The 288,358-nt window shown below is 36.6% G+C and overlaps 9 protein-coding genes across 37 annotated transcripts in view; 5 read left to right on the plus strand and 4 right to left on the minus strand.

Annotated features, from left to right (window-relative positions):
• The first annotated feature begins 1,535 nt into the window (after nucleotides 1–1,535).
• Nucleotides 1,536–12,398, plus strand: LOC131953043 (uncharacterized). 3 transcript variants are annotated; one of them, XM_059316031.1, is made up of 9 exons: nucleotides 1,536–1,718; nucleotides 2,197–2,325; nucleotides 3,153–3,290; nucleotides 3,531–3,731; nucleotides 3,850–4,050; nucleotides 6,110–6,328; nucleotides 8,559–8,696; nucleotides 11,939–12,065; nucleotides 12,209–12,398. In XM_059316031.1, the coding sequence occupies exons 1-9, from the start codon at nucleotides 1,658–1,660 to the stop codon at nucleotides 12,234–12,236; spliced, it is 1,242 nt and encodes a 413-aa protein (XP_059172014.1). In that variant the 5' UTR covers nucleotides 1,536–1,657; the 3' UTR covers nucleotides 12,237–12,398. The 3 variants fall into 3 exon arrangements, with proteins under 3 accessions (XP_059172014.1, XP_059172016.1, XP_059172015.1); XM_059316033.1 differs by lacking the exon at nucleotides 3,850–4,050; XM_059316032.1 differs by lacking the exon at nucleotides 3,153–3,290.
• A 2,447-nt stretch (nucleotides 12,399–14,845) lies between these two features.
• LOC131953044 (uncharacterized) lies at nucleotides 14,846–29,194 on the plus strand. The gene is made up of 9 exons (XM_059316034.1): nucleotides 14,846–15,061; nucleotides 16,266–16,394; nucleotides 17,040–17,177; nucleotides 17,416–17,616; nucleotides 17,735–17,935; nucleotides 18,463–18,651; nucleotides 26,737–26,874; nucleotides 28,596–28,722; nucleotides 29,012–29,194. Exons 1-9 carry the CDS (start codon nucleotides 15,001–15,003, stop codon nucleotides 29,031–29,033), a joined length of 1,206 nt encoding a protein of 401 aa, XP_059172017.1. The 5' UTR covers nucleotides 14,846–15,000; the 3' UTR covers nucleotides 29,034–29,194.
• An 8,518-nt stretch (nucleotides 29,195–37,712) lies between these two features.
• On the plus strand, nucleotides 37,713–41,899 carry LOC131953046 (protein draper). Its single transcript, XM_059316036.1, has 6 exons — nucleotides 37,713–37,837; nucleotides 38,321–38,479; nucleotides 40,333–40,479; nucleotides 40,863–41,072; nucleotides 41,419–41,553; nucleotides 41,671–41,899. Exons 1-6 carry the CDS (start codon nucleotides 37,777–37,779, stop codon nucleotides 41,832–41,834), a joined length of 876 nt encoding a protein of 291 aa, XP_059172019.1. The 5' UTR covers nucleotides 37,713–37,776; the 3' UTR covers nucleotides 41,835–41,899.
• A 13,723-nt stretch (nucleotides 41,900–55,622) lies between these two features.
• LOC131953045 (cell death abnormality protein 1-like) lies at nucleotides 55,623–59,057 on the plus strand. The gene is made up of 6 exons (XM_059316035.1): nucleotides 55,623–55,733; nucleotides 56,225–56,383; nucleotides 57,533–57,679; nucleotides 58,063–58,272; nucleotides 58,571–58,705; nucleotides 58,823–59,057. Exons 1-6 carry the CDS (start codon nucleotides 55,625–55,627, stop codon nucleotides 58,984–58,986), a joined length of 924 nt encoding a protein of 307 aa, XP_059172018.1. The 5' UTR covers nucleotides 55,623–55,624; the 3' UTR covers nucleotides 58,987–59,057.
• Nucleotides 59,058–68,932: 9,875 nt separating this feature from the next.
• LOC131953047 (uncharacterized) lies at nucleotides 68,933–82,126 on the minus strand. Its single transcript, XM_059316038.1, has 11 exons — nucleotides 81,941–82,126; nucleotides 81,337–81,465; nucleotides 79,765–79,902; nucleotides 79,388–79,588; nucleotides 78,538–78,732; nucleotides 77,702–77,944; nucleotides 72,253–72,390; nucleotides 71,811–71,945; nucleotides 71,058–71,195; nucleotides 69,638–69,772; nucleotides 68,933–69,141 (listed from the first exon to the last, which is right to left on the minus strand). Exons 1-11 carry the CDS (start codon nucleotides 81,999–82,001, stop codon nucleotides 68,972–68,974), a joined length of 1,683 nt encoding a protein of 560 aa, XP_059172021.1. The 5' UTR covers nucleotides 82,002–82,126; the 3' UTR covers nucleotides 68,933–68,971.
• A 5,799-nt stretch (nucleotides 82,127–87,925) lies between these two features.
• Nucleotides 87,926–102,835, minus strand: LOC131953048 (uncharacterized). Its single transcript, XM_059316039.1, has 11 exons — nucleotides 102,698–102,835; nucleotides 102,129–102,257; nucleotides 99,921–100,058; nucleotides 99,542–99,742; nucleotides 98,688–98,879; nucleotides 97,824–98,066; nucleotides 92,337–92,474; nucleotides 91,897–92,031; nucleotides 89,503–89,640; nucleotides 88,837–88,971; nucleotides 87,926–88,133 (listed from the first exon to the last, which is right to left on the minus strand). The coding sequence occupies exons 1-11, from the start codon at nucleotides 102,756–102,758 to the stop codon at nucleotides 87,976–87,978; spliced, it is 1,668 nt and encodes a 555-aa protein (XP_059172022.1). The 5' UTR covers nucleotides 102,759–102,835; the 3' UTR covers nucleotides 87,926–87,975.
• A 14,198-nt stretch (nucleotides 102,836–117,033) lies between these two features.
• LOC131953042 (uncharacterized) lies at nucleotides 117,034–175,002 on the plus strand. 3 transcript variants are annotated; one of them, XM_059316027.1, is made up of 6 exons: nucleotides 117,034–117,141; nucleotides 132,663–132,883; nucleotides 169,668–169,890; nucleotides 171,216–171,582; nucleotides 172,772–172,952; nucleotides 173,484–175,002. In XM_059316027.1, the coding sequence occupies exons 2-6, from the start codon at nucleotides 132,723–132,725 to the stop codon at nucleotides 173,707–173,709; spliced, it is 1,158 nt and encodes a 385-aa protein (XP_059172010.1). In that variant the 5' UTR covers nucleotides 117,034–117,141; nucleotides 132,663–132,722; the 3' UTR covers nucleotides 173,710–175,002. The 3 variants fall into 3 exon arrangements, with proteins under 3 accessions (XP_059172010.1, XP_059172013.1, XP_059172012.1); XM_059316030.1 differs by lacking the exons at nucleotides 117,034–117,141; nucleotides 132,663–132,883 and adding an exon at nucleotides 137,530–137,713; XM_059316029.1 differs by lacking the exons at nucleotides 117,034–117,141; nucleotides 132,663–132,883 and adding an exon at nucleotides 163,417–163,493.
• Nucleotides 175,003–175,591: 589 nt separating this feature from the next.
• Nucleotides 175,592–195,678, minus strand: LOC131953049 (DNA-binding protein RFX2). 13 transcript variants are annotated; one of them, XM_059316049.1, is made up of 21 exons: nucleotides 195,570–195,664; nucleotides 195,360–195,471; nucleotides 195,097–195,219; nucleotides 191,791–191,884; nucleotides 191,535–191,564; nucleotides 190,404–190,518; nucleotides 189,889–189,985; nucleotides 188,262–188,288; nucleotides 187,559–187,640; nucleotides 187,185–187,334; nucleotides 186,238–186,282; nucleotides 184,049–184,230; nucleotides 183,589–183,705; nucleotides 183,255–183,492; nucleotides 183,077–183,165; nucleotides 182,794–182,948; nucleotides 182,580–182,677; nucleotides 182,233–182,382; nucleotides 181,099–181,307; nucleotides 179,427–179,589; nucleotides 175,592–179,262 (listed from the first exon to the last, which is right to left on the minus strand). In XM_059316049.1, the coding sequence occupies exons 4-21, from the start codon at nucleotides 191,845–191,847 to the stop codon at nucleotides 178,744–178,746; spliced, it is 2,523 nt and encodes an 840-aa protein (XP_059172032.1). In that variant the 5' UTR covers nucleotides 191,848–191,884; nucleotides 195,097–195,219; nucleotides 195,360–195,471; nucleotides 195,570–195,664; the 3' UTR covers nucleotides 175,592–178,743. The 13 variants fall into 13 exon arrangements, with proteins under 13 accessions (XP_059172032.1, XP_059172030.1, XP_059172026.1 ...); XM_059316047.1 differs by having other exon boundaries at nucleotides 187,185–187,352; XM_059316043.1 differs by having other exon boundaries at nucleotides 189,844–189,985.
• Nucleotides 195,679–201,669: 5,991 nt separating this feature from the next.
• Nucleotides 201,670–288,358, minus strand: part of LOC131953051 (uncharacterized) — a 192,351-nt gene continuing 105,662 nt past the window's right edge. For 8 of the 13 annotated variants that reach the window (XM_059316055.1, XM_059316063.1, XM_059316059.1 and 5 more), the window contains 73 exons: nucleotides 286,819–286,993; nucleotides 286,175–286,332; nucleotides 285,665–285,825; nucleotides 284,532–284,670; nucleotides 283,782–283,972; nucleotides 282,239–282,398; nucleotides 281,537–281,620; nucleotides 278,490–278,708; nucleotides 266,548–278,139; nucleotides 253,622–265,885; nucleotides 252,348–252,494; nucleotides 251,656–251,811; nucleotides 250,942–251,087; nucleotides 250,522–250,642; nucleotides 249,814–249,959; nucleotides 249,172–249,457; nucleotides 248,450–248,706; nucleotides 247,503–248,124; nucleotides 247,100–247,223; nucleotides 246,317–246,472; nucleotides 245,073–245,314; nucleotides 244,588–244,717; nucleotides 244,211–244,410; nucleotides 243,608–243,764; nucleotides 242,776–242,951; nucleotides 242,134–242,296; nucleotides 238,948–239,114; nucleotides 237,741–238,070; nucleotides 236,928–237,078; nucleotides 236,636–236,805; nucleotides 235,951–236,160; nucleotides 235,617–235,730; nucleotides 234,952–235,065; nucleotides 234,016–234,228; nucleotides 233,476–233,637; nucleotides 233,160–233,330; nucleotides 232,064–232,390; nucleotides 231,403–231,487; nucleotides 230,403–230,626; nucleotides 229,740–229,946; nucleotides 228,787–228,906; nucleotides 227,920–228,246; nucleotides 227,238–227,444; nucleotides 226,290–226,409; nucleotides 225,723–225,831; nucleotides 224,884–225,110; nucleotides 224,269–224,424; nucleotides 223,717–223,887; nucleotides 223,346–223,516; nucleotides 222,357–222,512; nucleotides 221,772–221,969; nucleotides 221,162–221,290; nucleotides 220,338–220,508; nucleotides 219,908–220,063; nucleotides 219,229–219,435; nucleotides 218,773–218,892; nucleotides 218,165–218,331; nucleotides 217,692–217,851; nucleotides 217,071–217,265; nucleotides 216,639–216,767; nucleotides 216,215–216,358; nucleotides 215,480–215,668; nucleotides 214,976–215,136; nucleotides 214,324–214,621; nucleotides 212,982–213,144; nucleotides 212,388–212,500; nucleotides 211,836–211,949; nucleotides 211,170–211,287; nucleotides 210,726–210,743; nucleotides 208,527–208,592; nucleotides 205,479–205,639; nucleotides 204,573–204,741; nucleotides 201,670–204,033 (listed from right to left, as the gene is read on the minus strand). In XM_059316055.1, coding sequence (XP_059172038.1) covers nucleotides 203,780–204,033; nucleotides 204,573–204,741; nucleotides 205,479–205,639; nucleotides 208,527–208,592; nucleotides 210,726–210,743; nucleotides 211,170–211,287; nucleotides 211,836–211,949; nucleotides 212,388–212,500; nucleotides 212,982–213,144; nucleotides 214,324–214,621; nucleotides 214,976–215,136; nucleotides 215,480–215,668; nucleotides 216,215–216,358; nucleotides 216,639–216,767; nucleotides 217,071–217,265; nucleotides 217,692–217,851; nucleotides 218,165–218,331; nucleotides 218,773–218,892; nucleotides 219,229–219,435; nucleotides 219,908–220,063; nucleotides 220,338–220,508; nucleotides 221,162–221,290; nucleotides 221,772–221,969; nucleotides 222,357–222,512; nucleotides 223,346–223,516; nucleotides 223,717–223,887; nucleotides 224,269–224,424; nucleotides 224,884–225,110; nucleotides 225,723–225,831; nucleotides 226,290–226,409; nucleotides 227,238–227,444; nucleotides 227,920–228,246; nucleotides 228,787–228,906; nucleotides 229,740–229,946; nucleotides 230,403–230,626; nucleotides 231,403–231,487; nucleotides 232,064–232,390; nucleotides 233,160–233,330; nucleotides 233,476–233,637; nucleotides 234,016–234,228; nucleotides 234,952–235,065; nucleotides 235,617–235,730; nucleotides 235,951–236,160; nucleotides 236,636–236,805; nucleotides 236,928–237,078; nucleotides 237,741–238,070; nucleotides 238,948–239,114; nucleotides 242,134–242,296; nucleotides 242,776–242,951; nucleotides 243,608–243,764; nucleotides 244,211–244,410; nucleotides 244,588–244,717; nucleotides 245,073–245,314; nucleotides 246,317–246,472; nucleotides 247,100–247,223; nucleotides 247,503–248,124; nucleotides 248,450–248,706; nucleotides 249,172–249,457; nucleotides 249,814–249,959; nucleotides 250,522–250,642; nucleotides 250,942–251,087; nucleotides 251,656–251,811; nucleotides 252,348–252,494; nucleotides 253,622–265,885; nucleotides 266,548–278,139; nucleotides 278,490–278,708; nucleotides 281,537–281,620; nucleotides 282,239–282,398; nucleotides 283,782–283,972; nucleotides 284,532–284,670; nucleotides 285,665–285,825; nucleotides 286,175–286,332; nucleotides 286,819–286,993 — 36,381 coding nt within the window. In that variant the 3' untranslated portion in view covers nucleotides 201,670–203,779. Of the gene's footprint in view, nucleotides 204,034–204,572; nucleotides 204,742–205,478; nucleotides 205,640–208,526; nucleotides 208,593–210,189; nucleotides 210,223–210,725; nucleotides 210,744–211,169; nucleotides 211,288–211,835; nucleotides 211,950–212,387; nucleotides 212,501–212,981; nucleotides 213,145–214,323; nucleotides 214,622–214,975; nucleotides 215,137–215,479; nucleotides 215,669–216,214; nucleotides 216,359–216,638; nucleotides 216,768–217,070; nucleotides 217,266–217,691; nucleotides 217,852–218,164; nucleotides 218,332–218,772; nucleotides 218,893–219,228; nucleotides 219,436–219,907; nucleotides 220,064–220,337; nucleotides 220,509–221,161; nucleotides 221,291–221,771; nucleotides 221,970–222,356; nucleotides 222,513–223,345; nucleotides 223,517–223,716; nucleotides 223,888–224,268; nucleotides 224,425–224,883; nucleotides 225,111–225,722; nucleotides 225,832–226,289; nucleotides 226,410–227,237; nucleotides 227,445–227,919; nucleotides 228,247–228,786; nucleotides 228,907–229,739; nucleotides 229,947–230,402; nucleotides 230,627–231,402; nucleotides 231,488–232,063; nucleotides 232,391–233,159; nucleotides 233,331–233,475; nucleotides 233,638–234,015; nucleotides 234,229–234,951; nucleotides 235,066–235,616; nucleotides 235,731–235,950; nucleotides 236,161–236,635; nucleotides 236,806–236,927; nucleotides 237,079–237,740; nucleotides 238,071–238,947; nucleotides 239,115–242,133; nucleotides 242,297–242,775; nucleotides 242,952–243,607; nucleotides 243,765–244,210; nucleotides 244,411–244,587; nucleotides 244,718–245,072; nucleotides 245,315–246,316; nucleotides 246,473–247,099; nucleotides 247,224–247,502; nucleotides 248,125–248,449; nucleotides 248,707–249,171; nucleotides 249,458–249,813; nucleotides 249,960–250,521; nucleotides 250,643–250,941; nucleotides 251,088–251,655; nucleotides 251,812–252,347; nucleotides 252,495–253,621; nucleotides 265,886–266,547; nucleotides 278,140–278,489; nucleotides 278,709–281,536; nucleotides 281,621–282,238; nucleotides 282,399–283,781; nucleotides 283,973–284,531; nucleotides 284,671–285,664; nucleotides 285,826–286,174; nucleotides 286,333–286,818; nucleotides 286,994–288,358 lie in introns of all 13 variants that reach the window. The other 5 variants (XM_059316065.1, XM_059316057.1, XM_059316061.1 and 2 more) reach the window with 5 other exon arrangements.

Raw genomic sequence — 288,358 nt, forward strand, 5'->3', positions numbered from 1 at the left:
TCTTGGGAGCTAACGAGAAAAGATACCACGTATCATGGGGCTGCTCACAAAAATTTTTAGAAAACCATCATCTAGCCACGAGCGTGCTCGACTATTAAGGAGAAAGGACACATATTTTGCTGATCCCCACATCCCCCCTACCCCGAATAAGAAGGTCGAATGGTAGAGCGTAAGACTATAGTTCAAATCCGGGTTCAAGTTCGTAGACAGTCCATGAGTCAACCTAGCCCTGATAAGCACATGGTTCCCGTATGCAGAGGAAACAGAAACAGGTAAACTCTACTCCACTTGCCCCATGGACGCTCAGGTTCCAAAAAAAAACTTTACTTTTTCCACTTTCTCATATTAAAACAGTCTAATTTGACTTTCTTGTTTTCTACTAAATGAACATTTTAGTGTCAAATCAATGAAAAGCTTATTTGTTTCGGTTCAACAGCAAAAACTTACTCTGAGCGCCAATCTCTCCTTTCCTGCAGTGTTAACAGCAGCTGTTATCGGTTCGCGTTCATCTATGTGTATGCTTATGCGTATGCATATGCGTATATGCATGTGCATGTGCATGTTCATGTTCATGTTCAATAATATATTTTGTCTGTGAGATCATTTGTCCTTGAGATCATTTGTCCTGAGATCATTTGTCATCAGATCATTTGTCCTGAGATCATTTGTCCATGAGATATTTTGTCAGAGAAATTTCGTCTGAGATCATTTGTCCTGTCACCATGTATATATATAAATATATATATATATATATATATATATATATATATATATATATATATATATATATATATATATATATATATATATATATATATATATATATATGTGTGTGTGTATATTTTAGGGCCCCTAATGTTTTTCTGACCAGGGCCCCACTCAAGCTTAATAAGCCAATGTTCTACCCATAAAAATCGAATGTACACGTGGCAGTCACAGTGCAGATAAATAAGCTAATTTAACTCATCGATAGAAGTTAAACAGATCAATGATAACCAAACACATAACATTAGTTAGACTGCAGTATCATTAAACCGGCCGAGTTAGACCTGGTCAATAAATCGCTTACATAACACTCAGGATAATAAGTTCATTCTTTTTTATTGTCGAGGTAAATTACTTGACATTTTTATCATTTTTACCAAAGCCCTAAAAAGCACTACGAATACTAAATATTTTCGATTTACCATAATGTGCGATGTCTTTTTTATGTTGTGGTTAAACATGTTAATGTTATTACATATTTCAATCACAACACAGAAGTCATAAAATATGCGGAAGGACCCCCCCCCCTAAATTTACGAGCCAGGGGCTCTGTTCAATCCAGAGTTTCTTCCAGGCATCTCTTCAGGTGGGGGAAAAAGTCTACCGTCCTCCCGAACGAAATGAAATTTAAATAGAAAATATATAACAGTGACGGCCCCCACCGAAAAAAGTTTACCCCCCCCTCCCTGAAAATTTCAAGTGCCCCTCCGGAGAAAAAAGTCTGGGAGAAACACTGGTTCAATCTGAATTTGCCCCTGATTTGGTCCTATTATTTAATGCACAGTTTTTGTATTTTATTTTCCAGTATTGTAGTTTAGCCTAAAAAGGCAAAGAATAACAGGTGTGTGAAAATATAAAGTACGCGTGTTTCACTTTTCAAAATCTTTGAACAATGAGGAACGTCATATTATATCTGACATTGTGCTCTTGTTTGTGGGTTTTTTCAACACAAGGTTATTTTAATTTTAGATGTTGGTTAAAATAATTTTTAATGTAAGCTTATTTTTCAGCGTATGAAGAAAGAAGAACATAAATATAAAACATTTTATTTTAATTTATTTTAAAAAAGTAGCTTTTTGGAGATAGATTGGTATAATAATTTAACAAGATATATTGTAAACATGGTGTGAGTGTCGATTCTTTACATGTTCATAAATTAGAGTGAGTTAAACAGAAGTCTTATGAGGCCTAATTAAAACGTAACATTTCGTGAATGAAAGTATAAAATTGTTAAAGCTTTTTGATTATACTCTCACTTTAAACATAATAATTTTGCTGCATAAACATGTATTTTAAAATTCTACACATAAGGCCTACTGCCGATTTTTTGGATCTCTTACAAGTAAAATATAAATATATGTATAAATATACAAACTTTAGTCATTGGGTCTATTTTATTAGAATGTAGATCTCCACATTTTCTTATACCAGGTGTAAAATGGTTTGGACCCAGTTCCCAATACATGTGTCACTGTGAGGATGACCAGTGTGACGACAGTGGTCAATGTGTCAACGGATCCAAGTGTGCTCGTGGATGGTTTGGTATCAAGTGTCAGTATGGTAAGGTCAATGATAATTATGGGATGGCTGAGCTAAATGTAAATGGTAAGGTCAATGGTAATTATGGGATGGCTGAGCTAAATGTAGAATGGTAAGGTCAATGGTAATTATAGGATGGCTGAGCTAAATGTAGAATGGTAAGGTCAATGGTAGTTATGGGATGGCTGATAGTTATAGGATGGTTTAACTAAATGTTGAATGAAAACGGGGCTGATAAAAAGGTACATACTGATTTAGTATAGATACACTAATAGCTAACACAATCAAGAAATAGCCACACATTCCTCAACAAGCACCCATATACTACATATATCAAACCAAAAAGCTTAGCACAAGAAAATGAAGATAACTGTTCTTATTTATAGTGCATTTAAAGTAATTTTTGTTGCCGTAACGTTTTTTCCCTTTGTTCTATTTTTCAGTTGACTTGGCCTCAGGTTTATCTGACGTACTTACAGTAATTTTTGTTTCCGTAACGTTTTTCCACGTGTTCTATTTCCCAGTTGACTTGGCCTCAGGTTTTTCTGACGTACTCACAGTAATTTTTGTTGCAGTAACGTTTTTCCACGAGTTCTATTTTTCAGTTGACTTGGCCTCAGGTTTATCTGACGTGTTCACCGTAATTTTTGTTGTCGTAACATTTTTCCACGTGTTCTATTTCCCAGTTGACTTGGCCTCAGGTTTATCTGACGTACTCACAGTAATTTTTGTTGCCGTAACGTTTTTCCACGTGTTCTATTTCCCAGTTGACTTGGCCTCAGGTTTATTTGACGTACTCACAGTATTTTTTGTTGCCGTAACATTTTTCCACGTGTTCTATTTCCCAGTTGACTTGGCCTCAGGTTTATCTGACGTACTCACAGACGGCGATGACAGCACGTGCACGTCGGACACGGATATTGCCATTGTGGACTTGCGGGAAGAGTTCCCGTTTACCTGGCTCAGACTGACCGTCATTGACCCAGGTGTGGTGGACTAATAGAACAAATGCGTTCATTCTTCTTTTATATGTTCTGTGTTTAACAATGTCTGTACAGTATCTTATTGGGTTTGTTTTTTTAAAAGTATCAAAGCTGCAACTAGGAGTTTATTCTGAGCAACCGTAAAAAACGGGGCTAGAAGTAGTTCTGAAGTCCGATTAGGGGTTTTTAAGTTTTTATTAAAAAAATATTGGAATATGAATTCTTTAATATTTGTTTTTATAGACGCATTGAGAAATCTGAGAGTTTCTTTTCTTGACTTTCAAAATCCCGGGGCACTATCTGTGATACAGTGTAGCGGTATGAAACTATCCTACATCAACAGTAAAACACTTGACATTCGCTGTGACCTGTCTGTCTTGGTACAACAGGTTGTTGTGTCAGGTGACGGTGTCAGGTCACTCTGTTCTCTTTACGTCAGTGGAGGTGAGTTTGGCTATAAATATTTTCATGTGTACAAAGATTCTTGTACAGAAATAGATTCAAATAGAGCACACGATACACTACTGCAATAATTAGTTTGTATTTTCAATATTCGGCATAGGTCGGAACGTAGCTCTTCGTCAATCTACTAGTCAGTCAAGCACGTATAAGGGGAACTGGCATTCGAATAATTCCGTTGACGGTATACCCAGAACGATTTGTTCCCACACACGCGATTCTTCCGATTCATCTCAGTACTGGAGTGTAACTGTTTCTCCGCCTCAAGCTGTCAACAGATACATGATCTACAACAGAAATGACAGTAAGTCGTCTTTGAAAAAAAACGTGCACAATACTTATTTATACATTGGCCTAGCGATAGAGCGCTAGGCTGCTAACCGAAGTCTTGAGTTCCAAACAGATAAGTTTTGCATTTCGGCTAGTGCAGTGCTTGGCTGGGACGGCTAGTATATATAATCAGATGTATATACATGTATATGTACTCATATACATACATACCTATACATATATATATTACGGTCAAAAGTTGCGTTTGTTGTTGACATAATTGGGCTAAGCTCATCGAAATGTGATTGATTTTTATTACAAGCTTTTATTTAACTTGCTTCCTCTGTCGTCAGTCGTCAGTCTGTCTAGATCGAAACGCTGGAGTGAAAATTCGGACACTTCTACTAGATCGATACGATTCACAGTTGGCATGTGGGTCAAGACATGAAGACAATGCAATGTTAATTGGATGCCTAATTAATTTTTTATGAATTAATTAAAATTTGGACCGAATTAATAGGCATGTCTATCCAACCACACGCGTCATCACGTTCAATAGCTGCGCCATCACGTTCAATAGACGCGCAATGGTTTTTATTCATGTAACACTATTGTAAACGAGAAAAATGGCCCGTTGAGGAAGGATACAACGGGCGCTAGGTTGATAGTGCTGTCTATTTTCTCGGTACTTTAATTTATACAAAATATAGTCATAGGAATATCCCTAAACCATGCGACAAAAGTCGCATTTAGAGTTTCTTTCAGGCAACTCTACTTGGGAGGAGGGGGCTTCGCCCCCCCCCCTCCCCCCTACACACACACTTCAAAACATGTCTACCGTCCCATTCAACAAAGTATAATTATATACTTTTTCCAGTGTTCGCCCCCTCGCAGAAAAATCTACCCCCGCCCCCGAAAATTTCAAGTACCCCCACCCCTCTCCGGGGAGGAAAAAGTCTGAAAGAAACACTGGTCGCATTTGTAGATCATACAAACTAAAGGAAGAATCTGGGCGGGGCTTAGCCCCTACCGGAAGCGATGCTTGAAAAAAAAAACTGCACGCTAAACACTTTTTAGATTCGAAAAAGTTCCCTCCTCCGGGGAGGAAAAAGTCTGAAAGAAACACCGGTGTCGCGCTTAGCCACTACCCGAAGAATTGCATTAAAGAAATTGCAAGAAAACCACTTTTTAGATTAGACACATTAATTAGGCGGTAATTTTATTATAGAGTATCGATGAAGAAATTTCTTTTGAGTTGGGGAGAGGGGGAGGGGGTTCAGACGTTATTACGCGGAAGTGGGGCTTCGCCCCTACCCGAAGAATTGTATGAAAGAAACTCTTCACGCAAACCACTTAGATTAGACAAAATTGCCTTTTTATTCAATGTTTACTCGAGAATCAATGACGTCATATTACTGTGTGCACTCCCCGGCTTGAGATTATTTTCTACTCTATGCTAAATGTGACGACGTCATACTTCGTTTTTCGAATTACTATGCATGTTTTTAATTTGCTTGTGTTTTCTCTAGAGCGTTCTTGTCAGACAGATAGATAGATACATAGATAGATAGATACATAGACAGACAGCGAAACTATTATTATAGATAAAACATGTAAAGTACTGAAAAAAAAATTCATAAAAAACGTTTTAATAACAAGCTTTTATGTACTAATGCACTAAAAAGTAGAAAATAAATTATACACTACTATTTAAATTACTATATAGAAAAGCGTGGGTCTCTTCTGAAATATTAGTAAAGGTATCCAATAGGTACTAAAGTACTAAAGTGACCCACGCTTTTCTTTATAGTAATTTAAATAGTAGTGTATAATTTATTTTCTACTTTTTAGTGCATTAGTACATAAAAGCTTGTTATTAAAACGTTTTTTATGAATTTTTTTAACGCCTCATATTTCTGCGTATTTGAAACAAAATTATAAAATGCCTTCTTAGTGTATATAAAATTTCAGTAAATACATACTAGTGGTTGCAATATTTTCCATTTAATGAATTTGGAGAAAATAAATTGCAACAACGGTGATGCCATCTCCGTGCGAAGATAATATCTAAGAGTTTAAATATCTATTCACAGCTAAATACAAAGGGATTTGTTGCCCAGAAAGGCTACAGAAATTTAAGCTCCAGTCTTACTCGTCCAGTGGAGTGACTCTGTTTACATACAAAGAACCGGGAACTGTTGAAACTATTTACAACATCAGCACCGCTACACTGCAAGAAAATGTCGCTAAAGTACAGATTAGTGAGTCAGTCGGACCATATCTGACACTGTGTGAGGTTGAAATATACGGAGGTAAATTTTGTCATATATCGCTTACTGAAATTTTACAGAAAATAAAGCGGGAGTGATCTCCCCTAAACTTTCTCGAATATTCTTACATAACAGTACGGGGAATAAAACACGGGATATAGGCATGAATTTTTAATCAATTTTTAATTACTTCAACTGTTAAAATAAAATAGAATTTCGTAGCCCAACAAGTGAACAGAAAACAATGTGTTTATAATAGTGCGGAAAATTAGTACTTTATAAATTCAAATTAGTTTTTTTTTACGAGTATATCTATCTATCTATATACTACTAAAAATCAAGTTTGTTTACATGTTTGAATTTGTTTTTTGTTTTTTTGTTTGTCCGTTTGGTTACAGGAGAGAATCTGCACTATGTGTAGAGCTGTACAATACGTAATTAGACAGAGAACAATTTTCTTTTTAAACAAACTGTTAGTCACAAATTAATTAATTAATTGATATTTCATTGGTAGATTAATCAAAATAATTATAAAATTTCAGAACAATGACTTTACTTAAAGTGACATTACATGATTTATTTACTTTTTATATCAATAATGACGGCTTCCATCGAAGATTTTGGTGCCCATTCAAAAGTTTAACGCGTTATAAAGCTAATTTTCTGTCGGCTATAGCTTTAACGATAAGTCCGTTTGCTATTTTTGTTACGTTCCAACACTAATATCAATTTTCAACAGTCCATTTTCATTTAAGAATACAAAAAAATTCTCTAGATCTGGAATCTAAAGATCAGCTGTCGGAGGAATTTATAGATCTAGAATCTAGGTCAATCCGAAATTAATTGGTTAAAAATAAAAACCATCATAAAATCACAATAAATTATTGAGTTTCTTTATTAAACTATTTTAGTCCTTAAATATTTGATATTAATCTTTGCTTTTTAGCTTTAAAGATCATCTAATTCCAGAATAAAAGTGATTTATCTATCTAGGTTCTAGATCTAGAACTACGAGAAAACTCGACTTAACCAAACCAGTCGTAGAATCTAGATAACTCAATCTAGATCTAGATAATAATGAGTTTCTATACTAAACTATTTCAGACCTTAATTATTTTATATAAATCTTTGTTTGTTTAGCTATGGAATTGAATAATTCGGGATAAAACTCTACTAAAACTCAAGTTTGTTTAAATGTTTGTATATTTTTTTTGTTGTTGTTTGTCCGTTTGGTTACAGGAGCGAATCTGCAAAATGCGTAGAGCTGAATAATACATAATTAGGTTGAGAAAATTTTTCTTTTTAAACAAACTATTAATCACAAATTAATTTAAAGACGTTATTAATATATTATTATTAATATATTCATTGGTAGATTAACCACATTAATTACATTTTTTTCAGAACAATGACTTTACTTATAGTGACGTCACATGATGTATTTACTTTTTATAACAATAATGGCAGCTTCAATCGAAGATTTTGGTGCCCATTCAAAAGTTTAACGCATTATAAAGCTGATTTTCTGTAGGCTATAGCTATATGTCCGTTTGCTATTTTTTATTAGGTTACAACACTGTTATCAATTTTCAACAGTTCTTCTAATTTGAGTATACGTAATCTTTCTCTAGATCTATAGATCAGTTGTCGGACGAAGAGAAAGTCAATCCTAGATCTAAAATCTAGAATCAAGGTCAAACCAAAGTTAATTGGTTGAAAATAAAAAAAATATATTATAAAATCACAATAAATTATTCAGTTTCTTTATAAAACAATGTTAGTCATTAATATTTGATACAAATCTTTGCTTTTTACTATTTTTAGGTTTAAGGGTCATCTAATTCGAGAATACATATTAATATTTTTTTGAGAAAGAAAAAAAGTATTATATGCGTTTTAAAACTGTGTTGTAAGCAGTGTAGACATGACTAAAGTTCTCGTCATGGTTGATGATTTCATTCACTTAGCATCATGTTGCTGTGTGTTAGTAGTTCGATTCTTCTCATGTCAAGTGAAGTTGGGTTAACGTTAACCTAAGATGTACCCGTCAAGGATTGTTTGTTCATTTGTTGTACTTTTCACATCTATGTGTAGAACAATAGCAAAATTAATTTAAAATGATTTTTTCCCCGTGTATTTACTGACTTAACATAGGAAGTATTATATTTGTTCTATGTATTCGTCCACTGCTCCCCGAAAAATTCGCGTTAACAATTTCGTAACGAAGTACTTGGTGCGTATACAATTTTTATCATGTTTTTTTCCATACTAGAATGTCCTGTTGGGACATGGGGCCTAACATGTGAGAACAACTGTAGCAGAAACTGCTACGAGACATCTTGTCACAGAGAAACTGGTGAATGTGACAACGGCTGTCAGGGATTCGAGGATCCACCGGAGTGTACAAATGGTATGTGTGATGTTTTAAATTTATTTATGTGAAAGAAATATATCTAACAAAACAAAGTGGGGCCTGTTTGTTTCTTAGAACTAATCGATTGGATATTTGCAGGACAGAATCAGACAAAGTTTGCTGTTCACTTTTACTCTAATGTGTAAAATAGAGCCATCTCAACAATCGCGTTTAAAGAGGTTGAAAACTTACATAGACAGACCGCGGTCTTGGTATAGTACTATAGACTATATATTTAAAAAAAAGTTCTTGAACTAGATCGACAATCGCAAAGAAAATGACTATGGTGTTTTGGGCACTTGGGATTATACCAGATTCTCAAAAGTGTCATAATAATCTTACCTGTTTAAAGGGACATAATTGCATCAGGAATTTTTTAAATTTTCGATTGTGTGTGCGTGTATGTTTGTGTGTGTGTGCGTGTGTGTGTGTGTGTGTGGGGGGGTGCTCAGCCAAAATGTAGATACAGGTGTTGTGGCCTAAGGAGATGTTACCTACTTTTACAGGGGTAGTTGTTGCTTAAAAATGAATCTTAGCTATACTCCCCTTCCGCGATTTACCCCTCGGTAATTTTAAACCTCATTACTTCCAGTTCAATTACCCCTGTCAATTACCCCACTTAGTATAATCCAAAAACTGCAGTAGGACATTACCTACTTCCAAAACAGTTACTCATAGGGTAACTGTAACAGTTACACGGTTACAATAACAGTAACGGAAACAGTAACGGTAAAAGTACCCAACGGTAAGGGTAATGCTAAGAATTAATAAATAATACCGATACAGCTAAGATTAAGGATAAACATAAGGAGAAATAAGTCTGGATGAAACACAGTGGGTATCTATCTATAGATATAATTCTCTTCTGGGAGCCGTTAGAAAACAAGCTGCAAGCGCCTCCTTGCAGTCCCCTCTATTTCTCTCTATCACTATCACTACCACCCCCATCCAACCCCTATATTGTCCGGTGAGCTGTGGTCACGCTAAATGTTTACAAAGCTAAATGTTTACAAATCGTAGAGCCGTATAGCCGGGTTTCTATTAGGGGCAGATAATTTAGTTCGATTTTAAACTTACAGGAGGTGACTAAGAAATAACTAATAGGAGGTTGCTTTCACGGGGGGGGGGGGGGGGGGTTCTGTGTAGGGTCGGGGTTGGGGGAAAGGGGGGGGGTTAGTGTTTTAAAGCAAATATTTTCAGTGGCAGCATTGGTTCTGTCGAATTCACAAATTATGAATTACTGAAAAGTAGAAAATAAAACAACTAAATAGCGGCGTATGATACGCTGCGGGTCGGCTCGTTAGTATAAAATCTATCGTGTAGTGGGTTAAATAAACAAGGTGGTAATACGGCTGGTAAGTAGGTCAACAACCAGTTCTACGGCTCAATAAAAGTTGCATGAGCCGTAAAACTGGTTGGTGACCTACTTTCCAGCCCTATTGAGAAGAGGTAATTGATCTGGGGTCTAATGGCTGGAAGGGGGTAGGGGTGGCTAACGTCTTAAGCCCAGTTAAATCAGGTCACATTTCAGATAAAATTAAGGTTAAATTTCAGACGTATGCTTATTTTGTATCATTGTTTTTTTGTATATTTTAATTGTATGAAATGGGGTTGAGGCTCACGGGCTCAGGAAAAGTAAGGAACAAGCCGTTTTCTGTTCAACGTTTTGACTCTGATGCTTATTATATTTGTGTAACGAACCGTGATATTGATGAATGTTGGGTGATGTGTAGGTTAACTTTTAGAATCACGTGCTGTTGCTGTTTTGAGCAAAGCATTATGTAATGCTCTTTAGTTTTTCTTATAACATTTTGTAAACAAACACACGTTAATATTTAAATATGGACATGGCTGTAAAGGCTGGAGTAAAGCCTAACCGATAACGGCTACTACATAGTATAAGCTAAATATACAACCATGTTTTAAATATGTTTATGTTTATATATATATATATATATATATATATATATATATATATATATATATATATATATATATATATATATATATATATATATATAATTATCTTCAAGGAGACCATAGAAAACACCACGCAGCTTAGCCACCACCCTCACCCCCACCTTTCAGGTGAGCTGTGGTTCACCCCGAATGGGTGGGGGAGGCAGGGAGGTGGGGTAGTATTCGAATTCACAAAATATGAATTGTTGATAAGTAGAAAATAAAACAACTAGCTAGCGGCGTATGCTACGTCGCGGGTCAGTTCTTATGTATATATATATATATATATATATATATATATATATATATATATATATATATATATATATGTGTGAGCGGCTGGAGTGTATTATTATTATTATTATTATTTGTAACTTAGAAGGCGAATGTATCGTTTCGTTTCATGCCGTAAATAGTTCGTACTTTTTAGTTGTGTAGTCCCGTATTATGGCGCCGCTGTCTATCTGTCTATGTCCCTGTTTACAGCTAGTTTGTATATATTTCGTTTATATTGTTGTCAATGTTTATATTAAGTGTCTTTTTATATAATTCTGTTGCATGTTTCGTGGCGTTTGGTTTGTTATCTGTGAATTAGGGACTATTTGTTTACGTGTAGTGTGTGAGGTGTGTGAAAGTCGATTTCCGGCTTGATGTTCTGTCCACTTTGGTATGAGGTAAGGAAGAAAGTCCTTTTTCCATCCGATGCTACTTTAGTCAGAAGAACGTCCATCTAGCTTTTATTATTTGTGCTTTTGGTTCTTTGTAAACCTGGTAAGTTAGAAACATGTTTATTTTATGATTTTGCAGTTTATTTTTGGTTGCTGGCCATAAGCTTTTTTCTGTGGTTGTTTTCTTATCGCCATTGTGGTTTTGTCAGACCATGTGGACTTCTGAGTTTTATTATATTATGTTTATTTTATTTTGTTACTTTGTTGTATCCCTTGGGCTTGTGTTAAGCCAGTGATAATGCTTATTTATGCTTGGCCCACAGTTATGGTTTACTCCTTGCTGTTGGGTTAAGTGGTACACATATTTTATTGGTTGTATCCCTTGGGCTTGTGTTAAGCCAGGAATAAAGTTATTTAGACTATATATATATATATATATATATATATATATATATATATATATATATATATATATATATATATCATATATATATATATATATATATATATATATATATATATATATATATAATATGGTAGATATGCATTTAATTTAAAACCAAACTACTTTGTCTCTGCTGCTGATACTTTTCAACTTTCTAATTACAACAGTTTGTTTGAAAGGGTTCTATGGCCACAACTGTAAAAAGACCTGCTCACCTTTCTGTCTAGACCACGACTGTGATCCCGTCACGGGTGACTGCACGACTTGCAAACCTGGCGACCCAAATCATGCAAGGTAGCAATTTTTTGACTTCACTGTTTACAATTTTTTGATTTTACTGTTTGCAATTTTTGATTTCAAGATTTTCAATTTTCAAGCTTGTTACATATTTATTTTGAAAGGTTGGTTGTTTTGATTAAATTTAATGTGTGACCTAGGCCTGGGCTTTGTCAAAAAATGCCTTAACCACTGCGCCGAACAACTGTGCCACCCTGAGAATGGACAATGCAAGGAGAGTTGGACAAGTGAACAACGCCAAAATCAGAACATGGAATAATGTTGATCAAATGTAATCGTTGGCTAACTAGTGCACGCATGATTATAATACAATAAAACAGTGCTGATGTGTATAGAGTGCTTTTTGTTGTTTGTGATTCACCAGAATTCGTATGGTTAAATAAAGAAAACGAAAGATCTTTCTTCAATAAACTAGACATGTGTTCTTTGTGAGAAACAAGAGTTCATATTCTACACATACAAATAGAAAATGTAAATATACATAAAAGGCAAATTGTTTGACGTACGCTAGGCCGAATGGTGGTCATGATTTATTGTCTGGAATATAAATCTTAAGAACAGAACAGAACAGAGCATAATGTCGTAAAATCAAACAAAACAAACAGGTGGCAGTGATGTAACTAATTAAGGTCATTTAGACGTGCCAATTAATCGTTTCAAAATACTTATCACAATAAATCTGTTCTTATTTATTGTCTTTGCTAATTGTATTTTTCAATTCAGTTGTCTTTTTATATATAGCGCGCATTGGCCGGGATGTCCTGGCCAATGTCCTATCTAGACTAAATTGTGATTGTGTTTTCATTATTCTGGGTGCTGTTTCATTGTGAGTAACGTATTGTTTGGCTCTTGCGTGTATAGCATTCTATATGCAATGCGACTTGGACCAAAGGGTCGTCAGATCAAAGGAAATATTTCTGAACTAAAGAACATGTAGCCTGAACTTAAACTAGTTCACGGAAAACCAAGGCATAGCCAAAGCCAAGATTCAGAAAAACGTGCCAACCAAGATGTTCAAAATACGATGATGACATTGGGCTGAGAGTCTCAAATTTATTCAATTTTTGAAAAATCGCTTTCTTTATCAAGGAATCCAATAATCATCACATGAAGCCTTGTTTGGATGCAAAGCAAAAGTGGGACTTAACACTTCAAATCTACAAAGAGAGGCTCTCGATAATTTAGTTACTGAGGAAGCTCTTGAGAACATTGAACAAGAAATGGAGGTTGCCATAAATGCAACGACATCCTCAGCTAATACACATGCTGCTGTGGCAGAACGTCCAGACCAGTTGCGTGACAATAATATGGCCAATAGATTATGTGTAGTTTGTGAAAAATATTGTAGTGCAGCCGATTCTTGTGGAACCTCTGGCAACGATGACCATGCAATATGCGGAATAGCCAATAAATCAGACGAAGGAGGGAACATTACTAGCAGATTATCTCACAATAAACAAGAAATTATGGACAACAGGTCAGCAGCTCATACTAGCTTACAAACTAAAGGTGCTAAGATGCTATTTTAAGATACAAATTTTAAACAAGCTGAAGTGGAAGATAATGTTCGCATCCGTATACCAGATGTTGACAGAGGTCGCGGTGATCCCCGAAGCGTCATTGCAGTTGTCATGAAGGCGCTTTCTACAAGCTAGGAACAGAACATGGTGTTCTAAATGCTCGTCCATTGGTACAGACAAAAAAATCACTTCGAACCATCACATCTTCTTAACCACTGAACGGCGGCCATGGCTACACTCGCTGCAATTGCACAACCAAATGCACAAAAAACAGCTACAAGTGTAAAAATAACAAGCTACTATGTAATTCTAAATGCCATAAAAGTTCAACGTGTTGTAACAAGTGATAATAGTGATTGAAACTATTGTACAGTAATTTTTTTTTCTGTCATTTATTCTGATTAATAATCAATAAAGACTTAATTTAATGATTCTTACGGTATGAAAAAAAATTTTGCTTATGATCTTCTAATTCGAAATTTGGCCGGTCGTCCCTAGCCAGATAATCTTCTGATTCGGAGTTGGCCGGTCCACCATAACCAGTCCGCGGACTGGCCGGCCAAAGGCCGAAATCAAGTAAAGTTTCGGACCTTGAACAATCAATGGGAGGCGAATTGGCCAATGCATGCTTTGGCCGACTTCGGGCTTTGACCGTTACATATATATATATATATATATATATATATATATATATATATATATATATATATATATATATATATATATATATATATATATGTATGTGTGTGTGTATTTTAGGGCCCCTAGTGTTTTTCTGCCTAGGGCCCTCCTCAAGCTTCATCCGTCCATGTTCTACCCATAAAAATCGAATGTACACGTGGCAGTAACAGAGCAAATAAACTAGCTAATTTAACTCATCGCTAGAAGTTAAACAGATCAATGATAACCAAACACATAACATTAGTTAGACTGCAGTATCATTAAACCGGCCGAGTTAGACCTGGTCAATAAATCGTTTTCAAAACACTCTGGACAATAAGTGTGTTCTTATTTACTGTCGTGGTAAATTACTTGACATTGTTCAGCAATTTTACCTAAGCCCTAAAAAATCCTACGAATATTCAATATTTTCCATTTACCATATAGTGCGATAATGTTTTTTTTTTTTAAATTTTCTGGTTTAATTAGTAAACGTTATTACATAGTTAAATCACAACACAGAAGTCAGAAAATATACGGAAAGGCCCCCCCCCCCCCCCCCTAAATTTACGAGCCAGCTGTTCAATCTGAATTTGCTCCTGATTTGGTCCTATTATTTAATGCACAGTTTTTGTATTATATTTTCCCGTTTTGTATTTAAGCATAAAAAGTCACAAAATAACTGCTGTATGAAAATATAAAGTATGCGTGTTTTACTTCTCAAATGCTTCTAACAATTACATAATTTCAAAATGAGGAACGTCATATTAAATCTGACACTGTGCTATTGTTTGTGGGTTTTTTCAGCACAAGGTAATTTTAATTTTAGATGTTTTAAAATAATTTATAATGTAAGCTTATTTTTACAGCGTATGAAGAAAGAAGAACATGCATATAATATATTTAATTATAATTAATTTCAACAAAATAGCTTTTTGGAGATAGATTTGTAAAATAATTTAACAAAAGATTGTAAATATTGTGTTAGTTTCGATTATGTTCATCCTAATATATAAAAGGACATGTTCGCACTTCTCTCTCTCTCTATCCGCAAGGTTTGTTTTAGGTGTAATGATCAGTATCTTCAGCGATATATGGAGAACTTGATACGGACTTTTGTTGAAAAAAATATGCTGGGTGTTTTAAATGTATAAACTAAATTTTATTTAAAGAAGGAAAATAAAAATAAAGGCATATTTGAATATAGAGACACAATTTTGATTATGCAACCGAAAAAGCGTTTATTGTTGTGAAAACATTCAATAAACAATGACGTCATATGTCACATGTTTAAACCACGGAAAGAACACAGAACTAATGGCGTCATCTTCCAATTATAGAATATAAAGAAATACACTATTTAATTCAAATTTGATATAGATCTATGAAATGTATAGTATACAATTTTCTCAAGCAAAAGCAATACAAATTACTTAAAAAAACAACAGAAATACCATTGAACAGCTGAGTTTTAAATGAATCATTTAATTCTCTTAATCAATGTGTTCATTTAATATGGTGTTGTGTTGACTAATAGTGTATAAAATTTGTTATTTTTAATGTGCCGGATTTTTAAAGCTATTTCTTTATTTTTTTTTGCTTTTTCACTTATATCGTTCGTTGTGTAGTAAAAAACATTGAGTTTTTACCAATAAATATTTTATAAAATATTTTTTCTCAAACATGTTTAAAAAATATAATAATATATTAGCCTATAATTTACGTGCAACGGGTACCGACGGCTAGTAAATTAGATTGGGTTAAACACAAATATTATGAGGCCTAATTTAAACGTAACATTTCGTGAATGAAAGTATAAAAATGTTAAAACTTTTTGATTATACTCTCACTTTAAACATAATAATTTCCCTACATAAATATATATTTTAAAATTCTACACATACTGCCAATTTTCTGATCGCTTACAAGTCAAAAATAAATGTTTGTATAAATATACAAACTTTAGTCATTGGGTCAATTTTATTAGAATGTAGATCTCCACATTTTCTTATACCAGGTGTAAAATGGTTTGGACCAAATTCCCAGTACATGTGTCACTGTGAGGATGACCAGTGTGACGACAGTGGTCAATGTGTCAGCGGATCCAAGTGTGCTCGTGGATGGTTTGGTATCAAGTGTCAGTATGGTAAGGTCAATGGTAATTATGGGATGGCTGAGCTAAATGTAAATGGTAAGGTCAATGGTAATTATGGGATGGTTGAGCTAAATGTAGAATGGTAAGGCCAATGGTAAATATAGGATGGCTGAACTAAATATAGATTGGTAAGGTCACTGGTATTTATAGGATGGTTGAACTAATTGTTGAATGATAACGGGGTTGATAAAAATGTACATGCTAATTTAGTTTAGGTACACTAATAGCTAACACAATCAAGAAATAGTCATCCATTCCTCAACAAGCACCCATATACTACATATATCAAACCAAAAAGCTTAGCACAAGCAAATGAAGGTAACTTTTCTTAATTATAGTGCATTTAAAGTAATTTTTGTTGCCGTAACGTTTTTCCACGTGTTTTATTTCCCAGTTGACTTGGCCTCAGGTTTATCTGACGTACTCACAGTAATTTTTGTTGCCGTAACATTTTTCCACGTGTTCTATTTTCCTGTTGACTTGGCCTCAGGTTTATCTGACGTTCTCACAGTAATTTTTGGTGCCGTAACGTTTTTCCACGTGTTCTATTTCCCAGTTGACTTGGCCTCAGGTTTATCTGACGTTCTCACAGTAATTTTTGTTGCCGTAACGTTTTCCACGTGTTCTATTTCCCAGTTGACTTGGCCTCAGGTTTATCTGACGTACTCACAGACGGCGATGACAGCACGTGCACGTCGGACACGGACATTACCATCGTGGACTTGCGGGAAGAGTTCCCGTTTACCTGGCTCAGACTAACCGTCATTGACCCAGGTGTGTTGGACTAATAGAACAAATGCTTTCATTCTTCTTTTATATGTTCTGTGTTTAACAATGTCTCTACAGTATCTTATTGGGTTTGTTTTTAAAAGTATCAAAGCTGCAACTAGGAGTTTATTCTGAGCAACCGTAAAAAAACGGGGCCAGAAGTCGGGTTGAAGCCCGATTAGGGTTTTTAAAGTTTTTATACAAAAATATTTGAATATGAATTCTTAAATATTTGTTTTTATAGACGCATTGAAAAATCTGAGAGTTTCTTTTCTTGACTCTCAAAATCCCGGGGCGCTGTCTGTTATACGGTGCAACGGTATGAAACTATCCTACATCAACAGTAAAACTCTTGACATTCGCTGTGACCTGTCTGTCATGGTACAACAGATTGTTGTGTCAGGTGACGGTGTCAGGTCACTCTGTTCTCTTTACGTCAGTGGAGGTGAGTTGGGCTATAAATATTTTCATGTGTACAAAGATTCTTGTACAGAAATAGATGAAAATAGAGCACACGATACACTACTGCAATAATTAGTTTGTATTTTCAAAATTCGGCATAGGTCGGAACGCAGCTCTTCGTCAATCTACTAGTCAGTCAAGCACGTATAAAGGGAACTGGCATTCGAATAATTCCGTTGACGGCAAAACCCGAAAGATTTGTTCCCGCACAGGCGATTCTTCCGATTCATCTCAGTACTGGAGTGTAACATTGTCTCCGCCTCAAGATGTCAACAGATACAGGATCTACAATGGAAATGACAGTAAGACGTCTTTGAAAAAAAACTAGCACAATACTTATTTACAGATTTTTTTCTAACTCATCAGAGCAGAAGTGGCCTAGCGATAGAGCGTTAGACTGCTAAACGAAGTCTTGAGTTTCAAACAGATAAGTATTGCACTTTGGCTAGCGCAGTGCTTGGCTGGGACGGCTAGTATATATAATCAAATGTATATACATGTATACGTACACATATACATACATACAGACATTTATATATATATATATATATATATATATATATATATATATATATATATATATATATATATATATATATATATATATATATATATATTGGTCAAAAGTTGTGTTTGTTGTTGACAAATACTTCTGCGTATTTGAAACAAAATTATAAAATGCCTTCTTAGCGTACATAAAATTTCAGTAAATACATACTAGTGGTTGCAATATTTTCCATTTAATGAATTTGGAGAAAATAATTTGCAACAACGGTGGTGCAGTCTCCGTGCGAAGATAATATCTAAGAGTTTAAATATCTATTCACAGCTAAAGGCAAATTTAAGCTCCAGTCTTACTCGTCCAGTGGAGTGACTTTGTTTAAATACAAAGAACCGAGAACTGTTGAACTTATTTACAACATCATCACCGCTACACTGCAAGAAAATGTCGCTAAAGTAAAGATTAGTGAGTCAGTCGGACCATATCTGACACTGTGTGAGGTTGAAATATACGGAGGTAAATTTTGTCATATATAGCTTACTGAAATTTTACAGAAAATAAAGCGGGAGTGATCTCCCCTAAACTTTCTCGAATATTCTTACATAACAATCAAGGGAATAAAACACGGGATATAGACATGAATTTTTTATCAATTTTTAATTACTTAAACTGTTAAAATAAAATAGAATTTCGTAGCCCACCAAGTGAACAGAAAAAATGTGTTTATAATAGTGCGGAAAATTAGTACTTTATAATTCAAATTAGTTTTTTGAGAAATCGGAAATAGCGTACAGTAATACTTCCGTTTAACGAAAATGATTCAGAATTCTTTCGGGGGGGGGGGGGGCTTTGTCTCCCCCCCGAAGAGATGCTCGGAAGAAACTCTGTACAGAAATACTTCCGTTTAACGAAAATTATTCAATTTTTCAAAATTTGACTGAAAGCAGAGAGTTGGATCTTTAACTTATATTTGAAAAACTGAAAGTAGATTAAGTTCCACTTCCGGTTTTCTGAAATAGCTGAAAATTTGTATTCGAACTACAAATTTGATGTAATACTTTTTTATGAAATTTCATCGTGCTAACAGTATCGGTACTCAAGTTATCGTGTTCACAGACATACAGACATACACTCATACACAAACGCACACAGATATACGAACAAAATTGCAAAACAAAGTTTTCCTACTCAGGGAGATGTATAACGTTAAGATTTGTGAAAATCTCGATTTCCATTTTTTTGCACGATTACTATACTTCCTCTATTCTTTGTATACGAGAAAGTAAAAAACAGCTAAGAATATATAAGAGTATATCTATCTATCTATATACTACTAAAACTCAAGTTTGTTTAGATGTTTGAATTTGTTTTTTGTTTTTTGTTTGTCCGTTTAGTTACAGGAGAGAATCTGCACTATGTGTAGAGCTGTACAATTTTCTTTTTTAAACAAACTGTTAGTCACAAATTAATTAAATAATTGATATTTCATTGGTAGATTAATCAAAATAATTATATAATTTCAGAACAATGATTTTATACTTAAAGTGACATCACATGATTTATTTACTTTTTATAACAATAATGACGGCTTCCATCGAAGATTTTGGTGCCCATTCAAAAGTTTAACGCGTTATAAAGCTAATTTTCTGTCGGCTATAGCTTTAACGATAAGTCCGTTTGCTTTTTTTGTTACGTTCCAACACTAATATTGTAATAGATTGAAACACTGACGACAGAAACCATGCTGTTTGTATATCGAGCTTTATTTGGCCTCAGCTACATGATGGAAAAAGAGGAAGAGAAAGTGACGAGACATAAAGATATATATATATATATATATATATATATATATATATATATATATATATATATATATATATATATATATATATATATATATATATATATATATATATATATATATATAAACAAGGGACATCACTCAAGATAACATTATAAATATAATACTAATACAAGAAGAGTGAGTTCCATTGACTTCACAATTCTCAATATATTACATCCCTTTACCCTTAGTAAACAACAACACATCTCTCAATAGAACAAATGATAGTATCCTAAAATCACCAAATATATTGCAACATGAACATTATGGTAGATTACACCCTTACAAACAATGCACAATATGCTACAACATAATTAAGATACAAAACAATGATGTCAAAGTCCTTTTGACCTTTAAAATCATAGGTCTAACTTATTTGGGACTTTGATTGTCCTATTTGACCTTCTCAGTGGCTTTTGATTTGGTGACTCAAGATTCTGACCATCTGGACTCTCTAGCTCAGGAGGTCTAGGATCTAAATCATTAATTCCAGAATTTACATTTTCTGACTCTAGACCACTTGGTTCACTCATATCAACAGAACTTGGTTGTGGAACAAACTGAGTTGGTGTGAACTGTTCAGATTTGGTGGGATTGATAGATTCACACTTATTATCTGCACAAGTTATTTTTAACTGGTCTGCATGTCTACGGACAACAAGTCCATCATTTGTTTTTACTTTATAAGACACAGGTCCTGTACATTGAACAATTTGACCTGGCATCAATTTTTCCCCTCTCCCATAATTTCTCAGATACACATTATCATTAACTCCAAATTCTCTTTCAATGGATGTTTTGTCATGATTTAATTTTTGTGTATGTTGATGTTGGGAAACAGACCTTTGAACAGTTGGACGTAGTAGGTCAAGGTGAGTTTTAATTTTCCCACCACATAGCAATTCGCATGGTGCAACACTTGTTGTTATATGAGGAGTTGTGCGGTATTTGGCTAAGAACCTGTTTACTCTTTCATGGTCACATTTAGATTCCTCTGTTTATTATTTTTGAATTGGCATCTGAAAGTATTATGCTATTATTCAGATCCTTAACTGACATAGATTTCTTTGATTGATAAATTTTCTCAGGTAATCTGATAGTGCTTTTAGGTAACCAAAAATACTGTTTAAAAGTAATATCCTGGACCATATCAATTTGCAACTGTGATCCAGTATTTGAAGTGGGTGTATTAAATGGCAAAAATCTTTTTTCTTTTGGTGTTACCCTTTTAGTTTCTGTAAGTGCTAATGATGTTAGCAAAGTTGTTTGATGATCACATTCCTTCTTATTTAATGTATTCTCTTTTAAAGCATTTGAAATTGCCATATCACCATAATCATTTATTAAGTTACAAATACTTTGTTTAGGTAACTCTGACTGATAATGGACTGCATCTTCTCCATCTTTTAGACTTAACTCCATTTTTCTTATTTTATATGGCCTTAAGTCATCATTCACTGACTCTTCAGGCCAACCGTTCTTACAGTACTCATATACTTTCATTAAGCACTCATCTTTTTGTGTTTCTCATTTAACATCACTCACATTTATATTGGAGTTATCCATGACAGTGAAAAGAACATATACATCTTCTGGTACATAACTAAGGCTTTGGTTTTTTAAAGGTAATCGACTAAGACTATCTGCACTATTCTCAGATCCAGGTTTGTATTTCAATTCATAATTGTATGCAGTTAGTGTGATAGCCCATCTTTGAATTCTTGGTGAGGCATGCTCAGGTAGGGGTTTGTTTTCCCCAAACAAACCTAGCAATGGTTTATGATCTGTAAAGATGGTGAACTCCCTACCAAACAGAAACTTGTGAAATTTCTTAACACCAAAAATGATGCCCAAGCCTTCCCTATCTAACTGAGAATAATTTTTCTCAGCCTGGTTCAAAGATCTACTGGCAAAAGCAATGGGTCTGTCACCATTTTCATCTATGTGGGATAAGACTGCTCCTACACCATCTGGTGAAGCATCACATGTTAAGATAAGTCTTTTCCCTGGGTCATAGTGAGTTAGTAAGGTGTCAGAAGACAAAACTTCTTTTGCTGCATTAAAAGCAGCATCTTGTTGTTTACCCCAGTGCCAAGTTGCATTTTTCTGCAGCAGCTTGTACAGTGGTGATAATTTACCAGACAGATTCCCTATGTGTAATTTATCAAGCCCAAAAAAGCTCTTAGTTGTTGGGTATTTTCAGGTTTGGGGGCTTCTTTAATGGGTTTTGTTTTCTCAGGTTGAGGTCTGATGCCTTGCTTGCTTAAAATATAACCAAGAAAACTAATATCTGTCAGCATGAATTGACATTTATCTTTGTTTATCTTTAAACCTTTTTCATCAACTATTTTCAAGACTTTATCAAGTGTTTTAAGATGTTCAGTGTCATTCTTACCAGTTATGTACACATTGTCAAAGTAAACACAAACATTTGGAATGTCCTTAAAAATACTGTCCATGACAGCTTGGAAAATTCCAGGGCTAGATGATATACCAAAACATAGTCTTTCATATTGGTAGAGTCCTTTATGTGTGTTTATTGTCGTATAGACTTTTGAATCTGGATGCAGTTCTAGTTGAGTGTAAGCATGACTAAAGTCCAATTCAGTGAATTTGTCTCCTCCTGCCAAATTCAAAGAAATTTCCTCAATGTTAGGAATAGGGTACCTATTTAGCTCTATTTGCTTATTCAGTGTAGCTTTATAGTCTCCACAAATTCTTACAGAACCATCCTTCTTTAATACTGGCACAATGGGCGTTGCCCAATCGGAATAGTCTACCTTCTTTATGATGCCATTAGATTCCAATCTACTTAGCTCATTTTCAATTTTATCCCTCATTGCATAAGGTGGAACTCTAGTTTTGCAGTATCTTGGATGTGTGTCTTTAATGCTTATCTTCACTGTCCTATCATTTAGTAATCCTGAATTACCAAAAACACCTTCATTTTCAGATATTACTTTATCTATTGAAGTAAAACTAGATTCTCTTGCTTTGTTCACTGAAAATATACTCTCCCAGTTTAACTTAAGATCAACTAACCAGTTCCTACCTAGTAATGGTGGTCCATTTCCTTCAACCACAAGAAGAGGAAGTTTAACACTTTGACCATTATAGCTTACACGAACCATACACTCTCCTATCACTGGAACATTGTCACCTGTGTATGTTGTTAGGCACTTGTGACATGGTTGTAGAGGCACTGATCCTCCTGTGACAGCTTCAAAGTCCTTCTTTGTGATGACAGTTAGAGATGCTCCAGTGTCAAGTTTGAAGATGATGCTCTTACCGTTGATATAAACTGGTACATTGATGGGAGCATGACTTGTTGATTTCACAGAGAACAGGTTGAAATCCGGCTGCGAATCAGTTTGAGCATTTCACTGGTAGAGTGGTTCATTGGTTGGGTTAGGTAGTCTTGGTGAGAGTTAACATAGTGCTGCCTTTGTTTGCGGTACTGTCTTGACTGGCTAGATTTAGCAACAGACGAAGACTTTGCAAAGCAGGCCTTGGCAATGTGACCTTGCTTACTGCACTTATAACAAGTTGCTGACTTGAACTTGAATCGATGAGATGCATGGGGACCGTTGCATCGATGACATTTTTGATAATTATTACTAGATTTAGATCTAGGATTTGAACGTGCAGGCTGTTTAGCATAAGTTGAAATGCTCTGATGGGGTTGGTGTTTGTTGACTAACCTGCTGTTTACTGCATGGATCCCTGAAGGCGTTAGAGATCTTGCCGCCTCGGATGACTGCTAGAATGAAATTGCAAGTTGTATTGCTTTTTCCAATGTGAGATCTGACTCGAAAAGCAACTTTCTTTGAACATCAGGGCTGTTTACACCTGTCACAAACTTTTCACATAGTCTGTCAGACAGCGTGTCTCCGAATTCACAGAATCTACTTAGATGACGTAAAGCAGCAACATATTCTGATATTGATTCGTTTGATTGACGAGTCCTACCGTCAAATCTGGCTCTACACAGGAACTTTGATGGTGTGGGCGCATGGTGGTCTGTTAGCAGTTTGCTCAGCTCGTTAAAGCTCTTGGTAGTTAGACTAGCTGGTGCGCCAGCCTAAATTGTTGAGGCCCTATGACTGTTAACAAAACAGCTCTCTTTTTGGCTTCTATCGTCACGTCGTTAGCTTCAAGGTAAAAGCTTAACCTATCTAGATAATCATGAATGGTTTCATCATTCGAATTGAATTCTTTTATTTGGCCATACAGCGCCATTATCCTAGAAATACTTAGCCAATATGCTCTAGCAAGCTTCTTTTTAAGTAAGCAAGTGCTCTTTTAAGTCGATTGATTTATCCTCGTCGCCAGTTGTAATAGATTGAAACACTGACGACAGAAACCATGCTGTTTGTATATGGAACTTTATTTGGCCTCAGCTACATGATGGAAAAAGAGGAAGAGAAAGTGATGAGACATAAACATATATATATATATATATATATATATATATATATATATATATATATATATATATATATATATATATATATATATATAAACAAGGGACATCACTCAAGATAACATTATAAATATAATACTAATACAAGAAGAGTGAGTTCCCTTGACTTCACAATTCTCAATATATTATTACAAATATCAATTTTCAACAGTCCATTTTCATTTAAGAATACAATAAATTTCTCTAGATCTGGAATCTAAAGATCAGCTGTCGAAGGAATTTATAGATCTAAAATCTAGGTCAAACCGAAATTAATTGTTTAAAAATAAAAACCATTATGAAATCACAATAAATTATTGAGTTTCTTTATTAAACTATTTTAGTCCTTAAATATTTGATATAAATCTTTGCTGTTTAGCTTTAAGGATCACCTAATTCAAGAATAAAAGTGATTTATCTATCTAGGTTCTAGATCTAGAACTACGAGAAAACTCGACTTAACCAAACTAGTCGTAGAATCTAGATAACTCTATCTAGATCTAGATAATAATGAGTTTCTATACTAAACTATTTCAGACCTTAATTATTTTATATAAATCTTTGTTTGTTTAGCAATGGAATTGGATAATTCGGGATAAAATTTAATTTGAAATAGATCTAATACAAGGGCCTATTTGCAGAAATGAAGTTTCTTACGCAGAATAAAAGTAAAATATATCAGTAAAAACATCCCTTATTTTACGAGCCTAGATAGCTAAGATGTTAGCAAATTCGGTTACCTTACGCGTGACACGGGCTCGAGACACATCATGTCAATGTTACTTTTTTTCAATTGTTATGTTAATTTTATTCCAATTTTTTGATAAAGTTGCCTTTCGGAACTTGGTCAGATACAGGGCAGGTGAAGTAGAATTCACCTGTTTCATTGCCCTCAGCATATGAAGGGATAGTGTGGTCAGAGCCATGATTAGCCAAAATCGTTTTTTAAACGATAAAATCATGTTGTATGAGACTTGTCGGGACACTGGGCAGGTGAAGTATAGTTGGGTAGGTCTCCTGTGAAGTCAGCATATGAAGACATATTGTGGTCAGACCCATGTTCAGTCGAAATCGGTGTTTTTAAAAGACAAAAACTTTTGAATGTGGGGTCTGGTTATTTTGTGATAATAAGTGACAGAAGTGATGTCCTTTATGGATGACCTCCGAAACCCACAGTTATCTAATGATAACGGGAAGTCTAGTATACTACTAAAACTCAAGTTTGTTTACATGTTTGTTGTTTTTTGTTTGTCCGCTTGTTTACAGGAGAGAATCTGCAAAATGTGTAGAGCTGTACAATACATAATTAAGTTGAGAACAATTTTCTTTTTAAACAAACTGTTAATCACAAATTAATTTAAAGACGTTAATTAATTTATTTATATGTTGATTGGTAGATTTACCACATTAATCATACAATTTCCAGAACAATGACTTTACTTATAGTGACGTAACATGATGCATTTACTTTTTATAACAATAATGGGGGCTTCCATCGAAGATTTTGGTGCCCATTCAAAAGTTAACGCATTATAAAGCTGATTTTCTGTCGGCTATAGCTATACGTCCGTTTGCTATTTTGTATTAGGTTACAACACTATTATCAATTTTCAACAGTTCTTCTAATTTGAGTATACGTAAACTTTCTCTAGATCTATAGATCTGTTGTCGGACGAAGAGAAAGTCAATCCTAGATCTAAATCTAGAATCTTGGTCAAACCATCATTAATTGGTTAAAAATAAAAAAAAAATATATTAAAAAATCACAATAAATTATTGAGTTTCTTTATAAAACAATGTTAGTCATTAATATTTGATATAAACCTTTTTTTTTACTATTTTTAGGTTTAAGGGTCATCTAATTCGAGAATACATATTAATATTTTGTTGAGAAAGGAAAAAAGTATTATATGCGTTTTAAAACTGTGTTGTTGTAAGCAGTGTAGATATGACCAAAGTTCTCGTCGTGGTTGATGATTTCATTCACTTAGCATCATGTTGCTGTGTGTTAGTAGTTCGATTGTTCTCCCGTCAAGTGAAGTTGGGTTAACGTTAACCTAAGATGTACCCGTCAAGGATAGTTTGCTCATTTGTTGTACTTTTCACATCTATGTGTAGAACAATAGCAAAATAATTTTTAACTGATTTTTTCCCCGTGTATTTACTGACTTAACATAGGAAGTATTATATTTGTTCTATGTATTCGTCGACTGCTCCCCGAAAAATTCGCGTTAGCAATTTGGTAACGAGATACCTGGTGCGTATACAATTTTTATCATGTTTTTTTCCATACTAGAATGTCCTGTTGGGACATGGGGCCTAACATGTGAGAACAACTGTAGCAAAAACTGCTACGAGACATCTTGTCACAGAGAAACTGGTGAATGTGACAACGGCTGTCAGGGATTCGAGGATCCGCCGGAGTGTACAAATGGTATGTGTGATGTTTTAAATTTATTTGTGTGAAAGAAATATATCTAACAAAACAAAGTGGGGCCTGTTTGTTTGTTTCTCACACCTAATCGATTGGATATTTGCAGAAGAGAATCAGACAAAGTTTGCTGTTCACTTTCACTTTAATGTGTAAAATAGAGCCATCTCAACAATCGCGTTTAAAGAGGTTGAAAATTTACATAGACAGACCGCAGTCTTGGTATAGACTATATATTTAAAAAAAAAGTTCTTGAACTAGATCGACATTCGCAAAGAAGATGACTATGGTGTTTTGGGCACTTGGGAAGATACCAGATTCTCAAAAGTGTCATAATAAGGGGTGAAAGATTGACCAGTTTGACAGCGCAATCTTACCTGTTTAAAGGGACATAATTGCATCAGGAATTTTTTTAATTTTCATTTGTGTGTGCGTGTATGTTTGTGTGTGTGTGTGTGTGTGTGGGGGGTGCACAGCCAAAAAGTATATACAGGTGTTGTGGCCTAAGGAGATGTTACCTACTTTTACAGGGGTAGTTGTTGCTTAAAAATGAATCTTAGCTATACTCCCCTTCCGCGATTTACCCCTCGGTAATTTTAAACCTCATTACTTCCAGTTCAATTACCCCTGTCAATTACCCCACTTAGTAGAATCCAAAAACTGCAGTAGGACATTACCTACTTCCAAAACAGTTACTCATAGGGTAACTGTAACAGTTACACGGTTACAATAACAGTAACGGAAACAGTAACGGTAACAGTAACGGTAATGATAACGCCAATGACAACGGTAAGGGTAATGCTAAGAATTAATAAATAATACCGATACAGCTAAGATTAAAGATAAACATAAGGAGAAATAAGTCTGGAAGAAACACAGTGGGTATTAGTATAAAATGTATTGCGTAGTGGGTTAAATAAACAAGGTGGTAATAGGGCTGGTAAGTAGGTCAACAACCAGTTCTACGGCTCAATAAAAGTTGCATGAGCCATAAAACTGGTTGGTGACCTACTTTCCAGCCCTATTGAGAAGAGGGAATTGATATGGGTTTTAATGGCTAAGACGGGTTAGGGGTGGCTAACGTCTTAAGCCCAGGTAAATCATGTCACATTTCAGATAAAATTAAGGTTAAATTTCAGACGTATGCTTATTTTGTATCATTGTGTTTTTCCGTTTATGTCAATGTTACACTTTGCAATTTTTTTTGCTGTAAGGTGTAAAAATCTGTAACTCCTACATGATACTATTCTGATATTTAATATTTGTATATTTTAATTGTATGAAATGGGGTTGAGGCTCACGGGCACAGGAAAAGTAAGGAACAAGCCGTTTTCTGTTCAACGTTTTGACTCTGATGCTTATTATATTTGTGAAACGAACTGGCATGTTGAGGAATGTTGGGTGACGTTTAGGTTAACTTTTACAACCAAGCGCTGTTACAGTTTTGAGCGCAGCATTATGTAAAGCTTTTTAGTTTGTCTTATAACATTTTGCAAACAAACATACATTTGTGCGTTAATATTTACATAGGGACATGGCTTTAAATGGCTGGAGTAAAGCCTAGCCGATAACGGCTATTACATAGTATAAATTAATAGTCCAAATATTCAGCCATATTATATATATATATATATATATATATATATACGCATTTAATTTAAAACCAAACTACAAAACTACTTTGTCTCTGCTGCTGATCCTTTTCAACTTTCTACTTACAACAGTTTGTTTGAAAGGGTTCTACGGCCACAACTGTAAAAAGACCTGCTCACCTTTCTGTCTAGACCATGACTGTAATCACATCACGGGTGACTGCATGACTTGCAAACCTGGCGACCCAAATCGTGCAAGGTAGCAATTTTTTGATTTCACTGTTTGCAGTTTTTTGATTTCACTGTTTACAATTTATTGATTTCACTGTTTACAATTTTTGATTTTACTGTTTACAATTTTTTGATTTCACTGTTTATAATTTTTGATTTTACTGTTTACAATTTTTTGATTTCACTGTTTACAATTTTTGATTTCACTGTTTACAATTTTTTTATTTTACTGTTTACAATTTCGAAGCTTGTTGCATATTTATTTTTAAACGTTCTAAACGTTGGTTGTTTTGATTAAATTTTATGTGTGACCCTAGGCGGTGTCCAAAAATGCCCTAACCACTGCGCCGAACAACTGTGCTACCCTGAGAATGGACTATGTATCATGTGGGAGGGTTGGAACAACGCCAAATCAGAACATGGAATAATGTTGATCAGATGTAATCGTTGGCTAACTAGTGCACGCATTATTATAATACAATAAAACAGTCCTGTTGTGTATGGAGTGCTTTTTAACACGTTTTTATTAACTCAGCTTCGCGTTTGTTTGTTGTTAAAATTGACAACGAAAATTAGCCCACTTCTGATTGCTCTAGAGATCTGAAATTCGGCATTCAGGCTATTTTCGCCTAACAATTTCAGATGCAATCATAAAAACTAGCAATTAGAGACCTAAATTAGCTTAATTAAATTACGCCCCAAGGACCCTAAAATTGAGGACATGATTTCTAAAGCAAAAATTATCAATCCAGATTTATCAAAATTAAGAGGTTTTATCAGTGGCGGAGTGGTCTAGCGGTAGAGAGATGGACTGCTAACCCGTTAGTCTCGAGTTCGAATCCGGGTTTAAGTCAGTAGACCGTCCCTGAGTCCACCCAACTCTGATGGGTACCTAACTCACGTTAGGGAAAGTAAAGGCGTCTGGGCATAGTGACAGTTCACAAAATGCAAGGATGTACCGTGGACAAAGCTGTGGTGAACCTAGGAAGCAAGCTCTTTGCGGATGGACAGGCTTACGTCGCATTAAGCAGAGTTCGCTCGTTGGAAGGATTGCGTATCGAAGAATTGGATCTCGAGAAATTAGCAGGAAGAAAACCTTGCAATGAAGATGCTATCCGTGAAATGGAGAGAATGCGGAACCATCAGCCCCAGAATCGAGCACAGCAAAATTAATCATTTTAGTTTAATTTCAGCCTCTTTTTTTTTAATGTTTTACAGTGTAATGCTTAAGGTGGGTGGAGAATCGACAGTTAATCTGTTCGAGGAGGGATGGACGGTGGGCCAACTACCTAAAAGCATTCAAAAACCTTTTCATCCTTTTTATTTTGATAAAAAATCCTCTAAATTTTTATGTATTTAAAAACACTTAGTCAAGTCATACTTAATCAAGTCATTACATAAAGTAGAAAATAAACTATATAAAAACTTTTTAAAAACCACGTTTTTCATGTGTAGCAACGGACTAAAAAGGATAAAATAAAATACTTAAAAAAAACTTTAAAAAAAACCACGTTTTTCTTGTGGACTAAAAAGTAGAAAATAAATTTTTCTTCCGACCCTAGGGGATCTACCAATGACTGCTCGTAAATTTTGTGCTTCCTCGAGCTGTGCAGGTTCTTGTGATGACTCTTCATACATTTGATGACAAAAACGTGGGTCGGGCAGATTTATGATTAAAGCGAAAAGCACACAACACAGGAATTTTGGAAATTTGATGGCGAACGTACCCACGTTTTTTGTCATCAAATGTATGGTTAAATAAAGTAAACGAAAGATCTTTCTTCAATAAACTAGACATGTGTTCTTTGTGAGAAACAAGAGTTCATATTTCTACACATACAAATAGAAAATGTAAATATACATAAAAGGCAAATTGTTTGACGTACGGTAGGCCGAATGGTGGTCATGATTGATTGTCTGGAATACAAATCTATGGCGTGCACCGATTCGTTTCATAGACTCATTTTCGTCACACTCGAGGATCATAAATTGCACTGTATTGAGCATCAGCGATAGAAGGTGCGCAACGATCACTAAACAAAGCCAGTCATACTATTTTAATATTTACTAGACTACCCGTTATCCATTGATAACTTTGTGTTTCGGGGACATTAAAAAAACTACGTCGCGCTTGTTTGACAAAAATAAATTTCTTCCCCTTCTTTCTTCCCACTATCACACACGGTCACAAAATGCTAAAAAAAACCTCCACACATCAAACAACACGTTTTTGTTTTTTTAAAAAGGTTTAAGATTAGTGTTTGCTAAGAGCTATACACCTACACCTACACCTACACCTACAACTACACCTACACCTACACCTACACCTAGCCACCTACACCTACCACCTACACCTACACCTACACCTACACCTTAACCTTAACCTTAACCTTAACCTTAACCTTAACCTTAACCCTAACCTTAACCTTAACCTAACCTAACCTTAACCTTAACCATAACCTTAACCTTAACCTAACCTTAACCTTACCTAACCTTAACCTTAACCTTAACCTTAACCTTAACCTTAACCTTAACCTTAACCTTAACCTTAACCTTAAACCTTAACCTTAACCTTAACCTTAACCTTAACCTTAACCTTAACCTTAACCTTAACTTAACCTTAACCTTAACCTTAACCTTAACCTTAACCTTAACCTTAACCTTAACCTTAACCTTAACCTTAACCTTAACCTTAACCTTAACCTTAACCTTAACCTTAACCGTAACCTTAACCTTAACCTTAACCTTAACCTTAACCTTAACCTTAACCTTAACCTTAACCTTAACCTTAACCTTAACCTTAACCTTAACCTTAACCTTAACCTTAACCTTAACCTTAACCTTAACCTTAACCTTAACCTTAACCTTAACCTTAACCTTAACCTTAACCTTAACCTTAACCTTAACCTTAACCTTAACCTTAACCTTAACCTTAACCTAACCTTAACCTTAACCTTAACCTTAACCTTAACCTTAACCTTAACCTTAACCTTAACCTTAACCTTAACCTTAACCTTAACCTTAACCTTACCTTAACCTTAACCTTAACCTTAACCTTAACCTTAACCTTAACCTTAACCTTAACCTTAACCTTAACCTTAACCTTAACCTTAACCTTAACCTTAACCTTAACCTTAACCTTAACCTTAACCTTAACCTTAACCTTAACCTTAACCTTAACCTTAACCTTAACCTTAACCTTAACCTTAACCTTAACCTTAACCTTAACCTTAACCTTAACCTTAACCTCAACCTCAACCTCAACCTCAACCTTAACCTCAACCTCAACCTCAACCTTAACCTTAACCTTAACCTTAACCTTAACCTTAACCTTAACCTTAACCTTAACCTTAACCTTAACCTTAACCTTAACCTTAACCTTAACCTTAACCTTAACCTTAACCTTAACCTTAACCTTAACCTTAACCTTAACCTTAACCTTAACCTTAACCTTAACCTTAACCTTAACCTTAACCTTAACCTTAACCTTAACCTTAACCTTAACCTTAACCTTAACCTTAACCTTAACCTTAACCTTAACCTTAACCTTAACCTTAACCTTAACCTTAACCTTAACCTTAACCTTAACCTTAACCTTAACCTTAACCTTAACCTTAACCTTAACCTTAACCTTAACCTTAACCTACATCTACACCTACACCTACACTTGCACCTATATCTGCAACTTCACCTGCACCTTCATCTGCACATACATATACATCTACATCGGTATCTGCATATGCATTTACACCTGTACATGTACCTGTACCTGTACCTGTACCTGTGCCTGTACCTTTACCTTTACCTTTACCTTTACCTTTACCTTTACATTTACATTTACATTTACCTTTACCTTTACCTTTACCTTTACCTTTACCTTTACCTTTACCTTTACCTTTACCTTTACCTTTACCTTTACCTTTACCTTTACCTTTACCTTTACCTTTACCTTTACCTTTACCTTTACCTTTACCTTTACCTTTACCTTTACCTTTACCTTTACCTTTACCTTTACCTTTACCTTTACCTTTACCTTTACCTTTACCTTTACCTTTACCTTTACCTTTACCTTTACCTTTACCTTTACCTTTACCTTTACCTTTACCTTTACCTTTACCTTTACCTTTACCTTTACCTTTACCTTTACCTTTACCTTTACCTTTACCTTTACCTTTACCTTTACCTTTACCTTTACCTTTACCTTTACCTTTACCTTTACCTTTACCTTTACCTTTACCTTTACCTTTACCTTTACCTTTACCTTTACCTTTACCTTTACCTTTACCTTTACCTTTACCTTTACCTTTACCTTTACCTTTACCTTTACCTTTACCTTTACCTTTACCTTTACCTTTACCTTTACCTTTACCTTTACCTTTACCTTTACCTTTACCTTTACCTTTACCTTTACCTTTACCTTTACCTTTACCTTTACCTTTACCTTTACCTTTACCTTTACCTTTACCTTTACCTTTACCTTTACCTTTACCTTTACCTTTACCTTTACCTTTACCTTTACCTTTACCTTTACCTTTACCTTTACCTTTACCTTTACCTTTACCTTTACCTTTACCTTTACCTTTACCTTTACCTTTACCTTTACCTTTACCTTTACCTTAAATCGTTTTCAAAATACTTATCACAATAAATCTGTTCTTATTTATTGTCTTGATAATTGTATTTTTTCAATTCCGTTGTCTATTTTTAGTTTTTTTTAAATAACCATAATCACAATAAAGATTTCTTAATTAAAAAATGCAATAAAAAGCAAAAAATAAATTGAATTCTAAATATTGGTATGATTAAAAATAAAAGCCTTCCAGGCATCTATTCGTGGGGAGGGGAGGGGGACTACGACGACGACGACAAGGACAACGACAATTAAAAACGGAATTCCGCCCCACACCCAAATATCAAGTGCCCCCGACCTCCGGAGAAAATAGTCTGAAAGAAACACTGGGATATGCTCCTTATAAAAAATCTTGTTTTTTTTTGCCATGATGGGTTTCTTCATAGCATAGCATAGCATAGCATAGCATAGCATAGCATAGCATAGCATAGCATAGCATAGCATAGCATAGCATAGCATAGCATAGCATAGCATAGCATAGCATAGCATAGCATAGCATAGCATAGCATAGCATAGCATAGCATAGCATAGCATAGCATAGCATAGCATAGCATAGCATAGCATAGCATAACATAGCATAACATAACATAACATAACATAACATAACATAACATAACATAACATAACATAACATAACATAACATAACATAACATAACATAACATAACATAACATAACATAACATAACATAACATAACATAACATAACATAACATAACATAACATAACATGATGTCGAAAAATCAAACAAAACAAACAGGTGACAGTGAGGTAATTAAATAGGATGCCAATAAATCATTTTCAAAATACTCAGCAAAATAATTTTGAACTTACTTATTGTCCTGCTTATTGTGATTTCAATTATATTTACTTTTTGAAAGGCTTCAATTAATTATAATCATAAATCACATAAAAAATTCCCAAATAAAAATGCACTTACAAGCAAAAAATAATTTGAGTGCTATAATATAGACCTATATATCTCTTGGGGGGGGGGGATTTACATAGTAAATAAATAATTAAACTAGTGTCCTCCCCCCCCCCCCCCGGGAAATTTAGTTCCCTCCCCAATATCAATAGCCGCACCCCGGAGAGATAGCTTGAAATAAAAACACTGGCCTTGAAGTTAATTGATAGGTTTACGTTTTATAACATAAATTAAGACCTATGGTCAATTTCTGTCATTGCGCGCCCAGTTTTTTTATGTTTAGTCATACCAGTAAATAGCTTTAGTTAATTAATTTTAATGTTTAAAAAGTGGTGTTTCTCAGGTGATAAAAACATAATTGAATTAACATCACGAAGAATTCATTTGGCGCTATTCCTTGATACCAAATTTATAATTTTAGGTAAATTTGACCTCGAAACGTGACCAACGTCAGCATATTTTTTAAAATCTTTATTGCTGTGGCGTGGTTGTCGTTCATAATTTCTTCACGCACATGGTTCTTGTGACGTTGTGCGATCTGTAGGTAGTTTTCTGTGTGCGCAAATTTTTATATGGGGAGAGAGGGATACTAATAGGGTTAGTGGCAAGGTTACGATCTTGATAATTTAAAGAGGGGTATAGACTGGGGAGGTGGAGGGGGCGGTGGGGTGGTTTGTCTAACATAGTATGGCTAGCTCATACTTTTGTACGCCTGTAGAGTAATGTATATTTAGAAATAGAAAATTCTTATACATAATTCTTGAGTCTTTGTCTCTGTGAACTTTCTTCCTTGTTGTTAACTTACTATTTGGAAGGGATTCCTTTTAACACAAGTATTACGTGTCAACTTACGTTGAGGTCCAATCAGGTCCTGACTCACCTCTCATCTAAAATAACTCTGGATTTAACATATTTCTCACGCATACAACTCTCAAGAAAAATTAGTCCAGATTTTGCATCCTTCTTTCGCATACATGTGATCTAAATTGTTTTGGGGAAAATGCCCTTCCAAAATTACAAATAAGACTCCAATTCAGCCTGTTTTTCTTTTTGGATTAGATTCTATAGTATTTGTCCAACCAAGAACAAGTAGCAGTTGTTTGATTTTGTAAATGTCTCCCCTAGAGGAGTTGCTGTCTCAGCTATAGAGGCTCATCTTTTTGAGGGTTCGAATTTGGGACTTTTTAGCAACCATGAGCTTAACCGACCTGACCTTGTCAACCATTTGTTTTTTTAATTTAAAAAAGGGATGAACACGCAATGTTTTAGGCTTACTTCATGCTTGTTTGAATTTATCTCTCTTTTTTTTATTACAATAGGTAAAAATGTTCAAACTAAAATCACTCGACTTAAAGTGGGGGACATACTCAATGTCCCCTTTACTTGCCACTGTGTGGACAAAAAATGTAATGAAACTGGTCACTGTCTCAATAGATCATATTGTGAAAAAGGCTGGTTCGGTAGCAGGTGTCAATATGGTAACTTAACTTAATCCTCTAAACTCCAATATGGTAAATTATTTTTAATGTTCTAATTATCACAATAAATCTGTTCTTATTTATTGTCTAGCTAATTGTATTTTTCAATTGCGTTGTCTTTTTATAGGCTTTTATTATAATCACAATCACATTAAAAATTTCCAATTTAAAAAATGCAATAAAAAGCAAAAAAATAAATTGAATTCTATATATTGGTATGATTAAAAATAAAAACCTTGAACAGAGATTTTTTTCCAGGCATTCATTCGGGGGAGGGGGGGGGGGGGGCTACGACGACGACGTCGACAAGGACAACAACAATTAAAAACGGAATTGATAAAGAAAATATATACTTTTATCAGCAACCGCTCTCCGTGGAATATTTATTCCGCCCCACACCCAAATATCAAGTGCCCCCCACCTCCGGAGAAAAAAGTCTGAAAGAAACACTGGCCTTGAAGTTAAGGGGATATGCTCCTTTTAAAAATCTTGTTTTTTTCGCCATGATGGGTTTCTTGCAGTTTTTGTATACTATGTCCATTTTTGAATTAAGAAAATAATAGACTTAATGAAACAAAAAAAAATGACTTTAAAATACCATTTTTATGACCCTATTATTTAAAAAAAGAATAATTTTTTCTTAATCCTAAAAAGTCTCTATGAAACGTTTTATATCAGTCACCATATTGTATCTGGCATCACGGGAAAGCTGCTTTTCTTATGTATTTGATAAGCGAATTTTTTAGTAATCTCGGAAACACTCAAAGCTTACAATCGGCTTTACAAATTACAGATATTTTAATTTCGTGACCCACTTTTGTTACATTTTGCTGTTTCTCTCAGTTCGCACTTTTTAATACTAAAAAGCCTACCACTTTTATTTTTATTTTTTAAACAATGCCAACTATATTTTCAGTAATTGTTCTTCGTGCAGAAATAAAACTTTTGTCACTAGGGAATTGTGATGGCTTTAATAGAAAAAAACGTTTTTTGCAAATTTCGAAAATTTTGAATGCTAAAAAGGGTACTATTTTTCAGACTTTGTAAAAATCTGACCAGGATCTCTTTCAAAAAGTTGTCGTGACAAAAGTTTTAATATATACTGAAATATAAGTTGTACACATTTGATTGCTAACAAAAAAGGCCTATCGTTTTTAAAAGTACTGAAAATTCAAAATGGCGGAGGTTTTTTCGGGTTTCAGTGACATCCAAAATTGTTTTCAGTCTTTTTTTGCTGATTAATACTTACTTTTATGCGTCTAACATAGTAAAAGTATTCAAAAGGCTTTAGATCATTAACTCAACCTTGTGTATGCTCGTAATGTACAATTAGAAATTAAAAAAATTTCTTATACATAATTCTTGAATGCTTGTCTCTGTGAACTTTCAAGGTGGTCAGTGCTTTTTCAAAATATCCACTTCTTTTTCTTCCATATTCTTAACTTACTAGTTGAAAGGGATTCCCTCTAAAACAAGTTTTTATTAAGAGTCACATCTCAGATAAAATAATTCTGGATTTTACATTTTTCTCACGCATACACCTCTGAAGAAAAATTAGTCTGGATTTTGCATTCTTTTTTTTCGTTTACATCTTTCTAGCAGTAACCATTTTAAAACACTGCAAATAGCATACCATCCCCTTCCCCATCTTCAACAGATCCCTGTAAGAAATTTGAATAAAAAATGATACAATTGATGGAACCTAATAGAAATAACAAAATGTAATGATAAAGCTATAGCCGAAAGATAATAATGCATTATAATGCATTAGACTTTCAATCGGCAACTTTGTTGTGTTGGCATTGAATGATATCTTTGCTTGGGAGACACACAAAGAAATAAGACCCCCGAAACTATCTAACCAGGGATCCCACTCAAGTTTAATTCGCTCCTGATTCGGTAATATTATTTACTGCATTGCTTTTATTTTCCCTCATTATAATTCTGCCCATAAAAAGAAAATTAAAATCCGTAGTTTGAAGATATAAATCAGGCCTCTATGTGTGAATCCCTTATCATATGCTTTGAACAAAGCACGCGATTTGAAAATGGGAAACATGACTCTAATACTTACTTTGTGTTGCTGTATGTTGGTGTTTACTGCTCAAGGTAATTTTGATTTAGATATTGGATAAAATATATTATTACGAAAGCCTTTGTTAAATAACTAAAAACATTTATTGAATTTTCAAATAAATGTAATACATTTATTCCAGAAAGAAAAGCAGGCTGAAAACGGAGTCAACGGTCTATACGGCGCATAACACGTTGACAAGAAATCTTAATTGTGTTGGGGGAAAATTCCCTTCCAAAATTTCAAATAAGACACCAAATTCAGCCTGCTTTTCTTTTTTGATTAGCTTTCATAGTATATGTCCAACCAAGAACAAGTTGTTTGATTTTGGAAATGTTTCCCTAGAAGAGTTGCTGTCTGACCGAAAGTTCGAACTGGGGAATTTTTTAGCAACCATGAGCTTAACCGACCTGACCTGGCTAACCATTTTTTTAATTTAAAAAAGGGATGAACACGCAATGTTATAGGCCTACTTCATTCTTGTGTGAATTTATCTCTCTATTTTTTTCTTACAATAGGTAACAAGGCTCCAACTAAATTCGCGCCACTCAAAGTTGGGGACATACTCAATGTCCCCTTTAATTGCCACTGTGAGGACAAAAAATGTAATGAAACTGGTCACTGTCTCAACGGATCATATTGTGAAAAAGGCTGGTTCGGTAGCAGGTGTCAATATGGTAATTTAATCCTCTAAACTCCAATATGGTAATTTAATTCTCTAAACTCCAATTTGGTAACTTAACTTAATCCTCTAAACTCCAATATAGTAACTAAACTTAATCCTCTAAACTCCAATATGGTAACTTAACTTAATCCTCTAAACTCCAATATGGTAATTTAAATATCTAAACTCAAATATGGTAACTTAACTTAATCTTCTAAACTCCAATCTGGTAACTTAATTCTCTAAACTCCAACATGGTAACTTAACTTTATACTCTAAACTCCAATTTGGTAACTTATCTTAATCCTCTAAACTCCAATATGGTAATTTACTTCTCTAAACTCCAATATGGTAAATTAACTTTATACTCTAAACTCCAATTTGGTAACTTATCTTAATCCTCTAAACTCCAATATGGTAATTTACTTCTCTAAACTCCAATATGGTAAATTAACTTTATACTCTAAACTCCAATTTGGTAACTTATCTTCAGAGGCGTAGTGACCCCTCCCGGCGCCCGGAGACAAACTTTCGATTTGCGCCCCCCCCCCTCGAACCTTTCATTTGCACCCCCCCACCCCTCAAACTTTCGATTTGCACCCCCCCCTCGAACTTTTCATTTGCACCCCCCTCAAACTTTCTATTTGCACCCCCCTCGAACTTTTCATTTACACCCCCCCCTCTCAAATTTTCAATTTGGCACCCCCCTAAGGTCAGCGCCCGGGGACATATGTCCCCCCCCCCTCCCCCCCTCGCTACGCCTCTGCTTATCTTAATCCTCTAAACTCCAATTTGGTAACTTAACTAAATCCTCTTAACTCCAATATGGTAACATATCTTAATCCTCTAAACTCCAATATGGTAACTTAACTTAATTTTAATTCTCTAAACTCCAATATGGTAACTTAATTTTAATCATCTTAACACCAATATGGTAACTAAATTGAATACTCTTCAGTCCTTGTAGAATATATGGCCTCAACCATAACCTTCCATTTTGTTCGGTCCCCGGCTGTTAATTTTGTAACCTCTCTAAACGTCCATTCCGTATTCAGTTCTTCAAGAACAAAGTTCTGTCTTGGGCCCTCTCTCTTTCGCTTTCTCTGGGGGTTCCACTCCTTCGCCTGGTGTGTCACATTAGAATGAACGTTTCGCAAAGTGTGCCCCACCCAGCGTCATTTCTTCCTTCTTAGCACGTCAATATGGTAAGGTCACTGATAATTATGTGATGGATGAACTAAACGTAGAATGTTTATGTGTCTGATGGAAAAACTTATATCGTACAGGACGACGAAAAAAATATCCTGCTTATTTCGGTCAACGGTTATCTATATTTAACTTTTTTTTTTATAGTCATGCTAATTTTTAGAATTTTTTATCAAAAGTTTGATTTTATATAATGCAATATTTCGGGGATTTTTATATCGAGGCTATGTAGAAGGTGTCGGCTTTAAAGCTAAGCTGAGTGAATTTTTGTTCAATGTCTAAATAAGGGTAGTGCTTATTGCGACCAACGATGAGGTAAATACGCAAGGTGCATATATCCTCTCATTGGCTGTCCAAAAAATAAACACTGTACTTAAGGAATGTTTATTTCCTCAAAAGTCAGTTAGAGGATATTAGCATGTTGCTTATTTGGTCTACCCTTGAAGCACCACCGCCGTTGATCCTTTTGAATTGCCTGAACCAATTATAAAATATTAAATTAAAATAAGTAAATGCTGGTTTAAATTATAAATGGTAATTAGTATTAGCATAGATTTATAAACACAATAAGGCAAAGGGGCGTAATAACAAATAGTCATCCAATTCTTAAGATCCAATTATTATATATTTTAATGATTTTGCACGTGTTTTATTTTCCAGTTGACTTGGCCTCAAATCCATCAGACATACTCCTAGACGGCAATGACAGCACGTGCAACCCAGACGTGGATATTGCCATCGTAGACTTGCACAGACAAATCCCGTTTCACTGGCTTAGACTCGTCTCTGATGTTGCGAATGGCAAAGGTGGGTTGGGTCCCGGGGTATTGGGCCCAGGTGCGTAGGGCCCAGGTGTGGTTGGCTAATAGTTAGGTTGGCCCAGGTGTTATGGGCCAAGTTGGTTTGGGCCCAGTTGTGTTGGGATAATGGTGTAGTAGGCCCAGTTTTGATGGCCCAAGATTTGATGGGCTCAGGTGTGTTTGACCCAGGTGTGATGGGCCCAGGTGTGATGTGCTAATGGTGTGGTTTCATTAATTTTTGCTACTTCTATGTTCAACAATCTGACTAGACTATATATAATCAAGTTTTTTTTCGAAAAGTATCAAGGCTAGAACTAGAATTGTATTTTGTACGTAAAAAAAGTTACGTTTTTATACAACAATAGCACCTAATGAATATTTAAATACTAGTTTTAGCAGAACCATCACACACTTTGAGAGTGTATTTCCACAACTCTGAAAATCCCGAGGCGCCATCTGTGATCAAGTGCAACGGTATGAAATATGAACGGGTCAACGATCGAACTGTTGACATAAGCTGTGATCTGACTTCAACTGTAGACCTAGTTGTCTTGTCAGGGGGCGTTGTGAAGTCACTCTGTTCTATATACATCAGTGGAGGTGAGTTGCTCAATATTAAACACACACACACACACACAAACATATATATATATATATATATATATATATATATATATATATATATATATATATATATATATATATATATATATATATACATATGTATCTACATATGTATCTACATATATATATATATATATATATATATATATATATATATATATATATATATATATATATATATATATATATATATATATATATATACATATGTATCTACATACATATATGTTTAGATAAATGTAAATACTACACATGTGCATATTAAAAACAAAACTGGTCGCCGATCTACTGCTGATGTTCTTAAAATTTGCATATTAAATAGCTTGTCAAAGCGGGTACTATGGCCCCGACTGCAAAAGTAAATGCTCAGCTTTCTGCCTGGACCGTGACTGTGACCCCGTCTCGGGTGACTGCCTCATTTGTAAGCCCGGCTTTCAAGGTCGTTTGTGCAATGAAGGTAATAACCGTCTGACATTTTAAAACATATGTTTAATGAATGTTATTTATTTTAAAACATTTCTGGCTTGTTTCAATGAAATTGGATGTGTCACCATATTCTGTCTCGTCAACACAGAATGCCCAGCAACTTTCTACGGTCAGAACTGTGCCAAGAAATGCTCTGTCAACTGCCTTGATCAGCTGTGCTACCACGAGAATGGAAAATGTGTTGCGTGTGTGGACGGTTGGTCCGGTGATTATTGCCAGGACAAATCACCAGCAAAAGCAAAAGCGACCTGATTCAATGCAGTCATTGGCTAACTTGTGTACGTGTAACTACACAATAAAATAAAATTCAGATTTTGTCTGAAGAGTTGGTTTTTGTTTGTGAATGACCATAGTACATATACTATACTATATACTAGACCAGGGGTCTCCAAAATTTTCAGCCCGAGGGCTGCACTAACTATCAATTATCCGTTCGGGGAGGGGGGGGGGGGCAGAGTTTCTTCCACGTATCTCTTTGGGGTGGTGTTATCCCCGTACCCCCCCCCCCCCCCCCCAACGAAATATAATTTATATAGAAATATATACACATTTCAAATGCACCCCCCCTACCCTGGAGAAAAAAAAACATTGTCAGGGGCCAACAACACACTCGAGGTCCAAGTATGTTCTCCTTGGGCAAACACAAAAACCCACCATTTTTTGAACTTGTCTCTAAGGAGGTAATTTGCTTGCTGTTCAATGACCTGCATCTGGAGTTCATCTTGGCAACCGGTTTCATTTGCTTTAGATGGGTTTTGAAACAGTCTTACTTCTGCCTTTGATTCCTAGTCAGAAAACCGCTACTGAAACTGCAGCTGGAAGTCTTGTTAGCAGTTTTCACTATCTGAGTCACAATGTTTTCATCCATGTCTGCAACACGGAGGGCAATGGTATTTGCACCCAAAGCTACATTTTCTAATTGTTTTGAATTTTCTGGGCAAAGCTCCTCAGCCATTTCTAACAAACATCTTTTTCCGTGAACAAAAAGATCTCCGCCAGCCGGATAAGAGAACCTCGCGGGCCGCATCCGGCCCGCGGGCCGTAGTTTGGAGACCCCTGTACTAGACCATCTGGCCTATACCAAAATATCCGTCCATACATCTAAAATATCAAATTCTATTGTCATTGAAATAACAGCTTTTCGGTTAACTAAAAGAGAAATTTGCGATTTCATGCAAAAATATCGGCACCTCCATTTGAACATGTCGAAAAATAAGCAAAATTGACGGATGGTTAGTTCATGTAATAACTTGCAAGAAACTCCACCTAATGCGTGACTTCAGTGTACTAGAGACCTCAGTATGTGAAGAAATTCTTGGGGAAAAAATGTTGTTCGTTCTGCTGCTACAAAGTCACCCATCTGAATGAATGTCGTGATTTTGACCTAAGTACAGTGCCGGTTTTAATCATAAAGTTAACAAACACTTCTTTAGTCAGGCGGGTGTGAGGGTCGGTCTGTCGGTGTAGGCGTAGGCGTAGTCGTTCAAAACAAGTCTGCTTATATCATCTGTGATTGCACAGTCCTATTTTACAAATTGCCTGTGGACAACCCTACGCTGTTGTCAACGAGTGGGCCAATGATCTATGGCCGAAGCAATTTTGGTCAACAGCATCCATGTATGTATGATGGGAAAATATAAGCAATTTATGTTTCTATGCATTTTAAAAATTTAATTAAATATAGAGGAATGAGAATGAAATATAAACGTCTATATATATATATATATATATATATATATATATATATATATATATATATATATATATATATATATATATATATATTTGCGCTTTTTTCCTGTTTGAGCTTTTTTTCCATTGCGCAATTTTCCGTTGCGCATCTTTCTGGTCAGCAGCTTAGTTGAGTTTTAGAGTATACCAATATTGGCCATATGATAGCAGAGTTATAATTAAACCGTGTGAAATGCATTTAGGTAAAACATTACTTTGATGTTGTAGGTTTAAGATATTATCTGTTACGATAACACGGTCCTGACGTTTATCTTAATTATCACGTAGACAGAGTAGTTTAAAAAAATTACCTCCCCTACCATAAAAATGTAAAAAAATTAATTAATTAATTTTATCCACCTTACTACTATCAATATTTATCTTCGTATATAATTTTCTCACATTCAAAGCCTAAATAAATTTCGACATTGAGCAGTTTAAAACGTTTTAGAAATGTGCATGTATATGGTATTTTTAATGTTCTTTTGGTGACGAATGTGACCGTAATGGCAATAAATAAATAAACTAAATCCTTTATTTATAATAAGAAGGTGCGATGTATGCAAGTAGGCCTATAAGAGAAAAAGTAAAGTTCCCTTTCAAATCTGGCCATCGATGTGGCAAGCGAAGTAGAGTTTACCTGTTTCTATGATTTCGGCATATGAATGGTATAACAGTTAAATGTATATGAATGTATGTTGCGAGTGTGTGTATTAAAAAGGCGAGATAAAATATAAAATATAGTGTGGGTGTGCGCATGCGCGAAAGGAAAGGAAGCGAGAGGTAGATAGGGCGCGAACAACATGGCGATGTCTGGAGGTGAATGCGATGCTCTTTTGAACCAATAAAGTTATGGAAATTACATGAACAAGGGTTGATTTTTGTTTTTTTGAGTGTGTGCCATGTAAAGGTAGGAGAAAAGCCTGTGACATTTTGGTGTCAGAAGTGAGCGGTGCTCCGCACCGTAAAGGAACGAATAACATCTAGTCTAGATTTTAGATTGAGTATTGTTGACATTTTTGTGATTTTATTAACTGAATAATTTTTTTTGGACCATTAAGATGGAGAAATATGCAAAATTCATTGACTTGGCTGATTCGTTAGGATACACTGGGGCAGAGAAGGCTAAATGGGTTGAAAAGAAGATAGCTGATGCAATTGAAAGGGAAGACAGAGCTTTAGAGAGGGAATTAGTTAAAGCTAAAATAGAGGCTGAGAAGGAAAAAGTTAAAATAGAGGCTGATAAGGAACGAGATCTAGCTAAAATAGAGGCTGAGAAGGAAAAAGTTAAAATGGAGGCTGAGAAGGAAAAAGTTAAAATAGAGGCCGAAGACAAAGAAAAACAGACACAATTACATCTAGAAGATAGATAAAATCAGAGGCGACATGAGTTAGAATTAGCCAAAATTAAAAGTAACCAATCTCAAGACAGCAATGTTAACAAAACGGACAATTGGAATCCTAAATTCAGAGCATTTAAACCACAGGAAGAAAGTGTGGAAACTTACTTAATACACTTTGAGCAAACATGTAAGAGTTTTAATTATTCATCTGCTGGGAAGGCACAAGCTTTATTGACTTATTTGACAGGAGAGACCATTGCCATAATAGCAAGTATGTCTGAGGCTGAAAAAGAAGACTATGACCTAGTAAAAGAAAGATTGATGAAACATTTTGGAAAGACAGAAGACTATTACAGGAAGACTATACGAGATCCTAGAATTAACAACACTGGTGACATAAACCAGATCATTTTTGATATTCGCAAACACATGAATAAAAGGCTAGAATTGGCAGAAATAGATTTATAGAATCCTGAGGCAATTATTGAACTTTACCTGATAGATCATGTTTTAAATAATGCAACAGATAATTTATTCTCTTTTTTGAGTGAAAGAAATGTTAGGACACAGAAACAATTAATAGAGCAACTTAATATTTATAAGGATGCACATCCAGGGGCTATTTTGGACAAAAGAGAGCAGGGAGAGATTTCAGCAGCAGTCTACAGTAGAAACTCTGGCAGTTATCAAAGAAGTTTATGGCAACAACAATAGAGATAGAAGTAATAGTGCACCTACCAGATGGAAACCAGACAGATATAAATATAGCAGAAGCATAGAGTGTTACCACTGTGGGAAAACAGGCCATGTAAAGTCTGAGTGTTTCAGCTTACAAAATAGAGATACATATCTCAGCAATAATGACAGAGGAGGTTATGCACCTAATAGTAATTACATAAATCAACGTAATTATTACATACAAGGACAGTATAGTGGACAAAGTAGAAATGAATTCCACAATCAAAGTAGACGGCCAAGAATGGGACCCGACAACAGGGGAGAAAACAGAAATAGTAGAAATAACAATCAAGAGACATCAGCAGGGGTAGAAGGGTCAGAGACGGTGGCATCTGTTAGACAAAGCAATACAACACTGAAGAAGTTGCCAGCTATAGTAAACAACTTCAGAGTATTGTGCCTGAGAGATTCAGGTTGCACGTACATTATTGTTAAGAAAAGTCTTGTAAGACCAGAACAGTACATTCCTGGCATAATGAAGATGACATATGCCAACAAGAGATATAAGGATGAGTGTGAGATAGCAGTAGTTGATATAGATTCTGCTTGGCTGAAAGGTAAATATAAAGTGGCGGCCATGGAAGAACCAATAGCAGATATGATTATTGGGAATGCAAAGGAGGTGAAAGAAAGTAATGAGGAAGATATAGATAGATGGGAAAGTCAAATTGGAGCAGCGGTTGAGACAAGAGCACCGAAACAATCAAATCAGGCAAGTGGGGATAATGAGGAAAGCAACACAGAATTAATAGAAGATATAAATGAATGGATAAAACTTCAGGAAGAAGACAATACTCTCTAAAATATACTGAAAAACATCAATACAAGTAACATGAATATCAGGGGATCTAAGTACACTAAAGAAAATAATGTTTTAGTCAGGAAATATATTGATAACAAGAATAATGAAAAGACTCAGATAGTGGTGCCACAAACTATGAGAACAAAGATATTACAACAAGCACATGACAGTCCATTGGGGGCACACATGGCAGAAAAAAATACATTTGAGAGAATACCTGAAGATTACTACTGGCCTTTAATGAAGGAAGACATGAAGAAACACATACAAAAATGCACCAAATGCATAAGACTCAATCCTGTTGATGGGAAACATAATGCACCTCTACAACAGACAGATAGAGTTACAAGACCATTCCAAAAAGTAGCAGTGGACATAGTTGGACCTATGGAACACCCTTCTTCCAAAAGCCACAAGTTCATATTAACTATAGTGGATTGGGCCACAAGTTCATATTAACTCTAGTGGATTGGGCAACCAGATGGCCAGAGGCAATACCACTTAGAGAGATTACAGCTGTAGCTATATGTGATGCTGTGATGGGTGTTTGCACAAGATTCGGTTTTCCTGATACGATTTTATCAGACAATGGAACACAGTTTAAAGCCAAATTAACAAAGGCATTCACAAGCTTCTTGAATATTGCACAAGTACATAGTATTATATACCATCCACAAGCAAATGGGATTAATGAGAGATGGAATAAAATACTGAAGATTATGTTAAAAAAGGTAACAGAGGATCACCCAGGTGAATGGCACAAGTATTTACCTCAAGTGCTATTCGCATACAGAGAGACTAAACATGAGTCAACAGGTTTTTCTCCTTTTGAACTGATATATTGGGTAAAGCCAAGAGGCCCATTAACTTTATTGAAACACAAATTATTAAATTACATGAAGAGGAATTTGATCCTCATGAACTAGTAAACCAGACTAGAGAGAGAATAGTTTATGGTGTCCAGACAGCCCAAGAGAATGCACAGTTAGTCAGTGAAAGGCACAGAAATATAAAAAACAAACATAGATATTTAAGAACTTTTGAAAGAGGAGATTTAGTTTTTGTCAAACTGCCAGACAGAAAAAACATAGAAGTATTTCAAGGACCTTTTGAAGTAATCAAGAAACTATCTGATGTAAATTATGAAATAAACATAAAGGGAAATAACACTCCTATACACATAGACAGAATAAAGAAATTATATGTAGAGCCTGAGAAACTGATAGAAGAGGAACATATGGCCGGTACTATAATAAGTGAAAGCTGTAATACACCAGAAATTAAGACTAGTCATATCCCAGTAAATGAGAAAAACATAATAGACAAAATAGTAAATGAGTACAAGGATGTGATTACAACAGAAATGGGTTCTACTGAAACAATTCAACACAAAATAGAATTAACTGATTATAGTGCTATGAAAGTGCCAGTAGCTTATAGAGAAGCTGTTGAAGCCGAACTGGATTTAGAACTGGATTTACTACTTGAGTCTGGGCAAATAGAAAGAACAGAATCAGCATACTCATCACCCATGGTGATAGTAAGAAAAAAGAACAACAAAGTAATGATATGTTGTGACTATCGAGAGTTGAATAAAAGGACTAAGATAGATGCTGAACCCATGAATGATCCTAAAGACATTTTGGGAACTATTAGTAAATCCTCAATTTTCACCACTTGTGATTTGAACAGAGGCTTCTGGCAAATAGGACTGGAAAAGGAGTCGAGACAATACACTGCTTTTACATCAAGCAAAGGTCTATGTCAATGGAAGGTGATGCCGTTCGGACTTGTGAACAGTACCGCCACGTTCCAAAAATTCATGAATAAAATGACAGAGGGAATGAAAAACCTGGTCTTCTTTGTTGATGATATATGCATACATAATAACACATGGGCAGAACACATAGAAACACTAAGAGAACTACTAGAAAGACTTAGAAAACATGGGGTTACCATAGCACCAGAGAAACTGCATGTAGGAGTAGATACAGTAGAATTCCTAGGATTTAAGTTTGGAAATAAAGAAATTAGACCTACTGAAGGAAATAGGGACAAAATATTAAATATCAAAACTCCTAGTACAAAGAAAGAGGTGAAATCATTCTTAGGACTATGCAATTTTTATAACATTTTTGTAGATAAATATGCTGAACTTACCACTCCTTTAAGAGAATTGCTATCCAAAGACAAAGTTAAACTAGTATGGACACAGGAATGTGAAAGTGCTTTAAATAAAATAAAACGTGAATTCATGAGTGACAAGGTACTGATATCACCAGTAAAGCATTTCACTCTTTTTACTGATGCATCAAATATAGCGTTAGGAGCTTGCTTAATGCAAGAAAAGGATAATAAACTATACCCAGTACAATACCTCAGCAGGGCATTATCAGAGTTTCTTCCAGGCATCTCTTCGCCAGGCATCTCATACCGCCCCCCCCGAACGAAATGAAATTTATATAATTTATATAGAAAATATATACTTTTAACAGTGTCCGCCCCCCCGAAGAAAGTTTACCGCCCCCCCGAAGATTTCAAGTGCCCCCCCGGAGAAAAAAGTCTGGAAGAAACACTGGGCATTATCACCAACAGAACAAAGATATGCAGTGATTGAGAGAGAGTGCCTAGCAATTGTGTGGGCATGGAATAAATTACAGAAGTATTTATTGGGAAGACACTTCACTCTTCGAATAGATCATAAGCCTTGATCACAGTCAATAAGAAAATGAAAATGAATAGCAAAATAAATAGATGGGCACTGATTTTAATAGATTTCAAGTTTGAGATAAAAACAGTAAAGGGACAGCACAATACACTAGCTGATTTCTTATCAAGACAGATTGAAGATGAAAAAACAAACATGGAACTGACTAAAGAAAATAATGACCTGAGACATATCAGCCAATCTTTATAATGAAATTTTGAATAATGTATTATGTGATGTGTACGACCAGAGAACATTAACATTTTAAAAATGTGAGCAAGATAGGAAAAAGTCATAACATGACTTGCATAAATATGTTTTACCACTATTTTAATTTAGTAATGAAAATGAACATACATTTTGTTGTATTTCTGTGATTTGTATGTATACTGTATATCTTGTTAAGTAATAAACATGATTATGGCAGTATGAGTTGACAGATGTGGTAAGTTACATATGTTATGATGAGGAGTTGACCTCAGCCATTGAAGTAGGGAAATCAAGGGTATGATTTACCCAGGGGAGCTATTACATAGCTATGATTTTGTTCTACTAAGAAATGTTCCTTAGTTAGATTCATATGTTATTATTAATCTAAGAAGGTTTACATTAGTTACAATTTTTTTAAGGGCTATACTTATAAGATAAGTGAATCGTTGCATTTTGCCATGTATTTTATGAATATCATTGTTTTAATTTGGTAAGTGTACATATAAAATAATGTAGGATGTTCATTAGCAAGTTTCTTTTTCAACATGATTTTCATTTAACTGTTACATGTATAATGAAGATTTTATAGTGAATGTGATGTATATAACAAAAAAAATTAATAAATCAATTTTTTTAAACGGGAGAAAGGGCGTCTAACAGTTAAATGTATATGAATGTATGTTGCGAGTGTGAGTATTAAAAAGGCGAGATAAAATATAAAATATAGTGTGGGTGTGCGCATGCGCGAAAGGAAAGGAAGCGAGAGGTAGATAGGGCGCAAACAACATGGCGATGTCTGGAGGTGAATGCGATGCTCTTTGAACCAATAAAGTTTAGGAAATTACAGGAACAAGGGTTGATTTTTGTTTTTTGAGTGTGTGCCATGTAATAGGTAGGAGAAAAGCCTGTGACAAATGGATAGCATGGTCAGCAATATGCACAGCCGCCATTACTTTCCCTTATATGCATGCAAGGCATGTCGTTTTTTTTGTACTTTGTTTAACGCGCTGTCTACTCAATATTGTATTATTAAATAATAATGAACAATAAGAGGTGATTGATTGGCGTAAAAAAATTAAAATTAATTTAATGTAATTTTTAAAAATTTCTTGGTTCACATCATCGTTATTTTTTCTTTATATAAACCTCAGTCCGGGGGTTATTATCCGGGTTTTTTGTCCAGGGGGTTTATAACGCGGGGGTTTTTTGTCCAGGGGGTTTATGTCGCGGGGGGGGGGGGGGGTTGTCCAGGGGGCTTATGCCGGGGGGTTTATGTCCAGGGGGTTTATGTCCAGGGGGGTTTTGACCGGGAGCCTAAGATTGCGCGTCGAACATTTTGTTTATTGTTGTAAGGCTTGTTACATGGTTTTTTTTAAAGGTTGGTTGTTTTGATTAAATTTAATGTGTGACCCTAGGCTTTTACTACGGCCTGGGCTGTGTCCAAAAATGCGCTAACCAATGGGCTGAACAACTGTGCCACCCTGAGAATGGAAACTGTATCACGTGAGGAGGGCTTAGACCGGTGAACAACGCCAAATCAGAACATGGAATAATGTTGATCAAATATAATCGTTGGCTAACTAGAGCACTTATATTTATAATACAATAAAACAATGCTGTTGTATATGAAGTGCTTTTTGTTGTTTGTGATTCACCAGAATTCGTATGGTTACACCTACACCTACACCTACACCTACACCTACACCTACACCTACACCTACACCTACACCTACACCTACACCTACACCTACACCTACACCTACACCTACACCTACACCTACACCTACACCTACACCTACACCTACACCTACACCTACACCTACACCTACACCTACACCTACACCTACACCTACACCTACACCTACACCTACACCTACACCTACACCTACACCTACACCTACACCTACACCTACACCTACACCTACACCTACACCTACACCTACACCTACACCTAAACCTACACCTACACCTACACCTACACCTACACCTACACCTACACCTACACCTACACCTACACCTACACCTACACCTACACCTACACCTACACCTACACCTACAACTAAACCTACACCTACACCTACCACTACACCTACAACTACTTCTATCCACATTATCCTTATCCCAGAACCTGTATTTGCTTTATTATTAATTGCCCTACTAATGAAGATTTTAATTACGTTGTTTTTAATGTCTAGTTTTTAAATATAATTAATGCCAGTCAGACGCCGGTCCTGATTATTATTTATTTTCCTGCTCGTTAAGATGTCGATGACGTTGATTTTATTCTTCAAAGGTTAAAAGATAATTAGAACCAGATGGCGATGTCATTACAATTATCCTGAAATAGCTCGATCCAAACAAATTATTATACACTTAATTAGCTTTTTAAAAGTTAGGCTGCCAATGCTCTACCAATGTTGGCACACCTTTATTTTCCATACTTATTGTTTATGTTATAATGTGTAAGTAAGAAATCCTGCAATTTATAAAATACCTAGTCGTTCTATATAGTAACAAAAAAGTGCAGGAATAGCTTATTTAATCAATAACTTGAAAGAACATTAGCCCAACCCTATCCTTTAGCCTACTCTTAAACCTGTAAAAATCTCTACATCTATACCTTAAGATATTGGTAACCACCAAAATTATATTTTGTTTAAATATAAAATATGAAAAGTGGGTGAAAATTTGTTTGCATCCGTGAACATTGGTGTACGTGTATTTGTAGGTGAAGTTATAGGTGATAATTCCCAACCATTTACCGACGGCCATCTATAACCATACCCACACCCACACCCACATCCACATCCACATCCACATCCACACTCTCACACTCATCTATATTTACACCCATTCACACACGCACGCGCACTCACACCCACACCCATACACATACCCAATCCTATCTGCATCGATACTAGCACTTGAACTAGAACTTGCATCTGCATGTGCATATGCATGTGCATGTGCATGTGCATCTGTTTCTGCATCTGCATCTGCATCTGCATCTGCATCTGCATCTGTATCTGTATCTGTATCTGTATCTGTATCTGTATCTGTATCTGTATCTGTATCTGTATCTGTATTTGTATCTGTATTTGTATCTGTATCTGTATCTGTATCTGTATCTGTATCTGTATCTGTATCTGTATCTGTATCTGTATCTGTATCTGTATCTGTATCTGTATCTGTATCTGTATCTGTATCTGTATCTGTATCTGTATCTGTATCTGTATCACAACATAACATAACGTAACGTAACGTAACATAGCATAACATAACGTAACGTAACGTAACGTAACGTAACGTAACGTGACGTAACGTGACGTAACGTGACGTAACGTGACGTAACGTGACGTAACGTGACGTGACGTGACGTGACGTGACGTAACGTGACGTAACGTAACGTAACGTAACGTGACGTAACGTGACGTGACGTGACGTAACGTCACGTAACGTAACGTGACGTGACGTAACGTGACGTAACGTCACGTAACGTGACGTAACGTCACGTGACGTAACGTAACGTGACGTAACGTGACGTAACGTAACGTAACGTAACGTAACGTGACGTGACGTAACGTAACGTAACGTGACGTAACGTAACGTAACGTGACGTAACGTAACGTGACGTAACGTAACGTGACGTAACGTAACGTAACGTGACGTTACGTTACGTTACGTCACGTTACGTTACGTTACATAACATAACATAACATAACGTAAACATAACATAACATAACATAACATAACATAACATAACGTAACATAACGTAACATAACGTAACATAACATAACATAACATAACATAACATAACATAACATAACGTAACATAACGTAACATAACATAACATAACATAACATAACGTAACATAACGTAACATAACATAACATAACATAACATAACATAACATAACATAACATAACATAACGTAACGTAACGTAACATAACATAACATAACATAACATAACGTAACATAACGTAACATAACATAACGTAACATAACATAACGTAACATAACGTAACATAACATAACGTAACATAACATAACATAACATAACATAACGTAACATAACGTAACATAACGTAACATAACGTAACATAACGTAACATAACGTAACATAACATAACGTAACATAACGTAACATAACATAACATAACATAACGTAACATAACGTAACATAACATAACATAACATAACGTAACATAACGTAACATAACGTAACATAACATAACATAACATAACGTAACATAACGTAACATAACATAACATAACGTAACATAACGTAACGTAACATAACGTAACATAACATAACATAACATAACGTAACATAACGTAACGTAACATAACATAACATAACGTAACATAACGTAACATAACGTAACGTAACATAACATAACATAACGTAACATAACGTAACGTAACATAACATAACGTAACATAACATAACATAACGTAACATAACGTAACGTAACATAACATAACATAACGTAACATAACGTAACGTAACATAACATAACGTAACATAACATAACATAACATAACGTAACATAACGTAACGTAACATAACATAACATAACATAACATAACGTAACGTAACATAACGTAACGTAACATAACATAACATAACATAACATAACGTAACGTAACATAACATAACGTAACATAACATAACATAACGTAACATAACGTTACGTAACATAACATAACATAACATAACATAACATAACATAACATAACATAACATAATATAACGTAACATAACATAACGTAATACCGAAAAATCAATCAAAACAAACAGGTGATAATGAGGTAATTAAATCGGGCCCTGTGAACGTGTCAATTAATCGTTATTAAAATACTCAGTAAAATAAATTTTTACTTATTTATTGTCCTGCTAATTGTGATTTCAATTATGTTGACTTTTTAGAGGCTTTAATTATAATCATATATTACACAAAGATTCTTAAATTAAAAGATGCACTAAAAAAATTAAAAAATAAATTGAGTAGTATGTAATGGTTTGATTAAAAAAAAAAGTCTTGAACAGGGTTTCTTCTATGCAATGCTATGCATCTCCCCTTCCCGGAGATAGTCTGAAAGAAAAACGTTGACCTTGAAGTTAATTTATAGGTTTATTTTTTATAACATTAACTAAGACCTATGGTCAATTTTTATGATTGCGCGATGCAGAAACAGGTGACAGTAATGTAATTAAATAGGGTGCCAATTAATCGTTTTCAAAATACTAAGCAAAATAAATTTGAACTTATTTATTGTCCTGCTAATTGTGATTTCAATTTTATTTACTTTTTGAAAGGCTCCAATTAATTATAATTATAAGACACACAAAAATTCCCAAATAACAATGCACTTAAAAGCGAAAAATAAATTGAGTGCTTATATATATATATATATATATATATATATATATATATATATATTTATTTAATATATTTTTTTCAGGCATCTTTTCGGGGGGGGGGGGGGGGGGTGGGGGGATTTATATAGAATATATATAATTTTACCAGTGTTCCCCCCACCCGGGATATTTAATCCCCCCCCCCTCACCCACAAATTTCAATGGCCGCACCCCGGTGAGCTAGTCTGAAAGAAAAACACTGGCCTTGAACTTAATTGATAGGTTTACGTTTTATAACATAAATTAAGACCTATGGTAAATTTCAATCATTGCGCGAACAGTTTTTTTTTATGTTGAGTCATACCAGTAAATAGCTTTAGTTAATTAATTTTAATGTTTAAAATTGGCGTTTTCATGTGATAAAAACATAATTGAATTAACATCACGGAGAATTAATTTGGAGCTATTTTTTAAAATCTTTTTTTTTTTGCTGTGTCGTGGTTGTCGTTCACGCACATTGTTCTTGTGACGTTGTGCGATCTGTAGGTAGTTTTCTGTGTGCGCAAATTTTTATATGGGGAGAGAGGGATAATAATAGGGTTAGTGGCAAGGTTACGATCTTGATCATTTAAAGAGAAGTATGTACTGGGGAGGTGGAGGGGGCGGTGGGGTGGTTTGTCTAACATAGTATGGCTAGCTCATACTTGTGTATGCCTGTAGAGTAATGTACATTTAGAAATAAAAAATTCTTATACATAATTCTTGAGTCCAAAAACACACCTCCCCCTTCCCCACCTCCAAGAGATCCCTGTATGGAATTTGATTGAAAATTGATAACATTGATGGAACCTAATAGAAATAACAAAATGTAATGTTAAAGCTATAGCCGAAAGATAATAATGCATTTCAATGCATTAGACTTTCAATCGGCAACTTTGTTGTGTTGGCATTGAATGATATTTTTGCTTGGGAGACACACAGAGAAATAAGACCCCCGAAACTATCTAACCAGGGATCCCACTCAAGTTTAATTCGCTCCTGATTCAATAATATTTTTTATTGCATTGTTTTTATTTTCCCTAATTATAATTTTAACCATAAAAAGAAATATAAAAACCGATGTATGAAGATATAAATTATGCCACTATGTGTGAATCCCATATCAAATGCTTTGAACAAAGCACGCTATTTGAAATGGGAAACATGATTCTAATACTTACTTTGTGTTGCTGTATGTCGGTGTTTACTGCTCAAGGTAATTTTGGTTTTAGATATTGGATAAATATATTATTACGAAAGCCTTAGTTAAATAACTAAAAACATTTATTAAATTTTCAAATAAATGAAATACATTTATTCCAGAAAGAAAAGCAGGCTGAAAACGGAGTCAACGGTCTATACGGCGCATAGCACGTTGACATGTGATCTAAATTGTTTTGGGGAAAATACCCTTCCAAAATTTCAAATAAGACTCCAAATTCAGCCGGCTTTTCTTTTTTGATTAGCTTCCATAGTATTTGTCCAACTAAGAACAAGAAGTTGTTTGATTTTTGGAAATGTCTCTCCTAGAAGAGTTGCTGTTTCATCTTCCTAAGGGTTTGAATTTGGGACTTTTAAGCAACCATGAGCTTAACCGACCTGACCTTACCAACCATTTTTTTAATTAAAAAAAGGGATGAACACGCAATGTTATAGGCCTACTTCATTTTTGTGTGAATTTATCTCTCTATTTTTTTCTTACAATAGGTAACAAGGCTCCTACTAAATTCGCACCACTCAAAGTGGGGGAAATACTCAATGTCCCCTTTACTTGCCACTGTGAGGACAAAAAATGTAGTGAAACTGGTCACTGTCTCAACGGATCATATTGTGAAAAAGGCTGGTTCGGTAGCAGGTGTCAATATGGTAATTTAATCCTCTAAACTCCAATATGGTAATTTATCTTAATCCTCTAAACTCCAATATGGTAACTTATCTTAATCCTCTAAACTCCAATATGGTAACTAAACTTAATCCTCTAAACTCCAATATGGTAACGTAACTAAATCCTCTTAACTTAATTTTCTAGACTCCAATGAGGTAACTTAACTTAATTTTAATCCTCTAAACACCAATATGGTAATTAAATTGAATACTCTTCACTCCTTATAGAATATAGGGCCTCAATCATAACCTTCCATTTTATTCGGTCCCCGTCTGATAATTTTGCAACCTCTCTAAACATCCCTGCCGTCTTCAGTTCTTCAAGAACAAGGTCTGTCTTGGGCCCTCTCTCTTTCGCTTTCTCTGGGGGTTCCACTCCGGCGCCTGGTGTGTCACATTAGAGTGAACCTTTCGCAGAGTGTGCCTTAACCAGCATCATTTCTTCCTTCTTAGCACGTCAATATGGTAAAGTCACTGATAATTATGTGATGGATGAACTAAACGTAGAATGTTTATGTGTCTGATGGATAAACTTATATCGTACAGGACGACGAAAAAAATATCCTGCTTATTTCGGTCAACGGTTATCTATATTTAACATTTATTTATAGTCATGCTAATTTTTAGAATTTTTTATCAAAAGTTTGGTTTTATATAATGCAATATTTAGGGGGTTTTTATATCGAGGCTATGTAGAAGGTGTCGGCTTTAAAGCTAAGCTGAGTGAATTTTTGTTCAATGTCTAAATAAGGGTAGTGCTTATTGCGACCTACGATGATGGAAATACGCAAGGTGCATATATCCTCTCATTGGCTGTCCAAAAAATAAATACTGTACTTAATGAATGTTTATTTCCTCAAAAGTCAGTTAGAGGATATTAGCATGTTGCTTATTTGGTCTACCCTTGAAGCACCACCGCCGTTGATCATTTTGAATTGCCTGAACCAATTATAAAATATTAAATGTCGCTAATAAATAAGTAAATGCTAGTTTAAATTATAAATGGTAATTAGTATTAGCATAGATTTATAAACACAAAAAGGCAAAGGGGCGTAATAACAAATAGTCATCCAATTCTTAAGATCCAACTATTATATATTTTAATGATTTTGCACGTGTTTTATTTTCCAGTTGACTTGGCCTCAAATCCATCAGACATACTCCTAGACGGCAATGACAGCACGTGCAACCCAGACGTGGATATTGCCATCGTAGACTTGCACCGACAAATCCCGTTTTACTGGCTTAGACTCGTCTCTGACGTTGCGAACGGCAAAGGTGGGTTGGGTCCCGGGGCATTGGGCCCAGGTGCGTAGAGCCCAGGTGTGGTTGGCTAATAGTTAGGTTGGCCCAGGTGTTATGGGCCAAGTTGGTTTGGGCCCAGTTGTGTTGGGATAATGGTGTAGTAGGCCCAGTTTTGATGGCCCAAGATTTGATGGGCTCAGGTGTGTTTGACCCAGGTGTGATGGGCCCAGGTGTGATGTGCTAATGGTGTGGTTTCATTAATTTTTGCTACTTCTATGTTTAACAATCTGACTAGACTATATATAATCAAGTTTTTTTTCGAAAAGTATCAAGGCTAGAACTAGAATTGTATTTTGTACGTAAAAAAATTTACGTTTTTATACAACAATAGCACCTAATGAATATTTAAATACTAGTTTTAGCAGAACCATCAGACACTTTGAGCTTGTATTTCCACAACTCTGAAAATCCCGAGGCGCCATCTGTGATCAAGTGCAACGGTATGAAATTTGAACGGGTCAACGATCGAACTGTTGACATAAGCTGTGATCTGACTTCCACTGTAGACCTAGTTGTCTTGTCAGGGGGTGTTGTGAAGTCACTCTGTTCTATATACATCAGTGGAGGTGAGTTGCTCAATATTAAACACACACACACACACAAACATATATATATATATATATATATATATATATATATATATATATATATATATATATATATATATATATATATACATATGTATCTACATATGTATCTACATATATATATATATATATATATATATATATATATATATATATATACATATGTATCTACATACATATATGTTTAGATAAATGTAAATACTACACATGTGCATATTAAAAACAAAACTGGTCGCCGATCTACTGCTGATGTTCTTAAAATTTGCTTATTAAATAGCTTGTCAAAGCGGGTACTATGGCCCCGACTGCAAAAGTAAATGCTCAGCTTTCTGCCTGGACCGTGACTGTGACCCCGTATCGGGTGACTGCCTAATTTGTAAGCCCGGCTTTCAAGGTCGTTTGTGCAACCAAGGTAATAACCGTCTGACATTTTAAAACATATGTTTAATGAATGTTATTAATTTTAAAACATTTCTGGCTTGTTTTAATGAAATTGGATGTGTCACCCTATTCTATCTCGTCCACACAGAATGCCCAGCAACTTTCTACGGTCAGAACTGTGCCAAGAAATGCTCTGTCAACTGCCTTGATCAGCTGTGCTACCACGAGAATGGAAAATGTGTTGCGTGTGTGGACGGATGGACCGGTGATTATTGCCAGGACAAATCACCTGCAAAAGCAAAAGCGACCTGATTCAATGCAGTCATTGGCTAACTTGTGTACGTGTAACTACACAATAAAATAAAATTCAGATTTTGTCTGAAGCGTTCTTTTTTGTTTGTGAGTGACCATAGTACATATACTATACCATATACTATACACACAAGAAAATAATATGAAGATACATCTAAATAGTGCATTACGAGAAATATAAAATTTTCTACACAGAAGACCAAAAGGATTACGGGTATCTCGTTCTGTCCTAGTCTCCAGGTTTTTTAACCCTTTTATTAAAGATGCCTGTGGCTTGGTAGGCTTCAGTTCGTTTGCTTGTATTAAAAAAAGGAAAAATAAATTTAAGGAAGGGGCATCTGTAATTTAATACCCTGACACGGCTAGCCCATCTGTGCCTACACCCCAACATGAACTAAAACCCCAGCCCCGCACCCCGACCGAAACTACCCCACATATCTCCATTCAACCACCACACTAAACCCACCAACCACACGATCCAGACACAATTATTCATTCACCATTCACATCATTTGTAACAGTGCATCAGCTAACCACATCAAGGCATAATATATTTGAGTTTTTGGGTATATCAATATCTGCATTGTGATAGAAGCGTTATAATTAAACCGTGTTTAAGGCATTTTGCTTAAACGATAGTTTGTTGTTGTATGTGTAGGATATTATCTGTTAAGATAACACGGTCTTGACGTTTATCTTAATTATCACGTAGACAGAGCAGTTTCTTTTTAAATTCCCTCTCCTACCATAAAAAAAATGTAAAAAATATTTTTTTTTATCCACCTCATTACTATCAATATTTATCTTCGTGTATTATTTTCTAACACTCTAAGCCAGAATATATTTCGACATTGAGCAGTTTAAAACGTTTTAGAAATGTGCATGTATATAATATTTTTAACGTTCTTTTGGTGACGAATGTGAACATAATGGCAATACATAAATAAATTCAATCCTTTTATAAGAAGGTGAGATGCATACAAGTATAAGTAAAAAGCAAAGTTCCCTTTTGAAACATGACGATCCATGTAACAAATGAAGTAGTATTCACCTGTTTCTATGATTTCTTCATATGAATGGATAGCGTGATCGGCACTATGCCCAGCCGCCTTTACTTGCCGTAATAAGCATGCAAGTCATGTCGGTTTTTTTGGGGTTCTCTGTTTAACGAGCTGTCTGCTCAATGTTGTATTATTAAATAATAATGTAACCATAAGAGGTGATTGATTGGCAATTGATTGAATTTACGAGACTTTTATCGAAAACAAAAGACAACATTCTTCAACTTTTACGAAGACAAAGGTGCTGAACCAATGACTGACGGAATGACACACTACCTAGCAGGTTATATTATAGATATTTAAATAACTTGCAGTAAAGGTGACATACATTGTCAGGATTTTGTTCTCCGTTATGATGCTTTGGAGAATTTAGAACACATCGGTGGATAGATTTCGAGTTAAATCAGTCTGGTTGTTGAAAGGTAATCTGTACCTGCACTGGCATATGTGCATGTACCTGTGCATGGTGTTGGCCATGGTACTGTGCCGTGACCTGTAACTAATCTTGACCTATCCTGCACCTCGACCTACATCTACAACTAACCCTTCATCTTTAACTTTTCACCTATATGTACAGATAAGTTGCAGATACCTTCTAAATTATTGATTTTTTTCCGAGACACTGGAACTAGGAAAAATATGTATTTGCCAAAGGCTTCAAGAAAATCCGCGCAAAAAAAAATTCGTAACGAAACATTGCACTTTATATCGGAGATAAGAATGTGTGAGAAACAACACTTTAGTGAATGTTCAAAGCTACTGATTTGTATGCGTGCGTATGAGTCAAATATCCATGTCTACGGTCCTAGATGTGCCGAGAAATGTCTTTAACACTGCACAAAACAGCTATGGTACCCTGAGGACACTGTACCGAGTGTGCGGAAGGGTTGATCAGTGAACAATACACACACACACACGCGCGCGTATATATATATATATATATATATATATATATATATATATATATATACGCGCACGTATGCACGCACACACGCATGCACGCACAAATACACACACAAATGACTGCCCTAACATCCGAGACTTTTGAGATTCGTAAAACCAAACAAAAACAAATAAGGGCAACACTAAGGTAATTAAACAGGTTGCATTACGACTGGCCAATTGTTTCCAAAACCCTCAGGATAATTAGCTTGCTCTTCTTTATTGTCCTGCTGATTGTCATTTCCACTAGGTTGGTCATTTTACGGTTAAAGCTGGCGTATGTCAAGTGTGGGAAAAAAATGAAAGTAGCAATAAACAGATAGTAGATAGGAAATTTATAGTTTTTGGTTGATTAGAACGCGAGTTATTTAAATATAAACAGTGTCGGCACAACATAGCTTGGATGCTTGTTGTTTTGGGCGCGGGTTTGTCCACACGACCACCCAGACGTTGTAGGTTGTGACGGATGAAAGTCTAGAGTGTACGTTGATTACCAGATGTAAGCGTGACGTTTCGTATGATAATGCATAAAAGACAAACAAACAATCAGGCATGGAAATTTTGAGCCAAGGGCACAGCTCAATCTTAATCCGCCCCTGGTTTATTTTCTTTTTTAAAGTATTTTTTTTAGGTAAATAACAATGGTGTATAAAATATAAATTTGTGTATAAAATATAAAACAGACCCCTATGTTGTATTCCCTTTCAAACGCCTTGAGCTATTCATTTTTCAAATGCTTTGATCAATGAAATAAATTGGAAATGAGAAACGTAAATATAAATCTGACTTTGTATTGTTGTTTCTGGGTTCTTTCAATAAATTTCATAAATACTGTAAAATATTTAAAAATTAATCATTTCAAGAAAATTAATAAATGTAATACATTAAATTGTAATTAATTTTAAGCAAACGTACTTTTGGGATAAGTTTTCTGTTTATTATTTGGATGTTTATCACTCTGAGCGAGTTTAAATACGTCTGATGATACCTCTTGTAAATATAACAATTTGTAGATGTTGAAATTAAAATTTAGATTAAATTTTTCGATTAAGTTCTACACTGTAATTAAAATACATATTCGCCTTGTTCTTATTAATTATAAAATTATCTATCGGAAATTAGTATCAACTAGTTGAATTGATCTTATTTTTAAATTCCATTGTGAGAATTTACAACTAGATTATCTACACATTTTCTTATACCAGGTGTAAAATGGTTTGGACCCAGTTCCCAGTACATGTGTCACTGTGAGGGTGACCAGTGTGACGTCAGTGGTCAATGTGTAAACGGATCCAAGTGTGCTCGTGGCTGGTTTGGTATCAAGTGTCGGTATGGTAAGGTCAATGGTAATTATGGGATGGCTGAGCTAAATGTAGTATTGTAAAGTCAATGGTAATTATGGGATGGCTGAGCTAAATGTAGAATTGTAATGTCAATGGTAATTATGGGATGGCTGAGCTAAATGTAGAATGGTAATGTCACTTAAGGTCACCGTGTTGCCGTAACGTTTTTCCACATGTTCTATTTCCCAGTTGACTTGGCCTCAGGTTTATCTGACGTACTCAAAGTAATTTTTGTTGCCGTAACGTTTTTCCACGTGTTCTATTTCCCAGTTGACTTGGCCTCAGGTTTATCTGACGTACTCACAGTAATTTTTGTTGCCGTAACGTTTTTCCACGTGTTCTATTTCCCAGTTGACTTGGCCTCAGGTTTATCTGACGTACTCACAGACGGCGATGACAGCACGTGCACGTCGGACACGGACATTACCATCGTGGACTTGCGGGAAGAGTTCCCGTTTACCTGGCTCAGACTGACCGTCACTGACCCAGGTGTGGTGGACTAATGGAACAAATGCTTTCATTCTTCTTTGATACTTCTGTGTTTAACAATATGTCTATAAAGATTTTTTTTCCAGACTTTTATCTCCCGGGGGGGGGGGGGGGGGCACTTGTAATAGTATATATTTTCTATATAAATTCTATTTCTTTCGGGGGTTGGGGGCGAAGAAATGCCTGGTAGAAACTCTGCGTCTGTACAGTATCTTATTGGGTTTGTTTTTTAAAAGTATGAATGCTGCAACTAGGATTGTATTTTTATTTTGCGCTAGCTTAAAAACGGGGCTAGAAGTAGGGCTAGAAGCCCGATTAGGGGATTTAATTATTTAAACAAAAATATCGGAATATGAATACTGAAATATCTGTTTTTATAGACGCATTGAAAAATCTGAGCGTTGCTTTTCGTGACTGTTCAAATCGTGGAGCTCCATCTGTGATACAGTGCAGCGGTATGAAACTATCCTACATCAACAATAAAACTCTGGACATTCGCTGTGACCTGTCTGTCTTGGTACAACAAGTTATTGTGACAGGGGGCGGTGTCAGGTCACTCTGTTCTGTTTACGTCAGTGGAGGTGAGTTGGATTATGAAAATCTCTTACTTATTTTAGCGACCATTACCTCTATTTAAAGAAAGCCCGTTTGTTTTAAAATTTCCAATACATTTAAATGCTTATTATTATGAAGTTTAAAAAAAGTAGCATTTTTTTAAATTTTGGCATAGGTCGGAACGTAGCTCTTTGTCAATCGACTATTCAGTCAAGTACGTATAGTACTTGGAGTTCGGCATATTGGACGTTCGGTACGTGGACGGCATATTGACCACGCATTGTTCGCACACAAGTGGTTATTCGGATCCGTTTCCTTACTGGAATGTAACATTGTCTCCGCCTCAAGTTGTCAACAGATACAGGATCTACAATAGAAATCATTGTAAGTAGTTTCTAGATAAAACATACACACTTTTTATTTATTGATAATACTTTTTACTATAATTAGAAGCTTTTTATGCAGTTCACCATGTCTGTTTGTTTGTGGGTTTATTGCATGTCTTGCAATTCAATTTTGACCCACTTTAATTACAGCGATTTTGTTAAAAATTACCATACACGTTTGTCTGAAATAACAATGCAAGATTACCTAATTTTAATATAATTGATAGATAATTAGTCATTAAAATGTAATTGCATATTTTTAAAATTTAGCAACAGAAAGAGAGAGAGCAGAATTAATCTTAAGCTGTTGCTCGATGAGCTTGCTTAAACAAGCGAATATTTGTCACGTAGGTTAGTTCAGAAGAGGCAAATAACAGTCTTTTAGATCGACTGATAGGGTTTTAAAGCAAATATTTTAGTCGATTACATTTAAAAAGAATTACGAGAGAAGAAAAAACAACTTATAATAAGCATTCAAATGCACTGAAAATTTAAAAATAAATAAAATCTGCTTTCCTTAATAAAAGCATTATTCGATCGTGACATCTCTTATACATTTTAGCGACTAATGCTTTTTATTATAGAAAGTACGTTTTATATATTTATGTTTACAAGCTTTTATTTAACTTACTGTCTCTGTCGTCAGTCGTCATTCTGTCCATATCGAAACGCCCGAGCGAAATTTAGGGCACTTCTAACTGACAGATTCGATTCAAAGTTGGCACGTGGGTCTAAATTGAATCGAATCTAAACTGAAATTAAATTTAATTTAATTGGATGCCTAATTAATTTGTTGTGTTATAGTTATTTAAATAGTAGTGTATAATTTATTTTCTATTTTTTAGTGCATTATTACATAAAAGCTTGTTATTAAAACATTTTCAATGAATTTTTATTTTCGTTATCAGTGCCTTAAAATTGTATTATTTTAAGGTTTATAAAACATATAATTCATTTTTATAGTAAAGACAGAGAAAAATGGAATCATAATTAAATGACTACATTAATTAAGAATTCATCAGTAACCAAAGCATTTATTTATGAAGGGTAAAACGTATTACCGCTTTGTTGCTTTGAACTAGATTGTTTTAATGTGCTTTTGACAAAATGTGATTTCGTCAAAATCTCTCATACCTACACGTTTATTAGGAAAGAAAAATTAAAATAAGTTTTAAAACTAAGCTTTTCCCACATTATAAAATGTCCCCCTGGTGTGTTTAAAACAGCATATTGATAGCATGAATTTTTTTCGCATGTCGAAGAATAAATAAATAGTAATAGTGTTAGTGAAATCTCCGACTGAAGAATATCAAAGAAACTTTAATTTGAATCTATAGCCTCTACGGAAACTGCAAGTAGAATATGTTGCCCAGAAAGGCTACAGAGATTTAAACTCCAGTCTTACTCGTCCAGTGGACGGACTTTGTTTACTTACAAAGAACCGGGAACTGTTAAAGTTATTTACAATATCAATACAGCTACACGGCAAGAGGGTGTCTCTAAAGTACACATTAATGATGCACTCGGACCTTATCTTACATTATGTGAGGTTGAAATATACGGAGGTAAATTTTATCAATTATTGTTTTCTGGGAATGTTATTAAAAATTTTCTATTTCTTCATTTATTTCTCTATAAGCATATGGGTGCCTGTTTCCAAAGCATATTTCTAATAATTATACTGACTTAAATTTATAGTTAATCAGCCTAAATTAATTGCTTGCTGACGGCTTATCATAAAATACGCATAAAGTTTCACCAACTTTTTTTTTTGCACAAGAATGTCCTCTTGGGACATGGGGCCTAACATGTGAGAACCGCTGTGACAGAAACTGCTACGAGACATCTTGTCACAGAGAAACTGGTGAATGTGACAACGGCTGTCAGGGATTCCTTGAACCACCGAAGTGTAAAAATGGTTTGTTGGCATTTTTACAAGTTTATATATATATATATATATATATATATATATATATATATATATATATATATATATATATATATATATAAATATATATATATATATATATATATATATATATATATATATATATATATATATATATATATATATATATATATATATGTGTGTGTGTGTGTGTGTGTGTGTGAGCGGCTGGAGTGTTGTAATTATTATTTATATGTAACTTTGAAGGCCAATGTATCGTTTCGTTTCATGTCGTAAACTGTTTGTACTTTTTAGTTGTGTAGTCCCGTATTATGGCGCCACTGTGTGACTGTTTATGTCCCTTTTTACAGCTAGTGTGCATACATTTTGTTTAGATTGTGATCACTGTTTATATTTAGTGTCTTTTTGTATAATTCTGTCGTATGTTTCGTTGCGTGTTGTTTGTTATCTGTGAATTAGGGACTATTTTTTTACGTGTAGTGTGTGAAGTGTGTGAAAGTCGAAGTAACTGTGTCAATAAGCCTCCAGTCTTGTCGGTATCTTTAGAAATCATGTCCTCAATTTTATGGTCCTTTGGGCGTAATTAAATTAAGCTAATTACGGTCTCTAATTGCTAGTTTTTATGATTGCATCTGAAATTGTTAGGCGAAAGTAGCCTGCATGCCAAATTTCAGAACTATAGAACAATCAGAAGTGGGCTAATTTTCGATGTCAATTTTAACAACAAACACACAAACGCGAAGCTGAGTTAATAAAAAAAAAATACTTAAAAAAAACTTTTTAAAAAACCACGTTTTTCTTGTGGACTAAAAAGTAGAAAATAAATTTTCATACATTTGATGACAAAAAACGTGGGTACGTTCACCATCAAAGTTCCCGACCCATCTGCCCGACCCACGTTTTTTGTCATCAAATGTATGAAAATTTATTTTCTACTTTTTAGTCCACAAGAAAAACGTGGTTTTTTAAAAAGTTTTTTTTAAGTATTTTTTTTCTCCTTTTTAGTCCGTTGCTACACATGAAAAACGTGGTTTTTAAAAAAGTTTTTTATATAGTTTATTTTCTACTTTATCTAATGACTTGATTAAGTATGACTTGACTAAGTGTTTATAAATACACGGACTAAAAATCTTGAGCGACCAGGATTCGAACCTGGGTTGTCGCGGCCACAACGCGAAGTACTAACCACTATACGATCACGGCCAGCGCGCTCACATCGATTGGGGCCGAAGTAACTGTGTCAATAGGCCTCCAGTCTTGTCGGTATCTTTAGAAATCATGTCCTCAATTTTATGGTCCTTGGGGCGTAATTAAATTAAGCTAATTACGGTCTCTAATTGCTAGTTTTTATGATTGCATCTGAAATTGTTAGGCGAAAGTAGCCTGCATGCCAAATTTCAGATCTGTAGAGCGATCAGAAATGGGCTAATTTTCGATGTCAATTTTAACAACAAACATCCAAACAAACAAACAAACGCGAAGCTGAGTTAAGAAAAACGTGTTAAAAACGTGTTAAAAATAAAACAATTGAGACTTCTGCTGAGGTGTTTAAACTTTCTACTTACAATAGTTTGCTCTAAAGGGCACTATGGCCACAACTGTAAAAAGACCTGCTCACCTTTCTGTCTGAACCGTGACTGTGATCCCGTCACGGGTGACTGCCTTCGTTGTGCGCCCGGCTTTCAAGGTCGTTCCTGCTTTCAAGGTACCAATAGTCTAACATGTCTGTTCCGCACTTTCCAGCATACTTTAAATTTGTAAATTTGGTTTCTTTTGTTGAAATGCCCTGTGTGACCTTAGTCTCTGTCACCCCCTCAGCTTGTGGGTCCACGTATTACGGCCTGGGCTGTGACCGGAAGTGCCCTGACCACTGCGCTCGTCAGCTGTGCTACCAAGTGAATGGAGACTGCCTCGGGTGTGAGGAGGGCTGGACCGGTGATCGATGTGAGATCAAAACATCCAACATATTCAAGTAGACTCATTGGCTAACTTGTGCATATATAACCATTCAATAAAAATTGATCTTTGTGTCAGATAGTCATCTTTGTGATTGTCGAAAATTCGTGGACTATACACATCGTATATTATTATTTCATTGATACAAATAATGTATATAAATATATTTTTTCTGCAAATAAACAAAGTCATTGCATAAAAATAATTTAAGTCTAAATACCACCTTTCAAGGAAAATTATTTCCCTTGTCTTTATTGAATCCATGTGACAATAGTAGTCAAAAATAGTATAAAACAAATACTAACGTTTACTGTTGCTATGGAAACAACGAAAAGATGTAAACATTAACACCTTTTCAAGCCACTATAATTTATCACTCCAGTTAAATCCAATCTGATTACAGATTAAAGTTTCTAATACCTATATATACATTGTTGCGTTTTACTCTATGTACTTTTAAATACACGTTTTACGTACAACTGTGTACAATAAGAAAGTGAAGGTTTAGGGTGTTACATAAATATTAATATTAAAGATGTAGCCTACAGCCGCAAAACGTAAGAATGTAGATTGTGTAATGCTACATGCATGAGGAAAGTTGCGTGACTTGGGTTGCAAAGACTTATTGATTTGAATGCTGAAAATTAAGCAAAATGCGAAATTGAGAAAACGTGAAATGAGATGAAAATGGCAATGTACCTCTTACAAAAAAAAAACAACAACACTACTTAGCGTGTTACATGGAAGAGCCATTTTACTAATAAAGCACAAGCATATTTTTTATGTTTTAGAAAGATTTTTCTCTTCAAGTTAAAAATATGTTCATATCAAGTAATGAATTTATAACTAGTTATGATTAAATATTATAATAATCGAGCGTTATTCTAAGAACATATATTTACACAGCAGATTAAGTTGTGTTTCTTAACTTGTTTTCGTAGTTTTTACACTGTCACATGACGTGTTCTATTTTAAATATATCTTTAAGTCACATGACGTGTTCTATTTTAAATACATCTTTAAGTCACATGACGTGTTCTATTTTAAATACATCTTTAAGTCACATGGCGTGATCTGTTGTATATAAATTAACTGTAAAGCTAACAGATATTTTAAAAAGGGTTACAAACCTGGAGCCTTGAACATAGCCAGTTATCCTGCACCATTCTAGTTTACCATCTTGTTCTTTATATAATTCCAGTAGTTCACTCATTCGTGTTTATCGAAAATTTGTGATTCGTTTTTATTATTTAATCACACGTACTCTGTTCAAACATAAACAACAGAAAGCCCTTTCTTATACAAAGTTCTATTTTATTGTATTTGTAGATATACACGTACAGGTTAACCAATGACGACATCTAAACCGTTGGATGTACTGAACTGGCATTGGTCACCGGTCCATCCGTCCTCACACACGATACAATGTCCGTTCTCAGGGTAACACAGCTGTTCGGCGCAGTGGTCAGGGCACCTCTGTGTACAGCCCATGCCGTAGTAAGTGGGTCCACACGCTGGGGGCAGATAGAGACTCACACATCAAATTTGAACGAAAATAAACATTTAAAAAATGTCTTATTTCTTCTTCTTCCAGTACCCGGATTACTCCCCCCCCCCTCGCTAAATCTGTGTCGTAGCTAAGTGGGTCAGAGGGATGGACTGATTTTCTTCTTCGTTCTAAATTGTAATGTTTGAAGGGATTGCCTCCTTCACTATTAAGTATTATATGTCAACTTATTATGTGCAATATAGGCCTTTGACTCCGTATTCAATCTGCTTCTCTTTATGAATTCGCTTTCATAGGCTTTGTCCAAACAAGAACAAGCTAAAATGCGGTAGTTGTTTGATTTTGTAGTTGTCTCTCCTTGCGCGTTGTTCTCACCGAGCTATTGAGCATCATCTGCCCGTAGGTTGGAACTCACTTTAGCAACCACGAACTTTATCACGCCGACATCAAAAACTAAGTAACAGTTACCAAAGAGTTGAACAAATAGGTCAGACATATAGTACCTTCATGGCAAGTATGACCTTGAAAGCCAGGTTTACAACGGATGCAGTCACCCGTGACGGGATCACAGTCACGGTCTAGACAAAATGGTGAGCAGGTCTGTGTGCAGTTGATGCCGTGGTGTCCTTTCTCACAAACTGTTTTATTTAAACATTTCTTTCGTTTTTTAACAAAAATAAAAGCATGTACTATATGGACGTACTTTATATATATATATACATATATATATATATATATATATATATATATATATATATATATATATATATATATATATATATATATATATAATATATACATATATATTTTTAAATAAAATTTAAAAATACATTGCGCACGTGCTATAGCCGTCTATTAAACTTACAGGTTGTTTTAAAATTAAATGATGAAAAATGATTATAAAGATCAATTTATTCTTTTTACAAGCTTTTATTTAACTCACTTCCTGGTCAGTCTGTCGTCAGTCTGCCGTCAGTGTGTCGTCAGTCTGTCGTCAGTCTGTCGTCAGTGTGTCGTCAGTCTGTCGTCAGTCTGTCGTCAGTCTGTCGTCAGTCTGTCGTCAGTCTGTCTAAATCGAAACGCCCGAGCGAAATTGCAGGCACTTCTAAACAGATACGGTTCGTAGTTGGTACGTGGGTCAAGACATGAAGACAATGCAACATGACATTAAATTGACATAATTGGTTGCCTGGTTAATTTTTTATGAATTAATTAAAATTTTGTCCAAATTAGTAGGCTGTCTCATCAAACTATTCCGCGTTATTAGACACGCGTCATCACGTTCAATAGGTGCGCAATGGTTTTTAGTCATGCAACTCTAGAGTAAATAAAACATGTGAAGTACTAAAAATTAATAAAAAAACGTTTTAATAACAAGCTTTTATGTAATAATGCACTAAAAAGTAGAAAAAAATTATACACTACTATTTTAATAACTATAAAGAAAAGCGTGGGTCCCTTCCTAAATATTACAATATTAGTAAAGGTATTCAATAGATACTAAAGTAACCCATGCTTTTCTTTATAGTTATTCAAATAGTAGTATATAATTTATTTTCTATGTATTATTATTTTCTGTGTATTATTTATATTTATTTTATATGTATTATTACATAAAAGTTTGTTATTAATACGTTTTTTTCCCCAGAAAGGAACTCTTTCGAAAAGTAATGCAATTAAAATTTAAACTATGTGTTTAACACAAAAATGAATCTCTTATTGCAAAAACAAAAGATCCTTGAGGCTAAACAAATTTAAAAGTTTGTGAAAAAAAAAATGAAAATAAAAAAGTCATGAAAACAGAAAAGAGAAATAAGCTGTTAAATACCTAAGCATCTGGTCGTGTTTGAAAAAAAGTCTGTTTACCAAAAAAAGAGTTAAATTTTAAACCAACACGTTCTACGTTTAAATACATGGATTCACCTTGAGTACAGTTGAGCAGCTGGTACCCCGCCTGACATCCATGATCACAGTGACTGGACTGTCCATTACACGTTGTGCCAGCACAATGGCTGCTGCATTTCTGGTTGCAGTCGACGCCCCAGTAGCCGTTGGTGCATTCTAGATACAGATCAATGTTCAAATGTGAGCGTTCATCTCTATGACTGATGGGCACACAGATCAACACTCTCTTGTTAGACATTCATTAGTCACACAGAGCAAGGCTCTATAGTTAGATATTCATTAGTCATACAGAGCAACGCTCTCTTGTTAAGATCATCGCTCATTTGTTAGACACCCATTATTTATACATTCTGTGTAATTGTTGCTCATGGTAAATTAAAAAAAAACCAACTTGTTATCACTTCATTATATTTACTATCACACTACCTGACGGTCTTGTCGGGCGGCAGAGCGCACGACTGTTAACCCGGAAGCCTAGAGTTCGGATCCCAGGCTTGTGTCAGAAGGACTTCCGTGAGTCCACTGATTCGCTTTAGAAAATATATATGGTACTGGGCATAGAACTAATCACACCATCCTTTCATGCTGCATACACATAAACAGTTCAACTCTATTTCATCTTTCTCACTGACTGCCACTTCCGAATGGGGAATTTTTAATTTACTTTTTACTTCTTTTTCGTTCTAAATATGCCTACATTGGAGGATCGTACGAGACCAACACCGCCATTAGCTACACAGTGGTCTCTAAATGTCCTAATCCAACACTTACTCTGTTCGCATCTGTCACCACGATATCCAGGCTTGCAGCTGTAGCAGTAGCCTGTGTCAGTTTGACATTTGACCTCTTGACACCGCGCTGGACACATCTCTTGACAATTGTGTCCGTGATTTCCGTCACTACAGGCTATGAGTTGGGAGGTTTAGATAGTTGTTTAGTATTTGTAAACCATACCATAAACACACTCAGACGTACAAAGACACGCACGTAAACATTTACACGAATACACACACACACACACACCCCCCCCCCACACACACACACATATATATATATATATATATATATATATATATATATATATATATATATATATATATATATATATATATATATATATATATATATATATATATCCTTTATCTATGCTTTGTGTATAGACTGTATTATTTACATAGTTTGTTTCCACACAAATTGAAAACATTGCACCTACCATTTGTACACTCCGGTGGATCCTCGAATCCCTGACAGCCGTTGTCACATTCACCAGTTTCTCTGTGACAAGATGTCTCGTAGCAGTTTCTGCTACAGTTGTTCTCACATGCTAGTCCCCATGTCCCAACAGGACATTCTTGTATGGAAAAAAACATTAGGAAAAATTTAGTTTTGTTATTTTCTATTTATAAAAGCAAAGTGGATTATGAATTCATCTGATTAGATCGGATGTTTGCAGATATGGAGCAGAGCGACTGCTCTTGCCATTGTTTGAGTTTCACTCTAATTCTAGCAGGAAAATTATCGCTATATCACTAACCGAAAACTGATCTAGACTGACCGCAGCCTTTCATAATCTATACATTTTTTAAGTTCTTGATTTAGATCGATCACATGCAGAACTGGTACAAACTTGATATTTGATAAGGTAAAAGCCCTGGTGCTGTAGGCACCTGGAAAAATACCAGATTCAGAGATTTCTTATTAAGGGATTAAAAATTGACCAGTTTGGCAGCTGATTGTTACCTATTTAAAGGGAAATGACCAGATTCTCTGAAATGTAATATTAAGGTGTTGACAACTGACCTGCCTGACAGCTTTATTTCACATTTTAAAGGTAACTGCGTCGAGAATGTAAACTATAAACATTTTCAGCATTCATTGACTACACACAAAAATAAAGAAAGAGAACATTGAATAAAACAAACATTCTTTTAAAATTTATACTGAACGGTTTTAAACGTCAAATCTACTACAGTAGTGATTGTACTTCAGTAAATAACAAGCGCCGTTGCGTAGAGGAAAAACCAAGAAACTACTACAGGACATGTAGTGTGAAAGATAGGCAAAAACGTTCAAATCACACCCATTACTAGACTTATTGCTCCCTTTTAAATAGTCTAGTGCCCATAAATCTCATTTAAATAATTTTGTACCCAGCAAATTAAAAAGAAATTGCTTCTCTTATTTGTTATTTAAATGTGACAGCTATGAAAGGGAATTAATAATTTAAATATAATATACTTGTATATATATATATATATATATATATATATATATATATATATATATATATATATATATATATATATATATATATATATATACTTTTACTTGATTCTGAAATTTAAATTACACATCATCACTACTATACACTTAAATTCTGGTAAATCGATTATTTTAATTTACACTGGTTTTCTGAATTAATCATTAAAACGTTTTTAAAACAACTGCGGAATTCAACATAATTTAATATTGTTATACAGGAGAAAATATTTAATGTATTATATATTATAACAATATCTAACAGTAACTGTATATAAACCATCATTTTTGAGCTACATTTAGCGAAATGAAATTTTGTATATAGTCTACATGGTTTTTAAAAATATGTTTAGCAATTTACCGTACAAACTAATTTTAAAAACCTCTTACCATACGTTCAGTTATCCGCATCATGTTGTTACACATTTTGTTGCAACACGATGTCAGCTAAATCTATCTATTTATCTATATACTACTAAAAGCGAGAAATTTGTATATTTTGTGTGTTTGTAGAAACACTACTTTAATTATAAAAGTTCAGAACAATTACTTTATAGTGAAGTCACTAAGACTTGATTCATTTACTTATTTTTCATAATTAACAATAAAATAAGGCGGCTCCCAAGGAAGACCATGTTGCCCATTCAGAAGTTTAACGCATTATAAATAAACCGGGAGTGATCTCCCCTAAACTTTCTCGAATATTCTAATGTAAAACTACGTGGGATGGCAATATAGACATGATTTTGGTTTAATTAAACTTTTAAAAATAGAATAAAATCTAGTAGAAAAAAGATTATTAATACTTTATAAATTTACATGCGATTTTTGAGAAATCGGAAATAGCGTAAATTAGTACTTTCGGTCAACGGAAATTACTCAAAATTTGACAGATGGTAGAGAATTAGATCTTTTACTTACATGTAAAATTTCATTTATCTATCTGAAATAGTACTCAATTTATAGTCTTTTAAAAAATTAAAAGTAGAAAAAGTACCATTTCCGGTTATTGGAAATCACTCAAAAATTGATCAGGATCTACGATTTTGATAAAATACTTATTTATGAAATTTTATCAACCTAGCTGTAACGGTACTCAAGTTATCGTGTTTACACACAGACACACACACAGACACACAGACATACAGACAAGATTGCAAAATTATGTTTTTCCGTATTAGTGAGGTGTAAAAAATCGAGATTTGTAAAAATCTCGATTTTTATTTTGCACGATTACAATACTTTCTCTATACGAGAAAGTAAAAATGAAAATTGTTTTAAAACACTTTCGATATTCATTTATTTAAATAAAAAATTTACACGATAAGCACTTTAGACTATTAGCACTATAAGAATAGGGTCTATTAACTTCTTATATTTCTTAGTAATCCAAACACAGAATTTAAGTTTATCCTAATATATAAAAGCCCATGTGCGTACTTCTCTCTGTCCGTCAATTATTTTCACAGGCTATCATATCAGAATCTTCAGAGATATATGGAGAACTTTATACGGACGTTTGTTGAAAATGTAGAAACACAATTTTATTTAAAGAAAAAAATAAAGGCATATTCAAATGTAGAAAAACAATTTTAATTATGCAACCAGAAAAGTGTTTATAGTTGTAACAAGTACGCGATTTTTCAATAACGTCAATAATGTTTACACTAAGAAAAGAGCACAAAACCAATGACGTCATCTTCAGATTTTAGAATATAAAGAAAGGAACTATTTCATTCATCTTTGATTTAGACCTACGTAAGCTATGAAATGTATCCAACACGATTTTCTCGGCCTAAACATATAAATTTACTTTATCTATTTGGATTCTAGATCTAGAGATTTTTTATCTAGACTAGATCTACGCAAAAACTAGACGTAGACGCTAAGATCTAGATTCTAGATTTAGACTCTATATCTACTCTAGAATCTATTCCAATAATAAATTTATATACTAAACTATTTCAGGCCTTAATTATTTTATACAAATCTTTGTTTGTTTAGCTATGGAATTGGCTAATTTGGGACAAAAGTAATTTGAAAGAATAGGCCTATTCGTGTAAGTAATGTTTTTTTTAATTAGGTCTTTTCTTCTTCATTTTACTTAAGGTGCCTAAATAGATGAGATGATAGTATACTTGATACCTCGCAGGTGGTACGGGTTCGAGACACACCACGACAATCTTATTGAATTTTTTTTTCAAATTGTTTTTTTATATGTGAATCTTCCGATTTTAGAATATAAAGAAAGGAACTATTTCATTCAAATTTGATTATTGTCAATTTATTTATATATATCTCATATAATGAGAATTTCACTAGCGGTCATTTTTTAGCCCTCGTCGAGGGCTTTGAGTCTAATCAACAGTTTATCCATACGGCCTAGTCATCTATAGAAGTGCATGACAAACATTAGCAAGATGTACAGAGGTTAAGTAGCCTAAAATTTGTGTTGAAATTAACCTATGTTTTTCCCATAAAATACAAAGATTATGTAGAGAAATACCACTAGTCAGTTTTCAAATTGTTTTTTTATATGTGAATCTTCCGATTTTAGAATATAAAGAAAGGAACTATTTCATTCAAATTTGATTTAGATCTAGATCTATAGATCTACTTATCAAGACGTAAGCTATGAAATATATACAATTTTATCAGTCAAACTTATACAAATTACTTTTTTTAAAAAACATAATGACCATTGAATAGCCAGGTTTTTAACGGACTCATTTAAGTATTTTAATCTGTGTGTGCATTTAATATGGTGTTCTGTTGACTAATAATGTGTATAATTTGGTTTTAATTTTTCGAATACGTATTGGTTGTCTATGTTATTTTAAATGCGTCGCATTTTTAACTATTTAGTTATTTCTTTGTTTTGTCACTAAACTCTCAACGTGTAGTGTTGCATTTTGATCAATTACTATTTTATAACTTAGTATTTCCAAATATGTTTCACATTAAAAAAATATATAGGCCTATAATTCACGTGTAACGGGTACTGAAGGCTTGTATATTAGATATAGCATCTGAACAAATCTAACGATCCTAAGGTATTTTTCCAACGGGAATATGGTTTTTTTGTTACCCTCCAGGGTCGGTCTAAGACCTCATACAATATTAGGGGGATCTATTGTCAATTTATTTATATATATCTCATATAATGAGAATTTCACTAGCGGTCATTTTTTAGCCCTCGTCGAGGGCTTTGAGTCTAATCAACAGTTTATCCATACGGCCTAATCATCTATAGAAGTGCATGACAAACATTAGCCAGATGTACAGAGGTTAAGTAGCCTAAAATTTGTGTTGAAATTACCCTATCTTTTTCCCATAAAATACAAAGATTATGTAGGAAAATACCACTAGTCAGTTTTGACCCATTTCTAGATTTTTCCCGGATATAACGAGATTTTTTTCTGACACACCTAGGCGTTCTCCTACCACCTAACAAAATATCAAGGGGGGGGGGGGTCGTTCGGCAGAAGTTTTTTTTCGTAATATAGCTTATATAAGGCGCCGGTGAGTCGAGGTCAGTTTTTACCCCCTCTCCGTAGACGTTGCGGCCAACCGGCACCGCCCTCCACCCCCCCCCCCTGTTCTATCGCCCCAAGGCAGGTTCCTGCCAAATTTGAAGCGCCTGATGCGCCAGGTAGTGCCATATCGGGCACCGACCACTTTGCTTTATACATATAGATGCTAAGTAAATTAAACCAATAAATTTGCACTTTATTGTATGTGCCTAGGTGGCCGAGATTATAGTGTAACAGTTACCATGAGGTGGTACGGGCTCGAGACACATCATGTCAATGTTAATTTTTTTTTAGATGTGAATGATAAAGTTGCCTATCGGGACTAAGGTAACACGGGGCAGGCGAAGTAAAGTACACCTGTTTCTGTGACCTCAGCATATGAATGGATAGTGTGGTCAGACCCATGCTCAACTGAAATCGGTGTTTTTAAAAGACAAAACCATGATGTCCGAGGCGTGACGTCATTATGATTGTGGGGTCTGGCTTTTTGTGAAAATGTGTAACAGTGGGAAGGGAAGGGGAGAGATAAAAATCTGCAAACTAACGTGACGTCATTTATGGATGACCCCTAAACACACGGTTATTCAAGAATAACTGATAGTCTAGTGTACACCGAGAACATTGGTAATGTCTAGTTTGCAGCTTACAACACAGACTCAGCTTCTTGTAATCCTAATCCCTTTTATTTAAAAAAACGGCTTTGAGCTCCCAAAATTACCTGTATATTTAACAATAAGGGTTCAGATGACACCAAAATATACTAGATTGCAACATTAAGCAACTTTTTTTTTGTTAGAAAAGACATTTTATTTTATATACTATAAAAAACGGATTTCTTTTACATATTTACAAAAGTTTGACAAAACTTACCGCCATATATTTCAACTTCACACAAAGTCAGAATAGGTCCAAAGTTTAGAGTTCTAATTGTTGTACTAATCTGCACTTTAGAGACACCCTCTTGCAGTGTAGCTGTGCTGATGTTGTAAATAATCTCAATAGTTCCTGGTTCTTGGTAAGTAAACAAAGTCCGTCCACTGGACGAGTAGGACTGGAGCTTAAATTTCTGTAGCCTTTCTGGGCAACATATTCCACTAGCTGTCAGAGTAGAGGCTGTGGATAGACATGTTAACGTTTAATTGAAATAAACATGTATTTTTAGACGCGTGATCTTATAATCTGTCCACACCAAGAGCGTATACAGGTTTTTAATGTCAAGTAATATTTTCGCTTAGCTTCCTAGAAAAATTGATACCTTTGAATAACAGTAGGGTTGAAAACAATTAATTAATTAAAATGTTTGTGTTTCGCGTTTGTGTTTGCGTTTGTGTTTGCATTTATGTTTGTGTTTGAATTTTTGTGTGTTTGCGTTCGTGTTTGAGTTTGCATTGTGTTTGTGTTTGCTTTTGTGTTTTCCTTTGGTTTCTTTTGTGTTTGCGTTTTTTGTTTTGTTTGTGTTTACGTTTCGTTTTCTTTTGTTGTTCTGTTCCCGAGTTCGTACATTAAAAAAAGATTCACCGCGGCTGAGCGCGGGTATACATGTAGTATATATATATATATATATATATATATATATATATATATATATATATATATATATATATATATATATATATATATATATATATATATATATAAGTAATAAAGTGCAAAGAAAAGAGGATCTAGAAAAACAAATTGTGCATCAATATTTAGTGACGACTTACATTCATATCTGTTGTAGATCCTGTACCGGTTAACATCTTGAGGTGGCGACAACGTTACATTCCAGCTAGGCGTCAGATCCGTTGTATGCACTGTGTGTGTACAAGGCATGCTGTAGATGCCGTCTACGCCGTAACTTGAACCTACCACGTAAGTACTTGATTGTGTTGTAGCTTGATGCAGAGCTACATTTCGACCTACAATTTAAATGTGAAAAGTCATACTTTTTTGTCCTTCGAATGTATGGTTTACTGGCCAGATCAAACATAAAAAACCCATCGTAAGCGAAAATAATTTCCCAGTTTACTTACTAAAACTATTTCAATACTGAACACAGATAGAAATGGCCAAAGACAAGTGCTAACTGTAGGAATTGTACAGTCTTGTTATCATTTGTAGAGTTATAAACTTACATTAACGTTATTAGCCGCATAATTTCTCTTGTGAGATCATCATCTTAATCAAAGTCATTAAAATCTATGTGGCTTATTAAATTACAATTCTTTACTTAAAGCTATTTTAATAGTATTGATTTAATACTTTTCTATATTGGATTTGCCAGGATGGCTGCGCGAACCCCTCCATACAATACCCCCTACCCCAACCTATATTTAAGCCCCCATGACGTGAACATTTTTTTATATTGCATTTCATTCTCCACTAGTGAGGTCGACTTCTTCTGATATATCACTAAGTTGTGATTATAAATATCAATATAACAAATTTTTTTTCCGAAACAAACTATTTTCGTACTACATTTATTATAGGCATATTATAGTAGCATATTTACATGTGATTCTGAAACAAGCATTTTTATACACTTGAATATATAGGCTACAAACAACAACTCACCACCACTGATGTAAATAGAACAGAGTGACTTAACACCACTCCCAGACACGATGACTTGGTTTACCGTGACAGACAGGTCACAGCGAATGTCAAGTGTTTTATTGTTGATGTAGGATAATTTCATGCCGCTACACTGTATCACAGACGGCGTCCCATGATTTTGATAGTCATGAAAAGAAACTTTCAGCTGTTTTGATGCTTCTGTAAAAATCAGAAAATTCAAACTGTCCCGGTGTTACGCTTGTTCAAAATAAAACCTAATTCTTTTAGACAGATACTTTTAAAAAAACAAACCCAATAAGATACTGTACAGACATTGTTAAACACAGAATATATAAAAGAAGAATGAAAGCATTTGTTCTATTAGTCCACCACACCTGGGTCAATGACGACCAGTCTGAGCCAGGTAAACGGGAACTTTTCCCGCAAGTCCACGATGGCAATGTCCGTGTCTGACGTGCACGTGCTGTCATCGCCGTCTGTGAGTACGTCAGATAAACCTGAGGCCAAGTCAACTGGGAAATAGAACATTTATTTTTATTTGCATGTGTTGTTAAAATAATATCGTTACAACACTTAAAAAAATATTTTGCCGTTGACCATCTGCAAAGTCGCAGTCGCCCAGTTAATCGTACACTTCAGTGAGAAAAAATGTGGTTTACATTGGCCCAGAAGTTCATTGTCTATCCTAGAACTACAGTGTGAGGCGAGGGAGTAGAACCACAGCGACTTTGACCAGTATGGCTTCACATTCAACCTTCACATTGTTGCCTGTAGTGTATCCATGGCATCACAACATCTTCAGATGTCACCTGCAAGTTGAAACCACCTCCAATTTTTAACCCAACTCTATAAATAAAATTGAGACCTGCTGCTCACTCTATGTTGTGCGTGAGCTAAAGCGATAGTCGTGGATTGCTATTTTAACGTTAAGGCCATAGACAGTTAACATCAATTCAATGACTCAAAATCAAGACTTGATCATACACTCTCGGGCTGATGAGGTTCCTAAAATCAAACAACTGCTGCATTGTGGTTTGTTCTTGGTTGGACAAAAGCTATGGAAGCAAATCCAAAAAGAAAAGCAGGCTAAAATCGGAGTCAATGGCCTCAATGGCGCGTAACCAGTTGACACGTGTACCAACACTAAATTAAGAACAAAGAAAAAGAAGAAGAAAAAGAAGAAGATCGTGCGCTTACCTGTTGCTTTGACAATACCAGACGATGACTAACTAAACGTTGACTTGATGATAACAATAAACCCGCTATAACTTTACGATAACACTATAACTGCCATTGAAGACTCCTCTAACCTTTTCCTGTAGTTATATGTCCCACTAATCTTTAGCTTTTAACTTCAATACACATCACTTTCCGCACTAATAAATACCCCTAACCTGTCGCAACAGTTATGTTAAATTTTAGTTCAGAAATAGCATCCGTATAAAAAGATTAGAAAGACACGCAATTCCAAAAAAACTGATGTATTAAATTAAATCGATGAAGCTGCTGATGCCGATATATTTTTCTATTAGCAAGAAATTATATCGAAATAATTACCTGAACGCAATACACAACCATTCTACATTACGTTCAGGCATTAATAATTATCATCGACCTTAACATTCTACATTAAGTTCAGACATTAATAATTATCATCCACCTTAACATTCTACAATCTACATTAAGTTCAGACATTAATAATTATCATCGACCTCAACATACTACATTTAATTCAGACATTAATAATTATCATCGACCTTACCATTCTACAATTAGCTCAACCATCCCATAATTGTTAGTGACCTTATCATTCTACATTAAGTTCAGCCATCCCATGATAATCAGTGACCTTACCATTCTATATTTATCTCAGCCATCCCATATTTACCATTGACCTTACCGTTCTATATTTATCTCAGCCATCCCATAATTACCATTGACCTTACCATACTGACACTTGATACCAAACCAGCCACGAGCACACTTGGATCCGTTGACACATTGACCACTGACGTCACACTGGTCACCCTCACAGTGACACATGTATTGGGAATTTGGTCCAAACCATTTTACACCTGGTATTTAAAAATACATTGAAATATTTCACCCAAGCCTTTAAGTATGGCCTCTCTTATTTCAAAATCACACAATAAAAAATATTTTTTTTTAAAAGTCATAGATTTATTTTAACTATGTGATTTGTGTTAAGTGATAATTCTAATAACCGATTAAAACATTTTTTTTTTAAAGTTCAAGGCGAATGGGCAGCTGCATTGTAACGTAGAATTTAACCAAGATCTGCGAGAACGAAATGCTTGTCTACAACAAGTTTCATAAATAATTTTTTAAACTGAAGAATGAACACTAACAGATTTTTAAAAGACCTTATTCCAAAAGAATTTATTTCAAATAAATAAATAAATAATTTTTCCTTGAAATAATTTAAATTTAATTGTATTACATTTTTTTCAAACTTTCCTAAACGTTATGAATTGTTTACCCATGCGCACAATGTACAATATTTAAAGTATTATCTAAGGTTGAAATTACCTTGAATTGACAACACCCACAAACAACAACACAACGTTACTGTTATAATTCTGTTTCTCATTTCTGTTTCATTGTTCAAAGCAATCGAAAAAGGATTTACACATAGATCTACTTTTTATTTTAACACATCATGTATAACTTTAATGGCCTAAAGTACAATGCTGAAAAATTAAAAACAAAAACCACTGCGTGATATTATTGGACCAAACATCGCGATAAGATATCAACTAGGAAGTTACTTCACAAAGGGCTACAGTACGATACCTACCATAACAAGGAATTATACTGTAAAACTCTTATATATTAGCTTTCTAAAACACCATAAGTATTTCGTACTTTAATCTTTTCGTATAATTTGTTATCTAAGCAGTGCCGGCGCCAGGTTATTTAGCGCCCTAGGTAAAACGTATGAAAACGCACCCCCCCCAGCACATCTGTTTCGACCCCCCCCCCCCATATTATATATATATATATATATATATATATATATATATATATATATATATATATATATATATATATATATATATATATATATATATATATATATATACATATATATATACATATATATATATATATATATATATATATATATATATATATATATATATATATATATGTATATATATATATATGTGTGTGTGTGTGTGTGTGTGTGTGTTTGTGCGTGTGCGTATGTAGTAGAATATTATTTTAAAATTCTGTTAAGGATCTTGTGGTGCCAACAATTAATTTACTTTGAAAATCTAAATATCTCCCTAGCTAACAAAATATTTAATTAAAAGTGAGCGAAATCAAGACTTAGCCCTATTTAAAAATCAAAATTGCACAGGCGCCGCCCCAAAGGGGTGTGCCAAACGAGATATTAAAATATAAAAAGCTCATTACTGAATTATACACAGTCGAAATTAAGAATTTTTACTGCTACTTGGCATTACGGACTTATTTAATTGTTTTCTATACTAATTGTGTGACACCAAAATAAAAAAAAGGCAAAGTGACTGGTAAAAAGCGTTCCGACCTTTCTTAGTGAGGGCGGTTGGGGACGTATTTTCCCCAACGCGAATAACTATATAGGCCTAATTTAAAGATGGGCGCAAAATTGATTGTTCGTCCTGGGCACCTAAATAGATCGTTACGCCTTTGTATATTATCCTGTCTAAAGTTTATATAATGTAATCAAAAATATTAATTATTATGTACTTTTTACTAATCGTGATTACACATTTTTGCGCCCCTCTATGGATAGCGCCCTAGGCGGCCGCCTAGTTCGCCTTATAGGTAGCGCCAGCCCTATATCTAGGCTGCTGTTTCTGGCAGTAAAACGGAACTTACCTATTTTAAGCTTGGCTGTCTTTAGTTATAATTGTAAAATGTTATTATTATGTGATCATGTAACGATTTTTTGTTTTTTGAAAAATAAAAGGTTATAAATAATATAGATTCCAGCCTAAAATTGTTGTACTTGAATCCTTTAGGAGAGGGTGAAAAATATGAAAAGACAATTAATTAGATGTTTAATTTACCACTGTATGTTTACTAACATTAAGTATTGCAATCTATAACGGCTACTGATGTATTTGTTTTTTAACTTGATAATGCTAAAAAACCTACTAAACTATTTTGTTTAGAACTCAAGCTCTATATATTTTTTTACAATAATAACATAAAGTTGTATTTATATGTAAGCGGTCAACCTAAGGTGCAGGAATTTGAAATGAATATAAAGTTAAGCAACGAATTATCTCCCATTTGAAAATCCAAATACCAAAATTTTATTCAAGGGAAATAACTTTCACAAAAATAGCTAAATTAACCAAGTGTAACTAAAACAAGCTTAAAATTCACAATAAAACGCTCTAAATTTGATTACTTAGAATTATATTAAAATCTTTTATATTCGCTATGTAAATTTTTGAAAACAATATATTTTACCTATTGAACACTTAACTGTATGTTTTGTTTGTAAGTCTAAAAGCAATAGTGTTATTACAACATACTTCCGTTCAATTTCGATGACACTTTTTTTTTATTAGCGAGAATCTCAAAGTCAATGTTAAAATTTTGGATCCCCTAAATAAAGGGACACCTTTCAAAAAATCAAACACAGGTAACTGTTTTAGACGTTGCCATAATTATTGATTAAATATAACAAATTCTAATTTGAAAAAAAAATAAAGTTAACGGTTAGTTATAAATTCCATCCGATTTAATATTATAATAATATATTAACACTTTTAGAGTGGTAATATAGATTCCTAAAAAACTAAAGATTTTTCAACTAGAGAAAGCCTACCTTTCTTTGTAGTGTATTCCTTACTGAATTGAAATCATCTAATTTACGATTTACTCGACTACTCGACTAGAGTTTCTTCCAGGCATCTCTTCAAAAAGAATTTTTATTTTTTGGCTTTTCGTATATGCAGAAATTAAACCCATTGACAATCTTGTATTAAAAGATACATAGATTCGTTATTTTTTAAAAAACGTACCGCCTAATTACTATTTAGGGCCTATTCAAATACAATTTTTGTCATTTCACGCAGAAGTCCAAGAAACACGCGGTGACAAAAACTGATGGAGGATATTTTAGACAGCAATAACTAAAAGTGTAATTTTATCCCAAAATTGAGAACTGCACATTGCGCCAATAGCAAAAGCCGATAGCAAAGGCCGATAGCAAAGGTGCAATTGAGAAAATTTTTTTTAGTTAAAGCATTAAAATCTTAGGAGTGGACCGAAATATGACGAATAAGTAGTTTTCGTGAGAGCATTGTAAGTCTCGCGTTGTCTCACTTAAAATTACAATTCTCGTTAGCCAAGAAAATATGTGAATTTTTTAAATAAATTTATTGTTTTCAATATGATTCCCATTAATAAAAAACAACATGAGAACTCTTTGTTGGTAGGCCTCGTTTAAAGATTTTTAAATGCCCGTTGTTACGTTCGGGTTAGTTTCAACTCAAGAGACGATTCGTGTTTACTTCAATACTTTTATTCGGTCTCAATTCTTTACACATAACAGAGCAGCCCTCGTCCTAGCCGCTACTAACTAACCGCTGACTGCCCCCCCCCCCCCCCACACTCGTTCACTCGCCCTTTTATACCCGCATTCGACCTTGGGATTACAAGACATAAACACACCGGGGTTACTACACAGTAGGGTAAACTCAACACACACGCACTCCCCCCTACGTTCGAGACTATTCTAACCTATTCAAATGACCCGTAACACCCATGGTTATATGTCTTCCTCAGTTTCAGTTCAAATAAAATTTAATCACTTACGTTTTTAGCTATGTTCACCTATCTAAAACTGTAATAAATTTTTTAATGATCCTAAGAACTCATACGCTGACTTGCATATTTTTAAAAATATTTTCACAAATCCATTTGTATCGTGAATTTAGTGCACATCAGTCCTAGTCCTAGAGCCTCCTGACTGTGCAGTCTTTGGGAAATTAAGGAGAAAGTACTGAACATCTTCAAATAGGATAAGTTATGATTAGTTTGAGTCCGTACATAGGCTACTTGATTTCCAGCTAACAAAGTTAGAAAAACATGGTTTTTTTTTTTAAATGAAAGATGTACAGACGATTAGCTGCAAATTTGATAAGAAATAAAAATGAGGAATGATAAAATCAGGATTTAGATTTAAAACAGGGAAAAGTTTTTTTTTTTTCCTTTTGACTTTCGTGTTAGCAATTAACGCACATAAACACGCCATATCAACAATAAAACACTTGACATTCGCTGTGACCTGTCTGTCATGGTACAACAAGTTATTGTGACAGGGGGCGGTGTCAGGTCACTCTGTTCTGTTTACGTCAGTGGAGGTGAATTGGGTTATGAAAATCTCTTACTTATTTTAGCGACCATTACCTCTATTTAAAGAAAGCCCGTTTGTTTTAAAATTTCCAATACATTTAAAAGCTTATTATTATGAAGTTAAAAAAAAGTAGCATTATTTTAAATTTTGGCATAGGTCGGAACGTAGCCCTTCGTCAATCTACTATTCAGTCAAGTACGTATAGTACTTGGAGTTCGGATAAAGGCGTGGACGGCACATTGACCACGCCTTGTTCGCAAACAAGTGGTTATTCGGATCCGTTTCCTTACTGGAGTGTAACATTGTCTCCGCCTCAAGATGTCAACAGATACAGGATCTACAACAGAAATCATTGTAAGTAGTTTCTAGATAAAACATACACACTTTTTAATTATAGATAATACTTTTTTACTACAATTAGAAGCCTTTTATGTAGTTCACCATGTCTGTTTGTGGATTTATTGCATGTCTTGCAATTCAATTTTGACCCACTTTCTTCGGTCTTAATTATTAGTGCTGAAGGGGATCGAGATTTATCTGCCAGTGGCTTTGAACTCGAGACAATAATTATTTTTTTTGCCGACTCGACCACGCCTCCAACACAATTAAGCATTGAGGCCATTGACTCCGATTTCAGCCTGCTTATCTTTTTGGATTTGCTTCCATAGCCTTTGTCCAACCAAGAACAAACTACAAGGCAGCAGTTGTTTAATTTTTGGAGTTGTCTCTCCTAGAAGAGTGGCTATCCCCAGCTAACGAGCCTCATCTGCCCGAGGGTTCGAACTCGAGACTTTTCGGTTTAGCAACCATGAGCTTTACCGACTCGATCACGCCGACCCCCTGACCCACTTTAATTACAGCGATTTTGTTAAAAATTACCATACACGTTTGTCTGAAATAACAATGCAAGAATACCTAATTTTTAACATAATTGATATATATATATATATATATATATATATATATATATATATATATATATATATATATATATATATATATATGTATATATATATATGTGTGTGTGTGTGTGAAGAACAAGAAAGTGGAGGTTTAGGGTGTTACATAAATATTAATATTGTAGGTGTACAGCAGCAAAACGTAAGAATGTAGATTGTGTAGTGTTACATGCATGAGGAAAGTTGTGTGACTTGGGTAACAATGACTTATTGATTCGAGTGCTGAAAATTAAGTAAATGCGAAATCGAGAAAACGTTAAATGAGATAATGAGATGGCAATGTACCTTTTACAAAAAAACACTACTTCGCGTGTTATATGGAAGAGCCATTTTACTAATAAAGCACAAGCATATTGTTTATGTTTTAGAAAGATTTTTCTTTTCAAGTTAAAAATATGTTCACATCAAGTAATGCATTTACAACTAGTTATGATTAAATCTCATAATAATCGAGCGTTATTCTAAGAACATATATTTACACAGCAGATTAAGTTGTGTTTGTTAACCTGTTTTCGTAGTTTTTACACTGTCACATGACGTGTTCTATTTTAAATACATCTTTAAGTCACATGACGTGTTCTATTTTAAATACATCTTTAAGTCACATGACGTGTTCTATTTTAAATACATCTTTAAGTCACATGACGTGTTCTATTTTAAATACATCTTTAAGTCACATGACATGTTCTGTTTTAAATACATCTTTAAGTCACATGACATGTTCTATTTTAAATACATCTTTATGTCACATGACGTGTTCTATTTTAAATACATCTTTAAATCACATGACATGTTCTATTTTAAATACATCTTTAAGTCACATGACGTGTTCTATTTTAAATACATCTCTAAGTCACATGACGTGTTCTATTTTAAATACATCTCTAAGTCACATGACGTGTTCTATTTTAAATACATCTTTAAGTCACATGACTTGTTCTATTTTAAATACATCTTTAAGTCACATGGCGTGTTCTGTTGTATAAACATAAACTGTAAAGTTAACAGAGATTTAAAAAGGGTTACAAACCTTTGAACTTAGCCAGTTATCCTGCACCATTTTAGTTTACCATCTAGTTCATTGTATAATTCCAGTAGTTCACTCATTCGTGTTTACTTTATTGAAAATTTGTCATTCGCTTTTATTATTTAATCACACGTACCCTGATCAAACACAAACAACAGAAAGCCCTTTCTTATACAAAGTTCTATTTTATTGTATTGTGTAGTTGTACACGTACAGGTCAACCAATGACGACATCTAAACTGATCTGGCATTGATCACCGGTCCAGCCGTCCTCACACACGATACAGTGACCGTTCTCAGGGTAACACAGCTGTTCGGCGCAGTGGTCAGGGCACCTCTGAGTACAGCCCATGCCGTAATAAGTGTGTCCACACTCTGGAGGTAGATAGAGACTCACACATCAAATTTGAACATAATATAAACATTTAAAAAATGTCGTATTTCTTCTTCGATCTTAATAGGGCTGGTAAGTTTTTCACCAACTAGTTCTATGGCTCAGCGGCTCATGCAGGTTTTATTGAGCCGTAGAACTGGTTAGTGACCTACTTAGCAGCCCTATTGTAATGTTGGACGGGATTTCCTCCAACACAATTAAGTATTACGTGTCTCAAATTTTCGATACCGTGACCCGGATTACCCCCCCCCCCCTCGTTCTTACCATTCAGAAAGAGATGTGTCGCTAAATATGTGTCGTAGCTAAGTGGATTGAAGGGATGGACTGATTTTCTTCTTCGTTCTTAATTGTAATGTTTGAAGGAATTTCCTCCACCACTATTAAGTATTAAATGTCAACTTATTATGCACCATATAGGCCTTTGACTCCGTATTCAATCTGCTTCTCTTTATGAATTCGCTTTCATAGGCTTTGTCCAACCAAGAGCAAGCTAAAATGCGGCAGTTGTTTGATTTTTTAGTTGTCTCTCCTTGCACGTCGCTCTCACCTAGCTATCGAGCATCATCTGCCCGTAGGTTGGAACTCGCTTTAGCAACCATGAGCTTTACCGATCCATCCACGCAGACCTCAAAAACTAAGTAACATTTACCAAAGAGTTGAACAGAAAGACCAGACAGTTAGTACCTTCATGGCAAGTATGACCTTGAAAGCCAGGTTTACAACGGATGCAGTCACCCGTGACGGGATCACAGTCACGGTCTAGACAGAAAGGTGAGCAGGTCTGTGTACAGTTGATGCCGTGGTGTCCTTTCTCGCAAACTGTTTTATTTAAACATTTATTTAGTTTTTTTAACAAAAAAAATCATGTACTATATGGATGTACTTTATATATATATATATATATATATATATATATATATATATATATATATATATATATATATATATATATACACACATTGCGTATGAGCCATAACCATCAATTAAACTTCCGGGTTGTCTTAAACGTCAAGTTAAAATGATGAAAAATGATTAGAAAGACCAATCTGTTCTTTTTTTTTTTCAGAAAGGAACTCTTTCGAAAAGTAATGCACTTGAAATTTAAACTGTGTTTGTGTTTAGCACAAAAATGAATCTCTTATTGTAAAAACAAAAGATCCTTAAGGCTAAACAAATTGAAAAGTTTGTGAAAAAAAAATGAAAATAAAAAAGTCATGAAAGCAGAAAAGAGAAATAAGATGTTATATACCTAAGCATCTGGTCGTGTTTTTAAAAAGTACGTCTGTTTACAAAAAAATGTAAAAAAAAAAATTAAACCAACATGTTCTACGTTTAAATACATGGATTTACCTTGAGTACAGTTGGGCAGCTGGTACCCCGCCTGGCATCCATGATCACAGTGACTGGACTGCCCATTGCACGTTGGGCCAGCACAATGGCTGCTGCATTTCTGGTTGCAGTCCACGCCCCAGTAGCCGCTGTTGCAGTCTAGATACAGATCAATGTTATGTTGTGAGCGTTCATCTTTTTGACCATTGGTCACACTGATCAATGCTCTTTTGTTAAATACTTAATTAGTCACACAGATCAATTTTCTCTTGAGGGCGTTGATCTTTATCACCATTAGTCACACGGATCATCGCTCTTTTGTTTGACACACATTATTTATACTCTCTGTGTAAGTGTTGCTCAGTGTAAAACAAATCATGTTGTTAAAACGACATTATATATTTACTATTAAGCAGTGGCGTAGCGAGGTCGGGTGTCACCCGGTGCGGCACTTAATGGTGTCACCCCCCCCCCCCCCCCCCAGAGGCATAGAGACCCTTCCCAGGGACAAACTTTCAAATTTTCGATTTGCACCCCCCCCCCTCAAGTTTTCGATTTGCACCCCCCCCCCCCTCAAGTTTTCGATTTGCACCCCCCCTTCAAGTTTTCGATTTGCACCCCCCCCTTGAGTTTTTCTCTATATATTTTGCTGTTTTTTGCCTTGGTGTCACCCCCCTAAATGGTGTCACCCGGTGCGGTCCGCACCCCCCGCCCCCCCTCGCTACGCCCCTGCTATTAAGCACTACGTGGCGGTCTTGTCGGGCGGCAGAGCGCACGACTGCCAACCCGGAAGCCCAGAGTTCGGCTCACTTTAGTGCATTATTACATAAAAGCTTGTTATTCAATTGTTTTAATGAAATTTTTAAATTCGTTTTATTCACTGAACGTACTGTTTACTAATGATAATTTTTAACTAACAATTCCGCTACATTATACATGCGTCATCATTTTATTAGGTGCGCAAAGGTACGTTATGAAACTATTGTAATTTTTTTTTACATTTAAAGGACTGAAAAAAAAAATGCATGAATTGATCAAGTGCTATATGGTAGGTAAAATATGGATATTTTAAATACTGCCTTTCATTTATTTTATACACTGAACGTACTGTTTACTAATTATTATTCTATCTTTCGGTTTTCGGACAAGCTGGGGGTTTTACAGTCATTCTATGAACCAGGCGCATCCGCCGGCGGTATGTTTTATTTTTGTAAGTGTTGTGTTTCTGTCGTGCTTGTGTTAAAGTTTGTGTTGTGTTTGTGTCGTGTTTGTGTTGTGTTTGTGTTGTGTTTGTGTTGTGTTTGTGTTGTGTTTGTGTTGTGTTTGTGTTGTGTTGTGTTTGTGTTGTGTTTGTGTTGTGTTTGTGTTGTGTTTGTATTGTGTTTGTGTTGTGTTTGTGTCGTGTTTGTGTCATGTTTGTGTTGTGTTTGTGTTTTATTTGTGTTGTGTTTGTGTTGTGTTTATGTTGTGTTTTTGTTGTGTTTGTGTTGTGTTTGTGTTGTGTTTGTGTTGTGTTGTGTGTTGTGTGTTGTGTGTTGTGTTTTGTGTGTTGTGTTGTGTTTGTGTTGTGTTTGTGTTGTGTAGTGTTTGTGTTTGTGTTGTATTTGTGTTGTGTTTGCGTTGTTTGTTTTGTGTTTGTGTTGTGTTTGCGTTGTGTTTGTGTTGTGTTTATGTTGTGTTGTGTTTCTGTTGTGTTTCTGTTTTGTTTCTGTTGTGTTTCTGTTTTGTTTCTGTTTTGTTTCTGTTTTGTTTCTGTTGTATTTCTTGTATTTCTGTTTTGTATCTGTTGTGTTTCTGTTGTGTTTGTATTTGTGTTGTGTTTGTGTTGTGTTTGCGTTGTATTTGTGTTGTGTTTCTATTGTGTTTCTGTTGTGTTTCTGTTGTGTTTCTGTTTTGTTTCTGTTGTGTTTCTGTTGTGTTTGTGTTGTGTTTGTGTTGTATTTGTGTTGTATTTGTGTTGTGTTTGTGTTGTGTTTGTGTTGTGTTTGTGTTGTGTTTGTATTGTGTTTGTGTTGTGTTGTGTTGTGTTGTGTTGTGTTTGTGTTGTGTTTGTGTTGTGTTGTGGTTGTGTTGTGTTGTAATGTGTTGTGTTGTGTTTGTGTTGTGTTTGTGTTGTGTTTGTGTTGTGTTTGTGTAGTGTTGGTGTTGTGTTGGTGTTGTGTTTGTGTTTTGTTTATGTTTGTTTTTTGGGTTTGTGTTTGTTTTGCGTTGTGTTGTGTTGTTTTTGTGTTGTGTTTTGTTTGTGTTGTGTTTAGTTTTGTTCTGTTTCCCACGTTGGTACATTTAAAAAAGATTTACCGTGGCGGAGCACGGGTAAGCAGCTAGTTACTTTAGTATGTATATTAGAGGATCGTACAAGACCAACACCGCGATTAACTACACAGTGCTTTCCAAATGTACTAATCCAAGACTTACTCTGTTCGCATCTGTTACCACGATATCCCGGCTTGCAGCTGTAGCAGTAGCCTGTGTCAGTTTGACATTTGACCTCTTGACACCGCGCTGGACACATCTCTTGACAGTTGTGTCCGTAGTTTCCGTCACTACAGGCTATGAGTTTGGAGGTTTAGATAGTTGTTTAGTATTTGTAAAGTAAACCATACCATAAACACACTCGTAAACATTTACACGAATACACACACACACACCCACACACACCCACACACACACACTCACACACACATATATATATATATATATATATATATATATATATATATATATATATATATATATATATATATATATATATATATATATATATATATATATATATATCCTTTATCTATGCGTTGTGTATAGACTGTATTATTTACATAGTTTGTTTCCACACAAATCTAAAACATTGCACCTACCATTTGTACACTCCGGTGGATCCTCGAATCCCTGACAGCCGTTGTCACATTCACCAGTTTCTCTGTGACAAGATGTCTCGTAGCAGTTTTTGCTACAGTTGTTCTCACACGTTAGGCCCCATGTCCCAACAGGACATTCTTGTATGGAAAAAAACATTAGGAAAAAACTCGTTTTGTTATTTTCTATTTATAAAAGCTAAGTGGATTATGAATTCATCTGATTAGCTCGGATGTTTGCAGATATGTAGCAGAGCGACTGCTCTTGCCATTGTTTGAGTTTCACTCTAATTCTAGCAGGAAAATTATCGCTATATCACTAACCGAAAACTGATCTAGACTGACCGCAGCCTTTCATAATCTATACATTTTTTAAGTTCTTGATTTAGATCGATCACATGCAGAACTGGTACAAACTTGATATTTGATAAGGTAAAAGCCCTGGTGCTGTAGGCACCTGGAAAAATACCAGATTCAGAGATTTCTTATTAAGGTATTAAAAATTGACCAGTTTGGCAGCTGATTGTTACCTATTTAAAGGGAAATGACCAGATTCTCTGAAATGTAATATTAAGGTGTTGACAACTGACCTGCCTGACAGCTTTATTTCACATTTTAAAGGTAACTGCGTCGAGAATGTAAACTATAAACATTTTCAGCATTCATTGACTACACACAAAAATAAAGAAAGAGAACATTGAATAAAACAAACATTCTTTTAAAATTTATACTCAACGGTTTTAAACGTCAAATCTACTTCAGTAAATAACAAGCGCCGTTGCGTAGAGGAAAAACCAAGAAACTAATACAGGACATGTAGTGTGAAAGATAGGCAAAAACGTTCAAATCTCACCCATTACTAGACTTATTGCTCTCCTTTAAATAGTCTAGTGCCCATAAATCTCATTTAAATAATTTTGTACCCAGCAAATTAAAAAGAAATTGCTTCTCTTATTTGTTATTTAAATGTGACAGCTATGAAAGGGAATTAATAATTTAAATATAATATACTTGTGTGTGTGTGTGTATATATATATATATATATATATATATATATATATATATATATATATATATATATATATATATATATATATATATATATATATATATATATATATATATATATATATATATATATATATACTTTTACTTGATTCTGAAATTTAAATTACACATCATCAGTACTATACACTTAAATTCTGGTAAATCGATTATTTTAATTTACACTGGTTTTCTGAATTAATCATTAAAACGTTTTTAAAACAACTGCGGAATTCAACATAATTTAATATTGTTATACAGGAGAAAATATTTAATGTATTATATAGTATAACAATATCTAACAGTAATTGTATATAAACCATCATTTTTGAGCTACATTTAGCGAAATGAAATTTTGTATATAGTCTACATTAATGGTTTTTAAAAATATGTTTAGCAATTTACCGTACAAACTAATTTAAAAAACCTCTTACCATACGTTCAGTTATCCGCATCATGCTGTTACACATTTTGTTGCAACACGATGTCAGCTAAATCTATCTATATATCTATATACTACTAAAAGCGAGAAATTTGTATATTTTGTGTGTTTGTAGAAACACTACTTTAATTATAAAAGTTCAGAACAATTACTTTATAGTGAAGTCACTAAGACTTGATTCATTTATTTATTTTTCATAATTAACAATAAAATAAGGCGGCTCCCAAGGAAGACAATGTTGCCCATTCAGAAGTTTAACGCATTATAAATAAACCGGGAGTGATCTCCCCTAAACTTTCTCGAATATTCTAATATAAAACTACGTGGGATGGCAATATAGACATGATTTTTGTTTAATTAAACTTTTAAAAATAGAATAAAATCTAGTAGAAAAAAGATTATTAATACTTTATAAATTTACATGCGATTTTTGAGAAATCGGAAATAGCGTAAATTAGTACTTTCGGTCAACGGAAATTACTCAAAATTTGACAGATGGTAGAGAATTAGATCTTTTACTTACGTGTAAAATTTCATTTATCTATCTGAAATAGTACTCAAGTTATAGTCTTTTGAAAAATTCAAAGTAGAAAAAGTACCATTTCCGGTTATCGGAAATCGCTCAAAAATTAATCAGGATCTACGATTTTGATAAAATACTTATTTATGAAATTTCATCAACCTAGCTGTAACGGTACTTAAGTTATCGTGTTTACACACAGACACACACACAGACACACAGACATACGGACAAGATTGCAAAATTATGTTTTTCCGTATTAGTGAGGTGTAAAAAATCGAGATTTGTAAAAATCTCGATTTTTTTTTTTTTGCACGATTACAATACTTTCTCTATACGAGAAAGTAAAAATGAAAATTGTTTTAAAACACTTTCGATATTCATTTATTTAAATAAAAAATTTACACGATAAGCACTTTAGACTATTAGCACTATAAGAATAGGGTCTATTAACTTCTTATATTTCTTAGTAATCCAAACACAGAATTTAAGTTTATCCTAATATATAAAAGCCCATGTGCGTACTTCTCTCTGTCCGTAAATTATTTTCACAGGCTATCATATCAGAATCTTCAGAGATATATGGAGAACTATATACGGACGTTTGTTGAAAATGTAAAAACACAATTTTATTTAAAGAAAAAAATAAAGGCAAATTAAAATGTAGAAAAACAATTTTAATTATGCAACCAGAAAAGTGTTTATAGTTGTGACAAGTACGCGATTTTTCAATAACGTCAATAATGTTTACACTAAGAAAAGAGCACAAAACCAATGACGTCATCTTCAGATTTTAGAATATAAAGAAAGGAACTATTTCATTCATCTTTGATTTAGATCTACGTAAGCTATGAAATGTATCCAACACGATTTTCTCGGCCTAAACATATAAATTTACTTTATCTATTTGGATTCTAGATCTAAAGATTTTTTATCTAGACTAGATCTACGCAAAAACTAGACGTAGACGCTAAGATCTAGATTCTAGATTTAGACTCTATATCTACTCTAGAATCTATTCCAATAATAAATTTATATACTAAACTATTTCAGGCCTTAATTATTTTATACAAATCTTTGTTTGTTTAGCTATAGAATTGGCTAATTTGGGACAAAAGTAATTTGAAAGAATAGGCCTATTCGTGTAAGTAATGTGTTTTTAATTAGGTCTTTTCTTCTTCATTTTACTTAAGGTGCCTAAATAGATGAGATGATAGTATATTTGATACCTCGCAGGTGGTACGGGTTCGAGACACACCACGACAATCTTATTGAATTTTTTTTTCAAATTGTTTTTTTATATGTGAATCTTCCGATTTTAGAATATAAAGAAAGGAACTATTTCATTCAAATTTGATTATTGTCAATTTATTTAAATATATATATATATCTCATATAATGAGAATTTCACTAGTGGTCATTTTTTAGCCCTCGTCGAGGGCTTTGAGTCTAATCAACAGTTTATCCATACGGCCTAGTCATCTATAGAAGTGCATGACAAACATTAGCAAGATGTACAGAGGTTAAGTAGCCTAAAATTTGTGTTGAAATTACCCTGTTTTTCCCATAAAATACAAAGATTATGTAGAGAAATACCACTAGTCAGTTTTCAAATTGTTTTTTTATATGTGAATCTTCCGATTTTAGAATATAAGGAAAGGAACTATTTCATTCAAATTTGATTTAGATCTAGATCTATAGATCTACTTATCAAGACGTACGCTATGAAATATATACAATTTTATCAGTCAAACTTATACAAATTACTTTTTTTTAAAAACATAATGACCATTGAATAGCCAGGTTTTTAACGGACTCATTTAAGTATTTTAATCTGTGTGTGCATTTAATATGGTGTTCTGTTGACTAATAATGTGTATAATTTGGTTTTAATTTTTCGAATACGTATTGGTAGTCTAAGTTATTTTAAATGCGTCGCATTTTTAACTATTTAGTTATTTCTTTGTTTTGTCACTAAACTCTCAACGTGTAGTGTTGCATTTTGATCAATTACTATTTTATAACTTAGTATTTCCAAATATGTTTCACATTAAAAAAATATATAGGCCTATAATTCACGTGTAACTGGTACTGAAGGCTTGTATATTAGATATAGCATCTGGACAAATCTAACGATCCTAAGGTATTTTTCCAACGGGAATATGGTTTTTTTGTTACCCTCCAGGGTCGGTCTAAGACCTCATACAATATTAGGGGGATCTATTGTCAATTTATTTATATATATCTCATATAATGATAATTTCACTAGCGGTCATTTTTTAGCCCTCGTCGAGGGCTTTGAGTCTAATCAACAGTTTATCCATACGGCCTAGTCATCTATAGAAGTGCATGACAAACATTAGCCAGATGTACAGAGGTTAAGTAGCCTAAAATTTGTGTTGAAATTATCCTATGTTTTTCCCATAAAATACAAAGATTATGTAGGGAAATACCACTAGTCAGTTTTGACCCATTTCTAGATTTTTCCCGGATATAACGAGTTTTTTCTGACACACCTAGGCGATCTCCTACCACCTCACAAAATATCAAGGGGGGGGGGGGGGGTCGTTCGGCAGAAGTTTTTTTTTCGTAATATGGCTCATATAAGGCGCCGGTGAGTCGAGGTCAGTTTTTACCCCCTCTCCGTAGACGTTGCGGCCGACCGGCGCCGCCCCCCCCCTGTTCTATCGCCCCAAGGCAGGTTCCTGCCAAATTTGAAGTGCCTGATGCGCCGGGTAGTGCCATATCGGGCACCGACCGATTTGCTTTATACATATAGATGCTAAGTAAATTAAACCAATAAATTTGCACTTTATTGTATGTGCCTAGGTGGCCGAGATTATAGTGTAACAGTTACCATGCGATGGTACGGGTTCGAGACACATCATGTCAATGTTAATTTTTTTTAGATGTGAATGATACAGTTGCCTATCGGGACTGGGGTAACACGGGGCAGGCGAAGTAAAGTACACCTGTTTCTGTGACCTCAGCATATGAATGGATAGTGTGGTCAGACCCATGCTCAACTGAAATCGGTGTTTTTAAAAGACAAAACCATGATGTCCGAGGCGTGACGTCGTTATGATTGTGGGGTCTGGCTTTTTGTGAAAATGTGTAACAGTGGGAAGGGAAGGGGAGAGATAAAAATCTGCAAACTAACGTGACGTCATTTATGGATGACCCCTAAACACACGGTTATTCAAGAATAACTGATAGTCTAGTGTACACCGAGAACATTGGTAATGTCTAGTTTGCAGCTTACAACACAGACTCAGCTTCTTGTAATCCTAATCCCTTTTATTAAAAAAAGCGGCTTTGAGCTCCCAAAATTACCTGTATATTTAACAATAAGGGTTCAGATGACACCAAAATATACTAGATTGCAACATTAAGCCACTTTTTTTTGTTAGAAAAGACATTTTATTTTATATACTATGAAAAACGGATTTCTTTTACATATTTACAAAAGTTTGACAAAACTTACCGCCATATATTTCAACTTCACACAAAGTCAGAATAGGTCCAAAGTTTAGAGTTCTAATTGTTGTACTAATCTGCACTTTAGAGACACCCTCTTGCAGTGTAGCTGTGCTGATGTTGTAAATAATCTCAATAGTTCCTGGTTCTTGGTAAGTAAACAAAGTCCCTCCACTGGACGAGTAAGACTGGAGCTTAAATTTCTGTAGCCTTTCTGGGCAACATATTCCACTAGATGTCAGAGTAGAGGCTGTGGATAGACATGTTAACGTTTAATTGAAATAAACATGTATTTTAAGACGCGTGATCTTATAATCTGTCCACACCAAGAGCGTATACAGGTTTTTAATGTCAAGTAATATTTTCGCTTAGCTTCCTTGAAAAATTGATACCTTTGAATAACAGTAGGGTTGAAAACAATTAATTAATTAAAATGTTTGTGTTTCGCGTTTGTGTTTGCGTTTGTGTTTGTGTTTGCATTTATGTTTGTGTTTGAATTTTTGTGTGTTTGCGTTCGTGTTTGTGTTTGCATTGTGTTTGTGTTTGCTTTTGTGTTTTCCTTTGGTTTCTTTTGTGTTTGCGTTTTTTGTTTTGTTTGTGTTTACGTTTCGTTTTCTTTTGTTGTTCTGTTCCCGAGTTCGTACATTAAAAAAAGATTCACCGCGGCTGAGCGCGGGTATACAGGTAGTATATATATATATATATATATATATATATATATATATATATATATATATATATATATATATATATATATATATATATATATATATATATATATATATATATATATATATATATAAGTAATAAAGTGCAAAGAAAAGAGGATCTAGAAATACAAATTGTGCATCCATATTTAGGGACGACTTACATTCATATCTGTTGTAGATCCTGTACCGGTTAACATCTTGAGGTGGCGACAACGTTACATTCCAGCTAGGCGTCAGATCCGTTGTATGCTCTGTGTGTGTACAAGACATGCTGTAGCCGTCTACGCCGTTACTTGAACCTGCCATGTAAGTACTTGATTGTGTTGTAGCTTGATGCAGAGCTACATTTCGACCTACAATTTAAATGTGAAAAAGTCATACTTTTTTGTCCTTCGAATGTATGGTTTACTGGCCAGATCAAACATAAAAAACCCATCGTAAGTGAAAATAATTTCCCAGTTTACTTACTAAAACGATTTCAATACTGAACACAGATAGAAATGGCCAAAGACAAGTGCTAACTGTAGGAATTGTACAGTCTTGTTATTATTTGTTGAGTTATAAACTTACATCAAACGTTATTAGCCGCATAATTTCTCTTGTGAGATCATCATCTTAATCAAAGTCATTAAAATCTATGTGGCTCATTAAATTACAATTCTTTATTTATAGCTTCAGTGAACAACATATAGATTTAAATAGTATTGCTTTAATATTTTTCTCTATTGGATTTGCCAGGATGGCTGCGCGAACCCCTCCATACAATACCCCTACCCCAACCTATATTTCAAGCCCCCATGACGTGAACATTTTTTTATATTGCATTTCATTCTCCACTAGTGAGGTCGACTTCTTCTAATATATCACTAAGTTGTGATTATAAATATCAATACAACAATCCGAAACAAACTATTTTCGTACTACATTTATTATAGGCATATTATAGTAGCATATTTACATGTGATTCTGAAACAAACATTTTTATACACTAGAATATATACAAACAACAACTCACCTCCACTGATGTAAATAGAACAGAGTGACTTCACACCACCCCCAGATACGATGACTTGGTTTACCATAACAGACAGGTCACAGCGAATGTCAAGAGTTTTATTGTTGATGTAGGATAGTTTCATACCGCTACACTGTATCACAGACGGCGTCCCATGATTTTGATAGTCATGGAAAGAAACTTTCAGCTGTTTTGATGCTTCTGTAAAAATTAGAAATTTTACACTGTCCCGGTGTTACGCTTGCTCAAAATAAAACCTAATTCTTTTAGACAGATACTTTTAGAAAAACAAACCCAATAAGATACTGTACATAAGTATTGCTAAACAAAGAATATATAAAAGAAGAATGAAAGCATTTGTTCCATTAGTCCACCACACCTGGGTCAATGACGACCAGTCTGAGCCAGGTAAACGGGAACTTTTCCCGCAAGTCCACGATGGCAATGTCCGTGTCTGACGTGCACGTGCTGTCATCGCCGTCTGTGAGTACGTCAGATAAACCTGAGGCCAAGTCAACTGGGAAATAGAACATGTGGAAAAACATTACGGCAACAAAAATTACTGTGAGTACGTCAGATAAACCTGAGGCCAAGTCAACTGGAAAATAGATCACGTGGAAAAACGTTACGGCAACAAAAATTACTGTGAGTACGTCAAATAAACATGAGGCCAAGTCAACTGGGAAATAGAGCCAACCTCGCTCCACGCCTAGACGGCCGTGATGACGCGTGTTGATAGAACTGCCTACTAATTATGTCCAAATTTCAATTAATTCATACAGAATTAATTAGGCGACCAATTAAGTCAAATTGAATGTCACGATACATTGTATTCATGTCTTTACCCGCTTACCAATTACTAACCGTATCTGTCAGTTAGAAGTGCCTGCAATTTCGCACGGGCGTTTCGATCTAGACAGACAGATAACGACTGACGACAGAGGAAGTGAGTTAAATAAAAGCTTGTAATAAGAATATTTATCTTTATTTGCCTGTGCTAACGCTTCTTTGTTTTAAATATTTATATATATATATATATATATATATATATATATATATATATATATATATATATATATATATATATATATATATATATATATATATATATATATATATATATATATATATATATATATATATATATATATATATATATATTTATATATATATATAAACACAAAATACGAAGATAGGATACTCATTGCTGGCCTTTTCGTGTTTTGAGAAATACGTGGGTTTTTTTTTATAATTAAAAGAAACTACAACATCATTGGCATGTGTGTAAGTGCATTAGTCTGTTTTGTGAAAATCAATTTTATATTATCTCTGCTATAAGACCTCTAACCTCTAATCGGTCAAAAGAGTATAAAACATGAAAGCTTTGTATAAGTAATGGTGTCTCGTGTTATGTTTATTTTTAAGGTTTTTTTTTTGTATTTATATTATTAATTTTAAATACATTTCCTTTTTATACAGTGTCATTCTTTAGTAAGTAATTTATAAACAAATAATAATAAAGAGAAGTAATTGCTTTTTAATTTGTTTAGTACAAATCCATTAAAAGGAGCTTATGAGCATCACTATTTGACTATTTAAAAAAGGGAAACAAGTCATGGACGTGGTTTGAACGTTTGCTTATCTTTGATAAGTTTGATTGTAGGAGAAAGAGGACTCGGCTTTCACAGTGGTTTAAAAACGAAGGAAAAATGAGTGTAGGATGGTGTCTATAGAATAAAGATAATCCAACCGCAGCTACGGTAATCTTTTTTACAAACAAACATCAAGTCAAAAATGCAAGAAAATTATTTTTTTAACTATAAAAATTTTTCATGGTCGGCCGTGGGCCCCTAAATGGCGTGCCCTCCCCCCCCCCCCCCCGCATTGCTGGGTCTGGCGGCACTGTAGTTCCGCCCCTGATATATATATAGATGTGGGGGTGCTTGTTGAGGATTGGAAGGCTATTTATTGATTGTGTTAGCTATTCGTGCACCTATACTAAATCAGCACGAAACTTTTTTATCAGCGCCATTATCATTCTACATTTAGTTCAACCATCCTATAACTATCAGAGAACTTACCACTCTAAATGAAATGCAGCCTTCCCAAAATTATCAGTGACCTTACTATTCTGCATTTATCTCAACCATCCAATAATAATCACTGACCTTAACATTCTATATTTTGTTCAGCCATCCCATAATTATCAGTGACCTTACCCTTCTACATTTAGCTCAGCCATCCAATAATTACTATTGACCTTACTCTTCTACATTTAGCTCAGCCATCCCATAATTATCAGTGACCTTACCCTTCTACATTTAGTTCAGCCATCCCATAATTATCAGTGACCTTACCATTCTACATTTAGCTCAGCCATCCCATAATTACTATTGACCTTACTCTTCTACATTTAGCTCAGCCATCCCATAATTATCAGTGACCTTACCCTTCTACATTTAGCTCAGCCATCCCATAATTACCATTGACCTTACCATTCTATATTTAGCTCAGCCATTCCATAATTACCATTGACCTTACCATTCTACATTTAGTTCAACCATCCCATAATTACCATTGACCTTACCATACTGACACTTGATACCAAACCATCCACGAGCACACTTGGATCCGTTGACACATTGACCACTGACGTCACACTGGTCATCCTCACAATGACACATGTACTTGGAATTTGGTCCAAACCATTTTACACCTGGTATTTAAAAATACATTGAAACATGTCTCCCAAGCCTTTAAGTATAGCCTCTCTCATTTTAAAATCAGACAATAAAATTTTTTTTTTTTAAAGTTATTGATTTATTTTAACTATGTGATGTGCTTTTTGTTAAGTGATAATTCTAATATCCGATTAAAACTTGTAATGTAGAATTTAACCAAAATCTGCGAGTACGAAATGCTTGTCTACAACAAGTTTCATAAAAAATTCTTTAAATGTGAAGAATGAACACTAACACAATTTTAGAGACCTTATTCCAAAAGTATTTATTTCAAATAAATAAATAAATTTATTTTCCTTGAAATAAATTAAATTTAAGTGTAGTACACTTTTTTCAAACTTTCCTAAATGTTATCAATTGTTTACATATGCGCACCATGTACAATATTTAAATTATTATCTAAAGATGAACTTACCTTGAATTGACAACACCCACAAACAACAACACAACGTTACTGTTATAATTCTGTTTCTCATTTCTGCTTCATTGTTCAAAGCAATCGAAAAAGGATTCACACATGGATCTACTTTTTATATTAACACATCATGTATTATTTGAGTTTTATGGCCTAAAGTACAATGCTGAAACAAAATAAAAACCAACGCGTGATATTATTGGACCAAACATCGTGATAAGATATCAACAAGGAAGTTACTTCACAAAATGCTACAGTACGATACCTATCGTAACAAGGAATTATACTGTAACAGTCTTATAAATTAGCTTTCTAAAACATCATAAGTATTTCGTACTTTAATCTTTTCGTGTAATTTGTTATCTAAGCAGTGCCGGCGCCAGGTTATTTAGCGCCCTAGGCAAAACTTATGAAAACGTACCCCCCAGCACATCTGTTTCGACCCCCCTCCATATTATATATATATATATATATATATATATATATATAGTTTTATATATATATATTATATATATATAAAACTATATATATATATATATATATATATATATATATATATATATATATATATATATATATATATATATATATATATATATATATATATATATATATGTATATATGTGTGTGTGTGTGTGTGTGTGTGTGTGTGTGCGCGTGTGCGTATGTATTAGAATATTAATTTAAAAATTCTGTTAAGGATTTTGTGGTGCCAACAAATAATTTACTTTGAAAATCTAAATATCTCCCTGGCTAACGAGATTTCTAATTAAAGGTGAGCTAAATCAAGACTTAGCCCTATTTAAAAATCGAAATTGCACAGGCGCCGCCCCAAACGATATATTAAAATATAAAAAGCTCATTACTGAATTATACACAGTAGAAATTAAGAATTATAACTGCTACTTGGCATTACGGGCTTATTTAATTGTTTTCTATACTAATTGTGTGACACCAAAATAAAAAGTCAAAGTGACTGGTAAAAAGCGCCCCGACCTTTCTTAGTGAGGGCGGTTGGGGGCGCATTTTCCCCAACGCGAATAACTATATAGGCCTAATTTAAAGATGGGGCGCAACATTGATTGTTCGTCCTGGGCACCTAAATAGATCGTTACGCCTTTGTATATTATCCTGTCTAAAGTTTATATAATGTAATAAAAAATATTAATTATTATGTACTTTTTACTAATCGTGATTACACATTTTTGCGCCCCTCTATGGATAGCGCCCTAGGCGGCCGCCTAGTTCGCCTTATAGGTAGCGCCGGCCCTGTATCTAAGCTGCTGTTTCTGGCAGTAAAACGGAACTTACCTATTTTAAGCTTGGCTGTCTTTAGTTATAATTGTAAAATGTTTATATTATGTGATTATGTAACGATTTTTTTGTTTTTTGAAAAAATAAAAGGTTATAAATAATATAGATTCCAGCCTAAAATTGTTAAACATGAATCCTTTAGGAGAGGGTGAAAAATATGAAAAGACAATTAGTTAGATATTTAATTTACCACTGTATGTTTACTAACATTAAGTATTGCAATCTATAACGGCTACTGATGTATTTGTTTTTTAATTTGATAATGCTAAAAAAACCTACTAAACTATTTTGTTTAGAACTTAAGCTCTATATATTTTTTTACAATAATAACATACAGTTGTATTTATATGTAAGCGGTCAACCTCAGGTGCAGGAATTTGAAATGAATGTAAAGTTAAGCAATGAATTATCTCTCATTTGAAAATCCTAATACCAAAATTTTATCCAAGGGAAATAACTTACACAAGAATAGCTAAATTAACCAAGTGTAACTAAAACACGCTTAAAATCCACAATAAAACGCTCTAAATTTAATTACGTAAAATTATATTAAAGTCTTTTATATTCGCTATGTAAACTTTTGAAAACAATATATTTTACTTATTGAATACTTAACTGTAGGTTTAGTTTGAAAGGCATAAAGCGATAGTGTTATTACAATATACTTCCGTTCAATTTCGATGACAATTTTTTTTATTTGTGGGAAGTTCGAAGCTAAGTTTATAAAATTTTGGATCCCTTAAATAAAGGGACACCTTTCTAAACATCAAACACAGGTAACTGTTTTAGAAGTTGCCATAATTATTGATTAAATATAACAAATTATAATTTGAAAAAAAAAAGTTTACGGTTAGTTATAAATTTCATCCTATTTAATATTATAATTATATATTAATACTTTAAGAGTGGTAATATAGATTCCTAAAAAACTAAAGATTTTTCAACTAGAGAAAGCCTACCTTCCTTCGTAGTGTGTTCCGTACTGAATTGAAATCATCTAACTTACGATTAACTCGACTAGAGTTTCTTCCAGGCATCTCTTCAAAAAGAATTTTTATTTTTTGGCTTTTCGTATATGCAGAAATTAAACCCATTGACAATCTTGTATTAAAAGATACATAGATTCGTTATTTTTTTTTTAAAGTACCGCCTAATTACTAATTAGGGCCTATTCAAATACAATTTTTGTCATTTCACGCGGATGTCCAAGAAACACGCGGTGACAAAAACTGATGGAGGATATTCTAGACAGCAATAACTAAAAAGTAATTTTATCCCAAAATTGAGAACTGCACATTGCGCCAATAGCAAAAGCCGATAGCAAAGGCCGATAGCAAAGGTGCAAAATGCGAAAAAAATGTATGGTTAAAGCCTTAAAATCTTGTGAGTGGACCGAAATATGACGAATAAGTAGTTTTCGTGAGAGCTTTGTAAGTCTCGTGTTGTCTCACTTAAAATTACAATTCTCGTTAGCCAAGAAAATATGTGAATTTTTAAAATAAATTTATTGTTTTCAATATGATTCCCATTAATAAAAAACAACATGAGAACTCTTTGTTGGTAGGCCTCGTTTAAAGATTTTTAAATGCCCGTTGTTACGTTCGGGTTAGTTTCAACTCAAGAGACGATTCGTGTTTACTTCAATACTTTTATTCGGTCTCAATTCTTTACACATAACAGAGCAGCCCTCGTCCTAGCCGCTGACTGCCCCCCCCCCCCCCCCCACAATCGTTCACTCGCCCTTTTATACCCGCATTCGACCTTGAGATTACAATTTACAAGACATAAACACACCGGGGTTACTACACAGTAGGGTGAACTCAACACACACACACTCCCCCCTACGTTCGAGACTATTCTAACCTATTCTAACTTGACCTCAAATGACCCGTAACACCCATGGTTATAATAGTTATATGTCTTCTTCAGTTTCAGTTCAAATAAAATTTAATCACTTACGTTTTTAGCTATGTTCACCTTTCTAAAACTGTAATACATTTTTTAATGATCCTAAGAACTCACACGCTGACTAGCAAAGTTTTTAAAATATTTGCACAAATCCATTTGTATCGTGAATTTAGTGCAAATCAGTCCTAGTCCTAGAGCCTCGTGACTGTGCAGTCTTTGGGAAATTAAGGAGAAAGTACTGAACATCTTCAAATAGGATAAGTTATGATTCGTTTGAGTCCGTACATAGGCTACTTGATTTGCAGCTAACAAAGTTAGATAAACATGTTTTTTTTTTTAAAATGAAAGATGTACAGACGATTAGCTGCAAATTTGATAAGAAATAAAAATGAGGAATGATAAAATCAGGATTTAAATTTAAAACAGGGAAAAGTTTTTTTTTTTCCTTTTGACTTTCGTGTTAGCAGTTAACGCACATAAACACGCCATATTTTAAGGGTTAAGGTTTGGATCAAGGTGGGGTGAGTAATATTATTTAATTTAGTTCTACTTGCTTGTATAAAATATGGGGTAATCTATCGTTTTAGGTACGTAAAATCGGCCGAGACTAGTAATGTGAAAAACAGGTGACTCATTAAATTTTAGTAATTATTTCACATTTTTAGTAGGATTTATGTTTTGAAAGTTACAAAAATGTTTCAAAGTTTCATTAATGTACCTGTTTTTAAAAAATAAAGACTAGCGATGTTTTCATCAGATGCAACCAAGCTCAATCAATTTAGCAGCCATCCTAAGTTTTTTTTTTTTTATTTTGGAAAAATTATAGTTAGAGATTCAGGGGAAACCACTCTAACTTACAGATGGTAGCTTTTTATATAGCAAATCCTGCTAGCAAACACTGCTATTTAAAGTTAATTTCTTGCCTAAATTGATATATTTAGCCATTGATTTTTGTTTATTATTCAGTTATGTATAATATTTGACTGTAATCGTGAAACAAGTCATTAAATAGAAATTCAAAATTTGCTCCGCCCTTTATACGAATCCTGGCGAAAATAGATTATTTTGCTAAAAAAAATTACCAACGGGAGACAAATGGGAAAAACTTGTGTTCATAACATAACATGATAACTTTCCCTTTTTTAAATCCATTTTCAAATTGAAATAGTTTTATTAGAATGCCACAGATATAGGACAAATGAATTTATCATGGACAGAGTAATTGAAATGGATTGTTCTACCTTTAGTTATTTATTATTATTATAGTCTCGAGTTCGAATCCGGGTTCAAATCAGTAGACCGTCCCTAAGTACACCCAACTCTGATGGGTACCTAACTCACGTTAGGGAAAGTAAAGGCGGCTGGGCATAGTGCTGACCACACTATCTCTACATATGCCGAGGTCACAGAAACAACTGAACTCTACTTCACTTGCCCCATAGACTGTCAGGTTTGAAAGGGAAACTTTACTTTACTTTAAATCGTAACCATGCAAACATGATGGTCTACGGATTGCCCAAGATTGTCAACTAATTTTTGTAAAACATTTTACTAAAATATGGAAATACAAGCGGTTTGCTTTAAAGTTTAAAGTCGCACATTTTCTCTCTTCAACAGGGGCCTGTCCTTGTCTTTCCTGGTCCATTTCCTGTCAAGTTTAGGACAGAGGGCGTGCCTTTGTTTTTCCTACTATATTTCCTGTCAACTCTAGAACAGTGGGCGTGTCCTCACCTTTCCTGGTCCATTTCCTGTCATCTAGAAAAGCGCAGCATGTACATGCTGAATGACGTTACTAAATATAGAACACGCGGTACAAAACACGTGCGCACGTGCCTGGGGAATGTAGGTCAGTGCAAGAGTGATCTGTTTTATTGACCGCCGTGGCTGGCAGAGATTTTCTTACGTCTAAAAACGTTGTCAATGAACACACTGAAACATACGACACCGACGTCTAAAAACTTTGTCAATGAACACGCTGAAACATGAGACACCGACGTCCAAAAACTTTGTCAATGAACACACTGAAACATGAGACACCGACGTCCAAAAACTTTGTCAATGAACACACTGAAACATGAGACACCGACGTCTAAAAACTTTGTCAATGAACACACTGAAACATGAGACACCGACGTCTAAAAACTTTGTCAATGAACACACTGAAACATGAGACACCGACGTCTAAAAACTTTGTCAATGAACACACTGAAACATGAGACACCGACGTCCAAAAACTTTGTCAATGAACACACTGAAACATGAGACACCGACGTCCAAAAACTTTGTCAATGAACACACTGAAACATACGACACCGACGTCTAAAAACTTTGTCAATGAACACAATGAAACATACGACACCGACGTCTAAAAACTTTGTCAATGAACACACTGAAACATACGACACCGACGTCTAAAAACTTTGTCAATGAACACACTGAAACATAAGACAGCGACGTCTAAAAACTTTGTCAATGAACACACTGAAACATACGACACCGACGTCTAAAAACTTTGTCAATGAACACACTGAAACATACGACACCGACGTCTAAAAACTTTGTCAATGAACACACTGAAACATACGACACCGACGTCTAAAAACTTTGTCAATGAACACACTGAAACATACGACACCGACGTCTAAAAACTTTGTCAATGAACACACTGAAACATACGACACCGACGTCTAAAAACTTTGTCAATGAACACACTGAAACATACGACACCGACGTCTAAAAACTTTGTCAATGAACACACTGAAACATACGACACCGACGTCTAAAAACTTTGTCAATGAACACACTGAAACATACGACACCGACGTCTAAAAACTTTGTCAATGAACACACTGAAACATACGACACCGACGTCTAAAAACTTTGTCAATGAACACACTGAAACATACGACACCGACGTCTAAAAACTTTGTCAATGAACACACTGAAACATAAGACAGCGACGTCTAAAAACTTTGTCAATGAACACACTGAAACATACGACACCGACGTCTAAAAACTTTGTCAATGAACACACTGAAACATACGACACCGACGTCTAAAAACTTTGTCAATGAACACACTGAAACATACGACACCGACGTCTAAAAACTTTGTCAATGAACACACTGAAACATACGACACCGACGTCTAAAAACTTTGTCAATGAACACACTGAAACATAAGACAGCGACGTCTAAAAACTTTGTCAATGAACACACTGAAACATACGACACCGACGTCTAAAAACTTTGTCAAGGAACACACTGAAACATAAGACAGCGACGTCTAAAAACTTTGTCAATGAACACACTGAAACATACGACACCGACGTCTAAAAACTTTGTCAAGGAACACACTGAAACATGAGACAGCGACGTCTAAAAACTTTGTCAATGAACACACTGAAACATAAGACAGCGACGTCTAAAAACTTTGTCAATGAACACACTGAAACATGAGACACCGACGTCTAAAAACTTTGTCAATGAACACACTGAAACATGAGACACCGACGTCTAAAAACTTTGTCAAGGAACACACTGAAACATGAGACACCGACGTCTAAAAACTTTGTCAATGAACACACTGAAACATAAGACAGCGACGTCTAAAAACTTTGTCAATGAACACACTGAAACATAAGACAGCGACGTCTAAAAACTTTGTCAATGAACACACTGAAACATACGACACCGACGTCTAAAAACTTTGTCGATGAACACACTGAAACATGAGACACCGACGTCTAAAAACTTTGTCAATGAACACACTGAAACATGAGACACCGACGTCTAAAAACTTTGTCAATGAACACACTGAAACAAGAGACACCGACGTCTAAAAACTTTGTCAATGAACACACTGAAACATGAGACACCGACGTCTAAAAACGTTGTCAATGAACACACTGAAACATGAGACACCGACGTCTAAAAACTTTGTCAATGAACACACTGAAACATACGACACCGACGTCTAAAAACTTTGTCAATGAACAAATGAACACACTGAAACATACGACACCGACGTCTAAAAACTTTGTCAATGAACACACTGAAACATGAGACACCGACGTCTAAAAACTTTGTCAATGAACACACTGAAACATGAGACACCGACGTCTAAAAACTTTGTCAATGAACACACTGAAACATGAGACACCGACGTCTAAAAACTTTGTCAATGAACACACTGAAACATGAGACACCGACGTCTAAAAACTTTGTCAATGAACACACTGAAACATGAGACACCGACGTCTAAAAACTTTGTCAATGAACACACTGAAACATGAGACACCGACGTCTAAAAACTTTGTCAATGAACACACTGAAACATAAGACAGCGAGCAACAAGAGAATATGCTGGTAGCTAGGCAGGCAATAATGTTGGATATAGGGTATCGAGAATATGATAGACACATTGTGTGTCAAGAATCGGACGGACACATTGTGTGGAGAATCGGACGGACACATTGTGTGGAGAATCTGACGGACACAATGTGTCGAGAATCTGACGGACACAATGTGTCGAGAATCTGACGGACACAGTGTGTCAAGAAAGTGTGGCACTGTGTCGAGACCTCCACGCCAGTGTTTCTTCCGGGCTTTTTTCTCCGGGGGGGGGGGGGGGGAGGCACTTGATATTTTCGGGGGGACGGTCAACATTTTTCGGGGGTGGGGGGCGGACGCTAGTAAAAGTGTATGTTTACTATACAAATTCCATCTCGTTCCGGGGGGGGGGGGGTGTGGTAGACTTTCTTCGAGGGGGGTGGGAATCAGAACCCCCCCCCCCCGAAGAGATGCCAGGAAGAAACTCTGCTCCACGCCATCATATTTCACAGATAATCCAAACTACAGCAAAGTTTTAAAAATTATATTCACAAGAGCAGATAACTGAACACTGTTCTGACGTAACATCAAGAAAATAGCTGTAATGACAAATTGATTGTTCAGAGATCAAATTATTTACGACGTTTTTCTATTATACACATTCAATTATTTATAGCATTTTGACATAAGTTTAAACATACATCATTCTAAACATACATCATTCGTATGTAAATTAACCGCCGTTTTCTTCTAACTGTACAACTAGCACATACTTTTAGCTGAAGTTACAGGTAATACCACCCGTGTAATACTTATAGAATTTACTTTAAATTCAAAAGATCAAAATGATATTTACAGGTATTATTTGATTTAGTCCTCGTTTCCAAATAACTTGTTTTTTTTTCTTGTACAATTTTAACCTCACCACTTCTCCATTCTCATACATCGTTACCTAAAATGACGTCGTCACACTTCGGCCTTATACCCCCCCCCCCCGCCCCCTCCCCCAACCTTTTCAAAATTTGCGATTTGTTTTTTAAAACAGGAATTTCTTTCTAAAATATTAACCAAGCTGGGTCAAGATTAAATCTGCTGATCAATTTTTCAAACAATCAAATTTTTTTTCATAATAAGAAAAAAAAATGAAAAATATGAAATAACTGCTAAAATTCAATTAAATTGTTATCAGTTTTAAATTGCAAAAACGCCGCCCCGTCTCCCTCGCCACCCCCCTACTTGTTATGTATGACGTCATTTATCGGCAACGACCCCCTATTTGTGTTATCTACCTGTCAAGATCTTCAATTTTCCTTTAATTTTTTTAAATGAACAATTTAAATTTTAAAAACCTATTTCTTTCCCGATCATCAACGACCGACCGCACGTGAGATGCCGGGTGGTTAAATTAAATTCCTCCTCTCAAGTTTGACATTTGGCTATCTGGACGTATTATTTACTGGGATAGTTAGCAGCCCGTCCTATTAGCACCGGTGTGGAGGCTGATCGATGTTGTTAACGCTAACACTTAACTAAACACGTGCGCCGTGAAAATAGCCAGATTGTGATGGCTTGATTTGAGCTGAACTTTTTGTTTGAGTAGTTTCACGTCATCAGTTGAGAGTAGCTTGCTGTCTCTCAGAGTCGCAATCATACGTGTGTAATGGGCAATTGACCAACACACTTGTGTAATGGGCAATTGACCAACGCACTTTTGTAATGGGCAGTTGACCAACACACTTATGTAACGGGCAATTGACCAACACACTTGTGTAATGGGCAGTTGACCAAACCAGTTCTGTAATGGGCAGTTAACCAACACACGTGTGTAATGGGCAATTGACCAACACATTTGTGTAATGGGCAATTGACCAACACACTTGTCTAAAGGGCAATTGACCAACGCACTTGTGTAATGGGCAATTGACCAACACACTTGTGTAATGGGCAATTGACCAACACACTTGTCTAAAGGGCAATTGACCAACGCACTTGTGTAATGGGCAATTGACCAACACACTTGTGTAATGGGCAATTGACCAACACACTTGTGTAATGGGCAATTGACCAACACACTTGTGTAATGGGCAATTGACCAACACACTTGTCTAAAGGGCAATTGACCAACACACTTGTGTAATGGGCAATTGACCAACACACTTGTGTAATGGGCAATTGACCAACACACTTGTGTAATGGGCAATTGACCAACACACTTGTGTAATGGGCAATTGACCAACACACTTGTGTAATGGGCAATCGACCAACACACTTGTGTAATGGGCAATTGACCAACACACTTGTGTAATGGTCAGCTGACCAAACCAGTTCTGTAATAAGCAGTTGACCATCACACTTTTGTAATAGGAAGTTTACAAAACCATGTCTGTAATGGGCAGTTAACCAATACAGTTATGTAATGGGCAGCTGACAAATACAATTCTGTAATGGGCAGCTGACCATCACACTTTTTAAGGTGCAGTTAACCAACACACTTTTGTAATGGGCAGTTGACCTAGTGACCAACAATTTGAATCTAAACAATTTGACCAATAACGCCAACTGATCTAATAGATTGTGTGACTACGAGCATTTTTTTGTCAGATTAGTGCATTAGATTTTATTATTTGTCTGACAAATATAACAGAATTATTTACACTAATTATAATTTTGTAAAAATTACGCACTAGTTTGCCCTGAATACGTCAACTTGAAATAAGACACATACGTTCATATGAGGATTTTAAAATGGTGAGGGCATTCCGTGCATCTCTACAGCTATAAATGTTGTAATTATCTTCTTATTCTTACATTTCCACATCAGGATAAAAAAATTCTAATATCCAATAAAGCCAGTTAAATTCTTCCTAGACGTTTCCAAAGGGAATTAATCTAATTATATAACATTCTAAATATTCGAGAGGTACAGAGAAAGGTCTGAAAAAATGTTTAATTAATAGGCCGATGTTTAATTTTCGAAATCAACGCGAATAATAAATGCATTTAGATAAATGCAGGTGGATGGACGGATGGACGGATGGACGGATGGAAGGATGGAAGGATGGATGGATGGATGGATGGATGGATGGATGGATGGATGGATGGATGGATGGATGGATGGATGGATGGATGGATGGATGGATGGATGGATGGATGGATGGATGGATGGATGGATGGATGGATGGATGGATGGATGGATGGATGGATGGATGGATGGATGGATGGATGGATGGATGGATGGATGGATGGATGGATGGATGGATGGATGGATGGATGGATGGATGGATGGATGGATGGATGGATGGATGGATGGATGGATGGATGGATGGATGGATGGATGGACGGATGGACGGATGGACGGATGGACGGATGGACGGATGGACGGATGGACGGATGGACGGATGGACGGATGGACGGATGGACGGATGGACGGATGGACGGATGGACGGATGGACGGATGGACGGATGGACGGATGGACGGATGGACGGATGGACGGATGGACGGATGGACGTTTGGACGGATGGACGGATGGATGGATGGACGGATGGGCGGATGGACGGATGGACGGATGGATGGATGGATGGATGAATTGGATGGATGGATGGATAGATGGATGAGCGGATGGAAAGATGGACAGCCTGTTAGACGAAAGTATAATATACTACTCATTACAGCTCTACAAATGTATTTGTCAGAAATAGTATTAGTAGTCTATATAATACACATCTTTACTCACCAAAGGTCATCGACCCCAGCTTTACTCAATACAATTCTGCTCCAGAAAGAATGCGAAAAAAATAAACCCAAAAATACATTAAAAAATGCAAGCCACCCCCCCCCCCTCCCTCAGAAGTAATCCTTTGAATTATCGGAGCAGAAGACGCCCTGTGTACAATTTCTTGGCGACGATTCCAGATGATTTCACCTGCGTGTATTGTTAGAGTCTAGAGTCATGGCTGACTGCAAGACATGATTACACTGTATACATCAAGGTGGGAAGAAAGGGGAGAGATTCATGACATCTGGAGAAAGTGAAGAGATTCATGACATCTGGAGAAAGTGAAGAGATTCATGACATCTGGAGAACTTGGAGAGATCCATGACATCTGGAGAAAGTGAAGATATTCATGACATCTGGAGAACGTGGAGAGATCCATGACATCTGGAGAAAGTTTAGAGATTTATGACATCTGGAGAACATGGAGAGATCCATGACATCTGGAGAAAGTTTAGAGATTCATGACATCTGGAGAACGTGGAGAGATCCATGACATCTGGAGAAAGTGAAGAGATTCATGACATCTGGAGAACGTGGAGTGATTCGTGACATCTGGAGAAAGTGGAGAAATTCATGACATCTGGAGAAATGGAGAACGTTGAGAGATTCATGACATCTGGAGAAAGTGAAGAGATTTGTGACATCTGGAGAAATAAAGAACGTGTAGAGATGTGTGACATTTGGAGAAAATGAAGAAAGTCATGTCATCTGGAGTATGGAAAAGTGGAGAGATATGACATTTGGTGAAAACGAAGAAAGTAATATCATCTAGAGTGAGTATGGAAAAGTGGAGAGATGTATGCCATGTAGAATATGCAGAAAGTGAAGAGATTTATGACATCTGGAGAACATGAAGAGAGTCATGACATCAGGGTGAAGTGAAGGGTTATGACATCTGGAGTATTGAGAAAGTGAAGATGGTCTTGACATCTGGGAAAGTGAAGAGAATTGTTTTCATTTACAATATTTTACCTTAATCGTGCGACTGTTTCAGAGAAAATTGCTAGGCGATGCGTTGATGAAAAATAAAATACTCATTTTTAAATCGCATGCTTTGTTGTTTTCTTTACCGTTTGACTCTAAGTTTAATCAAAACTTTTAAAAGATGTTTTAAATTTTAGAGGATTACTTTTAAAGCTTTTATTATTTTTTTAATTTTTTTTTTTTGTGTGTTTAAAAAATGGGGCGACGCAGCGACCTTTAGCAAGATTTGATGACAAGATTTGATGACAAGATTTGATGACAAGATTTGATGACAAGATTTGATGACAAGATTTGATGACAAGATTTGATGACAAGATTTGATGACAAGATTTGATGAAAAGATTTGACGACAAGATTTGATGACAAGATTTGATGACAAGATTTGATGACAAGATTTGATGACAAGATTTGATGACAAGATTTGATGACAAGATTTGATGACAAGATTTGATGACAAGATTTGATGACAAGATTTGATGACAAGATTTGATGACAAGATTTGATGACAAGATTTGATGACAAGATTTGATGACAAGATTTGATGACAAGATTTGATGACGAGATTTGATGACAAGATTTGGTGTAGGGGCTGATGTGGATAAACTTCATTGGCTGGAACACACTGCAAACACAACACATCAAGAGCACAGCAAAAAACATCAAGAACACAACACATCCTTCTTGAGCGTTGATCGATCAACTTAAGTGCCAGTTTACCCGGGTATTAAATTATCGCCTGCATGTTTGATGCCCTAGTTCGTACCTCGAGTCACAGTTCGTTAGCTAAATCAATGGTGTTTTGTAGTCAATACATTTCGTCCATTTTCTCCATACAGAACTTGTAGCCTGTAAGCCTGGTATATTAGATAAAACGATCTGCCTTGCTGGTACTTTTAGCGCTGATTGGGAATTTTGCATGACAGCATCTGATCATACAGGGGAATCGATTTCCCGCTTAATTGGACGTGAGTCATTACCTGTTTTGACCATTGACTTAATGGGCGACAAATTAGTGTCAATTTACAAATACAGATTTGTCGTCAATTTCCTTTGATAGTCCAGGGCCTAATTGGATCACTTTGTTAGATTGGGAGCTAACTAGGTCAGTTTGTTAAAACAGTGTCTAGTTCAATCCTCTTGTTGAATCGGGGTCAAATGGTTTATTATTTTTTAGCAATAATAAAAAAATTAACCTAACATTTTAGCTTAAGTTCGACAGCGTGGTCGGATGGTTCAGCTAAGGACTGATATGCTGTAAATCTTGAGTTCGGATTCCGGGATCGAGTCTGTAGGACGTCCCTGAGTCCACCCAGCTCTGATGAGTACCTGACTCACGTTAGGGAACTTTATGAGGCAGGGCTTAGCTCTGAACACATTATCCCACTGTATGCGAGGTCATTGCAACATATTAACTCTACTTCCCCTGCTCCTTGTGTCCTAAAGACACAAGCAAAAAAAAAGAAAATGATGATCAGCTTAAGTTCAGCAGATAATTGATAAGCTTGTTTGTTTCTATTTTGTGAACTAATTTTACTCTTGTAATAAACAATGTGTTACAAATGCCAGACTTACCTTGAACATCTTATATCGCACTCCACCCCCTCCCTTTAACTGAGTACAATATACTGACCGCCCCCACCCTTTAACTGAGTCCACTATATACTGACCGCCCCCACCTCTTTCACGAAATCTACTCCAGCTACTGGTAGTGTGAGTAATGTGAGCTAGCATGTGACCTAGGGGTCAAGGACTTCCTCACCCGACATTGATTGAATGAAACCCTCCAACACTCCGTATCTCAGGGAAGACACCATCCCTCCCGCCATGTCACTAATGCCCCCCCCCCTCCCTCCCACTCCCCCACCCCCCGGGCGATAAGAGACTACCCGTGTCGCTGTGTGTCGCTGTGAGCGCGGCCGTGGGCTCGGCCTGAGACAACTCGACTCACCATCATCTCCCCTCCCTCTCCGCTCACCAGACAAGGTGGAGCGCGCGTGACGTCGCTCACTTCCAGGTGGGAGAAACCTGTCATCTGTGACCTGCTCTGTGACCTGCTCTGTGACCTGCTCTGTGACCTAGTTTCTTACTGGACTGCATGGATTACCTCAGGACCTGTTGAAGTAACTACACGGTACGTCATACGTTCTGTCTAGTATTTCTGCGAGTCATGTGGTTTTTGCTCATTACATAGCACTCACTGGTATTCATTATACATATATGTAGGTATATATATATATATATATATATATATATATATATATATATATATATATATATATATATATATATATATATATATATATATATATATATATATATTTATTTATATATATATTTATATATATATATATATATATATATATATATATATATATATATATATATATATATATATATCTTCACGGGGGGGGGGGGGGTAGATGCGGCATGCGTTCTGTGGCACCATTTAGGGTTTGACATCGCATTTAAAAAGTTGAAAACTTTACTGTCAAAACTATGCATCATTCAGTAAAAATAATAAAATAGCAGAAGAGACAGATGTGACACCAAAACCAAAATGCACAATTGTTGAATGGTGTGAGGTGACATCCTCATGTACATCACGTGGTGACACCCGACCAACGGGTGCTACTGGTGTTGAGGACCCCGATGTCTAGTTAGACATCCCTAATACATGTATCCCTAATATACATACCTGATATATACATAATATATCCCTAAAACATCCTTTACGATTTATTACTATTTTGGTTTTCATGTGTCTATGTTATCAAAGCAGAACTTTTAAAAAATGTATCCTCTAACCAACGCAATCTAATCGAGTGACTCACCACGGGCGATTACTGTCTTCTGTGAATGTCACATGACACAAGCACGTGAATGCTAAGATTTATTATTTATCGTGGTCGCTGTTCAGTTTTCACAAGTCATTTGATCATCAGATCATCAAATATAGCACATAGGCTCGAAGTAATACGTTTTACACACAGTGGGCTTTGGGCTGATTGGGCTTAGTTTCCAAAGCCAACGGTTTGAGACTTTTTTTCGGGGAGGGGGGTACTTGAAACTTTCGGGGGCGGGGGGGGGGGGGGCGGATAAAATATTTTCCGGGAAGGGGGGTAGACACTGGTAAAGGTGTGTATTGTATTTTCTAAATAAATCCTATTTCGGGGGGGGGGGGGGGTAGACTTTCTTCGAGGAGGTGCCCCCCCCCCCCCACCAAGGATGTCTGAAAGAAACAGTAAAGGCGTAGACAGAATTTTCTTTCGGAAGGGGGGAGGTTGATGAGTTGTAAACCACCAAAACTTCCCTGCATATAACCTACTCCAATCCCATTGAACCTTGATTTATTTTTATTTCTAGCCAGATGTACCGAATATTATGAATTAATATCAAAATACACATTCAGCAGATGAAGGCCATCAATGCGATGCTATTTTTAGTCCTGTGTTAAAAATATAATGTTTGTCCAATTAACAAAACGTGGCCTGGAATTAACGATTACTATGAGGATAATGACAATAAAAAAATTTATTGCACTTTTCAACGTTTTTTGTTTTTTTGTTTTTCAAAACGGGCTTTAAAAATATCTCGGCATTTAAATAATATTTTTAATTTTCATTTTCGTTTTGTTTCTTCTCTTTTGTCCGTGTCCTAGTTTTTCAAGATTGATGCACGAGCTCAGTTCGATCTAGAGCAGACGACACTCTGCCTGGTGTTGGGCTATCTGTGTACATTTGTAATACTCAGTTCAGTTTTTTAATTGTTTGGAAATGTGATTAAAAAAAACTAAACCAAAAAGCAAAAACGAAACAAAATATCTTTTTAATACAAAATGTGAAAATGTATTTGAACACAATGCGGACGATCTAGTGTAAGAGTAGACGAGAGATTATTGATTAGGTCTATACAAGATAAGAGTTGTGGATAGGATAATGGATGTTCTGTAATACCGCCAAAACCAGGTCGTTACTATGGAAAAGATGTCGTCCAAAAATAGCAAAGCTTGTTTTCATTATTTTAAAAAAATGGCCACTGTGAGTAAAGCGTCATGGGTTACCATTAGCATTTAATACAAAAGATGCATTCCGGATTTAAAGTTGTGATAATAATAGAAACTTGTTATTCGTAATTTAGTGATGTATCGAAATATGTAACAATAGTAAACAAACGATGTTACAATAAGATATAATTTACAATGGAACACTACACCAATGTGAAATCATATAAACTGTGTACTTGACATGTTGCCTAGCAACTAGCGTAAGACCACAACAATGATAACTTTGATTTCCCCCCCCCCCCCCCCCACACAACCCTCAAATGGAAGCAAGAACCGTTGATTAGATTAGTAATTTGTATATAAACTATTTTTTATATAGATACATTCAATAATTCATTAATTAAGCTAAATCCACAATTCTAATTTACAACCAAACTCCCGACTTGTATTGAATGTAGAACTAAAGAATTCAATCGCATAAATAAACTTTAATGGAATAGATTTTTCTGACTAAAATGACAATACATAAAATATGTATTTTAACTTCCTAACAAGACCGACAGTTTCACAACCAAACAGCTGATGTCTGTGATTAGATCCAGTGGCGTAGCGAGGTCTCGCGTCACCCGGTGCGGCACTTAATGGTGTCACCCCCCCCCCCAGAGGCGTAGCGACCCTTCCCGGGGACAAACTTTCAAATTTTCGATTCGAACCCCCCCCCCCTCAAACTATCAATTTGCACCCTCCCCCTCAAGTTTTTCCCTATATATTTTGCTATTTTTTGCCTTGGTGTCACCCCCTAAATAATGTCACCTTGTGCGGTCCGCACCCCCCTCGCCACGCCTCTGATTAGATCTATATGTTTTTGTCAAAATCGAGGCATTTTTTTCCAAATTAAAAGACGTACAGAAATACTTTCTTTCTTCAGATAGAGGCATAATTAATCTAATCTCAAGATAGTCAACAGAGACCTAATCTATCTGATCTAAGGATAATCCATAGACACCTAATCTATGGGGTCATCCATAAATGACGTCACGATTTTTTGGACTTTTACCTCCCCCCTCCCCTCCGTAACACATCGTTACAAAAAGCCAGACACCCCCCCTAAATGACGTCACACCTCAGCCTACAACCCTTCTTAAAATTGCAGTTGAGTTTTTCTAAAATCATCGATATTTTCCAAAATCTTGTCTGAACTGTCAACAGAGTATTTAAATAAATTCCTATTACAATTTATTAAAACAGTTTTCTAAAACGGGAAATAATGTCTAAAATTCGTTTTCTAACATTGCTTTTTTTATGATGCAAAAGTGTGACTTCACATCATCTGAACCCCCCTCCCCCTCATCACACACTCACAAAATTACGGACCCCCACTCCCCACTACGAGTGTGACGTCATTTATGGACGACCCCTATATAGAGACCTAATCTATCTGTTCTCAAGATGTTGACCTAAGATGAATGACCTTAATTCGTGGACCTAAGATGTTTGACTGATGTTGACGTAATATCTCGGACCTTAAGACGTATGAGTGTAGGATGTCTGAACTTTGTATGACATTTCGCTGTCCACTCCCCCCCCCCCCCAGCTACCTGACATTTATCTGTCCTCTCCCTAAACTACCTCACATTTAACTGCCGTATCTAACGATGTCCAATTTCCAGCTTTCTAGCCTTGAGCTGTGTGGCCCAGAGTTCCCGGACGTTTTACCCAACACCCACCACAATATCACGTAGTACACCCTACCCCACCCTTCGCACACATTTACCCAACACCCACCACAATATCACGTAGTACACGTTACCACCTCCCCCCCCCCCCCACCGCACACAGTTACCCAACACCCACCACAATATCACGTAGTACACGCTACCACCTCCCACCCATCGCACACATTTACCCAACACCCACCACAATATCACGTAGTACACCCTACCCCACCCTTCGCACACATTTACCCAACAACCACCACAATATCACGTAGTACACGTTACCACCTCCCACCCATCGCACACATTTACCCAACACCCACCACAATATCACGTAGTACACGTTACCACCTCCCACCCATCGCACACATTTACCCAACACCCACCACAATATCACGTAGTACACGCTACCACCTCCCACCCATCGCACACATTTACCCAACACCCACCACAATATCACGTAGTACACCCTACCCCACCCTTCGCACACATTTACCCAACACCCACCACAATATCACGTAGTACACGCTACCACCTCCCACCCATCGCACACATTTACCCAACACCCACCACAATATCACGTAGTACACCCTACCCCACCCTTCGCACACATTTACCCAACACCCACCACAATATCACGTAGTACACGCTACCACCTCCCACCCATCGCACACATTTACCCAACACCCACCACAATATCACGTAGTACACCCTACCCCACCCTTCGCACACATTTACCCAACACCCACCACAATATCACGTAGTACACGTTACCACCTCCCACCCATCGCACACATTTACCCAACACCCACCACAATATCACGTAGTACACGCTACCACCTCCCACCCATCGCACACATTTACCCAACACCCACCACAATATCACGTAGTACACCCTACCCCACCCTTCGCACACATTTACCCAACACCCACCACAATATCACGTAGTACACGCTACCACCTCCCACCCATCGCACACATTTACCCAACACCCACCACAATATCACGTAGTACACCCTACCCCACCCTTCGCACACATTTACCCAACACCCACCACAATATCACGTAGTACACGTTACCACCTCCCACCCATCGCACACATTTACCCAACACCCACCACAATATCACGTAGTACACGCTACCACCTCCCACCCATCGCACACATTTACCCAACACCCACCACAATATCACGTAGTACACCCTACCCCACCCTTCGCACACATTTACCCAACACCCACCACAATATCACGTAGTACACGCTACCACCTCCCACCCATCGCACACATTTACCCAACACCCACCACAATATCACGTAGTACACCCTACCCCACCCTTCGCACACATTTACCCAACACCCACCACAATATCACGTAGTACACGCTACCACCTCCCACCCATCGCACACATTTACCCAACACCCACCACAATATCACGTAGTACACCCTACCCCACCCTTCGCACACATTTACCCAACACCCACCACAATATCACGTAGTACACCCTACCCCCGCAAACATTTACCCAACACCCACCACAATATCACGTAGTACACCCTACCCTACCCCCCGGACACATTTATACATCACCCCCACCCTAAACTTACCCAAGACACTCTACCACCAGCAACCACCTCTGACACCCCAATCCAACACACCCTGCACCAACCCCACCCCTGACACCCCAACCCAACCCAACCTACACCAACCTGACCATTGACACCCCAACATCAACCAGCACATACCACCCCAGCCCCCACCTCCCACACCCCACCACACATATCACCCAACCCAAATATCTGCTACACACACAACCACTTTAACAGTACAAGAACGATAACCTGTTGCCTCATTTATTGATCTACCACTAGACAAGGGGGGTAATTTAAAGAACAGGAACTATAATCGCATCGCTCAGCGCAGTTTGATGATTGACTATTAAATTAATGCCAAGATTAAATCACCTCGTATTTTTTTTTAAACTATAGTCATCAAGAAGAGTAACCTCTCATAAGACATGCTTTCATGTACTTATTCTTAAAAAAAAACAAAAAAAAAAAAAAAAACACTAGGAAATAATATACCGTTTGATTGTCATGTTACAAATACAAATTACCACTTTCTCCTGATCCTGCAAACTAAAAAAATTAGAAAAATGTCTTCATCTTTCTAAATAAAAGCTAGAGTACCTTTCCTTTAACTTATGACCAATTACGTATTTAAAGATTATTCTTAACCTTATGAACTAATTAAATATTAAGATACATTTTCTTTACCTTCTAAACGGGTGTAGGACAAAAGGCCGACATGGACAAAAGGCCGACAGCCAAAAGGCTGACAGGACATAAGGCCGACAGCCACAAGGGCAGACAGTCATAAGGCCGACAGACCATAAGGCCGACAGACCATAAGAGTCTCGTCTTAACTATAAATTAAGAGACAGTTCCTTTACCTTAAGACTAACTTAAAATGAAGAGGTTTTTCTTTACCGTATGACTATCTTAAAATTATGTGGCTTTGCTTTACCTCATGACTGACTACAAATAAAGCCAGACACCTTATGACCAACTAAAAAGTGACCAACCTTTTTAACGTTTGACCAACTGTCACCTTTGTTAACCTTTGGATACATTATCAAAGCAGACTTGTAGTAGCCGGAATAAATAGACACATTTCCTTTAGCATAACAACTTTCTGTTAAAGTTGGTTACTTAATAGGCATTATTGATGTAAAATTACAAGTTTTGAATAAATTAAAACAAGGACTACTAATGAATTTTGTGAGATAAAAGGTAGGGTGAAATATTTTAGACAATAATTCGAACTGTTAAAATCGAAACAGATTTTGGTTACTCTTTCCAAAAGATGTTAGGAATGTTATCTAAGAAATGAACTTGAATTATCATTATTTGAGAAGCTAACATTTTTCTATGAAGGAAATATTGATGTCATTAATTAACGTACCTATAATAATCAATACAAAAAAAGCTCCTTAACTTTTCCACGTTTTTAAATTTTCAAGGGAAACAACCTTTAACCCAGTTTCCCATTATCTTCAAAAAATAAAAAGATATTTAATAATTACAGAACTAATTGAAAATCATTGTTTATCATCATGTTACACAACAGTTATTATTGATTGTTTGTTTACTCTGCAGAATTTATTGACTTTGGGCTTCCTATTTGACTCCAGCTTAACTAGAAAACCTTTAACAGATGTGAATATACATTTCTTTTAGAAATGGTAATCGTGCTTAATTTATTTGATTGATATCACTCGCTAATTCTTTTGTTAGTTCTAGAGCCGGACCCCTGACATACAACAACATCTTCTCTCAAATTAGCATTACTGTTTAAATTTAACACTCCACACCTCATCAATAAAAAAAAAAAAAAAATAGAGCCTTTCCTAAAAAAAAAAAAAATAAAAAAAAAAATAGAGCCTTTCCTAGCCTTCTATTATTTTTTATCAGGGGTCGACAAGGTTGCCGACCCCTGTTCTATATCAATAAAAGCATCTATTAGATAGGGTACTCGCAGGGGTGATCAGAAAGATGCGCAACTGGGGAAAAAGCGCAACCAGAAAAAAAAAAAACGAAAACAGAAAAAAGCGCACACCGAAAAATGCGCACATAAAAAAATGCGCAAAGATAAATTTTGGCAAAAAGGCCTATATGGACTAGATGACACATTTATACATGATTTTTATGGCTGCTGTGAGAGGGTCGTGTTTGCCCTGACGCATATAACTCTATATTCAGTTATCCAAAATGAGATTCCGTAAACCACGTAAACATAGACATCACAAATAAAACCAAGCTCAGATATGTTTGCCCTCGATTGCTTCAAGCTCTACCTCTGAACCTCCTCCGTTCCCCACTAACGTTGAGCCAAATGTTTAATTAATTACACCTATCAAAAGAAATAGGCCGCTAAAATCCAAATGAGATTTAATAACTATAATTAAAGCAAACAAGTTTGTAATTTCCATATTAAATTTGACCCCATGATACTCAAATTTAGTGGCTCTTTACTTTTGAAAATACTTCTAATACATTTATATATATATATATATATATATATATATATAAAGCAAAGTGGTCGGGTGCCCGATAGGGCACTTCCCGGCGCCGCAGGCGCGTCAAATTTGGCACGATGGTGCTTTGGGGCAATAGAACACGAGGGCCGGTGACGGTTGGCCGAAAAGTCTACGGAGAAGGGGTCAAAACTGACCTCGACTGACCGGCGCCTTATATGGGCTATATTAAGAAAAAAAAATTCCTCCGACGACCCCCCTTGAAATTTTGTGAGGTGGTAGGAGAACGCCTTGGGGTGTCACAAAAAACTCGGCATATCTCGGAAAAATCGGGAAGTGGGTCAAAACTGACCAGTCGTATTTCCCTATATAATCTTTGTATTTTATGGGAAAAACAGAGGGTCATTTCAAAACAGATTTTAGGGCACTTACCCTCTTTACATCTCGCTAATTTTCGGCATGTTTATAGGTAAATGGCTTGGCCGTACGGCTGACCTGTCAGTTTCACTCAAAGCCCTCGACGAGGGCTAACAAGTGACCGCGAGTGAAATTCTCTTTATATGAGCTCTATTACGGAAAAAAATTTCCTCCGACGACCCCCCTTGATATTTTGTGAGGTGGTAGGAGAAAGCCTTGGGGTGTCAAAAAAAACTCGGCATATCTCGGAAAAATCGGGAAGTGGGTCAAAACTGACCAGTTGTATTTCCCTATATAATCTTTGTATTTTATTGGAAAAACAGAGGGTCATTTCAACGCAGGCTTTAGGGTACTTAAACTCAGTATATCTGGCTAAATTTTTGCATACTCTTAGGTCAATGGCTTGACCTTTAGGGAAAACTGTCGGTTTCACTCAAAGCCCTCGACGAGGGCTAAAATGTGACCGCGAGTGAAATTCTCTTTATATGAGCTCTATTACGAAAAAAAATTTCCTCCGACGACCCCCCTTGAAATTTTGTGAGGTGGTAGGAGAACGCCTTGGGGTGTCACAAAAAACTCGCCATGTCCGGGAAAAATCGGGAAAGGGGTCAAAACTGACCAGTCGTATTTCCCTATATAATCTTTGTATTTTATGGGAAAAACAGAGGGTCATTTCAACGCAGGCTTTGGGTACTTAAACTCAGTATATCTGGCTAAATTTTTGCATACTCTTAGGTCAATGGCTTGACCTTTAGGGAAATTTGTCGGTTTCACTCAAAGCCCTCGACGAGGGCTAAAAAGTGACCGCGAGTGAAATTCTCTTTATATGAGCTCTATTACGAAAAAAAATTTCCTCCGACGACCCCCCTTGAAATTTTGTGAGGTGGTAGGAGAACACCTTGGGGTGTCACAAAAAACTCGGCATATCTGGGAAAACTTCGTAAAGCGGTCAAAACTGACCAGTTGTATTTCCCTATATAATCTTTGTATTTTATTGGAAAAACAGAGGGTCATTTCAACGCAGGCTTTAGGGTACTTAAACTCAGTATATCTGGCTAAATTTTTGCATACTCTTAGGTCAATGGCTTGACCTTTAGGGAAAACTGTCGGTTTCACTCAAAGCCCTCGACGAAGGCTAAAAAGTGACCGCGAGTGAAATTCTCTTTATATGAGCTCTATTACGAAAAAAAATTTCCTCCGACGACCCCCCTTGAAATTTTGTGAGGTGGTAGGAGAACGCCTTGGGGTGTCACAAAAAACTCGGCATATCTGGGAAAACTTCGTAAAGCGGTCAAAACTGACCAGTTGTATTTCCCTATATAATCTTTGTATTTTATTGGAAAAACAGAGGGTCATTTCAACGCAGGCTTTAGGGTACTTAAACTCAGTATATCTGGCTAAATTTTTGCATACTCTTAGGTCAATGGCTTGACCTTTAGGGAAAACTGTCGGTTTCACTCAAAGCCCTCGACGAGGGCTAAAATGTGACCGCGAGTGAAATTCTCTTTATATGAGCTCTATTACGAAAAAAAATTTCCTCCGACGACCCCCCTTGATATTTTGTGAGGTGGTAGGAGAACGCCTTGGGGTGTCACAAAAAACTCGGCATATCTGGGAAAACTTCGTAAAGGGGTCAAAACTGACCAGTCGTATTTCCCTATATAATCTTTGTATTTTATGGAAAAAAACAGGGTAATTTCAACACAATTTTTACGTTACTTAACCTCTGTACATCATGCTAATGTTTTGCATACACTTCTATAGATGACTAGGCCTTATGGAAAAACTGTTGGTCAGACTCAAAGCCCTCGACCAGTGCTAAAAGATGACCGCGAGTGAAATTCTCCTTATATGAGATATATATAAATAATTTGACGATCGATCCCGTTAATATTATTTGAGGTCGTAGACCGACCCTGGAGGGTAACAAAAAAACTTTAATCCCGTCGGAAAAAGCTATTGTAGTCGTTAAATATGTTTATATATCGTATTTTCTTATATAAGCATAGTAACTGTTTGTTTAAAAAAAAAGTAAACACAGAGATACGTCATTCGGTTAATTTCCAAGGGAGGTAACCTTTTTAAATAATTATTTTTCAAATAATTGTATACTATTTTAAACAGAAACAGAAAACGACAAAGTATAGCATTTGTTTTAGATAAAAATAAGTTATTAATTAAGCTACGTATCATAATTAAATAAAAAATTAATTTTAAAAGTCAATGTAATATAAATTATGAGATATACTGTTCATGGAACCTCTGTAGTTCTATTTCCATCTTAGTTATAAATTGCGTACTTTCGAACACTTTCTCTAAAAGCTTATGTTAAAGAGCATAGGCCTACAACATCTTCTCTAAAATTAGCATTACTGTTTACATTTAAGCACTCCACGCCTCATCCATCACCTAATAATTACTATTCAAATTATCAAATGTTTTTGAAAACCTAAGCGAAGCTAGGCAGAATGCCTAGTATATATATATATATATATATATATATATATATATATATATATATATATATATATATATATATATATATATATATATATATATATATATATATATATATATATATATATATATATATATATATATATATATATATATATGAATATACTATTTCTAAAAGTAATAACCTTTAAATTAAAGTAATTAAAGCTAAGTATGTACCTTTTTTGAGTGCAGCATTTTCTTTAATTTTAAATCCTAAAATAAATTATGAAGAGCGGGTGCTATATAAATCTTTATCCACCGGTTGTCGCTCAATAAACAGGTTGTAAAACTAATTGCTGTTGCTAGTGTTGTTCCGGTTGTAGGAATAGGTGCTGGTTATAGAACTAAAAAGCCGTATACATAGAATTTGTGAGTTGCCACTTTACCCAAAAAGTTCTGCTGTAAAAGAGACTAATAATTACTTCAAAGATTCATATCCTCGTAATGCAGTCGAAGAACAAATAAGTGTTGTCGGGAAATCATTCACAGATTTTTTTAGATCAGTACAAGGCAACATTCGACAGCTTAAAATAAATTAAAAAACTGAAACTGGAATTGAACACTCTTTAAGGAAGCTTAGACTACATCCATTTATATTAATATTATATTATTTGATTAGGATTAGATATATAAATTAGATTTTTTATTTTAAATAAATAACTTTAGAAATTAAATATTTATTTATAAAAAAAAACACATGTTTCTCACAAAAAGTATTAAAGTATTTTAGCAAACTCTGCTATGATATAATTAGTCGTCAAATAATATAACTATATTATGTATCTTTTTTGTATATATAACCAGTCCACTTTAGAAGCAAATAATTTTCTTTTCTTTACGGACATCACCAGCTCAGGAGGAGTTTCCCATTAGCCACCAAGCCTGAATACAGCATACCTAGACTAACTGGCTTGAGTATCGGCTTGATTACCGTGGGGCTGGGCCTGGTGCCCAAGCTTCTGTCAGCTGTCCGTATACTCTCTACTCCACCTATGCTTACTGAGTGTTTTTATCCTGTTTAAAGTTGTTTTTCTTTACAGTAGATCTACAATATACAACATATTGTATGAGTTTTGAAAATGAAATAATATAATTATTAATATTGTGCATGGAACTGAAGAGCCGCATCCTGACGGCAAAAGAGCCGCATGCGGCTCGCGAGTCGCAGGTTGCCGACCCCTGATCTAGGCCAATCCAACCCGGTGGATAAATAGGTATCTTATGGATTTTGCATTGTATGTGTAACAATAAAAAAATATTGTCTGCGTTTTTTTTGAGGAAAATATGTACATAGTCTACTGCAAATCTGACGAGCCAAAATAAATGTTTTTAAAAATTGGTTGATGTTTTGTTCCTAGAGTTCTAAAAAATCCAGTTGGCAATACTTATTTAAGTAAAAATCTCAAACAACAACTTAGATTGCTTAGATCTATAAAAAAAAAAATCTTAGCCCTTTCCCCTCAAATCTTAATTTTATTAATATCAAATGTGACCTCCCTTTGTTGAATGGCTATGTCGTGTGAAGGAGAAAAAAAAAACCTGGAAATGTCAGAAGTAACATGACTAATGAGTTCTTGCCGGGACCTAACTAGCTCTCCCGACCAGGATGTCTCGCCAGGAACTTAATTAACGGACCGGCCAGACTCACTCGACGTGTGACACGGCTGCCAGATTTTTGAATGCTTCATTAAAACTTGATGCTATCTTTGGCTCCACGCGGATACTGCTGGCAGTCTTTTCATTTGATTAAAATTCAAAAGTTGTAAAGTATTGTTGTTTGAACTGCTGCTGTTGTTATTTTTTTAATGCTTTGAAGCCTACGTCTATGGGCGATAGTGATCTTACATCATTTATAGAAATGATAAAGTCATTATAAATATATATGAAGGGCTCAGTGGAAAAAGTACTTAAGTGTATTTTGAGAGTTTTGAGAAAAATGAGTGCAAAGTTTTTAAATTGCTATTGAAATACCAAAACAGCTGATGCAGAGTATTCAAATTAAATGACTTCGGTACTTTTTCCATGGCCCAAATTTACAGGGATGGTTAAGAGGACGTAGTCAAATAATATACTGGTCTTAACTCATTTTTGAAAAAATGTAACTTAAGTACTTTTTCCACTGAGCCCTTCATATATGTGTATATGTCTGTGTATAAATAAATAATTATATATATATATATATATATATATATATATATATATATATATATATATATATATATATATATATATATATATATATATGTGTGTGTGTGTGTATGTGTGTGTGTGTGTGTGTGTGTGTAAATCCATAAATAGGTCTATATATTAAACAACAAGCAAATCGGTGAAATAACCCACCACTTAGCTTTTATTGTAGACAAATTATACAGACTTCCACTATGTTTAGCAATGTGTGTTGAAAGTGCGTGTGGAGGAGGGAGGGGGGGGGGGTGGTTCACGTTATAAAAAATAACAGAATGGTAAAAAAAAAAGTCGGCTATTGATGTTAGTCTACCTCTCCACTAGTGTATATCTACCTCATCAACAACCTCTGATAATAATACTGCAGATTTATAAACGAACCCACCCAAATAACACCAGCCCCTCCTTCCCATCACTACATTCACTCAATGGTCGAAGTTCCACTTATACATCCTACTGTAAACCATCTAAAATTATTTGCCTTGACCATGGGCAGATAAGCAACAATGAAACAGGTAAATTAATGAGGAAAAAAAAGCGACACATTTTAAACAATTTCATTTGTTTTACATCTTTAAAATGTAATTTCATCCTTCTTTTTTGATCATCGTGTATTATTTTCTTTAAGCCTGACAGACACGCCACCATTGCAACCCTTCCTACTAGATTGTGATTTCGTTAAAAGAGCTACACGATTATAGCCCTAAGGTATCCTTATGGAAGCAGTCAGACATAGTTACAAGACTATAGATATGGGCCTTAAGGGGCGTCCATAAATGACGTCACACTCGTAGTGGGGAGGGGGGTACGTAATTTTGTGACGGTGTGTGACGAGGGGGAGGGGGGGGCTCAGATGGTGCGACGTCACACTTTTGCATTATTAAAAAAATGTTAGAAAACGAATTTTAGACGTTATTTCGCGTTTTAGAAAACTCTTTTAATAAATTGCAATAGGAATTGATTTAATACTCTATTTTGACAGAGTTCAAACAAGATTTTGGAAAAATATCGATGTTTTAAGAAAAATGCAACTGCAATTTTGAGGGGGGGGGGTCTTGGGCTGAGGTGTGACGTCATTTTAGGGGAGGGTCTGACTTTTTCGTGACGATGTGTGACGGAGGGAATGGGGGGGGGGGAAGGTAAAAATTGTCAAAAAAGCTTGACGTCATTTATGGTCATGGGTGACCCCTTATTAAAAGACATAGCTACAACATTTTAAACATCGGTGTTATTTAAACACACCTCTACAACATTCGTATTATCGGACTTCATTTAAACACACATCTACAACATTCCCAACATTGGCTATTTTAAAACACAAAGCTATAACATCGGCCGAGTTAAAACAAATAACTACAACACCCATGACATCGGCCTTATTAATGAAAATGGATAGAAAAAAACAGCCACACAAAAAACGGGTTTTCGTTTGTTCTAATTTTAGCCAATATACTCTCGCTACTATACTATACGTCTTATCCAAAACAACTCATCCCATTTTCTCTAATGACTTCTTGGGTTTAACCCCTAACCTTTTAAGTCTTTCGACACAAAAGATTTATCGAATTGTTTTCATCCCTCCGAACGAAGAGAGCCATATTCTAAATGATTCTCAGTCGACTATTTAAAGCCCGGCTGCTAGCGGCCTTTCGTTCACTGTAACCCTCCTGGGATCATTCATTCCCTCAAATAGAAGTCTATCTATTGATTTCTATGTCCTCGATGTAATGATTTAATTATTCCCACAACCAAACAGAATCTCTATACAACCACAGAGACGGGGGGGGGGGAGGTTTGGTTGTGGCTGGTAAAGTCAACAAATCCCGCAATCCTCCCCCCCCCCCTTTACGATGATAAGCGTTTAAAGTTTCAACAATGGCGTCATGGCGCGCAGAACATGATCAAACGTCGCTTAGCGTGACCACACTTTGGGGCTCGCTCAGCCCCATTTCGGTGTTTTGTTTCAAGATTCTCGCCTATAATAAAGCAGGCTGAGCACTACACTCTATGCATACCAGTGTTTCTTTCAAACATTTGACTCCGGAGGGAAAAAAGGGGGGGGGGGGGCGGACACATGTATTTTGTATATACATGATCTTTCTTTTGGGGAGAGGGTGTTTGCTGTAAATCATGGATGGGGGTGCGGGGGGGGGGGGGAGCGAATAGATGCACACTGAATAATACTCGTTTTTTTTTAAAATATAGATTTAATAATATACATAAACAATTTGTAAACGTATGACCTGTGTGATTATTTTGAAACTAAATACGTATAAGCGTAGTAAACATAACAGAATTTTTCTTTGCGATTTAAAAACAAGTTTAGATAAATTTGCACTTTCTACATTTAGCCTACTTCTCTTTTATCAAAGTAGTTTTTTTTTTCTATTACTTCTGATCATGCTTTTCCTTTTACCACTTGCCAAGTCTGCGAACAGAATCTTCAATGTAAAACCACGGCTGATTTCATTTAGCAGACTTCAAATCGGGTATTTGTTGACGATGGCGAAAATAGAATAAATACGGCTGACGGCTGACCTACATTGAAACATGATGTTTAGTATTTTATATATCAGTGTCCTATTTCAACTGGAATTCAAATTACCCGATGGTAAAAGGACACAATAGTTATAAACATACTGGACTAAAGTAAACTACTTCAAGCACTACACAAGTAATTTTCGCTTCAAATAGACTCAACGTTTTATTATTTTCAAAGGCTGGTAACTCTACCCCAAAAAAACCCAGAGTTAACAGATTTCAATAAACAACTCATGTAGAAAAATCCTTATTTTTCAACAGACTTGGAATAATGAGGGATAGAGGGAGTCACGTGACAGAGGTTACGGTGGACATGGCTAGATGAGGCGGTCAGCTGAGGGGAGGAAAATGCGATGGTTGGACGGCAGCGTACATGCCCTGGCGTGGACGGCCGTGCTGTTTCTACAGAGTAGGACGTCACTGGTTGTAGGGGACAAGAGTTATCCTCCTGAGTTGATGACGCACACCAAACGTTTTACTAAGTAAGTTTTTATCTTGGGTTTTCTTGATATGCTTTAGTTTTAATAATGGACTTCTGTGCAGAGGCGTAGCGAGGGAGGGGGGGGGGGGGGGCGGGAGGGGTGCGGACCGCACCGGGTGACACCATTTAAGGGTGTGACACCAAGGCAAAAAATAGCAAATTATATAGAGAAAAATGATAATTCCACTTAATTAAGTGATTAATTCGAGTGTTAAATAGTCTTTTAAGAGGTGGAAATAGAAAGTTTGAGGGGGGGGGGGGTGCAAATCGAAAATTGAAAGTTTGTCCCCGGGAAGGGTCGCTACGCCTTTGGGAGGGGGGGATAACACCATTAAGTGCCGCACCGGGTGACACCCGACCTCGCTGCGCCACTGCTTCTGAATATGTTATAGTTTTAATAATGGGCTTCTGTGTATGGTATAGTTTTAATGTTGTGCTTCTGTGTATGGTATAGTTTTAATGTTGGAATTCTGTGTATGGTATAGTTTTAATGTTGGAATTCTGTGTATGGTATAGTTTTAATGTTGGAATTCTGTGTATGGTATAGTTTTAATGCTGGAATTCTGTGTATGGTATAGTTTTAATGCTGGAATTCTGTGTATGGTATAGTTTTAATGTTGGGCTTCTGTAGTCCAGTTAAAATGTTGGTTTTTGTAATCGGTCTAGTTGATGATATACGTTTGCAATATTTTATATCTTTAGATGACGTAAGAAAATTGTTTATTCCAAAAACTCTAAAGTTTACCGAACAACCCAACACATTAACAGTTAATGATGTCTAAATAACATAAAAAGTTGGTGATCGTCCTCGTTTTTGTTCGTTATAAGTGGTTACATGATATAAGCCCACATTGTCTAAACAAGCCCACCTATTGATCACGACAAGCCCCTTACTGTGACGCTACGTTCCATGAGTGAGGTCCCGCTGTGTTTTATCTCTCTCCCTGTTAGAACTTGACAATTACGTTTGTGGTTTTACATTCGTCATCTTGTGTGTGTGTGTGTTTATGTGTGTCTGCGTAACTGTTCGACTATCTGCCAGCCTGTCATCTTTTTTGTGTGTTTGTGTGCGTGTGTGTTTCTGTGTGTGTGTGTGTGCGTGTGTGTTTGTGTGCGTGTGTGTGTGTTTGTGTGCGTGTGTGTGTGTTTGTGTGTGTGTATGTGTGTCTGTAACTGTTCGTCTGTCTGCCCGCCTGCCATCTTTTTTGTGTGTTTGTGTGCGTGTGTGTTTCTGTGTGTGTGTGTGCGCGTGTGCGTGTGTGTGTGTGTGTTTGTGTGCGTGTGTGTGTGTTTGTGTGTGTGTGTGTATGTGTGTCTGTAACTGTTTGTCTGCCTGCCAGCCTGCCAGCCTGCCATCTAACTCTCCGTTTTTGTACAAAGAGTTAGATAAACACGAGCTTTGTGTTGATATTTTATTGTTTCCCAAATTCTCTACAAACTTACCAGAGTTTCTTTCAGGCAGTTCAGGCATCTTTTCTGGGGAAGGGGAGGGTGGCACCTGAAATTTTAGTCCATCCCGAGATATCAAGCACCCCTTAAACACCCCCCCCCCCCCACCACACTGGGGGAAAAATGTCTGAAACAGACTTACCACTACAAACAATGTTTTATATCAACATTTCAATTCAAAGTTAAAAAGAACACTCGTGTTTTTCCAAACTTAATATGAATTCTAACCTTACATGCTCAATTATTGAATAGATTCAAATTTTTTCGATTACATGTCAATTAGATACAACAGAGAAAAAAATTATTTGTAAAAAAAAAAAACATTTTAAAAAATCTAGAGAGCCGAAAAAAAAACAGGCCAAAATAAGCCCAATTTTCATCATTATCTAGAATTCTGACGGCCTAATGGAAGGAAAAGATGATTTTAAAAAACCTTTCGGTTATTTGAAAATAATTTTGCCCCCTTTCATCATTTAAGATACAAGCTGTAAAACAGAATGTGGATAAGATTAAAAGATTTAAAACACAAACATTTCATCCTGGTATTATTAAAAAGAAAGTAGCTTTAAAGAAAATAAAGCCAATACATTAAATACCTTGATGCATTATTGAATGTGAGTTTCCGCTTTCATCTTCGTAAACTAAGACACACAGGTCTTGTTGCTGGGTGACATCACACACATACAATATGTTGCTGTTACTGACAGACAACAGATACATACGATAAGTTGCTGTTACTGAGAGATGACAGATAACACACACATACAATATGTAGCCGTTATTGGCAGACAACAGACACATACAATAAGTTGCTGTTACTGGCAGACCTCACACACATACAATCAGGCGTGGCTGAACTTCTTGCCTGACTCAACACTTCACGTAATTTTAAACGTCACGTGTCTATCACGTGCCGATGTAACAAGACATCTGTCTAGCACACCCGAGTTGTCTGCCATAAAACGTTGTTAGCTCTCTCTTCAAGCTCTTTGTTTACAATGTTTGTTCACTACATACGTGCAATATATATATATATATATATGTATATATATATATATATATATATATATATATATATATATATATATATATATATATCTATATATATATTTACACACACACACACATATATATATATATATATATATATATATATATATATATATATATATATATATATATATATATATATATGTATGTATGGCCTATGTACGTGAATAAGGCTTCGAAAATAAACCTAGTCCTAGATGCGCAATTTGAGGCTACAATGGTTGGGTCATCTGGCCATGTAATTAGGTTATCTATTTTAAGGTATTGAAAGATCAATTTCCATTGGTGAAACAGAGCACGTGATGTGACACGACGTGAGCCCGCGTGAGACAAAAAGATGTAAAGGATTCCTAATGTTTGATGGGCATGTTATACATGTGCTACGGTACGGTGTGGTCTAGTGGTAGAGCGCTAGACTTGTATCACGAAAAACTCGAGTTCGAATCCGGGTTCATGTTAGAAGAACGTCCATGAGTCCACCCAGCTTTGATGGGTACCTAGCTCATGTTAGGGAAAATAAAAATGGCAAAGCATATTGCTGACCATACTCTCCCTTCTTATGCCGAGGTCACAGAAACAGGTGAACTCTACTTCACTTAGCCCATGGACCGTCAGGTTCGATAAGGGAACTAAACTTGTGATACATCAAATGTTGATGTAGTTGCATCCTTGTTAGGCTGGACGAGGAGTTCTCTTCACTCTACCGGTGTTGGTATTTACACTTGCTAAAATATTCATTCTAATTATCTCAAGTACTAGTGGTTTTAAAACCATTGCACTATTTGGATGAATGTGATATAGGATGTGATGTTAATTTTGTCAATACTTCGTTGTTTTTTGTACAACAAGAATAGAGAGAAGGACAAACAAAACTTTGGTTTTGTATATACCAAGACAGTTTTTACACTCAGTTCATCTGCCCCAATGGATAGCAAGGTCTAAAGATGAAGCTTTATCTATTAATGTACAGTAAACAGTAAGCCTACTTTATCAAGCTCTGTTTTAATTCACACTAAACAGTAAAACCACTTTATCAAGCTCTGTTTTTAAATAAGAAAATGTGGTACAACTTTTAAAAAATATTAATTTGAAGTGTATCAGTTAACTGACGTTATTTCTGTATTTTCTATGGTTTTTTTCGTGATATTTTGAGAAGTAAACAATAGTTTGCGAAAACAAATACTGAGGAAGGGAAAAGCTAAGAATTTATTTTTTGCGAGATTATCTCTAACGCACCCATTCCCTTCCACCTCTAAAACAAAACAAAAGAGTAATCTGGTCGCCAAAATAGCATCCACCTTAATTCTCTCCCTTTCCCCAAGTCTGTCATAGACCCTTGATCTATCTTTCTCTCTCCCCCCCCCCCCCCCATCCCCCTCCTCCCATAGACATTCTCTCACAGATTACACCAAAACAACAAAAATACAATTAAACCACTGGCATTATCTGAGCACAATCAACATTCAAACATGTCCAAACAAAACAACCCAACCCAGATCATGTGACAACAACAGGCTCCATAATTAATGTGTTTACACACCCATCACACCCCCCTCTCTCCGCACACATTCCCCCCCCCCCACAGTTGATTATTTCACTACAACAGTTTACAAGTAGACCCAGTCATTAACGTAATGAAGAAACAAAAAAACTCCCATTTTTTTCCCGTATTCCCGCAATGCCGCGGACAACTGTAGGAATCATTTCTCAACACACACACACACACACACACCGGCAGACAGTTGACAACCCCTCCACGATCACACCCCCACCCCCACCCCCCCCCCCCCCCCCCCCCCACTTTATACAATACACGGGAGTGGACAGACCGGACCCATCAAACGTTGAAAGCGCCGGTCTGGTCGTGGTTGCGTCATTGGCGTTCTGTTAATCCGTGGATTAAGACGACGGGGAGAAACAAAAACACGGATTAAAATTTTTGTTTTTAATTCAATCTCAGCTCCGTGTTTGGATGAACCGAACCAGACAAACAAAAAAATTGATAGTTGATTTTGTTGTCGGAATTTTGTTTGGTGTTTTATTATTTTGGTTCTGCTCGAAGTAAACAAAAGAATAATTATTTCAGTAGGATTCCTTTCACCAAACGCTCGTGTTAAAGTTTATTGTAAAGCCGTGTTTAAGTTTTAAAATGTGAGCTTTTCAACCTTGAGATGGTATTTCATGATGTGGCGTTTACAACTTTGTGCAATCTGAACAAGTGTTGATTGTACTTAATTCACAACCCTTCGGGATTTAGTGATGATGTAATTTCAAACAGTCGGTTGGCTTTGTGTGAGAGAAAATTCTCCATGAGGCAAACAGAGGTGCTAGAGTAAGTCGTTCGATTTTCTTTTTTCTTTTGTGTCACTGTAGAATTCATATCTTCATCCTTCTATTAATTATACAAGTTATTAGAATTGAGATAAAAACTAACTAACCTGGGCACACTATTATTATTTTAAATGTTGTCTACTTTTTATTTTTAGATATGTAATGTTTTTACTTTGCATGTTGTGTTAACTGTAAGGAACTGTACTTGACGTGATGTTACAAGCTGTGTACAGAATTACAACGTTTTGTTTTTGACAGAAAACTGAAAAGTCATTTTTTTTTCTCATCGTCAAAAACTGATACAACTTCTTTAAAATGAAAAATCGTTTTACATTTAATACTGCGCAAAAGATTTGGCAAAGCTGAACATTAGAAATAATTGAAAGTTTGTTTCAAATATTGTGTTTCTTTTTTTTTAAATGTAGTTTAAAGTGTCCATGTTACATTCTCCCGAGAGCTCAAACCTACAAACTCCAGGTTAAGATTGCTCCATGGTACGAACTACCAGCTAACGTTGTCCCAAATTACAAACTACCGACAAACAGTAACAAGTTACGAACCCCCGGCTATTATTTGTTTCATGATACGAACTGCCATCTAACATTGTCTCATGCTACGACCTTTCGCCCAATTGCTCCGTTACGAACTACCGACTAATTGCTCAGCTACGAATCCCCGGCTATTGGTTGTTCCATGTTACGAACTTACGATGTCTCATGCTACGAACGCCAGACAGACATTGCTCCAAGTTTCGAACTACCTATCAAAGGTTGCTCCCAGTAACTTCCGAGGAACATGAGCTAAGCTACCAGCATTTAGTCGTGTAGGGGATTTACACAAATACAAGTGGTGTCTTGTTGGTGTTGTGTTGGTGTCATGTTGGTGTTATGTGGTGTCATTTTCATGTTGTGTGGTGTTGTGTTGTGTGTTATCGTATTGGTGGTGTATTGTTGATGTTGTGTGGTGTCATGTTGGTGTTATCATGTTAATGTATGTGGTGTCTTGTTGGTGTTATTTGGTGTCATTTTCATGTTGTGTGGTGTTGTGTTGTGTGTTGTCATGTTGGTGTTGTGTGTTGTCATGTTGGTGTTGTGTGTTGTCATGTTAGTGTAATGTGGTGTCATACTGGTGTTGTTTGTGTGCGTTTACGTGTTTTATATGCCTTTTTTGTATTGTGCATTTGTGTGAATGTGACGTTTAATTATAGCATATCTTGTTAAATAGATTACCCGAGATTTTCTCATAATTAATGTTTTGGAAGAGATTGTAAAACAAATAATCTCAGCTTCAAGTAACACATATTAGTCAAGTCAATTAACTCGCACCCAAAAATAGACCGTTTGACATATTCATTTGTGTTACGTACGCATTCATAGCTATTGCGCTTTGATGAAATCAAAAGAACTTACCACCAACAAATTAAGATAATTATTGTGTTGCACCGCAATAATATGTTAATTGATTGGCGTGCTGCCCAGCACACCGCTGAGTACCCTCGCTAATGAATTGTTTCAGATCTAGTGCCAGCTTATGATTTTTAAAAAGCCACTCGTTAAATATCACCACACGGTCACGTGACAACAACATGGCTGCCATTTGATCAAGGAGAGTAGCGTTACATTTTGTAAACACGTTGTTATTGCGTAATAGATGAAATACTCGTTTTTGTGTGGAGAGTAAATCTACGTTTTGTTTATACAATAAACAGCAAAGAAACTTGTAGTTGTATGATATGGATTCTATCAAATATTGTTTTGAATCTGACGGTCGTTCGGTGCTGGGAATAGACGATTCTGTATTCACTTGACCTTGACCTGTTTACTGTCTCTGAAACTAAACGAAGTTTGTTATTTCCGGTGATGGCGCCCTCTGTGATGTCCAGCGTCAAGTCCAGCGGCCCTTTTATTTCCCATGGCAACGCCGGCTTCCGCAAGTCCAATTAATAACGAAAGGTCATTTTTAGGTCATTTGAATAACAGAACGTGACGACGCGTGAGATAATGCGAAACTCAATCCCTGAAACTGAAAGTGATTCTAATTTTAACCTTTTTACTTCATAATTTTGTGATAAATATTTGAAAAATAAATATTTAGCTAAGGATGGTAATGAGTGTATTGAGTCGGGGGAGGGAGGGTCATCAGCACAACTAGACATTCATTGTGTACCACAGGGAAGGGACGTCAATTCTTACGTTAAGTTAACCCAACAAGACCCACCCGACTAGTAGTTCAACCTGGTATCTTTCTTGCTCATGTGTGGTGTTTTTCCCATATGGCGCTAAGCAACAACACTTTCAAACAGACTCGGTTCTGTACAGTTCTCTTCAGTTGAGCTCATGTAAGTCCCGCGGCCCTTGCTTCACTTTCTATAGCCCTCCGTGATATTTTCAATCGGTCCAAATGAATTAAAGAGGCACAGGTACCACATAAATGACATAGGCATAGGTATCCTACAAACTACACAGATACCACACAATTACAGACACAAAGCTCATGGTTGATAAATTCGAAACAGTCTCGAGTTCAAACCCTCTAGCAGATAAGACTCGATCCCTCGAACACTAAAAATTAAGAACGAAGAAGAAGAAGACAGGCACACAAACCACACAAATTACACAGACACTGCACACATTAAAGAGCCATAGATACCACACAAATCAAAGAGACACATATGGCCTACTACATAAATAACACAAGTACCAATCAAGTATCGATTAAGTCATCAATCTGTCCGCAATGCCCCCCCCCCGTTCATTCACTCTACAAGTCTTCACGACCGACAGACAGCAATAAAGTCTGTGGGCATGGGGTCCATCAAAAGTCCCACGACAGACAGACAGACAGACAGACAGACAGACAGCAATAAAGTCTGTGGGCATGGGGTCCATCAAAAGTCCCACGACAGACAGACAGACAGACAGACAGCAATATAGTCTGTGGGCATGGGGTCCATCAAAAGTCCCACGACAGACAGACAGACAGACAGACAGACAGACAGCAATAAAGTCTGTGGGCATGGGGTCCATCAAAAGTCCCACGACAGACAGACAGACAGACAGACAGCAATATAGTCTGTGGGCATGGGGTCCATCAAAAGTCCCACGACAGACAGACAGACAGCAATAAAGTCTGTGGGCATGGGGTCCATCAAAAGTCCTACGACAGACCGACAGCAATAAAGTCTGTGAGCATGGGGTCCATCAAAAGTCCCACGACAGACAGACAGACAGCAATATAGTCTGTGGGCATGGGGTCCATCAAAAGTCCTACGACAGACAGACAGCAATATAGTCTGTGGGCATGGGGTCCATCAAAAGTCCCACGACAGACAGACAGACAGACAGCAATATAGTCTGTGGGCATGGGGTCCATCAAAAGTCCTACGACAGACCGACAGCAATAAAGTCTGTGGGCATGGGGTCCATCAAAAGTCCCACGACAGACAGACAGACAGACAGACAGCAATAAAGTCTGTGGGCATGGGGTCCATCAAAAGTCCTACGACAGACAGACAGCAATATAGTCTGTGGGCATGGGGTCCATCAAAAGTCCCACGACAGACAGACAGACAGACAGCAATATAGCCTGTGGGCATGGGGTCCATCAAAAGTCCCACGACAGACAGACAGACAGCAATATAGTCTGTGGGCATGGGGTCCATCAAAAGTCCCACGACAGACCGACAGCAATAAAGTCTGTGGGCATGGGGTCCATCAAAAGTCCCACGACAGACAGACAGACAGACAGACAGCAATATAGTCTGTGGGCATGGGGTCCATCAAAAGTCCCACGACAGACAGACAGACAGACAGACAGCAATATAGTCTGTGGGCATGGGGTCCATCAAAAGTCCCACAACAGACAGACAGACAGACAGACAGCAATAAAGTCTGTGGGCATGGGGTCCATCAAAAGTCCCACGACAGACAGACAGACAGCAATATAGTCTGTGGGCATGGGGTCCATCAAAAGTCCTACGACAGACAGACAGCAATATAGTCTGTGGGCATGGGGTCCATCAAAAGTCCCACGACAGACAGACAGACAGACAGCAATATAGTCTGTGGGCATGGGGTCCATCAAAAGTCCTACGACAGACCGACAGCAATAAAGTCTGTGAGCATGGGGTCCATCAAAAGTCCCACGACAGACAGACAGACAGCAATATAGTCTGTGGGCATGGGGTCCATCAAAAGTCCTACGACAGACCGACAGCAATATAGTCTGTGGGCATGGGGTCCATCAAAAGTCCTACGACAGACAGACAGACAGCAATATAGTCTGTGGGCATGGGGTCCATCAAAAGTCCTACGACAGACCGACAGCAATAAAGTCTGTGGGCATGGGGTCCATCAAAAGTCCCATTACAGAATTGATTTCCTTTAATGAAATTCTTGGTCGGCCAATCGTTACCCGTTGTTGTCATCATATTGGGATAAGATGGACGTAGATGTCAAATGTCCCAATTATAGATGTCAACATGCCCTGTGTTTAGATGTCCAATGACCTATTTGTAGATATTAAATGACTTATTTATAGATTTCAAATGTCCAATTTATGATGTGAACATGACCTGCGTTTATATGTCAAATTGCCTATTTATAGTTGTCAAATAGTCAATCAATGTCAACATGCCCTACGTAAAGATGTCAAGTGACCTATTTTTAGATGCCAAATGGCCTAGTTATGATGTCAACATGACCTGTGTATAGATGTCAAATGACCTATTTGTAGATGTCAAATGGCCTATTTATATATGTCAATGGCCTATTTATAGATGTCACTTTGGTCTATTTATAGATTTCAAATTTCTTATTTATGATGTCGACATGCTCTGCGTATAGCTGTCAAATACCTATTCATAGACGTTGGTATGGTCTATTTATCGTTACTTCCCAATAAACGCCAATGCCTTAAATAGATCGATATCACTCAGTTATTAGAGCTACAGATTTGTCTACCACAGTACGATCGTACATTCCTCAAAAACAAACATCTTTTGTAAATATCTTTGACCGACACAACCTGGAACCTAATTGACTTGGTTGATAGATGGGTCTCGTGTCAGCTTAAACTAGATTTAAACTACACAGTTGCTCGAAAAGCAGGGGGACGGCTTTGTGTTAGTCACTCACAGCAACACTGTCAAACACACACATAAACTGTGTGACTATGTGTGAGTGTCTTTTTATGAGTGTGTTTATATTGGTGTCTGTGTTTTCATGTAAGTTAGTGTGTGCTTGTTCATGTGTTAAAGTGAGTGTATGTTTTTTCATGTGAGTGTGTGTCTCTTCATGTATGTGAGTGTGTGTCTCTTCATGTGAGTGAGTGTCTGTCTCTTCATGTGAGTGAGTGTGTGTCTTCATGTGAGTGAGTGTGTCTCTTCATGTGCGTGAGTATGTCTCTTCATGTGAGTGTCTCTTCATGTGAGTGAGTGTGTATCTTCATGTGAGTGTCTCTTTATGTGAGTGAGTATGTCTCTTCATGTGAGTGTGTCTCTTCACGTGAGTGAGTGTGTGTCTCTTAATGTGAGTGAGTGTGTGTCTCTTCATGTGTGTGTGTCTCTTCCTGTGAGTTAGTGTGTCTCTTCATGTGAGTGAGTGTGTGTCTCTTGTTGTGAGTGTGTGTGTGTGTGTTAGTAAAACTGTGAGTCTGAACAGTGTAAAAAAAAAAGATCAATACAGTTATCTGTCTCTAAGGTCGGACTGACACAAGATGACATCAAGAAAAAAAATGGTTTCCCACGAGTGTAAACATCAACAATGGATCACGTGATTATCGTCTAGCCAGTAGCCAAGCTCATCTTGTTCAGCTGTTAGTGGTTTATGGTTGGGAATACCACGGTCTTAGATAGTGCAGTGGGGGACGTGTGTGGGTGAGGGGTATAGAGGTGTGGACAGTGTGATTGTGGTGAGTGAGTGGTGGGAGTGCATGTGTGGGGGGAAGAAGTAGTGTGTGGGCAAAAGAGTGTGTTGTGCAACAAGCAGTTGTGTAGGTGATTGTTTTGTATCGTTTAATGGATGGAGATAAAACAGAGTCAGACACTATAAGTGGCATTACGTATTACCACATCCTTTCCCTATCTGTATCTAACCCATTATAAGTGGCATTACATACTACCATATCCTTAACCCTTTCCCTGTTTTTATTTTAGTGTGGATGGGGCAGGGAAATAGGGCTTGTAAGTGGGTCACAACTTCTCGTTCTCGTACTATGCAGTAAGTAGATTTCGAGACCGTAGACTTACAAGCCCTATTGACAGAAGTAATGACCCACAGCAGTTCGGGGGTGAGGATAATGTACCGAAGGGGTAATTGACGGGGGGGGGGGGGGGAGAAAGAGGTAATTGATTCAGGGGGATAATGTCCATCTTCCTTGATGCTGTATGTTATTCTCTGATGTATGTAACTTACAGTCCCCTTTTCTAACCTAACTGTCCATGGAGCAAATGAAGTAGAGTGACGTAGTGTGGTCATCGCTGTGCCCAGCAGCCTCTACTTTCCCTAACACCAGTTAGGTACCCATCAGAGCTGGGTAGACTCAGTGACGTTCTACTGACTTGAACCCAGGTTTGAACTGGTGACTTTGGGGTTAGCAGTCTAGCGCTCTACCCCTGAAACGAGTCTTTAGTTTTTTGTGTTAACAAACAGCAACTCTCAATTATCTAGCATATTACAACTATTAATTACGCTTTTTAATTAACGTCCGCTATTTGACGCCATTGTCTAGAAAAATTATATCCTATGCATAATGCATTGCAAGACAAAATACAATAATGGAGACGCTAATAATTAAGTTTTCAATTAACTTTTTTATTAGACGTTCGTCCAATAGGATTTTTTGGTTCAAGATATCAAGATATTCTTTTCTCAACCAAAACATGCGGTGTGTTGTTATGTGTGGTGGGATTTGTATGTGGAGATTTGTTGTGTGTGGGGAATTGTTGTGGGTGGGGGATTTGTTGTGTGTGTGGGGATTTGTTGTGTGTGGGGGGGATTTGTTGTGTGGGGGATTTGTTTTGTGCGTGGCGATTTGTTGTGTGTGGGGATTTGTTGTGTGTGGCGATTTGTTGTGTGAGGGGATTTGTTGTGTGTGGGGGATTTGTTGTGTGTGGGGATTTGTTGTGTGTGGGGGATTTGTTGTGTGTGGGGATTTGTTGTGTGTGGGGGATTTGTTGTGTGTGGGGTATTTGTTGTGTGTGAGGGATTTGTTGTGTGTGGGGATTTGTTGTGTGTGGGGATTTGTTGCGTGTGGGGATTTGTTGTGTGTGGGGATTTGTTGTGTGTGGGGATTTGTTATGTGTGGGGATTTGTTGCGTGTGGGGATTTGTTGTGTGTGGGGATTTGTTGTGTGTGGGGATTTGTTATGTGTGGGGATTTGTTGTGTGTGGGGATTTGTTGTGTGTGGGGATTTTTTGTGTGGGGGGATTTGTTGTGTGTGGGGATTTGTTGTGTGTGGGGTATTTGTTGTGTGTGGGGTATTTGTTGTGTATGGGGGGATTTGTTTGGTTATTGGGCTAAGATGATGCGCCGATCAAAACGCCTCTATGTAAGTTACATATTTTAGTAAACCTAATTCATGCAGGTTTTAGTGTGAAGGTGTGACACTGTAAACCTACTTCATGCAGGTTTTATTGTGACACTGTAAACCTACTTCATCCAGGTTTTATTATGACACTGTAAACTTACTTTATGCAGGTTTTATTGTGACACTGTAAACCTACTTCATGCAGGTTTTATTATGACACTGTAAACCTACTTTATGCAGGTTTCATTGTGGCACTGTAAACCTACTTCATGCAGGTTTTCTTGTTACACTGTAAACCTACGTGATGCAGGTTTTATTGTGACACTGTAAACTTACTTTATCCATGTTTTATTGTGACACTGTAAACCTACTTTATCCATGTTTTATTGTGACACTGTAAACCTACTTTATCCAGGTTTTATTTGTTTATAACCCTACTTCAATCTGATTTTATCACTTCCGGGTTGCGCAACGATAAAGAGGAAAACGAATATAATTGAAAATGTCAAGTACAGCAATGTTTCATTACAGCCGGCGTTATCGCTCTAATTTGAAGCGACGGTTTATTAAATCTCTATAAAAATGGTGTCAGTCTGACACTGATGGCAGGGGAAGAAAGTGTCAGAGCTTTAAATACTTTGTAAAATGTGGAAATGGAAACTAATTCTTGTGTAATGCTCAAGTCCGAATGTGCGAACTCCTGTCCCGTTAATGACAGGAGTTATGTAGATGTCTGTATCAGTATTTGCCTTCTGTGTTCCTGTCTAATCAATTTTAATAGCAACAAGATTCACTCAGTAAGGCTGATTTATGTTTGCCTCAGACATGTAATATACAGCGTCAGTTTACCTTGTCATGTTCGCTTTAGTTTGACAGTTTTCAACATCGGCTTGTGAGGACTGATACAGATTTACAATAGTATACATCTGACTGAAATGCACTTTCATTCCGGGACTATAGTTTATTTATACATAATACAAAGCGTCCAATTTTAATATTTTAATTTAAAAACTTGAACATTTGAATAATTAATTAATTGGATCTTAAGTGGAGAGATGATAGGGAATGAGGAAGTATATATATATATATATATATATATATATATATATATATATATATATATATATATATATATATATATATATATATATATATGTATTTGTATATATAAACACACACATAAACACACGCACACACACATATATATATATATACATATATATATATATATATATATATATATATATATATATATATATGTTACAGTGAAAGCCCGAAGTCGGCCAATGCTAGGATTGGCCGGCCAATCCGCGCATTGGCCAATATCGCCTCCCATAGGTCGGTCAAAGTCCGAAACTTTGCTTGATTTCGGCCTTTGGCCGGCCAGTCCGCGCATTGGCCGGCCAATGTACGAAATACGATCTTAGTGCTATGTTCTTCGGGCTTTGGCCAAGAGAGCCGGCCAATGCGCGGATTGGCCGGCCAATCCGCGCTTTGGCCGCACTTCGGGCTTTGACCGTAACATATATATATATATATACATATATATATATATATACATATATATATACATACATATATACATATACATATATATATATATACATATACATATATATATATACATATATATATATATATATATATATATATATATATATATATATATATATATATATATATATATATATATATATGAATATATATATATATACTAGGCATACTGCCTAGCTTCGCTTAGGTTTTCAAAAGCATTTGTTGATAATTTGAATACTAATTATTTAGTGATGGATGAGGTATGGAGTGCTTAAATTTAAACAGTAATGCTAATTTTAGAGAAGATGTTGTTGATTGTTGCTTATCATCCTTGTTGAAAGAAATTATTTGAAAGTACGCAATTTATGACTAAAATGGAAATAGAACTACAGAGGTTCCATGAACAGTATATTTAAAAATTTCTATTACATTGACTTTTAAAATTATTTTTTAAATTTAATTATGATACGTAGCTTAATTGGTAACTTAATTTTTTACTAAAGCAAATGCTATACTTTGTCATTTTCTGTTTCTGTTTAAAATAGTATACAATTATTTGAAAAATAATTATTTAAATAGGTTACCTCCCTTGAAAATAGACCGAGAGACGTATGTCTTTGTTTTCTTTTTTTAAACCAACAGTTGCTATTCTTATATAAGAAAATACGATAAATGAACATATTTAACGACTACAATGGCTTTTTTTCCGACGGAAATAAAGTTTTTTTGTTATCCTCCAGGGTCGGTTTACGACCTCAAATAATTTTAAGGGGATCGTTCGTTAATTTATTTATATACATCTCATATAAGGAGAATTTTACTCGCGGTCATCTTTTAGCCCTGGTCGAGGGCTTTGAGTCTGACCAACAGTTTTTCCATAGGGCCTAGTCATCTATAGAAGTGTATGCAAAACATGAGCATGATGTACAGAGGTTAAGTAACCTAAAAATTGTGTTGAAAGTTCCCTGTTTTTTCCCATAAAATACAAAGATTATATAGCGAAATACAACTGGTCAGTTTTGACCTATTTACGTAGTTTTCCCAGATATGCCGAGTTTTTTGTGACACCCTTAGGTGTTCTTCTATCACCTCACAAAATATCAAGGGGGGTCGTCGGATGAAATGTTTTTTCGTAATAGACCTCATATAAAGAGAATTTCACTCGCGGTCACTTTTTAGCCCTCGTCGAGGGCTTTGAGTGTAACCGACAGTTTTCCCTAAAGGTCAAGCCATTGACCTAGGAGCATGCAAAAAATTAGCCAGATATACTGAGCTTAAGTACCCTAAAGTCTGCGTTGAAATGACCCTCTGTTTTTCCCATAAAATACAAAGATTATATAGGGAAATACAACTGGTCAGTTTTGACCGCTTTACGAAGTTTTCCCAGATATGCCGAGTTTTTTGTGACACCCCTAGGTGTTCTTCTAACACCTCACAAAATATCAAGGGGGGTCGTCGGAGGAAATTTTTTTTCGTAATAGAGCTCATATAAAGAGAATTTCACTCGCGGTCACTTTTTAGCCCTCGTCGAGGGCTTTGAGTGTAACCGACAGTTTTCCCTAAAGGTCAAGCCATTGACCTAGGAGCAAGCAAAAAATTAGCTAGATATACTGAGCTTAAGTATCCTAAAGTCTGCGTTGAAATGACCCTCTGTTTTTCCCATAAAATACAAAGATTATATAGGGAAATATAACTGGTCAGTTTTGACCCCTTTACAAAGTTTTCCCAGATATGCCGAGTTTTTTGTGACACCCCAAGGTGTTCTCCTACCACCTCACAAAATTTCAAGGGGGGTCGTCGGAGGAATTTTTTTTTCGTAATAGAGCTCATATAAAGAGAATTTCACTCGCGGTCACTTTTTAGCCCTCGTCGAGGGCTTTGAGTGTAACCGACAGTTTTCCCTAAAGGTCAAGCCATTGACCTAGGAGCATGCAAAAAATTAGCCAGATATAAAGAGCTTAAGTACCCTAAAGTCTGCGTTGAAATGACCCTCTGTTTTTCCCATAAAATACAAAGATTATATAGGGAAATACAACGTCAGTTTTGACCCCTTTACGAAGTTTTCCCAGATATGCCGAGTTTTTTGTGACACCCCTAGGTGTTCTCCTACCACCTCACAAAATTTCAAGGGGGGTCGTCGGAGGAATTTTTTTTTCGTAATAGAGCTCATACAAAGAGAATTTCACTCGCTGTCACTTTTTAGCCCTCGTCGAGGGCTTTGAGTGTAACCGACAGTTTTCCCTGAAGGCCAAGCCATTGACCTAGGAGCATGCAAAAAATTAGCCAGATATAAAGAGCTTAAGTACCCTAAAGTCTGCGTTGAAATGACCCTCTGTTTTTCCCATAAAATACAAAGATTATATAGGGAAATACAACTGGTCAGTTTTGACCGCTTTACGAAGTTTTCCCAGATATGCCGAGTTTTTTGTGACACCCCTAGGTGTTCTTCTAACACCTCACAAAATATCAAGGGGGGTCGTCGGAGGAAATTTTTTTTCGTAATAGAGCTCATATAAAGAGAATTTCACTCGCGGTCACTTTTTAGCCCTCGTCGAGGGCTTTGAGTGTAACCGACAGTTTTCCCTAAAGGTCAAGCCATTGACCTAGGAGCAAGCAAAAAATTAGCTAGATATACTGAGCTTAAGTATCCTAAAGTCTGCGTTGAAATGACCCTCTGTTTTTCCCATAAAATACAAAGATTATATAGGGAAATACAACTGGTCAGTTTTGACCCCTTTACAAAGTTTTCCCAGATATGCCGAGTTTTTTGTGACACCCCAAGGTGTTCTCCTACCACCTCACAAAATTTCAAGGGGGGTCGTCGGAGGAATTTTTTTTTCGTAATAGAGCTCATATAAAGAGAATTTCACTCGCGGTCACTTTTTAGCCCTCGTCGAGGGCTTTGAGTGTAACCGACAGTTTTCCCTAAAGGTCAAGCCATTGACCTAGGAGCATGCAAAAAATTAGCCAGATATAAAGAGCTTAAGTACCCTAAAGTCTGCGTTGAAATGACCCTCTGTTTTTCCCATAAAATACAAAGATTATATAGGGAAATACAACTGGTCAGTTTTGACCCCTTTACGAAGTTTTCCCAGATATGCCGAGTTTTTTGTGACACCCCTAGGTGTTCTCCTACCACCTCACAAAATTTCAAGGGGGGTCGTCGGAGGAATTTTTTTTTCGTAATAGAGCTCATACAAAGAGAATTTCACTCGCTGTCACTTTTTAGCCCTCGTCGAGGGCTTTGAGTGTAACCGACAGTTTTCCCTGAAGGCCAAGCCATTGACCTAGGAGCATGCAAAAAATTAGCCAGATATAAAGAGCTTAAGTACCCTAAAGTCTGCGTTGAAATGACCCTCTGTTTTTCCCATAAAATACAAAGATTATATAGGGAAATACAACTGGTCAGTTTTGACCGCTTTACGAAGTTTTCCCAGATATGCCGAGTTTTTTGTGACACCCCTAGGTGTTCTTCTAACACCTCACAAAATATCAAGGGGGGTCGTCGGAGGAAATTTTTTTTCGTAATAGAGCTCATATAAAGAGAATTTCACTCGCGGTCACTTTTTAGCCCTCGTCGAGGGCTTTGAGTGTAACCGACAGTTTTCCCTAAAGGTCAAGCCATTGACCTAGGAGCAAGCAAAAAATTAGCTAGATATACTGAGCTTAAGTATCCTAAAGTCTGCGTTGAAATGACCCTCTGTTTTTCCCATAAAATACAAAGATTATATAGGGAAATACAACTGGTCAGTTTTGACCCCTTTACAAAGTTTTCCCAGATATGCCGAGTTTTTTGTGACACCCCAAGGTGTTCTCCTACCACCTCACAAAATTTCAAGGGGGGTCGTCGGAGGAATTTTTTTTTCGTAATAGAGCTCATATAAAGAGAATTTCACTCGCGGTCACTTTTTAGCCCTCGTCGAGGGCTTTGAGTGTAACCGACAGTTTTCCCTAAAGGTCAAGCCATTGACCTAGGAGCATGCAAAAAATTAGCTAGATATAAAGAGCTTAAGTACCCTAAAGTCTGCGTTGAAATGACCCTCTGTTTTTCCCATAAAATACAAAGATTATATAGGGAAATACAACTGGTCAGTTTTGACCCCTTTACGAAGTTTTCCCAGATATGCCGAGTTTTTTGTGACACCCCTAGGTGTTCTCCTACCACCTCACAAAATTTCAAGGGGGGTCGTCGGAGGAATTTTTTTTTCGTAATAGAGCTCATACAAAGAGAATTTCACTCGCTGTCACTTTTTAGCCCTCGTCGAGGGCTTTGAGTGTAACCGACAGTTTTCCCTGAAGGTCAAGCCATTGACCTAGGAGCATGCAAAAAATTAGCCAGATATACTGAGCTTAAGTACCCTAAAGTCTGCGTTGAAATGACCCTCTGTTTTTCCCATAAAATACAAAGATTATATAGGGAAATACAACTGGTCAGTTTTGACCGCTTTACGAAGTTTTCCCAGATATGCCGAGTTTTTTGTGACACCCCTAGGTGTTCTTCTAACACCTCACAAATTATCAAGGGGGGTCGTCGGAGGAAATTTTTTTTCGTAATAGACCTCATATAAAGAGAATTTCACTCGCGGTCACTTTTTAGCCCTCGTCGAGAGCTTTGAGTGTAACCGACAGTTTTCCCTAAAGGTCAAGCCATTTACCTATAAGCATGCCAAAACTGAGCCAGATGTATAGAGGGTAAGTGCCATAAAATCCGTTTTGAAATGACCCTCTGTTTTCCCCATAAAATACAAAGATTATATAGGGAAATACGACTGGTCAGTTTTGACCCATTTCCCGATTTTTCCCGGACATGGCGAGTTTTTTGTGACACCCCAAGGCGTTCTCCTACCACCTCAAAAAATTTCAAGGGGGGTCGTCGGAGGAAATTTTTTTTCGTAATAGAGCTCATATAAAGAGAATTTCACTCGCGGTCACTTTTTAGCCCTCGTCGAGGGCTTTGAGTGTAACCGACAATTTTCCCTAAAGGTCAAGCCATTGACCTAGGAGCATGCAAAAAATTAGCCAGATATACTGAGCTTAAGTATCCTAAAGTCTGCGTTGAAATGACCCTCTGTTTTTCCCATAAAATACAAAGATTATATAGGGAAATACAACTGGTCAGTTTTGACCCCTTTACGAAGTTTTCCCAGATATGCCGAGTTTTTTGTGACACCCCAAGGTGTTCTCCTACCACCTCAAAAAATTTCAAGGGGGGTCGTCGGAGGAAATTTTTTTTCGTAATAGAGCTCATATAAAGAGAATTTCACTCGCGGTCACTTTTTAGCCCTCGTCGAGGGCTTTAAGTGTAACCGACAGTTTTCCCTAAAGGTCAAGCCATTGACCTAGGAGCATGCAAAAAATTAGCCAGATATACTGAGCTTAAGTATCCTAAAGTCTGCGTTGAAATGACCCTCTGTTTTTCCCATAAAATACAAAGATTATATAGGGAAATACAACTGGTCAGTTTTGACCCCTTTACGAAGTTTTCCCAGATATGCCGAGTTTTTTGTGACACCCCAAGGTGTTCTCCTACCACCTCAAAAAATTTCAAGGGGGGTCGTCGGAGGAAATTTTTTTTCGTAATAGAGCTCATATAAAGAGAATTTCACTCGCGGTCACTTTTTAGCCCTCGTCGAGGGCTTTGAGTGTAACCGACAGTTTTCCCTAAAGGTCAAGCCATTGACCTAGGAGCATGCAAAAAATTAGCCAGATATACTGAGCTTAAGTATCCTAAAGTCTGCGTTGAAATGACCCTCTGTTTTTCCCATAAAATACAAAGATTATATAGGGAAATACAACTGGTCAGTTTTGACCCCTTTACGAAGTTTTCCCAGATATGCCGAGTTTTTTGTGACACCCCAAGGTGTTCTCCTACCACCTCACAAAATTTCAAGGGGGGTCGTCGGAGGAATTTTTTTTTCGTAATATAGCCCATATAAGGCGCCGGTCAGTCGAGGTCAGTTTTGACCCCCTCTCCGTAGACTTTTCGGCCAACCGTCACCGGCCCTCGTGTTCTATCGCCCTAAAGCACCATCGTGCCAAATTTGACGCGCCTGCGGCGCCGGGAAGTGCCCTATCGGGCACCCGACAACTTTGCTTTATATATATAGATATATATATATATATATATATATATATATTTATATATATATATATATATATATATATATATATATATATATATATATATATATATATATTTGTATATATAAACATGTATAAAGAGCTCAGTGTTTTAACACCACCCTTGTGGCGCCTGTAGTAACACAAACAGGTTGCTTCCCTTATCGTGATATCAATGACCTAAAATTTCGAGAACAATTTTCAACAATCGAAGCTGAGTTCGCCACCGAGGGTTTCGATCCAACGTGTTGGCTGGTGGGCGAAATGCCTGGTCAATAGCAAGACACCGGATGTTGCGTCAGATGTAGGACAAACTAAAGTTTAAAACAATATCCGTTACAGGAGTATTGACAATTCGAAAGAAAATTAAACACATCAGTCGGAGTCGACCAATGAATTTCATCTGAAAAAACGAACTCTACAAATACATAATTTTTAAAAAAATCAAACATTTTTTAAAGGTTATGATTCATGACGTTGTAAACCTAGAAGTATTGATTAGGAACAGTGCACAGGTTATGTAACTTGACGGCGGTTCATCATCATGCTATGTTTTATAAGCAGTGTTTCTTCCAGACTTATTTCCCCCGGGGGGGGGGGCACTTTAAATTTCCGAGGGGGGACGACGTCGGTTGGGGGGGTGGAGGGGGACGACGAGGCACCTCCCCCCCCCCCCCCCCCCCCCCCCCCCCCGAAGAGATGCACGGAGGAAACTCTGTTTTTAACGGTTATTGAGTTGACAGCATACAACAAAGACACACAACGCCGCTTTAATTTTCTTCAATATTTTTAATGCAAATTTTTTTTCTGTTCAAAATCGTTGAAATAATAAATTGTTACAATCGGCTCACCGATTTTCTCTTTTAAATTGAAATCGGTTAAGTTTTAAAAAAGATAATTTAAGAGATTTTTTTTCACTGTATTTTGGTGACCATTTTTAGCGTCCACGGGAATGGTGATGAAAATAAAATGTGCGGACATTCTTTGCGTAAATGTTACATAATATTATAGGGTAGCGAGTGGGTAAAGATAGTCTATGTTACTTTAGTCGTATATTAACGATCACGTATCACCATTTTATTATTTTTTTGTATTTGTGTAATTTAGAAAAAATGTTTTATTTGTCACACTTTGGAAAAGATCCTTCATTACTATAGCCTATAGCGCGATACAAGTGTTACCGTAGTGGATTTTACACGAACATTTTGTTTCGAATTCGAATCCTGGTAAAAACTGTAATCGACTATTTAATTGTTTGTCAATGGATAAACGCAAGGGGAGTAATTTCAACCGCGTACATGGTGAGCGATTTCCATAGCGGACTGCACGGTTGGGTCAAACACAACTCAACAACAAAACAGATAAACAAGAATAACATCACAACTAAACAACAACTGAATAAAAGTTACAACAACGATCATACCTAAAAAAAATCAACTTATTCAAAAAGATCATTAAAATCAAACATCTAATGATCTATAGAAAAACAACAATGTAAACACACAAAAGTATCAACACATCAGTATAAACAAAGTTCATATTATTGACATTGTTAGCTACAAAGTATGCTTTTTCAAATAAAAAGACTTGATATTCAAATTCCATGTTGTAAATTGTGCGCATTTCATTGAGCAAGCGATGGGTTCCACAAGCTGATATTCTGATGACGTCATTGTACCTGACAGATAGCCAATCAAACGACTCAGATTACTCTAGACACGTCATGAGTCGACTCGAATGACAGAAATCTTACCTCAAGTCAGAGCTTGGCTCATCGTAAGTCTGTCTCAAATGTCTGTCGTCGTAAGTCTGTCTCAAACATCTGCCATCGTAAGTCTGTCTTAAATTTCTGCCATTGTAAGTCTGTCTCTTTTGTCTGCCATTGTAAGCCTGTCTCAAATGTCTGCCATCGTAAGCCTGTCTCAAATGTCTGCCATCGTAAGTCTGTCTCAAATGTCTGCCATCGTAAGTCTGTCTCAAATGTCTGCGATTGTAAGTCTGTCTCAAATGTCTGCCATCGTAAGTCTGTCTCAAATGTCTGTCATCGTAAGTCTGTCTAAAATGTCTGCCATCGTAAGTCTGTCTCAAATGTCTGCCATCGTAAGTCTGTCTCAAATGTCTGTCGTCGTAAGTCTGTCTCAAATGTGTGTTATCGTAAGTCTGTCTCAAATGTGTGTTATCGTAAGTCTGTCTCAAATGTCTGTCGTCGTAAGTCTGTCTCAAATGTGTGTTATCGTAAGTCTGTCTCAAATGTCTGCCATTGTGTGTCATTCGCAATGTCTGCCTGACTGTGTACCATTCTCAAATGTCTGTTGTTTGTTTCTTTGATTTACTAACAAAAAATATTTATTGTAACTGGCGAATTGTTGAAACGTGAGCCTGTGAGGTCCCTCATTGATCGTGGGAGACATCGGCAAGTGATGGATTTCTATCTGCAACTGGGGGGAGGGGTTGTCATTTTGGTGATGTGGCGTGGCTAGAAAGGCGCGCTGTGTGGTGAGAAAATGTTGGTGTGTTTGTGGTGTTGTGGTATGGTGATGAAGTGGTGATGTTGTGAAGTGATAAAGTATTGGTGTATCTGTTTCGGGTGTTGTGGTGATGTTATGAGGTGAGAAAGTGTTGGTGTTGGTTTATGTGTTTCTAGTGTCTGGTATGTTGATGAAGTGGTATTGTTGTGAAGTGATAAAGTATTGGTGTATATGTTTCTGGTGTTGTTGTGTGGTGGTGATGTGAGGAAATGGTGTAGTTGGTGTATGTGGTTCTTGTGTTGTAGTGTGGTGATATTGTATGATGAATTAGTGGTGTTGTTGATGTATGTGTTTGGTGTTGTGATGTGATATGGTGATGTTGTGTGACGAGGACGGGGTATGTTGTGGGTGTACGTGTGTAGGACAGCTGTTGTCACATAAACCAACTCTTATAAGTTCAATGTATACACAAAGAAACAGATGTCTCATGGTAAGGTACAGTTATTGTCAATAATACGCTCGTTACACAACTGGTAGTTGTCGCAAAAAACCGCACTGTCATGTTTTAAAAATCCTAATAGAATATATATATATATATATATATATATATATATATATATATATATATATATATATATATATATATATATATATATATATATATATATATATACATATGACTTGACTTGACTTAGTCCTCTTTGCTCCTTATGGAGCATAGGGCCTCCACCATTTCCTTCCATTTCTTCCTATCCTCGGCTATTAATTTTGACATCTCCCAAGACATCCCTGTTGGCTTCAGTTCTTCAAGAAGACTCCGCCTCCAGGTCTATCTTGGGCGCCCTCTCTTCCGCTTTCCCTGGGGGTTCCAATATATGTATATATATATATATATATATATATATATATATATATATATATATATATATATATATATATATATATATATATATATATATATATATATATATATATATATAAAATATACAGGGATTCTTAACCTTTTTGGAGGTACCAAACCCCACCAATTATAATTTTATTTGCGCATTCACCGAACCCTTCTTAAAAGTTGTATCGTCCGCACTGACAATTTCAGATCGTAAAGCAGACGAACCCCTGGTTTGATCGAACATTAAGAACCACTGATATATATATATATATATTGTCATTGTTTGAACCACACCCTCCCATAACAAAAGTATTCAGAAAGAATTACCAACTTTTTAAAGTTAAAGATCGATGATGTTAACGGAGAACTGTCGGCCTTCTCAATTTACTCAGATGTTCTTTTAGTACACATTACGTCATTCTACTTTCACTTTGCGCTTTTCCCCCCTTTCAAAGGCTCTGTTAATTTCTTGCCAGGATTAAAAGATCTGCTTGAACAACATCAATGTAAAAATAAACATGGTCCACGCTAATCCTGCTAGATTACGCTAATCCTGCTTTTTGCCAGCGATTTCGTTGAGCTTAGAGCCGCCCTTTTACATGGCAGCTAAAAATAAATGTCTGTTTTATGTAGACGTAATTTTGTTACGTCATTGCCAACTTGACTTTTCCTCTTGTTTCCCCCCTCTCTCTCTCTCTCCCTCTCTCTCTCTCTCTTTCTCTCTCTCTAGATTTATTTTTTTTAAAACTAGTTGAGGAGATAAAATAAAAATTGGCACTTTTTTTGTTACTGGTGTGAAATAGAAAACAACAAATCACCACTCGTGCATATATTTATGAGAGTATAATCAAAAAAAACAATATGTAGTACGTTTTTGTGTGCGTTGTATGTGAGTGAAATAATTATACAACAACTTTTTGGGGGGGGTGGGGGTGGGGGAGCTGGGGGGGGGGGGGGTCAATGATTTGTTGATCATAACATCATTTTAACAGCTGAAAATTGTACTGTAAACAAATCCTCCCCCCCCCCTTTTTCAGTTTCAGCTTTCTGTTGGTGTACACATTTTCAGATTGTTATGTAAACCTTTTTGGTTTTTTTAAACATTGTTATATACACATTTTCAGATTGTGGTCAGATTGTTGTATACACATTTTCAAAAAGTGTGGTCAGATTGTTGTATACACATTTTCAGATTGTTATATACACATTTTCAAATTGTGGTCAGATTGTTGTATACACATTTTCAGATTGTTATATACTCATTTTCAGATTGTGGTCAGATTGTTGTGTACACATTTTCAGATTGTGGTCAGATTGTTGTGTACATATTTTCAGATTGTGGTCAGATTGTTGTGTACATATTTTCAGATCGCCTTCATAACTCCCTCGCCGTAAACTAGTTACCTCGCGTTATGTTTATCTCGAAATTAGGTAGAATAACAAAACACATTTATAACAATCATTTCTCGAATCTAAAACTTTAACTTTCTGTACCGAGTCTCCGACTTCAAACTAGATTCAGTCAAATGTTCAAGAAACCAATCTATTGTTCAATGCTTTAAAACCTCGTATTTTACGTTCATGTAACATTGTTCGTGTAAAAAGTCTACGTCTCGTTAGCATCACAAGCCTCCATAGACGTCAGAAACAAAACACTTGATATCGATTTTCGACCTCGTATTTCATTCATTATAGAGACGCTCATCTGGCCGGTTAGTGCTGAACAAGAAGCCGGTAGTTTAGCCGGCACGTGTTGATGAAAGAGCCGGTGCAGAAATGTGTAGTCGGGTATCAAATAACTAAACAGTTACGAATCGTTTTGTTGACAGTAGTTGTATATTTTGTTGATAGCATCTGGTAATTTTTGTTCAACAGTAATAACAGTAACTGAGTAACTAGTTGGATTGTGTATATAAACAGTCTTTTTTTTTCGCGATGTTACCGATAGCTAGTGATATTGACAGACTTGACTTATTTCTTTGACGCCCCTGAGGAGCAAATAGCTGCTACTACACTTCTCCACTGGACTCTGTTTTGAGCAGCTCTCTTTAAGTTGAGTGATTAATGTTTAACAAACACAGCACACACCGATCAGTGACCTGACAGATATCTTTACTCGATCAGTTACAAACGAACGCTCTTCATCTGTCAGTTACAAACTAACGCTCTTCATCCGTCAGTTAAAAACTAACGCTCTTCATCCGTCAGTTACAAACTAAAGCTCTCCATCCGTCGGTTACAAACTAACACTCTTCATCCGTCAGTTAAAACTAACTCTCTCCATCCGTCAGTTAAAAACTAACGCTCTTCATCCGTCAGTTAAAACTAACGCTCTTCATCCGTCAGTTAAAACTAACACTCTCCATCCGTCAGTTAAAACTAACGCTCTTCATCCGTCAGTTAAAACTAACTCTCTCCATCCGTCAGTTAAAACTAACGCTCTCCATCCGTCAGTTAAAACTAACTCTCTCCATCCGTCAGTTAAAAACTAACGCTCTTCATCCGTCAGTTAAAACTAACGCTCTTCATCCGTCAGTTAAAACTAACACTCTCCATCCGTCAGTTAAAACTAACGCTCTTCATCCGTCAGTTAAAATTAACTCTCTCCATCCGTCAGTTAAAACTAACGCTCTCTATACGATGCTATCTGTAAACTGTAAACTTGTCACCTCTACCTTTGATTAGCGCCCAAGATAGAGGCCGTGTTGATCACAGGTAGGTATGTAAATCATCGATGCTTGTTATAGTACGGTACGTGAAAAGTTGACTGGAGTAGTCACATAACGGGAGGGTGGGACGGTGGAATAGTCACTCCACGGGAGTGTGTGTGTGGTGGGGGGGGGGGGGAAATACGCACAACACGGGAGGGTGTGAGGGGGTAGACACCACAGGAGGGTGGGGGGGAGCAGCCACACCACGGGTGGGGGGGGGGGAGTAGTTACATCACGGGAGGTAGGGGTAGTCAAGCCAAGGGAGTGTGGGGGAAGGTAAGGAGAGGGGGCAGCACAAAAAAAGATAATCTAATAGATTATTCGCCTCCTATTAGGGGGGGGGGGCATAAACTTTTTTTTTCTTGCACTAAATTTGTCACTGGAGCCCGAAATATTTTTCATGCAAGGGGATTAGCTTTGGCTTATCTAGACCCTGGTTACAGAGATGGCCTTTTGAAATAAAATGTAGTTAGGCTTTTTAAAAAAATAAATTTCGGAACGCTTTGTAGAAAATATCTTAAAATTAAACAAAAGTGGATTTAAGTATACCTTTTAATAAAAATCGATTTATTTGCTAGGGAAAAATTTAACTTCTAAAATACTCATATAATTTTTTTTAATCTTAGAGTAGACACAAACCTTTCTCGTCGTTTGAATACTTGAAAAATATCAGACGATCACACGTAAACAGGAAATGGACTGAAGCAAGATGGCGCCATTTTTTTCGAAAACGTAAAAAAACATCTTTAAGTGTTGCCATCGTCAGAAAATGGAAATCAATGATCCACTTTATTGTTTTATTTTTTTTAAACCAAATCTTCAAATAGACCACTCTTTCAACCACCTGCAGCGCCAACTAATCGGGCGTCGCCATGGTAACGTTTTAACCAATCAGATTCTCTAACACTATGCTGAGATTTTGGGCGTACTTGACCTAGTAGTCATCAGCTGTGCTTTCCTTTATCCGGAATCTCTGCCTCCTTTTTTTTTTATCCGGAATCTCTACCAGGTTTTTTTTTTCAACAGATAGATAACAAGAAGATGGTGACCGGCACGTAGAGATTGGTTTGGGGTGGGGGGGTGGGGGGGTGGGGGTGGGGGTAAAGGGGGGGGGGGGAGACACAACGACGGAATAAGCAGGGTGGGGTAGATTGGTCTATAAATCACAGTTTATCAAATCGCAGCAGGGGATGGTAAAGGAATTATATGTGGAGAGACAAAGTTATTCCGATCATAGCTCCTGGTAATGTACTACTTATTTAAAATTTTACAAGATACACTTACCTCATGTTCATCTTTACAACTCACTATTGATGATAAAGCCTGTTAAACAAATGCACGATAATGATCAAGTCAACTTATAATTTTAGATTAAAAAGAAAAAAACAACAACTGAAAAGCGTTTTTTTTAATTACTCGCTGACCATATATTTAAACCACGTACTTTTCATACATGACACCGCTTGTTTGATGTGATTCGGCGAGGAAACAGTTCTTAAAAGTAATAATTACATAGAAACTTTTACATCGATATCGATTACATTTTTTTTGTTGATTCTTAAAAACCTTTAAGAATACAATTTTATTTAACACTGCAATGATTTCTCCAAATGCCAGCCTTAGATATTACGGCGAACAAAGCCGTATCCGCTTTTTTGAAAGGTCAAATGTTATCAAGAAGTTTGATTCACCGATAACTCACAAATGTTTGCAGGGAATAGCGCTCTGGCATTTGTTGTGTTATCGAAATACAACGCCGGCACAAGTTGGGGGATCAAAGGTCAGGTGTCGATTGGGTTTAGGACGTTTAATTTTAATGTCTGGCAGTCGCTGATAAAAAAATAAAATCATAAGTTACTCTGCAATTTAAAAAAAATTTTTTTTTGGTTACTGTGATTTGCTTGTGATATCTTGACAGTTGCAGGGTATAGGAAGTGATAACATAAAAAAACACACACGCACGCACCCACCCACCCACGCACGCACGCACGCACGCACGCACGCACACACACACACACACACACACACAAAGACACACACACAAGCACACACACACACAAACACACTTACACGTACACAGACACACGCTAAACCTAAACAATAACCTGTTGTGTAACCCTCACAAGTTTTACAGCATCCGCAAAACATTTTTGCTACAAACGTTTACAACCAGATTTTTGTCTCCCTGTTTAATACAAAGCGAAGTCAACGAATGAATTTTTTCTCCACGAAGTTTTAAAAGAACCAAGCATCATGTCGTTCTAACTTATTTTACTGTTACATAAGTTTCGAGCAGAGTTTCTTCCAGGCATCTCTTCGAGATGGAATTTATATATGAAACATATACTTTTACCAGTGTCCGCCCCCCCTCCCCGAAAAATGTAGACCGCCCCCCACCCGAAAATATCAAGTACTTCCAACCCCCCCCCCCCCCCTTACCGGATGAAAAAAGTCTGGAAGAAACACTGGTTTCGAGAGGAGCGGAGGAACTTTAACCGCAATTTGTGATGAGAATTGTTGGGTATGTAACCATGGTAACACTGTGTATGTGACCTGAGGAAATGTCAGGGAGATGTCACATGACAGTTCCAGAAGTTTGGGGCATCAGCAGACGACATTGTGAGGGCTGAACATCACGTCACAAGCGATAAGAAAAGTGAAATAATTGCTTTCGGTGGAGGGGACGGCGGGCTTAAAAAAATTAATGACGATGATTTCGTGATTGCCACAACGAAAGGGTTAACAATCGCCATAATTTTATTATCCTTTTCCTTGAGATTTTTGTTTGTGTTTTTACACAAGTGGCCTCAAAATAATGTTAGTGTAGGGACATCGGTAAAATAGACAACACGAACATCAGCTTCAAGCCGTGAAATTAGATAAGATTCTGAGTTTTAGTGTCGAAGACAGAATGTTTACACCTAGTTTCTAAAGCAGAATATTAAATCCCAGTTGCACGAAGTCAGATGTTTCAAGGCCGTACATAGTAGGCGAAGTTTTAACTTATTTTACCAAAGCAGGAAGTACTAAAATCTTTTGAGGAAATAGAGTTTTTAAAATCCCGCAGTGATTTTTACAAATTTGTCTACAAATATTTGACGTACACCTGTAATACAATGAACGCGCGAGCGGAAAAGTGATTGTGGCTGATTAAACTAGTTTAACTACTCCTACGATGGGAAGATGAAGTAGAGTTACTCTGCTTTTGGAGATTTCGGAATAGGAAATAATTGTATTTTCAGCATCATGCATAACCCCATTCACCTTCTTCTCCCAAACTACAGTCAGGTACTCAGCAAAACTGAGTGTGCTCAGGCGCATCCTACTGACTAGTCCCCTCGAACCGAACTCGAGACTTTCAAGTTAGTAACCTCGGTCTCTAGCCAACATCCATGATTCAATACTTCTTGATCAAATAGCCTGTAAGAAAAGATAACGTTATTTAATTTCCCATCCCCGTCCACGAAAATCACGATACGACCGCATCATGAGAAGCCGCCCTACCCCCGTGGTCAGTCAACCTCTGTGCCCCACCCCCGGGCCAGTCAGCCCCTCTGTGTTCACGTTTAGCTATTGATCACCTTCTTATAAAAAAAAAATTCCCTCATTTCATCTGCGATTGTCAAAGCACGCAAGCACACACACTGGTCCGGGCTTCATTTTGTTTTAGATTGTTTCAAAGTTAAAAATAAAACATTTTTTATGCACGATCACGGCTCACAACAAGAGAAAAAAATATTTTAAAGACAGATTCGACATTTAAAAACTGTAACTTTCCTTTCCTCTCTTTACAAACCATTAGCCGCATTGCGGGGGGGCATTACATTTGACGCATTATTTCTGAGATTATCCTTCAAAATTCGGCCAAGAAAGTTTTAAAATTAGGACTTGGGTTTCGCGTTTTGTTCTGGTTAATGGATGTTTCAGGCATGAGTTTACATCTCGTGAGGATAGCTTCTATCCTAATCCATCCCGATTTAGGAGGGAGGGGGTGTGGGGTAGGGGAATCAGAATAAGACGCCATAAAAGCAAAAGTTTGGCCTTCCCCCCCCCCCCCCAACAATATGCGTGTGGCCAGATATTCAATTAAATCTGGCCATATATTTAAAAAAACCTGGCCACATGTTCAACGCATCATGCCAGGTCGGACTAATCTCTCCAACACTGCACATTCTCTGACATTTATTTTCGCTGAAATTGCATTTTAATCGCTTTTTTTTTTAAACACGTCGCACCATTTGCTCGGTAAACATTTAAGGAGAAAAAAATCATTAAACGATTAATTGTTTTAATTATTCCAACGCATTCACAATTAATATAAATGGGAGGCGGCTGTAGGACTATTTGACTGCAATAAAAAAACAAAACCTTGACATTTATGAATGTGAGACCCCATTACTAGCACTAATGCCCGGCTTATGCGCGGGTCAGAATGGTAAACTTGTCACCGCTTTGTCCCACGACTGCCGTCCCAGGAGAATTGTTGACAGTGCGTGTGTGGACGATGGTAAACATTGGCCGTCCAACAATGTAAGTACATATCTATACACCTTAACATTCTATAAGAGTGTGTTCAGATCTAATACGTTGGCCGTCTAACAAAGTAAGTACATATCTATACACCTTAACATTCTATAAGAGTGTGTTCAGATCTAATACGTTGGCCGTCTAACAAAGTAAGTACATATCTATACACCTTAACATTCTAAGAGAGTGTGTTCAGATCTAATACGTTGGCCGTCTAACAAAGTAAGTACATATCTATACACCTTAACATTCTAAGAGAGTGTGTTCAGATCTAATACGTTGGCCGTCTAACAATGCAAGTACACATTTTTAAAAATTAACTTTCTAAAAGCGAATATTCTTATCTAATACGTTGGCCGTCCAATAATATAAATACATATCTACAAACATTGGCCGTCCAATAATGTGCGCACATATCTATCTACCAATACTGGCCGTCCAATAATGTGCGCACATATCTACCAATACTGACCGTCCAATAATATGTGCACATATCTACCAATACTGACCGTCCAATAATATGTGCACATATCTATGTAACTATCTACGGCCGTCCAATAATGTGTGTACATATCTATCTACCAATACTGGCCGTCCAATAATGTGTGCACATATCTATGTAACTATCTACAATACTGGCCGTCCAATAATGTGTGCACATATCTATGTAACTATCTACAATACTGGCCGTCCAATAATGTGTGCACATATCTATCTACCAATACTGGCCGTCCAATAATGTGTGCACATATCTATGTAACTATCTACAATACTGGCCGTCCAATAATGTGTGCACATATCTATGTAACTATCTACAATACCGGCCGTCCAATAATGTGTGCACATATCTATCTACCAATACTGGCCGTCCAATAATGTGTGCACATATCTATGTAACTATCTACAATACTGGCCGTCCAATAATGTGTGCACATATCTATGTAACTATCTACAATACCGGCCGTCCAATAATGTGTGCACATATCTATCTACCAATACTGGCCGTCCAATAATGTGTGCACATATCTATGTAACTATCTACAATACTGGCCGTCCAATAATGTGTGCACATATCTATGTAACTATCTACAATACCGGCCGTCCAATAATGTGTGCACATATCTATCTACCAATACTGGCCGTCCAATAATGTGTGCACATATCTATGTAACTATCTACAATACTGGCCGTCCAATAATGTGTGCACATATCTATGTAACTATCTACAATACTGGCCGTCCAATAATGTGTGCACATATCTATGTAACTATCTACAATACTGGCCGTCCAATAATGTGTGCACATATCTATCTACCAATACTGGCCGTCCAATAATGTGTGCACATATCTATGTAACTATCTACAATACTGGCCGTCCAATAATGTGTGCACATATCTATGTAACTATCTACAATACCGGCCGTCCAATAATGTGTGCACATATCTATCTACCAATACTGGCCGTCCAATAATGTGTGCACATATCTATGTAACTATCTACAATACCGGCCGTCCAATAATGTGTGTACATATCTATCTACCAATACTGGCCGTCCAATAATGTGTGCACATATCTATGTAACTATCTACAATACTGGCCGTCCAATAATGTGTGCACATATCTATGTAACTATCTACAATACTGGCCGTCCAATAATGTGTGCACATATCTATCTACCAATACTGGCCGTCCAATAATGTGTGCACATATCTATGTAACTATCTACAATACCGGCCGTCCAATAATGTGTGCACATATCTATCTACCAATACTGGCCGTCCAATAATGTGTGCACATATCTATGTAACTATCTACAATACTGGCCGTCCAATAATGTGTGCACATATCTATGTAACTATCTACAATACCGGCCGTCCAATAATGTGTGCACATATCTATCTACCAATACTGGCCGTCCAATAATGTGTGCACATATCTATGTAACTATCTACAATACCGGCCGTCCAATAATGTGTGCACATATCTATCTACCAATACTGGCCGTCCAATAATGTGTGCACATATCTATGTAACTATCTACAATACTGGCCGTCCAATAATGTGTGCACATATCTATGTAACTATCTACAATACTGGCCGTCCAATAATGTGTGCACATATCTATGTAACTATCTACAATACTGGCCGTCCAATAATGTGTGCACATATCTATCTACCAATACTGGCCGTCCAATAATGTGTGCACATATCTATCTACCAATACTGGCCGTCCAATAATGTGTGCACATATCTATGTAACTATCTACAATACTGGCCGTCCAATAATGTGTGCACATATCTATGTAACTATCTACAATACCGGCCGTCCAATAATGTGTGCACATATCTATCTACCAATACTGGCCGTCTAATAATGTGTGCACATATCTATGTAACTATCTACAATACTGGCCGTCCAATAATGTGTGCACATATCTATCTACCAATACTGGCCGTCCAATAATGTGTGCACATATCTATGTAACTATCTACAATACCGGCCGTCCAATAATGTGTGCACATATCTATCTACCAATACTGGCCGTCCAATAATGTGTGCACATATCTATGTAACTATCTACAATACTGGCCGTCCAATAATGTGTGCACATATCTATCTACCAATACTGGCCGTCCAATAATGTGTGCACATATCTATGTAACTATCTACAATACTGGCCGTCCAATAATGTGTGCACATATCTATGTAACTATCTACAATACCGGCCGTCCAATAATGTGTGCACATATCTATCTACCAATACTGGCCGTCCAATAATGTGTGCACATATCTATCTACCAATACTGGCCGTCTAATAATGTGTGCACATATCTATGTAACTATCTACAATACTGGCCGTCCAATAATGTGTGCACATATCTATCTACCAATACTGGCCGTCCAATAATGTGTGCACATATCTATGTAACTATCTACAATACCGGCCGTCCAATAATGTGTGCACATATCTATCTACCAATACTGGCCGTCCAATAATGTGTGCACATATCTATGTAACTATCTACAATACTGGCCGTCCAATAATGTGTGCACATATCTATGTAACTATCTACAATACTGGCCGTCCAATAATGTGTGCACATATCTATGTAACTATCTACAATACCGGCCGTCCAATAATGTGTGCACATATCTATCTACCAATACTGGCCGTCTAATAATGTGTGCACATATCTATGTAACTATCTACAATACTGGCCGTCCAATAATGTGTGCACATATCTATCTACCAATACTGGCCGTCCAATAATGTGTGCACATATCTATCTACCAATACTGGCCGTCTAATAATGTGTGCACATATCTATGTAACTATCTACAATACTGGCCGTCCAATAATGTGTGCACATATCTATCTACCAATACTGGCCGTCCAATAATGTGTGCACATATCTATGTAACTATCTACAATACCGGCCGTCCAATAATGTGTGCACATATCTATCTACCAATACTGGCCGTCCAATAATGTGTGCACATATCTATGTAACTATCTACAATACTGGCCGTCCAATAATGTGTGCACATATCTATGTAACTATCTACAATACTGGCCGTCCAATAATGTGTGCACATATCTATGTAACTATCTACAATACCGGCCGTCCAATAATGTGTGCACATATCTATCTACCAATACTGGCCGTCCAATAATGTGTGCACATATCTATGTAACTATCTACAATACTGGCCGTCCAATAATGTGTGCACATATCTATCTACCAATACTGGCCGTCCAATAATGTGCGCACATATCTATGTAACTATCTACAATACTGGCCGTCCAATAATGTGTGCACATATCTATGTAACTATCTACCAATACTGGCCGTCCAACACAGCAGACACCAAGGAGAGCTGGGTTATGTCCCACGTGTCCTCTGCACCCCAGTGCACCTATCTGCACCCCTGTGCACCGCTCACATGTCAGTCAGTAGCTCACCCAAGTACAGATACAAAGCTGTGGGGATCCCGTTTTGTGATCAATGGGGGTCGTCCATATATGACGTCAACCTCCTGGTGGGTGTGTGTGGGGGGGGGGTGTACTCTTGTTACGAAGCGTGACACGGAAATGACACGTTACGAAAGTGTGACGTCCCTTTTATTGTCTATTTCTCAATGACAAATTATTTTAAAAGGTGTTCATTTATTTCGAATTGCGATCTTCGGAGATGAAGGAAACTGGGAATAATAGAAATTTGTTACGACATCTGAACTGGCTTTTTTGTGACGACATCTGAACTGGCTTTTTTGTGACGACATCTGAACTGGCTTTTTTTTGTGACGACATCTGAACTGGCTTTTTTTTTTTTTTGTAACGATATCTGAACTGGCTTTTTGTGACACCTGAACTGGCTTTTTTTGTGACGACATCTGAACTGGCTTTTTTTTGTGACGACATCTGAACTGGCTTTTTCGTGAAGACAGAAAAGAGAGGTAAAAACAAAATAGCCCGTATAGCGTGATGGTCTTTTACGGAGCCAACCCCCCCCCCCCCCCCAACCATGGGTATTGTTCGAATTTCATGTTACTCTAGATCAGGCCCATGAGGTCCTCTCATCCGGCCCGCGGCGATCTTTTTGTCCACGGAAAAAACTTTTGTTGGTGATAGCTGAGGAACTTTGCCCAGAAAAATCAAAGACATGTTTGGAATTAACTTGCCCCCGAACTGAAATTTGATAGTTAATGCGGCCCTCGGACTGAAAAGATTGGAGACCCCTGCTCTAGATCTATATACTGGAAAGGGGAGACTGGATGAGGACGGGGATAAAATGGGAAAATGTGGTGACCGTAGACACAAAAAAAAATTAGGTGACTATTTATAGATACCTATTTGTGTTTCTTGCGTGACTCCACGCCTTGTTTGTTTTCTCTCCTTCTAGTATTCGGTGTTTACTAGCGTGGGCGGCAGTCATTAAATTGTTTCCTTGTAATGTTTGGAAGCTGGTGAGATGTAATTAAAACATATTCTTAAAAACTTATGCAACAGAAGCTTTAAATAGTAAAGTGACAGTAGGGAGGCTGAGTGTAGGTGGGCGCAGTGTTTCTTCCAGTCTTTTTTCTCCGGGGGGGGGGGGGGCGGTTGACTTTCTTCGCCCGCCGCCCCCCCCCCCCCCGAAGAAATGCCAGGTAGAAACACTGGGTGGGCGAATCAAACCTACAAACACATGGTAATAGTGGTGTCTGGGGTAACGGGTAAACTGGTGAGTAGATTGTTGTAAGACGGTAAAAGGTAATTCAGTGAGTGGGTAGTGGTATGTTAGGGTAACAGGTAAACTGGTGAGATGAAAGCATGTCGGTAAAAGGCAGACTAGCTAGTGGAGTATAAAAATAACTGACCTACGATCGATTTTCTGGACGTCTTTGTGAACTGTCACAATGGAGGTCAGTCACGACGAGAATATAACAAGTGACGTCATTAAACACTGACCATCTCACAAATAGATGTGTGACCCTCCATCACCTGCTGTATCGTGCTGCATCACCGGGTCACTTGGAGTTCTTTATTCGGTGTGAAAGTACTAGATCTGGTGAAATACGTTTTGGGATCTTACCTGAGCCTTAAGCTACTTCCGGCTTGTTAGTTAAACATGATTTAACATGCGTTTTATAAGAGAAAAAAACATCACGGGAAATTAGTAAATAAATGAATTAATATCACAGAGAACAAGCTGCCAAAGCTGGTATTCTACTCCATTGCTTTCTCTCTACCCAGATAAGTCTGATAGAAGATAATCAATTGGCGTAGGTTCAAATATGTGTACCAATTAGTTCAAAAAATCACGTTCAGCCTGGATGAGTTAGAAGTTTTAAAATATAGCTATTTGTCGCTCACTTGACCCCACCTGTGTCTACTTGGCCTTCACCGCTGTCGCCAACGGTCAGATGTCATGTCCACTAATGAAAGCAAAAATCGATCGTAAGTTAAAGAAATACAACCAGGCTAGCGGTTATCGTCTTTCGAATACTGACTTTAGTGGTCAGGTATAGAATACTGATCGCATCGCTGAGACCACACAGCTCTATCTAGTACCCAGCATTGGAATCTAGACTTAAAAACATCTCGGTGCACGATTCTCGCATGCATAAACAGACCTACTCTACTTCACCTGTTCGCCAGACCTGGTGTGAGACCTGTATTTTCTGTTGACAGAAACGCGCTGGAGGTCCACGGGTTGGTCCAGATCCGGCTGTCCCAGGAGACGAACGGCTCGTGGGTCGGGTACATCGACAACTCCATCAAGACCAAGGATGACGTGGGTGCTCTCTACTACGTCGTCGCCGTTATCTTCATCTACGGCCTGTCCATCGTCATGATGATCGCATCGCACATACGGAAAAACAAGCAGGACAATCAGCTGAGGACATACTTAAAGGTAAAGACAGGACAATCAGTTGAGGACATACTTAAAGGTAAAGACAGGACAATCAACTGAGGACATACTTAAAGGTAAAGACAGGACAATCAGCTGAGGACATAAAGGTAAAGACAGGACAATCAGCTGAGGACATAAAGGTAAAGACAGGACAATCAGCTGAGGACATACTTAAAGGTAAAGACAGGACAATCAGTTGAGGACATAAAGGTAAAGACAGGACAATCAGCTGAGGACATACTTAAAGGTAAAGACAGGACAATCAGTCGAGGACATAAAGGTAAAGAAAGGACAATCAACTGAGGACATACTTAAAGGTAAAGACTGGACAATCAGCTGAGGACATAAAGGTAAAGACAGGACAATCAGCTGAGGACATACTTAAAGGTAAAGACAGGACAATCAGTCGAGGAATACTTAAAGGTAAAGACAGGACAATCAGCTGAGGACATACTTAAAGGTAAAGACAGGACAATCAGTTGAGGACATAAAGGTAAAGACAGGACAATCAGCTGAGGACATACTTAAAGGTAAAGACAGGACAATCAGTTGAGGACATAAAGGTAAAGACAGGACAATCAGCTGAGGACATACTTAAAGGTAAAGAGAGGACAATCAGCTGAGGACATATTTAAAGGTAAAGACAGGACAATCAGTTGAGGACATAAAGGTAAAGACAGGACAATCAGCTGAGGACATACTTAAAGGTAAAGAGAGGACAATCAGCTGAGGACATACTTAAAGGTAAAGACAGGACAATCAGCTGAGGACATACTTAAAGGTAAAGACAGGACAATCAGCTGAGGACATAAAGGTAAAGACAGGACAATCAGCTGAAGACATACTTAAAGGTAAAGACAGGACAATCAGTTGAGGACATACTTAAAGGTAAAGACAGGACAATCAGCTGAGGACATACATAAAGGTAAAAACAAGACAATCATTTTAAAACAGGCACGCTTGAGACAAAAAGCAAGTTACAAATCAAAACACGGCAATGTTTTTAGCAAGAAAATCTAATTATAGCCTATTTAAAAATATTTTTTTAAAGTAATTAACCTTTAATTAAGCTAAACACAATTTTAAAAGGGCAGGGCATTAAGTCAAGGATATTTCTAGCCGTTAACTCCAATGAAAAAAAGTGCATAATTGACAGACTTTGATTGGTTTCATACTAATAGAGTTTATAATAAAGTTGCATATTAAAAGCTAATTAACTTCAACTGCTGTAAATGTGCAATTGCTTTATTTATAATTAAAAAACCACTTCTTCTCATCAGAGCAATATGTTTATCTAATCAATAAACTCATAATTTGTTTTCTAGGAGATGGCGAATCTTAGAAAATCCGACCGACGGGAAAAAGTTCTCAGTAAAATGAACGACCTCGCCAACCGCAGGAAAAATCAAGAGGCTATTGAGGCCAAGCAGAAGTTAGAAGAGAAACTCAAGGACATCGGCGACAACGAGACGGACAAAATGGCGGCGACAGCGAGGAAGAAAGACCCGGCTGAGGACAACACAGACTCCGTGTTCCTGCCCGCCGACTTTTGCATCCCGCCCCTCCAGGGCAAGCCGGCAGACAGCGACAGACTGAGCGACAACAGCTCGTACAGGAATCTCAGTATCAGCAGCCGGGGGTCGGTCAGGAACAGCAGTACAGGATCTTTTGCCCCCAGTAACGTGCCTTCAAGTAAGTAGTGTCCAGTACAGGATCTTTTGCCCCCAGTAACGTGCCTTCAAGTAAGTAAAGGTGTGCCAAGGATCTTTTGCCCACAGTAACGTGCCTTCAAGTAAGTAAAGGTGTGTCCAGTACAGGATCTTTTGCCCCCAGTAACGTGCCTTCAAGTAAGTAGTGTCCAGTACAGGATCTTTTGCCCCCAGTAACGTGCCTTCAAGTAAGTAGTGTCCAGTACAGGATCTTTTGCCCCCAGTAACGTGCCTTCAAGTAAGTAAAGGTGTGCCAAGGATCTTTTGCCCACAGTAACGTGCCTTCAAGTAAGTAAAGGTGTGTCCAGTACAGGATCTTTTGCCCCCAGTAACGTGCCTTCAAGTAAGTAAAGATCTGCCCAGGATCTTTTGCCCCCCCCCCCCAGTAACGTGCCTTCAAGTAAGTAAAGATCTACCCATGATCTTTTGCCCCCCCCCCCTAGTAACGTGCCTTCAAGTAAGTAAAGATCTGCCCAAGATCTTTTGCACCAGTAACGTGCCTTCAAGTAAGTAAAGATCTGCCCATGATCTTTTGCCCCCCCCCCCCCCAGTAACGTGACTTCAAGTAATTAAGGTGTGTCAAGGATCTTTTGCCCCCCCCCCCCCCCCCCAGTAACGTGCCTTCAAGCAAATAAAGATCAGTCGCTTTTATTAAGTTTAAGGGTTAGCCGTCCTCAGCTGTAAGTCTCGGTATCTACTGTATACTTTCGTGTTTTCACCTAAACTTGTTTATTGTGATTGATTTTCATATGGGCAACTATACTTTATGATCGAAATATTCTTCATACATTGCCCCTTGACGTTATTTGCTGTACTTCTTATTCGCTAATAAAGATGCAAGTTATACTGTAATATTCCGACTATTCTAACGCAATCCGTCGCTCGCCTATATATATATATATATATATATATATATATATATATATATATATATATATATATATATATATATATATATATAAGAATGGCATGCAAATGTGTCTCTTATTATCCCTTTTAGTTTATCTTATCCGACCCTTTACCCCACCCCGAGCCTATTATTTCAAAACTACAAATTAAACAAGTTACTAAAAATCTTTTCTATTGCTTTTATTGATATAATAATTACAAATCAATGAGCTGCGAATGATACATTTAAAATAGTACACCTGACCTCTGTCCACTTTCTGCAGACGTCAACTCCCCCTCCGAGACTCGCCCCAGCCCAACAGAACGAACCGGACCCAAGAGAGTGAGGTCCCCTAATTTCCATGACTACAGACGCTGGAAAAGAGCAGACAATCGAGTATTAAATATACCCGAGTGCAAGACGGTGAGAATTCAGGAGGACAGGTTATCTCCCTGTGATCAGAGGTCAGTAGCGATCACAATTAATTTCTTCTTCACATGCTAAAAACATGCACACAAACATGCTCAATATGCATTTCTGAGCTTCTTGGCTAATTAAAACAGCTAATTATTAAACAAGCCAGTAATAATAAATGAGTTCCACACATAACTATTTTTTTACAGATAATTATATAAAAAAGCAAACATTTCTAATGGTGGAAAAAAGTTGGTTGACCTACAATTTAGACTTACTATTAATGCCTATATTGTGTTTGCTCTATCTTGTTCAGAGCCACCCGAACAGTAATAAAAGGTATAACACCCCCACTCCTCACTCTAGCATCTCATTCGCCACATTCGGATAGATGATCACATTTGGAAAATGTGTTTAAAACTATTTTGAAAAAACTTAAAAACGTCCTTTTGCTGTTAAAAACAAAGCAGTCTACCATTTGAGAACAAATATTTGCAATTAAGGGGCCCAAACCCTTGAGGTTTTTTTTCTTTTGTATTATAAAATTCAACAACAAATTAACATCATCGTCTCCAAATCAGGTCAACGCCCCCAGACAGCCCCTCAAGCACAAGCGAGTATCGAACTTCAGGTCGAAAGTGGCGAGAGAGATCGCCTACCAGCCATGATGCCCGGCCATCGAAGTGGAGCAAGCAAAACAACCTTCACCCGAACAGGGGTCATCGTCTGTCAGACGGCAAGGTCAATGAGCTCAAACAAAGTTTTCCCGCCAGTTTTCACATCGTCAATGAAGACGCCGTTTTATGACAACAGCATTTGGCGGTGCTTAGTTGATTTCCGGTCGTCGAGCGCACGAGGTTAGGCCAAGTCCCTCTCGTTTCGTAACACAGCAAACACGGCTTTAAACTTAAACGGGCAGGCCTTTCATAAAAAAAAAAGTGCGGATCGCCTTAACCCATTCGTTGTCGTGAGGGCACAGCAGACTTCTTTTGAAGAGAACTTGCGATTCCAAGCTACCACACCAGCTGCGAACAACCTTATGTGATTCAATATTTGTCATTTTTAAGGCATACAATCAAACGTTATCCAAATTTGTGAGACTTAAGTACAATCACAGAACCGTTTACAACCATCAGCACATTGTAAACAAACAACATTCTGCGAATATTCACATGTATTTTTATGCGTAAATGTATTTTGGTGACTGCAGTGATGTAAAAAGAAGAAAAAAAAAACACCTCATTCTTCTCGATATTGGGGACGATATAATTTTCTGTCAATATTCCATGGACTAGTAAATATTTCAACAGAAGCAGCGTCCGTTATAAATACAAACGTCCGAGCTGGATTAGAGTTTCAGTATCCGTGTATCGATTTGAATGATATCGTAAACATTGTATATTGTATACAGTTAGGCTTGGATCAAATTGCGCACGAATATAGTTCGTATCCTTTACCTCATTTTGTGAACATAAATGTATTTTTGTCTTTGTTAAAGCAAATTATTATGATGAAGATACCATGTTGGTCTACGGTGTCATCCATAAATGACGTCACGCTTTTTGGAAGATTTTTACACCCCCTCCCAACTTCATTTTTTAAAACATTATTTCTTTCGAAATTGTTGACTAAATTCGGTTAACGTTGAGTATTTGTATCCATTTCTTTACAATTAAAAAAAAAAGAAAGAAAAATGTTATTAAAAAATGCGAAATAATGGCTAAAAATTCAGCTTCTAAAATTACCTTTTTTTTCAAATGCGAAGGTGTGACGTCAAACTACCTGAACACCCTCCCTCCCACGTGTCTGTCTATTAATTTTCACAGGAAAAGTTAATTTTTTTTAAGCACAGTTCCTATCAATCCCCAAAGGAATAGCAAATATTTTTTAGGCAAAATGTGTCATTGATGCCCATACGACCATCTTATGGTAATCTTGTAAATTGTGATTGTCGGGATTATAAAAATGTCAATCACACTTCTATTTTATAATGCTAATATTTATATTAATATTGCTATCAATTGTATTTACGAACAGTATAATTAAAGAATTTTAAGTCTGCTAGCTTGATTTTACAACAAGACAATTGTTTCCTTTTTTTCAACCGCTCTATCTTTTTAGAATACATTACAACTAAACAAATTGTCCAAAATAAAATTGCATTATTTAGCTATCAATAGAAGCGTAAAATGCTAGTTAACTTATACACATTTGGAAAAAAAATGTTGCCTGATTGGTGCCTTTTGATATGGTAAGAACCAAAAAAACAGCTACCTGATAAAATAGCTATTTTTTTTTTTTTTTTTTGACATTGGCAGGATGTCAACAAAAAACAAAGGCAGAATCATTCATAGTAAAATGTAGATGCTACTTCATTTTGAATGCACGCTTGTTTCAATGTATGCTCTATACCTTTAGATCTATTTTAATTTACTTTTTAAAATGTAGACCATTTACTGGTACTGTTGTTGGATAATCCTGAATAGTGAATACTCTCCCTTTATACACCCTTAATGATCCAATGATCTTCTTGTAAAACAAATTATAATATTCAGAGAACCCTAGGATCTTGTATATTCTTAATTCTTTTGTCAACCCAAGGATCTTGTATATATATATATTAGACAACCCATGGCAAAGTTACTAAAAATATTTTTAATAAGTATGAAACAAAGAAAGAACAAGTAGCCATTATAGTAATGTTTTATTCAGCAGGTGAAGATAACTTCATGTAAAAGACAATAAGAACGGTTTGTCAAAATAAAAAATAACATGCCAGACTTAAAATGGATGCCGTAACCAGTCTGTGAACTCAACACACAAAATCAAACATTCATTCAAATAGAAAGCAGTTTGGAACATGTCTACCCTAAGATTTGCACAATGGGATGTCAACACACCAACTGATGCAGGCATCAGCTGTTTGCATATTTATAGGTCAGGGGTGAAAGGGGAAAAAAGGTACAATAGCCAAAAATAATTTATTTAAAGCAGACTGTACATGATTAGTGCCAACACAAACTAATTGGTGCTTAGGTCACACAGTATAAACAGTTATACAGTTTGAATGATGCCAGCTCTAGTTACCTGTTGTTGGAAAAATCTGGGCTGAGAAGCAAGAATGTAAGAGAAAGTTTCCCTGAGTCTTCACTTGCTAAGGCTATTAAATCAGACTATGAATCAGAATAAGGCAAACATTCTCATTTCATTCAATTAAAAAAAAAAATGGCAAAAACTAACTAAATGCGTACCCCGTTTCCATGAATAAAATAAAAAAACTTATCATTCATAAACAACTAAAATGAGATAGTAAAAAAACATTTTGCATCAAGACCACTTAAGAAATTAATTAACAAAAACACTAAAAACATTCAAACAGTGGAATTAGAGAGTTTGATAGTAGTCAAATGACTGTAGATTAAAAACAAAGCATTTATAGAATTTAAATAACATGAAGAGAAATAATTAATATAAATAATTTTGGCTAAAATTGCCTTGAAACACTATCAGCATAGACAATTGAAACATGCATAGCCTTTCATGAATAAATGCTGAAATGAACCCACATTTTCTACTTGTAAAGTAAAGGCAATCTTAAGATGTGTTTCTACCATAACAATTCAACATCAAAAATTGAATTATCCAATTCAATATTAAATGTACACCATACTGGAGCAAATGGAGACAGCAGTACAATCTTTTATCCAGCTCAATTAGAAATCACATTTACATTTAACTATGGCCACAATTTGCCAAGCTCAGTGATTATGACCTGCAACAAACATGTTGGGAGTCATTACAGTTGACCCTATAGACACAATATTTACATCAGATGAGTTTGTACAAACGATGGAATGGAGGAAGGAAAAAAAAAAAGGAATGACAAATGATCAGTAATTTAAGCAGTAATATATACTAGCTGACTAGATTGGACTACACATGGGGTAGAAGAATTACTGCACACTATCAATGAGACTGTCAACTGCAATCAATCTATTTGCCACTAGGGTTCTAGAAACAAGTCTTAATGTCTAGATCTAAGCCTTAAAAGAAAAGTACTTCTATAAAAATTCTATTTGACTAAATAATAATGATCTAACAAGTTATGGCAACGCTTATATAAAAATATTTTTTGAAGAACTCTCACTTATTTGTAGATTATCAGTCCAAGGTTAACATCACAGTATTACTATTTGTACATGCAGAACAACAATGGGGAATTAACATCACACAACTAAACTATAATAATGTCTCAGTAAAACAGTTTGATAAGCTTTTTTCCAGTTGTCATTTACTTTTCTGTTAAAAATCTGTTACTATTTTTAAAATAAAAAGACAAATACTGCAATTTTTTCAAATTATTGAAAGTTAATAATTTAAGACAGTTTGGAAAAGAAGTTTTTAATTAATAAAAGTTGGACGGACTGTTTTACTTAAAAAATACTTTGTGGCAAATTGTCATACATATTAGACTGACACACTTTTTGATAAGAGGATTTACAATCATTGTATGCACCACTTCCAAACATTTAAACACATTTTAGAGAAAGAGAATGTACAAGAGAAAACCACTTTGTACAGTAACATTCACACTTAATTGTACTTAAGACAGAGTCAGCAGAATAAATACCACAAGGAGCATATACATAATGACCTAAGCAACAACAACCATCTTTAACATTTACTGACTAAACATTTACTGTTGATGTAGATGTCTACAATGTCTTGTGTAACTGAGTTCAGCAAGAAGGCAATATCCCATGGAAAGTAACACATTCAGTTAAATGAATGAGGTGTCATAAGCAAAGAGTGATAGTTTAAAAATCCATGTGAATTATTTCAGTTGTTTGCACAAAATCAAAATGATATAATTCTACAAAATAAGACAACTTTCATTAAAGGTGTGCTCAAAATTCCATAAATAGCCTTTTATGCACCAGTTTGTATGTGTCAATGATTGTTTATAAAGAAATGTAAGAGTAAAGAATTGATAAAGATTCAAGTCAACTCAGATCAACAAGGAATGTTACTTTTAAAGTATGTTGAATATAAAATGGTGAGCAGCTTCCTCGACCTTTTAAACATGACATGAGCTTAAATATAAAAAAATACATTAGGGTATCTGCTTTCAAAAATAGTTTTTGATGAAAAAAAGGTTTCAACTGTATTTACATATCATGGCTAGCCTAAGCACGGTGGACTGTTACCAAATTTCAAATGACAATGCACACAATAATTTTTGTAAGCTGTCAAATACAAATGCTGTCTACAAGACATTTTTAAAATACTTAGTATAAAAACTTTAACTCTATTTTTACACTGTACATAAATGATAAATGTATTTTTTAACATTTTAAGCAATAATAAAAAGTAAGAAAATGTATAATTATGAAGGTCTAAGTCTAATACATTTCTGTATAATAATGAAGAACTAATACATTTCCAGTTTACATTTCATGATGCACTTTAAGTTAAAGATACTTAAAGATTAGTTTAGATTTTTCTAAATTTACTTAAAGAGGCTAGATAATTATTTGGTAATTTTGCACTACAAAACAACAGCCATTCCAAGTGTAAACCTAGAACTGAAAGAGTATGAGTGATTCACCACTAGTCCACTGAAGCTAATGGACCTAGCCTTTGTTTCAACATATTTGAGCTTTTACAATTTTTGTGCTTATAATGAGCCCTCTCTGTAAAAGCAGAAAACCTATTTCTTTCATTATTTACAAAAACAGTCCTCATTTAACAGCCAATACTTTCTCTTATAGTGAGAAGCTTGAGCAAAAGTTATTTTCTGTTTTGATATTTAGAGAGTCCAGATGAATACTTTTTTAAAGGCTATTCTGTCTTAACCCTTTTTGCTGCTGTCACATCACCTGCACCACTAGATGAAACAGGCATGACTAAAATTGTGTGTGTTTTGCTGGAGTTGGGATTAGCACTGGAAGTGGTGCGAACAGCCAAAGTGGTGGGCAGGCCACCCTGTGTTGCTGTGCTGACTGAATGGACTGGAGTTGCCCCAGAGACTGACGTGCCAGATAAAACAACCAAACCTCCAGCTCCACCAATACCATTTGCTGTGGGTCTTACAGTAATGGTTGGTGTGCCTGATTGGCCGATTGTTCCAGGTCCTTGACGAACTGCAACTGCTGTTTGGCCTCCAACAGAGCCTGGAGTATTGGAAGTAACCAGCATGAGTGTGGTCGGGGTTGGGGTTGCACTCTGGGGAGCAACCATTGTAACACGCTGAACAACTTGTGGTTGAGATAACATAGAAGGCTGGGATGAGTTGGATGATTCTTCATCATCGTCCATATCCATAGTACCAAGATTGACAGCACTGCTCAAATCATGGAACTGTAGACCAGTTCAAAAGAAAATATTGTCAACAACATTGTAAAGTGTGTGTTATACAAGTAAGTACACTATTTTATTACAAATTATATTTACATTAATAGACACATAAATCTATTTATTTTCTAGTCATAAGCATGGAGATATTTTTAAAAATGTTTCATCACCTGTCTTACTTCTCCCATGACAGCTATAGGTGTCTGACCTGTTGCACTGGCTACTTTATGTTCAACAAGATAAAACATAAATTCGTCATAAAGAAGACGAATAAGATGAAAAGAACCAAAACTTGCTGCACTGCGCAGGGTAAGATCTCTTATCACCATTGAGCTATGATGGAAAATAAAAATAAAAAATATAACAATACAATTTTTTAAAAATTAAAAAATCAAAAACCAAAATAATGGATATTTACACACAAAAACATTCCAAGTCTAGTGCAATTGTTACCAATGTGAGTCTGACCTGATAGAATAATCGTTTATTGTCCTATCAGAACAACTCAACTAAACCACTGCTTTTCTATAGTTATTGCCATTTTTTGTCCGTAACTTTAAAAAAAATGGACAACTTGTCATTTGAATTTAAACTCTTCAAAGCTACTAAACAGAATGTGCCAAATTATCAGGTAATATGTTTTGTTGCCTCATGATAATTTTACTCTGCATTCGTGATTTATTATTTTTACAACTAGAAACTTTTGCTATTTTTTGTGGTAGTAGGAGGGAGGGGTGGAAAGAAGTAGATTTAGGTTAAATAGAAAAACTGTTTATACACGTCAACTTTCACGGGATCAGTCCAAGTTCACACCATAGACCTAGCGACTTCCTGGCCACCTTTAAATTTTAGGGGAAAGGAGTGGGGAGGTCTCGCTACAAATCTATACAAGAAGTATTTGATAATACAGCCTCATTTTAACTAAATCTAACTAAATATGAAATTCAGGACCAGAAACTAAAGGTTGCCAGAAAAAAATATATTAATTTGTGCTGGTAACAATTCCGATTTGTACAGAAGGCAAAAGCATTACCATTTTGCCATAATCAATGTATCATAACCTGGGTGTCAAAACTGAAATTAAGGGCGAAACTGTACAACCTGCAGCCTTGTCATATGCATGCAAAAAGCCCAGGAATGCTTATATATTATATATGGCACAATGTATACTACATTTTGTGCAGTAACAATAAAGAAAATTTAGAATATACAGGCACAGGTGAGATAGTGTTTTATTAACATGTATTTCTCCTTATTCCATCACTAAGAGCGTTTTTTTTAAAGTAAGAAATCTTATTTTCACAATTAGAGAGGCCATTTAAATAAATTAAAGTTCCTCTTCTATTGAGTGGGGCATGGATTATAATGTAAATAAAGTGGTTTTGAAAAAGATAATATTTCTGTGATTATATTAATTTTAGCATTTTACATAATTTTTTTTAATTGAAAATTAAAGGTGTGGTTTTTTTGTTTTTGTTTAGGTTAGGTATTATTTTTATTTTGCAAATTATTACGCTATTTTGGGTCAAGCATAATAAACTATGACTATTTTCCTATTTTTATATCTAATAGCTTAAATTAAGATTTAAGATATGCTTGTAAACCTATTCAACATACTTAAACTCTCTTATAAACTTTTTATGCAGTCTTAAATAACTACTTTTTAAACACTTAAAAATCAAACTTAGAAAAATCCTTATGTATTAAATAAAACAAAACCACTAAAAAAAACTTGACAAACCAGGACTGAAGAGCAGTGATTCATGATTTTGCAAGGGATTACTATAAATATACCATATTAATGCAACCATTTTCTTGAGTCATTAAGTAAGAAAATCTAACCTATAAAAAGACCACTTGAGTAAAAACTGTCTGGCTGCCTTTGGGAAATTTTCATTTCCTTCATGAGGTTTGAGCACTTGATTGACCACACCTTCCAGCCATTGAGCCCACTGCTCTAAGGAATTCCCTTGCTTTAGTGTTGCCTTAAAATCTTGTTCAAGTTGTTGAACTAATGCATCTTCGCATTGACAAACCCAAGAAGCTTGCTCCTAAAATAGAAATGCAAATAATTTTATCACATTTTCACAGAAAATTATTTGAAGAACAAATTTATTCAACCATAAAATTCATATGCCATCAAGCATCTATTATTTTGCTGGATTTCCAATTACTTAATTTTCAAGCTACTGTTATAGGCACATGCAGACACCCAAGAAATAGTGTTACAGTCTGGTGCCGCAACTATGTCAAGTAAGTTTATTTATGCGTAGCAGCAGAAATCTAGTTGGTAACGAGATATTGAAGATACTGTTGGAAGCGTTAAATAACAAGTTTTATTTATGTTGTTTCCTTGTTTTCTATCAATAGTGGTTCATTTCTACCATTTTTCTAAAGTTGCGAATTATTTCTTGAAATTACGGGCAACATAATTAATGAAATTAAATATAATTAAAATCCCTCTGCAGTTGAATTTGGCTTTATGGCTTTATTTCAAATGTAACTATTGAACAAGAAGTGACTACATTGAATTTTTTTTTGCATTTCAAATGACTTTTTAAAGAAATAATATTAGAAGTAGTGTTTTATTTACGTTTTTCTGGAATTAGTGTAATTTAAAATTATTAATTAGTAGACTATGAAGCAATTTAACCTCATACATAATAACTTAGACCAATTTTGTGTATAATGCTTTTTATTTTATTTTTTTAATGCAAAAAGTGTTGATGAGCCAGTAAAGGGTTGAAGAAATTGAAGATGATTAATTGCATATAGAAACAAAGTATGAAAAAAGCTTAAACTTATGTATCAAAAGTAGTTAGGCTTATATTGGCAACTAATGAAATGTGTTTTGGCAGATAATTACAAAGTTAGTAGTTGAATAAACGTAATATTTATAATTTAAGTATCGTATATTATTTACACCACTGCCTTTTACAAAAAAGTCATCATAATATAAATAGAACTACTACATACTTGTACATTGGTAAAATCAACTCGATTGAGATCTGTTAACATCTGGTTTATTTGGGAGGTATTTTGCAACACAGCACGAGCTGCCTGAGCCAGGTGATTGAGTGAAGTGTAACGGCGTAAAGTTTGTGCAAAGGCACAAACAGCTCCAAGCTGTAGAAAAATAAATAACATTCTATTACACTACACTTGCAATATGCAAATGTCATTTTACAGCAACTAGTTGTGATGTTATTATAACTTATCCTTATAAAAAATGTTAATATATTTCTATGAAATTACATATTTGATAACAATAAACAAATTAATTCTAGTGAAAAAAATTTAGAATTTTATTCTTTGACCATTACCTTTGTTTTCACCATTTCTTCTGGTACATTTTGCATAGCATTTTTCAACCAGCCTTCTAAACTTTTTGCAAAGTTACGAATAGCTTGTGTAAGTGAACCTTAACAGAAAGAATGCCATGAAATTATTTTTGATAGAAATTAGTGAAAATAATTCAAAGTAATTTTAAAAATAAAAAAAAGTTAAAAAATTAGCATAGTAATACAAAATACATACTGGGTATAGGTCGAAGAACATCAGGAATTAAAACTTCTACAAGTGCCTGGTAAAATGCATAGTCTGATCTGCGGACCCAGTTCATCAAAGGTTCATAGCGACAAAGTGTATAGAGTTTTTCTTTAGGGATACGTTTCTCAAATGGATCTAAACTGCTAAATTTAAAAGAGAGAAAAGATATTCCTTTTTAGATTAGCACATCATTACCATTGATCAATGAACAGATCTAAGATTTAAACAAAAATAGTCATATTATTTAAGTATTTATATATAAGAAACTTACGGTGACTCAGGTGCTGGGTTTCTCCAAAAAGTCTGCCATAGATTCTCTATGAGGTTAAAATGCAAGTTAACAACCACATCCACCACTGCCTAAAAACAGGATAACAGATATTTACATTTCACTCTTTTCAACAACAAAAAAAATATATATATATATACACTTCTGAAATAATAATTACCTCAGCATGCTCTCTATAAATTTTTTCAAAAGCTCTGATGTCTTCCACACCAATACCATCAGGAAATGGAATGAGGCTAACATCAACATTGCCGAATGATGGGAGGGCATGAGAGGCATCGCCTAAGAACTGAGTATGCTGCTGCTGCTGAGAATGGCCAGTATCAGATTGGCCACCACCTTGAGTTCCTGTCTGTCCACTGTCTCCATCAGATCCTTCTTGCTTCTGATTAGCTAACCTAAACAGTACAAGTTATATAAAAAGCAATGGTAAATTATTATTGACTGGGCTAACCTACATGTAAACAGCCTTGCTTCTAAAAAAGATGACTCACTTTTTGCTGGTATACATAGGTTGCTGTCTGAGAGCCATTGTCTGATCATCTGTAAATTGATTCAGGGAGGAGTTGGCTCTGATACGAATGCCATAGTAATGATATTTGGAGTTGCCCCTAAGACAAGCAAGTGAACAATATTTACCATACTTCTCAAAATACTTTTTATCTGAACCCAAAAAAATAAATATAATTATTCATTAAATACTGCCAACATTGTTATGTACACTTGCAAAGTATTTCTAATATTATTATAACAGCTTTACAATAACAACTTATTTATGGATAAAGTTATGAAAGCTTTACAATTTACACAAAATTTCAAATAATTTCTGAAGGTAAAAAACTTTTTGGAATTTAAATTCATTACATTGACTTGCACCATATTAAGAATTTCACAAAAGGGTAAAATCTATGAATAGTTGCTTAATAAATTGTAAAACAAGTGTAAAAAGTTAACCTTGTTCCTAAACGTCTAGTTCTAAGTCCAAGGAACACTGATCGAATAAGCTTCCCAAAGGAAGCAGGATTCATTGGGTCAAGCCCTTGCTCTTGACAATGCCTCAGGTAATGATAGTAAAGTGTACTACGTGGCAAACTGACCCCCTCAGCTGTTTCATAATTGTCAATTAGCCATTGAACCTGTAGAGATTAGAGAAGATTTTGAGAAAAATAGTGTTAATAATCTGAGCCAAAGTGTTATCAGAAAAATTTTCATGACTAGTTTAATAAACAAAAGAAATCACTGTAAAGAATTCTCAGTCCTTAAATGTTTTGAGGATCAGTAAAAAAGTAGAATTATTATTTTTTATATTATTTATTATTATCAATATACATATAATTTTTTGGCATATACATATTTGAGTGAAGGTTAAAACAATAATGGTTCTAAATAAAAGAAATTGTAAAATGGCTTCAAAAATTAAAAAATAAGAGTGACTCTAAATAAGGTAAAAAATGTGTAAAAGTATTTTACTACAGGATATATTTGACAGCACTAGTTTATAATAACAGCAATTTTTTTTTCAATATTCTCAACACGTCCTCGTTATAGTTTTTTAAAAAGCTTTCGATTCTAACTTGTTTTAGAATAATCTGCTATAACAGTGATAAAATTTAGTTTCCTATTTCTGGTTCATGATATTTATCCTCCTTAATCTCAGTAAAATACTTTAAATTCTGTTTAGTTAAAGGTACAACAAATATACTTAATATCAATTTTTAATAGTTTATAACTTAAAGCTAAACAAATATTTGACAAAGCTATCTCAAATTGATAACACTTTTATAACAAGATGGAACAAAAAAATAGAAAGCCACACAAACATTCAACTTATATAAAGTGTATAATAACTATTCAGATTTCTTTAAAACAACAATAAATTATCTAAATATAATGTGTACACCCGTATGTGAAGTTGGTTGAGTAGGTCATATAATTTTAGCTTGAATTTGAAAAAAATATTTTCTACAAGGGTGATTGAAATTCAAAGCATCAAAATCTAAGGGAGGACAATTCAGTAAGGCCCATTCACACCTTTCAAAGCGTGGTTCCAACATTAAAAATAAAAATAAATGTTATGATTTCAGTAGAGCAATACTGCCTTCCATCATACTTAAAATGATCAAAGCAACATAGGATATTATAGGTATGCATGCTTAAGATAAACTATAAGAACACAAAATTTACAACACCAATAATTTTTACTCTTAATTTTTTATGTGATTACTTTAATTACAAACATTAATTAATCAAGATTTATTCAATCGTTTGAGATAAAACTGAAAACAATTTAAACTGGAAATTTTAAAGTTAAAAAGCAGCATGCAAAATTTCAAAGAATACACAACTATGTTACTTTGAATTTCAAACACTTCACTTCTCGGCCACAACTATCAATTTATGTGTTTTTTTCTAGCCTTGTTAAAAAAGGTAACTATCGCTATCATAATGCTTCTCAATTGTTTTGGGAACTAAAACAAAACATATATTATATACCTGTTCATAAAAAAGTTCTAATTTATTTACCAGAGAAGACATATAGCATCTCATTTGCATTTATTTAATGACTCATTAATTTTTTAAATCTTGTGTGTTTTCATGAGTATTTGATGTTGCTGATTTAAAGCTGCATACACATTGTTTACGAATAACTAGAAGCTGCAAAATTTGGTTAATTATGCAAAATCATGTTCTCAATATATGCAATATTTCATTTCACAGATAAAAAATTCCAAAAATATTATTCTCAAATATTCTGAGTGAAATTCATAACAGATCATGTTATGACAATAGTACTTATTCCCTGAAATATTTCCAAAAAAAATGTGGCTTATGAACAAGTATATAATAAGGTAATATATAAATGTAAAGGTAACTGTAAAGTTTTGTCTTCAATAATTTGGAAACATGACAATTAAAATTAAGGCAGTTTTGTACTAAAGGTACAGGTCTTGCCAAAGTAATGAAAAAAAAAACACAACAAAAGTTGAAAGATGGGCCTGTAAACAAACACAGCTCACCCCATCCATTGGAGATTGTGTATTAAAATAGGAACAAACAAAAGCACAATCTCCTATGGATAGGGACTTGAGCTAAATGACAGCCAGCTAACCAACCACACTTTGGCGGGCGTGAAGGAGCCTTACCTCTTTAGTGTGCAAATTGCTCAGCTCTGCCAGAGGGGTGTGGTTCTTTAAAAAGGAAGAGAAAACCGAAAATAGGGAATAACAACAGCTGTGGGTTATTTTTAAGCAGTGTACAACTTCTTTTAATCTTTAATAAGATAACTTGCTGAACTATTGGAAATAAGGAAGTTGAGGCTAAGTGACCTAAAACAGAATTACTCAGTCTTTGTCAACTGAGACAACGTTTTGATACAACTATAAATAGAAAGAGTTAGTCCTAAACTTAAAATATTAATGTAACTTTATAACGGGTAAAACTTATCAAATAAGAAATAGCTGATTATGTTATTGAACTTTCAGTAGCAGACTATAATGTTATTATTTAAATATGAGAAGAAACCGTACAAAAAAGATAGGTTCAGCAAGTTAGATAATATGACCAATGTAACAATACCAAAAAAATCTGACATTGCTATCCAAATGATTTATTTATGCAAGCTTAAGCATAAATTTAAAAAAATGCAATAAATTGAACTGTTAAAGTGAACTCTTGAAAAAGATTTTTTTAATTAGTCCTAATTCCTTAGGAAGTAACAAAATAGGCTACTATTGCATATATTTCACATCTAATTAAAATGTATTAGTACCATCTAATTTTCTAAATGTTATAGTCTACCTTACCAAAAACTTTCTAAAAATGATGAGTAGCAAATGTTTACTTATACGTATCAGCAAAAAAAAAATATAAATAAATAAATTACTAGTTTATTTTTTTATTATTTACTAGCTTATTTATTATGTGTAAGAAATTTCTACAGTGAAGCACAAAAATGTTTATTCTTAAAATAAAAGGATTAATTTTTTTTTAATTTTCAAATTAATTCACACTAATATGTGACGTTAACCCACGCAAAAGAATATATATTTTCAAAACATGTTGATTATGATTACTGAATGAGAGTACTTACAGTAACTGGTGATGCTCTTGTTGTATGTGTCAATGGTGTGCCATCTCCATCTACAGTACCACTTTGAATGAGGAAAGTCCCACCTTGTTGGATTATCTGTCCTTGTAATGTTTGTACAGATGTTCCAACAGGCATTAGACTTTGCGCCACCTGTTGAAAGAATGGATTCTTGACAGGAAGGGAAAATAATCAATATGTTATTTGCTACATAGAAAGAATATGAACAACAAAATTTCATAAATGAAAAAGCATACTATATTACTAGTAACAAATTAAAAGCATCATTTTCAGAATGAAAGTAATATAATATTTTAAAATATGAATTATCATACTTATATAAGTTACAATAGTAAATGATAACAATTGGTAATTACCTGGGTTCCTTGTGGGGTCTGGTAGTATGTTCCTGACACATTAGTGTACATGGTCCCTTGACTATAATCACCATAATTATGCCTTAGGAAAATAAATTTTAGAACACATTACAAAATCTATAAATGTGATTTTAAATGTATGCAAAATAAGGTATAAATTACAATATATTTGTTATGTGTATATAAACTAAGCTCCCCTTGAATTTAAAATGTATAATTTTTTTAAGAAATGAATTTTTGAAATTGTTAAAACTTATTAGCATGCTGATGTTATTACAGCAGCTAAAATTAAGTACATACAGAGTGTTAAGAACATGTAGAGATATACTTAATAATAAAATGACACAATACAACAGCAAAAAGATTTATAAGCAATAGATCATCATAGATATTTAGCGCGTTAAACTTGATTATGAGAAGATTATTTTTTGACTGTCTATCAATAAATTAATGCGTGAGGGAGATAAAAATACAATATAGTAGAATCCAAACTATATATAACAAAATGCATTAAGCAATTAGGTTAGTTATAGCAACTACAAATTGAGCTAAACTTGCAAAAATACAAAATTGCTTCTAGAAATTAGATACTTTAGTTAATGATTTAGTTACTACTAACATGACATTAATATACATATTTAATGTTTGCTAATTGCAGAAACCATAATATTCTTGCTCTACTGAATAAGAGTAGTGAAAGTACCTGGCTTTCAGCACCAGATCTTTAGCCCTACAACAAAAAAGGACAAACTTGAAGATAGTGTCTATGTTTTCCCTTACTTTTATATCATATTCAACCGCAAAAAATAATAATAAATAAATTAATTCCCAGATTCTAAATTTGTAACCAACGTTGAAACTTAAAAAAAAAAAACTACTTTGATATTGGTCATCAGTTATACAAAAACAGAATGAAGGCTAAAAATGATTGGTTTGGAATCAGTTGCTTCACTAATGTAATTACCTTACAATAATGATTAAGACTGTTACTATATAATTAAATACAGTGAAATCGTTTAAAGGGACAGAAATACTTCTTAATGATAAAAAGAATCTTCTGTTAAATGATGCATTAAAAATACCTAGTAGCTTGTACAGGCCACATTATATCTTTGTCTTAATTATTTGCGTAAAAAGTTTCACTGTATTTGTATTTTTAAATATTTAAGAATATAATGACATTTTTGTAAATGATTTAGACCTATATGATTTAAAAATACAAATATATATAAAAATTTCAAATAATTTTACTCTTCATTAGATGAAAATTTAAGCTCTATTAGTGTAAGACAAAAGTATATCATTTCAGGCAATATGGCCCTAAAGATTAATAAAAATAAATACTCATTTACTATAGTTTTTGGCTATTATATTGTATACAATACTGGACCACTCTTAAAAAAAACCACAACATCCAACATGGCTTGCCCATACAAATATAATTATATTATCATTTGCAATGGCAGAAATCTGAAAACTTAATAAAAATAATCTCTAGAACCATGATAATTAATCTTTATTAATAATAAATAAAATAAATATTTTAGAAAAAAGTGCAGATTCCACGTAACCAAAATTTTTAAAAAGGAAATATAATAAAAATCAAAGCTTTACCTATAATTTAACATTAGAATGATTATTGATAAAAAATAACTATGAGAAACTGTTCTAATAGAAGAATAGTATGTAAAAATATTAAAAATAATGAAAAACTTTATGTTCTAGTAAAGTAAAAGTACAAACTCTAAAATTGTAGCCATAGGTAACAATTAGCTGCTATCACTAACAAAAAAACAAACAAACAAAAAACAATAAGATTTTTTAAACACTTCAGTGGTCGAGTTAATTTGAGTTAATTTAACGTTGTAAAAAAATGTTTTTTTTTTTTTTTTAAGAAACTAATTAAACTAGTAAGTTTTAAAATACTTTTAAAGATACCACTGATCTAAGTAGCATAATTTTTTTTTATCTCAATACTTTGGTATTTAAAATAAATGAAAGTAATATATAAATGATTAAGTGGAATCTGATAATGAACTAAATACCATTAATATTATTTTAGTGCACTTTCTAAAGAAAATAAATATTGTGAATCAAACTGTTATTAATATTATATTGTAAAATAGTAATAGCAATGTATTTTAACCATTTAAATCAACAAAACTTCAAGAGAAAAAAAAATCACACGCCAAGAAAAAGAGCAACGCCAAGTGGGTCAAAGAGAGAGCATAACGCTAAATTTAGTTATGCCTCTCTCTTTTAACTATTCCTACTGTGGTCCGTACATTTGGCCATTAGCGTAGATGCCAGGGTCTGAGCCCTCTACGTACTGTAGATGTGTGGGGTACACTGTTTGTCCACCTTGTTGAATAGTAATTGTTTCTTGTTGTGCTTGTTCTGCCAGTTGTTGATGGTCAACTGATGAAGCTAAAATAAAAATGTAGAATATCAAACATAAAATTTTTTTACTTTCATTTTCTAATCAGTGTAACCACTTAAGGGCCACCTATGTTAGCTAATGACTATTTGGATAAATAATTGAAACAAATACTGTCAGTAATGAAAATTTGTATTGCATACATATATTTTTAATGTGCTGTACACGATAACAAAAGATATCAGATGAACTTTTAATGGGAGTACAGTCATTTTTTAAATATGGTACACACACTATTCCAAGAAATTTTTGTTTTAAATTGAGCAAAATAAAAAAGTTCCATCAAAGAACCATTATTTTGAGAATATGCGCAGTGTCACTAGCGGAGTACAAAAAAAAAAACAATCCACCAGATTAACAAGTGGTGGCCTTCAAAGAATTTCATGTGAAAATAAAATGCTTGCTTACTAGTAACAATAAACTGCTGGCCAGTATGTGCTTGAGCAGGTTGTATGATAGTTGTTTTTTGTCCTTGCTGTCCACCTTGTGAGCCTCCACCTGATGTCTTAACCACCGCCCCATTCTATTTTAAACAAACAACAATAATATCAGTTCTAAAGTTAAAAATAGAGACAATTACAACAATAGTTCATTTTAATACCCAAGAGGACTAGCAAGCCTCTTCGCCATAAATTATTTTTTTCCTTAGGCACATAAATGATTTTTAAAAGAATTTATTATTTATTGGGGAAGTGTAAAATTTATAAAGAGTTGTAGTATTAGAATGGGATGAGATAGAGTTATGAATCTGAAACTGTGGATGATTTAATAATATATTTACTTAACATTTTAACCAATTAAACAAACCCTGCAGACTGTTTATTTAATGCTCATGTTAAAGATAGACAGCAATCTAAAATGCATAATTAAAAAAAAGATGTTTGCTGAATAAAATATATTTAAACAAAACAAAAAAACAGAGTATTACTAAAAATATATTAATGGGAAAAAAATGCTTATAAAAAAACACTGTTTGATAAAAAGCATTTTAAAATGAAATATATTAAAAATAAATAATGTATTGGTGTATGAGGCTAAAAGATTTTATGTTATTGAAAAAGCATTTTTTAAAGTTAGGGCCACACAAAGCACTAATTACCTATTTAAAAATTAGTCAAATACAGGGTTATTGGAAAAAAAAAACCTTCACTTCCAAAAGTATGTAGTTTTAAAATAACACTAATAATTGTCATTGAGTAATAGAGAAAGAAATCAATAATTTTTCTAATCAGCTAGCTATATTAAAAAATCAACATAAACTACATTAAATATTTTGGTTAAAAATTATCTGATTGGAAACAGAACAAAAACAGTACACTTATTTTTTAAAATAGTAACATTCCAAAATTTTATCAAATATAAATAGGCTTGAGAAATTGTGCAGATGCTGATTCAGACACAACATAGTTCATTCTAAACATAAGCATATACCCATAATACCATCAATTACGTTTTAGGTGATGTCAAGATTAGCAGCTACTTGTGAACACACTAATAAAAACTTTATCATGAAGCTGAATTAAATGTCCTCCCACTTACCCCATCAGATGTGAGGTCTAGACCAAAAGCCTGCATTTAACAGATAATAACTAAATACAATAATTATAAAATACAATGATGAAAAAGTTCAACTTGAACATCATTTTGCTTTTTTCATGAAAATGAGGGAAATGCTTCTGCATAATAGTTGATGATACCTGGCAATAATACATTATTAAACATAATTTAAACTATCTCCATGAACAAATTAAAACAAAACACCCTTGACGTTAATTAAATAATAATGTAAATGTACCTGAACAGCAGCAGGATTCATTACTTGTAAATCTGTAACGTATGTTTGTGCTGCCATTGATCATTTAAGAAATACAAAAATGTATTTATATGAACTGCAATAAAAAAAAAAGTAAAAATAAATTAACAAAGCGTAAAATGAGTTAACCCCTTTTATTGTTTTATGAATGATGTCTATACCTTACAAGAAGTTTTACATTTCAAGTGTAATGCTAGAAAATTTTAGAGTTGTGTTCAGTTGACTAATGCTTGTGAAAAACCAGTAGAAACTACTAAGTTCAACATTAGTTAAGACTAACTAGTAAAGAGTGCTCCTGGATTTATCAACACTTAATGAGGGCATTTCAAAACTACTTTTTAACACTAATTAAGGCCCTAAATTTATCAATGACCCTAGCTAAGAAATAAAAACAGAAAAGAAATGTATCAATGATATACCTATTCAATTATTAGCTTTAAGAAGTGAAAGTAAAAATGTTAATGAAATGAATTTTATATATTATTAGAATAATACTTGTTGCAGTTTGGTCCCACCCACATAAAAAAAAAACAAGGTTCTAATAAATTTAATCCCAACTGTCCATTGTGTCAATCCCCCCTCCCCCCACTCAATCTCAATATTTTCATGACATTAAGAGCTTAATAAGAGTTAAGATGTATGTGTTGTTTTCCAGGTTTTTAAAAGTTCTTTTACACTTTCAAGATTTTTATTTGGAAAAGATGAATCCTCATTATGAGATTATTATGACAACAACTCAAATTTCCAGTTTCTTTCTATTTCCTTAATTTTTTTAACGAATTAATTTTTCTTTTTTTATTCCTAACATGTATTTTAAAATAAGTTTAGCCATATCTATGCAACTTACTAAACTCTAATGAAGTATGAATATTTTGTGATTGAAGAATGGATTTTGTTTGATCAAAATCAATGTGTGGTTAAATAACATTATAAAAAAAAAAACAATAAATTACAAGGGTGCAGCTACATTGGTAGAAGCATAGGTTTCTTAATGCTTTCCTTTACAATGGAATTTTAAAATTTTGTTCCTTAGTCAGTTTTATTTATGAAACGAGTTGGTCCTTTTCAGGTTCATCAAAGCATAACATGAGATTATATTGTTGTTACATTTTAAATCAATGAAAAACATTTGAAAAAAAAAAAAGCCATAACAATTTTTCTACAGTTATTACATTTTTTAATTACTGAAATAGATTCAAAAGAAATATGTGAGAATTAATATAAATGCACAGATTTTTTAATATCAATTTTTACCCACTACTGTAAAACATGATAATACAGTGTGCAAACGTCAATCCAAAAACTTGAGTTAGCAAACATCTTTTTGTTATATTTTTTCACATTGATAATTAGATATATGTAGGCCAATAGTATGTTATAGCTAGTATCGCCAATGGACGAGAATAATCTTAAAGGAATTCGAAAGGCCCATAAATAATATTAATATAGTTATCTTATAAAATCCTGATTGTTTGGTATCAGACTGTAAAAAAGAGAGGATGTTTAACGCTTTAATATTTTCTGCAATTAAACACAGTAAAAAAGACAAAAGCTGTTCTGGTTTTCACTTGGTAATGATGACATAAAAATGGCATTTGAAAGGCTAGCATAAATTTTATTATACAAAAATGTAAACAAAATGGTAAAACTAGGTCATGTGGTTTACATCATTTAAAAAAACTTTATTTGCAAAGTTTTTTTAAATAACTATCCATCGCAGAGTTCCTGCACAGCCAATCTTCTTCTTCTTCTTCTTCGTTCTTAATTATTAGTGTTGAAGGTGATCGAGATTTATCTGCCAGCGCGTTTGAACTCGAGACTTTGTTCGAATTTATCAACCATGAGCTTTTTGCCGACTCGACCACGCCTCCAACACAATTAAGCGTTACGTGTCAACTGGTTATGCGCCATTGAGGCCATTGACTCCGGTTTCAGCCTGCTTTTCTTTTTGGATTTGCTTCCATAGCCTTTGTCCAACCAAGAACAATCTACAAGGCAGCAGTTGTTTTAATTTTGGAGTTCTCTCCTAGAAGAGTGGCTGTCCCCAGCTAACGAGCCTCATCTGCCCGGGGGTTCGAACTCGAGACCTTTCGGTTTAGCAACCATGAGCTTTACCGACTCGACCACGCCGACCCCCACAGCCAATCAATGTTTGTCTTATTAAAGTGAAACATCTGTTTATAACTTAGGCTTGATGAAAATAAATAGAAATGTAGCCTTAAACTCAAAAAATTATTTTCAAGTTCTCTGGATTTGCAACTTTGATAACATTGATTCTAAAAATATTACATTACAAGTAGTTTTATATCTATCATTATGGTTGACTAAGATTCTAGTACTTATGGGTATGATAAACTCACATTGTTTTAAATTTTAAGTTTGCATGCATATGCTATTTCAGGTGCACAAGACACATTTAGATTTGTAAAACTCAATTTTTAGTGTCTTTAGGCCTAGATCTATTTAAAAGTTAGACCTAGATATATTATATAGAATATAGATCTAGTATAAGCCTAGTAGTTACATTGTATGGCAGAAGTAGATGTATTGTGTATTTTTAGATTAGGCCACATGCTATTTTTTTTAAACAGAGTCTATCTATGAGGTAGGTCTTCTGTGCCATTACAGATTGTTAGCCAACTAGCTATTGTACTATTACATTAAGGTTGTGGTCCTGGGAATGCAACATATGGACTCATGGAGCAGTTAGTGTTTAATCTTGAACAATATGAAGAATGTGTCTATGCCACTTTAAAATACTTTTTAAAAATATATTTCGATTTATAATTTAAGATGGTTACTTTTTTTTTTTACAACATATGAGTTAAAAGAAATCAATCCCAAACAATGTGTTTTCAAATTAATGCCACGAGGTTAAGCACGCTCAAAGGCCAACAAGAAGGGGGAGGGGGTTTCCATTTTGGTTGTCAAAGACACGACAATGCTGATTTAAAATTTAATACGGCCTGAGGGTCTCCGTGACCGAAAATGTCTAGTAATCGGTCATTTAAACAAGATGCATCTAAATGGGAAAGTAAAATACTCTTTACAATTTATTTGTTTAACTTTTAAACATCTTAACGTAAGACAATTCACAAGACCGATATTTTTAACAAGAAAGCGTTTCCGATCGGCCATTTTCGAACCGACCTTTCGACATTCCTACTGACTTTCCTACTTTAAGCATTCAGTTTACAAATAAGGCCATTCTTAAGATGGACAAGACAAAACAAAAACACACCCTTTATCTAAAGCAATCATCAACATACAAATGAACGTTAAATTCACCTTAGAGTTGTTGATGGGAAACAGTCGTCACAGCTACCGTGTCTATGGCGTTTATTCCTACGGCAACTGTTGCCAGAGTCTTCGCGTCAGCATAAGCAATATCCATGCGCTTCAATCCGGGAACTTTTGAATTTAATCAAAAGTATTAGATAATTACTTAACTATAATTTTATATTCTTTGTTGATACAAATTTGAATAATTAATATTTCTAGAGTTATAAACTACTTCTATCGAAGTATTTACAATAAACAATATTGAATACTTTTTTGCGCGGAATGTGCGTTGACATGAAACGGTGAAAAACATTTAGGCATGCTGGGGCAAGTTGCTATCAAGATGGCGGTGAAATTTCGCGAGACTAGCGTGCTTGACAACTGAGGCACGAAACGAGAATATCCATAAGTTTTAAAATAGCATTATAATTTATGACAATTGAAAATAAAAAATATAATAAATACGCTGCATTACTTACATCATATGATTATCTAACATGACAGATAAAGAAGATGAGCCTTAAATAAAACTAAGCAGCAGCTAAGGAATTCAAGACGGCTAATGCGGTCACCGAGCAACGACTTCAGTTGCCACAGAACTAGATCTAGATCTAACTGTATTGCGGGTAGGGTGAAGGCCGCCTGACGTTGTGTAGAGCTCTTGTTTTTTCTTGTTGTTTTTTTTTTTTTTGCGTCGTCATGGCCATGTGCCAATTTGTGCGACGTTCAGATGTTTTGTGCTATCAAAGTAGATAATTCATATTCTGCTTTGTAAATTTAATAGATTAAACATGTTTGATAATCACAATTCTCGTTCCTAAACCCACGACAGTCAACATCAACAAGCTTAGATCTGTTAATTAGTTTTTTTATTGTATCTTAATTGAAAGTATAAGCCCAAAAAAATAATAGAACATTTCATGCAAGAGAAATGCGCACCTAGACTATAAATACAAGTGTGTGGGTATCTTTTAATTGATGGTATATGCCCTAAAAAATTAGTATATTACAATAACATTTCATGCTAGAGAAATGCGCACCTAGACTAGAAACACAAGTGTGGGCCTATATAAATTGCATATGCAGGGGGAAAAGGAAAACTATTCTATTTATTTAGGTAGCAAATAGAAATATAGCCTGGAGGTTATGAGTATAGTACAGATAAGAAGACAGTTACTGTTCAAGGGAGAGATCGAGAAAAAAAATTGTAACATGACGTCACACTTTGTCAAGAAATATTCCTTAGTATAGGGCCTATAGATGTTTATTAGTCGTGTCGTTGACAATGCTTTACTAACCCCAACTATTGTTTCCTCCAGAATTTTTTTCTCGGGGGGGGGGGGGGGGGGCGACACTGGTAAAAAGTATATATTTTCTATATAAATTCTATTTCTTTCAGGGGGGGGGGGGTTAGACCCCCCCCCCCCCCCTGAAGAGATGCCTGGAAGAAACTGATCGCAACGAAAAAAAAATTCTATTAAGGAACATATTATTAAATAGCATAATAAACGAAAGAAATAAAATGTGATACTGTAATAAAAGGCGTATATTATGCAGGCTAGGCAATATAATCACTCTACTGTCTAAAGTAGATCTAAGCATTACCTATTTGTGATATTTACTCGGAGAGGAAGGGCAGAGAGATTGACAAAACTTGGAAGGTTTAGAGAGAGGGGGATGGTCCCAGTATTTCTTTCGAGCATCTCTTCGGGGGGAGTGGGTGTTCCCCCCTCCCGACGCACGTTTAAGCCCCCCCCCCCCCCAACGAAAAAGACTTTATATAAAAAAATATATAGAAAACACATGCTTTTACCAGTGTCTGCCCCCCGTCGGAACATTTAGTCCGCCCAAAAATAGTTTTAAGTGCCGCCCCCCTCCCGTCCCGGAAAAAAAGTCTGAAAGAAACACTGGATGGAGCGTGTGAACGTCCACACATTTCATTTCATTATAGGCCTTCTAGTTACTGATGGTAACAAACATAAGACCGTATATCTCACAATGACATACAAAAGATACGAAATATAGACTATTGATGTAAACGACAGTACTCATATTTTTACTTTCTCGTATACAGATTACAGTATAGAGGAAGTATTGTAATCGTGCACAAAAATCACATGAAATTTTGACAGTAATTTCATCGTTACACCTCAGTACCTCATCATTTACGGAGTATAGGGGACTTATTTTAATCGGGTAAAAATAATAAATGCAGATTTATCAAAATTTCAGCTTTCTATGCGTAATCGAGTCGGAAAAAACTGGGCTTTGTAATTCTGTTTTAAGTGAAATAAAACAAGCCATCGACAAATATGCTTTCTTTCAATTTTTAAACTATCTTTTAAAAAAATCGTTCTCAATACATTCTAGATTTGTAACCCCCCCACCCCCCCCCCCCCCCCCCCCCCCGCCTTCCTATATAGATATTAAGTAGTTCTCTAAACATTAAAAGCGCTACTAATTTGTTAACATTGTTGCGTGCGCGTGTGTAGCTTTTGTAAATATTTAAATATCAAAAAATACAACCTGTAATGAGTTGTTTTAAAAGAGAAGTACTCGATAAATATGTATCATTTATTTTATTTTAAAAATGTGTCCATTACCCCCTCCCCCCACCACCCATATTATAAAAAAATGACGCGGTGTATGAAAAAGTCTTACGCAGCACCATAATGATCAGTCAGGCCAAAACGAGTTCATGACCTTTATTCCTGTTTTCATTCGTCATACACACGATAGAGCAGGGGCGTAGCCAGGTGACAGGGGCGCCTTTTTCGGGTAGTGTTTGAACTAAACATTAAAAGCAGAAATTAGAAAATTCACCTTTTACCAGCCACATTTACCAAGGCCTATGGAATTAAAGGATTTGCCGCACATCCACAACACAAACATGCAAACAGACATTGTGAATTAAATATAAGCTTTTAAAAAACCGACACGCTCTAAATTCTGGTTCGTTTTAATGAAATCTGTTCAATCACAGAGGCGTAGCGAGGGGGGGGGCGGGGGGGGGGGAGACATATGTCCCCGGGCGCCGACGAAAGTTTGAGAGGGGGGGGGGTGCAAATCGAAAGTTTGAGGGGGGGGGGGGATGTAAATCGAAAGCTTGGGGGGGGGGTGCAAATCGAAAGTTTGACCCCGGGCGCCGGGAAGGGTCGCTACGCCTTTGTTCAATCATTCATAATGTTTTCGCCATTAGGGCCCAAGACTCATAGGGCAGATGAAGTGAATTCATCTGTTTCAATGGTCTCGGCATACGGGGGTGGGGATGGGATATAGTGTGGTCTATGCCCAGCCGCCTTGTTTTCCTACCCAAAACTGGGTGAACACTGGGACGTCCTACAGACTCGAACCCAGTATGTGAACTCGAGATTTTAACTAATCAGCGCTACAGTTTTGCCCCCCCCCCTCCCGTCACACTATTGTCTACACCAGGCGTTCCCAACCTTTTTTACTCTAGAGCACATTCTAAAATATCGGTAGGGAGGCGGGCACCACCTATTTTAAATCCCGGCGCCCGGGGACAAAACTTTCGATTTGCACCCCACCCCCCTCAAACTTTCAATTTCCATCCCCCTTCAACCTTTCAATAATGTTTATGAAAAAAATCTGTCTCTGTCGAATAGTGAGAGGCGGGCACATACGAATCGTTCGGCGGGCGCCATGGCGCCCGCGGGCACAGGGTTGGGAACCCCTGGTCTACACTCTCCTGCTTGTAAAACACAATCAGTGCTTTGGTAATCCTAGAGGCTGTATCTTAAATCTTATCGCTAGGTGGTGTTCGCGTGGCCAGATTTCTTACTCTCGATGTGCTTTACATAAGATCTGTTGGTCTTAGCTCTAGCGTTTGATAATGGGTCGTCCAATCGTAGGGGGGGGGGGGGTCAGTAATTTTGTGACGGTGTGTGATGAGGGGGAGGGGGGTGTTCAGATGGTGTGACGTCACTTATTTGCATAAAAAAGCAATGTTAGAAAACGAGTTTTAGCCGTTATTTTGGAAAAATATCGATGTTTTAAGAAAAATTCAACTGCAATTTTTAGGGGGGGGGGGGGGGTTGTAGGCTGAGGTGTGTCTGGCTTGTTGTGACGACGTGTGACGGAGGTAGGGGAGGAGGTAAAAATCGTCAAAAAAGCGTGACGTCATTTATGGATGACCCCTAATAGAAAGCTGTTGCGCGGACTTTTTAAACCTCACTAATTTCAGAAAAAATTATACAAACCAAAAAAAGGAAAGATTTTTTTTACATTACATCGATACCAATTTTGTGTGTCCAGCTTCAGTAGGAGTTGAGACATAGACTTTTAAAAATGTATGGTCGTGGCCACACACTGCTAAGACGTGTGTCGTTCACGCCAATGGTTAATAAATGTATTTTAACTGCGCTGTAAAGTCACATGGCGGTCACAGTAACGCACAAGGTAACACCATCGGGGGGGGGGGGGGGCACCACATCTTAAAAAATATGTGGGGGGGGGGGGGGGGGAAGGGAAGAATGACGCTAAACCGGAAATGTAAAATCCGTACCTGATAACGCCCGACCTAGTGACGCTACACTCACCGTGGCGTAGCTAGACCAGGGGTCTCCAAACTTTTTCAGCCCGATGGCCGCATTAACTATCAAATAGCAGTTCGGGGACCAGAGTTTCTTCCAGGCATCTCTTCGGGGGGGGGGGGGGGCTTTGCCCCCCCCGAAATTTTTTTTACCGCCCCCCCGAACGAAATGAAATTTATATAATTTATATAGAAAATATATACTTTTAACATTGTCCGCCGCCCCCCGAAGAAAGTCTACCGCCCCCCCGAAAATTTCAAGTGCCCCCCCCCGGAGAAAAAAGTCTGGAAGAAACACTGCCAGGCATCTCTTCGGGGTGGGGTGAGCCCCCCCCCCCCCAACTAAATATAATTTATATAGAAATATATACACATTTCAAGTGTTATCCCCCCGTCCCCTCCCCCCCCCACTCCCCCCGTGGAGAAAACATTCTGACAGAAACACTGTCGAGGGTCGACAACACACTTGAGGTCCAAGTTTGCTCTCAAATTGTTCTTCATCTTTTTTTGAAAATGTTTGTTCACACAGGTATGTTTTTCCAAAATTTTAAAGGTAGTTTGGTGCTAACGTTTTAATATTAGAAAAGTCTTCCTTGGGCAAAAACTTATAAAAACCCACCCGCCCTTTTTTGAACTAGTCTCTAAGGAGGTCATTTGCTTACAATTCAATGGCCTCCTGCTGCAGTTTATCTGGGCAACTGGCCACATTTGCTTCAATAGGATTTTCATCCACACCTCTAATGAACACAAGCAGTTGAGAGGTGGAACAGCTGTTCAGCAACTCATCCATGTCTGCAACACGGCGAGCAATAGTATTTGTACCCAAAGCTACATTTTCAAGTTGTTTTGAATTCTCTGGGCAAAGTTCCTTAGCTACTCTCAACAAACATTTTTTCTGTGGACTAAAATATCTCCGCGGGCAGAATGAGAGGAGCTCGCGGGCCGCGGCCCGTAGTTTGGAGACCCCTGAGCTAGATTAATAAAATAATAATAAATAATAAATAATAATAAAATAATCAAAAGGAAGGGGGGGGGGCTTACATTAAAAAAATTCTTGGTGAAGAACGCTTGTTTATCTTGCCTCTTCCGGAATAAAATCTAAAATAATTTATAACTAATAAGGAGCAAAGAGGACCAAGTCAAGTAAGTCAAGTCAATAAAAATATTGTGTTTGTAATATATAAGGCATATGCATATAACTATTCTATGCTACTTGCATATTGAATTAGGCAAAATAGGTCGGAAAGATGTCGCATTTATATATAACACTTTGCCTCCCCCCCTCCACACAATCAGGACTAATACCCCGAGCTAGAGCCGACCATGTAATTGTAGGCAAATGTTGATTAACCTGTTTGATAATCCAGATATTCAACAGGGTCACGGTCGGTTGACCCTGTCTATCTATGAAGAGGTCACATCTGTAACAATGAACTCCCGGATGTGGATAAAGAACCTATAATTTCTAAATTAAGGAACAGTTGATAAACCTTGTCAGTCTATAAAACAATCTCCAAACCACCCAGCTTATTTTCTCTTCTTATTTACACTGATTAGGGTGTTTAGGTGTTGATGTCATGTCATCTCGGCCTAAAGTCTGTTGGACTTCCCTGAGTGCACCCAGCTGTGATGGGTACCTGACTCATGTAACTAAAAGTAAAAGTTCCCTTTTCAAACCTGACTATGCCCAGTAGCCTTTACTTTCCCTAACGTGAGTTAGGTACCCATCAGAGTTGGGTGGACTACTGACTTGAACCCGGATTCGAACTCGAGACTTACGGGCTAGCAGTCCAGCTCTCTACCGCTAGGCCACTCTGTCCTTATGTAACTAAGGTGGCTTGATATGCCGTGGTTATTGAAACAGGTGAACTCTACTTCATCTACCCAATGTGCATTTGGCATGAACGGGAAAATGTAAATTAAATTAATGAATTGAATTGTACACAGGCCAACAAGTCAACTCGGCATGTAACATATTATTGCTATTGTACACACAATACAAAAATATCAAAGTAAAGCCAATGCGAATGATTGAGATTCACAGTTTAGTTTATTATACATAGATAGTGTACATCCTCCCCCAGCTTTACCATCTACAGGAAAAAAAAAATCAAGGCAAAACAAATATAGAGGGACAAAAGCATTCATATCTGATCTTATGGATGTGATAAATAATCTTCTGATGGCTTGTTAGAATTGCTTCCCCTGGTACACAGTTCTTTCCCTTGTATTATGCTGACAACCAGATAGAAGAATGCAGGCTACAAATTATGGTCAGAGGAAAAGATGTAAAAAATACAAGTCACCTTCTAGTTCACAAGTAAAATATGTATACACATAACTAATAACATTTCCCTGTAGAAAGCTTACATTGTCAACAATAATAAAAATTTTAACACCAATTAATGGAAGCATATAGTAAAACCATGTTGCTTTCTGTCAAAAAATTGTAAAAAAAATCTAAAATAAATTTTAATTTAACCTGTATTTTAAGGTGTACAAATAATTTTAAATTAAAAAGCATGTCAATGTAAATATTGATAAAATAACTTTGATGCAATTTAACACCATCAAGTGATTATAAAATTGTGTTTTAATTAATTTAAATTGGATATTTCAATAATTTTGTTATATTCATTAGTGCTTGATTGGAACCAACACAATGAACCAAACTTTTCCCAAATAAAAATATTTGAATGCTTTGACTGTTCCATTTAGAAAAAAACACATCTCATAGCAGGAGGAAAAAATGTGAAATAAAAAAAAAACTATCAGCACCAACAGAATCATGATAAATGTTTCTTTATCTAGCCTTACACTTGATTACACGACCAACATCCTCAATAGTATAGCACAGCATCCATTTTCCAATAAGAACAACACATTCCATTCATAAACACAGCACAAAAAACATCTCCCTGTTTGTAAGTGGCAACCTGACACATTGTTACAACATGTTTGACTTCCCCCAAAGCCAAAAACAAAATCGCATCAACTTGTCAAGTTGCCAACACTCCAATCCAGGATCAAGCAGACCCTATACATTATTAACACAGAACTGGAACTAATGAAAGCAGGCTGTTTATAAAGTTAGGTAAGTATTTTTATTTTAAATACATTACATCACCCGCACCCTTATCAAAATAGCATCAGTTTATATAATAGTTTTTTTATACAGAAAATGTCTTGGTATCATATTTAAAATAATTACGAGTTATCTAAAACTTTAAATTCTTGTAAGAATTTATAACCCTTCTTAAACACATAAACTTGTAGCAAAAATAGCAAAGCTAGAATGATGTAAATATGCTGATATAAATAGTACATGAATCTAGAGATAAATAAGAGGGAATTTAAAAACATGGAGCAAAATATGATCTGTAACACATTAGTAAAGAGTAAATAAATAACTATTCAGCTTGACACTAGTCTACATTCATAAAATAAGCATTGCAGTGTACATGAAACAAAATACTTAAAAAGACTTCAGTATTTCACATTTCCTTGGAGAATGAGAAGATATGTCAAAATCCAGTTTATAAGTTACGCAGGTAAAGTACTCTTTTTTTAACAGATCACAAAAAAAATAACACAGTGACTCAATTAATTTAACTTATTTACATTGCAAATATAAAGTATTATAAAATAGCTACTAACATGGGGTTTTTAAAACCTAAATATATCTGTACAAAACTGAGGAGAGAATGCTTCTCTCCATATACATCTCTTTCTAAAAATAAGTACTACAGATTACAGCATGCAAAAAAAAAAATAATCAAGAAAAAATGACATGTAAAGCTAAAGTTGATTGGTCCGTTATAATCCTACTTGGCACATTCACATCCTCTCACATCAGCACAATGTGCCAGGTCTTTCATCAGATTCCACTTCAACATAAATAAAATTTGACACTTTAAAATATTATTCATCATGAACTTTCAATGATCGGTCAGTTAGGAATATTTACAACTTATGGTCAATGTATGTCTTAAAAAAACAGGTAAGGAAGAAACAAGGTAATTTACCCACGCTCTGAAAGACTTGGGGAACCCCCTTATAAGAGGCGGCTTGATAAATCTAACATAATTGCATTTTTGCTTAGTAAATTGAAAAAAAAAATTAACTTTTATTTGGGAATTATTTTTTTTTAGTGGGTGAAATTTTTGGTATTCTTGAAATCTTGGTAGTTGTGACAGTGGGCATTGTGACGTTTCGTGTTTGCACAACGTGGGTCTGGTAGGTCACGGTCGTGTCGTTGCGCCCGCCTACACTTCTCTTCTCGGACTGCACGGTGGTGAAGACCTCAGGCTGGTCATCTGAGGCTTCACTTCCTGCACGGCTTGTTGGTCGACTGCCATTGCCAGTGCTTGCTCTGCTAGACCTGCCACTTGCTGTCAAACAAAATAAAAATACTATGGTTGATAATGAACATTTAGGCAAAAAAGAAAAGCAATATAATTTGACAAAAAACAGAGGCCTAAAGAAAAAACAAAGACATGATACAAGTTAAAACTATTTAATATATTTATTAAACTCTAAAACAGTTTATCTAAGCCTTCTCAAATACATGTATCTCCATTGAAACAGCTTTAAATAAACTGTGTTTTTGAGGAGTTAAATGAGTGTGGATATTGATGTGTGTTGGTGGGTGTAGATGTTGGTTGTTGTAGATGGTGGTTGTAGATGTTGGTGGGTGTAGAAATTGGTGGTTGTAGATGTTGGTGGGTGATGGTGGGTGTAGATATTGGTGTTCGTAGTTGTTGATGGGGGTAGATGTTGGTGGGTGATGGTGGTGGTGGGTGTAGATATTGGTGTTCGTAGTTGTTGGTGGGAGTAGATGTTGGTGGGTGATGGTGATGGTGGGTGTAAATGTTGGTGGTTGTAGATGTTGGTGGGTGTAGGTATTGCTGCTGGGTGTGTATAAACTCACCAGGACTCTGTAAGGTTCTAGGACTGCGAGCAAGCTCCTGTGTGACCTTGTGTTTGACAGTTCTGGTCCCATCTGGTTCTGTGTGGGAGAGAATCTGATGCACCTCCCCATCAGGCGAGGTCTTTGTTTTCTGTTTCCATGGCGTCTGGTGTATGGTCTTCTCTCTGATCTGTTGACACAAAGTCGCATTTTGTAGGACTCAAAATATTTAAATATCTGAACATTAAATTAATGACGCAATACCACTTCCATAAAAAAATAAAACAACTTATTCAATTGTAGAAATCTAAAGTTGGCTAGTCATGCATTACAAAAAGGAATTTTTCAAGGTGAAAAACTGATAAACATCAATGTTAAATCACTAACAAATTATACAAATAACTGCTAAATGTGACATAACTGATACAAATAGCTGCTAAATGTGAAATAGCTGATACAAATAACTGTTATATGTGACATAACTGATACAAGGACGGAGTGGCCTAGCAGTAGAGAGCTGGACTGCTAACCCATAAGTCTCGAGTTCGAATCTGGGTTCAAGTCATTAGACCGTCCCTGAGTCCACCCAACTCTGATGGGTACCTAACTCACGTTAGGGAAAGTAAAGGCGTCTGGGCATAGTGCTGACCACACTATCTCTTCATATGCCGAGGTCAGAGAAACAAGTGAACTCTACTTCACTCCCCCCATAGACCGTCAGGTTTGAAAGGGAAACTACTACTATTAACAGATACAAATGACTGCTAAATGTGACATAATTGATACAAATAACTGCTATGTGACATAACTGATATAGATAACTGTTATATGTGACATAAAAGTGATACAAATAAATGCTACCACAACTGATGCAGAACTGGGCTGAATGCAACCATTGTGGAGAGACAAGAACACAAGGTGATGTACCTTAGTGACCGGGCCACTGGCCGTACTGTTGGAGCGGCCAGAGTAGGAGGAGCCGCTGGAACTTCCTGCAGGAGACTTGGACACAAAGCCAGCCATTGATTGGCTCACACCTTGTGCCAGGACAAAGTTCTCTCTCAGCTCAACATTGGTTCTTCCCTTAGCTGCAAGCAAAAGCAGATCAACATGTTGAAACAATCTTACTTCATTAGCGTGATATGGGGAAGTAGGGGTAAATATAAGGTGCTTTTATACTGTAATGGGTCTACTTAGAGCATCAATATGCTTGTTATGAAATTATAGTGTTTAAGATTTATTCAAACCTGTTATTATGGTAGTTAATTACATAAAAAATAATGCTGCCCAATCAATCCTGACAGCTTTATTAAAATAAAATTAATGTATTTATTCAACAGTTAACTTTAGTCATAAACTCCTCTCTGCAAGAATTAATTTTAAACTACAATGTAATTCCCCTCCCCTCCCTGCCTGACCATAGTGGCACCAGATTTTTTTTTACAATACTTAAAACTTCAGTGCCACGTCAAGTCTGACAAGTAGCCTGAAGTGACGTCTGGCACATTTGTCAGCCCTATTAAACTCACTCATACAGATAATGCCGTAGCCAATTAGTGGTTTGTATTGCAGCATGCATGTTATAACTTTGGCTGTACAACACTTCATTACATTTGTATTACTATACACCACTACAATGATACATTGAGATTAGATTGGGATCTGATAACGATGTACTCTTGATAAATTTTACACTTCATTAAAATACACTCATGCCAAGAGACTAGAAGTTAAAAAGTTAGTAAAAAAAAAAAAACTTCCAAGAAACAAAGTAATTTAAATAATTATCACGTTCAAATTAAGGTAGTAAATCACCAATTAAAAGAATACTTTATTTAGTGTCAATCTATATTTGGATATCAATCTAAAGGTCACCAGGTACAGCTAACAACTGAAGGTCAGTCAACAACCAGTGTGAACAATCTGATAATGTGATTAGCAACAACAAACTATTCCATCAGTGACAAAGAAATCCATCTATATGGAATGTTTACATTCAGAACATTATCCATGTTCTTTACAAAATAAAGACATCTTTGTAGAGTGAAAGCAGATTTTTGTGTAATGATAGTCACACTATATTAAACACTAACAAATTTATAACTATGTCCATAATATATTTAAAAATCGTGCATCAAATTTAAAGCTATGTCCACAAAATATTTAAATAATGTGCATTAAGTATAAAACTGTGAAACATACATGGTGCGCTGCAAAGTTTAAAAAAAAAATAAAATCATAGAAAAACTCGTGTATTTGAAAATTAAATTAATACCAATTACCAACTTTTTGTATAAATTAAAAAAAAACGGCAAAATAAAGTGTTTTTTACTCAAATTTAGCTTGTATTTGACACATTAATGGGACCAACCTTAAGTATAAATAAATAACTCCCAAATCTACACCAGATTATTTTTGTAACTAATGAGAAATAAAAATTACCAACAAATAAAAAAAAAAAACGGAAATTAAAAATGTGAGACGTTCCACCACCAGTTTGTAGCCTTAGATTCTGTAGACCTCAGACTTCAACCTTTGTTTACTGCTGTTTACTAGCTTAGCAAATTTGTTGTGTTAAACCAAGTGTGAAGTTTACTCATGTACCATTAAACATCAACTAGTGTAACTAGATATTGAACTAATTCTTTTATCCGTCTTGTTGGCTCTTGATAAACGGACAGATGCAGGCGTCATACATTTACATCTACAAAACACTTCATCAGCAAACTTTGAATGAACACAGCACTTACTAAAGGTAAGACCAAATATTCTAATTCAAGAGTGGTTAAAAGAACCTCAATGGCCCACTGGGTAAAGGCTAGCTCAATGGTCTTTAGTGGGTAAAGTCTACCTAAATGGCCTGATGAGTAAAGGCTACCTGAATGGCCAATTGAGTAATGGCTTCCTAAATAGCCCAATGAGTAAAGGCTACCTAAATGGTCAATGAGTAAAGGCTACCTAAATGGTCAATGAGTAAAGGCTACCTAAATGGTCAATGAGTAAAGGCTATCTGAATGGCCAATTGAGTAATGGCTTCCTAAATAGCCCAATGAGTAAAGGCTACCTAAATGGTCAATGAGTAAAAGGCTACCTAAATGGTCAATGAGTAAAGGCTATCTGAATGGCCAATTGAGTAATGGCTTCCTAAATAGCCCAATGAGTAAAGGCTATCTAAATGGTCAATGAGTAAAGGCTACCTAAATGGCCCAATGAGTAAAGGCTACCTAAATGGTCAATGAGTAAAGGCTACCTAAATAGCCCAATGAGTAAAGGCTACCTAAATGGTCAATGAGTAAAGGCTATCTAAATGGTCAATGAGTAAAGGCTACCTAAATAGCCCAATGAGTAAAGGCTACCTAAATGGTCAATGAGTAAAGGCTATCTGAATGGCCCAAAGAGTAAAGGCTATCTGAATGGCCCAAAGAGTAAAAACTACCTCAGTGGTCAGTCTAGAGCAAAAGATGATCTGCCTAGTGATAAAACCCATGCCAGGACCACTTAAAATCTAACAAATGAACTGATGCTGAAAACTGGTGGACAAGCTACACTCCATGCTAAACATATGAACATCTCACAGAAAATTGTGGTTACTTCATTATTTAGTTTATATCATCAGACTATTAGTTATATATCTATCTTCATGTCTTGTTAGTAAAATTAGCTAGATCTATCCAGACTCAAATATATTTCATAACCTGAGTTTTAGAGATCTGTTAACTACAGGTTTTGGGCTATTGTAAGTTAATTAAAAAATCAAACCAAAAACAAGATAGTGTTTGTAGACATCAATCCAAAAAAAAAAAAAAAAGTTAAAATTAAAAATAAAAAGTATGATGCACATTAAGCTACCATTGAACACCATAGCAAATCCTTTTCAGAGAGAAAAATGTAAAAAGTTGCAGGAAGGAAGGGAACAATCCCGAACAACAAAAAATATCCAGGCCAAGCAGCACATTGAGAGGCAATGGAACCTACACTCTTCTGTACTCTGGTGGAGGTATCTGCGTTTTAGACGGAACTGCTTACGCCGCCATAGACCAACTTTAAGGAGAGAATATTGTGATTAATATTTCTACTGATGATAACACAGACATCAGGTGAACATATTAGTCACATGAACAAATTCTTCACATGAACACGTTTTTATCATAAACAAAATAAACAGCTACACTAAATAAGGATAGAATGTAAGGATATTCAATATTTTAAATTGTAAAATTCGTATGATTCACGATTACATTTATAATTTTATGATTTTAAACCACTATTTCAGGATATTTTACACCTATATTCAACCAACAAAATTAAGCATCTTAAAATGTACCTAATTATTACTGAAATTTTGTAAGTAATAAAAAAAAATATAAAAAATAAATAAGTGCACTAATAAGCACATTAAGTATAAAAAAAAATAGTGGCATGACACATACAAAAAGCTAACAGTATTTAGGGGGTAGAAATGATAAAAGAGATACTACAACTATTAATCTCGTCAAACTTTTCATATGATTCTTAAAAAAAAATTAGCCTTCAAGTTTACATATCAAAACAGGTCAATTCAGGAATGAAATGAAATTTATGAAATGCAGAGCTTCTGTGGCATATGGTATGAGAAATGAGTTTTAAGAAAATTTATTTAACTTGCTGAACGATACAAAATAAGAAATAAAGAAAGATAACTCATCAGCTTCTTGGAGAATAAAGAAAGTAAAATATAACTTAGGTCGCCAGTATTTAGCAGAAGTAGAAAGAAGTAATCAAATTGTAATAGAAGCAATATATATATATATATATATATATATATATATATATATATATATATATATATATATCCCATAAATATTAAATATTCAGTGCTGCTATAAATAAATGTATGCATATTTATAAATTATACACGAAGCTTTCATTCTTTTGAAAAAAAGTTGAACTGAATAAAATTAGACGAAAGAAAACAGAAGAGTGTAAAAATAGCTAACTTAAAAATAGACACACAGCTTTCATAATGCAAGGAAGACTTGAGGGTGTCCTGGCTCTTGCATTAGGTGAAGACTGAAAAACTTGGGCACACAATCAAAGCTTTTGAAAAAGCACATTTTTTTTTCATTTGAACTATTTAACGGAAGGAATAGTCCTAGTAAAAATATGCCTTTAACATCAAACATCATCATACTTAACAACCTACCTATAAGACAATCTATATGAGATTAAAAAAAAAAAATGGAAGTTGAATATAAGTGTATAATTTATTTAACAATTTTCAAATTTTATGGATAGATTTATCAAAGATTTATGACAAAACAACAAAGAGTCACAGTTCTAGAGATAAAAGTATTCATTGAAATTCTTCAGACAATTTTTAAAAATTCAGAAAAAAAAAGTTTTTGTAAAGATGAAAATGATGAAATACTGCAAATAGAAGTATAGTTGCCATAATACAAATAATATCAGTTAGTACATAGGATACATGTGTGTTGTAAAGCTGATCAGCTGTTATGGCCCTCACAATTTTGTCCCAGAAAGACAAGAAACCTTTCCTTGTGAAGACCATCCACAGCCTGTTAGATCTATGCGAGATAACTGGGTGGGGAGTTATGTACCTTGTGGGTTAAATAGTTCTATGTGTTCACCTCATACTTACTATGTTTATGTGGCGTTAAGAGATTTTGAAATTCTGCATTTTTTTTTACAACAAAGATTAAAATATAATAGTTGTAAAATATCACATTGTCATGGAAAAAAATACCATTATCACCAAAGGAGTAAAAATAGAGAAATATTAAGTTTTTTTTTTGGTATTACAAAAAAAAAAAAAAAAAAAAAAAAAAAAAAAAAAAAAAACAAAAAAAAAAACAAGAATAAGATTAAAATAGTTGCTAGGTAACCAGGAACTATCACCGTGGATATGTTAAACCAGGAACTATAACTATTGATATGTTATGATAGAAGACTCCCAGATGAAGAATAAATGTGCCAGATAAAAGGGATAAAATAAAAAAACATATTGACAAAATTGCCAGATCCCAGATATATGGAGGATTTTAGTTAGTCAAGGGTTAAATTATAAAACTGTTACATCTTGTATTATTGTGATAGGTTAAGGGGAGTTAAAAAATCCTTTTCCAGTTAAAAAAAAACAACCAGGGACTGAATGGGATAATCAAAGTTGGTTGTTACCAGCAATTTCAACAAACTCTGGTTGTAAGAGAAAAATACAATTTGATTCTTGGGCTTTTTTTTTCTAAATTAATTTTCTTAATTAAGGTAAGTCATCTCTCAATTTGCTAAATTCAGATCTCTTGTATTTCAAAATAATAAATTTTTGTCGACAATTTCTTACACAAACTAGACAAGAATAAATACTGCAATAACAGTAAAATAAAAGCAACATATTTGACTATTTGTTCATCTGTTTAAATAAAAAATAATTTAAATATATCGTAAATAAGACAGTGTTTTATAAAACAGCAAAATGTTATTTTAATCAAACACTTAAGCAATCTTCACACAGCAAAAAAAAATTAAAATTTACTAGCGGATATAAAATTAGACTAGAGTGTTTGAACCAATGTTTGACATAATGAAGGAAAAAGATGTAAAAAGTGGCAGGTGTTTTCTTACCTCGACATGGGTCATTCTTGACCAGGAACTCATCCAGGGCTATCCACCCACCACCAACTCTCACCATGACTGTACTGCGCAGGATTCGAACCAGACGCAGTTTCTGGGAATCTCCAAACTGTTGAAATGGGTAAATTGTTAGATTAACACAGGTACATGTTATTTTGACACTGGTAAATTGTCAGTCTAAAACAGCTAACTTGTCAAAGGTAACATTCAATTTATACAACAGAACTGTAAAAGCAGGCAATATCTAAACTTAAGCAAAAACACTGGAAAAGTTATCATTACAAAATGCTTGTAAAACCATTTATTTTATAGGAATACTTGCTAAAATTTACTAAAATTAACTTTTAAGCAACTTAAGCTTTTACTATTTAATATATACAAGTTTGCTGTTCTAAAATTTTTTTAGTTTTATTTTCTTCTTTATTGTATCTAGGAACTGCAAAAATATACTTGTAAGCCAATATTGAAAATAATTATTTATTGTTTCTATTCCAGACCTTTTTGACTAAAATACCTGTTTTAAAGTGGATCACCTGTTTGCGATGATATACTAACTATAAATGACTATTATCTAGTTCTTATTAGAGCCCATCACGACTCTAGGGTTTGTAAACAATATTTACGAGCACCAACAGAGATAACCACCACTGTACTCACTCGGTATTTGCCCTCTCCTATCTTGTGGATCTTGAACTGCTTGACGCAGGTACACTTTGACACCTGCCGTCTCACCTCGTCCAAAATCTTCTCCGACTCAGTCTCAGGTTTGGGCTGAAACAAACATTTGTGACACCGCTGATCATTCACACAGTCAGCTTGCTCAACTCTAAACACTCAACATTGTTTCACACATTAACCCTATAGTGGCCTGTTGGTTGCTTGAAGATTGTTTATGAATTTAAAAAAAATATTCATGTCAGCTTGACAAGATCGACACCTTTTAAATGGTTTAAATTTTATTACTACAGATAATAAATTTAAAACTTACATTCAGGCAATATAGGATTAAAAGTAAAATTTGATAACAATGTTACAGTAAAATTATAATTATATTACAAGTAGTTATAAATTGACATCTAAATTTACAAAAATAATGACACATAATGTCATTATAATTTAAAACATACATAGATTGCTAAAAGAATAAAAAATGACCAGTTTCAAAACTAAATAAACAAAAAGATATATGAAAAAATCTGGCTAACTCACATCTCTGTCTGGTCGTAGGGCAGCCACAAATTCTTTATAGTTGATAAAACCATCTCTGTCTTTATCAAAGATGTTGGCTACTGCCTCCATCTCCAGCTTTGAGGTAGGGAATTCTAAAAGTAAACAGTGGTAAATTGTATATTTTATTATTGTTATTAAGGAAGGGAATTCTAATAGGAAACAGTTGTAAATTGTATTTTTTAAATCACTAGTTTTGAGGTAGGGGATTCTAAAAGTAAAAGTGATAAAATTGTATATTTTATTATTAAAGAAGGGAATTCTAATAGGAAACATTAGTTGTAAATTGTATTTTTTAAATTACTAGTTTTGAGGTAGGGGATTATAAAAGGTAACATTGGTAAATTTTATCTGTTTTATTAACAAGAATGTTTTGATAAATAAAATAAAACCATTATACAATTTAAATTTTGAATTTGTAAAAATAAATAAATAAAACAGCATAGATGTAAATAAGTATTCTGGATAAAGAAGTTACAGTGTATAAAACAAAATAATCTTAAGCCCAGAAAAAACAACAAGCTAAAAAGTTCCTAACTAGATCCAGCGAATACAAGAACTTATTCAAGAACTCACTAGACATGAGAATGCCATCAATAAACTCTTTTCTTGTGACTCGGCCATCCCTGTCTCTGTCTTGTCTCCTGAAAAAGTCCATGATCCTTGCCTTGTTGTGGTGCATCCACCTCAGATATCTTTTACGCCAGTCTTCAAATTCAAAGTTCTTTAATCGTTCAACCTGAAACCACACAATTTATATTGATTAGATACAAGAGCTAGGTAAAATACACATTTGGGCAAATGTTTTTTCCATATCTTCTTAGAACTTTCTATAGCTTAAGTTTTTTTTTTTAAGCCAGCACACAGCATTAATGTTGTTCTTATTAGAAACTAAAAAGCCTACTCAACAAATGTAACACTACAGGAGTAGGTTTTAATTATTTGTGTCCACACATCACACAGCTAAAAAAACAGCTATAAAAACAGACACTACCAAAGTGATCAGTGTAATTAAATAAAAACACAACAAACAAAATTCTATTCTTAAAAAAAATATCAGCATGAAAAAAAAAAAAAAAAAATTGAAGTTAGAATTTAAAAACATTTTTTGATCCATGTGTGGCCTACATGAGCTAAAAAAAAAGCAAACTAAAAATAATTGATGCCCTTACTTTTGATTTTACAGCTTAGAATTACTCTTGAAAAATATGTTTAGATATAGTTCATATTCTAAAATGTTACACTTTGGGATTAAAGCATTCTTTTCAATCTAGTCATAAAAGTACCAATATTTTCCACCATTATTATGTGTTACATACAATTCATAAATAAGCTAACTTTAGCAACTATTTTTGCTAGCTTACTGATGTCCATTAAGTTATTTCCCAGTTATAATACCAGAAGTTAGTTAAAAACAAATTGAAACTTGGCACAAAAACCAACAAACTAAAAATCCATTTGTTAGATCAACATTTAGCATGGCTTAGAGACAATCTACAAATCAATTTGTTAGATGAATCTTTAACATGGCATAAAAACAATCTACGAATCAATGTGTTAGATGAATCCTTGAAACAAACAAACAACACCCAAGTAGGTTACACACACAACAAACCTGAAATTTATTTTCTCCAACCTGAGAAAAATTCATGCAATTTTTTTTAACTCTTATGTTTAACGAAGTTAAAATGACACAAATTTTCAGGAAAACTATCTAATAGAAATAGAAACTGGAGTTTGTTAATCTAACATACAGGAATTACCATGCAGATCTTAATGATGTCTATGTAGACATAGACATCATTAAGATCTGCATGGTAATTCCTGTATGTTAGAGAATTATTAATAACGATTTTTATTAAACAAAGAGCAAAAACAGCATGCATGTCTGAAGAGAGAAATAAGATGAATTCCTCACCTCGTTCAAGTTATCTAAAGCATCCTGGAGTTTCCTTTGTCTCTCCATGGCCATCAGCCACACCTGGCGCCACTTGTTGAACAGCGCCCCCACCCGTGGGTTGTGGAAGGGTGGCTCTGGGGTCCGGCGGCCAGAGTAGTGGTCAGGCGTGCGTCTGCCAGAGTGGTCGGGTGTCCTGCGACCCGAGTGGTCTGGGGTCTGCCTGCCGGTCACATCAGGTGTTTTGCGGCCAGAGAAATGTTCAGGCGTCCTGCGACCCAGGTGGTCAGGGGTGCGGCGGCCGTCAACTCTGTCCACCCTGAGGAAGAGTTTAAAAAACTTTTTTAACCTACATTTGACAAGCATGAAAGAAATGTTTTTGATCTACATTTTTCAAGCATGGAAGAAATGATTTTTAAAAGTTTACTAACCTTGAAAAAAAAAACATTTTGATTTGAAATATTTCAAGCCTAAAATATTTTTAATACAAATTTTCTATAATAAAAAAACGTTATAATATAAATTTCAATTTTCAAGAAAATTTTTTTGTTAATATAAATATGCAAGCTTAAAAAAATATTTATAATCTTTGATTCCAAGCTTGAAAAAAATAATTAATACAAATGAAGTTAAAAGTAAAAGCGAACAAATAAAAAACATTTGAAATATGTACCGTATGGTTGGGATCTTGGACCTGGGTGTCATCCTGCCACCCCTAAACAATGGGATTTGGGATCCTCCAAAAAAGTCTGAAACAGAACCTGCTTTTCTCTTGTCTGCTTTAGTCAGGCGGTCAACATCAGGTTGTTTTGATGACATTTCATTTTGAAATTCCTTCAAATAAAACAAATAAGATAATTAAAAACAAAGAATAATATAATGGCGAATAGTGAGGAACAAAATTTTGTTCTTGTATTTTAATTTAGATAACTTAAGATAATTAAAAAAAAAAGTAAAATATAATGGAGAAAAGTGAGGAACAAAATTTTGTTCTTGTATTTTAATTTAGATAACTTAAGATAATTTAAAAAAAATAAAAATATAATAGAGAAATGTGAGGAATATAAGTTAATTTATAGATTTTGGTTTAGATAACTTAAGATAACTAAAAAAAAAAGAAAAATATAATGAAGAAGTGTAAGGAAGAAAATTTTGTATATTAGGTCAGACAAGTCACCTGGTGTTGGGCTATCAAGTCCTGTACTATCTGCATGTCTTCTGGGATGGGCACACGATTTTGTTCCGTCAGTTTGACTTCTGCTCCATTGAGCCAGGCCAGCAGCTCCTCCAGTAGGGCACTGTTGACCCTGGCATTGGACAGGGCCTCAGTGAGTCGCTTCTGTCTCAGTCTGCTCAATCCCATCAACTAGACAGAAAAAACATGTAGTGATATAACCTCTTGGGGATCTATTAACCTATTCAGGGTAGGGTATACGAGCTTGTAGATACATAGATACATAGAGAAACACATTTTTTAAAAACACTGTAGTTCCAATGTGAATGTCAGCACAATGACCTGTCTACCACAACCCCCCAATTTATGCCAGGTACCCAGTTAAAACTACATGACCTAGTGGTAGAGTGCCAGACTGCTAACCCAGAAGTCTCAAGCTCAAATCCAGATTCGTATCAGTAGTACGTCCCTGATGGGCACCTAATTCAGGTTAGGGAAAGTAAAAGCAGCTGGGCATATCCATCCATTCACATGCTGTGGTTACAGAAACAGGTGAATACTTCTTCACTTGCCCCATGGCCCGTCAGGTTAAAAAAGGGAACTTTACTTTTTTTACCCAGTTAAAACTGAGTAAACTCAGTAATTGCTACTCAACTGGCTTCACCAATAGTCCAGCTTTGAACCTACAAATCACAAACTGCCCTCTAATTGTAACTACAGTAATTAATGAAGACTGACCTCTTCCCATCTTGTTCTTAAAACTCCAAGCCAGTGTTTCATAGTGGACACAGCATCTGGGTGGCACCTCTTCATTATGTCCTGGCCGATGTTCAAAGTCTCTCGGAGTGTTGCTTCTTGTCTCAGCATAGATTCTTCAAATTTCTGAAAGAAACATTTAATACACATTACAATATCTCAGCATAGATTCTTCAAATTTCTGAAAGAAACATTCAATACACATTACATTGTCTCAGCATAGATTCTTCAAATTTCTGAAAGAAACATTCAATACACATTACAATATCTCAGCATAGATTCTTCAAATTTCTGAAAGAAACATTCAATACACATTACAATATCTCAGCATAGATTCTTCAAATTTCTGAAAGAAAGTTAAAATTAATTATGAGCACTTAACGAGTGTTTAAGAAACAATAACTACCTTGTGGTCTTCCAGCTGTTGGATGATCAAAGCTTCCTCGTCTGGTATGGGACCCCTGAACCTCAGCTGTCTCTCAGACTCAGCCAACCAATCAAGTAGGCCATGAGCTTTTTTGTCAAACTCTTCAGCCTAGATCAAAGTAAAAACAGAGTGAGTTGCCTTGGTAAACAGAATAAAAAAATCTAAGCCTTACATCGCATTTACACTTGCAACATGTATATTGTGGCTGTCTAAAAAAAAACTTGCAATAAGTGAATGTTATATGAAAATATTTTCCCCACAGAACACACATATGCTTACTTGTTAAGAGTTTTAATATATATATATATATATATATATATATATATATATATATATATATATATATATATATATATATATATATATATATATAAATAGTTCTAAACTAAAAGAAGTGACATTGTTGCTGACCAGCCTGTGTGCCTGCTCCAGCCTCTCCTGTTTGCTGACACTGAGCTTGCATGTCCTGTCCCACAGAGAGGACAGTTCTATCAGCTGGGACTGGACGTGGGACATGTCCTCTGTGGACTTCTCTATCAGGTCCTTGGCTGACTTGCGGACAAACTGTACAGTGGTGGCCCTGGCTCCCAGTTCTTGCTGGAACGCCTGGTCAAAGGTCATAACAATCTCATTAATTACCAATTAAAATTAATCAATTGATAATAAACAACTCAATCTCATTAATACCATCTTCAAATGATTAACTTATAATATGGCCTAATCAATTCAATCTCAACAATAACCTCTTTAATTATTTAACTTATTTAATTGATTCTATCCCATCAGTAGGCTCTTAAATTGATAAACTCTTTTTTATAAACTCCAAACACTTTAACTAGAGATAAAGTGGTTTCTATGTTTGAACAGCATTATTTAATTTAAATATAAAAAAAATAAAATTCTGAAAGCAGTTAAATCTACCAATGCATAGCATGAGACTTATGCAAATTTTACAAATCCAGTGAGTGAAGGTTATGAAGATTATACAACTCCAGGGTGTGAAGCTTACAACAAATAGTTAAATGCACCAACCTTGTGAGTTTCCAAGAATCCACTGACTGTATCTAGGTCACCATGTACGGGTGTGTCCTCAGCTAGTGCTGGTTCCATCTTAGCTAGCCAGTCCAGCAGTGCTTGCAGGGCCTCAGTGAACTGACCAGTAACCAGAAGGCCTTCCTCAAGTTTGCGCTGCCTGTTTTTCAAATTATCAGATTAATTATAATGGTTATACAGAAAGTAGTTCTACAACAATTACAAGTCAGATTTGTTCCTGCAACAAATTTAATTATTTGTGCCAACAACACATTCCATAATTTGTGCCAGCAACATATTCCATAATTTGTGCCAGCAACAAATTCCATGATTTGTGCCAGCAACAAATTCTAGGATTTGGGCCAGCAACAAGTCCCATGATTTGTGTAAACAACAAGTGCTTCATGTGAACAAAGCTTTAGATCACATTAATTCAACACAAAAGTAAATTGTAACCAAAAAAGATGACTGACCTGTCGACAGATTTGCCACACACAGCGTTCCACTTGTTCTTCAACTCTGTCAGCAGAGATTGTATGGCAGGCTTGTCATCTGCTGGACATCTAGTTTGTAGTGTGCTGCCTCCTCTGTTGATGCCATCATAGACTGGCTGTTTGGCCCCTAGGCGGCGCTGGAATTCCTGGGTAGAAGAAAATTTAAGAGCTTTATAATAATCTAGTTTTCAGGAATAAAAGTAAAAATTATACTTGGGTTTGATAACAAGCTGATTCAACACAAGACTAGCAAAAAAAATTTTAATTGTCAAAAAATAATTCAATTTTTAAAGACAGACAAAAATAAAATGAGATTAATTTTAAAGGACGACAAACATAAAAAGTATATTACGTTTTAAAGTTAAAAACTGATAAAATAATTTTTTTTTTTTTTAAAGATGGACAAAATAAAAATGCTAACATTTTGAAAATATTTTAAATGTGTAAGGCAGATTTGATGAGCAGATGGTTAAGCCTACAATGTGTCAGTGATGTCATCTGCCCTTATAATGTGTGTGTCATGTTATTTAAACCTACAATGTGTGTGTCATGTCATTTAAACCTACAATGTGCTAGTGATGTCTTACCTTGTGTTTGGCCATCTGTGCCTTGATTTTCTCAGGTTCATTACTGATGGTTGTATCAGAGTTCAAAGCTTCCTCCGCCCCTGTAAGCCACTGGATCAAATCCTTCCAGGAGTCATAAAACTGGGAACACAAACAATTGTCAGAATACAACTACAAAAATCTCCACACATAAACAAAAACAACTTACATATAAAAAAAAACTGTCCACTTTCAGACAAAAAATATCCAAGTCTACATAAAAAATATCCAAAACTACATAAATATCCACAGTTACATAATAGATATCCACAATTACATAATAGATATCCACAACTACATAAAAAAATATTCACTTCTACATAAACAATGTCTAACCCAAATAACAAATGTCCACTGACCACATTCAAACACAACACCTGCACTGACAAATCCAAAATGTTATGCCCTTAGCTCCCCCGTGTGAGAACCTGTCATTACCTGCTTGGCTTCCTTGTACCCCCGCTCCAGGTGTCTGGTGCGCTCAGCGCTCCTGGAGACAATCTTCTCCCACCTGTGCTGGACACTGTTGAGCAGGTTCTTGATGAGGACCACGTCCTGCTTCTGGCTGAAGTACTTGAGGTGAGTGCCCATCTTGTCCAGGGCGAACATGGCCTCCCTGTGGCCACTCACGTCTTTCTGCAACACCTGCAGAATGGTAAGGAGCAAAAAAAAATCAAACATGATCTACCACACCTTTGTCAAACTAATCAATCATAATCTATCACATCTTTATCAAACTAATCAATCATAATCTATCACACCTTTATCAAACTAATCAATCATAATGTAACACAATTTAAACAAATTAAACAATCATGATCTAACACACTTTTAACAAATTAAGCAATCATGATTTAACACACCTTTATCAAACTAAACAATTATAATCCACCATTCTGTTACACTGTACTATGCAAAATTTGGTTTACACACTTTTTAAATAGGATATTCTAATAATGCAATGACCAATAATACTAATAATTTAACTTCAAATAGAAACATTTAATACAGAAAAACAGGAAAATTTAAAGAACAAAAAAGTAATATATTTCATATGATCCCTCTAAAATAGGAGAATAAACCCCATTAAAAAACAAAAGAAGTAAGATGTTCCCACCCTGTGATCCTCTATCTGTCTTGTGACCCTGTCAATCAACCTGCTGACAGGCTGCAGGTTGTTCAGTGTCTTCTCTGTGTCAGTCAGCCAGCCAATGAAATTGTTCAGCTCTACATGGAAGTTGGCAGCCAGGTTCACTGCATCTTCAAGTTTTTTCTGCAAGACATTTTTTATCATGGCGTTAGTTTACTTTAATTAACACTATTTAAAAGCATTTTATTTATAACAATCATTCTGTTTAAAATGTTGTTAGTTAACTTTAATTAACACTATTTAAAAGCATTTTGTTTATTACAATCTTACTGTTTAAAATGTCATTAGTTTACTTAAACTGATACTATTTAAAAACCTTATGTTTATAACAATCATGTTTATAGGAAAAATTTAAGATAACTCTGATGTAAGAGTGGTGTCAGCAAGAGTAGCCTACCTTCCTGTCAGCTGCCCTGTTATGCAGGTGGTCCCACCTCTGCATGAGGTTGGCCATGTTCTGTCTGATGCTAGAGGCTGGTGCCCCGTCACTCTTGATGGCCAGTTTCTCAGCCATCAGCTGCAGACTTTTGACTAAAGGCTCCAGGTTCTCCATATCAGCATAGATTTCCTGATCAAACATAGACAACATGAGGTGTAAACACATGTTGTAGACAACATGAGGTGTAAACACATTTTGTAGACAACATCAGGTGAAAACACATGTTGTAGACAACATAAGGTGTAAACACATTTTGTAGACAACATAAGGTGTAAACACATTTTGTAGACAACATAAGGTGTAAACACATTTTGTAGACAACATGAGGTGTAAACACATTTTGTAGACAACATGAGGTGAAAACACATTTTGTAGACAACATGAGGTGTAAACACATTTTGTAGACAACATGAGGTGAAAACACATTTTGTAGACAACATGAGGTGAAAACACATGTTGTAGACAACATAAGGTGTAAACACATTTTGTAGACAACATAAGGTGTAAACACATTTTGTAGACAACATAAGGTGTAAACACATTTTGTAGACAACATGAGGTGTAAACACATGAGGTTTTAAATGATACTCTAATTAATCCAACAAAACATTCCTCCAGTAATAATTAAACTTTACTATATGAACTTAGCATATTAAAAATGTATTCACTAACTGGAAATAGGAAGCTCAGGTAATATAAGTTTATAAACAATTAGTATAAAATTTTATTTTTTTATTTTTATGAAAACAGTCAAACTGAAATTGACTTTGATGCCTCCCTACCATGAACTTCTGCAGCTGTTCTTTAGCTGTCTCTGGCAGCCCACCAACAGGATGTGATGTAATCATCTGGCTGTCAAGGTCACTGATCTTAACCAGGATGTCCTGTAGCTCTTCAGTGAAACCTCGGGCCTAGATGGACATAAAGGACAGGAATTCAACAACCACAGAGACACACATTTGAATCTATAGACCCATTCCTCTGATTATTTACAAAACTTCACTTGAGAATTATTGTCAAGTGAAGTTTTTTCATGTCAAGTGAAGTTTTTTCAAACAGATGTGGGCAGTGGCTTAGGAATATTTTAAAATTGAATGGCCTCGCCTCTCTGAATGGATGGCCCCACCTCTCTGAATGGATGGCCCCACCTCTCTGAATGAATGGCCCCACCTCTCTGAATGGATGGCCCCCACCTCTCTGAATGGATGGCCCCACCTCTCTGAATGAATGGCCTCACCTCTCTGAATGGATGGCCCCACCTCTCTGAATGAATGGCCCCACCTCTCTGAATGGATGGCCCCACCTCTCTAAATGGATGGCCCCCACCTCTCTGAATGGATGGCCCCACCTCTCTGAATGGACGGCCCCACCTTACTGAATGAATGGCCTCACCTCTCGTTTAGCATCCTCCAGCAGTCCCTTCTTCTGGCCAGCCTTCTCCTTGACATTCTCCCACTCCTTGGCCAGGTCCTCCATCTTAGACCTGAGCTTGGCCGCATCAGGTCCTTTCTCCTTGGCCGCCAGCTTGATGCTCTCCTCCAGCAGAGTGTCCAGGTACTCTCTGTGTGCCAGGATGTCATTGGTGATCACCTGCAACAACAAGGTTAAGGTCAACCTAGGCACCAATCTCTAAGTTGGCATCAACAGCTTCATTGGACAGCTGACAGATGCTGAGATGACAGCTGAGTGTTGTGAGCAGTATTTAAACTACCAGCAAAATAGGATCATAATGCATGAAATCTTTTAAATGTAGGACAAGGTGGTTAAAATAAACAACTGCTAAGTTCCAAGTAGAGTTCCTGGGTATCCTTGAGTCACCCAACTCTATCAGATACTAAACTTGGGAATCTTACAACAGTTGGGCACACAATCCCTAAATTCGTCAAGGTCAATGAAACTGACTAACTCTACTTCACCTGGACAGCTAGGTCTGATTACTTTTAAACCTAACAGATAGTAAATTTAAAAATCTCTTACCCTGAGTTTGGCCAGCTCGTTGTCAATGAGCTTAGAGTCGCCATAGACAACCTCCAGCTCCTCCAGGCTGAAGTCAGCTGTCTCAAGCCATGATTTGAAGTCCTTGTAGGCCTGATCAAACTGTCCAATACTTATCAATGCCTTCTGGATGTCTCTCTGTATAAAACAACACAGTTGTGTTACATCTTCACATCATAATGAGTACAAAATATATATATATATATATATATATTATATCTATATATATAATTCTCTTCTTCGAGCCGTTAGAAAACAAGCTGCAAACGCTCTCCCTACCTCCCCACCCCTACATGGTTTTAGTGAGCTGTGTTCACTCTAAATGTTTACAAGCAGAGCCAACGATTTTAAATGTAGGGGGGGGGAGGGGGGGTAGAAACAACTAAATAGTGGCGTATGTTATGCCGTGGGCCGGCTCGTATATATATAATTCTCTTCTGGGAGCCGTTAGAAAACAAGCTGCAAGCGCCTCCTTGCAGTCCCCTCTCTTTCTCTCTATCACTATCACTACCACCCCCACATTATCTGGTGAGCGGTGTTCACTCTAAATGTTTACAAAGCTAAATGTTTACAAATCGTAGAGCCGTGTTTCTATTAGGGGCAGATAATTTAGTTCGATTTTAAGCTTACAGGAGGTAACTAAGAAATAACTAAGAGGAGGCTGCTTTCACGAAGGGGGGGGGGGGGGGTAGGGTCGGGGTTAGGGGAAAGGGGGGGGGGGGGGGGGTTTAGTGTTTTAAAGCAAATATTTTCAGTGGCAGCATTGGTACTGTCGAATTCACAAATTATGAATTACTGAAAAGTAGAAAATAAAACAACTAAATAGCGGCGTATGATACGCTGCAGGTCGGCTCGTACTAATTAAAATACCATGTAGAGCTTCTTAATTTTTCAACACTTTAACATAAACAGTTTATACTGCTGGTACTAAAGATCCAAGGTATACGGACATAAGAAGATCGTGGACTGACCTGTCTGTCTCCTATGTTGGCCTGGAGACCATCCCATCTTTGGTTGATCTCCGCCACTGGTTCCTTGACCACAGCGGCCTGCTCTATGGTGCAGTCCTTGGACATTTCTTCAGCCTGCTGGTTCAAAGCTTCTACTGCTACATGCTGAGGGTCTACAATACCTTTAAACACCTGAGAACATCACAACAATTGGTTCATACAATGTGCTTATAAACTCAGACATTTCCAAAGATAGTTATAAGTTAATTTTAAGTATTTAAAAAAAAACAACTAAATCTAATTATTTTTGCATTACACTATTTTGATATAGAGATTTTAAAATAATTAAAAAAATTTGGCTAATGATGTTACAATTTATCTGGCCAACTTACCTTGATATCATTCCATTGGTTCTTGATAGCCTCAAACTCTGTGGCTACTGGCTCCATGTCTTTCAATGTGTCCTCATGTGTCTGAAGCCAGACCAGCATCTTCTGCAGCTCATCTTGGAAGGTGATAGCCTTCTCCAGCGCCTCATCCAGATCCTTGGACCTCTTCTCCACCTGTTGAGGTAAAACATGTAGTTTTAATTGGTATGTAACCATGATTAAACCTGTATACCCACATGACAGACAGGCTTGTTATCTTATGGGCAATAGACTGCATTGAGGTTTAAAAATTAAATAATAAATACACAACAACTTTGTCTTCATTAGGGTGAAATATAACAATGTAAAAAGGGCTAAGTATTGTTGTCTGACTTTGTAAACTAGAAATTTTATGTCATGTAAGAATTTTTGTACTAAATATTTCAATGAAGAAACTTTACATGTCACTGATTGTCCCCACAAATGTTTACACCAATTATTCTAAAATAAACTATACCAGTTCAATGATTGTCCCCACGAATGTTTACACCAAATATCCCACAGATCAAACTTTACCTGTTCACTGATTGTGTTCAATGTCCTCTCAGTGTCATCCATGTTTTTCTTGACCTCCGGTCTCTCTGGCTCTCCAATGAGAGAGATCAGTTGGTCACCCGTCTGCTGGAGGTCCTCAAGGTCAGCCTGGGAGGCTATCAGGTCCTCTTTGAATGCCTGTATGCAAGTTCAAATGTAGCTTTAAAAACATGTGGGGTTAAGACATACTATATCTACAATAATTGTTGCACTCTTAGACAAATCTATTTAAATAGCTATGTCTGGCATTAAAACATATCTGAAAGAAATTTTGGAAGACACCAATTCCTCCATGATTAATTACACTTGCTTAGAATATTTGAATTGACAGAAAAATTGCCCAGCAGTCATATAAAATAAAAAAAAATCTAAATGAAAAAGACCAATAAGTAACAATTTTAAAAAAATAATAAAAGAATAAAAAATTGAAGCAGCAAACTAACAATATCATTTACTATGTATCTTATTCAAAAGCTTCAGAGAAAGCTTGGTTCTAACTTAGATATCAGAGAAAAAAAAAATGTGGCCATCAAAACATAAAGAAAAAAATGTGGCCATTGAAACATATAGAAAAAATGTGGCCATCCTTCAACATACCTCAAGTTCCTCCTGCTGCTCACGTATGGCCTCAGGTATCAGGGCCGGCTTCTCTTGGCCATTCATATTTTCTTGCAGCTCCTTGATGTTGGTGGACAGTGTGTTGAGATCCTCCCAGAACTTCTCGGCCACCCCGAGGGTGTCTTCTAGCGCCCTGTTGCGGTCATGGCAGTTGTTTTGTATGTCATTGTAGAGCCTGGTCAGTTCCTCCAGTTTCTGGCGTACATCTGTGAGAACAAACAAACCATATGGACATCATTTCAAAGCCATGGGAAAGACTTAAGTCATAGATCTGTGATTTGATATGCATTTTCTTTGAAAATTTCACAAAATTTTAAATGTAAACAGCTAAAATAAAGACAGCAATTGATGTAAATCATAAAAGCAAGACATGCATTGCTTTAAGTTTATATTACAAGTGAATGAAATTAGTTTAAACTTAAGTCAAAACAGTGGGCCATTGATATATTACACATGAAAAACAAAATGTTTGACCTCTGGGCCATTTATAAACAAACAAAAAGTCTGACCATTTATAGACAAAACAAAATGTCTGACCATTTATAGACAAAACAAAAAGTCTGACCATTTATAGACAAAACAAAATGTCTGACCATTTATAGACAAAACAAAAAGTCTGACCATTTATAGACAAAACAAAATGTCTGACCATTTATAGACAAAACAAAATGTCTGACCATTTATAGACAAAACAAAAAGTCTGACCATTTATAGACAAAAAAAAAATGTCTGACCATTTATAGACAAAACAAAATGTCTGACCATGTATAGACAAAACAAAAAGTCTGACCATTTATAGACAAAACAAAATGTCTAACCTCTGACTGCTGGGTCAGTAACATCACCAGCCTGTTTGATCAGCTCATCTGCTGCCTCTTTCACGGACTCCAGGGCATTGGACCTCATCTGCATGTCTTCATCAATCAGCTGAAGGGATGATCAGACACAGGTCAATATACCAGATACACCATAGACATCAACTTAGATCTAATTGTACAAACTTTATCTCTAGTGATGTGTACCAGTCTACTAATAAATTAACAAGCCATAAGCTAAAAACCTAACCAGCTATAAAGACCTAACCAGCTTAATCCTAAAAATATAAACCAGCTATAACCTAAAAACCTAATCAGATCTTTAGATCTAAAGACCTAACCAGCCATAAACCTAAAGAGCCATAACCTAAAAACCTAACCCGCCATAAACCTAAATAACTAACCAACACAACATAAAGACCTGACCAGCCATATCCCTAAAGACCTGTACCCTCTCCCCCCATACACCATGTCATGTCTACCAACCTTGTTCTCTATCTGTTCCCTGACCAGCCATATCCCTAAAGCCCTGTACCCTCTCCCCCCATACACCATGTCATGTCTACCAACCTTGTTCTCCTCTATCTGTTCCCTGATTTTGCCAGGGTGAGCTGAGATGGGCTCAGCATTCTGTACATTCTCTGCTGTACTTGTCAGGCTCTCCAGCATGTCCTCAAGTTTGTCAGTGAACTGTCAGGAGACATTTTCTTATGTAAGCTCTTACAGACTAGTTACACACATCACTCAACAACAACACAATAACTTCTGTATGACATACATTAGCATCTTAAAACACAAACAAGATGTAACAAGACATTTTCTTATGTCAACTTTTACAACATAGTTACACATATTACTCAACAACACAATAACTTCTGTATGACATACATTAGCATCTTAAACACAAACAAGAAGTAACAAGACATTTTCTTATGTAAACTTTTACAACATAGTTACACATATCACTCAACAACACAATTAACACACATGGCGTATGACATACGTTAGTATCTTAGACACAAAAAGATGTAAGAAAACATTTTCTTATGTAAGCTTTAACAGCATAGTTACACACATCACTCAACAACTTAACAACACAATAACTTCTGTAAACACTCATGGTGTATGGCACACATTAACATCTTAAACACAAACAAGATGTAACAAGACAGTCTTGTATTAAATAAATTCACAACATATTTACTTAGTTAAAAAGCATGTCTTGTATACACATTAAAACATATTTTGTAAATATAACATTTTCAACCTTACTAAACAACAATTTATGATCAGTCTATAATCATAAACAATTGAAATGCAAATGTTTCTAAACGAACATTAACTAAAACCAAACACACAAAAACACCGAACAAGAGCTTAGAAACAAATGTTTTTTTCTTACAGCACATATAAACAAATAAAAACAGAACAAGAACTTAGACCCAAACAATTCTATTCTTACAGCGCATGTAAAAAAAAAAAAAACACAACATGAACATCAAACAATTGTTTTCTTACATCAGCTGACTGCTGCATAGCAGCATCAATGGAGTTTGACCTCTCCCTGACCCCATTCCTGACATCCTCCACCCGCCTGTTGTCATCGTCCAGCTTCTCCTGCACATCTACAGCAGCTTCAGAGCTGACCAGCTGCAGTAGAGCAGAGCCAGTTTTGTTCAGGCGGTCAATCACAGGCTTGTGGTCAGACACGTCTTGTTTCAAAGCCTGGACATTTAAAAAAAACATTTACAGCCCACATTAGTGCTAGACAACACAATGATACAAATAATAGCAGTCAGTATACATGGACAAACATTATCCATAAACAACAGCTGTTGATAGTGAGTGAACAAATTCTCTAGTAATAAACAATTTTTTAGGGTGATGGGCAAAAAAATTATTTCACTGGATTTATATTTTTAGGCTGAGTAAAAATAATTATAACTTAATAAAGAAAGGACTAATCTTAGTCCTACTTTTCTTTAAAACCCTAACACTTGTGAAATAGATTTCTATAAATCTCTCAATTTTTTAAAAGAAAAAAAAAATCACTGACTTCTACCTTTATGGATTTAAAAAATTGAACATTCCTTTAACTTAATGGATAAAATAAAAAATGTAACTATTCACTACCAAATAAAAAAAATAAAAACTTTATTCACTACCAAATAAATAAAATAAAAATTCAACTATCTGTTACCTTAATGGATTCCTGCTGTTTCTTGACCTGGTTAGCGTCAACCGTCATGACCTCAAGCTCGGCCAAAGTGGGTTCAACCTCCTCCAGCCATGAAACAAGGTCGTTGTGGGTCTCCTGGAATGATTTAGCCAATGGCAGAGCTTGCTCCAGCTGTCCAAGTTTTTCAGCGGCCATGGAGCTGACCGTGTCAGACCTGGTCTTGAGCTCATCAATCTTCTCCCTGATGGCGCTCTCGTCGTCCATGCTGGAGTCACGCAGGAGCTTTTTGCCTGAGGTGATGGCGTCCCTTGCTTTAGCCTTCTGGTTGCTGATTTCTTCACTGAATGACTAAATACACATAAAATATGGTGTTGTAATTTCTTTACTGAATGACTACACAAAAAATATGTTGTTTTAATTTCTTTACTGAATGACTACACAAAAAATATGTTGTTTTAATTTCTTTACTGAATGACTACACACAAAAAATATGTTGTTTTAATTTCTTTACTGAATGACTACACACAAAAAATATGTCGTTTTTACTTTCTTCACTGATTGATTAAACTTCAAAAAGTATTTTTTTTTTAACTTTCTTTACTGAATAACTAAACACAAAAAAATAAGTTTTCTAAAATCAGAGACATAATTACAAATTAAGATTTTTTTACTGAGCGTGAAGGTTAATTGAAAGAACACTAGAAGACTGTGTACTATTTAACTAACTAGTATAAGTCTTCTATCTAAACCCTGGCCACAACCCTAACTCTAACCAAAACTCAGATCCTAAACATGACCCTGGTCCTACACAGAATGTTATTTTTACAAGAACCCCCAAAAAATCCAACATTTGAAATAATTTTGTACAAGAGTGCATCATTTGTTTACCTTAGCAACAGCGAGCTGCTTCTGTAGCTCGTCAGGGCTGGCAGTGACAGCTGGCATGTTCTGGAGCTCTTCTTCACCTTTGTCAAACCAATCCAAGAGCTCATCCAGTTCATTGATGCACTGGGGAGGGACCGAGGGGTATGGATTATATAATCTCTTTTTGTCACAGCCACATACACCAATTCAAACGAACCTCTTCTATTTAACTTCAATAGTGTTATTCTAGTTGTATCACAAATAGTATATTCTAATTGTATCACTTTTTACTTTGTTGTTAATTGTAATGATGGAAAGGAGTTTCTCCAACATTATAAAGTAATACGTGTCAACAAGTAATGGGCCTTATGGCTTGCTGACTTAAATTTCAGCCTGCTTTTCTTTCTAGATTTGCTTCCCTAACCCATAACTTTTGTTCATCCAAGAACAAACTAACAGGCAGCAGTTATCTCTTCTAAATGGAATGCTGTCCCCTGCTATCCATCCTTATCTGCCCTGGGCTTTGAACTTGGGACATTTTGGTTTAGCAGCCATGAGCTTTACCAGCCGGGCCACGCTGACCCCTATTCTATCCCTAATAGTATGTTATTCTATCACTAAAAGTTTGTTATTCTTATTCTATCCCTAATAGTATGTTATTCTATCACTAAATGTTTGTTATTCTTATTCTATCCCTAATAGTATGTTATTCTATCACTAAAAGTTTGTTATTCTCATTCTATCCCTAATAGTATGTTATTCTATCACTAACAGTTTGTTATTCTCATTCTATCCCTAATAGTATGTTATTCTATCACTAAAAGTTTGTTATTCTCATTCTATCCCTAATAGTATGTTATTCTATCACTAACAGTTTGTTATTCTATCACTACTAGTTTGATATTCTCATTCTATCACACATAGTTTGTTATCCCCAAGAAATATCCCTATTGAAGGAACATGAGCCAGGCGCCTACCTCAAGAGATTTCTGTCTGGACATCTTCACTTTCTCTGCCTTCTTCTCAATCATCTGTTTGACCACATCGTATTTCTTGTTGTCCTTGTTGATGATGTCCTCCACGTGTAGACCAGCGTCACCAGGCGCCACCTCCGCCAGCTCCACCCCTTCATTGTTGAGTACCTCAAGGTAAGGCTGGACAGCCTCCAACTGCTCAAGAAGCTCCTGTACAATCAAAAGTGTCACATCAGGTACAGAAATCACAGTTTAAACATTACCAACAAACTTACCATGTAGAAAAAAAAACATGATAAATTAATTATTATAAGTATAATAAATAATCCCTTAACCCTTGGGGTCGTTGGGGCACCACAGAGTGGAGTGTCTAGGACTGAGTGTCGCATGGTGGCACCCACCCCTCTCTTTGCACAGATTAGGCATACTTAAATTGCTTGAAAACAGTAATGATCTTATATACAAAACATTGATTTCTGTGTTATTTAGACAAATTAGTTTTTTTGTTTAAAAAAATAAAGTTTCCTAAAAATTTAGAGTACATTAAACTTAACACATAACCTGGGAATGTAAAAATAAATTTTTCACATGAAGTAAGGCACTAAAATAAATGTCCTGTCCTCCCCCCTTCCCGCCCCATTCGTATATGAAATGATGTTGACTGACCTGAATCTCCTCCTCCGTGTCCCCTCCTTGAGTCTCCTTCCCCCTGATCTCTGGCTCCACCTTGGCTACCCACTCTATAAACTTCTTGTGGGCCTCCTGGAAGTTCTGGGCCAGTGGCAGGGCTTCCTCCATCTGTTCCAGCGAGTCGTCCACCTTGTTCTTCAGCTCGCTGTACTGCTTCTGTATCTCATCAATCTTCACCTGGACAATCACCACATCCTCCCCTGCAACAACACAACATCAACATCCACATTTTATATTTGTTTATACAACAATGTGGGAACTACAAGCAATTGGTTTACAAAACTTTCTGTATTATTAAAAGAGAGTGGATAAAAATGTGGGAACTACAAGCAATGGTTTACAAAACTTTCTGTATTATTAAAAGAGAGTGGATAAAAATGTGGGAACTACAAGCAATGGTTTACAAAACTTTCTGTATTATTAAAAGAGAGTGGATACAGTTAAATAATAAACTTCTATACCAAAATAATGGGACGGAGTGGTCTAGGGGTAGAGAGCTGGACTGTTAACCCATGTCTCAAGTTCAAATCCGGGTTCAAGTCAGTAGAACCTCCCTGAGTCCACCCAACTCTGATGGGTACCTAACTCACGTTAGGGAAAGCAAAGGCGGCTGGGCATAGTGCTGACCACACTATCTCTTCATATGCCGAGGTCACAGAAACAAGTGAACTCTACGTCACTTGCCCCATAGACCATCAGGTTTGAAATGGAAACTTACTTAACTCCATACCAAACTAAAATTAACACTAACTGTATGTATAGTTCAAACAAGTGAGGGATCTGCAATCTTTTTATTTTTTTAAATTAGAGAGCAATTTTATAAATTATGCCCACCATTGAAGTAGCCACAGAAAATTTTTATTTTAGTTTCTATACTTCTAGCAAGTAAATGGGAAAAATATTACATGCATATCTTTCTTTAATCTTTTTTCAATAGATTTTTACTATAACAGAAAGGATAAAAATTGATACAGACCTTTACAGAAATCCTGAAGCTGTTTCCCAAGAGAAGCTAACTCCTTAGCAGGTGCTTCACGTTTGATGATCTCTTCTTGCAAATTCTGAGGAAAGGAAACAACAGTTTTTATAACCTTTCCATCCGAGTGATGTGTGGATTATCCTTATTGCTGTCTACTTCATCAATTTCATCATACATAGGTACCTAGTCTCAAGGCCTACATGATAACAATTGTAACACCACCAAAAAAAAATTCTCCTTATCCCCTGAGACTGATACAGTAGACATCTTTTAAAATGAAGCACCCCAAATAAGGTACTTTATTACCTGATGCCATGCCCTTAAGGTGCCATGTTCCTATTCCCCACCCTCAACAAGGTGCCTTATCCCAATGCCCCACCCCCAAAGCAACAACTGAAGCATACCTTAAGCTCCTGTATAAGCTTCTCAATGCCCCCTCCCCACCCCCAAAGCATACCTTGAGCTCCTGTATGAGCTTCTCAATGCCCCCCCCCCCCAAAGGAAGCAACAACTGAAGCATACCTTGAGCTCCTGTATGAGCTTCTCAATGCCCCCCCCCCCCCCCCCCCAAAGGAAGCAACAACTGAAGCATACCTTGAGCTCCTGTATGAGCTTCTCAATGCCCCCCCCCCCAAAGGAAGCAACAACTGAAGCATACCTTAAGCTCCTGTATAAGCTTCTCAATGCCCCCAGCATCAGGTGACTTGGGTTCCAGTGAAGCAAACTTCTTGTTGCTGACATCCAGCCAGACCGCGAGAGGCTCGTAGATCTCCTGGAACTTCTTGGACAGGTCGGAGATATCTTCTAGAACTTTCATCCTCTCTGCTGCGTTGTTGGTCAGGGCTGACCAGCGCTTCTCTAAGGACTTGAGCTCACCTTCCATTTTCTTACGGTCAGCTCCGTCAAGACCTGACATGAGCTGTTTGCCAGTGTCCTGCACTGACGTCACACCTGGCAGTCTGTCATCTATCATCTTCTGGAGCAGCTGGAGACATAAGGATAAATCAGGGATTAAAATACAAGTGAAGGTAATTTTGTAGAGATGATGAAAACATTGTTGAATCTAATAAAGTGGGACAGAGATAGTGGGTAGGATGTGGTTATAGGGAGTGTGTGACAAGTGTAGCCAAGAAGTGGGAAATATGGAGCAAGGGGGTTGATTAGAATGCTGTATGAACAGTGGTAAAGTGCTGTATAAACAAAGGGGGTAAATTGAAGTGTGAACAAAGGGGGGTAAATTGTTGTAAAAGGTGGTAAATTTCTGTATGAACAAAGGTGGTAAATTGCTACATGAAGACTGTGCTGAGTATTGTATACAGGAAGGTATTGAATGTTGTAATCTATACAGGAAGAAGACTGATTACTAGGGAATGCTGTATACAGATTGTGTTCTGAATGCTGTAGACAGGAAGAATGCTGAAGTGTGTATACAAATAATGTTCTGAATGCTGAAAACAAGGAATTGGGCTAAACTGTGTATACAAATAGTGTTCTGAATGCTGAAAACAAGGAATTGGGCTAAACTGTGTATACAAATAGTGTTCTGAATGCTGAAAACAAGGAATTGGGCTAAACTGTGTATACAAATAGTGTTCTGAATGCTGAAAACAAGGAATTGGGCTAAACTGTGTATACAAATAGTGTTCTGAATGCTGAAAACAAGGAATTGGGCTGAACTGTGTAAACAGAAAGTGTTCTAAATGCTGAAAACAAGGAAGAAGACTAAACTGTGTATACAGATAGTGGGTCATCACCTTCTGCTCCTGCAGCTGAGCTTTGACCACCCTGTACTCAGGAGACGCTGGCTTCTGATTGGCCATGGTCTCTTCTGTCTCAGCCAACCAGGTGAGCAGGGATGCCAGAGCTTCCTTGAACTTGCCAGACTGGAGCAGTGCCTTGTCCAGGCTCTGCTCTCTCTCAGACACCTGCAAGGTGAGCATTTCAAGAAGCACTTAGGTACCTTTGTATTGGGCTATTTGAATTGGTTACATTGACATGCAAATAAATACTTCATTTTATTATTCTGTCGCTGCTTAAGCTAAGTGAATAAGTCAAGGTTTGAACCCTTACCTTCTCACTGAGGTCCGACCAGCTCTCCTGCAGGGCCTCCATGTCCCCGTCAATGCCTCCAATGTTCTCAGCCAAACCACCAGACTGTATCAGGCCTTGGATGTCAGACTTGAGAGCTTCCAGTTCCTTCTGGAGAGGGTCCACCTTGCTCTTGTGGAAGTTCTGATACAGATAAAACATGGAGGAAACCTTTGATACAAACCATCTTTGTAGTGTAAGTTAGATTTATACAAGTTTTGATACAATACCTAAGTGTTTATAAAATCTTTGATACTAGCCTTTGTATAGTGCTATTTATAAAATCTTTGCCACTTATCATAATGAAAACACTATTTTTTAATGAACATCTTATGTATATCTTGCATTTGTCAATCAATGGACTGTAATATCTTGTAAAATACCTCCAAAGCTCATGCTCTGAATCCCTACAGTTTAGTTTAGAACTGATATTGAAAGCACCACAATCCCAAAATGTATCTAAGATGAAAGACTGCAGTAGTGTCTTCACCTCCCTCCCTTAGAATGTCTTAGAGAATTTACCTTGAGCTCAGCCTGCTGGTCTTTGATCTGGTTGGCGTCGCTGCCGATGGGTTTCATTGAGTCAATGGTGGCGATGGCCTCGTCCACCTTCCTGCGCACTGACCTGAGGTTATCGTTGATCTTCTTCACCTTGTTCAGGCTGCTGTCTATCTCAGCCTGTCTGATGTCAGCTTTTTCTTTCAGTTTGGCTTTCTGTGACAACACTGACTCCACCTGTGGAGAGGGTTTGAAGAGTTGTGAGAAATTATGACAATGTTGTTGCAAATTATGACAATGTTGTTGCAAATTATGACAATGTTGTTGCAAATTATGACAATGTTGTTGCAAATTATGACAATGTTGTTGCAAATTATGACAATGTTGTTGCAAATTATGACAATGTTGTTGCAAATTATGACAATGTTGTTGAAAATTATGACAATGTGGATGCAAATTATGACAATGCTGTTGCAAATTATGACAAGTTGTGGCATATTATGACAAGTTATGAGAAACAGTGACAATGTTGAGGCAAATTATGACCAGTTGTGAGAAATTATGACAAGTGTGAAAAATTATGACAATTTTGTTGCAAATTATGACCATGTTGTTGTAAATTATGACAAGTTTCCTCAAGACAGTAGGTACTAAAATATTCTATTTGTCTTATAAAAAAAAGAATAAAAGAAAAAATACTTTTAGAAAATAAATATTTAAAAAAAAATTACAACAAACTCATTATATACAAAATTTAAATTAAAAGCCATACACATTTTAGAAGAAGAAAGCAACAGCGTTGTGAGTACAGATTAGGGTTAGTTATGTGGTTGGTGAGCCGTTTTGACACAAAGTTTGTAGAAGGAAGCAACAATATTGTGAATAAAGGTTAAGCTTGGTTCCCTAAAGGTTAGGTTTGATTACCTAAATGTTAATTACCTAAAGTTTAGGCTTAATTACCTGGTTGTTGAGCTGCTCTGGGTCTGACACAAAGCCAGCCAGCTGCAGGTCCCGCGCCTGTTCCTTGAGGTCAGAGATCTGGTCTGTCTTGTTGGTAAAGTTGTGCTGGAAGTTCTACAAGACACAGACAAAATTTACATTTAAAACCATGTTCTAGTGGAGCAGGAGGGAGAAAAATTTTAAACTGCTAAGTTTAGTGTAGATAATTTATGCTTGTGGACAGAAAAAAATAGTTTTTAACTGCTCAATTTAAATGTGAAGCTCACATGAAGAAATAGGAAAAGAGTTTTTAACTGCCAAATTTGAATGTGGGGATCACATGATGAAAGAATAGAAAAAAGTTTTAAACTGCTAGATTTAAATGTGAAGACATATGAAGCAGGAATAGGGAAAAAAAAGTTTTAAACTGCTAGATTTAAATGTGAAGTCATATGAAGCAAGAATTGGGAAAAAAAGTTTTTAACTGCTAGATTTAAATGTGAAGTCATATGAAGCAAGAATTGGGAAAAAAAAGTTTTTAACTGCTAGATTTAAATGTGAAGTCATATGAAGCAGGAATAGGAAAAAAAATTAGTTTTAAACTGCTAGATTTGAATGTAAAGCTCATATGTTGCAGTTTTAAACTGCTAAGTTTTACTGTAAACAACATGGCACTGTGGACTGACCTTCATTTCCTGTTGCTGGGTCTCCAGCTCATCCTCATCTCTTGAGATAGGGCCAAGTTTGGAGAGCTCAAGGTCAAGGTCAGAGAGATCAGCTGAAACCTTTCTCATCATGTCCTGGTGATATAAAAAAATTTGATTAGTGTAGTCATAAAATGTTTACGAATCAATTAAGTATAAAGAAATCAGAGGTTCAAGATCTGTGAGATATGAGACCAAAACTAGTTAGGTAATCAGTAAGTTTTGAAATCAAGGTCTGGTCTTGTAAATTTGAAATATTTTTTCTTTAAGTACACATTAAAAAAACTGTTTATAAAACTGATGTTTGTGTGAGTACCTGGAACTGGGCAACAATGGTGGACCCCGCCTCCATGTTGGTCAGCAGGTCCCCCACTTCACTGCCCAGCTGCGCCTGCCTGTCACGCAGGGCCCTGACAGCCTGCTGCAGCTCCACAGGGTCGGCGCCTTCATTCAGGTCAAGGCCACCCACCAGACCATCCAGGTAGTCCAGGGAACTTTCTAGACCTGCGATGTCATCTTGTAGGGCCTGGACAACAACAAAATACTTTGAGCACGTGGACAAAATATCAATTTTATTTTTAATGTTTTCTTTTTTTTTTTTTTGCAAAGAGCTCTTGTATTTAAAACCTATAGGGCCTACTTAATATAAAAAATGTCTCATAAAACTATAATTCTTTAAAAAAAAAACACTATTATGTAATCTTTATTTTAATCAAATTTTGGTGTGTAAAACTTTTATGTAACATAAAATGTTGTTTTATTTAAAAAAAACAAACAAAAAAAAAATTTAATTTCTCCTAACTATTGTTTCTTATAAGAAAAAGTACTCGATACCATAGTGTTCTATTAAAGGTTTTATTTTATCATAAAAATTGGATTACAGAATAAAAATATTTATTTATAAGTATTTTAATACAGGTACCTTGATATTAGTAGTAAAAATTTTTTTCGAATTCAATGTTGTACACAAAAACTATATTTCATGTTAGAAGTGAGCCTACCCTAATTTTATCAATGTGCTTGGGGTCGCGTGCGGCCGTGCCCATGTCCATGTGGGCGGCCAGCTTGTCCTCCCATCTAGTGAGGCTATGTTTGGTGTCGGACATGTTGTCCTCAATCTCAGCCAGGCGACTCTGTAGGTCCTCCAGGTTCTGGGCTGTCTCACTCAGACCTGCAACAGCAATGTTTGTGTTAGAAATACGTCTACATATCTGGTTTTAGTTACTCAAATACTTAAAAAATACAAATGCTCTAAATAATGGTTTAAGAAAGTAAACTTGACGGTTGTATTACCAGTGCTGATGGCATCCCACCGTCTGTTGACCTCATTCTTTTGTCCACTGAGTTCATGATTAGGATCCTCCACACTTTCTAGAAGGGCATCAGCTTCTCTATTAAAGCTGTCATGGTCATGTGACTTCTTCAAGAACTCATTCTGTAGGGCCTAGAGAATTAAAACCCAAGAACATGATACATTTATTTAACTGAAGACTAAAATAAAAATATTTTGTGGAGAAAAAAACCTATCTTTGTAAAGTATTATAGCTTTCTGAGCATGTTTTAATTTTTTAAAGCTGCTTTTCTCCTCCAATTATATTATTGGAAATTAAATTATCTATCAAAGAAATGCATTATTTTGCTGGTAGATAAGGCTAAAGTAAAAAATATATTTTTGTCATGGAGGTTTATATTCAAGTTTTATCCATTTTGTCAATTTTAAGATAGGTGTAAGGGAATCATTGTAAGTAAAAAAAATGCCAATCAGAATTACTTCCAATTTCCACTGTGTTGGTAAAAAATTTATCTTTCAATTGCATATAGTAGTGAGTGTTCTAACTAATTCCTAAATGATGGCAGGACTATAAATTAAAGTCTTCCTGTTTTTTTCAGTCAGTCATTCAGTCACTGATTTGATTCGGGTTATAATTAAAGCCATGCAATTTAAGGGTGGTGTTATTTGCAAAAATAATTTTTCAAACTATCAACTTTATAAAATTAAGTACTCTATAGAGCATTATTTAATTATTCAGACATTTTAATCCATTAGCTTTGATAGATTTTACCAAATTAGTATTTAGTTCTAGATGAGATGAAACAAAGCCAAACCTGCAACTCCTTCATCTTAGCCACCACACTGGCCTTCTCGTAACTCTCCGGGCTCATCTTCTTCAGCTTCTCCTCGGCCGTGCCCATCCACCAGGAGATCTTCTCCAGGCTCTGCTGGAAGGCCTGGGCGTGGCTGGAGGCAGCAACAATCTTCTCATCTCTCTCTACCACCACCTCCTTCAGCTCCCCTAGCTCCGCCTCCAGCCGGTTCAGGGTCTCTTTGATGCTGATGGTCTCAGCTGTGGGGGAAGCTTCGTGGACAAACTTGTGACCTTTCTCCAGCAGGCCGCGGATCTCTTGTTCTTTTAGATTCAGTTCTTGTTTTATTGTCTGGAAAATCATTTAATTAAAAACAGGTTATTTTCTATCTAAGAAAAAAATACGTTTCTTGTATTTTCAAGTGCCTATAAATAGATCCTTGAAAAAACATTCCTAATTTCTAACATGCTGTAGCTGCTGGTAGATTTCATACTTGGTATGGGGTCATACATAAACCAAGTCACACTCCTAGGTGGGTTTTGAAATTTGTGATGATGTGAGACAAGAAAGATTGAGGTGGTGGGGGGTCCTCAGAAAGTGTAACAATGCACTTTTGCATTTGAGAGGCTGAATTTTAGTGCTTATTTCACATTCTTAAAAGCCTGTTTTTGTAAACTGTAATTGATTATTAATACACTCAACTTTGACAGAGCTCAGTTTATCATGTAGAAAGAAACTGATGTTACAAAAAATAAAAAAACTGCAATTTTAGGGTGTTGTAGGCTGAGGTATGAAGTCATTTTGGAGGTGGCATAGTTTTTTGTGATGATGTGTGATAATGGGTAAAACATCATCAAACAAAAGAGTGACATCGTTTATGGGTGATGCCTATAACTTTGATAGGACCTATCTTGTGGGTTAAGATAACAAAGACTGTGGTAACTGGACTTAACCTTGTGGGTTAAGATAACGAGGTCACTGGCCAATGAACCTACCTAGTGGGTTAAGATAACGAGGACTCTGGTAACTGCACATAACCTTGTGGGTTCAAACAACAAGGTCACTGGACCTACCTAGTGGGTTAAGATAATGAGGGCTCTGGTAACTGGACATAACCTTGTGGGTTCAAACAACAAGGCCACTGGACCTACCTAGTGGGTTAAGATAATGTGGACTCTGGTAACTGGACATAACTTAGTGGGTTCAGACAACAAGTCACTGGACCTACCTTGTTCTCCATGGCCTGCTGATGAAGCACATCAGGGTCACTGGTGAGAGCTGGAGAATCCATGACAGTGCCAGAGGTTGTCTGGATCCACTGGAGCATCTTCTGGCAGTTGCTTGTGAACTCCTTGCCTGCTTTAGAGGCCTCCTCTAAGGCTTCAGCCCTGGCTTCTGTTGGTATTGAAGGTAAAACTACATGTTAGTACAGTGTTCTTCACACTCTTCAAATTAGGAGGTACACAAAAGGTTTAACAGAAAAATTACATGTTAGTACAGTGTTCTTCACACTCTTCAAATTAGGAGGTACACAAAAGGTTTAACAGAAAAATAAAGCATAACTGTAGTAATTAGTCTCTGTTTATTGAGTTTAAAGTGTAATCAATATATTAATGATCCCATCACCAGATTTTTGTTCATTTCTCAGCTGATTTAAAATGTTGGATCATTGGAATATTTGACACATAATATGTTGAAACCTGTGATGGCTTTGTAGTATCACATAGCTGGTTTGTTTATCACAAAAGGTATGAGGGTATCAAGTTCACTAGCTTTGGGTTTAGTTGCATTTTTAAAATGTTTTTTAGGTTTTTTATAATTTTTTGTTTTATTCAAATTTGTTTATTTTTCTTTTTCTTTATTTCTTTATTTTTTTAATTTATTAATTTATTTTTTTATTTGCAATTTAAAATAAGTACATCAACATCATCATACTTTTAAATAAATGTTAACATCTATGGAGACAAATTTTTTTTACAAATAAACGTAGTAATAATAAGTATGTACATGGTTATCATATGGGTTGTTATACAAAATTCAAAGTGATAAACAGTAAAAGGGGTTAAGGTAAAATGAAAGTGTTGGAATCCGGAGGGGGAGGAATGAACAAAAACTCATTTAAGGGGTGAATAAAGAGTGTCCTAATAGAAGAGTTGTCCTTTACGTTTTTTTTTTAAATGTAGTTGTCTGTCTGTTTATGTTCTGTTGTCTGCATATATGTAAGAAATGGATCTGTCAGTGTTGAGGATGTAGAATATTTGATTGTGGCAGAGGTCGTTGTCGGGGTGCTGGTTGTTGAAGTGTTTTTCTATGTCGCATTTGGCGTATAGACTTGTTAGGCAGTATCCACACTGGAAGACGGCGGTGTCTGGGTGTTTTAGTACGTGGTGCTTTATTGCTCCTCTGCTTTTGATCAGATTGTTACAATGCGGGCATTTACTCGTATCAGGATGGGAAGTTTTTATGTGTTTTACACTCGCTGGCAGTACTGAAACTGTGAAAGCAATAACCGCAGCTATTGTGTTTTCCAGGAGTTAAAGGTTTGGAGATTTGAATTGGTACGGTGGTCGTTTCTTGTTGCGGCTGGGTTTCTATCGTGTTTGGTGGACTTGTTGCAGTTGTTTCTAAAGTTGTTTTGGCCGATTTCGTTTTTCTTTCTTGCAGTGTGGCTGGACTGTCTTCGTTCTTCCTTTTGGGTTTTGATTGTTTCCATAGCAGTCTGTGGTGGTTTAATCATTGGGATTAGAGGCGTTGTTGGGATAGTTGTTGGCTTATCGGTGTAGATAGAAAGGCTGCGATTATTAGTGTGTGGGATTGTATTTATGGATGGCTCTTTGTTACTATATGGGCGTAGTGCTTGTATGAGTGTAGCATTGTTAAGTGTAAGGGGAACCAATCTGTGGGTCCTGTGGATTTTGTCATTTTTATGAAGTGAGAAATGCAGTGTATATGGACCGTGTGTTTTGCATGTGTTGTGCATTGTCGTGATGTCAAAGGCTTGTGAGGAGAAGTACCAGGTGTCGGCTCTGCCATAATTGAGTAGCAGGATTTGATGATTGCTGATAAGCTATCTTATTATATGGCTCGGCAGGTTTGGTTGACCTTTTGAACTGATGATTACTTGCATAGTTGTTGTTGCCGATGGATAAGGGTCTGGACATTCTTCTTGTGGTAGCTCAAGGGATATAGTTGTTGACTTGCCTACAAAAGATGGGGCCCAAGATTTCATTAAGCCACTATAGTCCATAGTGATAAGGACTCAGGATATCCTTGAATTTTTTTATCTAATATTTAAAGTTAAATTCTGTTTAAAATCGAGGATCCTTTTGTCCCTTTAGTGAGGGATCCTGTGAAATCAATCGTTGAAAAACGCAATTTATTTTCGTAGGTCACAAGTCTACAAAGTAAGCATTTATGATAACTGTTGGTTTCCTACTAAAGTTAAAGTCAATTGAGAATTCAAAACACAATAAAGTGTAAAGCCTGGAAGTTCTTTATGATTTTCAATATTCTTACTTGATAGTTATAAACACTGATCCTCTCTTTTATTTATTTAATGTTGAACTTTTGTTTTCAACAATCTTTGGAACATTGTTAATGGTTGTCTCCCTTAGTTATGTTGAGTTGCATTAATGGGAAGTAGCATTTAAAAATGAATGTTCAATGTTGATTCAAACTACTTTTCAGCATTTAAATGTGTCTAGACCTATGAAACAATGATGAATGTAAAACTATACTGAGTATATATGAAGTAAAGAATCTTATTCAGACCTAGCGATCCATTGGGCAGAGTTCATATGTTTTTTTGATCTCGGCATATGAAGGGAAGGTATGTATATATATTTGTATATATATGTATATATGTATATATATACATATATATATGTATATATATATGCATGCGAATATATATATGCATATATATATGCCTGTATATATATATATATATATGCCTATATATATATATGTATATACACACACATACACACACATATATATATATATATATATATATATATATATATATATATATATATATATATATATATATATATATATATATATATATATATATATATACAGAGAGAGAGAGAGAGAGAGAGAGAGAGAGAGAGAGAGAGAGTCTCTATGTCTTTATATATATATATAATTATTTTTGTTACAATAAAATATAAAGTAGATGTATATAAAGAATGGGATGAGTGGAGTGGTGTTAGTGGTAGCACCTAGAATTTGGATTATTCAAAATGAGATTACTGTACAAATGGCTGGATAAATTCATTTTTCAAACTTCAATATTATCTATTACGTACAGAATGATTAAAAAATAATAAAACAAATTTGCCCAGGAATCCATGAGTGGGTTACTTATTATTAAACTACACAGTAAAGCCAAAAGATTTATTTTCCTTACCTAGCTTCTTCATCGTGTCATTGATGTCTTTATCCAATGCGGTCATTTTGGACCGTAGGTCAGTCTTGGTCGCAGGATCCTTAGCATTGTCACATAGTTGGCGGCACAAGTCCCTGGCTTTGGTGATCTGAGGTAGCTTGTTCCTCATCTCTTCTTCAAAGTCCTAGACAAATATGGGAAGTAAATTATATCTTGCACAACTGATGAGTTCATTTTCAAAATAATAAAATTGATTGACATAAATAAATACTCTTAAATAGCTGCTTTTTCAATACTAAAAAAAAAAGATTAACTATTATTGCATGGTCACAAGTTAGGCACATCGTAGGTCTCAGCATAAGAGAAATCATGAGAAGATGAGGATGTTGTTGTTATGGCGATACATGTAGCAAAACTGTCCAAGTTCATTAAAATATAATGTGAACAGCACGTCTTGGCATATTTCATACATAAAATAGTCTTTCAAATATATTTGCAAGAACAGACTTTTAAAATGATTCCATGGGAGGAAAAAATATTAATGAATACTTTCCTTTAAGCAGAAAAAGTGGATTCATGCAAAAAAGTGGAAAAGTTACAACTCTGAATTATATCAGAGCGGACATGACAAAACACTTATAACAGGCTGTATAGCTAGTTTACCTGAAGTTCTTTCCTCTGTGCCATCTGCTTATCCGGCTGCGAGCTGACTTTGGGCAGGTGGTCAAGTTTGTCGCTAAACTCACACAACCAGTTGGCCAAGTCACGCGTGACTGTGGAGAACTCCCCACTCAACCCTTGTACTGAGTCGATACTTTTCTCTCTCTCTTGCAGGCGCCCTGGTAAGGAAAACAAAACTATTCCATTTCTCAACTTACTGGCAGTAAAAAGTCAAATACACATTTAGAATAGATATAGTCTAGTTATGTGGAGTCCCTTTATCACTTGGACATATCTTCAGCCGTGGGGGACATGAAGGGGAAGGTGGGGGAGGGGGGGTGCACCGACTGGGTGACATCAGTCCTGGGATGTGACAAGTGCCAGAATAGGTGCATATCTTTAGTCAGCGCTACCCCAAGGACCTGCACTACCCCAAAGACCTGCACTACCCCAAAGACCTGCACTACCCCAAAGACCTGCACTACCCCAAAGACCTGCACTACCCCAAGGACCTGCACTACCCCAAAGACCTGCACTACCCCAAAGACCTGCACTACCCCAGAGACCTGCACTACCCCAAAGACCTGCACTACCCCAAAGACCTGCACTACCCCAGAGACCTGCACTACCCCAAAGACCTGCACTACCCCAAGGACCTTTAGTTTCCCCAACTTGAATCAGGTACCCATTTTACCACCTCAAGCCCTGTAACTGAACCAGAGACTTTACAATTAGAACTCAGGTGCTCTCCCACTCTCCATCACTGTACAACTTTCCTTAGAGAAAAATATCAATAATGTCAAATGTTTTACTAATAACACAGCAAATCTTTTACCCTGCAGTTTATTCCAAGACTTGCTGACAGCATCAATCCTCTTGCTGATGGTGGAGCTGTCGGAGGTGTTGGCATCACACCAGTCAATGATGGAGTGACCAGAGTTGACAAATTGCTCATAGACTGGCTCTTGGCTGGCAAACTCTTCTTTCAAAACCTGCAGGGGACAGTACAGAAATGTGGAGATGACAAATGTGGAGTTATGGTGACAGAAATGTGGAGATGACAAGTGTGGAGTTATGGTGACAGAAATGTGGAGATGACAAGTGTGGAGTAATGGTGACAGAAATGTGGAGATGACAAGTGTGGAGTTATGGTGACAGAAATGTGGAGATGACAAGTGTGGAGTTATGGTGACAGAAATGTGGAGCTAAAAAGACTAGTATGGGGTTTTGATCACAGAAATGTAAGGAAACCATAGAAATGTTAGGGAAATGATGCCAGAAATGTAGTTATCACAGAAATGTGAAGTACGGTATGTAAAGAAGATGTTAGGATATGACAACAGAAATAAGCCCGGTAACAATGTGGTAACCACAGAACTGTGAAGTATGCAAGAAAGATGTTAGGACATAACAGAAATGTTTAGTCGCAGTTACACACCTTGACCTGCTCCATCTGGCTGTTGAGCAGCGAGGGCTCCATGGCCACAGGACCCAGGACGTCCATCAGTTTTTCCTTCTGGCCAAACCATTTGGTCAGCTGTTCTTCATGCTCACGGAAATCTCGCAGGTCTCCCACAGCGTCTTCAAGTCCTTTACGGCGTTCTTCAGACAGGGCTCTTAGGCCGTGCCATTTGTCATCTAAATAAAACAGTAACAGGATTTACTTATATTCACAGATATCAAGTCTAAACAGATAAAAAAATAGATACATTGTTTTGGTACCATAGCTGTTCTATCATAATTCTATATTTGTCTATATATTCGTACATGTGTGAACAGTGACTTACCTATATCAGTCAGTGAACTGTGACTTACCTATATCAGTCAGCTGTGACTGGAGTGTATCCAGACCAGGAACACCAGGGTGTGACTTGAGCAGATCTTGAGCCTTCTTGCGGATCTCCTCGACCAGACCTTCCTTGCCCAGCAGTTCACGGTGGAACTCCTGAAGACAAAACCATTGCCAATTACCCATTTAGAAACGTATTTTTATACCAAATAATTATAGTCCATCTTTGATTATTTTGAGGAATTTTTTTCAAAGAAAATTAACAATTTTATTGTAAATGTTTTAAAAAATCTTTTAAATTGTGTTAATGAGGAAAGTACTGAATACTAAGAAATAAAAAATACTATAAAATCAAATTTGTGATTAAATAGAAAAATTTTTTAAATCTTGTGAACAATGCTAGAATGGTATTATACGAACTAGCGATATATTTCACTAGGAAAATTAAAAGAAAATCCATTAAAATGTAACTTTGTTAATCAGTGATTTAGAAAGAAACTGTAATAAAAACCTCATGTTCTTTCAGCTTCTTCTTGGCAGCCTTCTCATTGGCTGGGATATCCCCAGCGCCGGCTGCGCTCATCTGTCCATCCTTGTCGTCCAGCCAGGTCAGGACGTCCTGCATGTCCTGCAGGAAGGTCCTGATGGAGGCCAGGACATTCTGTAGCTCCTGCTGGCGCTCCATCAGCCTCTCACCAATGATCTCGTAGCGCTGGTTGATGTCCAGCAACTGTTGCTGGGTCTCTGACAGATCTGGGTAGGATTTGTGTTGGTGGTTTTAGTATTTGTGGAGCTGGTACAGTATGTGTCAGGCTGTTACAGCATGTGTAAGGCTGTTACAGCATTCGTAAAGGTGTTGCATGTTGCACCAATAAATCATTCAAAGTTTAGCTTCTTATACATTAAACTAAAGTAGGTTACGTAAATTTATGACAAAAGTATTGTTTATTAAGAAATTAAAAATAAGTTTCTGCTAAAATGATACATGTTGAATCTTATGAAATTTGTTAAATTATGTATATAATATATGTATTGGGAATATATTACACTTGAAAAAAAAGTGATGACATTAAAGATACCACCTGGTTGAATGTAATTAAAGTAGAAATTGTACTCAGAGGCCATAATCTATACGTTGGTTTCTTTACATACAAAAATACATGCAGTTCTATATATGTGAATTGCTAACACACACATTTTAAAATATAAAAACAAAAATATTATAAAATTATATTATTAAATAATAATTGTTTGTTAGAAGTGAGTGAATAAAAGCATTATTCTACCAACAATATAAATGCCATTAAACAAGTAAATACTGTTTAATGGGTTAAAAAGTGTTAAATTGATATTCTCAATAATAATTTTGTCTATTTTTCTAAAAGTTAGAGTTAAGTTAATACGTTATAACTGGAACTGAATTATATAAAAAAATGTTATGAAATTAAAATGTTATTTAAAACCTTTACAATTTACACATAAAAAGAGAAAAAAATTGTTCTTAGCAAGCTGTGATATAACAATTAAAAGTAAAATCAAACATATCGTGCATACAAGAGGGGAAGAATGCATACTTTATGGTCAAATCTTTTAAGATTAGAAAAATGTAAACTGTTCCATGAAAAAAAAAATTATTTTAAAAAATACTGTAGTAAATTTAAAAAAAAAAAACTTCGGAGAGACATGCATTCAGGTAGTTGAAGTGATTCGTGCATGACAACAGAAAAAGATGAAGTAATCTAAGTACATTCTTACCATCCAACAAAATGTTGTCTGTTGAGCTCTTTCTACTGCTGACACCACTAGACTCACTGGACATGGAAGATTTCAGGGCGGTGGGGGACAGGGAGGGGAATGTGGGGGAGGGGGTGCGCAGACGGGGTGACATCAGTCCTGGGATGCGACGAGTGCCTAGACGTGTGCAAACATACCAAAAAGAAGGAAGGGTAATGAAATGATAGAGATAAAACAAACAGCAGTCACTAGCCGACCATTCACAGTGGAGTTAAAAGTTGGAGGTATAACTTATAAGAAACAAAGTGACTAGTGACATACGAAAAAACACTACTACGAGAAACACGGAAAGAGGTTAAAATGGTTTTAGGTTCTAAGTTTGTCTAAAGAAGTTAAAACTATTAAGTTAATTAAATAAGCATCAGGTAAAAAAAAAAAAACAGCACAAACTACAACACACATCAACTGTAGTTAGGAGCAGAAATGTAACTTTAAAATTATAGATAAGCCACTTTAATGACTAATTTTCTATGCAAAATTTAAAATCTTTACAATAAATATATAAATGTTAAAAAGTATTGGATTACTTTTTAAAATAAAGTAAATTACTGGTTAAGTCTGTTAAAAACTCTATTAGAATATTTGTGTCATATCTTTGAGCAGGGAAACTCAAAACAAAACTTTTGAAATGCTATTGCTAGACTGAATATTTAATAATATAAAATCTTAAAGATTTGAAATGGTATTCAGAATGACACAAACTCATGTTAATTCTAGAATGGAGGAAAGATTTGAGAGACTCACGTCCCAGGCGTCTGATAGGACTGAGTGGTCGCTCCCCGGAGCTGGTCATTGCATCCAGTGCATTGCCAAGGTCGTTCACTTCATCCACTCTAGGTCCTTGGTCTTCATATTCTTCAATCATTGGCTAAACATTCAATGTAATATGTTATTTTAAAAATTTAGCCAAAACTATATACAAAAATAATTTTAACTACAATAAAAGGTTTTTAATCTTTTCCTAATCTTTAAATTCAAAGAGTTAAAAGTTTCAACTAGAATTAAATTGTTTTAAAATCATTGCATCAAATTTGAATACAAACATATTTAACAACTTAAACAAAACTTCTAAAAATAGCTGAAACTTAAATTCACTAAATAATTCTTACAATGAAGAAAATAAAAGATCTAGTATCTGAGGACATACCTGCAAGTCTGAGATCTGCTTCTCTACGATGTCAACTTCAATAGCAGCAGGCTCAAACTCATCCAGTCTCGCCTCCATCTGAGCCAGCCACAGCAGCATCAAGGTCTTGGCAGAGTCGTACTCATTGCCCTGTCTGTCTCTCTCAGCTATATCTGCTTCCTTCTCTCTCAGGGCCCCGTCAAACTCACTGGCAGCCCTCTCAAGGTCTGACAGCGCCGCGTTCAGCGCGGCTGGACTTCCAGTTCGTGGGTCTTCCTTCAGCTCCTTGGCTGTAGCTTTCAGCTGGGCAATGTCCTTCTCTTTCTTTTGTTTCTCTGTGGCGATGGTGGTCAGATGCTGAGCTGCATCTTCCACATTCATAGAATTGAGATCACTGGAGTGTAGGTCATCAATCTTAGACTGCAGCCAGTTGTGGGTGGTGTCCAGCTTCTCATGGAAGTCATTCAGCTTGGTGCTGACCTCTTTAAAAGCTGTGGCCCTCTCGTCGCTGATGTTGCTGAGGTTGGCAAACCTCTCCTCAATGTCAGCCAGCTGAAGCTCCAGTGCCCTGGCCATGTGGAGGTCACCAGACTTGATGAGGTCACGCGTGGCTTGACGGACAGACTCAACAATAGCTCCGTGGCTGAATGGGATAACAAAACATAACAATATCACAAACAATAACTATGGAGCCAAAATAAAATATTTTTTTACCCAAACTCTTAATTTTTTAAACATTTAGGTGTACACTTTGATGATGTGTGAGTTAAAAAAAAAATCATGTTTTAGTATTTAGTGTGATATTCTGAAAAAATTACAAACCAAAAGGTATGCACACATCAACAATAAAAATCTTGCTTTAGTATTTTAAGAGATATCCTGATGAAGTTTTAAAAACCAAAAGGTTCGAACACATCAAGAAAAATTAATTAAGTATTATAAAGTTGTAAAAACCAAAAGCTACATACGCATCAACATCTGCAGCAATGTACTTAAACTGCTGCTGCTGCTCTGCCACCAATGGCTGCTCTAGAGCGATGAGCTGCTGGGTGGCTAGGGCTGTCTGCGTCATGTCCAGCCAGGACTGCAGCTCTGTGATGGCGCCCTGCACATCCTGCGACTGCATGATGGTGGCCTGCAGCAGTTTGGTCTGGGCGCTGATGGCGTCGTTGACGTTGGTGTACCTGTCATCTATCTCTTGTACGTCATGCTCCAGCTTCTCCACCTGCAGACACACAGGATGGAAGGTGGGGATTAAAGGCATACATGATGAGAACTCTTACTATTCCTGAACACATGCATTGTGAATAGGCTTAACAACACTAGATAGGTAAATCATGTGTAGCATTGATTCCCAACATATGGTATGTATGCATAAATACAAAACCAACCATTGGTAGAGTTTTATTTATCACAAAGTGTATAAACTCTTAATAACTTTAAATAAAAAATAAAAAATTTCTATTTTAAAAAAGTTTCAAAAGGCTTCAGAAGCACTACTCATTAAACAAATGCTTCATTAAAGGTACTAGAAAGAAAAAAAAGAGAACCATTGATCAAAAGCTAGATTTAGATTGTACATACAACATGATAAGGTGTAATAGAAAGTAAAAAAAGAACCACTGATCTAAAGCTGTACTTTGCACATAAAATGTAATGTAAATAAGTTTTGTTGACATGCCCAGCTTACCTGTTGCCTATCTGCTGCCAGGCCACTTAGACTGTGGGTCAGCTCGTGGCCCTTCTTGCGGACCTCGTCCATCAGACTACCCTGGCTGAGGACCTCAGAGCTGAGGGACTTGATGCGGTCAAGCTGCCTGTGGAGCTTGTCTGGGTCAGGGGTCCCACTCTCCTGCTTAATGGTGGCCAGCTCGTCCTCTGTGTCGGCCAGCCAGGACAGCATCTTGAAGGCTGCGTCATTGAACCCTCGCTGTTTGGAGCTCAGCTCGTTCAGGCTGTCCCCAAAGGCTGCACACCTGGGGACCACAGCAAGAAATATTTTAAGGCTCAGACATGGGAAACATGAACAAAATGTTTTACAGGCAATTCTTTTGATTGAAATTTTAGGTAATCTCAGCCTTTTTATCATAGAAGATAATCATCCCAGATAGTCATTAGCTATAGGGCTGGTAAGTAGGTCACCAACCAGTTTATGGTTCATGCAGGTTTTATTAAGCCGTAGAACTGGTGGGTGACCTACTTACCAGCCCTATTATCGACATAAGGAAAGCTGCATTCCATGGTTCAAATTCAATGCTGATACTAAAAACATGTTGAACTGCTGAGAGTTTAAGCCCAACAGGAATTCCAGGTGATGGACAAAAAGCCTTACCTCTGTTTTAAGTCATTATAATCTTCAGAGACGTCCTTCAACTTATCCTTGACATTGTCAGCCGCCACGTGATCCATGCTGATCAGGCTGCTGCGTGTTGGTCTCTGGCGGTCAGCACGGAATGAGTCCACCTCAAGTTTATGCAGCTGTGGCACAATACAAAAAACCCAAATTTAGGCAAACAATTTAAAACTTTGTCTACTTTAGATACTAAATTATTCAAGTCAATTGATAGATTGATGCACACAAGGGAGGTTACAATGTAAGATTGTCACACAGTGTTACCTTGGCCTCCTCCATGTAACTTTGTAAATTTAGGCAAACAATTTTAAACATTGTCTACTTTAGATACTAAATTATTCAAGTCAATTGATAGATTGATGCACACAAGGGAGGTTACAATGTAAGATTGTCACACAGTGTTACCTTGGCCTCCTCCATGTAACTTTGTAAATTTAGGCAAACAATTTTAAACATTGTCTACTTTAGATACTAAATTATTCAAGTCAATTGATAGATTGATGCACACAAGGGAGGTTACAATGTAAGATTGTCACACAGTGTTACCTTGGCCTCCTCCATGTAACTTTGTAAATTTAGGCAAACAATTTAAAACTTTGTCTACTTAAGATACTAAATTTTTCCAGTCAACCAATAGATTGATGCACACAAGGGAGGTTACAATGTAAGATTGTCACACAGTGTTACCTTGGCCTCCTCCATGTAACTTTGTAGAGACTTTGACATGAACCTAATGTCAGCTTGATGTGACATGATGTCAGACTGCAGCTCTTTCTGTTTCTCTTGGATGGGCTTCAGATCCTCAAACCTACAGGACAAGAAAATAGCATCACTGACTTCAAGTTTTCTCTGTTTCTAATATCAACAGACAACTTGAATTATTTAGTTCTTACAATAATACTAATGATGCTAAAAATCTTTTTGTGCTTTATCTTTAAAAGTAAAGTTGATTAACAGTGCACTTAGATTGAGACACTTAATTGTTCCTACAATTAGTTAAATCTGTATTACAAAGGTTATTCTGTTTGTTTAAAGATAATGTTTCAACTAAGACAAAATCAATTCAGCAGCAGCTGTCCTAGAATGTCAAGTCACATGACCACAAACCTCTGAAGACATGCTTCTTGTCTGGCCAACTCCTCATTGGCTGAAGACTTCCAGGCATTAAATTTGCCCATCTCTGCCTCCAGCTTGCTCAGTTCTTCTCCAGCAGTTTTCAAATGTTTCATTCTTCTGTCGGAGGTCTTGACAATCTTAAAAACAAAAAGTTTATAGTTTAATTGTCTGAGGTCTTGACAATCTTAAAAACAAAATATTTATAGTTTAATTGTCTGAGGTCTTGACAATCTTAAAAACAAAATGTGTGGTATAATTGTCTGAGGTCTTGACAATCTTAAAAACAAAATGTGTGTGGTATAATTGTCTGAGGTCTTGACAATCTTAAAAACAAAATTTGTGTGGTATAATTCTCGGAGGTCTTGACAAACTTAAAAACATAATATTTATAGTGATATTGTTTGAGGTCTTGATAATCTTAAAAAACAAAGCTTACACTTTTAAATATGCAATGGTTGAACACTTACATAAATCAACAAAGATAATTTGAAGGAAAATTAAAGTATAAGTAATTTTTTTTTTAACTTTCTGTATGAGCTTTTATAAAAAAAATAAAAACAATCACTAGTACTGTAGAGTCTGCAAGGATAAAGCTAAAGAAACATTCTTTGTGTAAAAGATCAAAGGTGTTAAGATAAAACATGATAATAACACTGATGCTACCAATGTTTGTTTAGTTTTTTGTGTTAGAAAAATAAATCTCACTTTTTCTAAAGCCTTCTTGAGACCAGCGGCCTCTGCTGCCAAGTCTGTGACCTGCTCTGGTGCCAGCTCCTCCTGGTAGTGCTCGGTCAGCTGTTCCGCTTGGTAGATCAGGGACAGGATTGGTTGCTGGTGGCTCAAGATGTCTTCGTGTATCAGCTGTAAGTATCAAGATTGGTAGTTGTTAACATACAAATCTGGCAAGTTGCCACAGTTAACATACTAATCTAGCTTGTTGCCATGGCTCTCTAATGCATCCAAAAATAAGTATATCCACAAATACAGGCTCTTGATATTGAAACAAAGGTTTTGCTAGTAACACTACCCTAACCCTCGCACAGCCCCTAGACCTAAACATAACCTTAACCCAAAAAATGATAATGTCAGAAGTTATACTTTGTTGTTTTGCTTATGTACACAAATTTCAATCATATGTTTAAAAAATAAGGACTTACGAGTGAATATGTTACTTCAAACGTTATATTCAATGAAATATGAGCTGACAGTGTGTCTAAACTAACAGATACTCTTCACAGTAACTACCTTATGGCTTTGAATATCTACACTAACACAGTAACTACCTTATGGCTTTGACTATCTACACTAACACAATAACTACCTTATGGCTTTGAATATCTACACTAACACAGTAACTACCTTATGGCTTTGAATATCTACACTAACACAATAACTACCTTATGGCTTTGAAGTTGAGCCAAGATTTTCTTTGCCTCATCTCCCATCTGGCAGTCTTCCTTCAGTGTCTGCTCAAACTTCTGGAGATTTTCTAGCTCTGATGCAATGTCTTGTATGATTTTTTCATACGAGTCTCCCATACGACCCTGTGATTGATAATATTGTTAATTAGACTCTTAATCAAAAACATGAATAAACTAACAATATAAGTTTTTTGGATGAAATTAGTTGACTCTAATGAATTTTTCTCATTATTTATATTTAGATTTAGTAAAAGTTTTTATTATTTTGGGAGCAAAATATTTATGTTGCTGTAATATATACCAAATTTCATTACTAATCTATAATACAAAATAATATATAATTGTAGATATCCTTAAATGTATTTTAAGAAATCTGAAAAAAAGTGCAAGAGTCAGTATGTGGTAGTTAAAACACCAATAACAATATAGCCCCAAACATCAGCAACATCATGCACCTTAAACATCACAGAGTTATGATGTCTTGTTTCAAGGATTAAAACATCTTTTCACATGCTGTGTCAAAACATGGATCAAAAAAGTAATGGAACAATTTACTTCCATGCAATATGAAACATAAGATGGATCAAAGTACAAAGTAATGCAAACATAAAAAAAATGAACTTAAAAAAATGGATCAAAATTTGACACATGAAACAAAAGTATTTGAATGAGCAAGCATGCTATAATGTTACAACAGAAGCATTGGTTGAAAGTAATCCTACACAAAAAAAATAAAGAGAAGTCAGATGGTATAACAAAATTAAAATTGTTAGGAAAAAAAAAATTAAGTGACTCATATAGTGCAATGTTTCTACACACTGTTTACACAACTTTTGTGTGCGGTTAGAAAATAAACAACTGTTTGAACAACACGTATGGTCCATGTAGGATACATCTTTCCATTTTCTAACATTTTCTGTTTTAAACTACCTTCATTATTGTAAGGTTCCCCTGAGTTATGACTAAATTGCAAGCTGCATTTTTAGTTGTTACTTCATCATTAGATACAAACAGGTTTTATTAGTACATACCATGCAATAATTATTTACTCAAAAACTTCTCATTTCGTATTTTCAATATCTTGTTCTAGTATTATGTTAAGAAATCCATGCATCTGTTTATCATTAATTCACTTATCTAGCTAGCACTAGCGTATACATATCAGGATAATTCTGGCTCATTTGGTTCATTCATGCAAATAGCAGGCGGCATCCAAGTGGGATAACTCCACTTCCAGACATGCAAGGTACCTTGCGTCTGTCTCGTGCAGTGACTCCGGCTTTCAGATTGAGCTTGAACAGCTTGTCAGTCAGCCTCAGGGCCTCAAGCTCCGGCGTGCCAGCTTCCCTCTCCTCAAAGGATGAAGTGGACGACGAGGGCGACCCCAGCGTCATGACCTGCTCCGTGGTGAAACCCAGCCGCTTGATCCTCTCACGCTGCAGGGATCCTGGTGCTTCGGATGTGGGGAGACCCTGCAAGAATCCTGGTGCTTCAGATGTGGGGAGACCCTGCAAGAATCCTGCCTGAGAGTTTTCTCCATCTTGAGGCTTGTGGACTTGTGGTTGTTCTCCAGCAAGATCTCCACCCTCCTCTACTGCTGCCCTGCCCAGGGAACTCTCACTGCCAGAGCTGTATTCCACATCAGGAGAAACATCCTTGAACCTGACCCTGTGTCCTGCTTTAGACTTACTCAACCTCCTCCCATCACGCTGATCTTTCAGGATAGACTCTGTTGTTTCTTCTGACATTTCTTCACTTGAACTTTGTGAGAGATTTTGACTCAGTAGAGTGTTTCGTTTAGCAGAAGCATCCTTAGGTACTTCATAAACACCTTGTTCATTCAGTAGAACAGGTTCTTTTATACTATTTTCATACAAATTATCAATATCTCTCAAATCAGTATTGCTTGGTTTTTGAACTTCTTGCTTTATCTTCAAATCCTTACTTAATTTCCCTGAAGACGCAATAGCTTCATAACTGGACCCCTCAACATCTGATGGATTAGTCAAGACTCCGCTTGTCTCAAACTTTCTGTTTTTTCTAACATCCACATTTTGCATGAGCACATCAGACAAGTCTTCATCAACATCAGCTTCTATAACCAGTCCTGCTTTGGCTACAACCTTCCTCTGTATCCCTAGTGTCACATGTGTACCAGATAGATCCTTGCCTGTATCACTGTCCTGGAGATCCCTCTTGATCTGTGGCAAGTGGATAGGGCCAGACTTTTTGTCATGTTCCATCTCAGTCTCAGTTACTTGCTTAGACTCATCTGTTTCATTGTCTAATGTTTTCAGTGGTTTTTGGGAATCTTTGGGAATCAACAAGTCACTGGTGGTTTGTTTAGTGCCATCAGAAGGTGCTGAAGAGATATCAGATATAGCTGGTGGGCCACTGTTTCTAGTTGTTTGGCCACTTGTAGTTATTGGGCCACCACTTAAAGCAGATGGGCCACTGGATGTAGTTGTTTGGCTACCACTTAAAGCTAATGGGCCACTGGCTGTAGTTGTTTGTCTACCACTTAAAGTAGATGGGCCACTTGTAGTTATTTGGCCACCACTTAAAGCTGATGGGCCATTGGATGTAGTTGTTTGGCCAGTTGCTGAAACTATTAGGTCACCAGTGGAAACAGATGGACCATTAGTTGAATCTGTGGGGCCACCTTTTGTTGCTAATTGAGCACTGAATAAATTAGAACCTGAGCTCCAGACATCATCAGGATCAACACTGGATGACATAGCTCCATCTGAAAGAATTGGTTTGAATTTATCTGAAGAATGAATGCCATGCTGTGTATCTGATGTACTGCCAACAGATTTCTCCCCAGCTATAGCTGAAGGTGTCAGCAGAACATCTTTTCCTTCAGTCCTCACAGACTTGTCTAAGTTTGGACTGTACGTGTCTCCAACACTCTCCTCTTTAGGTTGTATGAGAACACCTCCTGACTGTCTTGACCTTTGAACCCCCTGTACAACAAACTGACCCTCACAGCTGTTGATCTCATCAGCCTGTGAGCTGTCACTAAATGACATTGAAGGACTCACTTTGGATATCTCAAGTTTGTTTGCTGTAGGAACATCACTAGAAGAATCCCCATGTAACTTCTCTGATTCCACATCATCTGCACTGGGAGACTGGGAACTTTTGCTTGCATGTGGTTGTGGCATTGGTTGAGATGAAAACTTGTCCAAGCCATCCTTAATTCTGTCCTCACCAGCCACTTGTTCTGGAATGTCTGACTTTCTATCATGGGCAGAATGTGGAGTAGTTCTTGGAGAATCTGCTCCAGGAGTTTGTAGACCAGCTGAATAGCTTTCTGGACACAATGGCAGCTGATCACTTTCTTCTTTAGCACTGGTACTGCTTGGCTGTGCTGGCACATGTTTTTGTACCACACTCTGTTTTTGTACTACATCTGGTTTTTCTACAGAATCTGGTTTTTGTACAGTATCTGGTTTTTGTAAAGAATCTGGTTTTTGTACAGTATCTGGTTTTTGTACTGCATCTGGTTTTTGTACAGTATCTGGTTTTTGTACCTGTGGTTTTTGTACAGAATCTGGTTTTTGTACCTGTGGTTTTTGTACAGAATCTGGTTTTTGTATAGAATCTGGTTTTTGTACAGAATCTGGTTTTTGTACAGAATCTGGTTTTTGAACAGTATTTGGTTTTTGTACAGAATCTGGTTTTTGTACAGAATCTGGTTTTTGTACAGCCTCTGGTTTTTGTACAGTCTCTGGTTTTTGTACAGCCTCTAGTTTTTGTACAGCCTCTGGTTTTTGTACAGAATCTGGTTTTTGTACAGAATCTGGTTTTTGTAGAGCCCCTGGTTTTTGTACCTGTGGTTTTTGTACAGAATCTGGTTTTTGTACAGAATCTGGTTTTTGTAGAGCCCCTGGTTTTTGTACCTGTGGTTTTTGTACAGAATCTGGTTTTTGTACAGCCTCTGGTTTTTGTACTGCCTCTGGTTTTTGTACAGAATCTGGTTTTTGTGCCTGTGGTTTTTGTACAGTCTCTGGTTTTTGTACAGTCTCTGGTTTTTGTACAGTCTCTGGTTTTTGTACAGAATCTGGTTTTTGTACAGAATCTGGTTTTTGTACAGAATCTGGTTTTTGCACTTTATGCTTTTGTACATCCTCTGGTTTTTGTACCACCTCTGGTTTTTGTACCACCTCTGGTTTTTGCACTATTTCTGGTTTTGGCCCTACTGTTGGTTTTGGTGCTATAGCAGGTTTCCCACTAACTGCAGGCCTGACAGCCTTTGTGGCTGACCCATCTCCTGTTGCTGCATGTGAAACTCCATCAATGTCTTCTGGTTTGCTTGTATCAGACACCACAGAAAAAGTGGCTGTATCTTTAATTCCTGAATGCCCAATGGCTAGAGATTGTCTAGATTCCTCAGGGTCAGCAGAACCCACACTGACAGGTTTCACATGTTGCGTCCCAACTTTATCCTTAGATCCAAACAGCTCTTTCTCTACATAGGATATTCCTTCTCTTTGGTTTTCATTCTCTGGAACATCCTCATCAATCACTTGTGTCTTATCAGTTGTTTTGATCTCTGAGGGCTTTTTAATGGAAGTTGACTGAGAGACTCCATCTATTTCAGTGGGGGCTGATGGGACATCATTGGGAACATTTGAAGCTAGAACTGAAGATTTCTTGTTGAGTTTAACACCAATGTGTTGTCCTTGAGCTAGCTCTGTGTTACCCAGGTAAACAGATTCTTTCTGAGCATCAGAAGCCACTACTGCATCAAGGCCTTTACCAGGAGCACTAACATCTTTCCCATCTGTGAGCTTAACTTCTTCATGCTTGGCATCTGCAGGCTTGCCATCTGATGGTGACTTCAGCACTGGTTTCTTTGGGATTTTAGGTTTTATTTTAGCTTCAACATTTGTGGCTAGTGTCATGTCATTGTCACTCCCAGTTTCTTCCTTGGACAGTGCACCTAGACTCTCAAGTGGTGTGGGTAGGTGAGTGTCTAGAGATGTTTGAGCATCACCAGATGGGTGGTCAGGTTTCTCCTGCTGTCTTATTGGCATCTGAGCATCCTCAGCCTTGGTGAAGGTTGGAGATGTTTGATCTTGTAGTTCTTCACTAGACTGACTTACATGTATGCCAGTGGGACTAACAGTACCAGAGGTGTGTGGTCTTCTATTGCTTTCAGAGTCAGTAGACTTGCCCTGTGATGTGGCATCTCTTGTTGATTGTTGAAGTTTATCAGATGAAATATCCTTAGTTAATTGTTGAGGTTTATCAGATGAACCATCCTTAGTTAATTGTTGAGATTTATCAAATGAAATATCCTTAGTTAATTGTTTATCAGATAAAACACCCTTAGATAATTGTTGAGATTTATCAGGTAAAACATCCTTAGTTAATAGTTGAGATTTATCAGATGAACCATCCTTAGTTAATTGTTGAGATTTATCAGATGAAACATCTTTAGTTAATTGTTGAGGTTTATCTGCTGCAACATCCTTAGTTAATTGTTGAGGTTTATCTGCTGCAACATCCTTAGTTAATTGTTGAGATTTATCAGATGAAACATCCTTAGTTAATTGTTGAGATTTATCAGATGAAACATCCTTAGTTAACTGTTGAGATTTATCTGATGAAACATCCTTAGTTAATTGTTGAGATTTATCAGATGAAACATCCTTAGCTAATTGTTGAGATTTATCAGATGAAACATCCTTAGCTAATTGTTGAGGTTTATCAGATGAAACATCCTTAGTTAATTGTTGAGATTTATCAGATGAAACATCCTTAGTTAACTGTTGAGATTTATCTGATGAAACATCCTTAGTTAATTGTTGAGATTTATCAGATGAAACATCCTTAGCTAATTGTTGAGATTTATCTGATGAAACATCCTTAGTTAATTGTTGAGATTTATCAGATGAAACATCCTTAGCTAATTGTTGAGATTTATCAGATGAAATATCCTTAGTTAATTGTTGAGGTTTATCAGATGAAACATCCTTAGTTAACTGTTGAGGTTTATCAGATGAAATATCCTTAGTTAAATGAGATTTATCAGATGCAACATCCTTCGTTAATTGTTCAGGTTTATCAGATGAAACATGACCAAGACTTAGTTTAACCTTTAGATTGCTGTCAGACTCCTGTTGGTCATTGTGTGTTTCTCCACTGACACACATTGTCACATGTGTATCAACTGACCGCCGTACAGTAACAACATCACTTCTTACATCATCTCTCTGTGAAGGTGATTTCTTTCCCTCATCTACCACCCTAACAGGTTCCTCAAGATTTACAGAATCAGCAGAAATATCCTGGCTTCTCTTGTCTTCATCACCAGCAGCTTTTCCTGGCTTAGCATCATCCACCAACTGACCATTACCAATCTTCTGATGTTGATGAACATCTTTTACTAATGGAATAGTGTCTGTAAAACTCACACCATTCTTGTCAGCACCACTGGCCAGTTCCTTCTCATTTTGTACTTTTGTTTTCACCTTCCACTTCTCATCTAACTTGGCTACGACATTATCAGCATGGAAAACAACTCCTGCCTCCATGTCCAATTCTTTGTTCAATATTTTATCTGTGTAGAGTTGGCTGCCTTCATCAGCTTGTTTGTGCCCAGGTATTAACTTACTCTTAGCTGCTTCAGAGTCCAACTTTGAGGCAACTTTATCAAGCCCATTCTGGTATTTGTTTATCAACTGTTCTTTGGTTAACTTTCCATCAACATCCTCAAGTGAAGTTTCATGTTTTACACATTGATTAACATCACCATTAATGGCCTTGTTTTCTTTGAGATTTACTAAAGTCTTTGGTTGCTCCCCATTAGAAGATGACCCATTCTGTTGGTGATTTATTCCTGGTTGACACAAGCCCATTGCTTTATCTTTGCTAGTGGCTTCTTTGATGTCTATACCACTACTGTCATTGTTATTTGCAAGTTTTGTTTCTTGTAAAATATTCCCATTCACAGAGTCTAGTTTTGTAGAATCAATACTGAGTTCCTCTATGATATTTCCTTGAAGATCTGAAACCTTGATGTTGGGAGTTCCTTGACTGTCACTGCTGCTGAGGTTTGCATCAAAAAGTCTGCCCTGGACCTCATCTGATGGAGCTGGTTCCGGAGGTGTGCTAGCATGTGACGTGCTGATGACTGTTGTGTTGAGCAGTGATGACTGCGAGTTGTCGTTGTCCGAGTCACTGTCTGAAACTTCTGCGCTGGAGTCTAAATCTGAAACAAAGTCATCTTTTCCTGACTCTGTACTGGTTTTTAATGCCTCACTTTCCTTATGTTCACTGAACTTGTGTGCACCATCTGTCTGTAAGGATATCTCTTTCAGGTGCTCAAAAAACTGTAAACCAACACCAGCTATTTCCCCATCATTATCTCTAACTGGTACTGTGTTGAAAGGTTGGTTAGTTTTGTCAGCTGCCCAGTTTTGTTTCTGGGTGAGAGATTCTACATCTGTGACAGGAGTCAATCTAACAGACGAGCCACCTTTGTTGGCATTACTTTCAGCCACTGGCTGGCGCTGAATTTCAGGTGTCATAAGTCTGCTGATGGATATAAACGGAGAGCTTCTACCACTGGAGCCTGGAGACATGGATGTCTGTCTGTAGATGTCTAATCCAGGGCTGGAAGGCACTTGTTTTAGTGGATCCTGCAAACCCTCTCTCGTACTGGTGCTAATGATCAAACCAGCTGAAATGGCTTCCTTGAAGTTGATGGTTTCTCTAGAGCTGGGCTGAATGAAGACGCCCTTCTGAGCATCAACCATGTTTTTCTTAATGGCGTCCCCAAGGGTGATGATGCTGTCCTGCATGGTGTCCCTGATCTCCGGGTGCTGGCCTGTGATGACACTGTCAGCAATCATCTCTTGCAGGCACTTCACTGCACCTGTATCAGGGTGAACAAACTGTCCAGAGAACTCAAAGTACAGCCCCTGGTCTACTGCACTGTACAACGAGAGGCCCTTAGGACTTAGAATATATCCTCTCTCAACAGCAGAAGCCAGGGACATTGTTTCCCCTGTCTGAGGGTTCTTAAAGTCTCCAGTCTTCAGATCAATAAGACCCATGCTAGCAGCCCTGCGAAGAGTTATACCCTGGACGGAATCAGGATCAATAACCTGAGAATTTGAGCGATGTAAGATACCGCTAGAGAAAGCATCTTCAATCTTCCTCCTGCCATAATCAGACATGTCCTCCACATGGATTTCTACAGTGTTTCTGGGACTGTACTTTTCCTTGAAAATAAGACCCACATCCCGTGCCTGCTTAAGTGTGAGAACAGTTCCAGTGCTGTGATCTAAGAACTTTCCTCTCTCTGCATCTATAACACCAGCACTGATGGCTTCTTTTAAGGTCATGGGCTGTTCAGTATTTGATGATATCACCTCCTTGATTGAATCATTTACAAGACCGGAGTCTACAGCCTCCCAGAGATTAAGAATACGACCAGTTTCAGGGTCACAGAAACAGGAACTGATATCATCATAGACTCCTTTCTCAACAGAGTTAAACAAAGACAAGGGTTTCTCCTCAATCAGCTGTTTCCTGATGGCGTCCTGGAGCAATGAATCAAGAGAAGCCGACAGTTCATCAGCTGGGGGGCTCCATCTGGACTGCAAGTCTCTCATCAACTCCTCTTTCCTGGAAGCTGCATAGTTCTCATAATGGTCCTCAAGATCATTGGTGCTGTGGCTTCTCTCAGCCTTCAAGTACGCTTCAACCTTTTCTTTAGCATTCTTATGGATGCTGTCACTACAGGAGCTCTGACTGCGCTCGTAGTACACTCTGAGATTCATATCACGTGTATCCTCATCCATGTCAAATGTTACTGGAAGTGATGCTTCACTCTCTGTGAAGCTAATATTCAAATCCTCAGGCAGCTTACGGGAGGTGGGAGGACTGTCTATAGAAATTTGAGAAGCATTGCTCGACAGATCCCGGATAAATTTATTGTCCAAACTTGGACTAGAATGGCTGGCTAAGCTTTCATCAGATTTTGTGTAATCATCCATGTACGACTTGTTGACAATGCCAGCTACAGTGTAGAGGTTGGGAATTTTGTTCAAGTTCTGAGAGAAGTTCTCTCCATCCAACAAGGGATCACCTGTGTAATGCTGAGCCAGATCAGTGAAGTCCAAGTCCATGGTGTCTGTGTTGATCTCAGCATTACTGCAGCAGCTGAGCGTGGTGTCCTCGTCTTCACTGGATCCACTGTCCAGCACATCAGGCTCACACCTCAAACTTCCTGCCATTTGACTGGAACTGGAAGAATCAACCTCCATGGAACTCTCCGTGTCCTTGGAGAGCACTGTTAAGGAAGAATGTGGTGAAATGGATGATGAGCATGGCTCAGATGGTGAGGGCAGGTGTTCAAAGCTGTCCAAGGAAGACATGGACCTCCTAAACTCCTCCTCAGTTTGTTTATTCTGGGCAATCAACAAACGTTTGGTCACAACAGCTTCTGTAAGAGTTAAAGGCGTATTCGAGGCAATGTAGTTCCCTGTGTGAGGGTCTATCAAACCTTTATCTATTGCCTGTTTAAGGGAAAACACCCCAATTTCAGGAACAGCCACTTGAGGTTTCTCTTCATTGATGACCCCACTTTTAATAGCTTCAGCTAAGGTCAACCTTTTGCCAGTCAGTGGATCAACGAACCTCAGGTTACTCTCATCATACAGACCAGAGGAGACGACATCCCCGAGAAGAAAACCACCTTTTGGGATCTCAATCAAAATATTTTTGTTGAAAGCTGACACGAAATCATGTGAAATGCCAGTTCTAGAATAAACCAGTTTATCATCGTCCACAAACACAATGCCTTCATGCATGGCTTCATCTAAAAACATGTACTTCCTGTTCTCGTTGACACTGACAAGAAGTTGTGAAACATCAGCCAAGCCTATCTCAGTGGCTTTCTCTATGGTCAAAGACCGGCGGGATAACGGGTCCATTATTTTACCATAATTTTTCTGCAGCAGGCCAGCATCAACTGCTTGTTGTAGAGACAGAGAAATGTTTTTAATATTCTCTTGCAACAAGCCCCTATCCATTGCCTCTCTTAAATTCAGCAACTCATTAGTCTCAGTGTCTAAGACCATTCCCACTTTTGTGTCTAAAATTTTCTGATCCGTGGCCTCACTGAATGTCAGAAGTTTCTTCTTCTTACTGTCCAGAATGAGCAAGGTGTCAGGGTCTGAGATCCCCTCCGCCACCATATCCCTCAGACTCCTGACCCGACCTGTTGAAGGGTCAATGAACTTGCCAGTCTTCCAGTTGTACAAGCCTTGTTTAACGGCCTCAAGCAGGCTCTTGTCTGGGACGAAAGCATCCGAAAATATGAGACAGTTCTCAAAGGCTTCTTCAAAAGTCAGGCCCTCGTCTCCTTTGTAGCTTCTAAATCCCCCAGTTTCTGGATCTACCAAGCCTTGGCTTATTGCACCATCAATTGTCAGTAATGTTTTTGAATTCACGTCCCTAATAGATATAGACATGCGATCCATCAGATTAGATTCCAATGCGTCTTTAAGATTCATCTGGTACTGCCCGACTGGATCTTTGAACAAACACTTGGAGACATCCACCAGATTTTCATCAATTGCTTCCAGCAAAGACATGGCTGGCTGGCTTGTGGTGTCTACAATGATGCCTTTATCAAGCCCATCAACTATGTTGTACTTCTCCCCATCAAATGTATTCACACACACCCCCGCCTCAAGATCTAAGATTCCCTTGTCCACAGCAGCCTCCAAGGTGAGCACTGAACCAGTTTTGGTGTCTCGCACTCTGATCAGGTCAACATCCACAATCCCCTGCTCTAAGGCAGTGACAAAATCGATTTCTTCATTAGAGTCAGGGTTGACAAAAAGATTGGAGGCAACATTGAAGAGCCCCTCATCCAGTGTTTCAGATAGGGACAGATGTAATGGTGCCTTGGACTTGAGAATTAGACCTTTCTCTAAGGCAAAGTTCAATGCGATAGGCATACCTGAAGAGTCAATCATTTTGCCAGATTCTGGATCAAGCAGCCTTTTATCAAGAGCTTCCTTTAAGGACAGAATATCCCCACTGTAAGGATCTCTAACAAGAGAATCACCGTGTATCAGCCCGGCATTTAGTGCTTTAGAAAGTGAGAGGAAACCCTCTCTGGACATGACAGAGTTGGACACTGGATCATAGATGCCACTGTTGATAGCTTCATCCAAGGTTAAGCTGCACTTCCTCCCCATGACTGAGCTTCTTCTCCTGGATGTGTAGGACTTTGGTACTCCCATGCAGTCAGAGATGGACTGCAGCTTTCCTCCAGGCAGCAGCAGGTCTAGAGTGTCAATGTTCAGAATACCATCTGTTATGGCCTCCTGCAGGGTGATGTTTCTCCCATCATGCTGGGTTAGGTTGGATGCTGGGTCTATGATGCCATCAGCAATGGCTTGGGTTATTGTTAAAGACTTCTTGGTTTGTGGATCTATGATCCTCCTCTCATCAAAATCAAGGATACCATACTCTGCGGCAACAGACAGTTCCAGGAAAGGTCTTGGAGTATTGCGCACCAGCCCTTTCTCTTTGGCTTTCACCAAAGGATACTTCTCGCCTGAGGAAGTGTCAATCATTGAGCCAGTTGACACCTCAACCATACCAATGTCAATAGATTCCTTGAAATCATACGTCAGACCAGTACTGCGCTCAACAATGAATGTTCTATCCGGTGTTATAAAACTTCTTTCATAAGCTGTTTCAAATGGCATCTTTTCATCCCCGACAAAGACCTCACTAGTTTCTTCATCTAGGAGATCATTCTCAATAGCTTCATACACAGTCATGGGAAAATTATCTTTGTCAATATCTTCCATACTTGTCAGGTCAGTAAAGCTTGAGAAAGATACATCTCCCTCACCGTGGTCACTGATGAGTCCAGCCTCAATGGCGTCACACAGCGACATGACAGTGTCAAGAGTGTTGTGATAGTACGTGTTTTGTACAGGGTCGATAATGTTCTCAAAAATGGCCTCCTCCACTGACAACCACAGGTCCTGTCTGACATCAAAGACTTCTTTCTTTGTGACATCAATCAAATTTTTATCAATCATCTCCGTCAGTGTCAGGTTCTGGCCACCCTCTGGTGTGACGTTGATGAAACTCTGCAGCTTACGATGGAACTTGGGTGATAAAACAGTCTGGTGTAGAGAGAGGGGCTTGGAGTCGTACAGCAGGCCTGTCTGCGCAGCCTGCTCCCAGCTCAGCCACTGGTCGCTGATGCTGTCTTTCACCTGAGCTGTCTCAGGGTCAAAAAGTGAATGTGTTATTGCTTCAGGTAGGGGGTACCTCTTCCCAGATTTCAGATCGAGAACGTGAATCGTCATAGTGGCCTCACCATTGGTCACGGCATCAAGCAGCCCGGGACCAAGCTCCCGTCTCAAACAGCCAATCATGTGCTCATCATGGACCTTATCACCCACGGAGCTGACCACAACAAGACCTTGGGAAATAGCCTCATACAGAGTCAAGACTCCTCCAGAATTCATGTCAACAACTCTTCCAGTCTTACGGTCAATCTGCCCAGAAGCCAGAGCATCTGTTATGCTGACTGGCTCTTCCTCCTGAAACTGTTTCACTTGAAGAATCCTAGGCAGCACAGAACAGCCTAAAGCTTCCTGTAGTCCTAGTTTGGTGCCTCTCTTAGGGTGGACCACCTTCTCAGTGGCAGTGTGCCAGAAGTTCTTTAGAACATTCTTAGTGTATGATGTCAGAAGGGTATGGTAGTCTTCATCCTGGAGATAATCATCACTGAAAGAAAATCTTTTGCTCTCTCTCTTGCCAACATGGGAGGTAATTTGTTCAGATGGAATAGAGACTTGAGCTGTAGAGGCATCATCAGCTGTTGGAGTGCTCTGTAAAGTAGCAAATGGCTTTTTCTGTGAGATAAGCTGCAAGTCTTTAGTGGTTAACTGTTCATTCAATTGACTAGCACTGTCTAGGTTTGAGTTAAGGCTGTCCAGATTACTACACAATTTTATCACAGTTGTATCTTCACTAAAAGATATTTTTTTTGCCTGAAGTGAAAGTCTTTCAGTGTTCTCAATATCTGTGTCACCATTTGAAGCTTGAGCCAGTGTCCCCAGTTTTTCCTTGCCTTGATGAACACTTTCTCTGGTATCAAAACCTGTGTCACCATCAGAAGGTTGAGCCTGTGTCACCAGTTTTTCGTTGCCTTCTCTGGCATCAAAATCAATGTCACCATGAGAAAATTGAGCCAGTGTCACCAGTTTTTCCTTGCCTTGATGAACATTTTCCCTAGCATCAAAACCTGTGTCACCATTTGAAGGTTGAGTCTGTATCACCAGTTTTTCCTTGCCACCAGTTTTTTGGTCCCACACACCATCATTGTAAAAAGAACTACCCGCCTCCCTTTCTTGACCACCACAACTACTACCTTCAACTGAATGCTCTTCGGCACTCACAGCACAATTTACACTAACCTTATCAACAGAGGGAAGAGGAATGGTGTGACTAGAATCCTGCAAGAAGAGCAATGAAAGGTGGAGAAAAAAAAATCAAAGTTAAAAAACTTGGCATACAAAAGAATTCTTAGTTCAGAATTCTCCTTAATTTTACCTGCTGTTGGCATGTTGAGAAACAAAAAATTTAAACAAGAAAACATTCTCAAAGGTTAATTTGTAATAATTCTGTAACCTATGTATAACATGTTCATCAATGAAGCATATTATGTAAATAGTTTACCATCGTAGTTTTTAAACATAGAATTTAAAAATAATAAATAGCAACAGAAGAGAACAAAAAACCAAAAAAATAATAAATAAAACATCAAAACATAAATAATTGGGGATCTAAAAAGTTTGGTATACATAAATTTTCTTATAAAATCCATCAATAAACATGGCATAGCAACAGTGGCGGCAACCATAGAAACATATACTCATCCATGATTGGTATATCAAACTAAACATGAACATGTATTCTAATACATAAATCATGGGGGAGGAGAAACATATACATTGATTCTAACATGAAAAATAAACAAACGTTTGGAAAATATATTGACATTTATTTCTTAAACAAAATTTAAAACAAAAGATAAATCTTTGGAAAATTGGGGTAAAAAAAAATCAATGAACACATTGAGAGAAAGTAAGTCAAGAGATAAAGCAGGGTTACTTACTGGTGTAGTGGGTGGTGATGGTGAACCTGATGAACTCAAACATTCAGCATCAGCGTGGCCGTTCTCCTGACTGAGACTGGTCTGCTCGGAGACTCCGTTGCTTATTTCTCTTGGCGTACTCCCCCTTCTTGTGGGTGATCTGCTTTTTGGTATCTTTGAACTGGTTCCTTTAGCTTTCTCTCTCTTGGAGATCCCAGACACAGTTGAGTCATCTGGTGAGGCAGCAGTTTGATCAGAATCATCTGGGTGATCTTGCCTGAAGGTGTCAGCAATGTCTCTTCTGACTGCAGGAGAGGATGATCCATCTTCATCTTCATCTGATGCTTCATGTACTGAAGAAGCTGGAGTGGAGCTGCCTTTTTTCACACTTTTTACTGACTCTTTCTGGGGGATACCTGAGGTTTTGCTGTCTTTGGGGGATACTTTTGGACCTGATTTAGAATCAACAGCTGTTGTTGATGTGGAACTTCCTTGTTTCAAATTTGAGATGGTCTCTTTCTGAGAAATACCAGGGGTTTTTACATCTCTTGGGGCTACTTTTGGACCTGATTTAGAATCAACTGGTGTTGTTGATGTGGCACTTCCTTGTTTCAAATTTGAGATGGTCTCTTTCTGAGAAATACCAGGGGTTTTTCCATCTCTTGGGGCTACTTTTGGACCTGATTTAGAATCAACTGGTGTTGTTGATGTGGCGCTTCCTTGTTTCAAATTTGAGATGGTCTCTTTCTGAGAAATACCAGGGGTTTTTCCATCCCTTGGGGCTACTTTTGGACCTGATTTAGAATCAACTGGTGTTGCTGATGTGGTGCTTCCTTGTTTTAAACTTGAGATGGTCTCTTTCTGAGAAATGCCAGGGGTTTTTCCATCCTTTGGACCTGATTTAGAATCAACTGTGGTTGGAGTGGACCTTTCTGGTTGCAAATTTTTTACAATTTCTTTCTGAGAAATAGCAGGGGTTGTTTTACCGTCTTTGGGGGTTATTTTTGGACCCATTTTAGAATCAACTGTTGTTGTTGATGTTGAACTTCCATATTTTGAGCTTTTTACTGTTTCTTTTTGAGAAATACCAGGGGTTGTTTTACCATCTTTGGGGGTTATTTTTGGACCCATTTTAGAATCCACTTTGGTGGGGAGTTTAGTAGCCTGTACAGTGTCTCTTCTCCCCTCCTCTGGTTCTTCTGTCTCCTGAGCTTCCCTTACAGTCAGTGTGGGTTTGAGCAGGCCCTTCTGAATGGCCTGCGTGACTGACAGGGTCTCTTGTGTGTTGGGATCTGTGTAGCTGCAGGTAGCCGTGTCAATGTAACCCTGGCTGATGGCTGCAGCTAGGTTCATAGATTCTGACCCATTCACATGACCGTAGCTGGAAATGTCTCCATTCTTATAATCTACAATGTCATTGCCGTTTTCTTCACAGGAGATGAGGCCACAGAGAACAGCCTGGTCTATGGGCATGGAGTCCCCTGACACTGGGTCATGGTACAGCCCTGTGTCACTGTCCACCAGCCCACCTTGAATAGCTTCATGCAGGGAGATCTTCTCTTCACTCCCCACCACAGAGATAAGCCCCCTCTTTTCTGCCTCGGTCAGGCTCAGCTTCTCACCAGTTTTAGAGTCCAGAATTTCTTCCACATTGGAGGCAGCGCTTGGTGCCACACCATCCTTCAAGATGACGACAGATTCTCCAACAGCTCTGGCGCCATACGTCCCTGCTATTGGTGAAAGGTATCCCTTCTCTAAGGCCGCTTCAATGGAGATGGTGTCCCCCACGATGCTGTCATAGAAAAGGCATGTCTCTGGATCTATGATCCCAGTCTGAAGAGCGTTCTTGAAGCTGTAAGTCACTCCAGATTCCCCCACACCTTTGTATTCAAATGGCCTCCCATCAGATGCAACGACCAGTCCGGTCCGTACAGCTTCATCTATTGGATACATCTTCTGGGAGGCTTCATCTAAAAAAGTACCGGTGTTGGGGTCAATAAGTCCAAACCTCATGGCGTCTCTGAATGTGACATACTCTCCAGTTTCTCGTTGTTCTGCAATGATACTCGACTGTGGAGATTTGTTAATCTTTTCTGAGACCACCAAACCAAGCTTCATGGCTTCAGCTAGAGAGATGACATCACCAGTGAGAGTGTCAGTGTATTTCCCTGATGGGTCCAGGATCCCCTGGTCAATGGCCTCCTCCACACTCAACTCCCTACCTGTCTCTGTGTCAATGACACCTGTGATGTTGTGGGAGCTGGCTGGTTTCTTGGAGGTGACGGTCGTCTGAGATTTGGAAACAGTCTGGACGGTGCCTTCAACCAAGCCTTCCTTCATGGCATCATCAATCATCATGGGGACCCCTGTGACAGGGTTGCTGTACACAGTGCAGTTCTCATCCACCAGTCCTCGCTCTATGGCCTCAGCCAGGCCGATGTTCTGCCCGCTGGTTGGGTCGTACACTTTCCTGATGCTTATCTGTTTAGCATCCTCTTTTTTCTGCTCTGAAAGTCCAACTTCAGCAGTGTCTTTACCTTCAATCAGACCATACCTAAGGGCATCTCTGAGAGAAACAGGACCAGAAGGATCCTGGTAAACTCCTTTGTCTTTGTCCAGAATTCCTTGTTTAATTGCGTCTGCAATGGGTATCGGCTTCCCAGTTTGTGGGTTCGTGACCTCTGTGATCAGCACGCCATTGATGACAACAATCTCTTTTGCTTGCTCATCCTCCACCACCTCAGCACTGATGAGCCCCATGTCAATTGCCTTGTCCAAAGAGATGTGCTCTCCTGTTTGCGTGTTGATGATCTCACCTTGCTCTGGGTCAAATATTCCCTGACCAATGGCCTCTCCCATGGTTATCTCTTCCCCAGATACCGGGTCAACTACAGCCGTGATGGTCATTGTCTTCTGCTTGACTGTAGTGACCACAGGTTCCGGCACCTCAGATTCCAGAATCACAAAACCACGTTTCACAGCTTCTGGAATGCTCATCTTCTGGCCAGTTTTTTTGTCAATGTACTGCTTGTTTTTCTTGTCCAGGATCCCCATCAACAGAGCATCCTTGCCACTGACTGAGTTGTTTTTCCTAGTGTCCACAGCTGACTTGACTTTATAGTCCCCAATGACAACCGTGCCTGTTGCCAGGTTCTCTTTGACTTTGCCTTTAATCAGTCCCTGGTCGTAGGCCTGCTGTACAGGGATGGGATCCAAGCTGGCGGGATCATTGTAGGTCCCTGACTTCAAGTCCAGGAGTCCCGACGCCACAGCCTCGTTAATGCTCACATGCTCATCTCTCAGAGGATCATACACAGATGTAATATCACATGCTTTTTCTTGGATGGATTTCCCCACCGCCTGCTTCACAATCATGCCTTCCTTTTCTCCTTGCACTATGGAGATGGGCTCCTGCTCGGAGATGTGATACAACCCCTCAGATGGGTCAATGAGACCTTTCCTGACAGCGTCGTTCCAGGAGAGATAATCTTCAGTCTCAGGGTCATACACCTCCCTACCAAATCCTTTAGGTTTCACATGAGCTGATTCCACATGGCTCGGACTGACTTCTCTCCCTTTAAGTAATCCTTCTTTGAGAGCATCACTGATAGACATTGTCTCCCCTGTCCTGCTGTTGGTCAAGGTGCCGCTGGACATATTTAAAATGCCCTTCTCTACAGCCTGCGAGACTGGCATCTCAATATCAGTCCCAGGATCAACCACAGCATCAACTTTAAAGGAAGTTGACTGTACTATAGTGTCCTTACGATACATGTCCTCTATATCTGCATCTGAATCCAGCACCCTGGCAACCACAAGACCTTTCTCTATTGCCACATCCATGGGTATCAGTGAGTCGTATTCAGTGTCCCTGAAGTATGTCACCTCTTCATCTATAATACCCTGCCTGACAGCTTCCAACAGTGGCAGGTTTTCCCCAGTCAGTGTGTCCTTCACTGCATCAACCTGCAGCATCCTCTTCTCTGAAAAAGCAACTTCAGCAACATGCCCAGCTTTGATCTCTTCTTTTGTTGATATCTTCTCCACAACCAGTCCTTTAATCAAGCCTTCGTTAGCTGCCTCAGTTATTGGCATCTTCTCCCCCGTGACAACATTCTCATACACTCCATCCTCCAGGCTGACAATGCCTCTGCTGATGGCTTCATCTAAAGGCACATGGCAATTGGACAGAGGGTCGTACACACCATCGACGTGGATGGTCTCTGTGGTCTTAGAGAAGATGCTGACAGCATCCTTTGCTGCAGGTGTGGCAACTTCTTGCAAAGTCCCATCCTTGATACACAGGTCAAGATTTTTAGCATGTCCAGTTTTGGGGTCAACGATGTGACCATTGTCATCCATGACACCTTGTCGTAAAGCATCTTGAAGGTTCACTGGCTTCCCTGTCTGGGGATCTTTGAGAATGGCAGAGTCTTTTTGTATAAGACCACCCATAATGGCGTCGCTGACCTCCATTTGTTTGTTAGAGTTGGGGTCTGTGAAGACTCCTGTTTTAGGGTTGAGGTAGCCGCTAGAGATGGCCTCATGCAGAGTCATGGCGTCAGACGCCTCAGATGCTGGAACGCTTTGCTGCAGTTGTGTCACTTCCAGCATGTTCGCTGACATACGTCGCACTGTCGTGGCTTGGAATGACAGACCAGTGGATTCTTCATCAGCGGACACAACATCTTTCTTTCTCTTGCTCTCCATGAGTTCATCAAAGGATTCTTTAGCAGCGATGGCAGCTGCGAATGGAGCTCCAACAATGGCTAAAGCTCCAAACTTTACTGCTTCACCCAATGTCATCTTTTTACCAGTTTCTTCATCAATGAACTTTCCAGACTTGGGGTCTATTCTGCCTTCATCAATCCCTTCCTCAAGGGAGAAAATCTCGCCTGTCTTGACATCATAAACAGTGAAATTACCATCAATTTTACCCTGGTCCACAGCTTCATGGAATGTTAGCTCCTCCCCTGTACTGACGTCATGGAACACTCCCCTCTTGTCATCAAACAGACCCTCGTCCACCGCGGCAGTCAGACTGACGCCATGACTTTCATAAGGCTCTGCCGGTGTGGCAGTGTCAATCAGCTGATCTCTGATGGCGTCCAGCAAGGCTATCCTCTGGCCAGAGTTGGGGTCTGTGAACTGTTTCTCCTCTAGGTTTATCAAGCCCATGTCTAAAGCCTCAGCAAAGGATAACCTCTTGGCATCATCAGCAGTTGGACGATCTGCTGGTCGTTTTCTCACAGTGACTGTTTCTTCCTGCAGGACTTTGACACTTTCTTGCACTGATTGTTTTTGAGGGCTTTTTGGTTTAGGTGCAACTGGAGGAGGTGCTGAAGCAGCAGAGGAAGAGATGAGCCCACGCTGAATGGCTGTAACTATAGAGACAACTTCACCAGTTTGAGGATCTCTGAAGGTTCCTTTATCCTCATCAATGTAACCTTTAGAGATGGCATCTTTCAGTGTTAAAGGTTTGGGTGAGAATTTTTGTGTGAAGGGTGCACCTTCTGATGTTTGGTCTGGAATGAGTCCTTGGATGTCTGCATCTTGTAATGTGATCCTTTCCTTTGAGCCAACATGTATCAGTTCCCCTTTGAGTGGGTCAAACACTTTGTTATTTATAGCTGCTTGTAAGGATGATTGGTGACCTGTTTGGGGATCTATGACTGTCGATGACGCCCCATCTATAACATTTCTAGCCAGAGCCTCTTTCACTGACATTTGTTGACCTGTTGATGGGTCTATGATTTTACCAGTGCTGGTATTGTAATTCCCCTCCTTGACTGCTTGGTTCAGTGTGTAAGGTTCAACAGATCGAGTAGCCTTGCCTGGTTTTTCTGATGCTAGGGCTGTGCTGGTCTCAGTGACGGAGGCCAGAGCTGAGGCTGTGGGCATGTCAATCAAACCACTCTGGAGGGCTCTCTCTATGGTGTAGCTCTGACCTGTGGTCTGGTCGGAGATGGTTCCATGATCCCAGTCTATCTCAATCTGTGGAGTGGTGTGGAAAACAGGTGTAGATTTCCTAGCTAGGTCTTCCACCACTTCAGAATCCAGCAGGCCTTTCTGTACAGCCTCAGTGACTGTCATCTGATCCCCGGTCAACTGGTCAATCACTGTTCCTGATTCCCAGTCGATGGCCAGGTTTTTCATTGAAGCCTCTTTGAATGTCCTGGTCTGAAGGTCCCCACTGTGTGGTGAGTACACAGACTCCGTCACATCTTTGGTGTTGATCTGGAAAGTTTTGGTCACAGAGCTGATGGCAGCTGGTGATTTCTCCACTGGTGTGGATGTAATGTAGGGTGAACCGGGGGTGAGTACAATAGTTTTAGGGGAGTCCATGGACACGGTTTTGATTTCTATGGTCTCGCTGTACTTGCCCTGGATGGGCGCGGCTTGGGTTGAGGAAGTGAATGTCTGCTGTTTGGATACTGGCTGTGGAGCCTGGTGGAATGTGAGGGTGACCGGCTCTCCAGCTTTGGCGGATGTGATAAAGTCCGGTGTTCCTGGGTCAACTGTGATGGTGATAGACTTGCCCACCAGGCCAGTCTCTGGTGAACCTGGTGCAGTTGCCCTTTTGATGGTTATGGTCTTTTTGGGGTCTTCAGGTACATTAGCTGCACCTGGTGTCATCACAGCCCTGGAAGATATTGTCATTTCAGTCTTTGACTCAACTGTTTTGCTAACTGGTGGTTTGCTGGTTCTGTCTTTGACTGCATCTACCACCATCTTCCCAGCCATGACAGGAGCTCCAGCTATAGCCATAAGCCCCAGCTTTAAGGCATCTTGTGGGGACATTTTCTTCCCAGTTTTCTTGTCAACAACTGATCCAGTTTTATCCACAAGCCCCTTGGACTTGGCTTCTTGTAGCGACATTTTCTCCCCTGTGCTGGAATCAACAACCACAACAGCATCAGATTTCAGGTCTCCGTCATTTATTGCCTTCCTTAGTGGAACCTGCTGTCCAGTTTTGCTGTCAAGAATGGAACCAGAGCTGGCATCCAACCTGTTCTCAATGAGCCCTCTCTCTATAGCCACGGTTAAGGGGAGCGTTGTCTTCTGAGCAGAATCATACACATCACCACGGCTGCCATTGATCAGACCTTTCTTCATGGCTGAACTCAATGGGATCCTCTCCCCACTCAGGGTGTCTCTCACTGTCACCATTTCCCCATCAATGGTTCCCCTGTCTAGAGACTCCTGCAGGGTGTAACGCTGGCCTGAGACAGGCTCCAGGAATTTACCAGTGATGACATTGTAAAGACCGCTTGAAACGGCATCAATTAAATTATGTGTATGTACAGCCTGGGTCACTTGGGGTTGGGCACTGTCAGAAAAGCCAGCCTGTTCTGCTTTCCTTGTGTCCATCTGTCCAGCAGTTGGACTGATGATGTTTCTCCTGATACACTCACTCAGTGAAAGGGACTTCCCTGTGGTTGGGTCATCCAGTGCTGGCTGGTTCTTGTCCAGTATTTTTCTATCAATAGCTTCCTGCAGGGTCAGCCAGTCACCAGATTTAGGATCCCTGACTCTTCCAGTCTCAGGGTTGACCAGCCCAAGTTTGACAGCACTGACGTAGGACATTCCTTCTGAGCCTCTCACTGCTGCCTGGCTAGATGGTTCAGGTTTGGTTGCTTTAGATTGGTTAGTTGCATCCACATTAGATTTGTTTGTAGCATCCACATTAGATTTGTTTGTAGCATCAGGTGCTTCAACATCAGTTGTGTAATGGAGGACTTCAGTAGCAGGGGACAAGTCACCCTTAGGTTCATTAAATGTTTTCTCCATTTCCATGTCAATCTTTGACCAGGGCTTGTTGGTATCTTTGGGCACACGGGGCGTTGAGAGCTGGGCCTCAAGAAGGTTTTGTTCTTCAAGGGACTGCTCAAGCTGAGCAGCATTGGACGCTTTAGACTCTAGAAGGTACCCCATGGCCTTAGCCCTGCTCAAATCCATTTCAGTCCTGGTCACTGGGTTGTAGTAAGTGCCTTTATCAGGATTTATAATTCCATCTTTGAGAGCTTTGTCATACGAGACGGTTGTTTTAGTCCTTGGGTCAAAGACAGATGTGATATCTTTGAGTGGAACTGATGGTGTTTGGGCAGACACAGTGCTTCTCAATGTCTCTTCCTCCCGTCTTTTGGATGTGACCTCTCCGTGAATCAAGCCTTTCTCCATAGCTGCTGTGATGGACATGGACTCTAAAGTACCTGGGTTTTTGTAGATTCCTTTCTTCACGTCTAAGACGCCAGACTGCACTGCCTGGTCGTAGGAGATCATCTCCATGGTCTTTGGATGGATGACGCTACTAATGCTCATGGTCACAGTCTCTGAATGGACCTCTTCAATTAGCGTAGTGTCTGTTTGCTCATGGTCGTCAGAGATGTGTATACTGGAGATTTCTGCCCTCACCAGCGGGTCCTCAGACTGTGACTCTGGTGACTCCGCCAGGACCAGTCTCTTGTCCATGGCGTCGCTCAGCGTCATGGACTCCCCTGTCTGGGGATTGGTGTACACGCCCCTGACCTGGTCCAGAATGTTCTCCTCAACTGCCTTGGCCACGGAGATGAGCTTGCCAGTGCGTGGATCAACCACCGCTGTCACTGACAGTGTTGTCAGCTTTGTGGTGGTGATTCTATTGACGCTAGTATCCACGTCTGTCTTGACGGAGGCCAGCTGTGCAAAGATGTAGCCTCTCTCTATAGCCTCGTGGATGGGTATCTTCTCACCTGTCAAGGTGTTGATGTACAATCCCTCAGACTCATTAATTATGCCTTCAGCTATAGCGTCAGCAATACTCAGGTGTTTCCTTGTCACAGGATGCAGGACTGTTCTCAGAATGTAAGATTTAGTTTCTCTCAGGACAGACTCAGGTCCCACTGCATAGTCCCCAATATCTTCCACAATAACCAAGCCTTTTTCTATAGCTTCGCTTATCTTGATTGGTTTTGTTCTACCTAATGTGTCTGTATCATTGTAGACACCTTTAGATTGGTCAAGTATTCCGTCAGCTATTGCTTGACCTACAGTTAGCCGTTTCTTTGTCTTGGGGTCAAGGACACCAACAATGGAGAACGCTCTGGTTTCCTTGACAGCAGCGCCCTCTTTCTGGCTTCCTGAGAGCTCTTCAGCTTTTATGTAGCCCTTTTCAATAGCTTTATTCAGTGTCATAGTTTCCCCAGTCAGGGGGTCAGTGTACTGACCATTGTCCAGGTTGATGATCTTCCTCTTGATGGCGTCTTCCACATCCAGTTCCCTGCCAGTCCTCCTGTCTATGACAGACTTGAGTGTGATCTCTCTGGTCTCTGAGATGACCGACTGCATCAGGAGAGGCTTGGCCAGGGAGGTGGTTGTGAAGGAGTAGTGGTTGTCTGTTTTGGTCATGTAGCTGGACTCGTGAGTTTTGGAGCCAGGCTGTATTGGAATATTTTTGGTCTTGTCTCCAGACTGGAGGGTCATGAAAGTCTCTGAGACGATTCTCTGAGTTCTGGAATCAATCTCATCAAACTGTTGAGACAAAGAAGGCGCCTCAGGCCATTCAGAGGATAATCTCAAAAGCCCTCTTTGAACAGCTACTTCAAGTTTCATGATTTCATTGGTCCTGGGGTCTTTGAAAAATCCGGTTCTTTCATTCAGATACCCCTGGGAAACAGCTTGTGAGAAAGTCATTGCTTCAGATGGTCTTGAAGCCGTTTCAATCTGAGTGAAGACAGTTGTTGTTGTCATCATGGGGCTGATGAGGCCCAGAATGTTTGTGGCATCCACAGCATTGATGATGCCAGCAGAGGTAGCTTCCTGCATGGTCAGCTTCTCTTTGGTTCTTGGTTTCTCAACACATCCTGTCTGGGGGTCCAGGATGCCTCTCTGAAGTGCTTCAGCTATGGATAGGTTTCTGCCTTGGGCATCTCTTAAACTGGTAGGCTTGTTCAAGTCCTTGACAAGAGTCCTGTCTACAAGCCCGGAGTTTGCTGCCTGCTGTAGGCTGATCTCTCTTCCAGTTCTGCTGTCAACGTAGGTACCTTGAGATGTGATGATGCCACGCTTTAAAGCTTCAGAGAGCGTGACCACCTCTGAAGTTCTGGGATCTTTAACCCCCATTCTAGAGAACTCAACATCTTCATGCAGTAGTTTGACAATGCCAAGCTTGATGGCGTCTAGAACAGAATGGTGGGTGTTATCATTAGGGTCAATGAATTCTCCTGTAGGTGTCATTAACCCTTTGTTAATTGCTTCTTCAATAGACAACTCTTCCTCTGTGTTAGGGTCAATGATACACTTCTTATCCTTGCTAACAATGCCACTGTTTATAGCTTCAGCTAGAGTCATGATCTGACCAGTGACAGGGTCAAACACTCTGCCATCTTCTGTCAAATTCCCTTGCGCTATGTGATCAGACAGGGAAGTCGCTGTCTTCAGACAGCCTTTCTTCATGGCAGCAGACAAAGACAGTTTTTGGTTACTTGCTTCATGGCTGAACGTGCCTTTGAATGGGTCAATGATCCCATCTCTCACAGCCTCTGTTAGCGTGATGTAGTTGCCAGTGGTTGGGTCCTCCACTTCCTGGTACTCTGGGTTGATGTAGCCTTTCTCGACAGCCTCCATGATAGTCAGCTCCATGCCAGACAGAGGGTCAGCCACCTTCCCAGTCATCTCACTGTACAGACCCTTTTCTATGACTTTACCAAGACTCAGTCCAGAACCAGTCTTCGCAAGCTCGGAGCTGTTGAACACCGCCTGCGTGCGGACCACCGATGTTAGCTCAAGCTGTTCACCAGCTAACAGCCTGGAACACGACTCTGAAATTATCCCCCTTGAAACAGCTTCCAACACAGAGACTACCTCCCCTGTTGTTGCGTCAGTAAACGTGTTACTGCTGGGGTCGTACAATTTTTTCTGTATCCCCTCAATCAAAGACATCTCTTGTCCAGTCTGAGGGTCAATTAGTCCGCAGGGGGAGGTCAACTGTTTCAGCAGGACCTCGTCCATGTACCCTTTCTTGGCCCCTTGTTCTAAAGACATTCTCTGCCGGGTTGAAGGGTCAATATATGTCTTTGTCTTGGGGTCTATGAGACCCAGCTGTAAGGCTTCGACTAAAGTCACTTTCTGTGATGTGTGTGGGTTGAGGACGGCCGTCACATGCAGGATCTGGCCCCGAGTCCCCACCTCCTCTTTCTTGACTGTGACAACTGACTGCTCTAGAGCCTTGTGCTCTGACGCTGGTCCAGATATTAAGGAAATTGTTTTACCCGAGCTAGACGTCACCATAGTGGAAGAGTTCTCCATGGCCTTGAGTGTGGCTGAGAAGTCCGCCACAGCCTGCCTACCCGCAGGTGTAGAAGCTTCCTTCTGCGGCGTCCTGGGCTGGAGTTTTATTGTCGTTGAGAACTCAGCCAGCTCGGCCGACATGGTGGACTCTGGTTTGATCACCAGCGAGCTGGTGTAGGTTTGTTCTGGCACCGTGCCGTAGCTGGTCTTTGAGGGAACTGGACCCTCAAACTGGTGAGTGAAGTACTCCCTCATGTCCTCATCCAGCAGCATGGATGACCTTTTGGCAAGTTCTGCCCGGAATGTGCGCAGAAGAGGAATTTCTTCATCCATAACAATTTGAAACTGTGTGTAGAAAAGAAAAATAGAATTAATTTTTTTACATCTGAAGAAAAATGTATGAAATATAAATAAATAATTTTTTTTTTTTTTTAAGAGATGAAGTAAGATAGCTCTACAAGTTTTTGGCCTTAAATACCCATTCCCTTTTTAAAATTAATGCTCGCAAATATTTCATTGTCTATCCTTGCATCAAAGGCCATCAAAATTAGGTTTGTGATTAAGCAACCACCAGGCACTCAACCACTATACTCTATAATACACTATAACTACAAAGCTAACATGAATCAAGTCAGTGTCAGCTCTAGGTGTGACATGAATCAAGTCAGTGTCAGCTCTAGGTATGACTGCCGTACCTGCATGTCCCCATGTGTTGCCAGAGTATCTGTGATCTGTCTGAGCCTGGTGTTGGCCCAGTCCACCATCTCCATGTACAGACGGTTCATCCTGTCTAACTCATCTCTCACAACATCCGACCCATCTTGGCGTTTAAATTTCTTGCTGTCTGGGACCCTGCTGCCAGACGTGACATCTCCGACAGCTTCCTTGAACTGCTGAAGCCTTTTATCAGAAATCTGAAATCACCAGATTAAAAAAACCTAAAGGTATTTCTCACAATTTAAATAACATCAGTGTGTATAGACAAGGCCAGTAGACAACATTGTTTAACTATGATCACACTACAACATTTATTTACTAAGCTGCCGAGCTGTAAATATTTTTGTTAAAAAAAGACATTTTTCCACCTAATTATTAGAACCATACCTTCCTATTTAAACAAATTTTACATCCTAATAAAGTATAAATTCAAGTTAGTGGTGAAAAGCCATGGTATGTTGATTAATTTAGAGATCTTATTGTATATAAACAATTCTTTTGTTTGTACTAATTAGATCAAATGTAAAAATAATTGCTTTTTGTGATATTTTTCTTTTTTTTTTAAATTCCTGATAAATTTTTCCAAATAATTTTTTATATGTGGTGATTAGTTTTGTGCTTAGGTCAATGGTTTAAAATTGTAACAATGAATATCCCAGGAGATCAATAGTTAAGTTTAATTTGATAAGGTTCCTGACTAATGCCTACACACTAAATAGTAATGGATAAACTTTGATTTTTTAAAATTAAACAATACATTAGAGAAATTTGATATAAATACAAACAAAAGAGTTTAAAAATACAAAAAAATAGCACTGTTAAGCCAAGCACTAGGTAAAGCATATTTTTAAAAAAAGTTTGGCAATTAGTTTAAGAATTATTCAAGTGAAATGTTAGGCTTGTTCAAGCATTTCAATATGATTTACAATTGTTAACAATGTGAAATATTCAATACATGTAGATGTTGTTTTCTATTATCTACACTTTGTTGTTTGTTCAAAGAACTAAATTTTAATTCTTATAATTTTGTCATAAAATTTTTGAAGTAAAAACATAGACATGGGGCAGCTAAGGATTTTTTTTGGTATAAAGTGACACATGCCTCTATTCTAACATGCATCATGCAGAAAAAATACCTTGCCACACTAACACAGTGGCATTTACATTTAAACAATATCTTACACTGCTGGGCAGCAAAGTAATTTAAAAAAAAAAAAATAAAATTCTAAACAAAGAATTAAATTTAAAATTTGAATTAAATCTTATTCCACTAATGTAACAAACCAACAACATTGAATAATGACACAGAGCAACTAAAAATATAAATAAAAGAGTAAGCCACTTTCAGTTAGAGGAAGAGAAAATTAATTGTTTCGTTATTTAGATCATTGCAAAACCTTAACTGTTAAATGAAGAAAACAATTATAATTTATTAAAATATGAGAGAAATGTGAACTTAAAAACTCAAATGGCTTTCCCTTTTGTGTTAAAGCCCATTTTTACTTACCAACATGTGTGGCAAGTCACAGTGAATGAGTGGGTGTGCCTTACCCATCCATTCAGTCTTCATGCGACATCAAAAAATTGAAACAAAGCAAAAAATAAAACAAGGAAACTGACTAAAGCGGTGCACAAGTAAAAAAATTAAAAAATAGCCGTGCAAATGTGAGTGACGCTGAAAAAAATTCTTTTTATTTTCCTTCAGGCAGAAAGCAACAGCGGTTAAACAAAAAAAGAAATAAAAAGGCAAAAGTAGCATGCACATCAATATTTACTCTTTATTTTGTTCTGATCTCTATTGTTTTAACCTACTCTGATTATATTTCTGTGCTGGTTAGAGTCGTATAGGGACTTGTCAAAATAACAAATGTTTAAATAAATCCTCTTTTTAAAAAAAATTGGACTGCTGCCAACAGATTCTAAAATCATGAATATACAAATATTTCAGAGATTTTAGAAGAGCTATTCCAACATTAAATATTTCAACGTCAGTTAAGCCCTAGAATGTAAACAAAATTTAAGTTAGCTGTAGTGGTTAGCTGAAATACACTACCAAATTAATCTCTCATTAACTGATGGTTAACGAACTCATGTTAGAAATAAGCTGCACAATTTAAACTCTATAAAAGTTATACTACTTGTGAAGTGTAAGTAAGCAAACTGCATTTAAATTTTTTTTAAGGAATCTCATTTTTTGAATTTTTGAAGAGATCCACAGTATGTTTAGCTATATAAATGTAGGTTTGTTTATATCGGTATAGTAACATCTGAGCTTGTAAAAAACTTTGACAAACCCAGACATAAATTATAAACCTCGGGAAGTTTTCATTTTATTTCACAACATTGACAGCTAGCTACAACTAAACAAGATGCCATTGCTAAAAAAAAAAAATACCAAACAAGAGAACACCAATGTAAATAAAACAAAAAGATTAGTTCTACATGCTAGTATTAGTGTTTTTGATCCCCAATTATTTTTAGTCAATACAACAAAGAAATAAACAAAATCATTGCATAAAAAGTGTAAGATTGCTGAAATATGATTACACTTTGGAAAAAAAAAATTAGAATTCTCATGATTTTTAGTTTACAATTTTCTTACATTGTGAATTATGACCACAGAACCAAAGTAGTAAAAAATAATAATTTTTACAATTCAATTGATGATGTATAAAATACATGATGCAAGAAAAGGGGGGATATGTTGAGCACAGATTTACAACAGGGAGTTTAAACAAACCATACAAATCAAGCCATGACTAGCAAATTATGGTTTTAATGTTATTGTAAACAACTTTATGCACATAGTATCTGAATAATAAAAAATAAAAAAAGCTAACAAAAGCAACACAATTAGTACCAAAATGCAATAAATAAAATAAATTATTTGAAGACAAGCTTTCAAGGGTGCTTTAGGTGTTGAAACACTTATAAAAATTGCAAGAACTCTTCAGTGAAGCAAAACATCAAAAAAGAAAGAAAGCATTAATATACGGGGTTGATTATAAAACAAATCATGACTAACCTTAGCCTCTCTGATAAACTGTCCTCCATATCTGTTGACTGATTCAATCTGGTATCTCCGGTCTCCAAGTGCATTATAGATGGCCTGAAAGAAAACAGTATAAGCTTGTAAACATCACAAGTCTACCTAACATACACCACTATGTGTACATAGCCTACTGTAGTCTACATGACAACAGCTGTGAGCTATTAGTATATTGATGATGAGTTAATATAGAGCAATGGATGATTATTTTTTGTATCATTTTGTATCATTGATATGGAATTACAACAGTTTAAAATAGAAAAATAATAATTGCCCTACAGTTGATGCAGTATCTCATCAGTCTTTTATTTGTCTTTTTTGCATGTAATGTAGTTTTGTCACAGAGTCAGAGTTTCTTCCAGGCATATTTTTGGGAGGGGGGGGGGGGGGGGGGGGGGGGGCTGACCCAAAGAAAGTCTACCCCCCCCCCCCCCCCCCCCGAACTAAATGGAATTTATGTAGACAATAGACAATATATACTTTTGACAGTGTCCGCCCCCCTCCCCCCGAAAATTGTTGTCCACCCCCCCCTAAAAAATTTCAAGTGCACCCCCGGAGAAAAAAGTCTGGAAGAAACACTGCACAGAGTCAGCGTAGGACAAGGGTTATTGAAGTGATCATAGAAATTCTAGATGTTCTACTGTGTCTATACCAGATATTGTGTACCCAGTAACTCACCATGGTGGGCTCCAGCTGAGTTTTGGCGTCCACCACGTCACCATTGAGGGAGGGCTGGGATGAGATCCTCTTCTCCATCTGTGAGGTCCACTGTTGTTCTGTGTCCAGTCCATTGCGGTAGAGAGACAAGAGGTCTTGGCAGGAGCCAACACTTTTTAACCTGAAACATGGGGAAATAGGACAATAGGTCTTCGCAGGAGCCAACACTTTTTAACCTGAAACATGGGGAAATTGGGCATTGGTGAAACATGGGGAAATTGGGCATTGGTGAAACATGGGGAAATTGGGCATTGGTGAAACATGGGGAAATTGGGCATTGGTGAAACATGGGGAAATTGGGCATTGGTGAAACATGGGGAAATTGGGCATTGGTGAAACATGGGGAAATTGGGCATTGGTGAAACATGGGGAAATTGGGCATTGGTGAAACATGGGGAAATTGGGCATTGGTGAAACATGGGGAAATTGGGCATTGGTGAAACATGGGAAATTTGGACATTGGTGAAACATGGGAAATTTGGACATTGGTGAAACATGGGAAATTTGGACATTGACAAAACATGAGAATTGGACATTGACAAAACATGGGAAATTTGGACATTGGTGAAACATGGGAAATTTGGACATTGACAAAACATGAGAATTGGACATTGACAAAACATGGGAAATTTGGACATTGGTGAAACATGGGAAATTTGGACATTGGTGAAACATGGGGAAATTGGGCATTGGTGAAACATGGGAAATTTGGACATTGACAAAACATGGGAAAATTGGACATTGGTGAAACATGGGAAATTTGGACATTGGTGAAACATGGGAAATTTGGACATTGGTGAAACATGGGAAATTTGGACATTGACAAAACATGAGAATTGGACATTGACAAAACATGGGAAAATTGGACATTGGTGAAACATGGGGAAATTGGACATTGGTGAAACATGGGAAAATTGGACATTGGTGAAACATGGGAAAATTGGACATTGGTGAAACATGGGAAAATTGGACATTGGTGAAACATGGGAAAATTGGACATTGGTGAAACATGGGAAAATTGGACATTGGTGAAACATGGGAAAATTGGACATTGGTGAAACATGGGAAAATTGGACATTGGTGAAACATGGGAAATTTGGACATTGGTGAAACATGGGAAAATTGGACATTGGTGAAACATGGGAAAATTGGACATTGGTGAAACATGGGAAAATTGGACATTGGTGAAACATGGGAAATTTGGACATTGGTGAAATAGAAAATCAAATATAACCCACTAATACCTAACAAAAAATACAGCAGAGGGATAAATTTATGAAAAATGTAAATTAACTAATTTTAGCAGTAAATAATGCAGTAAAATAAAACATTTAGCTGTGTGTCAGAATTGTTTAATCTAAGCAATTCAGAATCATACATAAGCTACTCTGAACATTAAAATTTAATAAAGTTTAAATTCAAGGCATTGCAGTAGCAGAGACACCCTGATCTCATTCAAGTATTTAAAACAGTTGTCACCAGCAAAGTCAAGAACCCTACAGACCTTTCCACCACCTGGATGCACACTTGATCCCATCTTGTGGCCAGGCTGCTGACCTCCTTCTCCACACTGTCCACGTCGTGGTGCTTGTTGGTGCCTGGCCTGCTGCGCTCCACCAGAGAACGCAGGGACTCCACATCTTCCTTCAGGTGCTCCAGCTTGGGGAGGTGCTGCTGGAGGGATTCCTGAAGGTCCTGGTGACAACAAAATATTTATTAAGTAAACAACCCTTCCAATAAATGGGGATGGATTGGACACACGCTAAGGAAGAGAAAAAGATAAATTGAAAAACATGCTATGGACTGGAATCCCCAGGGAAAAAGAACAGTGGGCCGGCCAAAGCAAACATGGAAAAGAACGGTTGAGGAAGAGGCTAAGACAGCTGGGCTCACATGGGGAGCAGCCCAAAACCGAGTCAGATGAAAATGTGTAATTGCAGCCCTTTGCTCCCCAGGGGCCACAAAGGAATGATGATGATGATGGAAGAACCCTCCAAACTTGATGGTGCATGAGGCAAGTGAAGCAGAGTACATCTGTTTTAGATCTATTTTATATGTGTAGTCAGGATTATAAAAGCATCTTAAATTTTTAATTTTCTAGCTGGCCAGAATATAACTTTTCAGAGAATTTCTAAACCACTGAGCAAGCAAGTAAATCTAGGTTTTGACCAAACATATGTTTGTACTTGGTTGCTGTTGAAGACATAAATTGTGGTACAACAAACAAGGGGACCAAACTCTTCCCACAACTTACCACAAGCTGGGATTTCACAGACTTGAGTTCTGTGAGGTCAGAGGTCATGCTGTCATGTGATGCCAGCGAGGTTTCAAAGTCAGAGATCAGTTGTTTGACTTCGTTTAGCCCTGAGATAACAACTTCCCCTCCCTTCAATCTGTCAAGGCAAACATCAACAAATTCATTAGTTTACATAAAACAGTAGCATCCTTTCAAGCTAGAAAAAAAAATGAAGCTTCTTCTATTTAGGTCAGGGTTTATTTATGATTAGAATGAGGGTCTGAAAACTATTATTCTTTTAATAAAAATACATTATTAAATAATTGATGGACCAAATAATTAATTAAGTCAAAATTTATTTAATTTAATTCCTTTGATTCTAGAATCTGTAGAAACAAAATTCAGGTGTTTTGTTTTCCAAGAATGGTGTGAAAAGAACAAGACTTAATTACTTAAAAAGCTGCATATGTTGGCCACATGTTTAGTGTTAGATAGTTATTGTTGACAGAGGTTTGTACCATTGAATCATTTCTCCAATCCCAGTTTACATGAAAACAATGATTGCTTATTTTCAATGTTTCTAATTTATATATCCAGATAATAATTAAAGAAAGTGAAATAAATGTCTACAAGAAGAGTTAAAAATTAATATTTTTTAAATAATGAACTCAAATCTGTTTCAAATTTGTATACCCAAACAATAACTACAGAAAGTAAATAAATGTGTATTAAGAAGAGTTAATACACATTTATTTACTTTCTGTAGTTATTGTTTGGGTATACAAATTTGAAACAGATTTGAGTTCATTATCTATCTGGAACCATAGAAAGCAGGGTACGGAACAATGAAGAATATAGAAGACTACAAAAAGAGGTAAAAAGGAATGCTAGGAAGGATAAAAGGAACTATGTAGACACAATGGCCACAGAAGCACAGGCTGCAGCTGATAAGGGAGACAGCAGAACTGTCTACAAGATTATCAGGACTCTAACAGGCGGAATAGCAAATAGATCATCTACTATCAAGGACAAAAATTAATATTTTAAAAAAAATGAATTAAAAATCTGTTCCTGATTTATATACCCAAACAATAATTACAGAAAATGAAATAAATGTGTATCAAAAGAGTTAATGTATGTAGAGGCCCGACCTGTCAATGTAAATGTGAGAGATAACTTTCATCTGTTCAGCTTTTTGTACAATCAGGTTCAACTTGGACTCGATGTTTGAGTTGCGAGGTGTCAGCTCCTTGATGTCCACCTGCAAACTTCTGATTTCATTTTCTTGTTTGTCAAACTTCAGTTGGAATTCCTGGAAATAATCAAGTTCCACAGGTGTGTCATGGCAGCAATCAATAACTTGGTGAAAAGGTATCAGGTAATAATATCCTACTGTTGCACGTATTCAAAGTAGCGTTTAGCAACAATTAAAATAATTTAAACACATTTAAAAAAACAAACAATTTAAACAGTTTTATGATGAACTTCATGTATCTAGATTTTTTGTAAGTAAATTTTGAAAAATAATTTAAAAGTTCTAAAAATAACTCAAAAGTAAAATACTATCAACAAGAGCACCTATATAAGAGCCAGACTTACCCTATAAGAACTAAAAAGTAAAATACTATCAACAAGAGCACCTATATAAGAGCCAGACTTACCCTATAAGAACGGAATGATTCTTGCACAGCCAGGTTGTTCTGGGGCAGTGGTCTGTGGAGCAGGGCAGACAGTTGCTGGTCAGTGGTGTTCAACTCTCTGCTGACCGCGTCCACCCTCTGGAGGATGATCTGTGCGGTGCTCACACTACGTTTACCTTCTGGTAGCAGGGAACAGTTTTTTTAATTGCAGTAACTTAACAGTCTTTAACTGGGGTAACTTAACACAGTCTTAACTGGGGTAACTTAAGTCTTTAACTGGAGTAACTTAACAGTCTTTAACTGCGGTAACTTAACACAGTCTTTAACTTCGGTAACTTAACACCTAGTCTTTAACTGGGGTAACTTAACACAGTCTTTAACTGGGGTAACTTAACACCAAAGTTTTTAACATGGGTAACTTAACAACAAAGTCTATAACTGGAATAACTTAACAATGTTATCTTAAACTGGGGTAACTATGATCAGTCTTTAACTAAGGTAAGTCAGTTGTTTATTGTTTGAAACTAACTCCCATCAAATAGCTTACATATTTTTCAATTAAACAGTACACAGATCTGATTGCTGCCAAATATATAAAAAGAAACCAAACTATTCATTTGCCATTATGTACATCAGTCTATAGACCTACAGAATCTACATGATACCTTTAGCTGCAGCTCTGTCGCACAGATCCTGGTAAATTTCTCCGCAGTGTTTCAGCTCCTCTGCCAGCTTCCTCATGTCTCTGTCAGAGGTTCCACACTCAGCTATCAGCTTCTCACCATCTTCCTTCAGGGCCCGCCACACAGCATCTCTCTGGGCTGGATCCATGGCCAGGAACTGACACACAGACAGAGGCTAGTTTAACATTTAGGATAGTGGTTGTATCTATCTGTCTATCTATCTATCAGTCTATCTGTCTATCTACCTCTCTCCCTACCTGCCCATTAATATTGCGACAGAGGCTCTGATTTTAGTATCATGATTTGTTTCTAATTTTTATGCTCCTGGCTAAGGACAAGAAAGACATTGAGCTACAGCAGGGGTCAGCAACCTTTTGAAGCGGAAGAGCCAAAAGTTACAATTTTCACAATTTCCCTGGTTTTAAAGAGCCAATAATAATATTTTTATTTCAAGTATTTTATTTTTTGATTAAGATTATTAGTATTTGTGTAAGGAGCTGGAGAGCCGCATCTTGACATCAAAGGAGCTGCATGCGGCTCGCCTTATTTTTTGATTAAGATTATTAGTATTTGTGTAAGGAGCTGGAGAGCCGGGAGCTGCAGGTTGGCGACCCCTGAGCTACAGTAACAAGGATACTAAGGTTTACAGAATTTATTTATTTGTTTACAGAAATAAGCACTGTTCCTTGTAAGGAGTTCAGACTGATAGCAATTATTACAGAAACTTTTCATGTGTCTATAAATTAAGAAGTTAACACAACTAGTGGTTATATATTAAAAACTACAGTCAAATAATAATTTTAAAAACCTCTGTAATTCAGAAAGTAGGTAAACAAACCTGAATACATTTAAATATTGATGTTTAATTACATAATAAACCATGATTAGTTTATAACTATTGAATTTCCGTGCAGTTAAATGGCTTTTGAGAACATAGTTAAGGTTGTCTCCCTTAGTTGAATTGGATTGTTACAATGGTAAGCTACTAATGTAAAATAATATTCAACATTCAGCAAAAAAAAGATGCTGAAAATCTTAACCTGCATGTAACACCTCAAAACTAATGCTTGTTTAACATAAACCTTTAAATATTTAATTAAGATTGAAATAATTTAAAGGCTTGCTGCTTCCATTTTTCAATTACATTGCTTATATAACCCACTAGCCGCCCAGGCCAGGCCTTGCTCTGGCCTCTGTGAAAAATATATCTGTAAAGGACCATGACTAGTGTGTTTATTAAGCAGCATATACCATAAACACACAAAAAAAACCCACTAACAATCACAAATATAATACAGACCAATATCAATTTTCTAAACCAAAATTTCAATTCTTTTATACTAGACTTCACATTAGACTGGCACCTATTATTAATACTTAGTGGCTTCACCTAGACTTAGAACTAAATGAACAGCAGAACCTTAGTTTATTTTAATAAGCACTTATTTTTTAAATATTTTTAATTTATGTTATGACAAATTGTCTAGATAATACCTACTTATACTCCAATTTTAAAATTTTT

This window comes from Physella acuta, unplaced genomic scaffold, assembly GCF_028476545.2.
Source record: "Physella acuta isolate Inbredline_101_S28 unplaced genomic scaffold, ASM2847654v3 ptg000902l, whole genome shotgun sequence".
NCBI lineage: Eukaryota > Metazoa > Mollusca > Gastropoda > Physidae > Physella > Physella acuta.

What these genes read in the sequence shown, in the direction of transcription:
- LOC131953043 (XM_059316031.1), top strand. Translation starts at nt 1,658, where the DNA reads ATGAGGAACGTCATATTATATCTGACATTGTGCTCTTGTTTGTGGGTT. An exon ending in GATCTACAACAGAAATGACA is followed by an intron (nt 4,051 to 6,109) that starts GTAAGTCGTCTT and finishes ATCTATTCACAG; the next exon opens with CTAAATACAAAGGGATTTGT. An exon ending in TCCACCGGAGTGTACAAATG is followed by an intron (nt 8,697 to 11,938) that starts GTATGTGTGATG and finishes TAATTACAACAG; the next exon opens with TTTGTTTGAAAGGGTTCTAT.
- LOC131953044 (XM_059316034.1), top strand. Translation starts at nt 15,001, where the DNA reads ATGAGGAACGTCATATTAAATCTGACACTGTGCTATTGTTTGTGGGTT. An exon ending in GATCTACAATGGAAATGACA is followed by an intron (nt 17,936 to 18,462) that starts GTAAGACGTCTT and finishes ATCTATTCACAG; the next exon opens with CTAAAGGCAAATTTAAGCTC. An exon ending in TGAGGTTGAAATATACGGAG is followed by an intron (nt 18,652 to 26,736) that starts GTAAATTTTGTC and finishes TTTCCATACTAG; the next exon opens with AATGTCCTGTTGGGACATGG.
- LOC131953046 (XM_059316036.1), top strand. Translation starts at nt 37,777, where the DNA reads ATGGGAAACATGACTCTAATACTTACTTTGTGTTGCTGTATGTTGGTG. An exon ending in CGGTAGCAGGTGTCAATATG is followed by an intron (nt 38,480 to 40,332) that starts GTAATTTAATCC and finishes TTTATTTTCCAG; the next exon opens with TTGACTTGGCCTCAAATCCA. An exon ending in AGGTCGTTTGTGCAATGAAG is followed by an intron (nt 41,554 to 41,670) that starts GTAATAACCGTC and finishes TCGTCAACACAG; the next exon opens with AATGCCCAGCAACTTTCTAC.
- LOC131953045 (XM_059316035.1), top strand. Translation starts at nt 55,625, where the DNA reads ATGTGTGAATCCCATATCAAATGCTTTGAACAAAGCACGCTATTTGAA. An exon ending in GTCGGTGTTTACTGCTCAAG is followed by an intron (nt 55,734 to 56,224) that starts GTAATTTTGGTT and finishes TTCTTACAATAG; the next exon opens with GTAACAAGGCTCCTACTAAA. An exon ending in CGGTAGCAGGTGTCAATATG is followed by an intron (nt 56,384 to 57,532) that starts GTAATTTAATCC and finishes TTTATTTTCCAG; the next exon opens with TTGACTTGGCCTCAAATCCA.
- LOC131953047 (XM_059316038.1), bottom strand. Translation starts at nt 82,001, where the DNA reads ATGAGAAACAGAATTATAACAGTAACGTTGTGTTGTTGTTTGTGGGTG. An exon ending in TTCTATTTACATCAGTGGTG is followed by an intron (nt 78,733 to 79,387) that starts GTGAGTTGTTGT and finishes TTTAAATTGTAG; the next exon opens with GTCGAAATGTAGCTCTGCAT. An exon ending in AGGTCATACTTGCCATGAAG is followed by an intron (nt 69,142 to 69,637) that starts GTACTATATGTC and finishes ATCTGCCCCCAG; the next exon opens with CGTGTGGACCCACTTACTAC.
- LOC131953048 (XM_059316039.1), bottom strand. Translation starts at nt 102,758, where the DNA reads ATGAGAAACAGAATTATAACAGTAACGTTGTGTTGTTGTTTGTGGGTG. An exon ending in GATCTACAACAGATATGAAT is followed by an intron (nt 98,067 to 98,687) that starts GTAAGTCGTCCC and finishes GTCTATCCACAG; the next exon opens with CCTCTACTCTGACATCTAGT. An exon ending in TCCACCGGAGTGTACAAATG is followed by an intron (nt 92,032 to 92,336) that starts GTAGGTGCAATG and finishes CCAAACTCATAG; the next exon opens with CCTGTAGTGACGGAAACTAC.
- LOC131953042 (XM_059316027.1), top strand. Translation starts at nt 132,723, where the DNA reads ATGAGGCGGTCAGCTGAGGGGAGGAAAATGCGATGGTTGGACGGCAGC. An exon ending in CACACCAAACGTTTTACTAA is followed by an intron (nt 132,884 to 169,667) that starts GTAAGTTTTTAT and finishes TTCTGTTGACAG; the next exon opens with AAACGCGCTGGAGGTCCACG. An exon ending in TTATCTCCCTGTGATCAGAG is followed by an intron (nt 172,953 to 173,483) that starts GTCAGTAGCGAT and finishes TCTCCAAATCAG; the next exon opens with GTCAACGCCCCCAGACAGCC.
- LOC131953049 (XM_059316041.1), bottom strand. Translation starts at nt 191,847, where the DNA reads ATGGCAGCACAAACATACGTTACAGATTTACAAGTAATGAATCCTGCT. An exon ending in TGTTCTTCGACCTATACCCA is followed by an intron (nt 182,678 to 182,793) that starts GTATGTATTTTG and finishes CTTTCTGTTAAG; the next exon opens with GTTCACTTACACAAGCTATT. An exon ending in TCATGGGAGAAGTAAGACAG is followed by an intron (nt 179,263 to 179,426) that starts GTGATGAAACAT and finishes ACTGGTCTACAG; the next exon opens with TTCCATGATTTGAGCAGTGC.